The sequence below is a fragment of the Adiantum capillus-veneris genome, chromosome 11 (assembly GCF_014529385.1).
Source record: "Adiantum capillus-veneris isolate H3 chromosome 11, ASM1452938v2, whole genome shotgun sequence".
NCBI lineage: Eukaryota > Viridiplantae > Streptophyta > Polypodiopsida > Polypodiales > Pteridaceae > Adiantum > Adiantum capillus-veneris.
Window position 1 is genome coordinate 75,533,868 of NC_140941.1, and position 288,358 is coordinate 75,822,225.

The 288,358-nt window shown below is 43.1% G+C and overlaps 3 protein-coding genes and 3 pseudogenes across 13 annotated transcripts; 3 read left to right on the forward strand and 3 right to left on the reverse strand.

Annotated features, from left to right (window-relative positions):
* Window positions 1-3,320: 3,320 nt before the first annotated feature.
* On the reverse strand, window positions 3,321-14,462 carry LOC147447463 (uncharacterized). Its single transcript, XM_086523249.1, has 2 exons — window positions 12,930-14,462; window positions 3,321-5,145 (listed from the first exon to the last, which is right to left on the reverse strand). The coding sequence occupies exons 1-2, from the start codon at window positions 14,325-14,327 to the stop codon at window positions 4,573-4,575; spliced, it is 1,971 nt and encodes a 656-aa protein (XP_086379375.1). The 5' UTR covers window positions 14,328-14,462; the 3' UTR covers window positions 3,321-4,572.
* A 19,507-nt stretch (window positions 14,463-33,969) lies between these two features.
* LOC147447464 (uncharacterized) lies at window positions 33,970-34,811 on the reverse strand (annotated as a pseudogene).
* A 43,916-nt stretch (window positions 34,812-78,727) lies between these two features.
* On the reverse strand, window positions 78,728-171,023 carry LOC147447465 (RNA polymerase II C-terminal domain phosphatase-like 2). Of its 9 annotated transcripts, XM_086523252.1 has the most exons (20): window positions 169,519-171,022; window positions 168,746-169,225; window positions 168,345-168,555; window positions 168,083-168,240; window positions 167,925-167,998; window positions 141,092-141,197; window positions 140,905-140,997; window positions 139,006-139,590; window positions 138,838-138,898; window positions 138,621-138,745; window positions 138,434-138,487; window positions 138,232-138,328; window positions 137,905-138,152; window positions 137,752-137,829; window positions 137,595-137,660; window positions 83,436-83,512; window positions 82,368-83,327; window positions 82,187-82,235; window positions 81,980-82,032; window positions 81,677-81,887 (listed from the first exon to the last, which is right to left on the reverse strand). In XM_086523252.1, exons 1-17 carry the CDS (start codon window positions 169,801-169,803, stop codon window positions 83,225-83,227), a joined length of 2,901 nt encoding a protein of 966 aa, XP_086379378.1. In that variant the 5' UTR covers window positions 169,804-171,022; the 3' UTR covers window positions 81,677-81,887; window positions 81,980-82,032; window positions 82,187-82,235; window positions 82,368-83,224. The 9 variants fall into 9 exon arrangements, with proteins under 9 accessions (XP_086379384.1, XP_086379378.1, XP_086379385.1 ...); XM_086523258.1 differs by lacking the exons at window positions 81,677-81,887; window positions 82,368-83,327 and adding an exon at window positions 78,728-78,798 and having other exon boundaries at window positions 169,519-171,023; XM_086523259.1 differs by lacking the exon at window positions 82,368-83,327 and having other exon boundaries at window positions 169,519-171,023.
* On the forward strand, window positions 170,666-182,666 carry LOC147447466 (uncharacterized; annotated as a pseudogene).
* A 21,742-nt stretch (window positions 182,667-204,408) lies between these two features.
* Window positions 204,409-206,457, forward strand: LOC147447467 (uncharacterized; annotated as a pseudogene).
* A 45,636-nt stretch (window positions 206,458-252,093) lies between these two features.
* On the forward strand, window positions 252,094-254,581 carry LOC147447468 (putative BOI-related E3 ubiquitin-protein ligase 3). 3 transcript variants are annotated; one of them, XM_086524330.1, is made up of 5 exons: window positions 252,095-252,451; window positions 252,568-252,659; window positions 252,878-252,984; window positions 253,131-253,492; window positions 253,702-254,581. In XM_086524330.1, the coding sequence occupies exons 2-5, from the start codon at window positions 252,646-252,648 to the stop codon at window positions 254,215-254,217; spliced, it is 999 nt and encodes a 332-aa protein (XP_086380456.1). In that variant the 5' UTR covers window positions 252,095-252,451; window positions 252,568-252,645; the 3' UTR covers window positions 254,218-254,581. The 3 variants fall into 3 exon arrangements, with proteins under 3 accessions (XP_086380455.1, XP_086380456.1, XP_086380454.1); XM_086524329.1 differs by lacking the exon at window positions 252,568-252,659 and having other exon boundaries at window positions 252,094-252,451; window positions 253,131-253,327; XM_086524328.1 differs by lacking the exon at window positions 252,568-252,659 and having other exon boundaries at window positions 252,096-252,451.
* The last annotated feature ends 33,777 nt before the right edge of the window (window positions 254,582-288,358 follow it).

The window sequence follows — 288,358 nt, forward strand, 5'->3', positions numbered from 1 at the left end:
AGGCCATACATGCTCCATTTTATTTGAAGAGGTAGAGTTGTATTAAGAGAAAAATAAAAAGAAAGTTAGAAAGAACCCTCAGAGAGGGGGAGGGTTGGCCCCAAGGTGGTCCACATTACAGGGAATCTCTCATACGTAGCCTAGCAGCTAAATAGAATTTAGGGATACAAGATCTCCATTGTTTCCATTGAATAACACTTTGGAGAGTAGTGACAGATTGAGAATCAAGAGGGGCATTTCTTATACATTTACATAGCTTATCGGCTGTGACACTCATGTCATGTTTGAGCAATTTGAAGGGGAAGGTAGAAGCTTGACCAAAGACCTTTGCATTTCAGTCCATTCATATATACCACAAGATACTTCCCCTCCACATATTCCATAAAGGTACATCAAGACCTCTGCAAACTCCTAGCAAAAGTCTTTGAAGTTAAGGGGCTTCAAGTTGACTCTAGCAGTCACTTGTTGTACATATGTAAGGACAGTTTTATTTGCTTCACATTTAAAAAACTAAATGTGTGTAGTCTTCTATACATTTACCACTTGTAGCATTTGCCATGTTGACTCCTTCTCTTGCTCCTTTTTCTCCACTCCATATGCCCTGGTGAATGAGAAGCCACAAGAGGGTGCTATGCTTGTTGGCAGTTGGATACGCCCAGATACATTTAAATCTATAAGTCCATTGTTTATTGCTCGAAGACAGCTTCCATTTCTTGTTAACTTTCTTTTTGAGCTCCTTTTCTACTCCTCTTTGGTATTTATACTGGTTGTAAATTTCTGAGGCTAAGAGTCTCAATTGACCAATAGGGAAGTTTACCGTTAAGGGCATGTGTTTGGAGATTTTTTCCAATCTAGCCAAGCACCATGTGTCATCCCTATGAGAGATATTGTATTCTTCTTCCAAAACAATAGCTTCTTTTGGTTGACCTCCTGAGATTAGGTCCCTCCATCTTTTAAGTCCAACTTTGAAGCACATGTGAGCTCTGAGCTCTTCTAAACAAGCCTTCTTTGACCAAACCAAAGAGAATCATCCCAAAAATATGAGAGATTATCCAAGAATTTTTTCTTGGGGGTCCTCCTAGCTTTGATTGAATTCCATGCCTTCCACATATTGATCATCATCTTTGAGCCTCTAGGAATGACTGAGATAGGTGAGATCAGAATATCTCTTACTTCTAAATTGGACCAGGCCTTGTAGGATTGCAACTTGAATTTTTTTACATTTCTCAAGAGAAGTAGGGCCCAAAAGTAATGAGAGGTTGCAGTCCTCATGATCCATTTGCCTGCCATTTTGATGGCCAGAAGTTCCAAATGCTCCATTTTGCACCCATGAATCCCCCAAAGTCTTGAATGGACTTTGGACTTCATGCCCACAATGTAGACAGTCGTCAATTCATCATTTGCCCTAAGCATTTCTCCAAACTGGTAGGCAACTATAACTATAAGAAAATCGTAAAAGCCACATAAGCTGAGCTATTTTATTTGTTTCGAATCCAATTGAAGCCCGACGACATCCCATGCAATCCTAGACTCAAATCCTACCCATTCATCTTAATTTTCAACATAAATTTTAACCGACCCATCTCTTTTAGCCACATCTGGTACACATACCAAGCATCGAATCGTCCAAAATCTTCAAATTTGCATAAATGCTAGCCAATCACTCATCATGCCCGCAAAACAGCACGACAACATCGTGGTCTCTTCTACCAAATATGGAGGCTTGTAGTAGGTGTGCCTTCCGCCTCACGCCTGGATTATCCTCCTCACTATGTCACACGTGCATGGGCAAGAGGGGATCAATGGCCCATACCCAATTTGGGGATCGGGTGCGATATGAGCCGTCCGATGCGGTTTGTGTAAATCCAGGAAAACAGGTAAATTTGGGCGTGACTATTCCCCCTCGGACTTGAACCTCGGACACCACCTTTGCAAGCCTATCGCCTTAACTACCTCACCTGCGCGTGCTCGATGAAAGCATTGGGAGAAGGGTTTCTTTTATGATAAACTCGTGGCTGTGTAAATTAAGGTCAGCTTCAGTAAATTCGGGCAAATTGGTAAATTTGGAGCACGCTACGAGATCAACGGCCCACGATGCCTGCGCTCCCCATAAAAGGCATGGGCCATTGATCCCCTCCTGCCCATGCCTGTGTGAGATAGTGTTGAGGCTCGATTATGGGACTCTGTGTCAAATCTACGAGGCCCACCAAATTTTGAAGGCCTATCCTAGGAAATATGTATTTTTCTAGCCCTAGGCCCATCTAATTTAGAGGGCCTATGAGGGGTCCAATTTAGTGAGATTGAGCCCCACGGGCCAAGACCATTGACCAAAAAGGCAAGTTTTGGATGTTTATGCAGTTAAGAAAGGATGCATGATGCCACGATCTTTATATGGATGCATGGGAATCCATGCATATCCAAAGATACGGTATATTTATGCGGGAGAAAGATGGATCGTACTAAGTAGTGGGACCAGCCTCCAGCCTCCAGGGTGTGACTTGTGAGCATTGGGAAGGATCCAGCTGGAGTACGCGCAATGCCACGCGGAGTCATCCTCTCCGCTACGTAAGCATCAACTTTAGAAGACCGGACTCTCTACAATCAGTGTAGAGTTCCCCAATTTGAAGCAGACCTCTAAGCCTGCTCTTCATCATCAGCATAATCACGGGCGATCTCTCGCTCCCTTCTCTGACCCTGCTCTTCCTTCATCATCACGAATGCAGCGGTGGCATGGCAGTTTCAGGAGCTCTACGGCGGCACCTATACAAACGAGCTGAAGGAAGAGTCTTCGGGGGGGGGGGGGGGGGGGGGGGGGGGGGGGGGGAATTCGCAATTCTCTCTTAACGAGCGTATTTCTTTGAAGAATTCATGCTGATTGATTGGTGCAGCACAATATTTACATAGATATGGCAGCCATGGTCCCTCTATTGGGCCTGTCGACCCCTTTGACATCTCCACGCCCGGTGATGATGATGGCTTCTCTGCCACAACAAGTGGCGCCCCTCTTGCAGCTTGCTCATCTTTTGCAGGACAGGTGATAATCAAATCCCTTTAATTCACTTCACAGACACTTAAAAACACTGTATCGAATGGCTGCTCACACACAAGTTCAATGGCCATGCTGACATGAGTGACCATAGATTAGTTCATGTGTTTCCATAGGGCAAAACGCATACAACAGTATATGGAAGGATGATTGGGGTATGTTTCAACCCTTGAACTTGAAAAAAACATGACCCTAATTTTATTCAGAGGAAAAACGCAAATGATTGATACATGGTAAGCAGTCATAGCACCATGGAGATATGGAACTTTGAGGAGAGAGAGAGAGAGAGAGAGAGAGAGAGAGAGAGAGAGAGAGAGAGAGAGAGTTATGTCTATTAGAGGCAGAAGTTGGCCTATGAGATAAATCAACGTACATTGGTGTGTGTCCTCTGTGTATCTATGAGAAGGACAAAAGATACAAAAAGAAATGGTGCAAAACCTGTAATTTGTGGTGACTGGGAGTGGGGGGTGATACATGCGAGGGGGGGGGATGGAGCCCTATCGCTAGAGAGAAATGCAGATCCTATATGTCGATGGTAGTACAATTATCCCACATGCAAAGTATAATCTAGCTCCATCCGTGTATGAAGTGCCCATGGAGTATGGCGGCGTGATTCGCAAGGCTTGAGCTCACCTCTGCCCAATAGATCTGTAGAGAGAGAGAGAGAGAGAGAGAGAGTGTTGATTTCACCAGTTGCCTTCAACTCAAAAAATAACAGGCACACATTGTTTGTCATGATTAAGTGTATATTTTGTACATGTAGCAAATAAAATTGTCTACCATTGATAGAGAAGTGTACTTTCCATAAATGTAGCATTTAGGCATTTGTTTCGCACATATTATTTCAAGACAGAGTTGGTATACACCTAAATGTCAAAAGCATATTCACAATAAGGTGAATCAAGTTTGCTGTGCAAAAATTCTCTTTAGATATCTTTCCTACAAGCATTGAATGAGCACCAATTGCATCCTTTATATGTTGAATGATCAGTTGTAAGAGGATAGATCATAGGGAAACTTATGTGCTTATTATGTTGCTCTTTAAGTGCACCACAATTTCTGTGAGGACCACTGCTTGGGATAAGCAAACAGAACGGGTTAATCAAGTCATTGAAGCTATTCTCACAATCCGATGAAGTATTGGTGCCCCAGGCGTGAAACCATATCCACACTCTAGGCTATGACATCATTGACGCGACATAATTGCTTTACAAATGAAACCATCATTGTATATTCCACCTTCTCGGATTGCTTTAGGATCATCAACAACCAGTCAACGGGTAGGTCATTTGCTTGACAGTGAAACAAGACTGGTGAAGTCTCTTCGAGGAGAACAACCTCAGCATAATTGATGTCCCTTTGTGAAGCTCTGTGACATGGATTGGCAAGGTCGACGAAGCTGTTGTCAGAAGAGTGACAACGTTAAAGCACCAAGAACCAGATAACATTAAACAAAGCTGCCATCCAGAAAATCATGAAGAAAATGATTCCTGAACTTGTCTCAAAGCAAGCAAGTCGAAGTCGAGTCAAGAGGATGATAATTTCTTCAGCTTGGCATAAGCGAGCAAGCCAATGCTGGCAAGGGCACCAGAGGCAGCCACAGCATGGAGGGCACGTTTAGACAGGGAAGAGGAATCCGGAAAGAGGTGAGAAAGGAGGGTTTTGGCATGATGTTCAGAGAGGGAGCTCCGGTTACGGGCTTGACGAATAGCGAGCTCCACATGGGCATTGATGCCTTTCCAATGAAGGAGCTGATCCTCCATGTCCTGCAAGCTCTCTGAAAGCCCTCTCACCAGCTTCTCCACCTGCTCGTGCAGCTCCTTGTCCACCTCTTGCAAATCAGCCCTTTCATTCAGCCATGAAGAGAGCTGCGACTCCAGCGCTGCCACTGCTGTTGTGCCCCCACAGGGCGAAATTGAAACTCCTGCCGGTAATGCCATCAGGTGATGCTGCTGCGGCCCTGCCATATCTCCTGTTCGCACTAGCTGCCTCATGTCCTGTGTCAGAGCCCTCTCTCTCAAGCTCAGGAGTGCCATTTCTTGTAGTGCTACTTCCCGCCCCGCCTTCTCACTCTCCAACTCTTGCGCCAATTGCTGCATCTACAAGGCACAAAAGAAAACAGTTGATCACCAACCAATAAATTGAGCAAGATCAAAAGAAACCACAGAAGGGTGTCAAAAGTTACCCCATTTTTTCCTGAGAAAGAGGGAGAGATTGCTGATCAATGAAACTAGATGAATCAAAGAAAACCCAAATTTCCATTGGAATGAAAAGTTATAAACTCAAGTTGATCATCCATAAGACTCCAGCTCAAGCAACCATAGTTTTTGACTAAATATTACAAGACACCCCCATTGTACATAATCATCAGAGTCTCGGCTTAGCTACTTAAAGATCCTTAACAATAAATAAAAATAGCCACAAAAGAAAAGAAAAAAAGCCACTTTTGTGGCTTTTAGATACTTTGTAAAAAAATCTCCATTACTACATAAGTTTAACTAAATAAAAAATGCTGTCAGAGAATAGAATTATGTACAACACTCCATATGAGTTGATGAAAAATACTACAAACCTGAGTGAAGGTCATAATGTCCTTTCATGGCCATCTTCAAACACACAAACAAGCATACATTAATACAAAGGTCTTAATGAGTTCCCAATGCCAGCAGTATCTTAAATACATATGCTCTTGCTGTTGCTGTTACTATGTTATCAGTGTTGTGTCAACACTTGCTACACCATTGTTAAACATTCCAGCATTGCTGCGTTATCAGTTACCGGTGGCATACCCCTTGTCAAAAGAAGAGTAATAGTCCCTGAATTACACCTGTAATTCAAAACTCGATCTAAGAGCCCAGTTCCAAGAATCTGCAGTATAAAACAGGTGATTTAAAAGTCCACATGCAAACATGCAATCGCAACCCAAGCCTTGGTTTGGTAAGATCCATACCAAATGTATCCGCATGATTGGATGGTGTGGTGCAACCAACCATCTCTCGCACCAATTCTTGGTTAGGTAAGATCCATACCAGACGATCCTGAGTGATTGGACGGTGTACTGTCACAAAAGCACACAAAAGGCTACGACGACTATCCATCACATACTAGTCTGAAATCAAAGTGAGCGCCCGGTTTCAGCCAAGATCATGATACATTGGTTCTACAGATATATGGAGGTGAACGATGATGGCAACACTCTTCACAACATGTCTCCTTCCATCTAGAGGCACACATGGCACTCCTCTATCATCTGAGAAATTTTTAAGTCGCTTTTGGGCTTTTGAGGACCAGTGCCTATAAAAGTGAGGCCAAGGTACCACTAGTTCTCAAACTACAATTTAGTGGGTGACTCAGAGGGCATGTTTGAAAATTGTAACTTCAGACAACCAAATTAATAAATAAAGAAATAACACCAAGGGCACCTAGTTGAGGGGCTCCACCACTCTGTCTCTCGTCTCCAATGTTCTCTTTCATCTAAAGTTTGTTGTTTTCCATTCAAATTCCGTATTAAGTGCAATGATTTCCCGCCTTCTCACATGACTTGCAGGTGCTTTGAAGAGAGCATACACCTTTGTTAGGTCAGAAAAGAGAGGGGCTACAACGCTTGCATAAATCACAAAAGAGACGGATAAGATAAGACAATGCAAAGACTTAATTCCTACACCTGAAACTCAATACCATAATAGAAATGAAAAACAAAGAAGCGAATTCAAGACTAAAATGAGAATCTACAACATACTAAACTAGAACAAGCAATACATAGCCAGATCAAACACACACTGTAAACCTGACAACATGCGACCTTAACTTCACTACTTGTCCAATCACACTGTCATGTGACACATCCAACATGCTACAGCATGACCAGGGTTAAGTTCAGTCAAGTCAGTCTAGAATAGGAAGTGACCTGGCACTTTTGTTAGTCTGTTCGCAGGCCGTGCATGTCCAGACACTTATGTTAGATGCATATCCTCCGGTTGCACATAGCATAATCATCAGCATTACCATCAGAATCCATCAGGGGAATTTTCCAGTGCAGTAAACCTATTTTCCCTATTTTTGACATTTTTCACTTATTTATTAAGTGACTTTTGTTGAGAACTAGGTAGGGCAATTTTGCTAATGAAATATATAAGGAAACCAGAGCTAGCACTTTTTGGCAGAAGAGGCAGCAGGAGCATTGCTCAACAGGCAACTTCTTAAGCAAGACCAACCAAAGACCTGGCGTTTTCTCTCATGAGCAGACCCAGCGTTTTCAGCACTTAGATCTAGCGTTTTTCAGCCCATGTCCTTGGCGATCTTCAACAAGCCTCATACGACGCTTTTGCACCCTCTACACCAGCGTTTTGACTCAGCCAGGCCAGCGTTTTCAGTCCTGCTATCGCAACAAATTCAGCCTATGATCAGCGTTTGAAAACAGCCATAGATCAGCATGAACCAGCGTTTTTGTAGCAGCATGAACCAGCGTTTTTGCAGCAGCAATTTCAGCATGGGCCAGCGTTTTTCTCAGCAGTAAAGTCAACGTTTTTCTCAGCAATAAACCGGTGATTAAAGGAGCAACAGATCTAGTGTTTGTAGACGACAAGGACAGCATTTTGGCAATAGCAGATCAGTCCCGTCAACTTCTACAATTGCAGATTCGCCAAGCATTCAGTTTCAGCCATAGTCTCGTCATCGTTGGCACCACCATCGGCCTCGACATAGCATCACTTAGTTTTGCATCCGCATCTTGTACCAGATTGTGCAATCAATAGTTGACCACTCTCGCCATAGAGAGTGGGGCCCTTGGAGGAGGGTTTGACAACATTCCGGTGTCATATTCTCTTCTCTCTCTATCTCTCAGGCTCATGTACCTTCATTCACAGTGTTCACCACTTTGTTTGTGTCCATTGCACTCTCTCACTAAAGGAACCGAAGGCTCTCCCTTCCGTAAGTAAAAGGAACCTTGAGCACAGTTCGGAGCACTCATCTTGAGCAAAGTTCAACATTCACTTCCGCTGCACCTTACATTGGTATCAGAGCTTTGCAGTGTTCTGTATCACTCAAGGAAAGAACCACATAATTTTTTTTTGCTTGTTGCGGTCTCACGTAACCCAAGCCCTCTTGGGTGTGTCGATTCCTAATCGTGTTTTTGAAGAGTGACATGAAACCCAAGAAAGAAGGGCTTGTCCAACCTCCCCTTGTTTCACTTTTCACTCATTGAGAGCGGACCGTGCACTTAGCGGCAGGCCAATTGACGTGAGGTGGGAAAAAGCAACCTTGGTGTGAGCGCAAGGCCGTCAAGGGGTGCGCCCGCGGAAAAGAGAAGAACTCGGGTGAAGAGAACACACATTGCAAGGTAAAGAAGAACCTTAAGAACCTCAAGACCCTCAAGAACCTCAAGAACCCAAGACCCACAAGAACCCAAGACTTCATTGGATGGTCATCACCCGAAGCGGAATGGATACTTCGCATGGAGATGGTGAGCATGGGAGTGGCGAAGAAGAGTTTTCCCCACCAGGAGGTTTTTCGGACCCTCCCCCTTCCCCATCTACGACAAGGATTGCACTAACTCCTATGGAGGAGTTGAAGCAGTTGTTTATAAAAAGGACGTTAGAACACGAAGAAAGAAAAGCAGAAAGAAAGGCCTACGAAGAAAGGAGGGCAGCAATAGATTGTGAATATGAAGAAAGAGTGGCAGCCATAGAGCGTGAGCACGAGCAAGCACGCTTGGAAGCCAAAGAAAGACAAACAGATTTGATCGCAAGAACAAAGCACGAAAAGACAAGAGACACCAACACATGAAAGAGTTCTTGCGACTCTTTTCAATTGTGCAGGGGCCGTTTGAACAGAATCAGGAGAAGGAGACTCTCTCTGTCTCTTCTTCTCCAACGCATGATACACAAGATTTGCCTAATGATAAGCATGATGAATTGCCTGATAATAATAAGCATGATGATTTGAATGACAATGACAAGCATGATGATTTGCATGATGATCAAGATGTGCTTTCTCACACGCATGATGATTTGCATGAAGATGATGTGATTGTTCACAAGGATGATGTGTTAGTTGATGCTTTTTCTAGCGAAGCTAACCTCGTTGCAGATTCGATCAATCACAAAGAATCGATCTTGGCTTTCGAGTCGAGGTCCACAGCACCCCCCCAGGCAGATTTGATCAAACAATACGAACCGATCTTGGCTCTCGAGCGTTTCATTAGTGATCGTTTCCTGTATTTTAATCAACGTCTTTATGTGATCCCTTTTCCTAAGCATGACATATTGTACGTTGAGCACGTTTCACTCATGAATGAGCACGGATGTATGCGGATTATTCATGAAAAGCTGAAAAGTATGCATTCAAGGAAGTCACATTCCATGTCTCTTCCTTGGCACGACACAGTTGTAGAAAGAGCACAAGGAAGTATGAGCACCAAGCATGGGCATTTCCGTTGTGAATTGCCATAGTTGATTGATTTAGATCAGCAAGACAAGATTCGATCTCATTGTTTGCGTGTGTGTGGTGAACGGTTTGGCACTCCGTCTATTTGTTCATCTACATTGCATGCACAGTCTTTTAGGAAGACGAGATTTTTTCCGGTCACCTTACATGGAATAGGTATGTTCATGTTTTCGTGTTGCAAGTGGTTTCAGGAATTTTCAGCCTTGGAAATTCTTGAAGAAGGTGGACTTACATCCATAGACAAAATGGAAGCATTGAAGCAATCTCCGATGATTTTGTGTCGCTTTCGGCGCGGCCCACAGAAGCAAGCTTTGCAGACCTTCATAAAGTTCAAGTATCGCACGACCCACACCTCAGAGTGGGTTGGCGAAGAGTCCTTTCGAGGATTCCGGATGTTGTTGGCGATCTCCCTCGACGCCATACAGTTCGGTACCAGTACCTCACTTTGAAAGGGAGGGGATGTCACGTGACACATCCAACCCTATGTGTCCGTGGACAAGCTACAGCATGACCAGGGTTCAGTTCAATCAAGTCAATCTAGAATAGGAAGTATCTGGCACTTTTGTGAGTCTGTTCGCAGGCCGTGCATGTCCAGACACTTAGATTAAATGCATATCCTCCGGTTGCACACAGCATGATCATCAGCATTACCATCAGAATCCATCAAAATCCATCAGGGGAATTTTCCAGTGCATTAAACGTATTTTCCCTATTTTTGACATTTTTCACTTATTTATTAAGTGACTTTTGTTGGGAACTAGGTAGGGCAATTTTGCTAATGAAACATATAAGAAAACCAGAGCTAGCACTTTTTGGTAGAAGAGGCAGCAGGAGCATTGCTCAACAGGCAACTTCTCAAGCAAGACCAACCAAAGACCTGGTGTTTTCTCTCATGAGCAGACCCAGCGTTTTCAGCACTTAGATCTAGCGTTTTTCAGCCCATGTCCTTGGCGATCTTCAACAAGTCTCATACGACGCTTTTGTACCCTCTGCACCAGCGTTTTCAGCCCTACTATCGCAGTAAAATCAGCCTATGATCAGTGTTTGAAAACAGCCATAGATCAGCACGGACCAGCGTTTTTGTAGCACCATGAACCAGCATTTTTGCAGCAGCAATTTCAGCATGGGCCAGTGTTTTTCTCAACAGTAAAGTCAGCGTATTCTTCAGCAGTAAACCAGCGATTTAAGGAGCAGCAGATCTAGCGTTTGTAGATGGCAAGGACAGCGTTTCGGCAATAGCAGATCAGCCCGGTCAACTTCTACAATTGCAGATTCGCCAAGCATTCAGTTTTGAGCCATAGTCTCGTCATTGTTGGCACCACCGTCGGCCTCGACATAGCATCACTTAGTTTTGCATCCGCATCTTGTACCAGATTGTGCAATCAATAGTAGACCACTCTCGCCATAGAGAGTGGGGCCCTTGGAGGAGGGTTTAACAACATTCCGGTGTCATATTCTCTTCTCTCTCTATCTCTCAGTCTCATGCACCTTCATTCACAGTGTTCACCACTTTGTTTGTGTCCATTGCACTCTATCACTAAAGGAACGGAAGGCTCTCCCTTCCGTAAGTAAAAGGAACCCTTGAGCTTAGTTCGGAGCACTCATCTTGAGCAAAGTTCAACATTCACTTCCGCTGCACCCTACACACACCTTTGTGGTGGTGGGCATATTTTGTATATTTATCTCGAGGATTGTGCCCTTAAGACATTTCTTTTAATTGAATTTTTTTCTTTCTAGGAAAAAACAAAGAATAAGATCATCACCCTTATCATGCATAGCCTCGATAAAAGCTACAATAACTTTACTCTTGTCATGAATACCCAAGAATAGGTGCAGGGTAGTGTAGAGCCACTTCACCATGCTCTTTAGGGAACCGAGGCGGCGCTCAAGAGGTCATATGTACTGTTCAAACTGAACAACAGCATAGGCTTTTAGTAGCTTAATTCTAATGACACTCACTTGGCACATCTAGGAGCTCTGTATCCTGAGATTGTGGTCCTAGTCAACCTCTATGTCAAGGGATTTCTCTCTCTTGTGGCTCTACGGGGCTGCTGCCTTCACATGAGTTTCACAAGAAAGGGCATAGGCTGCGTACTTGTGAGGTCACTAGATGAAGCAAGGTGCTTACCAGATACAACTGCTCTTTTAGGGTAGCGAAAATTTGTCTTAAAAATTGAGTGCCAGCATATCTAGAGATGATACTCTGCTTGAAGAGGTGAAAGAGCTTAATAAACTGTAGGCATAGTGAGAGTCCCAGGTTGGAAGCAAGGGCAAAATCGAAGAGTTCAAAATTTTTTAGGGGAGGGTTTAAGTAAGAGGCTTATTCCCTTCCCGTCTCTCAACAAGCATATTCAAGTCTTAGTGGCTTTTCCATCAAAGTATCCGCCGCAAACATGGGCAGAGAGATGATTAGCATGTATGCAAACACCACCCTATGTCATCATCACCTTGTTCTCATGTACATTTTAGAATCCATCAGGCTTCACAAGTGACTGCTTGCAACGTCAACAAGGAGAGGAGTCTCTCATGCGGTTTGTCTCCATGCAGCATTGCAATTGTGCAATAGGTCATCTAGATGTCCTAGGCCCAGCATCTCCAGCTTTACTTAAACCTCCAGCTGTAGAACTTAAGTGCGTAACAACCACCAAAAAAGGTTGATAAACTGAGCCAAGGATGTCGAGAAGAAAGCTTCTTCCTCGGTTTCTGGAAAATACCAAAGATGCCACTCGACAACACCTTTGATTTTGCCCACAAATTAATTAGATCATGGGCATTTCTTTTCATTGTCAAGATCATTTCCTAGGTTGCTAGCTCTTCAATGCATTGAAATGGCAAAAAGTTTGCAAGGGCCTGTCATGAAGTTAGGGCACCCTAGCTGTGAAAGGCAGCCTTGCAAGTGAATCATGACATTCATCATCACAAGCACTAACCAGAAGCAATGGCCCACAACTTTAATGAAGAGCCAAGTCTGCGAGTGGCACGTTACATTAATATCTCCCCTGAGGTACGTGTGCATAACAAAAGTAAAATTTGCAAAAATTCCATGTCATAGGAACAATCCCAAGAGACATCAAAATGCTTTCTTTCCCTTGTGAGTTCAAGACTCGTCGGATGGCTGTACACTGACTGACCATGCTCAGCCATCACCGTAGTGAAGGGGGCACAGGGCCTAGAGACACAAAGTGACCATTTCTGAACGACTTCTACTTTCATCATACATATTACAGAAAGAGAACATGGGCACAATTGCAAGATGGTGGCAAAGAGACCCTGCTCCAAAAACAGTACCAAATCTATTACAAATTTAAACTTATCTGGAATTCGTGTCTCTTCCAAACTTCTGCAAAACACTATGCTAAGCACTCTCTAATCTAGAGGGGAACTCATCATACGCGAAAATTGACCACAGATGGCTTTACATAAGTGAGTTGAACAATACCTGGAAACGGAGGTCTGCCACTTCCTGGCGAAGTTCAAGGGCTGATGTTTCAGCACGCTCTGCCCTTTCCACCGCCTTGCGGCAAGCATCCACCTCATTAGCAACACGTGCCAAAGCATCTGAGAGCTCAGCCTCCCACTGGCTGGCCTCGATAGCTGCCCGCTGCTTCTCCCCTCTCAATGCCACCTGTCTCTCCTCAAATTCCTCCAAGCTCTCCAACACTGCTCCCATCTCCCTCTCCACCCTCACATTCTCACTAATTAACCTTTTCTCCTCTTCCCTCATCCCTTGCATCGTCCTTCTTGCCCCCTCCACCTCTTCCAACAAGCGAGCCCTTGCCTCCTCTGCTTCCCGGCCTGCCTTTGCTGCTGCCTCCTTTATCCTCTCTATCTCCTCTTCCAGCACCTCCCTTTGTGCCCTTGCTGATGACATCTCTATCACCAGCCGGCTATTCTGTGTCTTCATATCCCCCATTTCCTCCTTCATTATCCTTATCTCTGCCTCTTTGTCTCGAATTTGGGACCGTAAGCGTCCATTCTCATCACCTAGCAAGCGGCTGAGATTGCAAAGACGCTGCACATCTGAATCCAATGCATGAACTCTGAGATTGCCTTTTGAGGGAGAAATTCTTTCAACAATGGATATTGCTGCTTCTTCAATCTCTCGCCGTGCTTTTGCCAAGGATGCCTCCAGCACATGCTTCTCCCTTTCCAAGTGATGGTTCTCTGCAAGTAAAAGCCTCTTGTCTTCAGACAGCTCTGTAATCTCTTGCTGCAAAGAATGCACCTCAGGAAAATTGGCACCCTCATGATGCAGTTCTTCCTCACTAAACAAGGCAATACTTAGAGGATCAAAGAGCTTCACATCCACATCTGACAGACTTCTCATTGATGAGGGTACAAAGCTTGGCTGCATGGCATCTGACACTGTTGCTCGAACAGAATCGACACCCGTGTCAGCAGGGGCAGAAGTTGCCAGGACAATATTATCAAATTGGCTTGCCTGGAGCTGCCGGACCTGATCCTGAAGTGCGGCATTATTGTCTTGTAGTGAATTGAGCCGATCAACAAGGTGGTTGTTGATGTGGGGAGGATGGCCTGACAAGCCAGCAGCAGGAATGGCGTCATCATGGCCATTGTCTTCACTGCCAGAGGAGCTTTCACGACTGCTGGGAGGGGCGCTAGTGGAGCTACTACATGATGATCCGGTGCTGGTGATGCGCAAGGTGCTGCCTCTGTGAGACTCCATTCGCGGCAATGTGGGTTGCTCGTCCTCTTCGATAAATTGATTGCTAGAGCGCCTAGGCTGAGCAGGAATTCTATGCTCAAAGCGCTCCATGGAATACTCGAAGAACACGTTTCCTTCTTCAAGCGACTCTGCAAGGTTGGGGTCGAGCATGGTGACGCCTATTCTGTGTGTCCTTTGCGACCACCCTCCATCATAGTCCTGCACTCCGTCGACCTAGCTCGAGAGCCCTGCAGTCGCGCGCAGGGGAGAGGACGATGGACAGTTAGCTCAACCGACACGTTCGTCCCTCGCAAGACCTTGAGGGGCGTGGTCACACTAAGGCTGGGTTCAGATTGAACCAGCCAAAGAAACAAGTCTTCGCAAATCTGCCGCCGCCTAGTGTGAGCAGTGTGGAAGAGGAAAAGTGAAAAAGTGAAGGGGGACTGAGGGTGGGCTTAGACTAGGCGACAGAAAAGAAATACAAAGGGGCGTCAATGCTCCATGGCAAAAATTAATTGGTTGGAGTTGAGGCTCTTTTCCGAGCCCTCCATTTTTCTTTCGACACCCCCCCCCCCCCCCCCCGCGAGAGTTGATGGCCTCTCTCAGTCCCCTTCACTTTTTCACTCTTCCTCCTCCACACTGTTCGAACTAGGCGGCGGCAGACTTGCGAAGGCTTGTTTCTTCCGCCGGTTCAGTCTGAACCCATCTTGAGAGAGGCCATCAACTCTTTCGGGGGGGGGGGGGGGGGGGAGGAAAAATGGAGGGCCCGACAGAAGAGTGCCTTAACTCCAACCAATTAAATTTTCCATGAAGCATCGACGTCCCTTTGCATTTTTTTTCCGTCATCTAGTCTGAACCCAACCTAAGCATGCTTATCCTTGCATAGAGTCCTAATTTCTCTATGACTAATGGAAAGTCCTTTCAAGGGGCAACCCTCTACATTGTGCCGATGTTGAATTTTCGCTTGTCATCAGTTGAGTTGGATCAATTGCAAGTTTTTTCCTTCATCCTCTTCTCATAGAGAACTCTTCCACGAGCAAATGTCATGTCTTTAAAGCCAAGAGGAAGAGAGAACACCACCTTTCCCACCATGCATGGAAGAGAGCCTGTCGTATTCAAAATTCTAAAACACACGATACAAACATTCCTTTCGTATCTTTTGATGGAAAGTATGGTAATATTAACACAAAATTGAACTTTATTCAAGGATTTTATGTTTCTATTGGTGGAGAGAGTTTCAAGGGGTGACCCAAGCTACACCATAGCGGGACAAAAGTGGTGGGCCATTTACAGGGTTCACCCAAGATTAGCAAAGCCTCCCAGTTGGTTGGCGTTAGTTGGTACTAGTACGGCGGTTCGCCTTCGGCGGCCTCTCTCTCTCTCTCTCTCTATCGCATGCACAAGGGCTTCTCACAATTTGGAGTTTAGCCTTCATTTCGTAGATTTTGAAGGGGGAGCCATGTTGCTCATATTGGAAATTATGGAGGTGCCCCACTGGGTCAATTTTGATGATGCACATGTTTTCGCTATATATTGTTGACCATTTGATATATGGTTTACTCTTCTTATTAGTACGACCGGCCGCCTTCGGGCTCTCTCTCTCTCTCTCTCTCTCTCTCTCTCTCGCACAAGGGCTTCTCTCAGTTTTGGAGTTTAGCCTTCATGTCCTGGATTTTGAAACGTGTAAAGGGCTCCCCCTTCGGCCATATTATGTTATTTTAGATTTTAGATTTTAGATTGTTGACCATTTGATATATTGTTCACTCTTCTTACTAGTATGATCGACCGCCTTCGGTGGCCTCGAGTTTAGATTGTATGATACATGTCTTTGTGCATGCTTTGAGGGGATTTCCATTTTCACAAGCCTTTATTGTGTTTGTTTGCACGGGCATTCCTTTGGGTGCACTAAGTACTATCGTTGGTGAGAAGTGGGGCTCTATGTAGAAAGGTTCAATAATGGGGATCATTCTTTTTTTTTAATCTTTTTATTCACAATTGTGAGTGAATTATATTGATCGTCCCAAAAAATTACAAGATCTTGCCATGCTTGTCCCGAGCCATAACATCATCAAGGGACCATAATTACATTCTGGGGAGCCACTCCTAACGACCCACCCCTTTGTTCTTGATACACAAGGTCAATTCTGTTCTTCAAAGATCTTTTGTTTTCCAATGGCCAAGATTTTCCCCCTTCCTAAGCATTCTATCTGCTGACAACAAGGCACTGGTAATCCTAGACCAATCATCCAAGTTTTGCTTACACCCGAGCGTCCATATTAGCACTTTGCTTTCTTGTATAACTTCTGCGAAGCTTGCCACCTCAGGAACTCCTTCAAACACACAACGGTTCCTTGTCTGCCATACATTATGTAAGAAGAAGTACCTGACAATTTTAGTGCTGAAGAGGAGGGCAGGACTGCCCAATTTCTTACCTCTAAGGAATAAATCAGTCTTGAGAAAACCAATTTTCCATGTTCTTTGGATCCACTTGCATATTTTCCCTGCGAGGCCTCTGATAGCTGGGCATTTCATGAATAGGTGGGCCAGATCTTCACTAGCCAACCTGCACCCCAAGCATCGATCTGTCCCAATCCCTCTCTCCTGAATCTTGACCCCGTCGGTAGAGCACCCCAAATTACGTTCCATAGAAATACCTTCATGTGCTACGGAACCTTTGGCTTCCAAACGTTCTCCATTACTTGCTCCCACCTTTCCTCCGGCCATTGTTTTTTCCATATCTTGTTAAGGGGGTTAGACCAATTCTTCTTCAACATCATTGTATGATAAATGCCTTTAGAATGGGGTTTCCATAAGAGACTGCTTCCGGGCCATTTCCAAGCATTCCAGCAAAACTCCGAATCACAAATTGGCATCACTACATTGTCAAGCTCTTTCATCACTTTGTTGACTAGCAAAACCTCCAAGCTATTAAGTTGGTATTGGGTTACTAGAAGGTCAATGGTTTTCTAGCTCTTGCTGTCATTGTCCCAAAAGTGTCCAAGTCGATTCAGACCCTTATTATTCAGTTTCCTGGCTGTTTCTATCCAATAGGGATTTTGTGGCAGATCTACAACTTTGGAAATCCAGGGGGACCAATGCAAAATGGAGTTCTTGAAGTATCTGGTTTCTTCCCCCCACTTTAGGACTCCCGCTGCTCTGTTGCATTTCCTTACCAATTCCCCTGAGCCGCCCCCCAGACTTAGGGTAGACCATGATAAGTGTTTGGTGTGGAAGGGGATGCCGATGAGAGAGACCATGTAGAAGCAGTAAGCCAAGGTGACCTTTTGCCCCTAATGTCCATTAAGTCTATTTGCTATGATTAAATTATGGATTTTGTTTTGTAGGAGCTTTAGGAGATGGATGCATGGGCTCTACACTTCGGTGGCACAAGGCATATCGACATTAGCTCACTACATCAAAAAGCTTCCTAAAGGGGAGATTTATTTTTCCAACAACGATTTTACGCCACTTCTCCCACTGCCACCATCCAGTTGCTATCCCACGATCTTCTGTCACAAGTAAAACCCCTGAGCTAGCACATAGGCTTTTACCTTGCAACCCTTGGAAACCCTTGGCGGGACGGGGCTTCCCATAACCACAAAATACTTTCCATCCATACAAATTAACTGAGCACCTACTCAATGATTGAAAATTTGACATGGCTATCCATACTCTACAAACTCACTATAGACAAGGTAACACTGCTCTACAAACACATCAAAAGGCACAATAAACACAAGAAACATGACCAAACCACATTTCCATTGACCAAAAGAGAGTACAAGGCGACTACAGGTAGATTCTCAATGATCTTAAAAGGTTACAAAGTGGAAATGTTCAACACAAGAGATTTAATGGCAAAGGTTTCACAAAAAGGGGATTACAAGGTTTGTCACCGTGAGACTTGCATTTGTTGGGGTTAAAGGCGGATGTGCGTTTGCCTCCGACTAGACGTCCATTGATTTACCTACTGACCCTTATTCCTTTGTAGGGATAAGGAGTGAGGGCTACTTGCCACTCCACTCCACCCACAAGAGTCTCTCCTCTTCGTGCAATCACATCTGGTATCAAAGCTCGAGTTTCTTAGGCAATAGCTACCAAGCGTTGTTGACGGGTGCGCGAGCTTCCCGATGAGCTAAGGCTCAAGCCTTGGGAAGCAAAGGAGACAGGAGATCACAGATATACGAGCATTATGTGAAGGCTTGGACAAGTTTTAAAGCTTCCATAAAGCTGAAAATCCACACAAGCAAGGTAGTATACAAGCAACATTTTGTGAGTTCAAGATAGCCAAAATCTCAAAAAAAAAAAAAAAAAACAATGGGATCTGCAAACAGCAGAGGTGTCCCTTGAGATGGCGCTGGAAAGCATGGGAGGAGCATTACTATAGTGCAAGAAGAAACGATAAGGGGCTTGAATGTGTGTGCACCACACACACACACACACACACACACACACACACACACACACGGAAGCCACAAAGAGGCTTGGAATAGAAGAGGCGAAGAAAAGATTTTGCAAGCAAGGAGAAGAGAGGGTGTGAAGGGTGTGTCCATCACTCTCTCTCTCTCTCTCTCTCTCTCTCTCTCTCTCTCTCACACACACACACACACACACACACACACACACACACGGATTTGCACACACTATTGCGCTTATCCAAATCAGTGTTAGGATTTGAAGGGCAACCTATTCTTTCAAAAGATGGGTTGTAGAAAAATGCACCCTTCCCTATGGAAGGGTCTATTTTCAGTTTGCCCTTCCGATGATAAAATTTTGCATAATTTACAAGGCAAGATACTATATTCTGTCAATGAGTATAACCAATATACATATAGATATTGTAAATGAGCATTAATATATATAGAATGTTTTTTAATTAGCCCTTCCATTGACATGTATTCTATTTTTTCACCCTTCTCTATAGAAGGATAATTTTTGAACAAGCCCTTCCAATGACAGACTCAAAAAAACTTTGGCCTTCATACGCCCGGCAAAATGCCTTAAGAAGGGCAAATGGGCGTCAAATCCTATCAGTGATCCAAATCCGTGTGTGTGTGCACGCTTCACACACCATGCACTGCGAACCCAATGTTAGAAGGAGCACGAAGCGCCGCTCGGCATCCAACCTCTCTCGGCATCGAATACACGTGTGCATGAGTGAGTGTAGCTCTCTCCGGCTCTGGTATTCCCCTTGAGCATAGGTATAGAGATAGAGAAAGAGAAAGAGTTAGAATTGTACTCTCTTCACGACTTGATGCCATCGGCTTCTTCGAGCATCGCCAAGCCCAACATTGACATCAAGCGCTCTTCTCGGCATCAACATAGCTAGGGAGGGAGAGAGATCACTTTGGCTTTTCTCCGATGTAGCATTGCTATCGACGGCATTCTCCTTCACCATCACCTCGGCATCTTCTCCTCATACTGGCACAGAGAGAGAGAGAGAGAGAGAGAGAGAGAGAGAGAGAGAGAGAGAGAGAGAGACATCGACGGCATCTCGACTTCCCATGTCCTCGAATGGAGAGAGAGCGGTATCGACTCTTCTCTAGCATGCATTGGAGGCGGCTCGACACCGACGTGGTCTCCTCGGTGACTCCTATCTTTTGAGAGGTTGATCCACCCACTCCCCATGTCGTCTCTCCTCTTCCCCTTCCCGCTCAACCTACGCACACATTGTGCACTCACAACTAGGAGGGTGGAGAAACCTCTCAGAAGAAGGGGGTGAGAGTATGCTCCTTACATACATATACAAAGAATAAGGAGCATACTCTCACTCCCCATTCATGTCCTCTCTGCTCTTCCCCTTCCTGCTCCGCACACGCATGCATTGTGTACTCACAATTGGTATCAAAGAGCAAGGCTATTGTGCGGAGGACAAAGTCTTTTGAAAGCTTTGTGAAGACGGTTCCGTGAGCTCGGGAGAGCTCCCATTTGGTAGCCACAGATCCAGGATCAGATCTGACAAGGAGCTCTTGAAGCTTGATCTGGCACATGGTGGGAGGAGGCGAAGAGAGCAGCTCAACACATTGAGTTGTGTGTGCATTGGATTAGAAAGAGCAAAAGGTTTTATGCAAGAAGGCTTTGTATAGATTTGAAAATCTAGAAGCAGACCTCGAAAGCTTTTAAAGGGGAAGTAAAGCTTGGAAAACGGTAGAGCTGAGATCTTTTAATTTTAAGCAAATTAAAGCAGACAGGAGCATTAGGTCTCCCCAATCTAGAAAAAAATAAAAAGCCTTCCAAAACTTTTTTTTTTTTTTGGAGTGAGTGAATTATATTGAACATCCCAAAAAATTACAAGGTCTAGTCATGCTCTTGTTGAGCCATGATTATACTTACATCAATGCAGCCCCACCAACCCGTCGCCGCTTCCTTGATAGAAAGGGTCCATAAAGTTGTCCTTTTGAGATCTTTTATTTACGGATGTCTAAGATTTTCCAAAACATCTTAAAGGCGTAAGTGAAGGGTGAGTTTAGAAAATGAAAAGACCTATGAAGGTGGAAAGTCAAAAGATTAGTTTAGGAAATGAAAGACCTACAAAGGTGGAAAGCCAAAAGACGTTTTGCGTCCATATAAAGAGGTGGTCTATTTTATAATGGTGCATTTGTGTTTTTTTTTTTTTTATTTGTCTTTCAATATTTTTTTATTTTTAAAGTGTCCTTGCACTATGTACTTGCTCTATATAGTTAGTGATTTTTTGGCTTTTTAAAAGAAGCCTTAAAAGAGAGTTGAGTTAAGCATACTTTCAATGTTTTCAGTGATGATTGAGACTTGCATTAAATGTTATTTCGATTTTAATATATAAATGGATATTTTTATTTCACTTATCATTTCACATCTCACATGGCTTGACTTCTCTTGCATTCTGTTCTTTTAGAATGCTAAAGTGAAGCTTCACTTTGCATAATTCTAGTAAATTCTATTTATACATATACATACATACATACACACACACACACACACATATATATAAAATAATAATGAGCAAACCATGGTAAAGGGAAGAAAAACCGGTGAGATATGTGGGAATTTAGTTCAAAAATCTTGCAAAGTTTAAAAATTCTACTAGTATTTTTGGTTTGCTTCTTGCGAGGAGGAATGTTGATCACTTAATAAAAGAGACATTCCCGAACAATGCTTCACCTTATATACTTATAGCTAAACTCAACCTGATGATTTTTATCACTTTCTTATTGTTTTAGAAAGACATCGTGACCCTTTCACTTGTTTTTTTTGAAGTCATTAGATTAGAATATTTGTAGTATTGGTTTTTTATTAAAGTGTAGCCAATATATCATATTATGGAACCTATTGGGTCTATTCTACTACTGAAACCATTAATTTTCATGATTCAATCCCTTTTGAAATCTTCAAAGTTAAAGAAAATGGCACTTGAGTGGATTCCTAGGTGGTCACCTCCCTCTCAATAGCCCCCCCCCCCCCCGCTGTCGTCTTCACTTGCAACATACCTCCTCCACCCCACCTCCCCCTCTGAAGGTAGTAGGAGAAGCTGTCTCGAAGCTTTTCATCATTGTTGCAACTCCTGCTCATCCATGACATCTTGTAGCACAACTCGGCTTGATGCAAAGCTCATAAATATGGCCTTTTTTTCCCCCTCAAGTGGGCCTGCTCAAGGTTGCTAGTGTCGGCACGACATTGAGCTCTTGCAAAGGAGCTTAAGCTCACAATGTAATAACTTGCGAGCGACGTTAGGATGATAATATTGGAAGTACTACAAATGCAAGGTTGCAACTTCTCTTCATATTGTTGTAAAGCTTTCAATGGAATGCAAAAGAAGCTATAAAAGCGCAATCCTTCTTGCACTCTACCGAGAGAGAGAGAGAGAGAGAGAGAGAGAGAGAGAGAGAGAGAGAGAGAGAGAGAGAGTCATTCGGCTTCTCTGTTGCCTCCTTGTGGCCTAGATCCTCATCTTGTTGCTTGGCAACTGACTTTTGCTTGCTCACGACCTCGTTCTCACCACCTGTTCTACTCACCTCCTCAACTGCCAATTAGCCCTTATTTATCCCCTCCTTCCCCATTTTCCTCGCTGTGCCAGATGGCATCTCACGAGATTCTCCTCAATCAAACCAAACCAAAAATTTATACCCACTTACTCGATCAAAATTCTTTGAATGCATGTATCCTTATGTCTTGTTCTCTAAGGCTTTTTTTAGCAAGCCAACAAAAGTTAGGACAATCTTTACTCTTTATAATGCAGCTTAAATTTTTCAAGCTCAAAGAACCCCTCCAAGTCAAAAAAAAGGTGAGAGAGAGAGAGAGAGAGAGAACCTTTTGGCGCAAAAATTAATAAATTGATAAAGGTCAAATTTGACCGCTTAAATTTTTTGGAGCATCCCCTGGAGCGCAAGACAAAACATATCAGCGAGCTCGACAACCGGTGTTCAGAGTCCAATCTTGCACTTGTAATTGCCCATGTACATGCGCATTGTGTGGTGTGTGTGTGTGTGTGTGTGTGTGTGTGTGAGAGAGAGAGAGAGAGAGAGAGAGAGAGAGAGAGAGAGAGAGAGAGAGAGAGAGAGAGACAGAACGCATTACTGAGCTCAACGATCAATGTCCAGAGTCCACTTCTCTCGCTGCAGTGCTCGTCTTCCCAATTGGCTTACGCAACCCCTCCTTCTTCTTCTTTGAATGGTGTCCCTGCTCAGCCTCCTCAACGCTCTTCAGCCCTCCTTCATGCGCCCATATCAGGGCTTCTTCCACTGGAGTAGGCCACCCTAGTTTCCCACCCAAGAGGTCTTATACAGAATAGTCCTCTCTCTCTCTCTCTCTCTATGTGCCGTGAATAGAAGCCTTGCCTGAGAGGCCAACGTTTGACATTCATATGAGTCATGTCGGGTTCTCTCTCTCTCTCTCTCTCTCTCTCTCTCTCTCTCTCTCTCACACACACACACACACACACACACACACACACACACACACACACACTATAGCGAGTGTTTCATTCTCTCTCTCTCTCTCTCTCTCTCTCTCTCTCACACACACACACACACACACACACACACACACACACACACACACACACACACACACACACACTCACACACACACACAAAATGATGTTGCAAAACCTTCAATGGGTCTCTCTCTCTCTCTCTCTCTCTCTCTCTCTCTCTCATAGAGGTAGCGGCCTCGCTTCTCCCTCTTTCTCTCTCTCTCTCTCTCTCTCTCTCTCTCTCTCTCTCTCTCTCTCTCTCTCACACACACACACACACACACACACACACACACACACAATGTTGCAGGAGGTTGATTGGAAAGGGGAGGCTTGCCAAAGCTCTGACAGCGCTAAAAAGGGGGGCTATCAAGGCTAGGGAGAATCAAGGCCGAGCCGAAGGAAGGAGGTCACCGAGCAGGGAGAACAGGTTGAGGCTCTTGATATATCATTGCAAAATGGAGACGCCATGCTGGGGGGACTCAAAGAGGGAGCAACTTAAGGCAGCATCTGACGAGCTTGGAGGAGGGCTCTCAAGGCCAGGACGGAGCGGCACAGAAAAGCAAAAGGAGAGAGGTCTGGGGAGCCATCAAGAGAGCACGATCGAGAGCTGCAGACTAGGATGGGAATTGCCAAATCCCACCACCCAAGTGCAGAGCAAGAAGGCCGAAGTTGAGGACCAGTTAGAGAGGGCCGTGAGCAGGCCAAAGGGTGCAACTAGAGAGCGCTGGACAAAGTTGGAACTAGACCTGGAAGGGAGGCTACCAAGGAAAAGAACAAAGGAGCTCGGGTGGCTACTACATTAAAGGGTGCAACTGCAAATTGGTGGACTTGAGGACCTGAGGAGAGGTTGAATTCCATCTAGAACTGGCGAGAGAGAGGAGAATCTCGATTGCAGAAAGCAGAGCCGCCAGGAAAGGGGGTTCTTAGGGAGTTGATTGTGCTACATGCAAACAAATAAAGCCGCCAACTGTAGAGAGTAAAGGTGGCCAGTGTACAACGCCAAGGGGCACGATATTGGGGCTGGTGTGCAGGGATGAAAACCAAGGGAGAAAGAGGGCTAAGGCAAGTGAGACGGTGGCTTGCTACTACAGGGAAGAGGGGCAAGTAGCAGCCAATTCCAAGGTGGGTCATGATCAACGCTACCATGCTACCCCCACCCATGCGAATGCCCTGATTTCGTGAGGGGCTGGAGTTAGAGCAGGGGTGGCACCACGGCGTGCGAAAGTGCTCTTTTGTCTAGCTAGAGCCTTCCGCTGGCTGCCGTGTTGCCTGCGTCTGCTTTGTGGTGGGTGACTTTTGGCAGGGCCTTCATGGTTTGGACTGTAACGTCTAATTCACATGTCTTGAGAGGTGGGCACTAGCACGTTCACGCTATTTGCCAATGGCCACTTGCAATCTTGGCATGCAAACCAACGGTAGCTGGGCTAGGCTGCAAAGAGTAAACCAAAGGCAGGGCTAGGCTCCAATTGCATCAGCATGTCAAGATTGCAGCCTTTGAGCTGTGGAGAGAGAGAGAGAGAGAGAGAGAGAGAGAGAGAGAGAGAGAGAGAGAGAGAGAGAGAGAGAGAGAGAGAGAGAGAGAGAGAGAGAGAGAGAGAGAGAGAGAGAGGCCTGTTTTGTAGACAAGGGAAAGAAGATGGGTGTGTCAAAGGGTGGAGGCAAAGTAGGTGCAATAGACAGAGACTTCAAGAATAGGGGTGGTATCGAGGAGGAGTTGCAAGGGTTGCTGAGAGGCGGCAACAGATGGACCTGTCATGCAGAAGGTGCAGAAAGAGTGGACAAGGGTGCACCGGGAGAAAACCAGAGGGAGGGTTGGGCTCCACCACTTCTCAAGACTGTGCAAGTAGCATTCGAGCAAGGTCAATAACAAATTCAAGCATTTCTAACATATCTCAAAATTCCTTCAAAGGTATCCATTGAAGCGAGAAACTGCAACGTGAATCGCGTAAAGAGAGTGCTACGCGGCATCGTCAAAATTTTCTATCGAGCTTGGCCTTGGAATTAGTCCCCAAAGAGCAGTATTGATAATCATGGGCATCTATGAGTGTAAGTAGGGAGAGAAGTCCATTGATATAGGTAGGGTGAGATGGATAGATATCGTGCCCATCAAGAGATGGCAAGGATCACAAGGTGGAAGTGAAGCCATTGAGGATGAGGAGGACAAGAGGCAAAACAACATGTGTGTGTTACTTTGGGCCGGAGGAAGGGTTTATGGTCTATGTATTTTCTTTTAATCCTCCCCTGCATTGCAACAATGATAGTGTGTGTGTGTGTGTGTGTGTGTGTGTGTGTGTGAGAGAGAGAGAGAGAGAGAGAGAGAGAGAGAGAGAGAGAGAGAGAGAGAGAGAGAGAGAGAGAGAGAGATTTGATCACTTTGTTACCCATGAGTGGTTGTTGATGCTTTTTGTGTGTTTTTATGAGCGACGTCAGCACGAAGAAGGAGACAACCATATAAGGTATTTGTGTTGTATGAGTATCATACGAGACATCATTGTTAGTGGCATTTGACTCTTGCATGCTTTTGTGTGAATACCCCAGTGTACAATCAAGAGGATTGGCCATGCAAGGGTAGGGCAAGAACTTAGGTTGTCTTTAGAAAATACATAGTGAGCGCCTCTCGCTGTTTGAGATTACCAATGCTTACATTCTGAATGCATATGAGATTAACTAAAGGTGGAAATGGGCAATCAAATTCATCATAAGAGTAGGGACCAAGAAAACGGTGCCTTTGCTACCAATTTTTGCATGTGATATCATGTGGAACTGGTGGAAAATCTTCTTGGGCCTTTTTGAGTTTCACAAGATAGAGCTTCTCTATGTACATTTATTGTATTAGTGCTAAACTTGCTACCCAGAGGAGATGGTTAACTAGATTTGTGTGAACGGTACTTAGATTAGTGTTGTTGCCCTATGCCACCATGTGTGGTACAACTTCATTGATATGGTTAGAGACATCATATCTTAGATTGCAATTATAGATTTGTTGGCCAGTATGTATACTAGCTATGGGACAACAGTTTGTTGACAAGATTTTGGTGGGGTCTGTCATCTCTTGGATTGCACTTTTGCAAGGTATATCCAAGCTCAAAGTTTTCTTCATTGAATGCAAAGTGAGGGCGCCTCTCCCAAACTAATGATGATTATGTGAGAAGCTAGCATGGGTAAAAATATGCTCTATATCGAGGATGTCATCTCTTGGAATGCATTGATTGCAGAATATGCTCTATATCGAGGATGTCATATCTTGGAATGCAATGATTGTGGAATTGCAAGTACGGTAGGAAGCACCTGGTCATTTGTATTGAAGGTGGAGTGGGTTCCTCTCAAATGCAATCTTGACAAGTCCTTGCATATTGAAGGTGTGTAGAAGTATGTGAGAAGTTACAGGGGAAAACAAAGGCAAGATGATATTGTTTATCAGCGGTTCCTAGAAGCCACAAAGTTCAACCATAAGGTTGATCCTTTAGCCCTTTCATGAGCCTACTAAGGAGACACTATTTTACCAGTCGAAAAAAACTCAAATCAGCCTCTATCTTTCATTATCGATGTATACTTCAACGACTTTTGATTCATATCACCTCTCAGTCAAGGATATCGTCTCTTGAACTACACTTATTGCAAATTAAATTTAACATGTTTCATGGGTGGAAAAGGGTTCTCTTGGTTTCTTTCTTCAAGCACAAAGCTAGGAGTCTCTCTGCAAATTTAGTTACACATGCTTGCAATGTGAAGACATGTGGCATTACGCAAGAACTTGACATTTTCAAAAGATGCGATTTTTGTTGAGGGGCTCATCCAAAAAACTTTGCATTTGGCATTGCTTTGCTCATATGTATACCATCATGGAATGTCATTTTCTTAAGTGCATTATTTGTAGGGAATACCCAACAAGTAAAGGGTAGGAGTACATGCAAAGAAGCAATGGGGTGTTTTTGACATTTATGGAGTGAAACTTTTGCCCATATGGAATCACCTATTCTTGCAACTGAAAGGCATGTTTGGATTATGCAGGAAGTTGACATGTCAAAAAATTCGTGCTGAGATTAATAGTTTGGGGATCTTGCAAAAATGTTGTGCTTGCTTTTGCTTTGTGTGCACCATGGTGGGAGGACACATGCTAATATTGTGATGGAGGTATACAATGAATCTTTGGCTTCCTTATGCCAACATCAACTTCATGTCTAGGATGTTTCCTCTTGAGGATTTCACTTATGATAGACTATGTCTTGAAATGAATGCATTTTATGTAGGATATGTTGAGCAATATCAAGGTAGAAGTGCACCAAGAAACAATGGGTTATTCTCAGCAAATAAGGGGTTAGGGTTTTTTCTAGATGCAAACACTTGGGCTTTCAACTGAAAGGCATGTTACATTATGCAAGAAGTTGACATGGGTAAATAAATTCATGATGAGGTTTTTAATCTAGGAATCGATGCTTCCATTTCAAGGCATGCCACATAAATGCAAGAACTTGACATTGACAAAAGGATTCAGGTGAGATTCATACTTGGGAGGCTAATGAAAAGTGACATTGCACTTGGTGGATCTTTGGTTTTTGTATATGGAAAGTGGTATACTTTCAAAAGCTCAAATTTTTATGCTTTTAGTGGAGAATGCTATTTCTTAACTATGTTGATAGCAAGATATGCCCAACAAGGGCAAGACCAAGAAGCTCAATGCTATTTTTCAATGATTGTGGAGCTTGGGCTTCTCTTCAAAGGTGATCACATATGCTTGCATTTTGAAGGATGCAACATGCAAGGCATTGATGTGGGCAAACATTTCAATGTTGAGATTATTAGTCAGCCTATTGAAAAAATGTATCATGCTTAGCAACGCTTTGGTCGATGCGTATGGAAAATGTGGTATGTTGGACAAAGTAAGTAAGTACGATGGTGTTTTCATCTAATGCAAAGTGATGGACTCTCTCAAATGCCTATGCTTTCATCTTGAAGGCATGTGGTATTATTTAAGTTGTTGACATGGGAAAATAATTTCACAATGAGATTGTTAGTTGCTCTTGAAAAATAACCAATTGTGGTTGAAAATGCTTTGATTGAAATCCATGTCAATTTGGTTTTACACTTGGAAGCACGCAAGCATCCTATCTAGATGTCATCTCTTTGACCACACTCATTGCATGGTATATCTAACTTGGGTAAGACTAGGAAGGTCCATGCTATTTTTTTAAAGGAATGCTAAGCCAAAGATTCTCTAAATCAATCATCGGTGTGCTCTAAAGGCATGTTGCATATGGAAGAAATTGACATATGCAAACAAATTTTGAATGAGACTAATAGTTAGGGGGTATGGAAAAATATCGTGCCTGGGGGAGTTTTGGTTGATGTGCATGCCAAGTGTAGTGTACTTCTAAAAGCCCAATGAGTTTCTGATAGACTCCTAATGTGGCATGCCACTTTTAGGTTGCATTGAGTGTAGGATATGTCCAACAAGGGCAAAGCAAGGAAGTCCTAAGGTGTTTTTAGTAAATGCAAGGACATGGCTCCTCTCCAAATACAATCACCTACGCTTGAGTATTCAAGGCACGTTGCATCATTCAAGACAATGAGGCGGGCAAAAAAATCCATGATGGGATGTTTAGTTCGGGGTTGTTGAGAAAAATAAAGTATGCTTCGAAATCTATTCGATCGATATTTAGCCAAGTGTAGTTTGATTAGCATGAAGACATTTGTTAATGCTTCTCTTCTCGGTCAGGATGAAGCAGTTGATGTGGTTATCTTTTGAGAGTTTCTAGATGTTAGCTCTTCCATCCTTCTACATAAGATGAGACTATTGATAATTAAATGGAAAACCTTATCAGAGCTTAGAAGGATCGTTTTATGTGATAATGAAGCATGGATATAGTTGTGACTACCTCACGGATGCATATGTAATGTTTTAAAAATTATCATTTTAGAGGGGAGATAATCATAGTTGGGACTTGCTTCCTCTTGGCAGCAACAACGCATGGGTCACATACTAGTATTTATTAACACTAAGAAAACTTAAATTCTTTTCTTTTTTGTGTTACTCACATAAGCATACATGAGTTGTAATATATGAAAACAAGGCGATGTCTTCTTTTTTGTAGTACTCACAATTAAGTCTCCCTAATCTCGGAAAAATAAAATGTCTTTCAAAACATATTAAGTACGTAAGTGACGGGTGAGTTTAGGAAATGAAAAGACAGATGAAGGTGCAAACTCAAAAGACATATGAAGTTGGAAAGTGAAAATGTCTTATGAATATGGAAAGTCAAAAAACCTTTTGTGTCCATATAAAGAGGTGTTTCTCTTTAATTGTGTCTCCTTTATTTTCCCTTTAGTGTTTTTTTCTCTTTAAAGTGTCCTCTCTCTCTCTCTCTCTCTCTCTCTCTCTCTCTCTCTCTCTCTCTCTCTATGTCCGTGCAAAGTTCTATCTGTCCTTCTCACATCCAGCTAATTCTATTGCAAATCTACGTGATTTTTCATTGCCCCTTGCTGCGTGATATACGCTAGCGCATCGTTTTTGTTGTTATTGAGAGAATCTTTGAATTAAGATTACCTTTTAATTTTTTTGAAGCCATTAGGAATACCATTGGGAGAATTATCGTAGCACTGAAAATTGAAAAGAGAAGGGAACGTGGGCAGCCAATGCTACACAATAAAAGGGAGAGGGGAAGCTCAAGGATCAACCTCAATCAGCTTGCAACGGAGAAAAAATACTTTGTAGTGCAAGGGGAAATTGAGAAGCTTTGAGGCTTCTGGCAGCAGTGCTAGAAAATTCAAGCAGAAAAGTGTTGCAAATTATGTGTAGCACTGAATACAGAAAACAAAAGAAAGGTTGTAGAGCAGGAATGGAAGTGTGAAGGAGTGTGTATGTGTGCACCACACACACACAAGCAGGTCTTGTAGAAGCAAGAAGAAATCGAGAGGGAAACAGGGAAGAAAGAGAAAAGAAGGTGTGTGTGTTTTCAATGTAGACACACAGGGATGCTTGGGAGCTTAACTGTAATACACATAACACATAAAAAAATTTCCACATCAGAGAGAAACATTGATCCTTTGCATGGCATCAACATTAATGGCTTAACCTCCGACCGGGCTGGAGTGAGAGAGATCTCGACTCTCATGGGAGAGGAGAAAGCATATTCGGGAGACATAGATTTGATAGAGATAGAGATAGAAAAAGACTCTCTTGGGTACAACACTGAGCTTACATCCATCTCTGGCTTCCTACTTTTCACAGCATTGGAGAGCTTGCAAGAGTGGTATCGGACATTTGACTCTTTGGTATCGAGTTTCGCACTTCCATCCATCAGCGGAAGACAACATCAACATCTTCCTCCCGGATTCAAAATAGCGAGAGCGAGAGAGAGAATTTTGGCTCTCCTTAGACAAAGCATCACCATTGACGGAAGTCTTGTAGTTGTTGATATATGCGATGTTCGCATTGCGGTCACACATGGTTTGCTTTTGATGTATGAGGCAATGGAAACAAAGTATGTGAGATGCAGATGTGGTTTTGACACAAGCTAGAGAGGTGTCTTCGTATGCAAGTGAAAGTGATGTCACATTTACCTCTCGCATTTCTCTTGCTTACATGTCTTTGAAAGGTGGAATTTCTTCCCGTTGGTTTCTAGACGAGGGTGCAGTTTTCCACGTCATACCACATCGTGAGTGGCTTAGCGCTTTCTCAAGTGGGAGATTTGGTCGTGTGCACTTGGTTGATGATTTGACATTTGACATTTCAGGAGCAAGAGATGTATGCTTGTCATTGTGATGCATCAAATACACTTATGGTAGTCTCTCATTTTTGCTAATGCCTTGCAACTTGAGCACAAAACTCAACTCGCCTTCAAGAACTACAAAGGAAAGACACATAAAAACTATTTCAAGCAAGTGCCCATGCACAAGAAAACTTGTGGAGAGATGCAAATTCACACCTTCATTGGGAAACTCATAAAATTTCACCATGCATTGTTGCAACCTTTTTCAAATCAGCAAAAACATGGGGTCGTAGCTAACACTATTATCCATGGCTTGTTGATGAGGGGATATTTCTATTAGCCACCAAACATTTTGATGTTGGCATTAGCATTGTATCCTCAATGTGCAAGTAGCCACCTATACGCAAAACGAAATCCTAATTGGAGACCCTTCATGCAAGAGAACCTTGTGAGGCATGGGGAAAATATTATGTGTTAAGCTCTCCTTTTGCAAGGCATCTTTGAACAAGGAATGCATCATTTGGTAGCCTCTAGTGCTAGTTGTAGTCTCATTGCAAGTGAATTAAACATTGCATGGATTCAACAAATTGAAAAACTTTTGCAATGGCTGCTTATCTATTGCATTCTTCAAGATGGTGACATCTTGTCCATTCAGAATGCATAACATGTTTTCCTTCATGAGGCAACTTCACAAAAGGTTGGTTCAATCGTTTGTATTGTCGCTACCATACACCTCATAAAAAGAAAGTCCTGAAGCACTACACATACTAATTTATGTTAGCTATGCATAGAAACAAAATGTCAAAATCACCACAAAGTATGTCGAGAGGTTCACAATGCGGTTGGGCCTCTTACTGTGAGAGCTTGTGGCTTAAGCAATAACACTGCACTAGCACACCATGAATGACCCATTTATGTCCCTTGTGTCCCTTCTCAAAAAGGGTGAGAGTATTGGTATTCAGCTATAAGCAAGCACCCACCCTTTCTTACACTATGATTGTTTATCCAAAATGGGTAAATATTGACCCTTTTACAATCATTTAGGCATAAAAATCCCAAACAAGATAAATTTTTATATCGAGCAACATTTTTACACTTTTTAAGATCTCTAGGCACATCTTTGATGATTGCACATGCCGTCAGTTATTTTTGGATAATGATTGCCTACATTGAACTTCCTAGACAGAGTATGCCAACATGATACTCTTGATATATTCAGATTCTAAAAACAAAGTAGTCATTGTCTAAAGTGATAAAATGGCCAACAATATCGCTCTTAGAGGCACAAATTTCCAATATGGTATGTACATGACAACAATCACGTTAGACGCCTTCACACATGTCATACTACGTATATTGTATCATTTGTTCCCATTAATCAAGACTTAATTTCACACTATGTGTGCGCCACATACAATAATGTGTTGGCCAAATGTGTGGAGTATTGGAACACTTCACAAAGAGTAGAATAAATGCATGAGTCTACGCATCTTTAGCATCCCATTATTCCTACCTAGTAGTAGGCAAAACAATGTTGAGGTGGAACTGCTAGAACTTACATCATCATCCTTCAAACATACATCCAAAGAACTTGGTCTTATGGGATGTTGTATTTTATGTGCCCAAAGTGGATAATTGTTCCCTTCCAATTTGTCCTCACGAGACAACATGTAAAAAACATCATTGTCTTCATCCCATGGCCAGTGAATGCATCTGTGCTATATAGCATAGCCCATTCAAAACTATAAAGTTCCCGTGAATTCTTCACTATCAGAATATTCACACAAAAGAAAAAATGCACCGTATTGTTAGTAGTGGAAACACAGGTCAAAATGAGCCCAAAGGTTATGTTGTCATGTGCATGCTCATCTTCAAACTCAACTCAATCTAGGAAAGTGAGCTAGGAGGATGTTGACAACATTGCCCTTGATATTGATGCCTACCCTGATACCATTTGTTGGAAACATGGTCTCGTAGGAATGCAAGTGAAGATGGAGAAGATGAAGGAGAGTCTCAAGAGCAAACAACACACAAAATAGTATTACTTAATGTGCTATTACAGAGATAAGGCTTGCCTTTAGAATGATGGGTGTATACACAAGCTAGGGGAGTCCTAAGTGTGTTCACACATATCACTACCATAAAATGGTAACAATTTCAGTATCATGATATGGAAGCGTTAGAGTTTTCTGCATATTTGGTAATATTTTCATTAGGACAATATTCATCATGTCTTATTCCACTTTTATATTTTGAAGTAAGAAAGACATGCAAGTTTTCTTGCATGGGAATGTTGCTCACTGTTTCCATTTTTGGCATGCGGAAGGCCATAGGGTTTTAGGTGGAAGATTGTTGCAATGCTTAGGCCGTTCGATCTTCTTGCGGGATGACTGCCAGTGTTAGGTTTACTAAAGCTTCCTTGCAACACTTAGTGAGCCCTTTTCACCCTACTCCTGGCAGGTCTCGTCCTTTTTGCCATGCTCCTAGCAGAGGAGGTGGCGCGTGCAACATGTCTCATCCTTTTTGCCCTGCTCCTAGCAGAGGAGGTGGCATGTGCTGCAGGTATGAGTCTCTTTGCCGTGCTCCTGTCAGAGGAAGTGGCGCAAACAGGTGTTGTTTGATACGACAGTCCTGCTTGTTTAATGTTGAAGGCGGGCGCGTCTGGATTGTTTTCAAGATTCCTGAATCACATGCTTTTATGAGCAACTGCATTCAATGGTGCCATTGTGTAGCCTCAGGTGATGAGTGTTGTCTGCGTTCGTTCTTTATAGTTGAGAGCACGTGTTGAAAGGCACCCCAAAATGTAATTCTTCTATGTCAAAGTCAATTCCTGCACGATGGTCTCTCTCTGAGATCTCATACAGAGCAGTCCACGTGCTTATTGTAGCTTATATAAAAGGCAAGAAAAATGCAGTGTAACCTCTCCCTAAAAACTTATCTTGTGCAAGCCCTTGTCTCAGTTGGTTGTGATTATGCTGTGTTGTGCTTTTGTAAATGTGGCAGCAAGTCTCAATCTTTGTTTTAATGTTTAAGCTTTGAGCTATCATTATCTAGTGGAAGATTCTCTCTCTGTCCTGCTTTTGTAGATGAATCTTTGTTTTAGTGTTTGAGCTTTGAGCTATCATTATTTGGTGGAAGATTCTCTCTTTGCTATTCAATTTCTCTTCACAAGGATTGTGGGTCTTGATATGCTGCAATGTCCAAATTTTAAGTGAGTCGAGTTACCATATGCAAACTTGTGGTTTCTTCTGCCAAATGCTGTTGAAGATGTTGTGACTTGTGAGGAGTTGAAGCTTGCTGAGCGTCTGCTGGTGGATTAGTTTGAGGGCTTGTGTTTTGTGCCTTAAAGTAGCTGCATCAACAATTTTTTGGAGGTCCTCTATTATCATGGCATCTGATGTTGGCATTGCTGGTGGCGGTGAAGGGAGTGCAAGCAATGCCTCGCCCAGTGATGGTGAGAGCATGGACTTCTCTAGAGGTTTGTTGCTTTGGTTCGTCAACGGTTTCTTGGATGCTTATGTATGGTGATAATTAATCTACTTGCCTATGCTGGTGTTGGGTTTTAATCGATGGTCCTGGTTTCTTTCTGCTTGCGAGTGACACACTCGACAACATTGCCCTGTGCTGGTGTTTTTTTTCCGCTCCTAGTGCTGGGTTTTTCTTTTTCTATAGATGATGCACTCAAGACGGTTACAGTGACATCGTACCCTATTTTTTTGAGGTGCTCTTACCTACCATGGTCGAGTGTCGCTCCATTTTCTTCTGTTACATTAGGAGCACCATTGATTGAGTTGGTTGTTTTTTCCCTTGGCGACCAGGTTTGGCATGTATTGAACCTGTTTTTGAGCTGAAATGCGCATTCGGTCATTGGCTCGTCGACGGTCTCTTGCAATTCTTACCTGTGGTGATAATTGAATTTCTTGCCCTATGCTAGTGTTGGGTTTTAATTCTTGGTCCTGGTTTCTTTGTGCTTGCGTACGACGCACTTGAGAACATTGCCTTGTGCTGGTGTTGTCGCCTTAGCTCCCGATGCTTAAAGTTGAAGCAATCGAGATGGTGGTAGTGACATCATTCACGGTTTTTTGTGAGCTGGTCCTGCCTGCCACAATCGAGTGTTGTTCCACTTGCTTCTATTGCATTAGGAGCACCACTGACTGAGCTGGTTTTCTTCCCCCTTGGAGACCAACTTTGGCATGTAGTGACACTGTGTTTGAGTTGAAATGCGCACTCGAGGAATGCTTGTTCTGGTTCGCAAACCTGTTGTTACACAATAATGTTTTGCAGGTTTTGTTCTTGAGCTGAAGCGTGCAGGTTGTTATCTTCGATTGATGGATGTTGCCACCACCTATTGTGCATGGTGAGAAAGTTTTTTGCTGGTCTGTTGCATTATGGTGATGTGTGTAAGAGCCAGATTGCTTTGCTTGCAGTTGTGAAGCAGCGTCTTCTGATCAGCTGAGCGTGTTTTCGGCATCAGATATCCTTGTTCCAAGCCTACATGACAACCAATACTCTGGTCCCAAGTCCACCAGATAGCATGGTTGATGCAACCTATTTCAACTAATTGACCATCATCTATATGTGTCAGCAGGTCCTTTCAAGGAATATTATCCATGAACTAGATCTGGAGCACTAGTCTGTTTTTTATTATGGTTTCTGCTTGGGGTTGAAGTGCACATGGTCTATTATAAAGGATTGTTCAGGCTCGCTACCAGGTTCAGGTTGTGCTCTGGCTATCTTCTGCTTCGCAGTAGGCAGCCAGCCAGCCAGTGCCCTTGGGTTTTGTCCCTTGGGATTCTCTGCTTGACATTCCGGTGTGGCAACGCAAGCCTTTTTCCACACTTTTGAGAGCTTCATTTCTGTGGCTCATTCTTCCTTGACTTTTATGAGTGTGTTGCATGTTGGTCATTTTTACGTCCTCTTTGCTCTACTCAACTAGTCAATGCTATGCTTAATTTGTTGCTTTCTTTTCTTGTCCTCCTGTAGAGCTACGCAGGTTCATTGAGTCAATGAAGAAAATGTTCATCGCACCTGGTGTTGTTGAGATCTGTTGCATCGCCCCCAAAAACCGAACTTCGAGGAAAGCGCAGCTGGGAAGAGGTGTAGGCATGCCTTGCTTCAATGAAGCCCTACTAACCATCCCGCTAGTAGCGTAGGTATGGCCAGTGCGCACATTCATTCTTTGTGGAGCAAGCTTGACGTGCCTACGATGTTTTGTGCTACAATGCACTCTTGAGTGTCGAGCTACATTAAGATGGTGCTTTGACTTTTTTTTAGGCAAAGGATATTCTTGTTCACTAGGAGAGGAGTGCGCACAAGCACCATCTTTGTCTCAACAACAAATTCCTTGTCCAACTCGTGAACTAAGCAAAGCTGCAGTCTCATTTTTTGAAGTTGGCCAATTTTCAGTTGCTCACAATGTCTTGGACGGTGGCAAGCTACTGGACAAAGGGAAAAGCCTGATAGTCAAGGAAACCTTGCTACTATTCATGATTAGCGATATAGATGAGGGTAGTAAACCTTTCTCCATAGACGGGAAAATCTTGAATTGGTACGTCACATACTGTTCCATCTCCCTTGGGCAAAAGAAAAATTCATGTTACTTCAAATTCGACATCGTTGATGCCGTTTGCACCAACATGATCACGGTCGTCATTGCAGATCCCTTCATTGAGACCTACACTAGGGAGCTCAAGATTGGCTTGTTCGTCAGGATTGACTGTCCTCTTGTGAGGGCTAAAAACCATAATGATGCTAGTTCAACTTTATTTTCCTTGCATGTTGATGCATCGACAGCCATTCGACTTTGTAATCCATTCCTTGTGTCTTTAGCTTTCTATCCTGAGACCAAGATAATCACATTTCTTGCTGGTGCTACAATTTTTGAGACTATTAGCCCACGTCCACCCTTGACGACACTGTCGTTTGTCGTTTTGCAAAGTCGTAATTTCCATGAGAGAATTAGCACTACATTCGGGGATTTGGTTGTTGTTGATGGCCCGACCTGAGAAGATAAAGCAGTTGTACGTATCAAAAACATTGGCTTCATTGTTTATTTCTTTCAAAGTTGACAAACCTTTTGTCATATGTAGCCGACCTTTGTCAACTCCCGAAAGCATGACTATGATCGATTCGTGGCCCAGATGGCTAGGGAGGACATTGTTATGTTTGTGGCTAGGAATATTGGTCTCTTTGTTGGCAAGGTGCACACATTGTCTATTTTGGACGTCACAACTTTGGTCCCTGTGCAAAGACCACGCTTAAAACAAGAATTGACAATAGCGTTTCATAGACAGTGTGAGATTCTTGACTACAATAGAGAGGTGACTTTGCATGCCTTGTACTCAACTAGATAAAGACATCTTTAGTGGTCTTTACACATTTACTTTTTGTAGGTTGTGGGGACTTTGCGCTTTGTGAACTTTAATACAGAATTCTTGCATTCCCAGTGCTCAGTTTGTGACTTGCCAAAGGTGAAGAAGGTTGAAGGCCGACTGTATTGTTCTCTTAGCGATAAAGAGCACATCATCAATACGACCCTCAGACTGGAGGCACATATCCGAAGCAGCATTGACAGGCGTCCTGTGATGGTAGTGTCAGAGTCTATGGTGGATCATATTCTGACCTTGCCAAGTAGCTTCAAGGAGATCTGTTGGGATTAAAGCCCACGTGGCCTCTTATACGGATATGGCCGGCCGCCCGCCTAACTCACTTACCTCTAACTCTTTGTATATACTCACTAATACTTTTGTGGATAATAAGGTTTTGGGAGATAACCCTTCGAACAGGATTCTCTGCGTACTGTGTAAGTTTTGTGTGTGTGTGTGTGAGAGTCAATCCACGCTCCGCTCCGCGACTTCAATTGGTATCAGAGCGAGGTTCAGTGCGTATTTGCATAATCGCGCGCTCTCGCACTTTTCAGGCAGATTTTGGATCGAGAGCTTGAAAATTCACACTCAGCGTTCTGGGAGCGTTTCCAATAGGTGACTTGAGGTTTTACCCCCCTTTCGAAGCCGTTTATGCCCTCAGAATTTCGTTCTGAGCACCACAGCAGAAGATAGATTTCAGCCACAAAGAAATACGTCTTGTGTAGATTGGCAAGCAGGAGGTGGTCGGCATCGATATCAGCATTGACATACATCACTCATTAGTCTTCAAAGCATCATGTATAGACCAGATACACATATATATCATCATATATATATATATATATATATATATATTGCAGTCTGCATTGCTACTTCTTGTGCTTGCCAGGTTCCAGGGGAGGTGTGACCATACGACGGCTTGACACCACTAGCATGTATTGCAGATTGATGTACTGTGATTGTGGGTCTGCTAGTTGTGAGTCACGCTAGCAGGCAGACCGCCGCAATGGTCATAGGACAGTGATTGGTCTATTGTAGGATGTATGCTAGTTTTGGGCAGTTTGCTGAGCCATTTGTGAGGGTCGTGTGTGAGGTTTTTTGAAGCCAAGCACTGAGGGCTGGGTTACCCAGTGTGAGGTGGATTAGGTTGCTGGAGTTCCCCTCTACACGCATCCTCTTCGACGACTTTTATCCCATAGGATGTATGACTTTGTGTAGACATTGGATTGCATCTTATGCGTCAGGACGTTGAGGCATTGTTCAGGGTTCAGTCTTGAGACAGATACAGGTTCTGTGATCGCCCAGACAGGAGACAGTGTATGATTACAGGACAGCATATTACAGAGATTTTCAGATTTGTCACTGGTCAGCTATTTATGATTGTTTTTGAGCTATCTTTTGGTTCTCAGAGCTCAGTTTATAGGGGAGACTCTGTCAAAATTTTTCCAAAATACTGACAGTTCCTGAGGAAAGGTGTTCAGCTTCTTGTTTACAGCTTGTTTACTGTGTACAGAGGCCAGTTTACAGGGGAAACTCTGCCAGATTTTTCCCAGAAGTAAACAGTTTGGCAGATATGGCATCTTCTCAAAGTGAGACTCTTTACAACATAAAGAAGCTGGATGGCACAAACTTTCCATTTTGGAAGAAGCAGATTTGGCAAGTTTTGGTGCAGAAAAAACAAGTGAAGCCACTGAAGCTCAAAGGGGAGAGACCAGAAGGTATGGCTGAAGATGAGTGGGAAGAGCTTGACGAGTTAGCTTGTTCCACAATCATGCTGACACTGGCAAAAAATGTTTACTTCAACGTAGCAGAAGAGACTACAGCGTATGGCGTATGGCAAAAGCTATGTGGTATGTACGAGAAACAAAGTGCTGCTTCTCAGATTTACTGGCTCAAGAAATTGGTGGATTTGAAGATGAAGGAAGGGACAGCTATGTCAAATCATCTCAATGAATTTCACACAATTTTCAACCAGTTAACAGCACAGGAGATAGTCTTTCCAGATTCAATGAAGGCTATGTTTCTCTTAATCACTTTGCCAGACAGTTCGGATACTTTTCGTACAGCGTTAAGTAATTCTGTTGCGCCAGAAGGTCTTACAAGTGCCAAAGTAGAAGGCAGCTTGCTTACAGAGGAAGTGAACAGGAAGAACATTGACAAAGGCAAAGGCAATAGTGCTTTGGTCGTTCGAGGGAGACAACAGTCTAAAGAGAAGAAGGGTAATAAGGCACAAAACCGAAGTAAGTCTCGTGACTCGAAGTCAAAGGATGACATAGAATGCTACCATTGTGGCAAGAAGGGTCACATGAAGAGAGACTGTACGAAGTGGAAACAAGAAAAAGGCAAAACAAAGAGTTCTGAGCAAGATGAAAAGAAGAGTTCAGTGAAGATTGAAGAGGTGAATGTCACAGGATCTGGTCAGACAGTGATTCTGGTATAGCAGCTGGTGACATCTTCCTCACAAGAAATCATGATTCTGTTTTCTTGACTGCAGAGGACGGACATGCTATGAGTGATTGGATTATCAACTCAGGGGCATCTTTACATGTTTCTCCGCACAAAGAGTGGTTTACATCATATGTGACTACTAAAGATTATGTCAGAATTAGCAATGAGAAGGTTTGTGACATACTTGGAGTGGGAGATGTGCAGTTGAAGTTTCAGAATGGCTCTTATTTATGGCTCAAGAATGTCAGACATGTTCCAGCAATCCGAAAGAGCTTGATCAGTACAAGGAAGTTGGATGATGCGGGTTATGTGACAGTCTTTGGGAACAACGCTTGGAAGATCTCCAAAGGTTCGATGATTGTAGCACATGGCATCAAGTCACGAACTGTGTACACTTTACATGTTTCAGAGGTTAAAAACCATGTAATTAATGTGATTGAGCAGCCAAATGTGTCACTGTGGCATCGTAGGCTGGGATATATGTCAAAAAGAGGAATGGAAATACTTTCTCATTATGGTTATTTGCCTGGCTTTTCATTTCAAGATTTCGAGTTTTGTGAGCATTGTGTTTATGGTAAGCAAACACAGGAACCGCACAGATCAAAGAGAAATCGTAGGGACGAACGGTTAGCTCTTGTGCACGGTGATCTATGCGGACCAATGCCTAGTTTGTCACTAGGGGGAGCAACGTACTTTTGTACATTCATAGATGACTATTCTCGCAAAGTATGGGTTTACTTCTTAAAGCACAAGGATGAGGTGCTCAAGGTCTTTAAGACATTCTTGCAGCTTGTGGAGAATCAAAGTGGTCAGAAGCTGAAGTGCTTGAGAATTGTCAATGGTGGAGAGTACGTTTCCAAAGCTTTTCAAGACTTTTGTGAAGAAAAAGGGATTAAGCGGGAACTTACTGCACCATATAATCCTTCACAGAATGGGGTTGCAGAACGTATGAATAGGACCATACAAGAGAAGGTCAGAAGCATGTTGTCAAATGCTGAGTTGCCTGATGGATTTTGGGCGGAAGCAGTGGCTACAGCAGTCCATTTGATCAATAGGTCTCCTAGTAGGGTTCTGGATAAGAGTACAGTGGCCGAGATGCTATGGACAGGCAAGGCACCTTCGTATAAGCATCTCAGAGTCTTTGGTTGTGAAGCTTATAGCCATATTCCTAAGGAGTTCAGGAATAAGTTAGAACCAAAGAGCAAGAAGTGTATATTTCTTGGCTACGGAGAATCGGGCGAGATGGGTTACCGGCTTTGGGATCCTAAGTCCAGAAAGCTTATTCGTAGCAATGATGTGCATTTCAATGAAGCCAAGTTTCACGCTAAGCCAGAGAAGACAGAGGAGATTAGAAGAGTTGTCTTCAAGGAAGACGGACCTAGTGCTAGCACATCAAGACAGCATGGTCAGGCTCAGGAACAGCCTATAGTGGCTAGAGAGGCAGAATCAGTTGTGGTGAGACGTTTTGAGCGTGTCTCCAAACCACCTGATCGTTATGTGCCATCTCTAAATTATGTCATGCTCACAGATTGCGGAGAACCATCTTGTTACAAGGAAGCATTACAAGTGGTTGACTCGAAAAAATGGCAATTGGCCATGCAGTCAGAGATGACAGCTCTGCATAAAAACTAGACATGGAAGCTGGTTAAATTACCACAGGGCAAAAAGGCTCTACCTTGTAAATGGGTTTACAGGTATAAGATCACCGCTCATGATAGTCAGCCAAAGTACAAAGCAAGGCTTGTTGCCAAGGGCTTTAAGCAAGAACAAGGCATTGACTTTGATGAAGTCTTCTCTCCAGTGGTCAAGATGACTACATTGAGATGCTTTCTTGCATTGGTTGCTATATTGGATTTGGTGTTGCACCAAATGGATGTCAAGACAGCGTTCTTGCATGGTGATTCAGATGTGGAAATTTACATGCAGCAGCCAGAAGGGTTTGTTGAGAAAGGCAAGGAAGATTTGGTATGCCAGCTGTTAAAAAGTCTTTATGGCTTAAAACAATAACCGAGGGCATGGTACCATAAGTTCCACCAGTTTATGCTTTCTCAAGGCTACAAACGTAGTGAGTTCGATCATTGTCTATATACAAAGAAGGCTAAGGATGGCAGTTGGCTGATCCTTATTTTGTATGTGGATGACATGTTGATTGCTGGCAAACACTTGGAAGAAATTTCAGCTTTGAAGTCAAAGATGGAAAAATCGTTTGACATGAAAGACATGGGTGAGGCAAGTCATATACTTGGTATGCGCATTGAGAGAGACAGATCAAAGAATTTGATTTGGTTATGTCAAACAGAGTATATTGACAAGGTTTTGCAACGTTTCAATATGGAGAAGGGAAAGGCATTGAGTGTTCCATTGCCACCATATGTGAAACTTAGCAAACAAGATTGTCATGTGTCTGAGGAAGAAAAGGCTGAAATGGATAAGATTCCATATGCGTCTGCAGTGGGTAGTTTGATGTATGCAATGATTGCTACACGTCCGGATATTGCATTTGCAGCGGGAGTGGTTAGCAGATATATGTCAAATCCCGGCAAGAAACATTGGCAGGCAGTGAAAGGTATCATGAGATACTTAAAACATACAAAGAGTATGTGCATATGCTATGGTAGTCAGGATTTTAGTGTCAGAGGATACACTGACTCAGATTATGCAGGAGACTTGGATAAGAGGAGTCTACATCAGGCTATGTCTTTACATTGGCTGGAGGTGCCATATCATGGCGATCTCGATTACAAGATTGTGTTACGCAGTCTACTACAAAAGCTGAGTATGTTGCAGCAAATGAGGCATGCAAAGAAGCTATTTGGCTTGGTAGATTGGTAGCAGACTTGGGAATCAAAGTAGATATGCCAGAGTTATATTGTGATAGTCAAAGTGCTATACAATTGGCAAAGAATCTAGTGTTCCATTCGAAGACTAAGCATATTGATGTGAAATATCACTTCATTAGGGAAGTACTTGAAGACAAGCAGATACAACTGCTGAAGATCCACACCAAGGACAATCCTGCTGATCTACTCACAAAGGGACTTCCAGGAGAGGTCTTTGTGCATTGTCGTGAGTGATTGGGCATTGGATAGATGGCAACCATGTAAATCTTTGTACATTTATGTTCATAGATTTATAGTTACTTAAAGTGCCACATTGGACTTTAAGTGGGAGGTTGTTGGGATTAAAGCCCAAGTGGCCTCTTATACAAATATGGCCGGCCGCCCGCCTAACTCACTTACCTCTAACTCTTTGTATATACTCACTAATACTTTTGTGGATAATAAGGTTTTGGGAGATAACCCTTCAAACAGGATTCTCTGCGTACTATGTAAGTTCTCTGTGTAAGCTCTGTGTGTGTGTGAGAGTCGATCCACGCTCCGCTCCGCGACTTCAAGATCTACATGGAGAGCATTCCAGAGGCAAGGGATATTTTATCAACAACTGCTATTGAGGGTGGTGTTCAAAATTGGCACAAATCGGTCTATAATATCTTTCACTCCTCTGTTGGAAACCTAGATGCTTGGAGGTCATTCATTTCCATAGCTTTTGGCCTTTCACCACGAATAACTATGCTTTCTTACCTAGACGCCTCTACAATCGGTGAATTAAATTTTGGCTTGTCCATCGTATATCCAGTTTTATAAGAAAATCCGTTCCTTCTTTTGAGCCTTGTTGCCGTAGTGTCCCTCTATAACTCGCTTTCTACTCTTCCTTCCTCTCCATCTTTTCAACCTCTCCATCTCTCTCTCTCTCTCTCTCTCTCTCTCTCTCTCTCTCTCTCTCTTTCTCTCTCTCTCTCTCTCTTTCTCTCTCTCTCTCTCTCTAACACGCACACACACACCACAAACACACAAGACGGATGAATATTTACAATATTTGCTTGCCTTTGCAATGACTCATTTAGCCAAATGTGATGTCGACACCATTTTTGCAACGCAGTTTCCGAACAATTTAGACATTTTCCTCGCACTACACCATCTCCATAAATCAACAGGTGCACCGCATGACCTTAGATCAAATTTTGTCAACAACTTGTTTGAGAGCTTCTTGCTTGAAAGACATACTGTCCCGGGTGCATGCCTCTTCTTCCCTACCGACAGGGCCATTTACGCGATGACAGCCAAAAAATTCTCATCTTTGTATTCAACATGCACCAATTCACTTGCTCTTAGTCTTGACATGTTAACGGCCTTTGCTTACTTTGCGAGCTGTAAGTTAAAAGTGTACTTGAAAATAAATGGAAGCATGAGAACAATGATCTTGGGGATGCCATCGAAACCATTTCTTGCAAAGGGCATTTTGCTCTCCGAAACAAGCAATGGCATTGCATACCTTCTCCTCTTTGCAACGTGCTCAAGCCGTATACACGTGTTGCCTGGAAAGAAGATGAGGTGGCCACCTTGCATCAGCTATATATCTATATATATATATATATATATATATATATATATATATATATATATATATATATATATATATATATATATATATATATATATATATATATATAAGAGAGAGAGAGAGAGAGAGAGAGAGAGAGAGAGAGGTAGGAAACTATCCCAAGAGACCTTATAGATCTATCCGACGAGGAGAGTTGAACTCAAGACGTGTTATTCAAGAGGGAAATGGCATAACCAATCTACCACACTTGGGTGATAGTAAGGTTATACCATTTTCCTCTTTTTATTAGCACACACACACACCTGAGAGAGAGAGAGAGAGAGAGAGAGAGAGAGAGAGAGAGAGAGAGAGAGAGAGAGAGAGAGAGAGAGAGAGACGTTTTTGTTACTTGCTAAAGTGTGTGTGTGTGTGTGTGTGTGTGGAGGGAGAGGCAGAGGCAGTGGAGACGACACTAGTGGTGAAGTGGGAGTCACATAGAAGGATGGAGAGGGGGTTTTTGGATAGGAGGGGTGGGTAGTGTATGGGAAGGTCGACGCATTGCTAGCTATCATGGTGATGGGTTTTGACATGGCTTTCTTTTTTGCTCCGCCGCACAAGCAAGCAATGCCTCCAATGGCATGTGCCCGCCCCGAACACATGCTATGTATGTATGTATGCACACAAAGAAATATAGACACAATGCATCTACGATCGAAGGTATGGAAGAGTTCAAGCATGTATGTAAGCTTGGTTGTAGTTAAAAATTGGATAGCCATGTAGGTTTCTAGCTTGACCCGGCGAGCAAGGCAAGGTCTTTTTTTTATGTGCCCAACATTTATTTGAAATTAATATGCTCAAACACACTTAATTTATACCTTTGCACAGGCAAGATGATTATGTCGACCTTCAGCTTGAGCGTGTGCGGTGAAAGGTTCAAGCATCAGGTCGATCCTCTGCAGCATGGCTTCATCATTTTTTTGTTTATACAGTCAACATGTTTAATCACTGCACTTGATTAAGCACAGGTCGTAGATCGGGAACTAAATGGGGCAACTGCTGATTTTTGTCCTGAGCTAGAAGCTTTGGTGGCTTGTGTCCTTGAGCTTTTTCTTCGTGGTTAGCCCAACCTATGTGTCGTCCCTCCCAAGATTTGGGCTCAAGCCACACAAACAAATGATCTCACCATCTATCAGATTTATTTGCATGGCACCACATGTGTGGACTCCTCTCTTCTTTATGCAGCTTGGAAAAATAACGAGCAGCCAGCTATGCCACGTGTGAATATTCTGCTCCTCCTCAAACGTGCACGTGTGGGCCTGGTGTGTTGAGAAAGTTTGTGTGTGTGTGTGTGTGTGTGTGAGAGAGAGAGAGAGAGAGAGAGAGAGAGAGAGAGAGCTTTATTTTTTGTTGCAGCACCATGTGTCGTGTGTGTGTGTGTGTGTGTGTGTGAAAGAGAGAGAGAGAGAGAGAAGAAGAAGAAGAAGAAGAAGAAGAAGAGAATTTTAACGACGTAGGAAACTATCCCAAGAGACCTTATAGATCTATCCAACGAGGAGAGTTGAACTCAAGATGTGTTATTCAAGAGGGAAATGGCATAACCAATCTACCACACTTGGGTGATAGTAAGGTTATACCATTTTCCTCTTTTTATTAGCACACACATACACCCACACACACACACACACACACACACACCACAGAGAGAGAGAGAGAGAGAGAGAGAGAGAGAGAGAGAGAGAGAGAGAGAGACGTTTTTGTTACTTGCTAAAGTGTTGTGTGTGTGTGTGTGTGTGTGTGTGTAGGGAGAGGCAGAGGCAGTGGAGACGACACTAGTGGTGAAGTGGGAGTCACTGAGAAGGATGGAGAGGGGGTTTTGGGTAGCAGGTGTGGGGGGTGTATGGAAAGGTCGACAGATTTCTAACTATCATGGTGGTTGGTTTTGACATGGCTTGCTTCTTTGCTCGGCCTCACAGGCAAACAATGCCTCCAATGGCATGTGCCCACCCCAAACACAGCTATGTATGTATGTATGCACACAAAGAAAGATAGACACATTGCATATACGATCAAAGGTATGGAAGAGTTCAAGCATGCATATAAGCTTGGTTGTAGTTGAAAATTGGATAGCCATGTAGGTTTCTAGCTTGACCTGGCGAGCAAGGCAAGGTCTTTCTTTTAATGTGCCCAACATTTATTTGAAATTAATATGCTCAAACACACTTAATTTATACCTTTGCACATGCAAGATGTTTATGTCGACCTTCAGCTTGAGCATGTGAGGTGAAAGGTTCAAGCACTAGGTCGATCATGCGCAACACGGCTTGATCAATTTTTTGCTTAAACAATCAAATGTTTAATCACTACACTTGATTACGCACACGTCGTAGATTGGGAACTAAATGGGGCAACTGCTGATTTTTGTCATGAGCTAGCAAGCTTTGGAGGCTTCCGTCCTTGAGATTTTCCTTCATGACTAGCTCAATCTGTGTGTAGTCCCTCCCAAGATTGGGCTCAAGCCACACAAACAAATGATCTCACCATCTATCAGATTTATTTGCATGGCACCACATGCGTGGACTCCTCTCTTCTTGACAGATGATGCATTGTGCTTTGCTATTAGTCCTCCATGTGACCACACCCACATAAGCATTTTGGTCTTCTTTCTTTGGGGTTGTCTTGGCCTACTAAGATAGAAATATGTTACCATGCTTGTTATCTTCTAAAGTGCTCACCCACAAGGGGGGGGGGGGCGAGAGAGAGAGAGAGAGAGAGAGAGGAGGAGGAGGAGGAGGAGGAGGAGGAAGAAGAAGCCTAACATTGTAAAAACATGCCCTATTTCCAAGAGATCTCTAGGATACATATATCCATCTAATGAGTCTTAAACTCAAGGCTTGATGTGTGTGTGTGTGTGTGTGTGTGTGTGTGTGTGTGGGGGGGGGGGGGGGGGGGGGGGGGGGGGAGAGAGAGAGAGAGAGAGAGAGAGAGAGAGTCACATGCACATCTAACCATATGTGCATGTGGACAAGCTGTACCTACTTCTAGAGTTTAGGTAGCCTAGGAAGTGTTCTGGCACCTTTGTGAGCATGTACGTATGACGTGCATGTCCAGGCACTTAGACTGGCCGCTGATTGCACAACCCATTTCATTAGCATCAGTACCCAGTACTCACAATGAACATTTTCCGCTACAAGAACCCTTTTTTCCCAACTGCATATGAAACACCTTTTATAGTCACTTATTTAATAAGTGACTTTTGGCATTATAAATCGTGGGATCCAGAATGCTACTACTCGACCCACACTTATGGACCTATATATGTGACCTAGGGGACGCTAGCAAGAAGCAAAAGACCCAGAGTAAGAAGATTTGCAAGCACAGAACGAGTTGTTTCCCGCATGACCTAGGACCTCTAGCGTTTTCTTAGTCATCATCAGCAAATCAACCCTTAGCCTCGTGGCACAGTATCCTTCCGCGCACCAGAACCTCACCAAAATTAGCCATCGCCATCAAATTCAGTCAGCATTTTTAGATTTCATGCGTGGTCAAATTTCAATAACGTTTGCATACTTAATTCAATCCCAAGAGACCTCAAATTGAGCTAATAATTCTTGAAATCTACACACACACAGACACAAATAGAGAGGGCGGGAACACAATTTCCATGATTGGGAAGAGTGTGTTGGATTTTTGAATGACCAACTAGAAGGTGACTTTCTCTTGGTCAATCCACTAGAGTGTGGAGAGTAGCTACACTTCATTAGTTGTTATATCTTACACTTAAAAAGGTAGACATAGTGTTGATCCAAAAGATAGATTTGTGCTTGGTTGACCTGAATGTGGAGAGTTCTTAGACCTTATGAGTTGTCATACATTGCCCTAGAGAAAATAGTTATAGTGATGGTTGGTGCACAAGTGTATTAAAGAGCTCTAAAATCTCACATGAGAATCATAGGCATTTAACTCCAATGTGGAGGGAAGGAGATCAATGTTGCTTCAGTTGAAGCACACCATCTTCTTGATCGCACCAATGCGTGGGTCATATACTAGTGTGGTTTATTGGTTGTATGATCCCTATGGTGAAGACTCTATGTTTATGCCTTGTAATGATGCTTCTTATATATGTATGACGAGTACAGTCGGCCACCTTTGGCGGCCTCTCTCTCTCTCTCTCTCTCTCTCTCTCTCTCTCTCTCTCTCTCTCTCTCTCTCGTGAACAAGAGCTTCTCTAGCTTTTGAAATTTAGCCTTCATCTTGTAGCCTTTGACACGTGTAAGGGGGACTCCCTCTGCCATTTTAGAATACATATAGATTGTGAATGATTTGATTTATATTCTTCCAATTGGTATGTATGTCAATTTATGCAAATCAATAATATTTACCTTGAATGCTAAGGATTGACATGATTCTTTGTGGCCTCATGAGATTATGTATTGTTCATCATTTGGAATCCTTTTTGGTGTAGCGAGTTCCTTCTTCTTAGCAAGTAGAGTGTGTACTTCAAAATGTGAAACAAACTTATAGAGGCGACCTCTATATGCACATTTCATTTTGGGACTTTTTTTTTGAAATTTTAGATTTGAGTATAGCTCCATACCTGGCATTCATATGCCACTTGACTTCTTGCTTACTTAAAAAACACTAGTATGTGACCCGCATATTGCCGCGGCTAGGTGTACTTCAATTGAAGCAATTTTGTTGTTCCTCCTTCCTTTCACAATGAGAGAAAATGCCTATGATTCTCATGTGAGCTTTTATAGCTCTTTAAGGCACTTGTGCATTAGCCATTGCTATAACTATTTTCTTGAGGGCAATGTATGAAAACTCACAAGGTCTAAGCGCTCTCCACATTCATGTCAACCAGGCACAAATCTATCTTTTGGATCAATACTAAGTCTACCTTTTTGAGTGTAAGATCCAACAAATAATGAAGTGTAGTTACTCTCCACATTCTTGTGGATTGACCAAGAGAAAATCTCCTTCTAGTTGGTCACACCAAGCTCCAACACACTCCTCCCAATCATGGCAAGTTCATCCCGCCCCCAAATGTGTGTGTGTGTGTTGAGTTAAAGAATTATCAGCTCAATTTGAGGTCTCTTGGAATTAAATTAATGGGTTCCCTTCACATGATTTCTTGTCTTGCCATCCTATGTTTCTCTCTAAGGAGGTAGATAGTTTGCAATTAGGCTAGACTCCTCTTCCCACAATTTATATGGGACCCAATGAGTGATAGTGGCCCTCTAAGTAGATTAATAGAGAGCTAGTATCCTTGTTTGAATATAGTGCTTGCATTGAACAACAAATCCTTTAGAGGCATTACATCCCCTCTCACCATCCTCGCTAGTCAAGGCATTGGTCATGATAGCAACCTTCCCCTGCTTCTTTGGTGTAGTTTCCGTCTTGCGTTTGTGGCAACAACAAAGTCAATTAAGTCATCAAGAGCTATTTTTTTGCACTTAGGATGCACAACAATGCATAATCAGGTTATTAATATAAGCGGATATTCTTTGTTCGTGTACGTTTGGGCAACGTTCAAGGCACCTCAAAATGTGAGTGCAATTTAAGAAAAAAACTTCACTCAATTGTTTCTCTTTGCAAGAGTTTTGGGCATCATGCTAAACTAAAGGGTGTTCTACAAACAAACACACACACACACACACACGCGCACGTGCGCTCGCACGCGCATGCATGTTCTTTTTTGAGAGAGCATACTCTATTCAACCACTTACATGCTTAGCCTATTCCCTTACCCATTGTCTATACCATAGCAATCATTTTGCTTAGCTCCCACCCCCTTAAATGTGAGATAGAGCATTGAGGCACTACATATAGGACAACCTCTTTTTGTATGCACATTATATCCATAACCAATTTGAAAACTGTGATCATCATACCCTACATGAATGCTCAACTTTTGATCACATCAAACTTTCTTTTCCTACATTTTAGCGGAGACCATAGCCTACATACCTTTCTCTATGGCCACTTCATGGATTCAACTTGCTAGTTGCCACCCTTATATCCATAGTCTTCAAGCGTGCTACATGTTGTACTCGGTCCCATAGGTCAATATGACCTTTAAGAATGATCATTCTCTCTTCTCCTCTCTCTCTCTCTCTCTCTCTCTCTCTCTCTCTCTCCCCCCCCATCCATGGTATTAAAAGCTCTATAGCTATCTCCCTCTCCTTGTATGGTATGCAAGCATGCAAGCCCTTGAGTTCAAGAATCAACATTCATCGGCTAAAATTTTTAAGTCTCTTGTGCTCCCGTCTCTCTCTCTCTCTCTCTCTCTCTCTCTCTCTCTCTCTCTCTCTCTCTCTCTCTCTCTCTCTCCACATGTCTAGTTTGTTGTATTAAAATGAAGCATGTGAGAGGGTAAATGTAAATAAAATGGCATCCAAGGAAGGACTCATGGCTTCTTCATAAACCCTAACAATTGCAAAAGGAGAACGACTCTCTCTCTCTCTCTCTCTCTCTCTCTCTCTCTCTCTCTCTCTCTCTTTAAACTTCCATTATTCTCATTACTATTTTAGAAGAGAACAAATACTTCATTTAAGAGGAGCCACTGCCTCAAGAGCAACAATTTCAATTGAAGAACATGCACTCATTATCGGCCCCTTTTGTTGAGGTCTTTAGGATCGATGCACTTCATACAAAGCAATTGAAGGGCACATGCATGGAAGTAGTTCTACCATAAGAAATCGGACTCATCATTGCTAGGGGAGGCAAAGGGCCTACATTAGGTTTGCAACACCAAGGAGGATCGAAATGAGCAAAGGATTGCTAACTCCAAGACCAAGGTCAACAGCCTCGGCTAGTAGCGATCATCCTTCAATGAAATTGCATACCCGCCTTGCACAACCATTGCCGTGAGCAATGTAGCAAGCTATGCCACATGTCCACTTGTTAGCAGCAAGCTAACTCGAATCACATTTTTTGGAGCTTTCATTGTAAAAACATTTATTATTTTGATGAATCGGGAATATTGTAACTCTTACTTTCCAAATAAACTTTGTAATTGATGAGCTGGGGCTACAAGCTTCTAGATTGTATCAACTTATCTTTAGTTAGAGCTCCCAGATTATTAGTTTTGACCACCAAAAACCTTGGCTAAGGTATAAAAGCCAATTTTTTTAAGTTTTGCGTAAGTTTTGGATAATAGAAACATAGCGTGAGCTAACGGCGCCCACTTCTCTCCTTCTCGCGCTTCCTACACCCTCCCCGGTTGTCACATTGCAGTCGCGTCTGTTGCGGTGCAACCATAAGTAAGAGCTCTACGCATTGACGTAAGAATTTCACGGTATTTTGTAGCTTTTGGCGTCGCCAACCCACGGTCTAATTTCATCATAAGTAGGAAGTTACACTTTAAAATTAAAAACTAAGTATAGGCGGGATATTGGGGCACCATTGCTAAGCATTTAGATGCATTCTGGGTCGAAAACGACTAGGTCAAAAATTCACTACTGTTAATAATCGCAGTTTTTGCACAGGCGAGGTTTGAAAGAGAAAAACAAACCTATGAAAGAAGTCGCCAAGCTGCAAGAGAGGACCCAAAAAATTGGGTTCCTAAAGAGATAAGGGGTCCCCGAACTAAGAACCCTGCAAGGAAAGAAGTAGAGGACCCCACAAATTTTCTTGAAAGAATGTATGCAGAGGCAGAAGCACTCAAGTTGAAAGAAGCTCAAGAAACTGAGAGAAAAGCACGAGAAGAGACAGTAGAGCAACAAGCTCAAGCGGAGGCTACTGTATAGAGAGAGGCACAATACTATCAGGAGTAAATGTCACCAAAGCCTACCTCACCCGCTACGGAACAAACAGACCATCCGATGCCAAGCCCTCCCCCTTCACCAACAGTTAGACCCATTGAGGGCGAGCAAACCAAAGAGAAGGAGTCTGAACCATAGGAGGCAGGAAGTTTTGAGCAACCCAAGGCAGCAGAGGTAGAGGCCACCCCTTCTACAACCACCCATCAAGAAACCACAGAGGCAACCACAAGGCCTCAAGCAACTGAATCAGCCGAGGCAACTGCACAACCTCAAGGAGAGGTACAACCCCCGATGCAACCACGTTCAACCAGAACCTTACCCAAGGAGCCACACATAGAGACTGTTGAACCATCTCGGCGGCCTATAGAGCCTGAATATTGGCATACAAACAATGAAGTCATCATATAGGTGAATCAATATGCCAATCAGATGTAGGAGATGACTGAGAAATTGCGAACAACAACACTTAGCCGTAGTGCTAAGGCTAGAGAGCTGCAGATGGTTATCGATGCTCTACAAGGAGAATTAGATGATAGAATGAATTTCATCTCAGATCTGTGCAGAAAAATCCAAGAGCTGAAGCTGAACAACACCAACTAGCAAAAGAGAAGCAACAAAAGGAAATGGAGGAGCTTGGTGAACTTCTCAACAAGTTAACAGATGCCTGCAAGATCAAAGACCAACAATTGACAAAGGTAGCAAAGGAACTCTTAACCACAACTCTGTCAGTACAAAAGATCCAAGTGCAGCTCGACGTAGCGAATGCTTCACTGCAATATTCAAAGCAAAGGATAAAAAATCAGGCAACTTTCTTGAGACAGATAAGGGAAACTCATGCAATTGCCTCGATCAAAGGTACCGATGAAGTATATAAGGTTAAAGATCTTGAACTCGAGCTAAAGCTAGAGCAATCACAATGAAAGACCTTGCATTGATGCGGGTACAACGAGAAGAACAACAGCTCAAGGAGATAACAGAGCTCAAGCGAGTCAATCAGCTACTGTGAGAGGGACAACCAAAGATGCAAGAAGAAATTGGTACCTCAAAGCAACCAAGCATTGAAATTACCTCAGTTTCTTTCACTGACATGGAAGATTTCCACGTACCACTAACAGATGCTGAGCAAGTGCCAATGGTCCAACTGTCTAAAGCTGAAGAAGATGCACTCAAGGAGCAGGTTTCTCAAGAGACAGATGAACAATGGAAAGCAGCGATGGATTGGGAGTTGAGGGTTCTTCATTCAGTCAATGTTACTCAACTCACTCCCAACCAAATCAATGCACAATTGCATCAACATGTTAGGAAATAAGACGTAGCTAAATAGATAATTGAGTAGATTACTTAATGGAGAGAGACAGATTTATATACACGAGATTATAGAGTAGAGAGAGAGAGAGAGTGTGCACACGATATACGTGGTTCACCCAATGTGGGCTACGTCCACGGGAAAGCAGCCACTCAATGGCTTTAGTACTTCAAAACAAGAAGTAGTTTACAAAGGGATTATATCCTTAATGGAGCTCCCGCCTTGCTTCACTCTCACCACCTCACACTCACCTTGTTGCATCAACCTCACACTATGAAATGTGTGTAGAAATGGCCTCCTTTTATAGGCCAAAAGGGCTGCCCTCTCTAATGAGAGACAGCCATGTGTAGCCGCCCTTGTGCAAATAAGTCCAAATCGGACCCTCCAATCCGCCCATGTGTGGCCGCCCTTGAGAAGACAAGTCCGCTTTTGAATTCTGCCACCGGCCACTGGCCATTGACTTCCGACCACCGGCCATCGGCCATTGACTACCGGCCACTGGCCAACCGACCGGTTGTTTTCCGACCACTTTCCGGCCGCCGTCCGGCCATAATATTCCGGCGAAAAAGAATATTCCGACGAATAAAAAGTCTCGGAGGCCTCCGCCCCCGAGGCCTTTAAAGTTGCCCCTGATTCTTGTCCGTGAAAATTTTGGTTTCCAGTGAGTGATTTTCCTTCACGCACGATGGCTTCTCCTCATAATGGGGGCCTTACAAATGTGCGCTTTTACCACAAAAAATTACAAGGGTAAATCAGGCTCCATACTTAACAATCTCCCACTTGGAGACTGATCTCCAAACCAAACCTGTGACTGCTTTCCATTCTGGCTTCTTATCCTTGAATGTCGATTGAAGATGAACAAAAGCTCAACTTCTCCTTGTTGACCACCTTTGTAAACATGTCTGGAGGATTTTCACTTGTATGTACCTTTCCTAGCTTTAGTTGTCTCTCTTCCAAAAGAGTGCGTATAAAGTGATATCTCACCTCAATGTGCTTTGTCCTTGAATGAAAGGGTGAGTTCTTCGCAAGATGGATAGCGCTTTGGCTATCACTGTACAAGACACAATTGTCTTGTTTGAATCCAAGCTCTTCTAAGAATCTGTGAAGCCACAAAATTTCTTTGCTTGCCTCCGTCATTGCTACATACTCTGCTTCCGTGGTAGAAAGTGAAACCACTTTCTACAGCTTTGAAGCCCAACTTACTGTTGTGCCTCCAACCGTGAACACATAGCCAGTAGTGCTCCTTCGAGTATCTTTGTCACCTGCCATATTTGCATCAGCATACCCTTCTAGAAAAATATCAGTTCCTCCAAAATACAAAGCATTTGTTGTTGTCCCTTTTAGATACCTAAGTATCCACTTCACAGCTTGCCAATGCTCTTTACCTGGGTTGTCCATGAACCTACTCACAACTCCCACTGCATGTGCAATGTCTGGCCTTGTCCAGACCATAGCATACATTAGAGAACCTACCGCTGCAGCATACGGAACTTTAGACATATAGGCTATCTCCTCTTGTGTCTTTGGACACATATCCTTCGTTAGTTTAAAATGACCATCCAAAGGTGTAGAAACTGGTTTTGCATTTTGCATTGCAAACCTTTCTAGTACCTTCTTGATGTAATCTTCTTGAGATAGCTTTATTGTCTTCTTCGTCCTGTCCCTTGATATTTTCATACCAAGTATCCTCTTTGCAGCACCTAAATCTTTCATTGAAAAAGATTTGGACAGCTCCTCTTTTAGGTCTTTGATGTCCTGCATGTTAGCACTTGCAATCAACATGTCATCAACATACAACATTAGGATGATGAATTTCCCATCTCCCAAATTCTTCGTGTAGACGCAGTGATCCGAGTTGCATCTTGTGAATCCATAATCCAACATCCATCGATCAAACTTCAAGTACCGTTGTCTTTATGCTTGCTTTAAACCATACAAGCTCTTCTTTAATCTGCAAACCATTTTCTCCTTACCTTTTACTTCATACCCCTTTGGTTGAAGCATGTAGATTTCCTCCTCTAAGTCACCGTGAGGGAATTCCGTATTTACATCCATTTGCTCGAGATTTAGATCATGAGCAGCCACAAGGCTTAACACAAGCCTAATTGAGTTCATTTTTACAACAGGAGAAAATATTTCATTGACGTCAATACCTTTCTTTTGAGAAAAACCTTTTACCACAAGCCTAGACTTGTACCTTTTCTTCCCACCTTCTTCTTCCTTTAGCTTGTACACCCATTTGTTTTGAAGTGCCCGCTTACCTTTAGGCAACTCAACCAACTCCCATGTTTCGTTGCGATGTAGTGAGTCCATCTCCACTTGCATGCTCTTCATCCATTCTTCTTTGGATTCATGTTGCATAGCTTCTTCATATGATTTCGGCTCTCCAGAATCTGAGATCAAGAGATGGTTGAAGGAAGGAACAAACCTTTCTGGAGGTCTACTTGCTCTTGTAGATCTTCGGGGAATAGGTTGAGGCTCCTCATTTGGTTGACGTTGTTGCACATTGTCACCGTTTGCAGTCCTTGAGTCTTCACCGTCCTCAAGCTCCATGTACTCATCACCTGTTTCTTTTGTTTGTTTTCTTTCCAAGTAATCTTTGTACATATTTTTTTCGTTAAAAATTGCATCCCTACTCCTTAAGATTTTACCATCTTCAGGATTCCATAGGTGATACCCAAAGTCTCCTTCTCCATAGCCAATGAAGAAACACTTTTTGGACTTTGCATCTAACTTTGATCTTAGGCTTCTATCTATGTGCATGAAAGCCTCACACCCAAACACTTTGAGAAATGCATAATTCACCGGTTTACCTGTCCATGCCTCTTCTGGAACTCCCCCATCCAATGCCATTGAGGGTGACCGATTGATTAAGTACACAGACGTACTTACAGCTTCCGCCCAAAGCTCAAGCGGTAGGCCTGCATGTAGCCGCATGCTTCGTGCTCGTTCCATGATTGTCCTGTTCATCCTTTCCGAAATCCCATTTTGTTGAGGTGTCCTTGGGGTTGTCCTTTGCCTCCGAATGCCATTGCTAGCACAAAAGCTTTCAAAAGCTTGGCTGCAATATTCGCCTCCATTGTCGGATCTGAGGCATTTAACCTTGGTACCTGTTTCATTCTCCACAAAGGCTTTCCACCTTTGAAATATGGAAAATACATCGGATTTATTCTTCATGACATAAACCCATGTTTTTCTAGTCGCATCGTCTATGAATGTTACATAGTACAATGAGCCACCAAGTGATGGTGTACTTGCAGGACCCCAAACATCAGAATGAACCAACTCAAGTTTTTTATTTTTTCTTTCATTTCCTGATTTTTGAAATTTTACCCTCTTTTGTTTACCATAAACACAAGCTTCACAGAACTCTAAGTCCACTTCTTTCAAACCTGGTAGAAGCTTCTTTGTTTGAAGGATTTGCATTCCTTTGGCACTCATATGCCCAAGTCGGTAGTGCCACACCGCATGTCAACTTCTGTAGTTGCTGCACAAGCTGAAGGTTGCGTGCTAACAGTACACAAGTAAAGTGTACAGACTTTTTCACCCTTGGCAACCACCAAAGATCCCTTTGAGATCTTCCACCGTTTGTTTCCAAATGCAATGTTGTGACCTTCATCGTCCAATTGTCCTGTAGAGATCAATTTTTTGCGAAGAGAAGGAACATGCCTAACATCTTTAAGCTTCCATTCATTTCCGTTAGCAGTTTTGATAGAAACTATACCTTTGCCGACAATCTCACAAGCTTCATCATCTCCCAAGTATACATACCCAAAATCACCTTTGGTGTAGTCTTGGAAATGTTACTTGTGTGGTGTCGCATGGAATGAAGCCCAGGAATCTACTATCCAGGAATCAGACACATTGTCTAATGAGACAATTAGAGCATCTTGCTCTACTTTACCTGCCACATTGGCCTCCGATGTTGGCTTGTTGTCTTGAGACTCTGTCTCCTTCTTCTTCTTGGACCAGCGATCCTTCTTAACGTGGCCCTTCTTGCCGCAGTTCCAACATTCAAGAACTGACTTTGTGCATGACTTGTTCCACCTTGAGCGATCATGACCCTTTTGGTTTTTGAACCTCTCCTTAAGCCTTCCTCTTGTTTCCACTGATAGTGCAGCACTTGATGATTCTCCTGTGCTTCTCCTTCGCATTTCCTCGCTTAGGAGAACACCCACAACATCATCAAACTTAAGAGTATTTGTGTCAGAGATAGAATTACTTACAGCCATCACAAGGCTGTCCCAACTATTCGGTAGAGATGATAGTATAAGGAGAGCTTGCACTTCGTCATCGAAATTGATTTTCATTGATCGAAGTTGACTTATGTTTGTGTTAAAGGTTTTTAGGTGTTCTGCAACTGAACCATTCTCTGCCATCTTTAGATTGAACAAGCGCTTCATAAGAAATACCTTATTGGATGCCGATGGTTTCTCGTAGAAGTCGTCAAGTGACTTCATCAAGTCCTCCGTGGTCTTCATCTCCGAAACATTGAAGGCCACCGTTGACGCCAAGCTTAACCGGATTGTTCCCAGTGCCTTTGGATCAAGGACAATCCATGCTTCATCTGCCATTGTTGCGGGCTTCTTCGCAAGACCGCCTAGTGGCAAATAGAGGTCCTTCTGGTAGAGATAGTCTTCAATCTGCATCTTCCAATGTTAGTAGTTTTTGTCATTGAACTTCTCAATCTTGAGCTTCCCTTCCTCTGCCATAACTCCCACTCAATTCAAGGAATCCTTTCCTTGAGATAATTTAGTTACGAGCAAACCTTGCTCTAATACCAGTTGTTAGGAAATAAGACGTAGCTAAATAGATAATTGAGTAGATTACTTAATGGAGAGAGACAGATTTATATACACGAGATTATAGAGTAGAGAGAGAGAGAGAGAGAGAGAGAGAGTACACACGATATACATGGTTCACCCAATGTGGGTTACGTCCACGGGAAAGCAGCCACTCAATGGCTTTAGTACTTCAAAACAAGAAGTAGTTTACAAAGGGATTATACCCTTAATGGAGCTCCTGCCTTGCTTCACTCTCACCACCTCACACTCACCTTGTTGCATCAACTTCACACTATGAAATGTGTGTAGAAATGGCCTCCTTTTATAGGCCAAAAGGGTTGCCCTCTCTAATGAGAGACAACCATGTGTAGCCGCCCTTGTGCGAATAAGTCCAAATCGGACCCTCCAATCCGCCCATGTGTGGCCTCCCTTGAGAAGACAAGTCCGCTTTTGAATTCGGCCACCGGCCACCGGCCATTGACTTCCGACCACAGGCCACCGGCCATTGACTTCCGACCACCGGCCATCAACCATTGACTACCGGCCACCGGCCAACCGACCGGTTGTTTTCCGACCACTTTCCGGCCGCCGTCCGGCCATAATATTCCGGCGAAAAGGAATATTCTGGCGAAAAAAAAAGTCTCGGGGGCCTCCGTCCCCGAGGCCTTTAAAGTTGCCCCTGATTCTTGTCCATGAAAATTTTGGTTTCCGGTGAGTGATTTTCCTTCACGCACGATGGCTTCTCCTCATAATGGGGGCCTTACAAATGTGCGCTTTTACCACAGAAAATTACAAGGGTAAATCAGGCTCCATACTTAACACAACAATCATTGCCATATCCCTTGATCAAGGTAGAGCTTTTACAAGTCAAAAAAAGATTATACAAAGATATGCAGGAAGAAGACGTAGAGGAAGTCCACCCCACGTGGAGAAAGAGCTAGTTGAACAAGAATCTCAAATATTTGATTCTTTTCACAAGAGCACCTGCCGCCCTTCAAAAAGACCGGACCTTTTGTCATGTACCACGGGTAAGTCTAGTCAATACCCACTACTCGCAAATGGCTTATATATTATGAAGGGGCCCCAATAATAAGGTAAATGGTGCAAATTGCACATCAATATATTTTGAAACAAAATAAAACAAAAAGAAAGTAAAATAAAAAGATACATTAAAAAGCAAAACAAAAGAATATTTAATGCTTTCAAATAAGCATAGAAAATAATTAAACAATTTAGTGGTGTTTTTTTTTGAAATCCTCAAATGAGAGAATCATTTATCAATACCTCAGTATTTGAGAAAGGTGTGTCTTAGCTTAGGCTTAAGCCGATTGAAAATTGAGATTAGCCGGCTGCAAAGGATGGTAAAATATACTAGAAAATAGTTTGAATATTTTGCAAATTTGCAAATTTCTACTAGTATTTCCAGTTTGTATTTGTATAAAGAGGAAACTTGCCGCTTAAACAAAAAGACTTTCTCAAAGATTGCATCATAAGATCAAACTCCTATGAATATTTTGTTTAATGTTTTGATCTCTAAAGTCATCTTCAAGCATGCAGACAAAGTAAATGCTGCCTTGGAGGATAGATTTATATTCCAAAGTTTTAGCTTTCTATTCACAAGACTTTTGAATCCCTTAGCGACATTTGTCTCTCAAAGAAGGTGTAAGGAAACAATTGGACAACAAAGTTATTTTACAAAGACCCTTGCCATGTGGCACTTATCCAACCAAAAAATCCAACTGCCTTGGTGTTGCAATAACCTTGCACAATGAACCCTATGGCCTTCCACAGGCCAATAAATATTATAGAGATATTGCACTTATAGTGAAAAATGCTTCATAAGCTATCAATTTCATGAGTTTGTATGCTGCTCCTAATCTGCCTTTGCTAAACACTAGGGCCCATAACAACTAGTGTGCATGCATTTAGCAAAAATGGATCCAAACCTACATTTTCATAACTATAGTTGCCAATGGTTATGGCAGATGGTATGTTCATATCACACATGGAAAAGGAGGGTAAATAGCTCTATGAAAGAAACTAAATGTGACTTCCCACTACAATCACTTGAAAGGCTTGCTAAAATACTTGAAGCATAATAGAATGTGAAACATAAATCACATCTAGGTACAAACAATGAAACATTTTCATTAACAATACATAGCCTTGCTATATACTTAAACAACTATCCATGAATGTTGTTCAATGGTACTTCTAACCTTCACAAGTCTTATTAGGTATCCGACAATTCTGGCCCTTGAAATTGTTCTTGATACAACGTGCCTTAAATGTTTTAATACAAAGATGCGACTAGCACCAAGGGACTCTGTCGTGACACATAATTGGAATGAATAAGAGGTGCCAGTGTCACTCCCAGAGACTCATTTTCTACACATATGGAATATGTCTCATATGATGATGTCTTAAAATATGACACCCATCAAGAACGAGATTTATTTATGTGTGGAGGTAACTATAAACACTAAGCCACACATAAGGTAATTATAAACTTGGTATTGTTTGCCATTTCTCTTTATCCCATGTCAATGAGCAATACCTGGCATGGGGTAGAAGCCTTGCTTCTCATAATGACCGTTAAAGCACCTTGCTTTGCAAAATAGAAGCTCTTGTCCAAGTAAACATTAAAGCACACCAAAACAACAAGAACTTGAAATTTTCTAACCTGGTTGCCCCTCTAAAGTCAATTGTCTATGCTTGAATCTGGCTCATAGTCAATACGTATGAGCCATGCATGTCTTCTTGGTTTGGTCATACCAACCTCCAGTGAAAAAGCATTCAAACATGTTGCAAAGTCCCCCCAAGTTCGTATATTGATAGCATATTCCAAAGCTTCTATTCAATATGTCTACAAGTGAAGCCTTGCTTTGCATAAGACAAGATGGAGCCTATGTCCATAACTAACAGATGCGCCTAATGACAAACAACCTTGTCAAATCGTACATCTTATTGAGAACTATTAAAGTATCGTAGATTACCCACCAATATTGAAAAGCAATAGCTCAAGAACCTTAGCTATCAAATTTCATATGATTGCAAAACTCTTCTTGAACGAAGCAACTTTTGCTTGCCAAGCTGGCTTTTGAGAAAATTTTGCAAGATTTAATAAGTGCAAAATGTAAACTATAAATTTAAGTTGCTTACTGACATCCTTGAATCACTGCCCTTGTCACCGAAATTCGTATCACCCCTTGGTGTGATTTGCTTATGCAAGACGCTACATATGTATAGAAGTCTTGCTTCACCATGTACAATTGCGTCCTAATTGACCTAATAAAATCAAAATTCTTCTCCTGGTGGGTACTGATCATGCACGTTTTGGATTGCATCAAGCTCAGGAAACTTGCATAAGAGCCATGCCCTAGCAAATATTTAAATCCAAAATTCCAAAAAAGAGAGAAAGATTCATGTCGGCTTCTTGAGTTGTAACAAATGGTTGGCCTTGTCGAGTACCTTTTCCTTACAAGGCACAAGCCTTGCCTAAACTTGCCTTATTGCAATTGGACGACTTATCAACTGGTGAGAAAAAAGATCATGAAGCTTTTTTTTCCTTGTTGTTACATGATACAACTCACAATGAGCTCCAACCTTGTATCCCAACCTTGGGTGCTATAGCCGTTATAAGCATCCATGCCCATTCAACCTAGATAATTAAAGCAAATGCAGAGTTCTAAACTTTACTTTGATACTTATTCTCGTCTCGAGGAAGCCCCGAATGTTGCAGATATTTTGCTGGTATGATGTTGGTTTGAGCAGGTCAATTTCTCCACGAAGTCGCACTTTGCTTAAGCTGGAGCCCATGTGGAAACTATTTTGAATGTCAAACTTATATTTTGTAGAAACAGATATATACATGCATCATGCATGCGAACTTGGTTGACTATCAAAGATTAAGGGATTTTTTTTCCGTCATCTTGCCCATGGAAAATTCTCGTATTTTCCCTCTTACCATACATATTCCTTACCATACATATGTGGTAGTGATGTGTGTGAACACACTTCGGACCGCCGTTTTTTCCCTCATTAGGAGGTTTTTTTCCCTCATGCATTGTATATACACCCATCATTCTAGGACTAACTTGTCTTTCATTTTGTATACTAAGAAATACACTCTCTTTTGTGTACCTTGAGCTTCTTCATCTTCTCCAAGGTGTGTGTGTTTCCCTACAACCCTATTTTCAACGATTGGTTTCAGAGTAGGTTATGTCCTCCCGGGCATAGTCGTCAGCATCGCCATCACCTGCCTGCTTACTTTCTTCGATTTGGGTGAGCTTTGGTAAGCATCAGCAGGTAAAAAAATAATTTGGACTGCTCAAAATTTCTCATTTTGGCCGCTCTTTCCACTACAGATAGTACTACGCAAGCAATTTCATCATTTTGTGCAAAATTTATGTCAATTCAATTTTCTATAGAACGGATCCTTTAAAGTCTTCTTTGGGTTGTGCTACATAGCATGTGTTGGTCCTACTTCATTTCACCTCTTTTCAGGCAGTTTTCACATTAGGTTCAGTCACTTGTCATGGTTGACAACAACACAAATGTGTTCAAGATGTTTGTTGTTGACGATCAATTGGATGGGGGCAATAACCCAATGTGGGCTTCCATGATACACCATGTTCTTGTGTCAAAGGACGTTTGGAATGTTGTGCACGTCATTGATGTGTGTCCAGATTCTGTGGATACATGCACTATTGAGGATGTTGCGGGCTTTGGTGGTAGGATTGGTGATGCTAGAACTGTTTTTCCTGTGATTGAGCAAGCTTGTTGAGATGTTAGAGATGCACAAGCTCATGCATGGATTGCATTATCTATGAAGCGCACTATTAATCCTCACATTCACTCAACTAAAGCAACTAAACAAGCTTGGGACATTCTGGATGGTCTTTATGCAAGTCACAATGAGGCTAAAATTTCATTGTTGCGTAAAGAAATGGAGTCAAAGATTATGCATGAGGAAGATGACATGGACACTTTTCTTGTTGGTGTCAAGGATATTAATGAGCAACTCATTTCTACAGGCGAAATCATTTCTGACATTTCACTTCTGTAGACTGTTGTTGATGCATTGCTAGATTCTTATCAAACTTTGCTAGTACTTGGAGACTTATAACCCAAGGAAATCCTGATATTTTCAAGTTTGATGTATTATGCACATTGTTGTTGCAAGAGTCACTTTCAAGAAAGAACAGAGCTAAACAGCGTGCAGTTGAACAGGCTTTTATTGCTACTCAAAGAAAAGGTGGTAGCAGCAATGTAGCCATTTCTTATGGTTCTTCAACGAGTGGCAAATCACCTATTCCAAATGCTTCTGTTGGTAGCACCTCATCTGGGAATTTTGGTGAAAAGTTGAAAAAGACTATGTGTCGCCAATATTGCAAAGCTAATGACCACTTGATCCAGGAGTGTCCTAAATTGAAGGCAAAAGAGGTCAAGAACAAAGAGATTGGTTCGACTACAAGTGCAGCTATTGTAGAATCTTCTGTGAAAGAATATTGTGATGCTGATGTAGATTCAGAGTGGGAATTTAGTGAAGAATGCACTTATGATCTTTCTATCGATGATGCATGTATGTTAGTTGTTGTAGATTCACATGTGTGGTACTTTGATAGTGGTGTTTCAAAGCACATTACCTCACATCGTGACTTGTTTACCTCTTCGAGTACGCCCCTCATGAGAATACGGTCACTTGTGCCAACAATGACTCTTATCCGGTCCAAGGAATTGAAAAGATTGTGTTGATTGCTCCAAATGGCAAATCTTTCACACTTGTTGATGCACTTTATGTACCTAGGATAAAAAAGAAATTTTTGTTTATATCTATACTTGCTAGACTGGTCTTGTTGTGAAATTTGTGGATGATAGATGTACAATTCATGATCTTAGTTCTGGTGATGAAATTGTTACATCTAGCATTTTGTGTCATGGGCTGTATAAGTTCACTTTGTATGACAAGTGTGGGTAGAATTTTGCAAATGCAGTTGTGCATTCAAAGGCAATTCAAATGCAAACTTTGGCATGCATGTTTTGGGTATATGAATTTTTCCAATTTGACGCGTTTGCTGAAATCTGATATAGTTGGTTCTTTGCCGCCTCTTGAAGCATGTTCTTGAAGGTTGTATTTTGGAAAAAATGCAGTGTTCAAACTTTCCAAAGGATGGTTCAGTAAGGGCTACATGCAGATTGCAACTTGTGCAAATTTATGTTTGTGGGCATATGCAAACTCCGTTTTCAAGCAATTACTTGTATTTGTAACTTTCATTGATGATTGCTCCAGGCATGCATAAGTGAATCCGCTTAAAGCTAAGTCTAAAGTGTTTATGTGCTTCAAGAAATTTTTGGCTATGGCTAAAAATGTCTCTAAATGTACAATGGTTACCCTTATTTCATATCGAGGGGGGGAGTATATGTCTCATGAGTTTAATGCATTTTTGGATAGTCGTGGGATAAAACACCAGTGTATAGTGTCGTTTACACCTTGTTGATGAAAGGAAAAACAAGTCACTTATGGTGGACATGGCACAATGTCAAGCTTTATCACATTATTATGGCTTGAGTCCATCATGTGTGCTACTTATGTACTTAACAAGCATCCTACAAAAGCTTTACAGACTATGACTCCTTATTGAAGCATGGCATGATAGGAAGCCATCTATTGATCACATGCACGTTTTTGGTTGTTCAGCTTATGCTTTGGTGCCACAAAATGGATGATAAGTCTGTTAAATGCATTTTGTTGGTTATAGTACTGAAAGCAAAGGTTACAGGTTATTCCATCTGCAAAAAAAATTGTATCTTGGTTTCATGAGATGTTGTGTTTGTGGAAGATTTTGTTCATCCTTTGTTGTCATGTACTAGAAACAGGAATGTAAGCTCACATGACATTTATGACAATTTGTTGCCTCTTTTTACTAGTGGAAACTTGAATATACATTCCAATAAGACAAATATACAGCCTATGGGGGTTTTTGAAGATAATACAAATTAGCCTATTACTGATGGAGATGTACATGATCTCCTTGATGTAAAAAGAGATGAGAATGAGCAGGCTAAAGGTATGCCAAAATGGTGGTGCATACTTTGTGTGACATTAAATTGGATGCACCTTTGTCTAGTTGTACACGTTCAAGTTCTTGCCATGCATCTTATGCATCGGATTGTTATGCTTTGGATGTTTCTAGTTTATGTGAATTGGAGGAACCTCTCTCCTTTGATGAAGCACAAAATTCAAAAAATTGGATGGCTGCCATGCAATGAGAATATGATGCACTTATAAAAAATGACACATAGAATTTATGTGATTTTCCTCCTGGCAAAAAGGCCATTAGTACTAAGTGGGTTTACAAGTTGAATGTAATCCGGATGGCAAGATTAATCGTTATAAGGCTCAAGTTGTTGCAAAAGACTATGCACAACAAAAAGGCATAAATTATGAAGAGGCTTTTGCTCCCACTTGTCATAACTACTATTAGTTTTCTATGTGCATTGGCAATTCATTATGGATAGGATGTACATCAATCAGACATTGTTACTCCTTTCTTGAATGGTGATATATTTGAGGAAGTTTATGTAATGCAGCCTTGCGGTTTTGTCATAAAAGGACAAGAAGATTAAGTGTGCAAATGTAAGAAAGCTTTGTATGGGTTGAAGCAGTCTCCTTGTGCTTGGTATGAGAAAGCTGACACTGATTTGGTTAAACGAGGTTTTTGTAACAATCCAATAGAAATCACTTCGTATGTAAAGCATGAGGGGGATGTACTTCTCATCATCGTTCTTTATGTTGATGGTTTGTTGATCATTGGACTGAATGAGACACATATTGCTGAATTTAAGGTTAATTTGAATGTTATTTTCAAGATGAAAGATTTGGGGTTGTTGCATTATTACTTGGGCATATAGTTTAAACTGTGTGATGGTGGTAGTGCCAAACAAGCTACATAGAGACATTTCCATTAAAGTTTGGACTTAAGGATTGCAAACCTATTGCTACTCCCATGGGAATAGGTTTAAAAATGACTCCTCAAGATGTTGGTTATTGTCAATTGTGGGGAGTTTCCCCTAGGCCATGTGCGAGCCAAAGGGGTTGCAAGCACACAACCTGTGCACACAGACAAGCTCTACGACTACAGATGGTTTGTCACTCACCTCCTGCATTGCTGCCACACCGAGGGAATCCTACATGCTTTGAGAGGAAGAAGCCATCATTGCAACCGTCCTCCTTGCTACTTCCGTCGTACTCGTCGCTGCTCAATCGCCTACGCCCTCTCTCTCTCTCTCTCTCTCTCTCTCTCTCTCTCTCTCTCTCTCTCTCTCTCTCTCTCTCTCTCTCTCTCTCAGACAGATAGACAACCAAGAGGATAAGGCAAGATCTCAGCTTTGTACATTCAAAATAATCAAAAAACATGTTTACAATCCTTAAGTAGGGCTCCGTCTCTTTCGCATACGGATGTCCACATTTTTCCAGTCAATACTAGATAAGTTTGGTGTGCAATCTGGTGCACCTATCATCAAAGATCACCAACATTTTATCATAAACCTACGAGACCAACAAGCCCAGCACATGACTCAATATGACCCATAAAGTTAACATATACCCCTTCTTGATGTAAATTTCGTCCTCGAAATTCAAAAATATGTGCTTGAAAAGTAGGAACTCCATGGATCCACTCGTATGGGCCTTGTAGTAGTTAAACATCTTGATGAGAGTAGTGACCCATGGACGTCCCCTCAATCAAGAAGTTTAATACTACAAGAGGTTACACTTGTCTTTTGTAAGAGCGTGGTCTTTATCCAGGTACAAAGGTGTGATTTTGTCATACTTGGGTGCTGATGTTTTGGGTTGTTTGAGTCTCCAAAACATGGTTTTCAATAAGTATTTTTATCGTGCTCTATACCTCGTGAATCGGACTTGTACATCATGAGTTATAAGCATCTGAATTGGGCTGTCTCAACTTAGAAAGTGATTGCAGGTGCATGTGACAAGGGCAACTCAGCCAATTTGATTATTGGAATTGAAAATGCTGAGATTTAAGAGTTCTAGAAGTAGTCAAGATGATGGGCTTCGAGCCGTGTGTTATGGTGTGTCATTCGATGACCAGAGCAGTAAGTTATGCTTGGAGGAAAGTGTCCAAGAAGTTCTCTTGCTTTGGGGACAATCTGGAAAATTGTTGGGCACAAGAAATTTGGGAGCCTTGAGGAGGAGGCTGCCATGTGGGAGGGGGATTATCCCCATGGGAAGGGAAAAGGGGAAAGTGGGGGTTATATAGCCTAAAGTAGGAGTGCCCTTTAGGTGTATCATTTGGTGCAAGGCTTGGCGTGATGGGCTCATGGGCTCCTTGGAGAGAGAGGGCACCTTTTCTAGCTGTCTACACTACTTGGCTAGGCACTTGGTCCACTGGACACCTACCCCCACCCCATTCCCTTGGTCAAAGGGTCACCGACACCTCATTTTATGCCCAAAAAAGGCAAAAAATGAGCCAATTAAAAGATGCCTACCAAGATATCCTTGTCGGTTGAGAAGAGAGAGAAGATTTTTGGGAATAAAAGATAATAAGGCCCCCATTTTAATAGCTACAACACCTGCACAACTTCCAGAGAGCTCATGTTTTAGCAAAAAAGAGTGCACCCACGGTTTCGAGCGGCCATAACTCTTTTATCTTACATCTGTTTTTTGCCTATGGATACTCTACGGACATCTCCACGAGAGGATCTTTGTCATGATTTCCTCAGTTTCTTCTAATTTTGAGTGGGTTTCATGCTTGAAGGGTTTTTCATAAATCTCTACAAGTGGTTATCACAGGTGTTTTCGGCGGTGTAATAGTTCTTTCTTCCGACGGTGTGAATCATGCAAGGCTATAGAGGCACTTGTTTTTCTTGCCGTTTGCACGCTAACGACATCAATACGTTGTTGTCTCTCTCGAGCTTCAATCTTGGCATGTATCTTTTTTCAATTCAGCTTGTTCTTTTGCTTCCTTCTTTTAGTGGATGGCACGTAATTCCTCTTGGCTTAGGGGATCATAGTATCTTTTGAGTTTACTCTCATTAAGGAATCCAATGGTTTCAACTCTATCTAGAGTCTCCACATGAAGGGTACCTTGTGGGGTGATTTCCATACGCTATACAACCCTTTGCTAGCGTATTTCAATTTTTTCTTTTTGTTACGCACTCCATACATAACTTTATTCCGACTTTGATGTCCTTGTTCTTTAAATGGAGGTCAAACCACTTCTTATGCCTATCTTTCTCCACAAAGGAATTCCACACGGCCAACTTCCTCTCTTCCTCTAGTCTTTCAAAGATATATAAGCGCTCGACTAACGAATTACCATCCCAACCTTCTTGAGAAGCTACTCAAAGACACAAAATAGCGAACTTCCATGGCATTACTTCTCCTTAACCATACACTATTTTAAATGGTGTGCAATCAATAGCCACTTTATAAGCAGTACGATAAGCCCATAGAGCTTATGTAAGCTTCAAGTCCCAATCTGTACGATGAGCTTCTACCATCTTAGTCATGATAAAAATTAGAGTCTTATTGGTACTCTCAGCTTGACCATTTGCTTGTGGATAATAAGGTATAGACTTATGGTGGGATATCATGAATTTTCATGTGAGTTCTTTTATCACTTCATTTATAAAATGGGTACCATTGTCACTCACAATCTCAAAGGGACATTCCAATCATGTAATAATGTTTTCAAAGAGAAATCTAGTTGTTGTCCTCGTGTCGGCCTTGTGTGTAGCTTTAGCTTCAACCCATTTTGTCACATAGTCAGTGGCTACGATGATCTATTGGGATTGAATATTGCACACTGTTGGACTAATTGGTCCTACAAAGTCTAATTTCCACTTTTCAAATGGTTGGGTCACCTTAATAGGATGTAGAGGCATCTTATCTTTTCTTTGTGGTTTTGCATAAAGTTGGAATTCATCGCATCCTTTTGTAAAGAGTGATGCATCCTTAAATAAAGTGGGCCACCAATAGCTTGATTGTAATACCTTTCTAGCAGTCAGTTCTCCTAAAAAGTGACCACGAGCTACGTCCATGTGTGCTTCTTGCAAAATGTACAAATATTCATCCTCACGGGCACAACACCTAATAATGTCATCTTGTCCTTGTTTATAGAGAGTTCTGGCAATCAAGAAATAAGGCTCGCATTCCTTGATTAACTTTTGAGCTAATTACTTTCAAAGCTCTTTGGGGGGAAATCCATTATCTAAAAAGTTAACAATCTTTTCACTCCATTTTGACATCGTCTCGACTATAAATAGGGAAGTGTCAGGCAATTCATCATCAAGTCCATTGGGGGCTTCACCATTGGGTATGCAAGAAAAATGATCCGCCATAACATATTTCTTTCCCGGTCTTACAACAACAATGAAATCAAACTCGAGCAAAATTAACAACCATCGCATAATCCTTCCCGTGGAACATGGCGTGTTTACTAGATACAACAACGCTTGGAAATCAACGTCAAATACAAAGTTGGTAGCAAGAAGATAATATTGTTAGGACATAAATCATAGCTAAATCTTCTTGCTCATCAGTAGTGGTGTAGTTCATCTCGGCATCATTTAATTGGCAACTTGCAAAGCTAATAGGGTAGTCTATACGTTCTCCTTGAGTTAGAACACACCCAATAGCAAAGTTTGATGCATCAATATGCAAATGAAAAATTATGCTCCAATCGGGAACTGATAGGATTGGGGTACTTATCATGACTTTTTTTAATAACTCATAAGCATGATCACACTCCTTGGTCTAATGAAACTCAATAAGCAGCTTGTACAATGGACGAGCTATATTAGAGAAGTTTAAAATAAACCGTCAATAATAGCCAACATGGCCCATGAATTTGTAGGTGGTGGCAAACTAGCAATGGCTTTGATTTTTCTCTCGTCTGTGGAAATCCCATTCTTGGACACTATATGCCCTGAAATAACTCCATGCTTTAACCAGAATTGGCATTTAAAAGGATTCAATAGACGCGATACTTTATGCACCTTTCAAAAACTTTTCGTAAACATGATATATGTTTCTCCCAAGAGGAATAAACACAAAGGTCGTTCACAAAAGCTTCACAAAACTCCTTTAAATATTCCTTGAACGTAGTGTTGATTAACCGTTGGAATGTAGCAGGGGCATTTGTCAAGCCAAAGGCCATAACATGAAATGCAAACACTCCAAATTCAGTTATAAAAGCAGTTTTAGCTTGGTCCTTTAGTGTAATCATGATTTGGTAATAACCAGAGTACCCGTCTAAAAAGCTATAAGCTTCCTTTCTTGCAACTCTTTCCAATACATGTTCCAAATATAGCAAGGGATAATGATCTCTCCTAATGGCCACATTAACCTTCTTAAGATCCATGCATACTCTAAGTTTCTCATTATTTTTTGGCACAATGAAATCCATTCCGAGTGCTCAATAGGGTATATGAATTCACTTTGAATGAGTTTTTCAATCTCTTCTTGAACAATCTTTGCATACTTAGGGTTCATTGGGTAGGGTCGTTGCTAGACTGGTTTAGAAATGCTAATCACAGGAATTGTATGTTGCACCACAAAAGGTGGAGCGCCCTTCATATCATGACATGTCCAATCAAATAAATCCTTGAATTATTTGAGAAGCTCTTTAAGTATAGCCTCTTCAGTCTCAGTAAGGTCTTGAGCAATAAATACTGGTTTAAATTCCTCACCTAGTTCTGCTAATTCTATCTCCTTAACTACTATCGGACCATCATAGACTCCACTACTTCCATCGGTAGGCATTTGTTCGGCTTTGGCATACACAACTTTTTTCTCCCCTGTGGTATAAGATTTAGAATGTTCAAATGCAAGATGTGAGTCTACGGAATCCTCTTATGTTAAGGTCTTTGCTTGAATTTTCATTTCCTTTTGTTGTTGAGCTAACTTTCGGTTTTGACGTCTTCTTTTAGCACGACTCATTTTTGACTTTTTTGTAATAACTAATTGTGCAAGGTCAAGGGGTCACGGACTACACAACATCACACTCTTGAGATATTCACCCCAAATGTCTACCAACTTTTGCGATGAGCATCATATGCCCCCACATAACTGAGCCATTCTACGGTGGATCTCTTTTCTTTTATCCTAGCACGTACATTTGTTCGATATTGTCGCCTCTTATATCTCTTACTCTTCTTGTCCCTTTTTTTTTTCTTCTAGTGTGGAATCATTGGAGTCGTTCTCATTTGTGTCTTCTCCACTCCCAGATACATCGTTATAGGATGTCGTACTTGTCCTTGAGGGTTTTGTTTCCCAAGTTGAGTTAATATACAAGTTAAATTCCCTTTCAAGCTTAGAATCAATTCTTGTTAGTGATTCAGTCCTTGAGTCACATTGGTCACAATCTTCCGAGGCACTAGTATCTTGGATGTCATTCAAGTCTTCACTCTTCATAACCTCAGAAGGTATAAGCATTGCACTTAACATATTCATTGGTGCAACGTGTGGTATTTTTTTCCCCTCAAGCATTACCCAAGTTGTTCCTATATTTTCCCAAGTGTTTATGGTTTCCACGAGGTGTACTCAATCAACGTTGTCTGACTCAGTCATTCCAGGGAGGACATCCATATAAGGAGAGCCTTTCCCACTATTTGTGTACTTTTTATAGGTGTAACAATACGTCAATGGAGCTAAATTAATTGTGGTGTCCAAGCAATTGTCAATTATAAACATGTTCCCTAAAGGATACGCTCGATCGTTTACAAGATCAACTCAAATGAAAGAGTCTTGGAATTGTAAGTAGACGTGGTTTCTAAACTAGTTATGCACCATTTTTCTTTCCTCATGAAAGGATGCCCTAAGATCATCTCAAATGGCATAGGATGCTTGGAGAAATACATAACGATGAAGGTATGTCTTACCTTGTGTTCAAGGAACTTTATCTTGGGATCTTTCAGCATTCCAATAGGTGTAACGATATATCCATTAGCCATTTTTACCACTACGTTTTTTACGTCAAGATGAGGTCTTCCCATAGATTCCCAGTGTCTTTTTGTGACAATGCTCACTCTTGCACCACCATCAAGGATTCCCTTCACAATTAATCCTTTAGTAGTGATTGGTAGGGTTGCATTAGATTCATCGCCTTCAAAGTATTGCTCCAACTTGTTAACATGTATTTCAATAATTGAGCTTTCATGTGGTTATTGTTGTGGGTCCAAGCATTCCTTCTCAATTGGGGTTTCGTTGGACCTACTCACGTGTGAAAATTTTGGTAGGCCAACCTTTAGTTCTCCATTGTGAAATGCCCAAAGAGCTAGGAATAGCTCTGGATCCCCGTACAATTTAGACATTATAGTGGTTTTAACTTCAGAAACCATGAATTCCGTTAATTTGGCAATGTTCAAGGGTACGTTTTGAGATTCTAGTCCATGACCTAAGGGTGGTGAAGATGGGATCTCCATTTCTTCGATGGGGTCAAGTATTCCCTCACTAAACATTCTTTCAATCAAGAAAGGTGTATACCCACTTTCCGATGTTTTGACCTCATTTCCTTCCCAAATGATACTAGGTATGGCCTGCCAGTTGGGATCTCCTTGAGGTTGCAATTGTGTGGGGAAGGCTATATCCATAATCCCAATCTGCCTAGATTCTGGAAAGTCCTCTATGGGTCTCCTCTACCAAATTGCTTAAATAATAGACTTGATCAATCTGCTCTATGGGTGAAAGAATGTACTAGTGGTACCAAAAAGGGGTGTCTTGGATAGTCCTTTGATAACACTTTACAAGCCCCATCTTCATGTGTTACATGTAAAATAAACTAACATGTTATATATCAATGGATAGATTTTTTCATGTAGAATCTAAAACTATGAAGTCCGACAAGTTTTGATTTTTTTCCAAAAAATTTACCCGTCCCCACTTTCTTAAAGCGTGCCACTAAAAAGTGAATAATGTGGTACCACCTATACATGCTTTCACCCCTATAGGGTTTGGATATGTCCCAATTTTCTTTGTGGTTTCCTTGGATTTTGGTCCTTGTGGCTTCTCTTGGAGGCTCTTGCTTGATTTGGTTAGCCTTGAGGACACTCATTGCATCATTAGTGGTATGGGACTGGTTTCCTTTTGTCTTCCCCTAATCGTATCTTTGCTTGATTTCCTCTCATGGTGGTCCTCATTGGTTTTTCTCTTATGGTGGCAGTTTTAGTCTCCATGGTTTCTATTGCATTCAAATCATCTTCAGGATCATTCATATACACAGGGTCATCATCGGTCCTTATGTTGGTCTTTGAACTAGGGCTTGAGTTCATAGCTTTTAGTGATTTCTTCCTTTGTGATTTCTTCCTTTGTGTTTTCTTCTTTCTCGCTCGTCCAATTGATGCAAAATCTCTCTCTTGGAGGATGTAATTTTGGTTTTGGAGCATCGACCACGTGAGTGTACACTGGTACTTCATGTGTAGTTTGTGGTGCCCCATCGGTAATCTTGATCAAGTTCAATGGTGTAATCTTTGGTGCATTTGGATTATTAGGGCATTGGGCAATCAAATGATCTATGTCACAATGATTACATGTGAATACTGGCATTGCCGTTGTTTGCATTGGTACAACATTCCTTTGCATTCTAACATGACACTTAGCTACTCGATGTGATCCACCACATTTGTAGCATTGAAGAGGCAGTCTCTTGGCAATTATATTGATGTTTTGGCCTCTTGCTACAAGACCAGTAGCTTGATATGCAGGCTTGACTTGTCCCAAATGGATCTCCATGTAGTACTGGGGATACCCCTCAAAACGTATCTACTTCATAGGTGATACCAAGGTTTATGTCATCTTCGCAGTCCAAATAAGTACTAGATGACTCATAACCTACTTGGTTCATAGGGGTAACTCTCGAATGCGCAGGCTGCGATCCTAGCATTGGAGGGGATAATTGTGTAGTTTGGACAACATTTTGGATTCTAGGGACCATATTCTACGATGGTTGCTCAATGGGTGAGGCAAGTATTAATGCAGAAACTAGAGGCAAGTATGTCAAGGCTAAGGGTGATCTATTTTTCATTCACTAGGCTATCCTTAGCTTGATCGTGATCTATTTTCATCATGTGTTTAAGCACTAGGCAATCCTTAGCTTGATGGTGATACCTACCACATGCATTGCAAACCCCGTTAAACTTCACTCTAAAGGTAGGACATTCACCGGTAATATGTGGTCCCAAGCAAACATAGCACCATTGTTGCTCCCTTCTTGGATACATATGATTATTTTGTGGAGTAAAATTACCCCTAAGGCTTTCTTGGATAGCCTTGGTGAGATCGGCCAAAGTCATCTTAAATATCTTTGGCTCTTTCACAATTGGCTTTAGGGTCACCAGCTCATGCCCAATTGCTTGCGAGCTGGTAGCTTTTGGCTCAACAGACACTTGTTCTCCTTCAATCATTAGACTGTCTTCCAATTGGATTGCATTGGTGGTGACTGCTTCCCAAGTAGTGATACCTCTAATGACTAGACCATTATATATATCCTCATGTCGCAGTCCCCTAATGAATATATCGAGAGCAGTTGGTTATTGTTGAATGCTCATTTGGATTACATCAAGAATTCAAATGCTTCAAGCGACTAATAAAGTCTCTTACTGACTCAACTTCCTCTCGTTGGGCTTTCTGGAGCTGAGATGCTACGTCCCAAAGCACTCCCTCTCGCATGTACTCTTTCATAAAAAATCTCCTAAGAGTAGGATAGTGTGTGTGCTCTATACCAATTCCCCGCCTTCCCACTTAGAGTCAAGCTTAAAGCCCTTTACTTATGTAGTTCATTGTGCTCTTCCAGGGAATAATATACGTGTTCAAATACCTCAATATGATTTCAAACATCTCCGTCTCCGTTGAATTTTTGTGTGAGCTTGGCCACTTGTATTGCCTTACTTTTAGGCTCTCTATTAGACGTGCTAGCATATTTACAATTCGCGTCTAGTTTCACAAGTCTAGAGGAGCAGCAACGGATGGTCTATGGTGTCATCCATGGGGTTGTCCAATCGGAGAGGCAAAACAAGAAAATTAATATTCCTTCGACGAGTCCTATGAGATTCTTGGATACGGAAAAGGCCAAACAACCGACCCTATCGCAAATGGGGAATCCCTCAGTAAGTCCCACATATTGTTTCACCTAAAGTCTCGATACAGTCTAAGCTCACAAGCAATAGTTTTACCTTTCCAAATTTAGCTCATCTTTTTCTCAAAGACACTAGGGCTACTATGCCTATCCCAGTAATGAGCATGGCAAAAAGTACACCCTGTACCTCATTCGTTAGTAAAGCACCGCTACCTAGTAGCATATCGCCTACAACAATACCTAGAAGTTTATATCAGCCATATGTACCTGTCAACCCTCATGCCCATGTAGCTCCTACACCCCTAATTGCTTCGACAATTTACGTACCACGACCACCCTATCTGAGCCCTTATTCTAGCGGAGCCATAGCAACTAGCATTAACCCCCAAAATAGTCAATTTCTACTTGGGCATGTAGGCACAAGAGGGAAAGTCTCCCATGCCCCCTCGTCCTCTGTCGTCAACCTCCTTGCAAGAGTTGATTCTCGCTCAAGCTTGCACACCATAGGAACTGTGACAACAAGATCGAGAGAAGAAGGGAGAGAGAGCATCCATGCATACATTATGCCTTCCCCTCCTCCACAGTTTCCCTTCAACCTTGGGCGCCCTAATACCAATCTAAGAGCCTAGGGGCTAGCACATGAACATCTCCACCCAACCATGCCATATATCGGCCCTTGAATATAGTCCCCCTTAACCGCATGTGAACCGTAGTCCTTGGCATGGCAGGCGTTTTGGTCTATTTGAAGTTTGACGAATGATCTATGAAAGATTCAATATGTATGTAATCACATTTGAGGTAAGGTTGGACACATTCACATTCCACAAGAAATCTAAATAGGATTTGGTTCTGGATTTGACGAACACCATAGTTCCTTTTGTTCTTCCATAGAGCCCCATATTTGATGAGCATTTGGTAGAATTTGATCGATGTTCCTTTATCCAATCATTGCATTCCATTAAGTTTGTCATTTTCTAAAGTAGAGCTAGGTAAGTTAGCTTTAAAAAACCATGTCTTGTGGCAAGAAGACCTTTACTAGGTGATGTCCATAATTGCTAGCCAACATTGGCTGCTTCTACTTCCACTTGTCTAGTAGGTAGAGAGGGAAATTTTTTGAGATTTTAGGTATCAGGTCAAACAAATTGGTCTGGCTCAGAGTAGACAAGCTTTGTTGGAATTTCTCAACTGCTTCAAGAACTGACAGGGCTTTGTAGAAAATATTATTCTTCGCTACAACTTCAAGCACAATTGGGGTGCTGACAAAGACACGATTAAGGCCACATATAACTTCTTAAGAAAACCAGTAAGGCTTTTTTATGTAGAGGGAAAAAAGGCTAACTTTTTTGTTTGATCAATTCTGGAATGCCCTTTACTCCTCCAATCCTTTGTCAATAGTTGCGAGGATCCTAACCAAGTCATTGAAAGAAAGCAAGTATATTGAGAACCATATGTATTAAGAAACAATTTTGTTAGATACTTCAACATACTTCAAGTAATGTCTGACATGTTCCTGTTTAGTAGCGTAACCAATTAGCAGTAGTTATTAGGGAAAACATATAGTCAACCCAAGGGATAGGTAGTTTATTCTCAATTGTGTGTGTGTGTGTGTGTGTGTGTGTGTGTGTGTGTGTGTGTGAGAGAGAGAGAGAGAGAGAGAGATCTACATAAATTCCACAACAATCTACAACAAATGTACATGTGCCTAAGATGCGTGTCCACAAGTGCCTAAGATGTGTGTCCACAAGTGCTCTCCTCCATCATGTTGGTCTTTTGTTTCTTTTGTACATTTACTTAAGTTCTCTTTCAAACGCATACAAATGTTTTAGTTTCTATTATAGACATATTCATGGGCAATAATTATATGTTACAAACATGTTCTTAGTTGTGTGTGCACATGCACATGCACGTGTGCTCTATCACGCTTGTATTTCATTGCGTAGTCTTTTTATCAAACATGCAAATATGTTATCCTCCAAGTACTTTGTTGTAAATTAGTGTTTGCTGATCATCATTCTACGCTTATGCTAATTTGATTTCACGGTTTCCTTGTCTAATCAAAATAAAGCTGGAAGGACTGCTGACATCACAAGTTTCACATTAATTTTTATTTGCAAAACATGTTGAATCTTCAAAGTATGGTCTAAGTTTTCTTAGAAATGTGAAACATTACTTGCATAGTGATATCAGATGTTCAATGCAATACAAAACTCTCTATAAACTTTTATCCATATTTCAAATGGGGCAATTTGTATAGAGTATATAATAATGTCAAACTACTGTCAATCTCACTCTTGTGAGTAAGTTGCAACTAGTAATGCTTGCAATTGTTTAAGGGCACAATTGTTTATCAAATTGGTTGAGATTGATGCCCTTCATTCCTTAGTTCTCTTGAACCATTCATAGCCCTTTAATTCGCCTCTATTTGGTTGTTAGCATTAAATCATGCTTATAGAACTTCAACTTGAGACTACCTTTTCACTTTCAATGTGAATCCATACTTGATACGAGAGAGAGAGAGAGAGAGAGAGAGAGAGAGAGCATCACTATTTTCTTACGAAGACACTGATAACAAGAAAGATAAAATTACTGATTTTAGAATTATTTGCCTCATTTTGAGGTTTGTGTCAACAAAGAAAACTACTTGATCTTAGCAAACACTATGGTCAACTTTTGTATCGATGAACGTCTTTCTTTATTAAACCACACAAGGCATTTGATTCACTGTGCATCAAGATATCATGAACAACTAATCTTAATTGATATCATACATGTGAGATATTATCAATTCTCTAAAGTATTATTGATGGATAGCATCATTCAAATTGATGTTCAATAGAACCTAGAGGCTGTGTACGCGTCGTTTGTAGATCCCCATGTACCAAGGTGTTAACTAGTCTTGCTTGGTGGGCCTTTGCTGAACATAATCAGATAGATTTTGGAACACAACTGATTACTTGGTTGGTTGTGATTGTTGTCGCCTTGGTTTTGTTGTGGTGATGAAAGAAAAATGAGTAGAACCAATTGATAGGCACCAATAATAGTTCAGGTTGGGACTTGATGAGCATTGGGAAGAAGCAAGTCGTGTCCCATAGTGTTCCATGTACGCTACTAAAGAGGGTAATTGAATCGAGTAAAAGGGTTGTAACTTAACCTAGTTTGGTAGTTGTTTGTAGATTTCACCATTCAACCTAGTAATATCAACCATTTATTCTTTAAACCATGGAACCATCTTTGAGACACCCATCTTATCTCAATCATGCGCAGTCAATTTTCCTTTATTTCAATATATATGTTGAATTGCCAAGCTGTCCAAAAAGAAATGCATGTCTATTTGATATATAGATACGATGATCAAAATTGAGCATGCACTCGTGAGGAAAACATATGGATAAACTAAACTTAAGCAAGCTTTGACAAACTCAAAAATACAGAAAGCATAAGCAGAGTATAAAAATTGAACTACACTACCGACCTGATAATCATATATGAATGTCATCCAATCGTGCAAGCCAGAGGACAATGTTTGATTCAAGCTACAAAAAGAAATGTGAATAGTTAAACATATCTTCTTGCAATGAAACGTTACAGACTGAAAGTGCAAAGTATACAGTGCACGTCATGCAGAGATGCCATACAAAAGTATGGTGGAGAGCTGGCACTGTGGTCTCTCCAAAAATTATAAGAAATAGAAGCCGTGCCCTGCCCCGTAGCATTTATGTGTTGCACCAAGCAAACGTATAGTCATGGGGTGTTGGATATAGATAACGAACCTTATAGTGTTGTCGAGATGGACTCGCGCTTCTGCAATTGAGATGTCCACTGTTGTGAATATTTGTCCTCCCTGCCAGACACAAACACGCATTAAGACAAGTAAATGAGATGTAACATATTGATTGAGTTTAAAGAGAAGCAAATCTAATTTTATATTTTATGTCGAAAGTTCACTACATAAAGAGTTATGAGTGCTTTTCGATAGATTTTCCCTTGTTAAAATTGCACTATCTCTCTCTGCTCGACAGTCAACTCTTTCTCTCGTCTTATGTTGTATCCAGTTTCCTATTTGCCCAGTTTTCACGACACGATCAACTAATACATTAAATCCCTCAGAGAAGCGAGGAAGTTGATTAAAGCAATATACCCTAGGGCACAACATTCCAAGAGGGCTGGAGCACAAGGTAGCCTATATAATCTTTGCCGCCCCTCCACACCCGTAACGATGATACAATTCTCGGCAACAACATGGCAGCGGATTTGACACCATCTGTCCATAGGACGAGTGCCTCAATAAGGTTCCCAGAGGTGATGTGGAGTTGTTGCCAACTCAATCCATGTTGCAGTTGGTGATCCCTGACTGACATCCAGTTTGCACTCCCGCACTCCCAGACCTTCAACCCTCCGTCCGTAGTTGTCCGCCAGATCCAAACACCACACCAGTAGGATTCGGCCCTTGCATTTGACAACACTTTCAAGGGCAAGGTTCAACTTTCCAAGGCACCTTGGTACTGAAGACTTCACAGTGCTCTATATGCATCTCTCTGGGGTATATGCGTACATTGCACCCTTTTGCTTATCCAGCACAAAAAGGTAATCATCCAGCATAATATGATCATGATGTGCAGTGGCCATAGGCCCTGGAGACCCATGGGCAGGAGATGAACTTGGTGGCCTTGGTAAGAGGGTTAGAGGCGACAAAGGAATGTATGCGATCAGTGCACTCAACCGCGACTAGGCCACCAACCCTACTCATGAGGTGTTGCGCCATAGTCGCACATGGAGGAAGGCGACTCCACCTCCACCAGATCTTGCCCCTGTTGTTGACATTGTTACAAGGGGCAAGGGGGAAAGGCAAAGTGCAATGAGCTTTGAGATCACGGTACCTGGCCAGTATATGGGGACATAACGCCTAATCACCGCGATCTAGGTCTCATGCCGAGTGCCCAAAGTCATAACTCACGCCATGACTTGCATGCCTCCACACACTCCTGTCAAGCCGACACCCTGATCTAGCAGGGAAGTGAACGCAGCACCACAAAATTGCCTCTTTCCTCCTCATCTCCTTCTCCTGCTCTTCTACTTTTGGATCCGCTTCCCCATTACTACTAGCTCTACTACAATGTACAATTTCACCACGCTCGCCGTATGCCAAGCGAGAGCTTGGCTTGCATTCTTGCCATGTCCTGCACTTAACCATGCTCAAGCACTGCTTCTCACTGCTGTAGATAGCGCAACTGATTAGAAGATTTTCATGGGTCTGTTTTTTTAGAAGCTTTTCATGGTGCTCGGTATTGCAACGTCGCTCGTTTCTTAGAAACGCTGAGAGAGATGGAGTCCGAGACCGAGACGGCCTCTCTCGCTTCTCTCTCTCTCTCAAAGATGCTGCTAAGCCAGTAAACGGAATGTAGAAAGGGATTGGTTGCTATAATGAGCAAAAGCCATAATGAGAGCTTGGTTTAGAGAGATGAACGAAGGACCGCCACCGTCATTGTAGAATCAGGTGTCTAGGTTGAGGGAGGTAGGGGTGGGCGCCATGGAAGTATCCTTGCAGGTGGCGGTGAGATTGTTGATAGAAGAGAGGTTGATATCGCAGTAGGACATTATGAAGTTGCTACTGTCAAGGCCGCAATAAAGTTGCCGATATACAGTGATGATGAACAGTGATGATGACTTGTTCATCCTTCATCACTTGATATAGGCTGCCAGTCAGCTAAAAGCCGCACTTCACCGCGTTGTGCATGGCCCGTGTCATGCCCATACAAACGTTGAGAGAGCAACCAACGCTGCCATAGACGAATGCCTTCCCCCGCTTCCTTTGTCTTCGCCATTAAACGTGAGGCACTCCATTCCCTGCACCAAATTCATCGCTGTGGGGATCTCAAAAACTTCGTGCCTTTCAAGGCAAAGCTCACCTTATGCCGCTACGGCCATCATCTACGAAAGAGAAACAAATGGAGCAGGAGCAGGACAAAGGTTCTTTCACAAATTCTCTCTCTCTCTCTCTCTCTCTCTCTCTCTCTCTCTCTCTCTCTCTCTCTCTGAAAGAGTGGCCTGACACAAACTTCGAGAATTTCCAACTGCTTCTGTGTCTCGCTTTCGAAATTCGATTGCGCACAGTGCAGAGCAGGTATGTGCACAACGTTTTTTCTTGTTATATAAATAGCTGTTATAGAGCTTTTGACGCGTCAATGCGATGTCTTGTTTTTTTAAAGGTATTGTGCAAATGCAACATGGTGGCTTGTGGGCTCAAAGAGAGGGAAAAGAACCTTTGGCTCACCAAGTAAATAATAATCCAGCTTAACAAAGCAGAATAAAAAGCCTACATTATCACCAACAAACTAGAGGCAAACTAAAGACTATTATGAATGGCTAGAATGGAATTCAAGAATGAAGGACTATGGTCTCAACCACTCTGGCAAACTATTATGCACTTAAATTGCTTCAATCATTTTCACATGTTGCTACTAGCAGTACAAATCACGAGGGTAAGACCACTACATATTTTATGTTATCCCTCTCAAAAAACCAACCCACATCATTAGAGCATGCTTTTATGTAGATTGTAAAGAAGCTTTTAACCCTAGCAATTGGAAGTATAAACAATCTTTTTTATTAAAGCATCTGATCTCGGGAGACATCCCTATGAGAGCATATCATCATTACCACTGCTACAATTCTAAGTATGAACATAATGCAAAATGAACTCCAATTTTATAATTCATATGAAAGGACAATTGTTGTTTTCATTGAAGCATAAATAATCAACAGGTTTAAGGTCGTTTGCAACATCTTTGCATCAAGTCCATGTGTCCGTAATGTTACTGCTCCATCGACTCTTAAAAGTCAATTTCAGGAGCAAGTTTTGCACCGAAGATTCTTGAAAATAGCATTTCTTGATGTAAGTTACATCAAATCTCTAAGAAAACTTGGATCACGCTTTGAAGAGTCCGCATGATTTGCAAATAAAAACAAATTTCACACTTGTCATGTCAAAAAACTACAATGAAAGCAAGCTATGCATTGATTACCTCAGTATCATGTCTTTACTCCACCAGCTTTGTTTTGCTTTGACAGTGGAATTCTGCAAAACCAAATCAACATGGACATAGAACTAATCAATTCAACATGACCATGAAATTGTAACCATAAAAACCAAAGACAAATTTACAGCAGATTAGTTAGAGGATAATGAAAAGATGCACCATATCAATCAACCACAACCAAAAAACGCCCACCTCTTGATTTACATCTCTTCATAAGGTGTGGAGATTTATCGCAAACACCCTGCACAAACAAGAGCTCTTACATTTTAAGATACATACACCTATACAAATTTGTGAAGCATTAACACTCTGCCAGCTTGATAAGAAGGAAACAAAATTTGAAGCTTCGGGGAAATCTCAGGCACAATCTCACCCCAATGCCGTCGTTCCAACCAACGGCTCCCTTTACTAGCTGCATTCAGCAACTTTTACACAAGTGCCTTTAGGCTTGGTGCAATTTGTAGAAATACAATAAGAGCAAAGCAATGCTCCAGTTTGAGTAGGATGTGCACCATGGGAGAGAGTTTGACAACACACAAACCCTAACAGCACCTGTGTGACTGCACAAAGTAAAGCTAAGCTATCCCATAATCTAACTCAACTTGCGATCCATTTGCATTGTACAACGCCTGTACTCAGCAACATACAGATACCATCTCTTACAACAATGGAGAAAAAGGCTGAAGCAGAATACTATCTTCGATTCATCCACTGTGATTTGTAAAGATCTCACGGAACGGTACAGAACCTAGACTACACCATTTACACAAAAGCGCCTCTCTACATTTTTCATGCATTCTGGTCATTAAATTGCAGAAGCATGGGAAGAATTGGCTGGCTTGAGCCAACAAATAATCCTCTAGAATGTTGTTTCTGAAGGCTACATAGCTGCAACCATTGACAAGACAGAACTTGCCTTCGACCCTTCTGATTTGGCCACCCACCATCCACAGTAGTTTTGAGCAAACCCAAGTTTTAATGGAGAAATAAGCCGGGCCACTCTTCTTCTCCACAACCAGCAGAATTTGTAAGGAATGTGTGTGAATAATGCCTCGAAACAGCAAACTGATTACACATTTCTGAAAGCTCCCGCCATATCTTTTGCCGGGCTGTACTGGAAGATTTTAGCACCAGGAAGGCTAACGGTGTAATAATCTTCTCAAGCCAGACTCTCCTGTTAGAATCCTCCATGAAGCTTTGCTTAGTTCAATGACAGCCAAACCAAGTAGCTCAAAAGCGTCTTGGAGAAAGTTTGCGAGGTGATGGTAGCCGCTGTAATCCACGAGGAACATCACCCGATCTCACTCTTTTGTTGGTTTGTAACGGAGGAGACCTGTATAAAACCACCATGGAAAAAGACTCGCTCTTTTTGAACTTTACTTCCTGAAGTATAAAGAAGTGAGCTTAAAACATTTTAGGAGTAAGGATTCAGCAGAAGTACCTTGGAGGATTCATTCTCTTTGGAAGTCCTCGTGGTGGCGGTGCCAACTGGAAAAACCTTAATGCCTCTTCTGCTGCCTACATAATGCAGAACAGTTTTCATCAATCATCTTTATTTGCAGCCCTGAAAGCTTGAGCAAACCCCATACAAGTATTATATCCACCATTCCAAGTATTATATGCACATGCTCAGACCAATAAATACGGACATGTATGTAATGTCATGCAGCCTACAATAGTACAGCGGGGCGTTCATTGAGGTGATGAACTCAAGCAAACATCGAGACACACCATATTGTGGATTGCAAGTATGTCTAGGTAAAGGGGGGTGACCACACCAGGCAGCAAGGATTGTCTGGAAAAGTAGGCCACCCATAGAAACAGGAGACAGCATTTCCAACATGCTGAAACGCTGAAACAGGCACATAGGCCAGGCTGAAACGTTGCAACGCCTTGAAACGGGCAGCATTCGATTCCAGAGAGTAGGCGCTTTTTTTTTCCACGGCAGGCAGGAAGAGCGTTCGACTCGCTTGGCTGTAGTTTAATTTGGGATAACTTTAAAGAATGTGACACATGTCAATTTTCTAAGCACACAAAAGAACAATTGTGGAGTGCCTTCAGTCATGTCACCTCCAAGAAGCAAAACATGCTTCTAACCACACGCACCAATGACATCTCTGCAAGTTTGAAGTTGCTTGGAGATTATCTCCAACCGAAAAATGAAAGCTTCATTGAGGTGCATCCTTCATCATCTGATGATCATCATGATGATCCAACCAGTGCACCTGGTAGCCCCTCAGCATTTTTTGAGGATGACATTGTAATCTGAGATATTTGACCCTTGATTTAATATGATTGAGTGCATTTTCTTATATGATTGAGTGCATTTTCAGATCGTATTTAGTCTACTCTCAGCTCCCTCCCTCCCTCCCTCTCTCTCTCTCTCTCTCTCTCTCTCTCAATCCGAGATCACCAAGCTCATCCGTCGAGACCTGACCCAGCTAGACACCAAGAGGAAATGGATACAGCCGACGCAGGAGCTGGGCACGAAGATGGCTTTCTACAGAGAGCATCTTCTCCAGCTTACGGAGGATGGTTTTGTGACAAGACCCAGATACATGGACACCCACTTGTCTCATGGGATAAGATGTGCTATTGGCCAGTTCCGCACATCTTCTCACCAGCTGCGGATTGACACTGGGAGATACAGCGGAGTACCAGCAGAGGCCAGGACTTGCCCCTTGTGTGACATGGAGCCTGAGACAGAGTTGCACTACACATGCCGCTGCCCCCTCTACTACGAGATACGAGGCCACTTCCATTGCTTGTTCAGAGAGGGTTTTGGACCACTCTCCAGAGTCATGGGATATGAGGATCAGAGATGCTTGGATTTGTTCTTGCTCGAGCTGCACAGACACAGAGATAGCCTGATGAGTGGAGAGGCTAGCCAGTCTCAGAGACGGATCACAGAATTCTTTAGAGCAGACACTGGACAGCCGCAGGAGCTACTACCACAGCAGAGCTCACTTTCGTCTCGCACCAGAGGCACACTGATCGACCGAGCGAGTGACCTGGGGAAATCCAGGCGCCCACGACTCCGGAGGACTACACAGCATCGACGGAGGCTTTATCAGAAGATTCGGAGAACTCTGGCCATGCATGCACGACGCCCGGTCAGACTACTATCCATGGAGGAGATTGATGAGGTCCGCCAGCGCCCGATGCTAGATCTCCTGTGATTTAGCTATCCCGGCAAGCTTCCCTTTTGCTTAGTTCACATCGACCAGTGTAGGATCCCATAGTATTTTTTTGTTTTGTTTTGTTATGGTGTTAGTTAGTTTGTTACTCTCACTTTGTATCACATCCACCACATTGTAACTTTCTGGTCTCATAGGTCACTTTGGCCTTTTGAAGACGTTAATATAACATTTCATTTCATTTCATCTCTCTCTCTCTCTCTCTCTCTCTCTCTCTCTCTCTCTCTCTCTCTCTCTCTCTCTCTCTCTCTCTCTCTCTCTCTCTCTCTCTCAATCCGAGATCACCAGGCTCATCCGTCAAGACCTGACCCAGCTAGACACCAAGAGGACATGGATACAGCCGACGCAGGAGCTGCGCACGAAGATGGCTTTCTACAGAAGCATCTTCTCCAGCTTACTGAGGATGGTTTTGTGACAAGACCCAGATACATGGACACCCACTTGTCTCATGGGATAAGATGTGCTATTGGCCAGTTACGCACATCTTCTCACCAGCTGCGGATTGACATTGGGAGATACAACGGAGTACCGGCAGAGGCCAGGACTTGCCCCTTGTGTGACATGGAGCCTGAGACAGAGTTGCACTACACATGCCGCTGCCCCGTCTACTACGAGATACGACGCCGCTTCCATTGCTTGTTCAGAGAGGGTTTTGGACCACTCTCCAGAGTCATGGGATATGAGGATCAGAGATGCTTGGATTTGTTCTTGCTCGAGCTGCGCAGACACAGAGATAGCCTGATGAGTGGAGAGGCTAGCCAGTCTCAGAGACGGATCACAGAATTCTTTAGAGCAGACACTGGACAGCCGCAGGAGCTACTACCACAGCAGAGCTCACTTTCGTCTCACACCAGAGGCACACTGATCGACCGAGCGAGTGAGCTGGGGAAATCCAGGCGCCCATGACTGCGAAGGACTACACAGCATCGACGGAGGCTTTATCAGAAGATTCGGAGCACTCTGGCCATGCATGCACGACGCCCGGTAAGACTACTGTCCATGGAGGAAATTGATGAGATCCGCCAGTGCCCGATGCTAGATCTCCTGTGATTTAGCTATCCCGGCAAGCTGCCCTTTTGCTTAGTTCACATCGACCAGTCTAGGATCCCATAGTATTTTTTGTTTTGTTTTGTTATGTTGTTAGTTAGTTTGTTACTCTCACTTTGTATGAGATCCACCACATTGTAACTTTCTGGTCTCATAGGTCACTTTGTCCTTTCGAAGACGTTAATAAAACATTTCATTTCATTTCATCTCTCTCTCTCTCTCTCTCTCTCTCTCTCTCTCTCTCTCTCTCTCTCTCTCTCTCTCTCTCTCTCTCTCTCTCTCTCTCTCTCTCTCTCTCCGAGATCACCAGGCTCATCCGTCGAGACCTGACCCAGCTAGACACCAGGAGAACATGGATACAGCCGGCGCAGGAGCTGGGCACGAAGATGGCTTTCTACAGAGAGCATCTTCTCCAGCTTACGGAGGATGGTTTTGTGACAAGACCCAGATACATGGACACCCACTTGTCTCATGGGATAAGATGTGCTATTGGCCAGTTACGCACATCTTCTCACCAGCTGCGGATTGAGACTGGGAGATACAGCGGAGTACCAGCAGAGGCCAGGACTTGCCCCTCGTGTGACATGGAGCCTGAGACAGAGTTGCACTACACATGCCGCTGCCCCATCTACTACGAGATACGAGGCCGCTTCCATTGCTTGTTCAGAGAGGGTTTTTGACCACTCTCCAGAGTCATGGGATATGAGGATCAGAGATGCTTGGATTTGTTCTTGCTCGAGCTGCACAGACACAGAGATAGCCTGATGAGTGGAGAGGCTAGCCAGTCTCAGAGACGGATCACAGATTTCTTTAGAGCAGACACTCGACAGCCACAGGAGCTACTACCACAGCAGAGCTCACTTTCGTCTCGCACCAGACACACTGATTGACCGAGCGAGTGAGCTGGGGAAATCAAGGCGCCCACGACTGCGGAGGACTACACAGCATCGACGGAGGTTTTATCAGAAGATTCGGAGCACTCTGGCCATGCATGCACGACGCCCGGTCAGACTACTGTCCATGGAGGAGATTGATGAGATCCGCCAGCGCCCGATGCTAGATCTCCTGTGATTTAGCTATCCCGGCAAGCTGCCCTTTTGCTTAGTTCACATCGACCAGTCTAGGATCCCATAGTATTTTTTGTTTTGTTTTGTTATGTTGTTAGTTAGTTTGTTACTCTCACTTTGTATCAGATCCACCACATTGTAACTTTCTGGTCTCATAGGTCACTTTGGCCTTTTGAAGACGTTAATATAACATTTCATCTCTCTCTCTCTCTCTCTCTCTCTCTCTCTCTCTCTCTCTCTCTCTCTCTCTCTCTCTCTCTCTCTCTCTCTCTCTCTCTCTCTCTCTCTCTCTCTCAAACAACAGTCGAGAAAAGCATTCGTTCCCATAGTCGGAACTGCTCACACAACAAAGTCGAGAAATTCCAAGGATCTAATGGCCTCCTTCGGCACACCAACGACCAGCACACGCAAGAGTTTCCTTGCGGTGGTAGCTGTGCCTAAGAAGGATCCCGCCACTCATCAAGAAGCAAGGATTACTGCTCTTGAAGCTCAGATTCAGGAACTTATTGAAGAGAATGCGCAACTCAAACAACGCTTGCTTAAGTTAGAGGAGACGAAGATAGAGAGCCAAGATCTAATTGCAAAAGCTCAAGGTGTTGAAGCGTCCCTTACCGAAACCGTCAAAGCAATGAAAGAAGCTCATGAAGCGACACACGAGAAGATCGACACCAAGATACAAGCAGTTTTACAAGAATGCAAACTACAAGAATCCCTTGGTCTTAAGGTCAGGATTGGAGGACTTCACGCACCTTGGTGCACAAGCGAGGACACTCTTGAAGAGGCAATTGCCAAACTCAATAACATTCTTCAACCTGTCAACATCAAGCCTGAAACCATTTCCTGGATCAATGACACACACAAGCATGTACCACCCGAACATTGTATTCTCACCTTCAAGGACAAAGAAGAACGAAAAAAGCTACTACGCCAATCCCGTCTCCTCAAGGGAACAACGTTTTGGATCACCGAAGAATTAACCACAAACCAACTCAAAACCAAACCAAATGAGCTCAAGAAGGTACATGAAGTCCGCAAACAAGGTAAATGGGCAGTTTATCGAGGTGGTAAAGCCATCATCCAAGAATTCCGAAACCCTAAATTAGTTCACTCCACAGCTGACCCTCCCTAGTTTTTTGTTTTCCCCATTTCCCTTTCTTTTTACCCTCCCAATGGACCCTCAGTCCTTAACTGATATGTATCGTCATCATCATCTTTCTGTTTAGTCGGAACCATTTGTAATGTTTGTTTTTGGTCCCATGGGTCATATCTAACCTCCGTGGACGATAATACAATCTCTCTCTCTCTCTCTCTCTCTCTCTCTCTCTCTCTCTCTCTCTCTCTCTCTCTCTCTCTCTCACAATCCGAGATCACCAAGCTCATCCGTCGAGACCTGACCCAGCTAGACACCAAGAGGAAATGGATACAGCCGACGCAGGAGCTGGGCACGAAGATGGCTTTCTACAGAGAGCATCTTCTCCAGCTTACGGAGGATGGTTTTGTGACAAGACCCAGATACATGGACACCCACTTGTCTCATGGGATAAGATGTGCTATTGGCCAGTTACGCACATCTTCTCACCAGCTGCGGATTGACACTGGGAGATACAGCGGAGTACCAGCAGAGGCCAGGACTTGCCCCTTGTGTGACATGGAGCCTGAGACAGAGTTGCACTACACATGCCGCTGCCCCATCTACTATGAGATATGAGGCCGCTTCTATTGCTTGTTCAGAGAGGGTTTTGGACCACTCTCCAGAGTCATGGGATATGAGGATTAGAGATGCTTGGATTTGTTCTTGCTCGAGCTGCACAGACACAAAGATAGCCTGATGAGTGGAGAGGCTAGCCAGTCTCAAAGACGGATCACAGATTTCTTTAGAGCACACACTGGACAGCCGCAGGAGCTACTACCACAGCAGAGCTCACTTTCGTCTCACACCAGAGGCACACTGATCGACCGAGCGAGTGAGCTGGGGAAATCCAGGCGCCCATGACTGCGAAGGACTACACAGCATCGACGGAGGCTTTATCAGAAGATTCGGAGCACTCTGGCCATGCATGCACGACGCCCGGTAAGACTACTGTCCATGGAGGAAATTGATGAGATCCGCCAGTGCCCGATGCTAGATCTCCTGTGATTTAGCTATCCCGGCAAGCTGCCCTTTTGCTTAGTTCACATCGACCAGTCTAGGATCCCATAGTATTTTTTGTTTTGTTTTGTTATGTTGTTAGTTAGTTTGTTACTCTCACTTTGTATGAGATCCACCACATTGTAACTTTCTGGTCTCATAGGTCACTTTGTCCTTTCGAAGACGTTAATAAAACATTTCATTTCATTTCATCTCTCTCTCTCTCTCTCTCTCTCTCTCTCTCGCGGACAGAACTCACCAGACTCATACGCCAGGATCTGATTCAGCTAGATACCAAGAGCACATGGATACAGCCGACACAGGAGTTGGGAACGAAGATTGCCTTTTACAGAGAGCATCTTCTCCAACTCAAGGAGGACGGTTTTGTGACTAGGCCTGCATATATGGATACGCACTTATCACATGGGATACGATGTGCTATTGGGCAGATACGCACATCCTCACATCAGCTCCAGATCGAGATTGGCCGATTTCGAGGGGTGCCAGCAGGGGCAAGGATATGTCACCTATGTCACTTAGAACCAGAGACAGAGCTGCACCACACGTCATTGCTCGGCGTACTATGAGATACACAGCCGCTTCCACTGTCTGTTCAGAGAGGGCTTCGGGCCATTTTCTAGAGTCATGAGATACGCAGATCAGAGATGTCTAGGATTGTTCTTGCTAGAGATACGCAGACTCAAGGAGAGCTTGCTGAGGACATCAGGGGAGAGACAGATCTCAGAGCCCACCCACACTAGAGGTACGTTGATTGACCGAGCCATGGAGCTAGGCAGATCCAGACACCCACGACCTCGAGGGGTCTCCCACCATCGACGAAGGCTACAGCAGAAGATACAGATCACTCTAGCTCGACATGCAAGACGCCCAACCAGAGTACTGACCATGGAGGATGTGGATGAGATTCAACAATGACCGATGAGAGATTTCATTTGAACCCACCAAACCCCCCCCCCCCGAATCAGCTTCAGATTCATGTCCTGAATGTTTCTAGTGTTAGTCTTTGTACTCGCCGTACTGAGACATGATATCAGATTCACCAATTTGTAACTTTTTGGTCTCATAGGTATTTTGGCCATTTGAAGACGTTAATATAACATTTCATTTCATTTCATCTCTCTCTCTCTCTCTCTCTCTCTCTCTCTCTCTCTCTCTCTCTCTCTCTCTCTCTCTCTCTCTCTCTCTCTCTCTCTCTCTCTCTCTCTCTCTCTCTCTCTCTCTCTCTCTCTCTCTCTCTCTCTCTCTCTCTCTCTCTCTCTCTCTCTCCCCCCCCCCGGGCCGCTTGGAGACTGCGAGAGCGAGGGCGAGGGCAAGGGCGAAGGCGAGGCCAGCCAGCGAGGGCGAGGGCGAGGGCGAGGGCTTGGTGGCGAAGGCGAGGCCAGCCAAGGCGAGAGCGAGACCTCAGCAAGGCGAGGACGAGGGCTTGGAGGCAACGGGCAGAGGCTACTCGAACAGCAAACAGCACTACATGGAAAGCAAGCAAGGCTGTTACGGCAGCTAGCAGACCCACTGTGTCTCTGCAGCAACTTACATTGCTCTGTCACATCAACACCAGTGGCAGCTGTTGAGGGCCTTGACTCAATGCTCGCTCTGTTCTTCTCTCTCTGATGGATCAACCAGCCGAGGATGGTGATGTAGGTGGCTTCACCAGCCCACAAAAAATGAAAGCGACATTCAAGCGGAGGAACAGAGATAGTATACTCTCGCCAAGCTCTCTACGGGCAGGGAAAACCGTCAGACTCCAAGATGATTTAATAATGGAGAGGGTTCAAGTGATGATTAAATCGGAGCTCAGCTTTATGAGAGATGACATCAGGAAAGAGATGTACGCAAACGCAAAGAGTTATAAGAATTCTATGTATGCATGATGAGAATTGGATAAAGCGATGCTTGGTAAGCATGATGAGATGTATCTATCTGTGAAAGGGGAGATGCTGCGGGCAGAAGTGAATGTAATGGAATGTATTATGCAGAAAAAGTTGGATGAGGCAACTGCAAGCTTTGAATCTTGGAAAACCAATGTGGAAAAGTGCATGAAGGAAAAGGATGCAGTGATTGAAGAGCTTAAAGGGGAACTTGCAGCTTGCAAAATTATGCCCAAAATGGAGGGGGGAAATCAGCCCTTGATGTTAAAGGAGCTCGAAGAAATTAAGGAGCAGGTGAAAACTCTGCGCGAAGGGGAAGAACGAAACTCGAAAGAGGCTTCCTCATGGGCGGAGCGCCTTTTTAAAACACAGGAGAAGGTTGACGAAGCAGAAAAATGGATTGAAGGTGCAAAGAAAGAAAGGCCCGGATACCAGAAGCCGCACAGACTTCTACCATCATCAATATGACCATTGAGGAGGAACAGAGCCCTCCATGTGCGTATTACTGGTCTCAAAGACACCGAAAATGTAGAAGAAGAAGTGAAGGAACTCTTGCAGCACATGGGCATCCCGGAACCTATGCACACAGGTGCTTGGAGAGTAGGAAAGAAGGGAGTGGATGAGAAGGGAATCGTCAAAGAGAGAGCACTTATTTTGTGTTTCCCGACTTTGGAAACAAGGAATTCATTCCTAAAGAAAAGACCAGCACTTAAGAAAACTCGGATATTTATGGGGGATGACCTTACTTTAGCACAAATAGCACATATGCAAGAGTTGATGCAAGAGATCAAGGCAGCAAGGGAGAAGGGAAAAATTGCCTTTTATAGAGGAGGGAAAGTAGTGGTTTTGGAAAGACGCACAACATGACGGTGCGAGACATATGGGACCACACTCCGGATGGCGGCATGGAATTGTAATGGATCATATAGGCTGGATGTGGGTGCCTTTGAGGATAGCTTCTAGAATAGAGACATTGTCTTTTACTCAGAGACACATCAGAAATCTGGACAGTTGATGCCAAGTGTGACTGGTTATTCATGGGAGACAGCTTGTCGGCCAAACACTAGATCCCAGCATGGGAGTCGAGGTTCAGGAGGGGTAGCAGTCTTATTCAGGGAGGAGTTGCAGCCACTATTACACATTGTCCGGAGAGATCACCAGGCGAGATACATGTGGGTGAGACTGAGAGCTGAGACGGGCAGATTCTTATACATTGCTATATGTTACTTTTCCCCTAGCACATCAGTCTATACCTCACCTAGAGGGCAATCCCCTTTCTCTATACTTGATGATGACATATGGGAGTTCTCTAGAGATGGAGATATCATTCTCTTGGGAGACTTTAATGCCACGACGGCCAACTCCCAAACGGTATTTTATGATACCTCGGAGGAGATGCTTAGAGAGATGGATTTATCGGAGATGGGGCTTGACAGACACTCACAGGATAGAGAACACACAGAGTATGGGAGATATCTCATGGAGATGACGACTACGCATGGTTTGGCCATACTTAATGGTCTAGAGATTTTTCCTTCGTCTGGGGGATTCACATGCTTTCCACACAGACATGGGGCCAGTACAGTGGACTATGTCATGACTTCACCGAGCTTCATCTCTAGTATTCAGGATCTCAGTGTGGGACCTAGACCTATTGGAGTAGCAGTGGACCATGCTCTCCTGACTTTTTCAATCTCTTTCCAGTATAGTGCCTCTCAGACACCACGCAGGATTGCACACACACGGTATACTTTTACACCAGAGACGGACTCAGTTTATGTCGAGGAGATTTACAAGCGGATGTGGACAACCGAGCCTGTATATACCGTAAGGGAAATCACCACTCTATTGACGGAGATCTTGCATGGGGCAACAGCAGAGGCATACCCACACACTCAGCCAGATCAGAGAAGACGTTCTGGGAATATGCCTCAGAATAGTTGGTATAATGAGGAGTGCAGGGAGATGAGAGCTCAGATTCAGAGCGAGCTTATACTTGGAGTCATTACATATAGACAGTCTCGGATTGCCCTTCGGCGTTTAGTGCAACGGAAGAAGCAGGCCTTTTTAGCCCAGATGGAACGTGATTTGTATCAGCTCTTTCAGAGTCGAGATTCAGGTGAGGCCTGGCATCTCTTCCAAGAGCACTCACCTCCAACAGTGATTACTTCTCCCGAGATTTGGGGTCAGTATGCAGCATCATTATATACAGTACCTGGGCAACCACCATTACCAGACCCTCTAGAGCCATGTCCAGCCACTAGTACCTTCTTTACCACTGAGATGGTGAAGAACGCTGTCAGGAGTTTTTTGGAGCAAGGGATTGCGCATATGTACATATACATGCATGGTGCATCAAATAAAGAATTGCCCATTTTTCAGAGCCAGGTGGTTACGTGGGGCCCACATGTGTACAGGTAGGACAGGGTGTACATAGTGCATCGATTTTCACTATTACCAGTACCACTGTGTTTTTTCTACAATAAGGAGGAGTTGGTAGCGCATAAAACTTCTCGAGGAAGCTATCCGCGGGCCGACGACATGAGGTAAGCAGGTGCGTCAAATGGCATCGAGTGGCGTCAGGAGGTCGAAAGGGGTCAATACTTGCACGCGGAGAAGTATGGACACGACGTGGGTGTTTTCTTGTGATACTTATGCAGAAAGGTCATCATGAGGACCACTTTTTGGGGCCACTTCACATGGTTGCGGGATGCATTATTTGGAAAAACTGAGTGCCAGGTGTGCGGATGATGCAAAAAGGTGACAGCTATGCACTGCGAGGTCAGTTTTTGGCTTGTTCGGGATCCGTTTGAGGTCATCTAAAAGGCCACGGGTGCCCAACTAATAAAGCTAAGTGTGGGAACTGAAAAAACAGAGAGAAGACCAGAAAAACCGCGGAGAAGAGAGGAGGAACAGCCGCAACTGTGTTTTTGGGGTTTTTGGAGCCTGTTTTGGTTGTAAACTGCTCATCCGAGGTCGGATTTGAGCACTTTGACATTGTAGACTGTGATTTTGGGCCGTTCCGGACGCGATGGCGCTGTCCATTTTGCCAAATTCCTCACTCTTTTTCTGCTGTTTTGGCTGTGTAAGTTTCTCCTATGAGCGAAGCTTCTGCTCCAATTTGTGATTGTATCTGGTATCTTTTATCCATATTGTGTGAGCTATTTGCCCCATTGGTGTTGGCCCAAGCTCAATTGTATCTAAACATCAGAAATTCTCCTCTTTTGAGCTGAATTTTTGGGTGTGTGTGTGTGTATGTGTGTGTCTCTGTGTGGAGTGGGCAAGTGGATAGTCTCTCTCCTCTCACTCCATAGGTGTGTTTCTTGTCTCGGCCAGGTGGTTGTGTAAGCGGAGTGGTGCCCCATAGTGTGTGTGTATCTTCCCAAGAGTGTGTGTCGGGTCGTTTTAGAGGCGCTGTGTGTGTTTTCATCCCGCTCACATTCTTTTGGCGCCCCCACGGAGGATCTTCTTCGAGTACCTTCTGCTTCAAGCTTCAAGCTTCGAGATTCGGGATTACAGGTTATAGGTTATAGGTTACAGGGACAGGTACAGGTACAAGTGATTCACACAGGTACAGGTAGCTGAAGTACGGTGATATACTAGCAGTGATGTCACTTGCAGTTGTTGTGGGTATGCATCACTTGGCGCCTATTTGAGCGCATTGTCTGCTGGATTGTACGTTACTTGTGGAAACTGCCATTGTACGCATTTGTGGAGCCATACTTGGTTGTATTTGGCAATCCCAGCCATTTCTGAGACTTGGTCTGGAAGATAGTTATTTCTGAGACTTGACTATACGCGATTTGCATTAGCCTTCGTGTGAGGGTTGATAGCGTGAGGTTTTTATTGAGCTGGGGGATTCTCAAATGTCGAGATCCTTTCGGTGATACAGGTAGCTGGAGCACCCTTTTTGTGACCTCGCCATAGGCTATGTACTAGTGAGTTCTACTTGATGCTCGGGTTCTATTGTTGACAGTTTATGCATACATATACAGTCTATATTTTGGGTTCCTACTGCTCTATTTTTGGGGAAACTCTGCCAAAATTTTTCCAAGTTATGATGGCTGGTTTTTTGGTCTTTTGAGCCATTTATGCTGTTATACTGCTGAAATTTTGGCAAAATCAGAGGTTAAGTCAGGTGTGCCTTCTTGGGAGCTTCATGGTTGGCTTTAATGGATGATCAAAATGGCCCTCAATTCACTCCATTTCATTTAACTCAAAGAATCCAGATAAATGTTCATGTGTCCAGGAAGATTTTTTTACAGCAGCGCATAGTCTTTATGTTCGGGCCAAGAAGATTACGAGATATCTTGGAATGTCCTTTGCCTGTTGTAATTCCGATGATCAACTATGAAAACTCATTTGATGTGCATATGTTTGTCCTTATCTAAAGTTGAGCTCCATTGAAGTTTCTGGGGATTGGGTAGTGAGAAGTTTTGGGTTCTTACACGTGTGTTCGAAGGGGTTCTCAAAGCATTATAAGATGTTACTTTTGGGCAGCTTATAGAGATGGTGCCTAAGCTAAAGCGACAGTGGAAGAAGATGGTTAACCCAATGGAGAAAGAGCCAGAGAGAGGTTCAATAAAGGTGTTAGCAATGGATGAGCTACCAGACATTTGTCCAATAGTAGATGTGTGGCATAAAAGGAAAAATTTGGGACAAGGTTATGTGGATGGCGGAGCCCAAATATGCGTCATAAAACACTCATGCGTTGAGAAGATAGATCTCACAGTGGCTGGGGTTTCAGGTTTCCGGATTAGATTGGCAAACCATCAAAAAATAAAATGCTTGGGTGTTGTAAAGAGCTTAGAAGTGGAGGCATATGATGCAAAGGCAGTGGTTGATTTTCATGTGATGCCAGCAGGGTTGGGAGCATATCCTATTATACTGGGCAGACCATGGTTACGTGCAGTGGGAGCTGTTCAAGATTGGTGACATGGTACGATTAGCCTCTATGGAAAGACAGGTACCAAGAAGCTTTATAATATGGACACAAGGAAACGATTAGAGGAGCTTTATGAAGATGAGGATGAGTCTAGTGATGAAGACTCTTCCACGGTGACAGATGAGGACAGTGATAGCACTACCAGTAGTGATGAGGATGCTCATGTTGCATTTCTTTTGATGGACAAAGAAATCCAAGGGTTTGGTTTAGTTGCATTTGCGAATGAGGTTGAAGATGAAAGTGAAGGGCCTTATGAAGTGATTGAAGGGCTGATGCAAACCAAGGTTGAGTTGTCAAAGAAGCAGGAATTGTTGACACAAATGACCTCTCAGCTATGGAGAAGGATATATATTTGCACATGCTGGCTAGTTTTCCTGATTTGTTCATTACTTCATATGAAGAGATCAGAGGGTTCAAGGGCGAAGAGATGTATATAGAGTTGAAAGAAGGTGCTAAGCCAGTGCGGCAAAGGCTAAGAAGGATGGGTCAAGAGCAAATGGAAGCCTTGCGAGAAGCGGTGGACAAGTTATTGAAGGCAGGGTTCATAGTCCCTATGGAGACCACAGAATGGGTGAGTCCAATAGTAGTCAGTCCAAAGAAGGATGGGAAGTGGAGAATTTGTGTAGATTTGAAGCCCTTAAACGCAGCCACTAAGAAGAACCCATATCCTCTTCCATTCATCGATCAGATCTTGGATTCAGTGGCAGGTTATGAGAGGTACAGTGTGTGTGATGGTTTTTCAGGCTATTTTCAATTGAAGATTGCTCTTAAAGACCGCACACAGACCACTTTTATTACGCCATGGGGCTGCTATTGCTACACAGTATTGCCATTTGGGTTGTCAAATGGACCTTCCTTCTATCAAGAGAGAGCAAATTGGGTGTTGGAACCATTCATTGGTAGTTGTGTTAAAGCTTTTGTGGATGACTTCTGTGTTTATAGCAGTAGAGCTGAACACCATGAGAAGCTGCAGATGGTATTGGCTCGATATGATGAATGTGGAGTACAACTAAATCTAAAGAAATGTCATCTAGCACAACCAAGGGTGTGAAGTTATTGGGCCATATGGTGTCAGAAAATGGCATTGAGGCATCCAGATAAGGTTAAGTCTATTATTCTTCTTCCATCACCTACGAGTACGAACCAATTGGCAACCTTTATACACAAAGTGAAGTACATGGCAAGGTTTATTCCATTGTCTTCTCAGATTCTTTATCCATTACAACAAGTGGCAAAGCATGATCCATTGCAATGGGATGACAAGTGTGAAGAAGTGTTTCAAGAGGTGAAAGAGGTGTTAGGGGGTTTGTCAGCCATGCAGGCTCCTGATTGGGAGAAAGTTTTTTATGTAAATCCCTCAGTAGGGGATGATGCCATTGCAGCCATGCTATTGCAAAAGGGGAAGGGCAGCCATTATATGAGGCCAGTGTATTGTGCAAGCCGAGTGAAGCTGGTAGCAGAGAGAAAATTCTCGGAAGTAGAGCTAGTGATGGCCAGTGTAATATTTGCTTGTCGACGATTTCGTCATTACTTGCTACCACGACCTTTTGTTTTCTTGACGAGTTATGCCTTTTTGCCACAGTTAATTAATGGCACTAACATGTCAAATGTAGTCAAGAAATGGGTAATTGAGCTGCAAGAATTTGAGTTCTCTTTTCTAGTGGAAGATAGTACAAGGGCTACCCTAGCTGATTTGTTGACCTACAAGGAGAATCCCCTTATTGTTAAGGAAGAGGTGGTGAGAAAGGTAGTTGAAGAAGTGCCACAGATCAGCAATGCACATGTGTTGTTCTTTGATGGTTCATACAGAAAGAGCCATGATGCGGCTTCAGGGGGTATAGCACTTTATGATCCAGAGGGGAAGCTAGTATGCAAGAGAGGGTTCAAATTGGATGCTCATAGTAACAATGAGGCTGAATATGCTACTCTGGAAGCCGGATTACACATTTGTTTGAAGCATGGGGTTCGAAGGTTGAGCATAAAAGGTGATGCCTTGTTAGTGGTGAAGCAAGTGCTGGGTGTGTGGAAGAGCAAGAACACCTCATTGAAGGAAATGTGCTTCAGAATTAAAGGCCTGTTAAAAAAGTTCGAAGCATGGAGCATCAGACACATTGAACGTGCTCTAAATGGAGAGGCACATGAAGCAGCTCAAGGCATGATTGGGGAGCTATTTGTGTTGAGGACCACTTTACCTCTTTATCATGGCCGGGAAAGTTTGGCTCAAGAAGAGGAGTTTTTGCTAACAGGAATCATTCCAAAGGAGATTCAGAAGTCTAAGAAGTATGGCTTTGTGCGTAGAGCATATAGGTACAAATTGATTGGTGATGTCTTATACATGAAAGGGGTTGATCCCGTGTTGAGACGTGTACCTTGGCGGGAGGAGCTTTACAGAGTGTTGGAAGAGAATCATGAAGGCGCATGTGGTTGGCATTTTGCTCTAAAGATCACCTTGCATAAGATTTTGCAAGAGGGGTATGTATGGCCTAGTTTGCACAAGGATGTTCACCATTGGTGTAGGTCTTGCAATAGGTGTCAAGAATTTGGGAAGAGAGTGTTGAAGCCAGAGCTACAAAAAACCATTATGGCATTTGATGTGTTTGAAAAGTGGGGGATTGATGCAATAGGCCCGTTACCTATCACAAGCAGGGGCAAAAGCTATATCTTGACGGCAGTGGACTATCTCTCTAGATGGGCAGAGGCTATAGCAGTAAAACAGATCACTACAAAGGATGTGGCAAAATTTGTGTATGATGAAATATGTTGCAAGTTTGGGGTGCCATTAGAGCTACTTTCAGATAAGGGGCCAGGATTTAGAGCTAAACTGCTAGACTTCTTATGCACAAAGATGAAGATTAGGCACCAGCATACCACTCCTTATTACCCGCAGTGTAATGGCTTAAATGAAAGATTCAATGGTGAGTTGGTACAGATTCTTTCGAAAGTGACAGAGCACCAAGGAAAGAATTGGGATTTGGAATTGCCTAGTGCATTATGGGCTTACCCTACTTCGGTGAAGACAGGTACAAGGTTTACTCCATTTCATTTGGTGTATGGAAAGGAAGCACTATTGCCTGTGGAAGTAGAGTTGCCTGCGGTCAAGATGTTAGAGAATTTGCTTGGGCCGCCTAGTGATGCATTCAAAGAGAGGCTCTTGCAGTTACAAGAGGTCCAGTTGGATAGGATGAGCGCATTGGAGCATTATGGGCAGATGCAGGATAAGGCTTTGGCAAAGATAAATGAAAAGGTCAAAAGTAAGGGTATCAAGAAACATGACTTGGTTTTGCACTACAACAGTAAGCTGGACAACACCTTCCAAAAGAAGTTTCAAATTAAGTGGGAAGGCCCTTTCAAGGTAGTGGAGTGTTGTCCAAATGGCACATATCAGCTGGCTAACCTGGATGGTGTTCTACATAAGTCAAGGGTAAATGGATTGCGTCTTAAATTGTATCATGCTAGATTGATGATGGTGGAGCAAGATGAGCTGTCTGTGGATCAAGCAGTGTTGGTGAGGGATGAGGAGACCTGTGATGCGGCGAGTCTCATATCTCTCTTTGCTGCTGCTGATCATGAATGATCTAGCAGGCTAGGGGATCGACAAATTATGTCAGGAGTTTTTTGGAGCAAGGGATTGTGCATATGTACATATACATGCATGGTGCATCAAATAAAGAATTGCCCATTTTTCAGAGCCAGGTGGTTACGTGGGGCCCACATGTGTACAGGTAGGACAGGGTGTACATAGTGCATCGATTTTCACTATTACCAGTACCACTGTGTTTTTTCTACAATAAGGAGGAGTTGGTAGCGCGTAAAACTTCTCGAGGAAGCTATCCGCGGGCCGACGACATGAGGTAAGCAGGTGCGTCACATGGCATCGAGTGGCGTCAGGAGGTCGAAAGGGGTCAATACTTGCACGCGGAGAAGTATGGACACGACGTGGGTGTTTTCTTGTGATACTCATGCAGAAAGGTCATCATGAGGACCACTTTTTGGGGCCACTTCACGTGGTTGCGGGATGCATTATTTGGAAAAACTGAGTGCGAGGTGTGTGGATGATGCAAAAAGGTGACAGCTATGCACTGCGAGGTCAGTTTTTGGCTTGTTTGGGATCCGTTTGAGGTCATCTAAAAGGCCACGGGTGCCCAACTAATAAAGCTAAGTGTGGGAACTGAAAAAACAGAGAGAAGACCAGAAAAAACGTGGAGAAGAGAGGAGGAACAGCCGCAACTGTGTTTTTGGGGTTTTTGGAGCCTGTTTTGGCTGTAAACTGCTCATCCGAGGTCGGATTTGAGCACTTTGACATTGAAGACTAGGGTTTTGGGCCGTTCCGGACGCGATGGCGTTGTCCATTTTGCCAAATTCCTCGCTCTTTTTCTGTTGTTTTGGCTGTGTAAGTTTCTCCTATGAGCGAAGCTTCTGCTCCAATTTGTGATTGTATCTGGTATCTTTTATCCATATTGTGTGAGCTATTTGCCCCATTGGTGTTGGCCCAAGCTCAATTGTATCTAAACATCAGAAATTCTCCTCTTTTGAGCTGAATTTTTGGGTGTGTGTGTGTATGTGTGTGTCTCTGTGTGGAGTGGGCAAGTGGATAGTCTCTCTCCTCTCACTCCATAGGTGTGTTTCCTGTCTCGGCCAAGAGGTTGTGTAAGCCGAGTGGTGCCCCATATAGTGTGTGTGTGTGTGTATCTTCCCAAGAGTGTGTGTCGGGTCGTTATAGAGGCGTTGTGTGTGTTTTCATCCCGCTCACAACGCCATTGACAGGATGAGGACTAGGAGAGCATATGATCATGATGGTTTGGTGGCAGAGCAGTTGATACATGCTAGAGATTTACTGTCAGATGTTCTTGCACGGTTGTTTAACCGTGTCATGTGTGAGGGACTACCCGAGTCTTGGAGATTATCTACTATTGTACCTCTCTTCAAGGCAAGGGACCCCACGGTGCCAGGGAACTACCGTACTATTATGATAGGGCACACATTGGCACGGTTGTATGCATCCATTCTTGAACAGCAGCTGAGTAAATGGGCAGAAAATGAGGGCATACGAGCAGCAGGACAGGCTGGATTCAAGAGGGGTTTCTCCACTTTGGACCATATTCTTACACACAGAGCCATTATTGAGGAGGGTCGGGCACATGGTATTGTTGCTTTGTGGACTTCCGCAAAGCATTTGGCACAGTGCCAAGGGCTAGATTGATGTGCAGGCTACTGAAGTTGGGAGTACCCACAGAGATCATATGGGGGATCATGGCTTTATACGGCTCAGTGACTGGCCAAGTACGCACTCTTGAGGGGATTTCTGGCATTGTTCATTCCACTATTGGAGTGAAACAGGGGTGTCCTTTGTCCCCTACACTTTTTGGTATGTATGTAGATGAGGTCTCTGACTACATTGACAAAGAGGGCGACAGAGGCCTTTATTATTATATGTTGATGATATTGTGTTGATATCAGAGTCACCAGAGGGCATGCAGAGACAGTTGGATGCATTGCACAGCTTTGCAGAGGATAGTGGATTGTGTGTGAACCTTGGTAAAACCAAGGTTATGGTGTTTAACACCACACCACAATGGGTCAAGAGATCGGCACCTACACTCGTATATGGTCAGGACACTGTGGAGTACACAGATGAATATACATACTTTGGGGTGGTACTCACAGGACCGAGGTTTACTCTAAGGAGAGCAGCAGAGACTAGACTGTCCAGAGCCTATGCGGCATTGGGAGGGCTAGAGAGGATGTGTTCGCAGGTTCAGTTTCAAGAACTACGAACAAAGCTACGGCTCTTTGATACTTTGGTTGCTTCAACTATGCTTTATGGCGTCCAGGTTTGGGGACCATCTGTGAATCATGACAGTTGGAGGAGCATGGAGAGACCCTTGGTATTTATGATATCCCGGATGATTAGAGCCAAGGCCTCCGTACCACATGCGATTATTCGAGCGGAGGTAGCCGCCCCTCCTATAGAGATTGAGGCTCTTACCAGATCAGTGTCCTTTATGCACAGTCTATGGGATACACATAGAGGCAGATATACTAGATTGGCTCTCGAGTCCTCTAGACAGTTAGCGATGCAGGGAGACGCATCATGTTGGTATGCGCAGATGACCTCATGGTTTCAGAGGCATGGTTTCAGCATGGATAGACTGCCTCCTTTTCAGTATTCCCTGGATGCACCCTCCCTGCCAATCACACGGACGGAGATCGCTAGACTCATTCGTCAGGATCTTATACAGTTGGACACTAGGAGGACATGGGTAGAGCCGATGCAAGAGTTGGGCACGAAGATGGCTTTCTACAAAGAGCATCTTCTCCAACTTTCGGGAGATGGGTTTGTGATTCGTCCGAGCTACATGGACACTCATTTGTCTCATGGTCTGCGATGTGCTATTGGTCAGATTCGCACATCCTCACACCAGCTAGAGATTGAGACGGGTAGATTCAGAGGGATACCACCAGAGTCTAGGATATGCCAACTATGCGATAGAGAGCCAGAGACAGAGCTACACTACATATGCCACTGCACTGTGTATTATGAGATACGAGGGCGCTTCCATTGCTTATTCAAGGAGGGTTTTGGACCCCTAGATAGAGTCATGAGGTATCAAGATCAGAGATGCCTTGGCTTATATCTACTTGAGCTACATCGACATAGAGATAGTCTGCTGAGGAGACATGGAGTACGACAGTCACAGAGACAAATCACAGACTTCTTTGGATCGAGGGAACCAGGAGACCAACCACCAGCACAGGGTTGTACCCACATTCACACCAGAGGCACCCTCATTGACAGGGCGACTGAACTCGGGAGATCGAGACGACCACGACCGAGACACAGGAGCACACTCCATCGACACAGACTCTAGCAGAGGATCAGAGGCATTCTAGCGCGACACCCAGAGTGTCATTGAGGGCCTATTATACATTTTCACATTTCACACTTCATTTTCACTTTTTATTTTTTACATTCAATACTTTTTGTACTTGTACTGCAGACATTGTATTAAATTCACCACTTTGTATCTGATGGTCTCATACGTCATTTTGGCCTTTTGAAGACGTTAATATATCATTTCATTTCATTTCTCTCTCTCTCTCTCTCTCTCTCTCTCTCTCTCTCTCTCTCTCTCTCTCTCTCTCTCTCTCTCTCTCTCTCTCTCTCTCTCTCTCTCTCTCTCTCTCTCTCTCTCTCTCTCTCTCTCTCTCACACACACACACACACACACTTTTTTGTAAATCATTGGATTAATTTACAAGTGGGAAACCTCGAAGTGAGGAAAACCCACAGGAAAGATCAGATACAACGCAATGAACACATGAGCGTTCGGCTGCGAGAAAGTGCTAAAAGCATTCATAGGAAAGATGATGTATCTCTAGAGTGATGTCACCAACTTCCAAGGCAAAGCGTAAAGATTGCTCAGAGGAAACTTGAAGAATGGAAGAGGATCAGCATCAGAATGGCGGAACATACATCCATTACGCTGGCGCTAGAGGGTCCAATAGGCCCAATATCTGACCCACATGAAGAAGAGCGCATATCACTGCAGACAGGGCGAGAGAATGGCAAAAGCCCAAAACCGTTTGTGAAAGACCACAGAGGGAAAGCGGAGCCTCATACATGCCGAAATGCGGTAAAGAAAATCTCTAGTAAAGCTGCAATCCCAAAGCAAGTGACTCACTGTCTCATCCAAAGTGGAGCAGCGGACACGACGAGAAGCGTGAATATGACGTGCACTAAGAAAAGTGCCCACCGGGAGTACTCCAAGCAAACATCACCAGAGGAATAAAGGCTCTTTCAAAGGAAAGGGACTCTTCCAGAGGGCAAGGAGAGGCTTCCTCCCCAAGTATCAGACTTGTGCATGGACCACAGGGCATTACAATGATCAGCCAGCCAAGGCCGCGGTAGAAGAGCACAAACTTGATTGGCCGAAATAGCTTCAAGAGGCATATCCCGTAAATGCCAATCAAAGATGCGGCAACCATCATCTAAAGGCGGAACAGGTAAAAATTCAGCCAGCATGTGTTGAAGCTCCCTCCAGAGCTAACGGTAATGCATACCCAAGCCAAAGCGGCAAGCAGCAAGAGCAAACGGGAAAGTCTAACCATCCTCATCTACCACATCATTGACCACACAAATACCACAGCAAGAGAGAAAGTACGCCTGTCGAGGCGAATGCTCAACCAAGGTAAGAGAGAAAGCCCGACTTAAATGAAGACTCTCCAAACGAAGAGAATTCCCTTCCCATTGTCGGCGGCCATGCCAAGATAAATGTATTGTGACCTCTTTCCAAGCAGACAGCAAACTGGAAGCAAATGAACAACCAAGAATTTTCCCTTCCATCTTACCAAACACAACCTCCCAAAAAATGATTGCCAATGACCAAAGGAAGAGGTAACTACATGTTGGCACAACGAAGCAAGCATAATAGTCCATGGCTGAGTTTGTTGCACAAGAGTAGGCCACAACATGGTCTTTCTAGCATGAAGGTGCATGCGCAAATCCAAGATATTGAGGCCACCAAAGCGCTTAGGAGCGCAAAGTTTGCCCGTTGACAACAACCGCAGGCCTTTTTTGTGAGCATGCGTTCACCACAAATGAGACAAAATGGCCGACATAAGAGAGGTAAGACAACGATGAGGCCAGTGCAACAATGGCAAGTAGAACCGAACATAAGCTACCAAGACACATGCAATGGCCATGTGTATAACTTCCAATAATGCAACTTGACATTCAGACGTTGCATAACCCAAGCCACCTTAAGAGCGTGAGAGACCTGCCATCCAATCGGATACCCCAAATGCCTAACAGGCACATTCGGAGGAACAATCTCACGTGGCCACAACAAAGTATGCCATTCACAGGAATTAAGCGGGAGACGCTTCAATTTGCAAAAATTGACCCGAAGACCAACCCCAAGCCCATACAACTCCTAAGTATTCATAAATGCGCAGACATCAGACTGTTGATTGCGAGGCATAAACCATCAATGAATCATCTGCATAAGCCTGCCCAATGAAAATCCGATCCGAGGATAACTGCAAGCCATGAAGACGGCCAACAGCAGTCAAATTTTCAAGATACATCAACAAAGGGTGAGTGGCAATAGCATAGACACCCCTGCCTCACAGAGCAGCCAAGGGGCCACAATGCCGTCAGCTCACCTTCAAGGATCCCCAAAGAGGTACTGCGAGCATACAAGAGGTAGATGATATTAGCTAACTAGGGCCAAACCCAAGACACCGCATCGTATCAACAATGAAGTCCCATTGTACAATGTCTAAGGCCTTTTCAATATCAACTTGCATGACAAGGACATCCTGTTGCGTATATTTTTCATACTCCATGCCGATCAAAACATTAGCCATGTTATCAGTGATTTGGCGACATGGAATGAAACCATATTGGGCCTGATGAAGTCCTGTAAGAAGGTGGTCTTTAATCCAATTCACCACCATCTTAGCCAATAACTTATAAACAACATGCATCAAAGTAATTGGCCGCCAATGAGAAAATTGTTCGCAAAGTTCTCTCTCTCTCTCTCTCTCTCTCTCTCTCTCTCTCTCTCTCTCTCTCTCTCTCTCTCTCTCTCTCTCTCTCTCTCTCTCTCTCTCTCTCTCTCTCTCACACACACACACACACACACACACACACACACACACACACACGTGTATGGCATGCCATTTCTAGACCCGTTTCCGTTTCCCAATATCCCACGTTTCCGTTGCCTAGTTGCTAGCCGTTTCAGTTTCCATTGCCGTTTCCTGGTAACTATGGCCACCACTACCCTCATTTATGCCATTAGCATTATCTTTCTCCTGCATGGTTGGATGGTGACCCCTTATCTCATGTCTTCTAAGCCATGGAGGAGTCCACGGTAGTGATTACGGTATGTGACATTGTTTTTGGAGCGTAGAGGATATAATATCTCAGTTACATCCCTCAATGCAACCACTTGCAAATGAGCTACGCACATAAAGTAGAACGTCTGTCTCAAAGAAGAGAAATGGGGGGAAAGAAAAGGCCTCAAAGCTAAAGGCTAAAAACCTGCCTACCTAAAAGTATATCCTATTCCAAAGTATACAAGATATCACCAAAACCGGCCCTCCCACAACGTTGAGTGCGCACGTGTGCGGAAGCGTGAGAGAGAGAGAGAGAGAGAGAGAGAGAGAGAGAGAGAGAGAGAGAGAGAGAGAGAGAGAGAGAGAGAGACCACAAACGCTATATGTAGAAAAGGGGGCGATCAGTCCCCCCACTGACTACCAGAGCATGAGAACCTTAATACAGATGATGAAAGTGGGTACCCCCTTGGCACCTATTTATGGCCCTATAAATAGGTGCCAAGGGGAGGTAGGGCAAGGCTTGATAAAAATCCCCACGACCCAACAGAAAAATGATATATGGAAATATATGTGGGCACCCGGACAAAAGTGGATGCACCGGCCCCAAACTCGAACGGCCGAACCAACTACAACCTAGACTATGGGTGGCCAGCCCGGAGACATACTAGCTGCACAGGTATGCCCTAGACCTGTGAAGCAGCAGAGTGGTGTAGGTCTAGCACCCCCTCTGTCACGTGACACATCCAACCCTATGTGTCCGTGGACAAGCTACAGCATGATCAGGGTTCAGTCAGTCCATTTAGTCTAGATTAGAAGTGATCTGGCACTTTTGTGAGTCTGTTCGCAGACCGTGCATGTCCAGTCACTTAGTGTAGATGCATATCCTCTGGTTGCACACGCATGATCATCAGTATTCCCACCAGAATCCATCAGATTCCGTCAAGGGAATTTTCCAGTGATTTTAGCTTATTTTCCCTATTTTTGACATTTTTCACTTATTAATTTAAGTGACTTCCCAACAAAAGTAGGTAGGGCAATTTTGCTAAGAAAATATATAAGCAAACCAAAGCTAGCACTCTTTGGCAGATGAGCAAGGAGCACAACAGGCCCTCAGGCAACAGGTACTCCCTCTCTCTCAGCAAGAACCCCTTGGCGTTTTTGGTCATGTCTCATCGCCCACAGTCAGCCTTGGCGTTTGTCAAGCCACCCACAGCCCCCTAGCCCTGGCGCTTTCAGCTTGTCTTGATCGCCAACAGTAACCTTGAACCTAGCGTTCAAGATCGGCCAAAACGCAGCAGTACCATTAGCGTTTTTCAGCCCAAAACGCAGCAGACAAAAATCAGCGTTTTTTCAGCAGTTAGACAGCAGTTTTGCAGCAGTTCAAACAGCCCATTTTCAGCATCAAGTACGGCACTCAATTCAGCCCTAAGTACCTGCAGAAACATCCCATTTTCAGCCTCCTAAAAACGCAGCAAACCAGCGTTTTCTAGCAGTCCAAATCAGCCCCGAAATTTAGCAGATAGAAGACCGCAGATTTCAGCCCTTAAGTCGTTGTCGTCATCACCGTCGTCGCCACAGACATAGTCCCTAGACTTGCATCAGTCCATGCATATCATTTGTACCAGATTGTGCAATCATAAGTAGACCACTCTCGCCGACGAGAGTGGGGCCTTCGGAGGAGGGTTTTACAACGTCTCTGGTGTCGTTTCTCTCTTCTCTCTCTATCTCTCAGTCTCATACATTTGCACGCACAGTGTCCATTCACTTTGTTTGTGATCATAGCATTCTCTCATTGAGAACGGAAGGCTCTCCCTTCCATAAGAACAAAAGGAACCTTGAGCACAGTTCGGAGCACTCATCTTGAGCAAAGTGCAAACATTCATTCCGCTGCACCTAACACCCTCTCAGCACCTGATGCTAAACAAACCATGTGAAGGTCCCGAACTGAGTGTGAAAACAACTTCTTGTCGTAGAAGAAGTGCCAATAGACCTGCAAGTGTCCTGCCCAATAGGATCTGTGGTGTCTATAGTCAAACCTCTGGAGAAAATGGAGAAGCCCAGGAACTGTCATGAGAATGACTGGAAGCCTGTCAATGCATGAACCTGCAACCCAAGGTGTGGCCAGGTGGCTAAGTGTTTGTCCACCCAAAATGGTGGTGTCCTCTTTGGGAATGTCGGAATCCCATATGCCAAGAGCATGGCCATATCTCGTGTGAACTCCTCTAATGAGTGCATAAGTGTATCCATAGCAAACCACAAGTCACCACCCCCTCTGGAGTGTGCAACCGCCGAAAATGGGTTGAAAACCCAAAAACGCAGATTTGGCTGAAATACGCAGATGGAGCAAAGGAGGTTTCCGGCGATGAAATGATCCCAGAAGTGAAGCGCTAGCAGTTTGATGCAAAAACGCTGGCCTGATCTACAAAAACGCAGGTGGAGGGGGATCCTCCGCGACGAAAAACACAGATCTCATTGTGCGCTTAGTTGTTTGCAAAACACTGGCAGATTTTGCATGAAAACGCTGGTTATGCTGATCGTGGGAGGAGAACCTGATGCGGAGATGTGCTGTCCCATTCCATGGAAAGCCTAAGCTACTGATACCATGTGAATTGGCGTCTGATACCATATGAGAGTGCTCTTTGTATGGGAGATAATGGATTCTGTAATGTCATATGTGTTTGGTCTATGTGAATGGAAGTCGACACCTTGATTTATAATTTCCTTTTTTTGTTAATTCAAAGGGTTCTCTATGGGAGCCCGCATTTTAAATCACATTTGTTTGAAACCCTTAAAACTACCTCGACCTACGAGGAATTGATGGACTTTCAAACTCTAAAAACTTTTTAAAATCTCGCAAGCTGATTTGACGATATGTGATAGGTAACCAACGTCTAGAGCAGATCAAGCTAATCCTATGCTATTGATTTCACATGAAAACCATAGTTACCCGGAACGGGAATGGGAACGGGAAACGGAAGGGTCCGGAATACGTGGGAATGGGAAGGAGGAAGGGGGGGCGGAACGGGAACGGGGCTGGACAGTCGACTAAAGTAAGGCTTGAATTACCTCCATTGAACCCTTCTGATGCACTTAACACTGGTATCAGAGCTCTCGACATGCTTTGGCTTCACGAACTTGCACATCCAATGCGATCCAGATGCTCCCCTTCATCGCTATGTAGATCTTGAATACCAAGACCTGCTTGCCTCAAATGCGGATATTGAAGGAGTTGGAGAAAGGATCCCTAACCCTCTTCTACATTTGTATTCCCATGTAGTGTGCACCCACTTTCCTCAACATGGAACCATTGGAAATACCTCCAAGCACCCTTGCCTTTCATCTTCACCGGTAATGTTTTCACGACGGGACAATTCGGGTGGTAGTACTTGCTCGCAAGGCACAAGAAGAAGTTCTGCAATTGTGTATCACCTTTAACAAGGGGATGTCACGTGCGAATTGCATTGGAGCCATGTGGACAAGCTATTGCTATAGATCAGTATCAGTCTTAGTTAGCTTAGAATCTAGCATGGCACTTTGTTAGCCTCTAGAAGGACGTGCATGATCAGGCAGGTCATATTTGCGTACCCTCACTTGCACAGTATAGTCACTTAAGCATATAGACATATGAACAGTCACTTAAGTCATTTATTAATAAGTGATTTTGACATGACATTTATAAAAAGAAGGTAAATTGCGACAGAATCTATATAAGCAACCCCTTGGTCCCCCTTGGGAGCATCAGAAGATCAATATCCACTACCCACTACCCAGTAGTACCCTAGCGTTTTCCCTCAGCATCCATTAGCATTGCTAGCACCTGCAGCATGAGCAAATCAGCCCTCGCGCTTTTGCATCATATGACCCAGCGTTTTGCACCGGATCACCTAGCGTTTTTGTATCAGGTCAGCCATATTGCACCCTAGTGTTTTTGCATCAATATCATTATCTAGCGTTTTTGCAGATCACCCGCATGGAGCATTCAATATATTTAGCCATTGTATCGACATTTGTGCAAGTAATTAAAGCAAGTACTTGCTCTGGCAACAGAGTAAGGGGGCCCTTGAGGGTGGTTGGGACCCGACATGCGGTGTCATCTCTCTCTCTCTCTCTCTCTCTCTCTCTCTCTCTCTCTCTCTCTCTCTCTCTCTCTCCATTGTGTTTAATTCAATTCTCTAAGTGAAGTAGATGTTTGTGCAGAGTACCAGATTCGAGCAAAATCCTTAAACCCTTGCGTTGCACCTGACATTGGTATCAAAGCTCTCGACGTGCTTTGGCTTCACAAACTCGCACATCCAACGCGCTCCCGTCTTCATCGTTATGTTTTTGAACGAAGATTGACATCGGATACACGAAAATCCAGATCTTGAAAACCAAGATATGCTTGCCTCAAATGGGGATATTCACGGAGTTGGAGAAAGGATCCATAACCCCTCTTTTGCATTTACATTCGCATGTAGTGTGCATCCACTTTCGTCGACATGGAATCATTGGAAATACCTCCAAGCACCCTTGCCTTTCATCTTCACCTGCAATGTTTTCACGACAGGACTATGGGTGGTAGTACTTGCTCGCAAGGCAGAGTCAGCATCAAGGCCGGTATCCTGCGACAATAGTAAGGCTACCTAGTAACTTTGTTGGTCAGTATTTCCATCACAACCGTACCTACATCCGCAATATCCACAAGTTTGGAGGAGTTTTCATCGGTTTATGCATCCACAAGCATTAGAAGCATTAGAAGCATTCAGCATCAAAAGTACAGAAAGCATCCACAGGAAGAAGTTCGGCAGTTGTGTCTCACCTTTAACAAGGGGATGTCATGTGCGAATTGCATTGGAGCCACAAGGACAAGCTAGTGCTACATATCAGTATCAGTCTTAGTTAGCTTAGAATCTAGCATGGCACTTTGCCGGCCTCTAGCAGGACGTGCATGATCGAGCAGGTCATAATTGCATACCCTCACTTGCACAGTATAGTGACTTAAGCGTATAGGCATATGGACAGTCACTTAAGTCATTTATTAATCAGTGACTTTGACATGACATTTATAAAAAGAAGGTAGGGCAGATCGCGAAAGAACCTATATAAGCAACCCTTTGGTCTCCATTGTGAGCATCAGAAGATCAATACCCACTACCTAGCACCCTAGCGTTTTCCCTCGGCATCCATCAGCATTTCCATTGCCAACACCTTCAGCATCAGCAAATCAGCCCTAACGTTTTTGCATCATATGATGCCCGCATTTTGCACCGGATCAGCTAGCGTTTTTGTATCAGATCAGCCACCATTTTTTCACCCTATTGTCTTTCAATCAGCATCATTATCTAGCGTTTTTGCAAATCATCAGCATGGAGCACTCAGTATATTTAGCCATTCTATCAACATTTGTGCAAGTAATTAAAGTTGGCAACAGAGCAAGGGAGCCCTTAAGGGTGGTCGGGACCCGACATGCGGTGTCGTCTCTCTTTTCTCTCTCTACCTCTCCCTTCATTATGTTTAGTTCACTTCTCTTAAGTGAAGTAAAGTAACCTTGTGTTTGTGCGGAGTACGAGATCCGTGAAAAATCCTTTAACCCTTTTGATGCACCTGACATTGGTATCAGAGCTCTAGACATGCTTTGGCTTCACGAACTCCCACATCCAACGCGATCCCGACGCTCTCCTTCATCGTTTTGTCTTTGAACAAAAATTGACATCGGATACACAAAAATCCAAATCTTGAAGAATACCAAGGTCTGCTTGCCTCAAATGCGAATATTGAAGGAGTTAGAGAAAGGATCCCTAACCCTCTTCTACATTTGTATTTGCATATAATGTGCACCCGCTTTCGTCAACATGGTACCATTGGAAATACCTCCAAGCACCCTTGCCTTTCAACTTCACCTCCAATGTTTTCACGACAGGACTATTCGGGTGGTAGTACTTGCTCGCAAGGCAGAGTCAGCATCAAGGCCGATATTTTGCAACAGTAGTAAGGCTACATAGTAACTCGGTTGGTCGGTGTTTCCACCGCAGCAATACCTACATCCGCAGTAACCACAAGTTTGGAGGAGTTTTCATCGGTTTATGCAGCCATAAGCATCAGATTCAATAAGCATAAAAGTACAGAAAGCATCCACAAGAAGAAGTTCGATAGTTGTGTCTCACCTTTAACAGGGGGTATCACGTGCGCATTGTAATAGATTTGGGCACCCCAAGCCAAGAATCTGATACTTCACACGTGAGAGAAACTGAAAACAACTTAACAAATTTGAACAAAACTAAGAGAGAGACGACATGGCACGGCGAAGTTTTACACCCAGAGAGATTGGCCACCTCGAAAACCGGAAAAGTATCAAATTTTCATGCTTGCCCACCCTCCTTGAAATCTTTTGGCTTCTTGCCCTTATCCTCAAGAAAATCATATTCATTGGCTTGTAGAAATACTTCCTCTTTGTAGAAAGGCCTGCTCATCGGAGTCTGAACTTTCCAAGGAAGATGAGTCCCCGTTTGATCTGTCAAAGTACTTCCGAGATCTCCGGTGGGGTCTGCTCTTCTTTGCCTTCTTGTTGCTTTTGCTATGCCTTTGAGTCTTTCTCCTCTTCTTGCTCTTTCTGTCCTCGTCACTAGAGTCAGAGGAGGAATAACTGTCTGAGTTGTCAGAAGAGGATGAGGATGAACTGGAAACATCCTCAAAGCGCACACGCTCCTGTGTCTTTCGCGCATTCTCAAAAGTAGATTTCCGACCGAAGTAGCCAGGATAATCTGCTGCTTGACTTCGTCTCCTCGGCTGCTTCTTGGTCTTTATGAGTCAATTGACTCGCCTTTCCACTGCTTTGTCAAATTCATCCTTCGAGTACACCCTCCGAGTAGGTGTTGCCAATGAAGTTGTCTTCTTCAGAGCTGACTTCAAAGTGAACAGATGGCTGTACACCATCGGGAATGCATTTCATCAATCGAGTGCTTGTTCAAAAATTTCGCATATTGAGGATCCTTTGATTATTGGAGCATCTGTTGAGCACACGCATCAACCTGCTGGTGACGCTGCATCTCCATTTGTTCATACTCCGTGGGTGGAGGTGGCCCGTACTCCCCTTCCGAGTTGACAGAAGGTGGCCGACATCCGTTTGAATCTTCAGTGTTTTCACCTGAACCTGAGTGGTCCAATGCGAAAGTTTCCTCCTTGCGGGATTCATCAATTGAATCCATGTGTCGCGTTAAAAGGGATTGGATTCTCCATAGAAGGAAATGAGCTCTAATACCACTATAATAGACTTGGGCACCCCAAGCCGAGAATTTGATACAACACACTTGAGAGAAACTGAAAACAAATTAACAAACTTGAACAAAACTGAGAGAAAGAGGACACGGCACAGTGAAGTTCAACGCCCAGATAGATTGGCCTCAAAGACTGGCGCCCCTTTCGATATTTCTTTATTATTGATGCTTAGCAAGTTGTCGGAGGGTCCTCAGCTTTGCCAAGCTCTCACAGCTTCACACATATATAGCCAGAGTGAGGCCCTGGCAGTTAATTTATAGGCCCATGGCCTTCTATAAGCAGTTACATGAAAAGTTTCGAGGACAAAAGCATCTTGGGCCCAAAAGTAGCGCTAGCCGCAGCCAGCACAAATCGAGGAAATCCGTACGGTACCACGTCAGCAGCCAGTGCGAATCGCGGGGGTTCCATACACATTGCCACATCAGCAGTTCGACGCAATTTTTGAGTTCTAGTGTCCTCTAGGCCCCATAAGACAGGACATTATAAGTTGGAACAACTTATAAAATTCAATCTCTTTCATTTTGGCCTCTCGGAACTGGTTTTGCAAGTTATTATGACTTTATCTGCATCTTTCACTAGGGTTTGGACCTCCCTCCGTCTAGAGTTCGTCTAGTAGGCCATGCCACATCATCACTTTGTGGCACGCATTTCATTAGAGCCACGTGGACAAGCTACTGCTACAGATCAATATTAGCCTTTGTTAACTTAGGATCTAGCATGGCACTTTGTGAGCCTCTAGAAGGACGTGCATGATCAGGCAAGTCATATTTACATACCCTCACTTGCACAATATAGTCCCTTAAGCATACAGGCATATGAACAGTCACAGTGTGACTTTGAATGACATTTATAAAAAGTAGGTAAAGCAAATTGTGAAAGTGTAAAGTGTGAGCTTTGTCCTAGAATATGAGTCAAGGAGTCAAGACAAGGAATTATCCCACATGCAGTGGTGCACGGCTGTAGCTACTTAAAGCTCATTTCATGAATGAATAAACACAAGTCTATTTTGCATTAAATCTCCCTTGTTTATGGTGAGCTTGTGATGGCTTAGCAAATATTCAAGATCGTGTTTATGAGTCCAAGTTGATTGATCTTGGAACCTAATTCGCTTGAGTGATAATCTAGCCAAAACACATCAATTGATCTCTATTTGCATTACCAATAATCCACTCACTAATCACTTCGATCGCTAATTAAGTTTGGGCACGCCCTTGGAAATACCAATGAGCCACTACCCTTCTTAATTAATCAATTTTTTGATTAGTGGCGCTTTAATTTGTGTATGGAGTAATTTTTTAGTGTGCTTTTGTGTCCATTTGCATTAGCATGGCTCTCATCACATTATTCATTTGCCTATGTAATTCATGTGTGTGCAAAGTGCTCACCGACCCTGTTCTATAGAGCTATCAAATGCTTAAATTGTATCTTATTTGGATCCTCCATTAGTTCTCTCAAATCTCTGCTTTTCAGAGTTCTTTGGACTGCTTAAGATTTACCTTTGGTGTGTGTTTGTGAGTATTCAAGCGGTGGGAGCCACCTTTTGTATAAACAAAACAAGTTTTCTTTAGCCCCTTCCCCAACGATTTGTAAACGCTCGCCAGCTACGAAACTGGATACGTCATCAAATTTGGAGATATCCGTACTTATTGCCCTGCACAAGCAATCTGGAGCCTCACAACTTGTAACCCATCAGCTCCAGCTCGGTACCATTCCATCTTCGCATGCCTCTCCTGCGTGCCCAATGCCCACCCTCGTCGGCTTGCCATTGCACTGCTCACCTTCTACAGCCCCGTGCCCCCCTCTGCAAGCAAGGTCCCGCACTGCGCGTCACTTTCCGAGCGGGTCAACTCACTGACAACAGCATATTGTCATTCTGCGACCACCGTGCACCATCACCACTTGGCAAGTTGGCCTAAAAAGACCGGCACCCCATCACGTGGCCATAAAAATTTTCAAGTTTTATTTTTGAAGCAGTCTTAAAACTCCAACTTAGGCTCCCTTCCCATAAAAGGGCTTGCCCCAAGGGCACTTAACCTCGCTGGTCTTGCACGGCCTTATAACTCATCATCAAACCTCGCCAGCCCTTGGAACCCACTTGTTATTGTTGCAATCAGCCGGTAAAGGCTTCTTTACCATTTTTTTTCTCTTAAAATCTGACATTAAGATTTAAAGCGGCTATTCTCACACTCATAAACTCTTGGCCTTGCATTGTAGAATCTGATTTTCCCACATTGGTTGATCATTCAAGGCTATTTCTCCAAGTGCCTGCGACTCCAATCCTCCCGAGTTAACTTCAATTCTCTTGAGCTTCAACAAGCCTCAAAGGGGAGCTACATCATCAAAAGCAATCAAAGGACAATTTTTTTGTGAAGAGGAGCTTCACAAAAGAGAATTTTCACTCCTCTCTCTCTCTCTCTCTCTCACATTAAAACTTCAAAATCTTGCAACCAAGCACAGTAAACTTGCAAAATAAATTTCATATAATCTTTTGTGCTCGTATAAAGAGGTGGACACTGGCTAGGAGAGTCTCCTAAGCTAAGACCCCTCTATTAGCGCAATGGAAGAGAAGGGGCTTGGGAGATTCAACAGGGAGGGCTTTCATACTTGGCAAACCAAGTTGATAAGCTACTTAATGAAAAAGCACTTGTGGGGTATATAGTCAAACCAACGCTCACTGATCCGACATCTACTGCTCGTGCACAAATACTGACACGGGCTATCAGTGCACAAAATCAAGCCAAGGACGAGCAGGCATTAGGAATCATAATCACCGCACTACATGACAATTATGTACACTTTATTGATGACTGTGAAGTGTACATAATTGTCACGTAGTGCGGTGATTATGATTGTGAAGTGTACATAATTGTCACCGCACTACGTGACAATTATGTACACTTTATTGATGACTGTGATAGTTCATCAGCTGCATGGGAAGCACTAGAAAAAAAAATTGCAGCTAGGAAAAAGAAAAGCTAAGTGAGCTTAAAGAAAGATCTATACAAGCAGGAACGCGGACCGCTTGAACAACCAGACCGGCTCGCTGCTGTTGCACGCTCCCCCCCCTCTTGCGCCATCGCCTCCCCTCACCCCCCTTCTCTCTCTCGCTATCGCGCTGCCATCAGCCCCCCTCGCGCTGCCCCCCCCCCCCCCTTGCCCTCGCGCTGCATCCCCCACCCCCTCCCGCCTTGCGCTGTCTCCCCCTCCCAGCCCTGCCCGCCACCTGCTGCCCCCTGCTACCCGCCGCCCTCCCCCCCTAGCTGCCCCCTAGCCCGCCCGCTCTCCCCCCCCCCCCCCCCCCCCCCCCCCCCCCCCCCCCCCCCCCCCCCCCCTTTGTCCGCATTATCCCCGAAGGTTTCTTTGCGCCTGGCTCTGCAACATTTGTTCTTCGGACAAGTGTTCGGCGTCCTCGGTTGCAGATTGTTCTTCTCCGTCCGCCTCTTCGACTCGGCAGTAGACATAGATGGAGGCTCCAGCTCCGCCACAGAGGGACTCGCCTGAAGCCCCCTCGCCCGACCCCGCTGAGCCCACCATTCGACTTGCTCTTTCGCCGACAGAGCAAGCGAGCCTTGCCGCAGTGGTAGAGCGCTTGCAAGCGACTTCTGTCATCTGCATCGGCACCCGTCCTAGCAGAGGAGAGCTGCGAGACATTCTCCAGGCCCGCCTTCTCGCAGAGGTGGGCAAGATTTTGGATGTTCAGATCCTCGGACGGGGGTACTACCAGATCGAGTTCGAGACTTCTGAGATGGCCTCCAAGGTCATAGCTATGAGTCCACTCGCTATACGAGCATCACGCGCCCACTTTTGACAGTGGCGACATGGTTTTGACCCGACTTCGGATGTGCTAGTAGAGGAGGCAGACATCCCCATCTCAGTCTGCTTTCCGGGTTTACGGAGGGAGTACCTTCCACTTCTCTCCAGGATTGGCTCCGCCATCGGGACTGTTCTGGAGACACCTCGTACGGCAGCATCAGTAGCTGCCAAGGCGGCTGGCATCCCTTCAGTTCGAGTTTTGGTCAGAGATACCCACATGCTCCCGAAGGTCATCCTCTTGCCTCGGGTGAGTGGGGGTTGGTTTCGACAGAGTGTGGAGTACTCGGGTCTCCCGAACCAGTGCTTCATTTGCAGACATACGGGCCACCTAGCGAAGGCCTGTCCACGGAGGAGGCCACGACCTGCACCTCAGCCTCAGCCCCAGCCTGCCAAGGCTGGGCCGCAGCCTCAGCCAGCGACACAACGCACAGATTCTGAGCCACCCTCCGAGCCTGGGGCTCCAGCGGAGGAGGGGTGGCAGCAGGCCCGTGGTCGTCGACGCTAGGGGCCACAGCGACAGCCTGGCACGCAGAGTGGCCCTCAGGTGCCTACTCAGCAGCAGTGGGTTCCCACGGGGAACCGCTTTGGTCCTCTTGAGCAGGAGGAGTCCCCTACACCAGCCTCCACCTCCGCTTCACCCTCGCCAGCCTTCCCACCTCCAGATCTCCCCTCTTCCTCTTCATCCCCTCCCCCGCCCTCAGCTCCCGCCCACTCCCCACCTCGCCCCTCTGTCTCTGTCGCCCCACCACGCTTCTCTTCTCCTCCGCCCCCCCCGCTCTTGCTCCCCCTCCTCCTGCTCCAGTACCTCAGTCGACCCAGGAGACTGGTCCCTCACCGGCGGCTAGGAGATCTCTTGGCAGTGCTTTTGCCACGAGTCGCCTAGCGAGAGAGGGTCAGCCCTTCTTGCGGCCCCCTCTGCAGATTCAGACATCTTCCCTTGCAGCTATCCCTCGTGGTCTGACGAGCATTGACCTCCGACGCCGCTGGGATTTCTTCGATTACGGATTCACTCGCTTTCTCGGCGATTCCGCAGCAGACCACGAGGCAGCTTGCTTCAGGGTCCACGCTCGGTTCCTCGCCGCTAGGGGGACAGAGGCCTTGGACTCGGCAGTTGGTTTCTCCTTTCCCCTCTGTGGTAGGACCGAGACAGAGTGGTCCCTCGACTCAGTGGAGGGATGGTTGCATACACAGGTTCTCGAGTTCTCTCACCACATGGGAGAACTTGGAGTTACAGATTTGCTGCAGACTTTGTGGCCACTAGCCAAGTTTGCGGTGACACCCCCAGACTCAGCAGGATGTAGGCACATTGTGGTATACTTTTTTGCTGATACGCAGTGTTTGCCTTGCTATGTATACATACATGAGGACTCCTTGACAGAGGAGGTTGCTTTACGCATGGCTCGCTCTGCTTGGGCTTGGGCCAGACACTCACTACAGGCTCGCCTATCTAGAGGACGCTCGGATGCGGATTACTCCCCATCCAAGCCTGCCTCGAAGATAGCCCGTCTTGCTGCTGCGGCAGCATCTGTTCTCTCTTGCTCCCCATGAGGATCGTCTCGTGGAATGTGCAGGGACTAGGTGGGCCCCAGTTTCAGCGACAGCGGGGCCGATTGCGTCAGGAGCTGCAGCGTTGCCTTGTGGGAGGAGAGATTGATCTCCTTATGCTTCAGGAGCACTATTTGTCTGAGAGCAGCATTCGGCGATGTGGTCAGATTTTGCGTGGACGTTATGATACCTTTTGGTCAGCTGCTTTTGGACCTGGAGGCATCCAGTGTGGGGTATGTATGACTATTGCGGACTCACTACAGCAGGCCATTGTGGGCAGAGGGATTATTGTTCCAGGCAGGGCTCAGTGGATCACTCTGCAGGTTCAGGGTGACCTTGTGGGCTTCGTGAACATTTATGCGCCCAATGTGGCGAGTGCTCGTGCAAAGTTTTGGTCACAGATTGTTGAGTCTCTGCCACAGGTTGACCATTGGTGTGTAGGAGGGGACTTCAACATGTTGGAGGACCCCTCTGACAGGATCGGAGGCAGCCATGCTACTGTGCATGGAGTCGAGTTAGCAGCTTGGGAGAGGTTGTGTATGACTTTGAGGGTCTCGGATACATGGCAGCATTCAGGCTTTGTGAGGCCTTCAGAGAGTCTTGCCTTCTCTAGATCGGACCGCAGAGTGGGAGGAGTGAATCTATCGCGGATAGATCGCTTCTACACTAGTGACTACTTCAGTGACATGGGGGGATCAGTGGGCATCCTGGCAGGGACATCCTTCTCGGACCATGCACCAGTGATCCTCACAGTGGCAGACAGACAGAGGAGTGGGAGCACGATGCTTCGCATCCCAGAGCGGGTCTTGTTGGACTCAGCACTCAGAGAAAGGGTCGAGGCTCTTTGGACAGAGGGCATGGACAGCCAGGCTCTACCGGCACACAGAGTGGCCTCAGGCCTAGCTCAGCTTAGCCACTTCTTTCTCCAAGAGTCTTTGGCTCGACAGGCTGCAGCGAGAGAGGAGGAGCAACGTCTCAGACGAGGCATTGCTTCACTACAGAGGATGCAGGAGCAGCATCCAGACAGTCCATGGTTGGAGGAGCAGCTACAGCAGGCTCGACAGGAGCTTGCTTGCACAGAGGAGACGCGCCATGAGTTTGCCTTTCACCGACAGGCATCTCAGTGGACTCAGGTAGGTGACAGAGTGACAGGTGCTTTTTTTGAGACAGTGGGACCTCGGCACTCGCATGCCAAGGTCAAACAGCTGAGGAGACCCGATTGGTCAGTTGTTTGTGAGCCTGAGGATATGCATCCAGTTGCTACTGACTTTTACCGTGAGCTACTGTCGGCTGAGCCTCAGTCAGAGAGACAGGATGCATGCAGGGAGCAGGTTTGGGCGCAGATGCCTTGTCTTGTGACTGAGGAGATGCGCCAGAGGCTAGAGATACCTCTTCAGCTTGAGGAGCTGCACACGGCTCTTAGGGCCCTTCCTCGTGGTAGTTGTCCCGGTGAGGATGGGCTGACTCCCAGCTTCTTCTTGGAGTACTAGAACTTGCTTGGCCTAGATCTTTGTAGTGCCTTTCAGTACATTTTGCACACAGGAGTGATGCCGGATAGCATGAGTGAGGGCCTGATTTACCTCATTCCAAAGGAGGGTGGCTCCTTGGATGAGATTCGACAGTGGCGCCCTATCACCATCCTCAACTCAGCCTACAAAATTCTTGCCAAGGCTCTGAGTTTGAGGATTCAGCCACTTTTGGAGAGCCTTATTCATGGGACTCAGACAGGTTTTGTCAAGGAACGTAGTATCCTTGACAACATCTTCACTTTCTGGGAGGCTTCTGCCCTGGCACGTCTCCGTGGGGAGGACCTTGTGATTGAAGGCATACGACAGAGTTGACTGGGACTTTCTAGAGGGCACGCTTCGCAGGATGGGCTTTTCAGATGCTTGGATCAGAGGGGTGTCAGCTTTGTACAGACAGGCTCACAGTCAGGTGCTTTTGGCAGGAGGTAGAGGTGAGCGCTTCATGCTCACACGATCGGTCAGACAGGGTTGTCCTCTTGCCCCCTTTCTCTTTCTGTTCTATGCGGAGGCGATGAGCAGATTTTTGGTGTCACAACAGGTTGGTTTGAGGGGCTTAGCACTCCCTATACGGGGAGATGAGCTTCTGGATGCTGAGTTTGCCGACGATTCAGCCTTGTACTTAGAGGGCCAGAGGCCAATCTACACAGGTGTGGGCACACTCTGGAGACCTTCTGCTGTGCATCGGGCGCACTGATCAATTGGAGAAAGACAGTGGCTTTCTCGGTTGGCAGTGCTCCTGTGCCAGAGTGGATGCCAGGAGAGGGTTTCAGGTGGATTCCTCCAGGGACTGCAGTTCGATACTTGGGTTGTCAGGTTGGTTTGGATTTGTCCCCCGAGCAGCAGATTGCTCCGCTTCTCCTGTCCATCAGGAGAAAGCTGTTACATTGGAGCTCAACACGACTTTCGCTGGCTGGTAGAGTAGTAGTTGCCAACCAGGTGTTGTTGGCAACTATGTGGTACATCACTTCTTGTTGGATCTTCTCGAGTTCTTGTATCAGCCAGGTAGAGAGGCTGATCAGGAACTTCCTTTGGTCAGGACGCGACACTCAGATTGCCCGAGCCAAGGTGGCTTGGTCGGTCATCACACTCCCTTGCTCTCAGGGAGGGTTTGGGATCATTGATCCAGCACAGCAGAGCAGAGCCCTTCTTGGGAAGTTCGTCGTCAGAGGACTTCTTCCAGGCGAGGAGCCCTGGAAGGAGTTCTTGCTGCAGAGGCTTCGTGCCAGGGTGCCTCAGTCAGGAGGACCTTGGCAACTTTCGACCAGATGGATCTTCACAGAGTTGCGCCGAGTTGGTTTGAGCAAGAGACTGGAGGACCGATTTGCTGTGAGTTTGCTTCGTTCTTGGGAGCTCTTACGGCGTGGCCTAGAGCAGAGACAGCCGACATGCACGGAGGAGCGCCTACGGCAGCCCCTCGTCTGGAACCCCATGGTTAGCACCCAGAGAGGCGACTTGGTTGGGAGTAGGCCTCATGTTTCTTGGGGTCCCATGGCAACAGGTCCAGCGCGCTCTCTAGGTGACTGGCTAGAGTTCACAGGTCTGTCAGAGGAGGTACAGGCTGTCCAGCTACAGGGCATGAGAGGGGTTCAGAGCATGTGTCAAGACATCTCAGAGTCAGTTCCCGCTGAGTGGCTCACACCTCTCGAGCCAGTAGCACCCCGATGGATGGGAGCCTTCACACGACTGGAGGTTCTCATCTCAGCCAGGGCCTGTTCAGAGACTGTCCCAGCCCTGTTCTTCGAGCTTCAGGGTGGGGGACGATTAGAGCGAGTTGCAGTAGAGGCCCCGCAGGTAGCAGAGTGCTGCTTCCAGAGGATCCGTGTTGTGGGCATCTGTGGGAGGACTTGCGTCATAGACCCTGACCCAGCAGCTCTTGAGACAGGGCACTGGAGGCTATGGGCTTGGGAGTGTTGTCCATTGGCACGAGTGCAGTGGGATCCTGGTGAGTGGCTATGGAGGGACCCCTTCTCTTCTGCAGACCGCCCAGGAGTCCCTTTCTTTTAGTACACTGTTCGGCTAGGACGTCATATACTTGCAGCGCAGAGAGAGGCCCGCCCCGCTGCAGCACGTCATTGGCAAGAGGAGGGCCTCACAGTTGAGTTCTTGGCAGCTTTTTGGCAGAGGCTGTGGGACTCCAGACAGCCGAGGCGCGTCACTTTGTTCCAGTGGTTGGTTGCACACAGAGCCACAGCAGTTGGGAGCTGGCTTGTGCATAGTGGTCTCTCGGCCGCATGTACAGCCTGTGACCAGTTGGTGGAGAGTCAGCGTCACTGTCTTTGGGACTGTCCCTCGGCCAAACAGGTGTGGCTACGAGTTCTTCGGCTGATGCCTGCCCTCTCCATGGCTCGACAGTACACTTGGGGGGCAGCGGCTTGGTCCACCCTCACGAGCCCGGCACTTCAGTTTGAGCTATCTTCCACCAGCAGGATGATAGTGATACAGGGGGGGCGACCTACACTCCAGCCTGTTACTGATCTTACTCCACAGGAGTGGAGCAGTGAGAGGGAGAAGTGTTGGGAGCTCATCAGCGGCTTAGCTCTCTGGTTCATCTCGCGGGCCCGCTGTTTCCGCATCTTTGAGGCTCGCCTTGTGCCACCAGCAGAGACTGTTCGTGACTTTTGGCCAGAGCTGATCCATACTCTCAGAGGACAGCTTGAGGGACTACAGGGCAGCTCCGACAGCATGCGGGAGCGCCGAGAGGCTTTCCTTCGACTCTGGCGCCCTGGGCCTTTTTACACCATGGTCTAGGGGGTGCTCAGATGGCACTAGTGTCCACCTATGTGGCTTTTTCCCTCCTCCCATCTCTTGATTTAGCCCCATTGTATATATGCTGTTTTTTCATTGGGAGAGTCTCCCCATCATGCTTGTTGTAGCCCTCTCCTGCAGAGGTGGACGTAGCCCTATGGGCAGTTTTCATTAACTAATAGAAGGATCTTTTTCTCGGAAAAAAAAAAAACATCTATACAAATTACAAATGGAACATAACGGAGATATTGCAAGCTTGGTCAATCGCCTCAAAAGCATGACCACACAGCTAGCTTATGTAAACAGTGCAAGACCAGAGGACAAAGTCACAGTTCTTCTAACAGCCTTTCCACCTACCTTTGACCAGATCATGACCATCATAAAGGAGAAGGATCCAACACCAGATTTTCAAGATGTCATCAACTCTTTAATGTCTGAGGAGAAGAAGCAAGGGAGGAATGCTACTTTAGGGGGAGGAGCTTTTGCAGTTGGCAATGGTAACAAGACTTGTTTCAAGTGTGGCAAAGAAGGGCACATAGCAAAGGACTGTCTAGCATCCAAGACTTGTAGCATTTGCGGGAAGAAGGGTCACCTTCCTTCCAAGTGTTTCAAAAGGGACAGAGGCAGCACCGGCAGAAATCCAAGACCCAAAGTGTATTTGGCCGAAGAAGAAAAAAATGAAGATGAAGAAGAAGGCAGCAATAGCCTTCTAGTCTACGACGACATTCTCTAGCTTTTTTGTTTTGCCTTTCCCTTTCAATTGTATTTGTTTAGAGATAGCTTGGACTAGCTTGGTCTCAGTTTTATACATCTATTCGAGGGGAGGTGCTTGAGTATCTCTTGGTTTAGAGATAGTTTGTCTCCTGGATTGGGGATGGTCTCCTGGATTGGAGATGTTCTTTTGCTCCTGGATTGGAATGTGCCAGAGATGTCAGTTTCTTCAGTTTCTTCCTAGTCCAAACCTCAAGGGGAGGATTGGAGATGTTCTTTTGCTCCTAGATTGGAATGTGCCAAAGATGTTAGTTTCTTTAGTTTCTTCCTAGTCCAAATCTCAAGGGAAGGATTGTTAAGTGTGAGCTTTGTCCTAGAATATGAGTCAAGCAGTGAAGAGAAGGAATTTTCCCACATGCAGAGGTGCAAGGTTATAGAGCTACTTAAAGCTCATTTCATGAATGAATAAACACAAGTCTATTTTGCATTACATCTCCCTTGTTTATGGTGAGCTTGTGATGGCTTAGCAAATACTCAAGATCGTGTTTATGACTCCAAGTTAATTGATCTTGGAACCTAATTTGCTTGAGTGATAATCTAGCCAACACACCCTCACTTGTGTGCACGATGTTTCTCTTTCATCACCCTAGCTAGCACGATCCCATTCCCAACAGAAAGAACCGCAACCTGTTGGTCCCCATTGGGAGCATCAACCAACATTTTTGCATCAAATCAGTCATCGTTTTTGCATCAGATCAACCACTGTTTTTTCACCCTAGCATTTTTTGTAGATCTTCTGCATGGAGCACTCAATATTCAGCATTCAGCCATTGTATCAACATTTGTGCAAGTAATTAAAGCAAGTACTTGCTCTGACAACAGAGCAAGGGGGCCCTTGAGGGTGATTTGGACCCGACATGCAGTGTCGTCTCTCTTTTCTCTCTCTCTGCCTCTCTCTTTGTTGTGTTCAATTCAGTTCTCTTGAGTGAAGTAAAGTGACGTGTTTGTGCAGAGTACCGAATCCGAGCAAAATCCTTAAACCCTTCCGCTGCATCTAACAGGAATGCATAGTGTTATTATTGGAAAATTCTGCTAGAGGTAAATACTTCTCCCATTCTCTTTAGTTCTCTGAAACATAGCACTTTAAGATGTTTTGGATTGTAGAGCTAGCGATTTTGCTATGTCCATTAGTCTGAGGATGATAAGCTAAGGAAAAATTCAGCTTAGTTCTTAATTTCATAAAAAGTGCTCTCCAGAAATTACTAGTCATTCACGATTGCGATCACTTATAATCGTTTTGAGCATTCCATGGTGTTTAAAAATCTCTCCCACAAAAATCTTTGCCGTGTGATCAGCTTTGATGGCTTTCATACTGGAATGAAACGAGCTCCTTACTGAATCTATCAATAATAGTCCAAATTGCTTCATCTCCATTCGGGGTAGTGGAAAATCCATCGCAATACTTTCCCAAAGTACTTGGGGTATTGGTAGATGTCACAAACTAATGACGTGGCAGTGCCCGGACACACACACAAGATGACGTGGTCGACAGTACGGATATCCGCAAATTGCATTGACTGTCTGATGTGGCAGCTATACAGAATCCCGTAATTAACATTGGCCTGCTGACGTGGTAGTGCGTACGGATTTCCTGATTTTACGCCGACATGCTGACGTGGCAGTTGTATGGAATTCTGCTTTTAGCACTGGCTCTTTTTACTACCAGATTTTGAGCCAGTTAATTTTGGGACAGTTTGCTTTTGAGTTTGAAAGCTTTTGGGGCTCTGCTTTTTGTCACGTGACACATCCAACCCTATGTGTCCGTAGACAAGCTACAGCATGATCAGGTTTCAGTTCAGTCAAGTCAGTCTAGAATAGGAAGTGATCTAGCCCTTTTGTGAGTCTATTCGCACACCGTGCATGTCCAGACACTTAGATTAGATGCATATCCTCTGGTTGCACACAGCATGATCATCAGATTTCCATCAGAACCCATTAGGAGCATTTTTACGGTGCATAGACCTATTTTCCCTATTTTTGACATTTTTCACTTATTATTTTTAAGTGACTTTTGTTGGAAACTAGGTAGGGCAATTTTGCTAAGTTTGTATATATAGAAACCTAGCGCTAGCACTTTCTAACTGAAGCTCCCCCCGCGACAACTCTAGAGTTTTCACTCACCAGAAGGCCTAGCATTTTTGCATCAGATCAGCCAACGTTTTTGCACTTGCAGATTCTCGGCGACAGTAGACAGCAGATCAGCCCTAGCGTTAGCAGATTCCCCGCAGAAGACAGCGCATTCCCAACATTAGAAGATTTCCACCGCAAGCACAGAATTCAACTTAGCGTTTTTGGATCAGCAAGACCAACCAGCGGTTTTACAGATCTTCGCGACAGAACCAACAAGAAGACCAGCATTTTCAGTTTTCAGCATAGACACTCCGTAGAACAAGTCCCGAACCTCGCAGATCTCACCTTCCCGTAGCAGATCCTCGCCTCACGGTCAGACCCCGCGTAGTTTGCAGTTTCAGCCCGGAAAACGCAGATTTCAGCATCTGCGTTTTCACCGCGTCGTCGTCGCATCGTCGTCATCGACATCGTCACCGACATAGAGTCAGAATTCAGCAAATAAACATTTGCAGATTTCTGCCATTAGCGTTTTCAGATTTCAGCTGTTGCTAATTGGACTATTTTCTTATTTTTAATGATTAAATCTCTTTTTTATGATATTTTATTATGTGCACTAAGAACTGTTAAAAGATTGTAGCTACAGGAACTGCCATCAGGAACGGACAACTCTGATGTGTCATTTGATGGGTGACGGTAAACATCGCGAAGGAGTTTCCGTAAGTTCGGTGGAAAGGGCCGGGTTACGAGTGCCCCTGATGCGTCACATGATGGGTGACGGGTGCATCAGTAAGGGGGCATCCCGTAGGCTAAGGAGGAAATCCGAACTGAGTAAGAAAGTACACGTAAGAACGCAAGCACAAGAATAAAGATGGGTTCAATGAAGCTTTTTACGAAAAGCAGGAACAGTCGCGGGAAGGCAGATGCTTTCCCGCGAGGAGTCTGTGTCTGCATTGCATCTGTGCCGTGTCCTGCACAAGGGGACGCCTGGAATGTGTCCGTGTAGCATTGTTTTCACTAACTGAGTGAGTTTTTAAAGATTGAACAGGTTCACACTTTATTTTATAAAGTGACCGGTCACTTTTAAGTGACCGGCCCCTTTATTAATAAAATAAAGCAAGCAAGGCTCTTATAGAAAAAGCCAACGCTAAAACCAACGCAAGGGGGGCTGAATTGCGATCTCTCTCTCTCCTCTCTCTAGAAAACGCGATTTTCTCTCTCCTCTCTCTAGGAGCGCCAAGCTCTGCTTTTGGACCCCTATTCCTGCCGGGTGTCAGACCCTATAAAAGGGTAGCCAGCGTTTCAGTTTGGGGGAGCCGGAAGCAGCAGAAAGTGCAAGCGCTGGGATTCTGGAGCAAAGCTTGGCAACAGAATTTGCAAGTGTTCGCGTGACGACTGAGTACGGAGGTCGATTCTCCGAGCAAGGAGCGACAGGTATAAGGTGTCGATACGCATTGAGAATTGTTGCTCTGTGTGGTTTGTTTTGCAGGAATCTCCCGTCTTACGGGAAGGCCCTTCACAGGAAGTACGGCTTCACGCCTAAGTCCCTTACGAGAAAGTACGGATTCACGCCTAAGTCCCTTACGGGAAGGAACGGCCTTGTGCCCAAGCCCTTTTACGGGAAAGTACGACCTACAGGTCTAAGATTACAGAACGGAGGGGTTTCCTCGGGTTCTCGTGCTTGTATAAGAATTCTCCCTGAATAAAAGAATACTCTTAACGGGGGGAGACCAGCCCATCTTTTGGTCCCCAATACTATGTCGATCTTCTCCCTTCTCTCCCTTTTGCAAAGTATTATAATTTTCAGATTTCTAAGTGCTCATGTACGCTCCCGTTTTGTGACATCAGCCAGTCTCGTCGTCGTCCTCATCGTTGTCGACATTGTCGGCAAGTCCAAGCATTGTAGAGATTTGTGCAATCATAAGTAGACCGCTCTCGCCATAGAGAGTGGGGCCTTCGGAGGAGGGTTTGACAACTTCCCGATGCCGTATTCTCTTCTCTCTCTATCTCTTAGTTTCAGCACCTTCATTCACAGTGTTCACCACTTTGTTTGTGTCCATTGCACTCTCTCAGTAAAGGAACGGAAGGCTCTCCCTTCCGTAAGTAAAAGGAATCTTGAGCACGGTTCGGAGCACTCATCTTGAGCAAAGTTCAACATTCATTCCGCTGCACCTTACACTTTTAGCATCCCTTGTAACCTTTATAAAGAACCCAAGGGGGCTCACTTAGTAAGAGCATCTGGACGTAGAGCCTGAGAGCCAGCACCCGCGGGAATTGTACTTTGCTCAAAGATTAATATAAAAAGAAATACCGAAAGGAGCACTAGTCTTTGAGATCAATATCTCTGGGCACGGAACTCTCTCTCTCTCTCTCTCTCTCTCTCTCTCTCTCTCTCTCTCCCCCCTAAAGTTCAATGATTATGAAGTTTCTGTTCGTGTGTTACTATTGATTTCTCGCTTGGAGTGTCCAAGCCGGTTACAATGGTATCAGAGCACAGAAAGATTCTTCTTCTACGGAGGATCTGATCCTTTTTGCAACACACGCAGACTTTTGTGAAAGAATCTTCATGTTCTGACCCCAAACTTATTAGCCACTCCCACCCTTCATACATCGCGCATCGGGCGCGCTCCCATCTTCATCACTCTGTCTTACAGGGCATAAAGCCATAAAGAATCCCAGATTACACATTGTTCTTGTGAAGAATCCGACAAAGATGACACCTCTTAGTGGGAAGGCAAAGAAAAGTTGAAAATCCGGCGTGGGAATTAAAGAAAAGAATGAAGATTTGGGCCCAAAAAAAAAATTGACGGACAAGTTTGCAAGAACGGAGTAAAAACGTCAACTGTAGATTGGCATATGTTTGGACAGATTGATTAAGTACTCTAGGGACCCGAGATTGGCGAAACACCTGAAGAATTACCCAATTGATAACATTTACTCGAGATGGCATGTAGAAATTGCTCTCCTCTAAGGTAGGAAGAAAAGCCGAAAGGACAAACGAGTGCAGAAAACCGGAATCTGTACTCGCAGAAAGAGATGGACAAGAGCTCTTGAAAAGACACTGAACCAAAGGACCACTAGAAGATAAACTTGAGCGTTACAGAGGAGCAGCCGAGTGCGGAAGAAAAGGAAAGATGAAAGCAGAACTGGTACCACATTGCGTGGGGCCTGAATCGAATCAGATGAACGAAAGTACAAAACTTTGCCGCACTTGGGGCAAAGTGAACGATCAAGAAGCCCTCATTTTCTTTCATGGAGGAGCCAAGGCCAACTTCTTTTCACTTGAATTCGCGGCTTGACTTGGAATTACGCCCAACAAGCTGAGGCCACAGGCAAAGGTAGTTCTAGTGGCACCCGGACAGGACCAATTATTGGCAAACTTCGTTTGCAATATCGGGGGTGTTTAGGGCACAAGGACTGTTATATCATGCCTTTGGAAGGGTGTGATGTCCTCCGAGGAATCCCTTGGTACCACAAGAACAACGCAGTGGTTGACTATTGGGCTGAGAAAGCGGCTTTGACAAATGAAGGGCAAAGAGGTTGTACTTGATGAAATTCAGTTTCTTTAGTCGATTTTCTTGAGAGAACTGAATGATGATTGCAGGTTGAATATGTTTGACCTCGAAAAAGAACAACAAGATTTTCTGCAATAGGGATTGCCTGTTTCTCTAAAGGCGTACAAAGCGAGTTGCCTCCTTTAGGTCGTGAAGATCACATGATTGATTCATGGTAGTACACCACCAAACCGGCCACCTTACAGAGTTAGCCGAGGCCAAAATAAAGAACCAATGAACCAGAAAAGATTTCCATCTTACGAGGATCCATGATATATTTGACAGACTTCAGAATTCTACTTGTCGAATTGATATGAAGAGTAATTATCATCAGATCTGTATTGCTCTTGAAGACGTCTACAAGACATCTTTCAGGACGACTTTCTGGATTTTCAAAGAGTACCAATCATTTGTGGGTATTCCAAACACTGAGGAAGCATTCATTGCTTATAAATGTAAAAAAGAACGAGTTTTTCTTGCCTCAGATACATTTCTTAGGACAAGTCATCACAACAATAAGGGTACAGATGGATCCGGCCAAAAGTGACTATTCGCAATTGGCCTAACTTGAAGAATGTTCATGAAGTTAGAAGCTTCTTGGGCTTGTGTTCCTACTACCGGTGGTTCATTCGAAAGTTTGCAGAGGTAGCTTCCCCTTTGCACATTTTGACACAAAAAGGAGCCCCTTTCTCGTGGAGATCCACAACGGTGACTGCCTTTCAGACACTTATAGATAAACTGACTACTGGACCAGTTTTGGCTTTGCAAGACTTGCAAAATCCATTCGAAGTTATTTTGTGATGCTTGTGGTTGTAGTCTGGGAGCAGTCTTAATGCAAGAAGGCCATGTGATTGCCTATGAAAGCTGATTGTTTTCAAGGCCAGAATTGACAGCACAGATTTATGAGAAAGAGCTGCTGGCAGTGATCCATGCTCTTACTCAGTGGTACCTACTCGGAGCCGATTTCACGGTCTTTACGGGGCTAACAACTTGTCACATTTTCACTTCTAGATTGTCCATGTTCAGGGACAGAAAAACTTGGTGGCAGATGCATTGTCTCGGAAGCCCCTAGTCTTGGCTATTTCCGCGATTCATCATAGAAGCTTCAAGGATATGGTTGATCAATACGCCACCAAGCCAGATTTTTTTTCCGATGTATTCACTCGGATACAGAATTGGGAGATAGTATCAGGAATTCCATACGGGATGGCTACTTGATGAAGAAAACGATGTTGTACGTCACACAGCCGTTGAGGGAAAAGGTTGTCACTGAGTGCCATTGTCCACTTTTCACGGGTCACCGCGGCATTGACACCACCTTGAAAGGTGTGGAATGTTACTTCTTTTGGCCGAGGCTCAAGAAGGATGTGGAAGACTTTGTTCGCAGTTGCCAGAAGGTCAAGTTTGACAAGCATAAGGCACAGGGATTACTACAGCCTTTACCCATTCCCACCCATCCCTGGGAAAGTATTGCAATGGATTTTATTTTTGATCTCCCGAAACTTAGAGTGGGCATGATGGCCTTTGGACGGTCATCAACAGATTCAGTAAGCAGGCTCACTGCTCTGCAGTAAAGAAGACAGTTAAGCCCGATCCTTTGGCAAAACTATTCGAATATTTGGCATGTCTAAGTCCATTGTTTCAGACAAAGATCCCTGGTCTAGTAGTTGTTTTGGACGGCAATCTGGGAGAACATTGGCACAAGGTTGTAGTTCTCGTCCTCATTCCACCCGCAGAATGATGGGCAATTTGAAATAGCCAATTCAATGGTTTTAAATTTGTTGACTTCGGATCAGAAGACTAAATGGGAAAAGTATTTTCCCTTGGTGGAGTTTGCCTACAACGACACACGGGGAAGACGCCATTTGAAGTGTTCGAGGGTGCCAAGAAGCTTCTTCAATTTCTAAGAACCTAAGACAAGATTTGTTTTTGAAAACGTTTAGAAGGCATGGAAGGCCACCTAGCAGTTCAGAGGAGGAGAGCTCGTCCTCTTTTGACAATGACCAGATCGACACGAAAACCAAGGAGTTCACAGAAGGGAGTCAAGCCGTTGTCAGGTTTTTTCAGGCTACCAGGACACCCATCGAGCCCTTGAGTTTGTACAACAGTTTGACGCCACCTTCTTTGGAAAGCAATTCTCAGAACATTCCACGCAACGACAGGCGGCATCTTACTTGAAAAGAACGGTGCAAGCATGGTGATCTACTCTGTTATTTTGCAGAGAAACACATGCGACGTGGTTAAAATTCTTTTTTTCCCGCGTCAACTTGGATATTAGATGAATATGCAAGAGATGTCATCACGCCTTGGCATCACTTGAACATGACTGAGAAAGATACATTGGATGACTACTGCCAGAGATTTTGGGATACTTTTGCCACTTCGTTTCGAAAGATTACTTTGAAAGACCAGATTGGGCCGTTTTACTGTGGTTCGCTAAAGAGATTCAAGGCTAAGCTTTAAACCAGAAGTCTCATTCCATTCAGAGACTTATGAGACATGACTAAGCAACGATTTGGAATGCATGTCGAGCAGGATAGTATCCACCTCAAAAAGGTAAGAGTCTACCAATGAAGAGAATAAATCAAGAGAACCAGATGATAGCTCATCACAGGATTCTGGAGAATTAGAGGGTTCCGACGAACGAAGGAAACCGGGTGCAAGTTCATCAAAGGATTCCAGAGAAAGAGGAATCAAATGAAAGTGTGTCTTAGGGTTCCGATGATTGACTATGACGTGCCAATGAACAGGGGAAGCGAAAGACGCTACCCGCAGGTCCCAGGACAAGGAAAGAAAGAAAAAAGGGAATCAGCTGGTATATCAAAACATTCCCTAGACCCAAGATAAGAATTTTGAAGCCGGCCGGTACACGAGGGACTTGGACACTGCTTTTGCCAAGGTCCGGGAGGCTTTAGAGAAATCTCAAGAACGACATAAGAAGGCAGCAAGTCGACAACGTTGCGATTTGAAATTAAAGGAAGACTATTGGATGCTCTTACGTTTTGTGAAGGCACGCCTAAGAAAACGAAAAGGAAAGGAGCGGCTTTTTCCAAAGCTCAACATGAGGTATTATGGCCCTTTCCACATTAAAGAAAAGATAAATGACGTCTCCTTTTGACTCAAGCTGCTCGATACTTGGAAGATTCACAATGCATTCCATGTGAGTCTCTTGAAGCCCTTTAAAGTTGATGTGCCAGTTGATGGGGAGCCTAACGAGCAACCCGAAGTGCAGGAAAGTGAGGAGATACTCGTTGCAGAACAGATTTTGGCACACAAGGAAAGAAAGATAAAAGGTAAAGTGATTAGGCGATTCTTGGTTAAATTCAAGAACTATCATGCATTGGATACGAAGTGGATGGAGGAGGAGGACCTAGCAAATACTCCTTAGATTTTGGAACTTTACCTTGAAGCATTCGGTTTAGCATAGTCTACTCCCATAGAGCCCCGAATCAGCAAGGGTGAATCTAGTGCAGCGGGTTTGCACAAGAGGGGAGTCACTCCGCTCCTTTGTCAACGGATTACCCCGATTTTGAATAAGGTCACTGATGTCCCCTTTGGGTTTCAAGGATACTAATGGGCTGACAGTATTCTGCTGAATGACTTTATGACTCGGAATTCCCGAAAATAAATATAATTGATTTGTACTCTCTCATTTGATTTGTTTGAGTGTAGGAACTGAAAGACGAAATGACTGCAACATTTCAGTCTCATAAATCTCTATAGACATGTCACAATAAGAACTAGTTAATCGCGGATAAGTGAGGTCCGGAATGGATCTAGATGCGATTACTAAATACGTTGCTGATGGTCATGGTTTGAGATTTGGAATGAATTTTTCTGTGATTTGTCATGTGATGTCGAGTGATGTCCTGTGATGTGACTGTCGCTTTGTACAAGTGCTAGATGTGTTGTGTCTAGTGCGTCGGTACTAACAATCAGTGTCTACTGAGACAATTTATGGCTTCTGTTTGTTTTTGCAGGCGTAATTGAGGGCGATTATAATTCTTTCAAGAGGGGGGTATGTCACAAACTAATGATGTGGCAGAGCTCGATCACACACACACGAGATGACGTGGCTGACAGTACGGATCTCCGCAAAGTGCACTGATTGGCTGAACGTGGCAGCTGTACAGAATCCCATAATTTACGTTGGCCTGCTGACGTGGCAGTGCGTACAGATTTCCTAATTTTACGCTGACATGCTGACGTGGCAATTGTACGGAATTCTGCTTTTAGTGCTGGCTGTTTTTACTTGCAGATTTTAAGCCAGTTAATTTTGGGACAGTTTGCGTTTGAGTTTGAAAGCTTCTGGGGCTCTGCTTTTAGCATCCCTTGTAACCTTTATAATGAACCCAGGGGGGCTCACTCTGCAGAGCATCTGGACGCAGAGTCTGAGAGCGAGCACCCACGGGAATTGTACTTTGCTTAAAGATTAATATAAAAAGAAATACCGAAAGGGGCGCTAGTCTTTGGGGCCAATACCTCTGAGCACCGAACTCCGCCGGGCCATGTTGACTCTCTCTCTCTCTCTCTCTCTCTCTCTCTCTCTCATATATATATATATATATATATATATATATATATATATATATATATATATATATATATATATATATATATATATATATATATATATATATATATATATATATATATATTAAAGTTCAATGATTATGAAGTTTCTAATCGTGTGTTGCTATTGATTTCTCGCTTGGAGTGTCCAAGCCGGTTACAGTAGGGGCTGAAGTAAGGTAAAGTTTTATGGCGATTATACTTAGCCTTCTCGCATGCTACACAGTCTCTAACATATTTGTCAATGTCAGCCTGTAGTGTTGGCCAATAGAAATATCTTTCTAAGGCCTATATTGTGGACATTATACCTCTATGTCCGGCGTAAGGAGATGCTTCATCCATCACTTTTGTTCTAAGTGGGCGTGCCACACAAAGAGCCTGATGAAAATAAAGATACCCATCCTTGATAGAGTAAGGAAAAATTTCATTACCAGTTGGTAGCTGTTGCCAAATTTCGCCAAAGTCGGAGTTGTCAAGATACATCTCGGGTAGAGATTCTAATTCCAGATGGTGTATGCTCGTTATAGCGTGAACGCTTCTTTGCTCAAATTCGTATTGCCAAATGCAATGCAAACCATCACTAAAAGATGGGACAAAATTGGGCAATTAGGGGTGAGAAGGTTCTCCAATATGTAGAGAAGTTTTGGGAAGCTTGGCTACAAGCCTCTCCGTTTTTGTCTATCACTGAGGCGGAGAAGAAGAGAGAGTTCATTGGACCTGTTTACCAAAAAGACACAAAGTTGTATCCTAACGATATTTTATCTCAGCTTATTGCTTCCGCTCTTGCCAGAGAGGCATTGGAACTCAAAAATTTAGCAATCCGGCAAGGATGTGATTCCTATGAAAGACAAAGAAAGGGCCATTCATAACCTGCAAAATTCTAGATAGCCATCTAAAAGGGATCAAGCCTCCACCAAATCAGGTCCAAGAGTTGAGAAGTAGCCTTTCAAGAAGCATCCATTCAAACTAAGTAACAACTAGTTTCTCTCCTTTGTCTGTTCTGCAAGGGTCCTTCTTCCAAGAGGGGGGTATGTCACAAGTGTGATGATGTGGCAAGCCATTAAATGGCTACTAAACAGAAGAGGCTGGACCAAATCAAATCATGCCATAAATTGATGAACTTAACACGTGGCACCTTAGCGCCACAATTTACGAGTTGCCACGTGATAGTCTGTACGGCAGATTTTTGCAAAGCTTTTGGTGAGAGTTTTTGGGCTTCTGTTTTAAGAACTAAAAAGCAAGTTGGGCTGCCTAGTTTAGGGCCTCCTTGTAGCCTATTTAGTGTGCGCAAGGGGAGGGCTCTATCAGATTGGCTTGGAAGCCTGACACAACACACCTCCTGGCAATTGTACTTTGCAATCATCAATCACGAAAGAAAGGGACGCCAGTTTTTGAGGCCGGTGCATCTAGAAGCGGAACTCCGCCGCTTTGTGTGATCTCTCTCTCTCTCTCTCTCTCTCTCTCTCTCTCTCTCTCTCTCTCTCTCTCTCTCTCTCTCTCTCTCTCTCTCTCTCTCTCTCTCTCTCTCTCTCTCAGTACAATTGTTAAGTTTTTGTTCGTGTGTTGCTATTGATTTCTCGCTTGCTTGTCAAGGCTTGTTACAACGCACCTCATCATCACTCTAGTCCAAAGCTCTCAAGGTGTTGCTAAATTGGCTTTATCCCAAGGAAAATTAATTCTAAATGAATTATTGGATTTATAAGTGAGAGGGTTTTCACACTAGAGACACCGAAAAAAATAATCCTAAATGAATTATTGGAATTATAAGTGAGATGGTTTTTCTCACTAGAGACATCCGAGTACAAATATTTCTAGTGCGTCATTCATAGTAGCGACGGGAGCACTATGAACGGGAATATCTATAAAGCCACCAAGAACGGGAACTTCTGATGCGTTACATCGGATAGTTGACAGGGAGCATCGGGAAGAAGTACTCAACAATCCGCAAGGAATGGACAACTCTGATGCCTGATAGGATGGGTGCCATATAGCATTGCGAAGGGAACTGTACCGTAAGTTCAGTGAGAAAAGAGTAGGTGATGGGTATTCCTGATGTGTCACAAGGTGGGTGACGGGAGCATTGGAAAGGGAATGTCCATAGTCAAAAAAACAAAGCAATGGGAAGCACAACCCTATCAAGTCATATACATTTCATCCAATGAGAAAGCACAGGTGTCAGATGAAGAGCTGACACAAATACCTGCATATATATTCATCGGCAAGTTTGCAGCCGCTGACGGCACCAAAGTAAAGACAACAATCTTTCCACAAAAGACTTTGGAGTTTGCATCAACAACAAGAGGGCATTGCAGGCTCAAGATTCCTCTAGATGGACAAATTCTTTTGGCTCCAACCCTGGGGCACAAACTTCCAAAGAGCCCACAAATTGATGTCATCAATTCAATACAACAGGGTAGCCACATTGGCGGATAAAGATGGAGAAAAAGTGAAGGTCAGAATCACAAAGGACATGATTAACCACGCCTTACATCTGCCACCTAGAAACCACAACCTACTACTAAAGACCAAAGCTGCCGCGATAACGACAAGGCCTTTGTCAAGCAACAAGGGCATAAGTTCACATACAAAGACCTTGTATATTCAGAAAGAGCATTGCCCTTGCTTCTGATTGTCCAACACCTAAAGGTCCAAAGGCCACCCAGGTACAATGAGACAAATCTTCATATTGCTGTGCTAATGGCTATTTGGCTATCATAGCAGAGATTGATCAGGTGTGATCTTGGCACATATATCTTGGAAAATATGGTAGAAACGAGCCTGAAGAATAGTGCCAAAAACAAGACCTACATGAATGGGGGACCGTTGCTTACAAGAATTTCCTACCAAGAATTGGGTATGATCGACAAAGCGGATTGCTTTTCGGGAAAGCAAATGCTTTTCCGTAAAGAGGTCTATGTTAGCATTGCATCTGTGCATGAGTCTGCATCGAAGGACGCCTGGGTTGTGATTGTGTAAGCATTGTTTTCAGCTTATAATATGATCACAATTCCTTAAATGACCCCCCCCTCAAAGGAGGACCATTCGCTCCAGCAATTGAGGCTACCAAGACAAGAAATAATTTACTAAGTCCTAACGAGATTTTATCCACAGCTTGCAGAAAGGAAGCTGGGCCTACTGATGAAAGGACACCTGTTCCTGAGCCCTCACAAACATTCCCACCCTGTTCCACATGTCTACATAATACACCGGACCAGGACTGGGTAGAGCTTTGCTGGCCTCTTTGCACCTCAGCCAATGCAGCTGAAGCTTCGTGCTTCCTTCTCTTTCACTCCTCCTTTGCTTCTGTCTCCAATTTGAATGATAGGCCCAAGGAGCCTTGCGCAAAAAACATTTAAAAACACTACAGTACAGTAAGCTGGCTTGACGGTTCCTATCTAATTAATCATATTTTGAGTTATGCCTTTCTTGAACGACCAAATGATTTAATCACCAAATTCCATTAGCGGAAAACTCAACTAAAAAGCCACAAAGTAGCTGCATATAGGGTTATCCTTTTCCATAGGGATGTTGAACTTCTTGGTGTTTGACATGATGGGTCAAAGATAAGGCAATACGGTTTGCGCTTCCAATAGCACATGCTTCAGAAGCACTTTTACAAATTTAGAGGAAGGGAAAAAACCTGTTGTTTGGCTTCCTCCCACGACCGCCCAGTGCCCTTCCCCATGACACGGCCCCCAACTTCGACCTGTCATCCAATAGGTCCACCTCCATCAAAGCCCTTCCTAAAGGGAGAACTAGGAGACCAGAAATCCAGTTAGCAAATATCCTACTACTACCTGACAAATTGAACCATGTGGCTGAGCCTCTGAAGATGACGCGTCCTTGAAGACAACGTTGATGCCCTCAGTAGTACACTGACAAGTTCACTTATTCTCAGAAGGTGAAAAAAACAATAATGCAAAAAGAAAATTTGTGACAGAGAAGCTTACCAAATCTTTCAAAGCTATGACTGGGCTAATTGCTCGATTTGGCTCTTGGAGGTGTGGAAAATCCAAGTATCTAGGCTGGCCACCAACACTGGCAGCAGATGAATTTTCATCCATTGTAGTAGGCCCAAGTCCAGCAGAGAAACGTGGATCCCTGGAGTTCCACCGTGGAGCCGTTTCATCAAGTGAGTTCAAAAGCCTTCCATGTCCTAGTGCGCTTATGGCATGTGTGGGATGGGACATAAATTGGCCTGTGAAGGATGAAATCAACCTTTTCTTTTGTTATGGAGCTCTGGATGAAGCTTTGGCATTAAAAAACAAAGCACTTACTTGCCATATATCTCAAAGAGCTTTCAGCAGCCTTCTGTTGTGCCTCCTTGTTCGTTCTTCCGATGCCTTCACCTACTCTTTCCCCATCAAAAATGACCTGGAGGGTTGCACTCTTATCCTAAGAAGTTTGCTGCATGGGATAGACGGATATGCTACTGAAATCTCAACAATATTCAATCAAGTAGATTGCAGGCAAACCTACCTCCACAGAAAACAGAAGCTCTTTTGATGTATTTACTAATGATCTGAACTCCAACTGCATGACAGAAATACAAATGAAACTAAACAGACAGGCAAAAGGTTGTCATGCTGAAAATTGAGTCTGAACTAATTATTTGTACACAGTCCAACAAATATATCAAGTTGTTGAAATCAAAGCTTGCACTTACCTTTGTATTACACTTCTGAGCAATGTCACGCAGAACAAGAACAGAATTCGTTGCATTCGATCCAGGATTCGACCTTGGTTGCATCTCTATTGGGTTAAGAATTGAAAGTAATGAGCCATCAGATTCTATATTACACAGTCAACAAGACCTTCAGTGTAAAAAAGGTTTCGCAGAACACATGGGAGCAATCACTGTCAATATAAAGAGTGACTATAACCTGGAAATGCATGGCCCATAAACATGGGATCAGGTCTCCGTTTATCATCTCCAGTATAAACCTAAGCCAGATGCCACGAACCACAATTAAGATATTTAAAACTGTGTAAATCATTTGACATCAACATGAAATGTAAAAACCTCCCTCGGCAAAAAAAAACAAACTCACTTTGGAGTTAATATCGAAACTTGTAAGCTCAGAGCCATAGAAAGATGGACTGTGTGATCGTGGCTTGCCAAAAGAAGGAGACTCGGGCTCTAAGATGAGTCCTGAGGAGGTCCTTGCCATTAAAAGTGGGCTCATTTCTTCTTCTGCCCCTAGCCAGCCACCGACAGTAGCAGGAGGAGGGATAGTTACATGTAAGGATGATTGCAAAGGAAACATTGACTCTATAGAGTTCTCTTGAGGACTGCGCATATGTTGTGTGTCTTGTCCATGCTGCAAGATGAGAAGCCGCCTGCGTGTATCTGGATCAAGTTCAGACTCTGGTACCTCCCCTTCTTCTCGTATAGGTGAGCCTTGAAGAGAAGGCTCAAAGAGATTTAGTGCTGGAGTTGCAAGGGGCTTCATTGCTGATGGCTCGTTTTCAGCACGAGAAGGTTCTTGTTTCTCATGTAATTGAGGCTCAACATGAGGTGATGGTTGTCTTAGAAGCACAGAAGGATAGGAAACTGGCTGCACCGCCTGAGTAGGCTGCCGTACTTCATTTTCTAAAGAAGTGCTTGGCAAGGAGGCTGAACCACTTCCCATTCCCTGTATAATGGATATAATACCAATTTCAGAGATACAATACAGTCTACACTGCTAGACCTAGAAATCATGCTGTACACTCGAATCTTACAGTTCAAAACCTACCTTCATATGCTTACACAGAACTTGAAAAGCCCGGACTTGCCTAATAACTAAAAGATAAACCTTCAACATACCAAACAAAATATATAAAGAGATAAAAGTCAACAAGAGCAGCAACACTCTACACAAATCAAGTGTTGTACAAACTCTATATAAACCAGGAGTCACACCAACAAAAGAGTTTCAGTCTTCCATGAAAACAGCCATAAAACCCTACCACCATGCAGTTGTTGGTCTGGAAGGATCGTCATCCTTATCATGGCCCGACAGACGTCAAAACAACCCTAATCTTGGGCCAGGACAAAAGCTTCACAAGGAACCTTTTATGTCACAAAACTCAAGTAGAAAGTTCAAAAAAGGTAGCAATGAGCAATCATACATTCAAAGTGTATGGAAGATGGTTAGACAAGATTACATAAACTTTTATAGAGTATAGTTGAAACAGACACAAGTAGCCGTAGAAACTATCAACTTACCCTATAAAACCGGTCATTGAAAGAAAATTTTCTCTACTTAATGACACAAGCTTCCAACTTAGAGAAACAGACTAAGACTCGAAGGATTCAGGTCAACCTGCCTTAATCTAGCCCTTGAGAGTATACTTCATGTAGCATGTACAGACAAAGACTCAACAAATAGGAACTTTCTCAATTGATTTACACAAGCAAACACAAGTAGGCATGATATTTACCATTGTTGGGACCATCATCCTGAGCTTAACCATACTCGTATGAAAAAAAAAATTCATACGAGTATGGTTAACCATCATCCTGAGCTTAACCATACCCATATGAAAAACGATACATAATTGGCCAAAATTGGTAAGAAAACTTCAAGCTAATGAGGTTGATGTGGGCATTAATGATGATTGAAATTCATAGTTGTTACAAGGCTAAAGTAAGATGTGAAAAGTTCCACACTTCTATAGTGCTATGAGTGGTTACCAAGTAAAAATGTTAGTGTTTTTCCAAATAAAGTTAAGGTCACGTATGTTTCAAGTTCAAGGGTTGAAACATACTCCAATCATACTTCCATGCCCATATGGGTTTGCTGTATGGAAACGTATGGGAAAAACTATGCTTTGTTTACTATCGATTTATCCTATTACACTGGCCACTGAAAGAACTTTTTCTCTACTTGACCCCCTTCAGTGCATACCTCATGTAACAATTACACAGATTAATGCTGAAAAAAATATGTAGTCATGCTACATACCTCTGCTAGCCTTTTCTCAGTTTCAGAATTTGCCATACCATCTGGAAATTCCTTGTTGCCATTGGCAACCTCTACAGTCATCCCGGTCTCTTCCTGCAAAAATCGCGCTTAAAATTGCCCACAGCCGAAAAGAATAGTCATGAGCTCATGAAGTCTGAAAAAAGCTAACGGTTTCGTGTGTTTCTACCTCCACGATCATATAGTTACTGACAACTGGTGGCTGTGGCAAGGTAGAAACCTCTGCATCATAGTCAGCTTCAGCCAATTTTCTGGCAAGGCTTTCATCCAGATCTCTGCACATTATTGTGTAAATGAACATAAGAATCAACCACAAGCTCAAAATAAAATATGCTTTGTCCATGGATGAAAAGATGTAAATTAGAACTCTAAATTTCTTCCTGAAAGAGGTGTTCTTTAAGTTTATTTTTCTTATGTGACGGACTATGCACCTCTTCATAATCATCACTACTAGATTTTAGCATGTTAAACATTTCTTCCATGTTCCCTAACAACACAATTTGGACATAAGTTCTCTGAAATCTCCAAAAAACTGCTTAACTGGTGACCCTTCCTTCGACAAAAGCATAAACCTTCATAAGGTAAAAAAAATCTCTGAACTTGCGAATCTAGACTACGTGAAACGTTTCCTATCGAAAAACGGGATGCATAAGGAAACCCAGGGAAACACACAAAACCTAACTGCACCGAAACTTCATGAATACGTTGAATTGAAAGAACATGCAAATAATTAGAACAGGTCTATCATAATTTATACATAAAGTATAAATGATTTTGATAACAAAAAAAACCATGAATTAAAGTAGGTCAATCATCTAAAGAAGTACGATGGGTCAAGCTCAATATGTGACAAATGGATTACATGGCAAGTTCATAAGGACTGAATTTCCTCAAGAAACAGCTCTGTAAGTTACAATCACTTGACATAAGAAGCATCTTTAACATTATTTATGTTTAAAAAACAAGGGGCACGAGATATGACCATTTTTAAAACCAAATATGTGCCTTCATAGGGTTAATATCAGGAACTATAAGGAAGGCTGAAACATTTGTGCACAACACTAAGTTAAGAGACGCACGTACACCTCAAAAGTCTATATTGAAAAATTATTGCGTGCATTCAGCCTCATCTTAAAAAGAAAGGCACAAAACGAGGCGATTTCTTTGAAAGAAAGTATATGCCTCCAAAACGACAAAAAGATCGTAACTTATAAACTAAAAGAAGGCTAAAACATTTGCACAACGCAGAAACCCAAGAGACGCATATACACCCCTATATTGATACGTTATTGCATAGATTTAGCTTTGAGGCTACAAGCATATTACTTATCATTTGAAGAAAGGTTTGAAGTGTCACAAAATGATCAAGTGACACTGGACCACCGTAACCAACAGATTGGAGCAAGAAGACGGAGATCTAGCCATTTACAAACGGCTCAGAAAACACAAGGAATTTCAGGAGGATACATAACGGCAGAAGAACAAGTCATTTATTCTAAGGAAGGTAGGTATTATCAATGTCACACTAAGGGTCACATAAGACGAGATTGTCCTAAGAATGCTCTCATGCATTGTTATGGTTATGTGAATGGTCAACGCATTGTGGTCTTCTTTGATTCTGGTGGTATGCATGATGTGATTAGCGACTCTCTGGTGAAGAGCGCACGTCTAGAAGCTCGACCCATTGATCCCATTATGGCCTCTGGGTTTGCTCCTGGCATGCACTCTTCGTTTACGCATGAATGTCTTGATGTGACAGTGTGCATTCAAAATATCCGTTTTCTTTGAAAGTTTGTGATTTCTCCTCTCTCAGGATCTGATGTGATTTCTCCTCTCTCAGGATCCGATGTGATTTTTGGCATTAAGTGGTTTAAAGGTCATAATCCACAAGTTTGTTGGAAAGAAAACACTCTCAATCTCCTAGTTGAAGGAGCACCTCTTGTGGTTCTTCATGTGACACTAAGATTCCATCTATGTCACTAATCTCTCACTCTCATGTTTGGACGAGGATAAAACACATAGTCTCATTCTAGAGAAGCATAATTTGTTGCATGACAAAGAACGAGAAAAGACACATGAACCGGAACACAAAAAAGAACAAGAAAAGGAAACTCTGTCAATCGTTCCTTTTCCGAAGCACGACACACATTTTTTTCATGATAAAGATGTGATGATGGTTTGCATGATGATTTTGCTAGTGAAGCTAACCTCATTGCAGATCCTATCAGTCACAAAGAACCGATCTTGGCTCTCAAGCCGAGGTCCACAAAACCCACTCAGAAAGTATTTGTGTTCGCATGATTAGTAAGCACGCATTGTTCGAGTGTTTCATTCGTGACGGTTTCTTGTATTTTTGTCACCGTCTCTACGTGTTCCCTTTTCATAGGCATGCCGTATTGTACGATGCACATGATTCACTCATCGATGAACACGGGTGTATGCGGTTCACTCTCGAAAAGAAAAAAAAGTTTGCATTCAAGGAATTCACATTGTTTACAGATTGTCCGTTTTGACAATCGCTTTTACATTATCTTCCTTGGCATGACAAGGTCTTAGACAGAGCACGAGAAAGATTGTCCATCAAGCATCGGCATTTCCGTTGTGATTTGCCACAATTGATAGGTTTAGGTCGACAAGACAAGATTCGATCTCACTTTTTGCGTGTGTTTGGTGAACAGTTTGACACTCCGTCACTTGGTTCTTTCAATTACATGCACAGTCAGTTAGGAAGCATAGTATTTTTCCAGTCACTCTACATGGAATTGGTATGTTCATGATTTTGTGTTGGAAGTGGTTTCAGGAATTCTCCTCGGAGATTCTTGAAGAAGGTGGACCTACATCCATAGCCGAAGTTGGAGCATTGAAGCAGCCACAGATCACTTTGTGTCGCTTTCAGAGCGGCCCCAAAGAAGCAAGCATTGTAGACCTTCATGAAGTTTCACACGACCCACGCATCAGAGTGGGCCGGCGAAGAGTTCTTCGCAGGATTCCCAGAGTTGTTGGCAGACTACAAGGAAGCCATGCATGTCGGTACCAATACCTCACTTTGAAAAAAAGGGGATGTCACGTGCACATCTAACCCTATGTGCATGTGGACAAGCTACTTCAGGTCTAGGATTCAGGTCACCTTAGGAAGTGTTCCGGCACCTTTGTGAGCCTGTGCGCAGGCCATGCATATCTAGGCACTTAGAGTAGTTTCATATCCTCTGGTTGCACACAGCATGATCATTAGCATGACAACCAGTACCCATATGAGCATTTTATAGTGCACAGGACCAATTTATCCATTTTTCACTTATTATTTAATAAGTGACTTTTGTTGAAAAACTGGGTAGGGCAAATTTGCTAAGTAAACCTAGCGCTAGCACTTTCTGGCAGAAGAGGCAATAAAAGTTCCACCAACTTACAGTGCACCTTCTCAGCAAGACCGGCAGGAGCCCTAGCGTTTCCGGCCAGCAGCAGAGTAGTTAGCGTTTTGGCTACAGATCAGCATAGCGTTTTCAATAACGGAACCAGCTTAGCATTTTCAACAACAGAACCATATTCCAGTGCCAACAGATTGCAGATTAGGCCTAGCGTTTTTGCATCTTGCACATACCTCTAGCGTTTTGCAGTTTTCTGGTGACAAATCAGCCCCAGTTTATCAGCATTTTCAGTTTTCAGCACTTAGCCTCGCAGAATCAGCCCCTAGCCTCGCAGATCTCACCTACCCGCAGCAGATCCTCGCCGTGCCGTCAAATCAACCAGCATTTTCAGTTTCAGCCCGCTGTCCGCAGATTTCAGCATCTGCATTTTCAACGCATCATCGTCGTGACGTGGCCGTCGCCGTCCTCACGGACACAGTGTCAGAATTCAGCAATTAGCAGATTTGCAGATTTCAGCCCTAGCATTTTCAGATTTCAGCCCGTCCTCGTCCTCGTCATCATTGTCGTCGACATCGTCGCGGCAAGTTCATTGCATCTAGACCATTGTACCATATTTGTGCAATCAATAGCATAGACCTCTCTTGCAATAGAGAGGGGGGGCCCTTGGAGGAGGGTTTGAGAACCATCTGGTGTCGTATTCTTCTCTCTCTCTCTCTCTCTCTCTCTCTCTCTCTCTCTCTCTCTCTCTCTCTCTCTCTCTCTCGTTTTTTTTTGGAAAAATCAGGGCTGTATATTACTGAGTACAATATAATCCCCAGCGGATGCCAAAATAGCCTATCACGTGGGGTGTACAAGCGGAATGTAAGGTTGAGAGCCACTATAGTGACAACTCGACTAGAACAATCTCATGGTGGTCTGTATGATGAGTGGAGGAGAAACCACTGAGGTGGTGCATAATGCCATGTAATCTGTCCACTTGTAAGTGTGAAGAAGAGTGGAGATCGGGCCCAACGCCGAAGAAAGTCAAATCGACGAGCCTCGGCTGCTCTAGATGTACCTGAGGAAGAATCCCACTGCCAAATGAGGGTGTGAATGATGTCCAGCCAAATGGTAGTGAGGGTATCTGGAAGGAGCTGTGGAGCCGCACTCAGAACGTGAAGACAACGAGCTCCCCAAACATTCCAGAGTGCAATGCTAGTGATGACTGAGAAGATTTCATCACGTGTCTGAGGATCCCCCTGCCAAGCAATCTGTGGTAACATAGCCAAAGTCCCTCGCCGGTAACCAGTCGAGGTAAGCATAAGAGCTGGATCTGTGTTTGAGCCCTCGTAGAAATTATGCGGTCCGGGCATCGGCATCAACCAGGAGACAGATCCCCAAGTGAGAAATCCATGCTGAACACCAGCTCTGCTAAGTAAAAAGCAAACTGCTAGCCACACTACATGAGAAGACGAGCATGACCAAAGACAATGCGCAGGTGACTCAGGTAGGCGCAAAGAACAGCGAGTACATAACGGATCATGACCCATAGAAGCTAACCAAGTCCCAACTGGAAGTCCTGCATGTGCAATCATCCACAGGAAAGAAGAAATACGACGAGCCACATGTAAATCCCAGATGGCTGACCAAAACTGTTGTAGATAGGCATGGGAGAGACCTGAATGTAACCAGAAACGCATACGAGTGGGCTGCTCTGGGTGCTGTCTCATCAATGCGAATCTTCCAATTCTGACTGTGTACTTAACGAATGATACATGTGCATCGGTGGGGTTAGAGTGAGGCCAATGCCACTCACCTGGGTCCCAATAAAGCTGAGATAGGGCACGACCCTCCCACACCCAAAGCCTCCAAAGTGCAGCATCAGCGGAAGCGAAACGGGGGTCAACACAACGACGCTTCCCGCGGGAGCCAACTACTCGTATGGCCTCCCATCGAGCGCCGGGGTAGACAAGGTGCGAAGAGGTAGTAGCATATGTCAATCTAGCATGCATTCCCAAAGAGTAGTCAATATCAACTGTGAACAGCATTGTCACAAAACGGGAGCGTACACGAGCACTTAGAAAATCTGAAAATTATAATTCTTTGAAAACATGAGAGAAGAGAGAAGATCGACACAGTATTGGGGACCAGAAGATGGGCTGGTCCCCCCCCCCCCCGTTAAGAGTATTCTTTTATTCAAGGAGAATTCTTATACAAGCACGAGAACCCGAGGAAACCCCTCCGTTCTGTAATCTTAGACCCGAAGGTCGTGCTTTCCCGTAAAGGGCTTGGGCACAAGGCCGTTCCTTCCCGTAAGGGACTTAGGCGCGAAGCCGTACTTTCCCGTAAGGGACTTAGGCGTAAAGCCGTACTGCCCATGAAGGGCCTTCCCGTGAGACGGGAGATTCCTGCAAAACAAACCACACAGAGCAACAATTCTCAATGCGTATCAACACCTTATACCTGTCGCTCCTTGCTCGGAGGATCGACCTCCGTACTCACTCGTCACGCGAACACTTGCAAATTCCGTCGCCAGACTCTGCTCCAAAACCCTAGCGCTGGTGCTTTTCTGCTGCTTCCGGCTCTCTCAAACTGAAACGCGGGCTACCCTTCTATAGGGTCTAACACCTGCCAAGAATAGAGGTCCAAAAGCAAAGCTTGGCGCTCCTAGAGAGAGGAGAGAGAAAATCGCGTTTTCTAGAGAGAGGAGAGAGAGAGAGAGAGAGAGAGAGAGAGAGAGAGATCGCAATTCAGCCCCCTGCAAAGCTATTAGCACTGGCTTTTTTTATAAGAGCCTTGCTTGCTTTATTTTATTAATAAAGGGGCCGGTCACTTAAAAGTGACCGGTCACTTTATAAAATAAAGTGTGAACTTGTTCAAACTTTAAAAACTCACTCAGTTAGTGAAAACAATGCTACACGGACACATTCCAGGCGTCCCCGAGTGCAGGACACGACACAGATGCAATGCAGACACAGACTCCTCGCAGGAAAACATCTGTCCTCCCGCAACTGTTCCTGCTTTTCGTAAAAAGCTTCATTGAACCCATCTTTATTCTTGTGCTTGCGTTCTTACGCGTACTTTCTTACTCAGTTCGAATTTCCTCCTTAGCCTACGGGATGCCCCCTTACTGATGCACTCGTCACCCATCATGTGACGCATCAGGGGCACTCGTAACCCGGCCCTTTCCACCGAACTTACGGAAACTCCTACGCGATGTTTACCGTCACCCATCAAATGACACATCAGAGTTGTCCGTTCCTGATGGCAGTTCCTGTAGCTACAATCTTTTAACAGTTCTTAGTGCACATAATAAAATATCATAAAAAAGAGATTTAATCATTAAAAATAAGAAAATAGTCCAATTAGCAACATCCCTCTGGCTTCTAAACAGTTGACCTCGACTGTAGTGCTTGGACATATACCTCCAGTATCTCGCGATAAGCTGCTAATTCCTCCTGCGTCATCCACTGAGCATCTAGATTCGAATAGTTCTTAAACTTAACCAAATACTTCCGTGTTATCTTTCCGGATTTCAAAGACAACTCCTGATGACTTACTATCTGCTCCGGTTGGAGTATTTCCTCTGTTTCCTCAACCTCAAGAGGTTCCTCAGCACTAGGCTGGCTCGGAGGCGGTCCCACATATGGCCGGAGTAAACTGACATGGAAAGCATTATGGATCTTCCAATTAGGCGGTAGCTCTAATCGGAAAGTGACATCGTTCACTCGCTCAGTGATCTTAAACGGCCCATAATAACGGGTAGAAAGTTTTACCACTTTCCCTTTATGAGACGCTTGTTTCTTAAGTCTTGCCTTCTCAAACTTGAGTAAGACTAATTGTCCGACTATTAAGTCTAGATTCCTTCTGTGCTTGTCTGCAGCTTTCTTATGCTTTTCCTGAGAGTGTAGGATAGCTCTCCTAACTTGCCCGTAGGCTGTGTCCAAGTCCCGGACAAATTCATCTATTGCAAAGATCTTATCCTTAGTTAAAAGGATGGGTGGAAGCAAAGGCTTACCATAGAGAATCTCAAAAGGTGCTTTCCCCGTCGATGAGTGTATGGTATTGTTATACGCATACTCGACAAGAGGCAAATATTTCTCCCAATCAGATTGCCGGTCTGACACATAAGTCTTTAACATATCCAATACTGTGGAATTGGCTATCTCACTTTGCCCGTCCGTTTGAGGATGGTAGGCAGATGAAAAATTCAGCTTTGTACCAAGATTATCCATCAAAGCACGCCAAAAATTTACTATCAAGCGAGGATCTCGATCGCTCACAATAGACTTAGGCATTCCATGATGCTTAAAGATCTGTGCTAGAAAAACCCTAGCCATATGATCTGCTTTGATCGTTTTCTTGACTGGTATAAAGTGTGCTTGCTTGCTAAACCTGTCCACAATGGTCCAGATCGCGTCATTTCCAGTCTGAGTTAGTCTGAGTTCTAGGGAGGTCCATGATGAAGTCCATGGCAATACTTTCCCAAGGTTCATTAGGCACAGGCAAAGGTTGTAGCAACCCAGGCGTCTTATGCCGATCATACTTCACTTTTTGGCAAACCAAGCATTCCCTGACTTACTTATCAATGTTGGCTTTAAGGCTAGGCCAAAAGAAATATCTTTCCATTGCTAAGGTCGTAGGGAGAATACCCCGATGACCCGCATAAGGCGAAGCGTGTGCTTCATCCATGATCTTCTTTCTTAATGGTTCCGCCACACATATGGCCTGATGGTGGTAGAGATAACTGTCCCGAATGGAATAGGGAAACTCATTCTCTCCACGATGTAGCTTTCCCCAAATGGTGGAGAAGTCTGGATCATTCGGATACAAATCCGGTAGTGCTTCTAATTCTTGGTGATACACCGAAGTGATAGCGTTCACCCTTGGCCGCCTAGACAGTGCGTTTGCGACTACGTTCTTACTCCCAGCCGTGTGAAGGATCTGGAAGTGAAACATAGACAAAAAGTTTGCCCATCTCATCTGCTTCTCAGATAGTTTCCTTTGCGTAAGAAAATACCGCAAACTCTGGTGATTAGTCTTGATCACAAAATCCGCTCCTAGAAGATAGTGCTTCCAGTTGGATAAGGCGTGAATCACAGCCGAGACTTCCTTTTCGTAGATTGATGCATGCAACTCTGCATCCTTAAGCCGTCTGCTTTCGTATGCCACTGCATGGCCTTCTTGGTTTAACACTGCTCCGATGCAATCGCCTGAAGCATCGCAGTGAACCTCAAATGGTTTCCTTAAGTCAAGCACTATCAAAATAGGTCCATGGCTTAGCAAGTACTTGAGCCGATCAAAAGCTCCTTGTTGTCTCGATCCCCATCTGAAAGGAATCTTCTTCTTTGTCAAATCATGAAGTGGTCCTGCTACATGAGCAAATCCTCGGACAAACCTTCAATAGTATGAACATAATCCCAGAAAGCTACGTACATCATGTACCGTAGTGGGAATAGGCCAATCTTCTACCACTCGGATCTTGGCAGGATCCATACTCACTTGATTGTGAGAGACTATATGGCCGAGATAGTGTATCTCAGAGAGAAAGAACTCGCTCTTCTTTGCATTCACATGCAACTCGTGCTTTCGCAATTCTTGAAACACTAAGTCCAAGTGCTTCCGATGTTCCTCTTCTGACTTAGAGAAGATGAGTAGGTCGTCAAAGAATACTCCCGTAAAAGCTCGATACAGGCTGAAAATGCGATCCATCTTGCGATTGAACGTCGCAGGAGCATTGGTCAAGCCGAAAGGCATTACCAAAAATTCATATAGTCCAAAGGTTGTGCGGAAAGCAGTCTTATGGACATCCTCAGGGGCGATCCGTATCTGATGATACCCACTCTTTAAGTCTATGCGACTAAAGACACTTGCACTCTGCAACTTGTCAAGTATATCATCAATCCGAGGGATCAGAAAGCGATTCTTGATTGTGATCTTGTTTAAAGACCGATAGTCTATGCACATTCGAAACGTGCCATCTTTCTTCTGCACCAGTAGAACTGGAGAGCAGTAGGGTGAAGCACTGGGCCGTACTAACCCTTTCTCTAGAAGCTCGTTGACTTGCTTCAAAATTTCCTCTTGCTGAGCAAGACTCACCCGATAAGGGGGTTGATTGGGAGGCGAGCTACTCGGTATGAGATCTATGCGGTGATATTCCGGGCGTACCGGAGGGAGTTCATCAGGAAGTGTCTCCGTGAAACAATCCTTGTACTTTTCAATAAATTGAAGACGCTTAATTTCCAGACTAGAGAGAGAGTCCCTACTAGTTTTATCCTTTGCAAAAATCAAGTAAGCAGAAACACACTTCTTCATTTCTTTCTAAATGGAGATATGGCTTACAATTGGGAACTCCCAATCTCCTGCATCAGCTTGAATCTTTATTTTCTTACCCCCATGATCAAAAGTGAGGGTCTTTTCCACATAATCGGGAATAGGTGTCATGTGAAAGTGCCATGGCATACCCAAGATGATATCACATCCCTCGATGGGTGCCATCAAAAATGATTCGCGGTCCTTGTACTCGCCAAACCGAAGATTGAGCTGTCCTTGCACGGGAGTTGCATTGGTTGTCAACCCCTCGAATGCCGATCCGGATGTAACCGGTGTGCCAAGCTGAGCCGATGTGAGGCACAATCGTTCCGCAGTATCAAGGGAGATGAAGTTATCCGTGGATCCTGGATCATAAAGAATCAGTACTCGCTGGTTGTTCAAAGACCCCAGCCCTTCAAAAGTTGACGCTTCCCTTTCTCAGATTCTATGTTTCCTTGAACATCTAGGATTGAGTTCCAACTTGGTGGTGCGGGTTCCTTCCTTGCTTTCTCTTGCCTCGTAGAGGCTTGCTCTTGCTGTTGCTGCTTTAGCGGGCAGTCCGGTTTCATATGTCCTTTCTAGCCACAGTAGAAGCATCTTCCTTCTCTCTGAAAGTTTGAAGTTGGGTAGGAGAAAGGTACTTAGTTCGCTTGACAGTGCCCTCTGGCTTCTTAGAATGATCATCGTCTCTAGATGGAGGACGTTTTCTTCCTTGGCCCCCTTGGTCATCGTAGACCCCTCTTTGTCTTGCACGGTAAGTGCTATGCTCCATCTTTCTGGGCGTCCCAGTTGAGTGCAAATCCTCAGCAATGATTGCTGACTCCATCATCCTTTGAAGAGTATCATGCGGATACACCTTCATACTCTTTCGAAGCTGCGGTTGGAGACCCGCTTCGAACTTTCTTTTCTTTTCCTCGTCAGCAATCTTCATGAAGGGAGTGACCTTCAGAAGAACCGACCAATACTTGTCCACATAAGTCGTTACTCTTTCATGTTCCTTCTGGGCAAGCCAGTCCCATTCCTTCCGTATGTCCTGCTCGAAGTCAGGTGGAAGAAATTGTTCATAAAATTCAGATTTGAAGCTCTCCCAAGTTTGGGCCTGAGAACCTTCCAGAATCTTGGCTAACCACCAATTACTTGCCGTTTCCTTGAGGTGCATCCCCACATGGCGTAATTTGGATCTTTCTGTGAAGTGCCCATTGGTAAAGGCAACTTCAAACTGTCTGATGAAGGACAGTGCTTTGGAGATGTCTCTCCGTCCGTTGTAGGTTTAGAACTTGATGTCCTTGTCACCCGATTTGAAGACTCTCATGCGATGTTGAGACTTGCGACCATGCTTCTTGAATCGAGGCTTATCTTTAGGTTGATGTAGGGTAGTGGCAGTAGTAGCGGCTTCCTTCTTCTGACGAGATGATCAAGAAGTAGAAGTATAATCAGGAGAGTAAGATGGAGATGAGATAGAGATGTCCTTGCTCTCGTCTAGCAAAGAGAGCGCTTTTTCCTGGCCTTTCCTTGAAGTAGGCCGTTCATTCCGATCCGAAGATCCTTTGTGCACCTCGGCACGTTCTTCTTCTATTGCCTCCTGTGGTCTCACGCCAACAGTGTTGTCTGGATGCTTGGCTGCATCAGTTCCATTCGTTTTCTTCATTCCGCCCAAAAGCTTTTGGACGTCTGGCAACAGTAAGATTTGTTGCAACTCCGCAACCTCGGCTTGCACTTGTTGAAGCTCCTCTTCAACGCTTCTCCCTTGGCCCGACATGGTTCTTCCCGTTCTTCCCGGAATCGTCCTTCTTTGCAGAGAAAGAGAGGAGTCCGAGCTCTGATACCACTGTCACAAAACGGGAGCGTACACGAGCACTTAGAAAATCTGAAAATTATAATTCTTTGAAAACATGAGAGAAGGGAGAAGATCGACACAATATTGGGGACCAGAAGATGGGCTGGTCCCCCCCCCGTTAAGAGTATTCTTTTATTCAGGGAGAATTCTTATACAAGCACGAGAACCCGAGGAAACCCCTCCGTTCTGTAATCTTAGACCCGAAGATCGTGTTTTCCCGTAAAGGGCTTGGGCACAAGGCCGTTCCTTCCCGTAAGGGACTTAGGCGCGAAGCCGTACTTTCCCGTAAAGGACTTAGGCGTAAAGCCGTACTTTCCCATAAGGGACTTAGGCGTAAAGCCGTACTGCCTGTGAGGGGCCTTCCCAGAGACGAGAGATTCCTGCAAAACAAACCACACAGAGCAATAATTCTCAATGCGTATCAACACCTTATACCTGTCGCTCCTTGCTCGGAGGATCGACCTCCGTACTCAGTCGTCACGCGAGCACTTGCAAATTCCGTCGCCAGACTCTACTCCAAAACCCTAGCGCTGGTGCTTTTCTACTGCTTCCGGCTCTCTCAAACTGAAACGCGGGCTACCCTTTTATAGGGTCTGACACCCGACAGGAATAGAGGTCCAAAAGCAGAGCTTGGCGCTCCTAGAGAGAGGAGAGAGAAAATCGCGTTTTCTAGAGAGAGGAGAGAGAGAGAGATCGCAATTCAGCCCCCTGCATAGCTATTAGCACTGGCTTTTTTTATAAGAGCCTTGCTTGCTTTATTTTATTAATAAAGGGGCCGGTCACTTTATAAAATAAAGTGTGAACCTGTTCAAACTTTAAAAACTCACTCAATTAGTGAAAACAATGCTACACGGACACATTCTAGGCGTCCCGGAATGCAGGACACGACACAGATGCAATGAAGACACAGACTCCTCGCGGGAAAACATTTGTCCTTCCACAACTGTTCCTGCTTTTCGTAAAAAGCTTCATTGAACCCATCTTTATTCTTGTGCTTGCGTTCTTACGCGTACTTTCTTACTCAGTTCGGATTTCCTCCTTAGCCTACGGGATGCCCCCTTACTGATGCACCTGTCACCTATCATGTGACGCATCAGGGGCACTCGTAACCCGGCCCTTTCCACCGAACTTACGGAAACTCCTTCGCGATGTTTACTGTCACCCATCAAATGACACATCAGAGTTGTCCGTTCCTGATGGCAGTTCCTGTAGCTACAATCTTTTAACAGTTCTTAGTGCACATAATAAAATATCCTAAAAAAGAGATTTAATCATTAAAAATAAGAAAATAGTCCAATTAGCAACAGCATGGTGTCTAAACGAACTAATAAGAGAGTGCTCTGAGCAAAGAGGCCTTCCCAGCCACAATGTGGAAGCATCTGAACCGCACCTCGCAAGACTGCGTCCTAGTGTGAAGGAATGGCAGAGTCAATCTCAAGCACTCTGTCTGTTACCCCGCGACCAATGGCATAATGTTCTGCCACAAAATCTGCATCCAGCATACGTGTCTCATGAAACAACCGCATAGAGGCAGCAGGGCCAGTGTCCCAAGCAGCCCAATCAATGTGAGTCCTCTCTCCAAGCTGACGGGGTGGATTAACCGAAGAATCAAGAACTGCATCATTCCAAATGAGAGGCTGGCGCTCAATCTCCTCATGGCATAAGGGAGGTGAGCGTATGATAGCTCGTCGCATGGATACCCAAATCTGAAGGAGCGTCGGATGAAGGGTGAGAGAGTGCTGGTGCACAAGGGGGCATCCGTAAAGAGAAAACGATACTTTGTTTGCCAAGTATGGCCATCTCTAGTGCCGAGGCGTGGAGTCGCTGTGGAAAGAGCGGCCTGAAGAAGCATCTTCCAAGGTTCTTGGCCGGGAAAAAGACCCTGAACAATAAGCTTGGTAAGAAGGGCGCGGCTCTGTAATTCTGGATCAATAATGCCAAGGCCACCCGCTGACCTAGGACGAATAATCATGGACCAGCGAGCTCGAGCACGAGTATCAGTAGTCCCATCCGTGCCACTCCATAAAAAGTTCCGCACGAGTCTGCGGAGCTGAGCTATCACACCAGAATGTAGCATCCAACAGGAGGCCGTATACCATACTGTAGCCAGAATGACCTGGTTGGCGACCAATGCACGGCCAGCCAACGACAGATGACGTGAAGACCAATGACATAGCTTCCTGCGGATAGACTCTAGTACGGGTGCAAACTGCTGCTGTGAGGAAACGTCAAATCCAACCTAAAAGCCCACATATCTGCATGTCTGACCTGGCTGTAGCCATGTGAAACCATCAGTTACCCCCCAAGTAGGTATGTCATCACTGCCAACCAGTAACCCGTAGGATTTATGCCAGTTAATGCGTGCACCACTGGCAATGCAAAAAACCTCCAGGGCTCCCCGCATGGCATCAAGAGCTGCTAGCAAATAGCGCAACATCAGCATAGTGTCATCAGCAAACTCCTGATCGATAAGGTCCGGAGCTGAAGGTACTGGCATGGTCAAGCCACGAAATGCATGACTCTGAGCACGAAGAAAGTCGGACATAGTCTCTCCTACAAACAGATACAGATATGCTACTAAAGGACATCCCTGACGGACAGATCGAGAGAGCTCAAAACTGCGACTTACACGACCACCAATAGTAATAGCACTGCTGGCAGTCCTGAAGAGAGCGGAAATGCCTGAGATCCATCTCGAAGGGAAACCCATCCTGGCTAATGATCCTTCGAGAAACTCCCACTCAACACGATCGTATGCTTTCTCGAAGTCAAGGATGAAAAAAGCGAGAGGTTCAGAAGATGATCTGGCGCACTCTACTGCCTCATAAAAAGTGAAGATATTATCCAGTATGCATCGATCCATGACAAAGCCTGTCTGAGAAGTATGAATAATATCTGGTAAGCACGGTCGCAAGCGATGGCTGATCAGTAACGCTAATATCTTATAGACCGAAGGGAGTAGGGTAATAGGTCTCCACTGGCGGAGCTGAGTGGTGTCACCCCCTTTCGGAATAAGAGATATAAGACCTGAATAAAGATCCGGATGCATATATCTTGATGCAAAGACATCCTGACAACCACGAAGCAGTGGTATATGCAATACATCCCAATAGGTCAAAAAGAAAGCTCTAGTGAGGCCATCCTCGCCTGGACAGGAAGATGGATCTAGACTCTCGATAGCAGCATGAAGCTCTGCAAGTGTGAATGGAGCCAACAAGATCTCTGCCATAGTGTCTGTACAACGACGTGGTGTGTGATGCAAGATCTGCTCACGGGCAAGTAAAACCTCAGTAGTGCATACATCAGCAGTGAACAATGCCTCAAAATAATCTGCAGACATATTAAGAATAACATCAGGATGCATATGAAGTGTTCCCTGAGCATCGCACAAAGTCATGAGGGTGGTGCCAGGAGGGCGCTCTTTATATGCAACAAAGAAGTCCTTATTCATTCGATCAGCTTTAGCTATCCAATGAGATACTAAAGCATGATGAGTGAACTCAGACCTAGCCTCCTGTACGCGACGAATTTCCTGTGTGAGCTCTGTCTGTCTAGCAGCGAGATAAGCATCCTGAGGCCACTCCTCAAGCAAGCGTTGTGTGGAACCAAGAGGAATGTGGAGGTCAGACTCGCGTACTCTCAACTGACGATGAATATTAGCAGTCTGATCACGGCAGTAAATACTAGACTGAGTAATGCAATGGGCAAGGAACTCTCCAAGGGGACCACAATAAGAAGCACCCGTGGACCACAAGTCACGAATCTGCTACTGCAAAACTTCAGTGGTGAGAACACTGTCAGGGATGCGGCAGCCTCGTCTCTGTGCAGCGAATCTAGTGAAAGAGATAAACAATGAGATGGATAAATGATCTGAGAGGCTGGTCCCTCGCCAAATAGTAGTAAATCCACCTAGAGCTGCTGCCCAAGGGCCAATGTAAAAACGGTCAAGTCGCTCTAATAATCTTCCCTGCCGTCTTTGAAACCCCCACGAGTAATGAAGTGTAGCAGGATGGTGACCAAAAGAGGGTATGTGCCAGGCGTCAACACCTTGAATAGCTAGAAGAAATCGTTCCCAAGCTGGCTGCTCGTCTGGAGAAATGGATGATAGAACTAGAGGAGTGATCGATCGCCGGTCAGAGTCACTCTCGACGTTGTTGAAGTCGCCTCCAACAACCCAAGAGTCTACAGCAGGTAGAGTAGCAACCAAGGAGGACCAAAAAGTAGCTCTCTCTTGAGTAGTGGGTGCGGTGCATATACTGACATAAAACCAATGATAGTCCCGAATCCGGATAGAAACATAGACTGCTCTGCCAGCGACAAGGGTGCCATGCTGCTGAACCGATGCCAAGTATCGTGGCCCCACTGAAATGCATACACCGCAACTCTGTCCATGAATGCCCAGAGCAGGCTCCCAAAAAGTGTGAGCGCCCGAGGGCATGAGATTACCAAAGGGAGTGGCAATCTTATGCTCCTGTACTAGTAATATATCCACAGTGCCTACTACATGAGCGTGTAAATCTCTGCGAAGTAAAAGCTTACGTGAACCTCTTACCCGAGAAGTCTGTAAACCATTAGCATTCCAAGAAACTACATGTAAATCCATAGTCTGCATGAAAGAATTGGTAAAGCATCTGACTAACTGCGCATCTTCTTGGAGGCAGCTGGGCCATCCAAGGGATGAGCTTCTGGCGGGAGGAAAGCAACCCGCAAGCCCTCTCTAAAATATGGTGTCTCATTGCACCAACTGCGTACCTCAGCTTGTTTACATTGCATTACCGATGCTGCAGCTTTGACACCCCAAATGCGCATAGACATAGGAAGCACCACATCTGAGGATACATGAATGATCATAGGCAATGAATAGCAAGCATAAACGTCACTCCGTTCCATTGCACCAATACATGAAGGGAAGTGTGGAGACAATACATCTGGAGCGGAAGTAGACAACCATAAATTAAGCTGAGCCATAGTTTGTGCATGCACAAAATGCAGAACGTTTTCCTCGGACCATTCCTGAGCTGCATGGAATGGAAGGAAAAAGGAATGGGTAGGCTGAGAGCGACTGCCTGTTAAAGAGGGAACACAACCTGGCTTGTGATGCGTAAGGTAGAGTTGCACCCGCAATGGTCCTTCTGAGTCACCGCACATTTCAGCCCGATGCGTGCCCCAGGAAAGAGGGCGAGAGCTGAGAAAACTGCGTGGGACGTAAGTATGAGCTGCTGAGGGAGGGGGTGGACCAAAAGGTGGAGGGGGGGGAGTAAGGGCGAGAGGGAGAGGAGGAAAAGGGAGAGGTAGTAGCGGTGAATGATCCATCTGCATGGGAATAGGGACCTCGGGAATAGGGGAAGGAGCGGGCAGCGGAATGGCAAGTGAAGGAGGAGCTGGTAGCAGAGGTAAGTGATCCTGGGGAGTTAACACTGGGGGTTGCATGCGGGGTGGGTTGCTGACGAGGATGGAAGGAATGGTTACGACCTACCGTCTGCCATGCAGTCTCAGTAGGAACTGAAGCAGGGGGAGGAACATGGAGGGTTGAAGCTCTGGGAGCACCCTTAGGCTGCTGAGGTGCTCGAGTAGTAGTAGTAGGAACCGGCTGTGGATGCTGACCACGTGGCTGAGCATGGGTGCCACGAGCCGGCTGTTGTTGTCGCCGATGGCGTGGCTGAGTGGGGCAATCGCGTGCCAAGTGTCCCATCTGGTGACAACGTAAGCACTGTCCTGGGCGGCTAGTGACTACCATTCGGCAAGAATAGTCTCGATCACGCACAGCCACAGTAATTGTATCTCGTAATGAAGTATCCCCAAACACCAGGACCTGAATGCGAGGTGGACCAGATGAGAAGATGCAGGATCCTGGAACTACTGTGCCAAAATGAGCAGCAATCATCTGAAGGAGATGCTCATCAATAAAATGGAGAGGCATATCCGGGAAGGAAAGTGTCAGAGGGAATCTGGGAATAAGATGCCGACTGTCAAACTCCTCAGTAGTAAACTCGGGATACCACCTTGTCAAGTATATCATTCTGCGATCAGAGAGTATCGGAGAGCGAGCCAGGAGAGCTGAGGCAGTGGCGGGATCTGAAAGACGTACCATGAATATGCCTCTGCCAAGTAATGTAAGTTCCGAGACCCGTCCCTGAGTAGTGCCCAATGCAGTCTGACACCAATCACGTATAGAAGAGCGAGGTGGAGACTGTCCAATCATCCGGCCAACCAAGGCATGCTGTGCCAAGTGTTGAATTTTGGAGTCAATGCGTGTCAACAGGTCACCAGTACAATCCACGCGACAGGCAAGTGGTGATGGAGCGCCGTGTGTAGCACTCAAGACCGGCAAAGCCACCATGAAGAATGGGCGAGGCTGGCAAACGAGAAAAGCAAGACCCGAAGTGAAGATTGGACTCTTTCTCTCTCTCTCTCTTTCTCTCTTTCTCTCCTTCCCTTGCAAGTAGTAGAAAGATGCAGACGGTGAAGGTTTGAAACAGGTAGGGTTGGCGGACTGTTAGGGTTTCGAGGAATTAGGGTTTCACACAATTAGGGTTGACAGATGGGACTGTTAGGGTTAGGGTTTCACGAAAGTAGGGGTTGAGGAGGGGGACTGCAGGTACTCGCAGGCTGTGACACGCAGGGCAGCTGAGCACGTGGCGGCAGACTGCAGGCAGCAGAGCGCGTGGCGGCGGGCTGCAGGCAGGAGACGCGGCGGCGGCAGGCTGCAGATAGGGGGGTACGCGGCGGTGGCAGGATGCAGGTAGGGGGGTGCGCGGCGGCGGCAAGATGCAGGCAATAGGGTTCGCGGCAGGCTTTAGGTAGCACCCCTCTCTCTCTCTCTCTCTCAATAGGGTTCGCGGCAGGCTGCAGGTAGCACCTCTCTCTCTCTCTCTCTCTCTCTCTCTCTCTCTCTCTCTCTCTCTCTCTCTCTCTCTCTGGAAAAAGTCAGGGCTGTATATTACTGAGTACAAAATAATCCCAGCGGATGCCAAAATAGCCTATCATGTGGGGTGTACAAGCTGAATGTAAGGAGGAGAGCCACTATAGTGACTACTCGACTAGAACAATCTCATGGTGGTCGGTGTGAGGAGTGGAGGAGAAACCACTGAGGAGGGGCATAATGCCAAGTAATCTGACCACCTGTCAGTGTGAAGAGGAGTGGGGATCTTGCCCAACGCCGAAGGAAGGCAAATCGACGAGCCTCAGCTGCTCTAGATGTACCGGAGGACGAATCCCATTGCCAAATCAGGGTGTGAATGATGTCCAGCCAAATGGCAGTGAGGATATCCTGAAGGAGCTGTGGAGCCGCACTGAGAATGTGAAGACAACGAGCTCTCCAAATATTCCATAGTGTAATACTAGTGATGACTGAGAAAACTGCATCACGTGTCTGAGTATCCCCCTGCCAAGCAATCTGTGGTAGCAAAGCCAAAGTCCCTCGCCGATAACCAGTCGAGGTAAGCATGAAGGTTGGATCTGTGGCTGAGCCCTCGTAGAAAAGATGCGGGCCGGGCATCGGCATCAACCATGAGACAGATCCCCAAGTAAGAAATCCATGATGAACGCCTGTTCTGCTGAGTAGAGAGCAAACTGCAAGCCACACTACATGGGAAGTTGAGCATGACCAAAGACAGTGGGCAGGTGACTCAAGTTGGCGCAAAGGGCAGCGAGTACATAACGGATCATGACCCATAGTAGCTAGCCAAGTCCCAACTGGTAGTCTCGCATGAGCAATCATCCACATGAAAAAGGAAATACGACGAGCAACATGTAAATCCCAGATGGCGAACCAAAACTGTTGCAGATAGGCATGGGAGAGGCCTAAATGTAACCAGAAGCGCATACGAGTGGGCTGCTCTGGTTGCTGTCTCATCAATGCTAATCTTCCAATCCTGACAGTGTACTCAAAGAAGGATATAGGTGCACCTGTGGGGTCTGAGTGAGGCCAATGCCACTCTCCTGGGTCCCAATAAAGCTGCGATAGGGCATGACCCTCCCACACCCAAAGCCTCCAAAGTGCAGCATCAGCGGAAGCATAACGGGGGTCAACACAACGATGCTTCCCGCGTGAGCCAACTACTCGTATGGCCTCCCATCGAGCGCCAGGGGAGATAAGTAGTGGAGAAGTGGCAGCATATGTCAATCTAGCATGAATCCTCTGAGAGTTGTCAGTATCAACTGTGAATAGCATGATGTCCAAACGAACTAATAAGAGAGTGCTCTGGTCAAAGAGGCCTTCCTAGCCACAATGAGGGGGCATCTGAACCGTGCCTCGCATGACTGCATCCCACTGTGAAGGAACGGCAGAATCAATCTCAAGCAGTCGTCTGGCACCCCGCGACCAATGTCATAATGTTCTGCCACAAAATCTGCATCCAGCATACGTGTCTCATGAAACAACTGCATAGAGGCAGCAGGGCCAGAGTCCCAAGCAGCCCAATCAATGTGAGTCCTCTCTCCAAGCTGACGAGGTGGATTAACCAAAGAATCAAGAACTGTAGCATTCCAAATGAGAGGCTGGCGCTCAATCTCCTCACGACATGAGGGAGGTGAGCGTACGATAGCCCGTCTCATGGAAACCCAAATCTGAAGGAGCGATCGGAGAAAGGGTGAGAGGGTGGAAGTGGACAAGGGGGCATCCGTAAAGAGAAAACGATACCCTGAATGCCAAGTATGACCGTCTCTAGTGCCGAGTCGTGGAGTCACTGTGCAAAGAGCAGCCTAAAGAAGCATCTTCCAAGGTTCTCTCTCTCTCTCTCTCTCTCTCTCTCTCTCTCTCTCTCTCTCTCTCTCTCTCTCTCTCTCTCTCTCTCTCTCTAAGTCTCAACACCTTCATTCACAATGTCAATTCACTTTGTTTGTGATCATTGCACTCTCTTAGTAAAGGAACGGAAGGCTCTCCCATCCGTAAGTAAAAGGAACCCTTGAGCACAGTTCGGAGCACTCATCTTGAGCAAAGTTCAACATTCACTTCTGTTGCACCTTACATTGGTATCAGAGCTTTGGCAGTGTTCTGTATCACTCAAGGAAAGAACCACAAGAATTTTATTTTTTTGCTTGTTGCGGTCGCACGTAACCCAAGTCCACTTGGGCATGTCGATTCCTAATCGTGTTTTGAAGAGTGACGGGTAACCCAAGAAAGAAGGGCTTGTCCGGCCTTCCCTTGTTCCTCGTTTCACTCATTGAGAGCGGACCGTGCACTTAGCGGCCGGCCAATCGACGTGAGGTGGGAAAAAACAACCTTGGTGTGAGCGCAAGGCCGCCAAGGGGTGCGCTCACAGGGAAGAGTCGAGCCTTCTCTAACACAAATTGCAAGCTAAAGAACTCAAGAACCTCAAGAACCTCAAGTCCTCAAAAACCCAAGAACCTCAAGACCCCAACTTCCTCGCGAACTTCAGTATCCAAGATCTTAGTGTGTGGTCATCACCCGAAGCGGAATGGATACCTTGCGTGTAACAAACTGCTGACGTGTCAAAGCCCTGAAGAATGGAGCCAACTTGCAGATGCCGGCCGAGGGGCCTAAACCCTAAGAGAACAAGTAACAGAAGAAGAAGTCCTAGCAACTTATGGGGACCCCGTCCGATGGGGCCCCAACGACATAAATAAACTAAAAGAAAGCAGGATCCACACGGGGGGGGAAAAAATTGATGTGGCAGATTTTCGAAAATTATGATGGCATGATGACGTGGCAAGCTGTACGGATTTCCGTGTTTTGCGCTGGCATCATGATGTGGCAGTTGTACGGACTTCCATAAATTACGCTAGCAGCTTTTTGGCATTGCTTTTGAACCAGAAGCTTTTAAGTTTTAAAGGCTTTTCACTGTAACTGCTTTTTAGGCCAAGGACCTTTAAATATGAGGTTAGGGCTCATTCTCTGGCATGCTTCCTGGAGAAGGTGTAGAGTTTGGAGTACCGGCTTGTACTATGTTGATGCAATATAAAGAAATACCAAAAGGGGCACCAAGGTTTGGGGCCTCTAGGGTGGAATTCCGCCACTCCGTGTCGCGTGTCGTCTCTCTCTTTAAGTTAGTTGTTATTGAAGTGCTAAAAGTCTGTTCAGTTTGTTCTTTTCTATTGGCACGTGGTTCAGTCTGTTCTTTTCTATTGGCACGTGGTGCCCGTCTTGTGACAGTGGTATCAGAGCATGAGGTGTGTGCTTTTTTGAAAGCATACCGGTCCCACAAAAGAGGAGACAGAGCAAACCAGAGACTTTTGGAATTTTAGCTTCGTGCTCCGACCCCGGGCTTACTAGCCACTACCACCCTTACTTCATCCCGCATCGGGCGCGCTCCCTTCTTCACCGCTCATGTGTTACGTGGCATAAGCCATTAAGATCACTTGCAAGAGAAGGATCCAAGATTTGTTTCAAGCTGTTGTTTTTCTTAGAGACAGTACCATGCAGATGTTGATAGCTACCAAGCAGCATACTCCAAGTACTTGGCAAGCTTTCAAGAAAAATTTTGCCCGAAGTTACATGGTTTCTGGCATCTTTCTTCAAAGTGCAACTTCTGGCAGAGTGGGGTATCCTGAAATGCTTGCCATGGAAACCCTAGCAGATTATAACTTGAAATTTCTCGACATCTCTCAATAGATGTCTCTTCACGAGCAGATGACCTTGGAGATCCAGTGCGATTGCTACCTTGGGACTACCATCGCCGCCAACGAAAACACTCTGTGTCCAAGAGCTGATGGACCATGCTGTGCTCGGCTACGACCTCATGGAAAGAACCTAACCCTAATTTTTGGTGCAGGTTTCAGGATGGAAAGTTAGCCGACTTGTCGAGCTCGGCTGATTTCGAGATTGCTTTTTAAATTTGAATTTTGTCTGAGAATCTGTTTGAGAACTTGTTTGGTGATCCTTTTTGGAATTTCTTTGAAATGGATGCTATCTGTTTAAAACCTGTCTTGGTGCCGATTTCAATTGTTTGACTCTGGTTTTACTACTGGTTTCAATGATTGGTGATTTTACTCCCGGGTGGAGGGTGAGAAATGATATTTGAGAATGCTTGTTCATACTCATGGCCCGGACCCTTGTGGTTATATGCGGGGAGAGTATTGAATGATTGAAAAGTGTTTTTTTTACTCATGGCCCGGACCCTTGTGGTCACTTACGGGGGGAGTATTATTGTTGTTACTCATGGCCCGGACCTGCATGGTTATGTACAGGGGGAGTATTAAGAAGTCTGAGCAATGGTTACTCTCAGCACCTCCAAACGACGCAGTCTGCCATCTGGGGAGTGTTTGGTTGTAAAAGGCCTCTATATCTCATGGCCCGGACCTTTTTTAGGTTATTTGCAGGAGGAGTGATGAGGGAGTCGTTGAACAGCTCATAGCCCGAACTTGGATGGTTATTTGCAGGGGGAGTGTTCATCGGCGGCTTTATGTTTCTATGTCTTGTAACATGTATATGTGAGCATTTGTGTTGCATTGTGATGTGCCAACCACTGAATATTTCTAATTGGATGAGATTGCCTGGGTATGTAATTTTAGTGCATCAAGACACCTGTGGAAGATCAGTAAGGTCTAAGTGTGATGGCTAATTTTACTACGCCGGAATATCAAGAGTTCCGATCTAGACGAAAGGAGAAGCTAACTTCTTGATCAAAAGAGCCGAAAGGAGAAGCTAACTCCTTAACAAAAAGAGCAAACTGATTGTCCCTCGGAATGCCCTCGAAAATTTTTGAACTAACTTGAGTTGTTTTGCAGATATGTTGTAATCGCGTACGATTTGTAACAAACTGTTGACGTGTCAAAGCCTTGAAGAATGGAGCCAACTTGCAGATGTCGGCCGAGGGGCCTAAACCCTAAGAGAACAAGTAACAGAAGAAGAAGAAGTCCTACCAACTTATGGGGACCCTGTCCGATGGGCCCCCAGTGACATAAAGAAACTAAAATAAAGCAGAATCCACACGGAAAAAAAAAAAAAAACTAATGACGTGGCAGATTTCCGAAAATTGCGCTCGCATGATGACGTGGCAGGCTGTACGGATTTCCACGTTTTGCGCTGGCATGATGATGTGGCAGCTATACAGACTTCCGTAAATTACGCTGGCAGCTTTTTGGCATTGCTTTTGGACCAGAAGCTTTTGAGTTTTAAAGGCTTTTCACTATAACTGCTTTTTAGGCCAAGGGCCTTTAAATATGAGGTTAGGGCTCATTCTCTAGCATGCTTCCTGGAGAAGGTGCAGAGTTTGGAGTACCGGCTTGTACTATGTTGATGCAATATAAATAAATACCGAAAGGAGCGCCAAGGTTTGGGGCCAATACTCTCTGGGGTGGAATTCCGCCACTCCGTGTCGCATGTCGTCTCTCTTTCAGTTCAATTGTTATTGAAGTGCTAAAAGTCTGTTCAGTCTGTTCTTTTCTATTGGCACGTGGAGCCCGTCTTGTGACAGTGGTGTTCAGTATGTTCTTTTCTATTGGCACGTGGTGCCCATCTTGTGACATTGCGTGAAGGTGATGAGCATGGAGATAGTGAAGAAGAATTTTCCCCATCATGAGGTTTTTCCGACCCTCCCCCTTCCCCATCTACGCCACGGTTTGCACCAAATCCGATGGAGGCTTTGGTCAAGTCGATGATGGACATGATGCTAAAACAAGAGGCGCAACGCGCTACCTTGCATCACGAGCGCGAAGAACGACGGTTAGCCTTGGAGCGTGAGCATGAGCGAGCGCGCTTAGCGGCCGAAGAAAGAAGGGTAGCCTTGGAGTGTAAGCATGAGCGTGAGCAAGCACGCTAAGCGGCCGAAGAAACACGAGCAGCCTTGGAGTTAGAGCGTGAGGCGCAAAGAGACCAACGCATGCAAGAGTTGGTCTACAGGTACTCACCTCGAAGCCCGATCCGGTCAAAGATGTTGGCAGTTCATCAGGTAGCACAAGCAGAGATTCGGACTCCAACAACCCCGTCACTGAGAAGTTGACGTTCATTAAGTATGACGGTAAGATGGATGCTACTATTATTCACTCTTGGTTGCATCAATTCAATGCTTACTTTGCGTCAACTAAGAAAACAAGAAATAGCAAGGTTTTGACGGCAGCCATGTACCTTGCCGGTGATACCATTAACTGGTATCACGCATGGCAAGAGGCACAGTTGACCGCGCACCTATAGGAGGCCGAAGAAGGCGTGCCCCTTTCCTTCAATTGGGCCGACTTCCAAGACAAGCTCTAGGCACGGTTTACGCCACCTCAATACCTAGCACGGTTGAAAGACGATTGGCATGGTCTCAAGCAAAATGGTATGCCAGTTATGTCTTTCTCTAATCGTGCTTTGCAGCTCGGCACCCAATTACGCAAATCGGATGATGAGCGCAAAGAGGCATTCCTTTTTGGGTTGGACGAGTATATCAAGTTTGATGTCGAAGTACTCGATCCAATCGATCTCAACAAGGCGGTAGCGATTGCTCTCGCACAGGAGATGAAGCACAACAAAGGAAAAGTTTTATTAACTAATAGAACGATCTTTTTCTCGGGGAAAAAAAACATCCTCGACAAAAACTACCTATTCTACAAAACTTCTAGCAGTTCTTGAATTACATGTCGCCGCCATTGATGCCTCAAAGGTTTCATCCTCCAACACCAACAGTGCAAGAGCTTTATTACATGTTGCCGCCATTGATCACACTTCTTATCTTTGTCCACACAAAAGGGATAAATGTCGCATGCACATGGCTGCACGTGGCTTTGTGTGCCACATGGACATGCTTCATCGACTTCCAGAGCCAGTTTTCCCCTTCTTCCTAGATAGGAGTGTCTAGAATCCTAGGAGAACTAGTACCGGCAATTTTGTGAGCCTGTTCGCAGGACCTGCATGTCCAGACGAGTCCATTAGATTACGTTTTCCAGTTTTGGAACCCTCTTGCATAAATGGTTTGTACACGCGTTTTGATAGATGTTGTTACACTACGGTGGGCATCTGGCATGAAAGTGCATATAGTTTTAGGTTAGAGCGATCCAACGAGCCATTTCCCATGTCGGTCGGATTCTCGGGTGGCAGATGTACGTGGCAGATGTGCGACAGTTTCACCCGATAGTTAGGCCTCGTCAAAATTTTAGTAATTAATCATTGTTAATGATTTATTTGTTGGGTTTGGTGGATGGTTTGCCCTACCTAGCCCTTAGCAGATTTATAACCTGCAAATCTCACCTATAAAGGGAGCCAAGGGTCTAGTGTTTCAGTCAGAAGTGGGAGCGCTAGCAAGGAGTGCAGATCAGCCTCAGCGTTTTGCTAGGAACTGCCAGATCAGCACCAGCATTTTCAGATCAGCTTTCAGCCCTGACCTTTTTGCAGAATTCAGCAGATCAGCCCAAGCGCTTGCAGAATTCAGCACAGCAGCCAGCGTTTTCAGATTTCATCCCCTTTCCATCGCCGGAAACAGCTTGTATCTGCCTTCGCAATCTCCCCGTTGCGGTCTGGTACTTCAGCAGCCCATCGAACCATCGGGAGTGCAAATCAGCCCCAAATCTACCCCTTGGTGGCCATCCGCAATCCCACATCGAGAAGAATTCAAGGTGCATCAAAACAGCCCCGGAAGTGCCTCGTCTTGAGGAGTTACCGCTGCAACACTCATCATTCAAGTCAGTAGACTCTGCACTTGAGGTATTGCATGTGTGTACATTCCATTTACGCAATCAAAAGTCAATACCACATTGGCAACGGTGTTTTTTTTTTGGGGGGGGGAGGGTTTGGTTGGGACCCCATCGGGCATCATTCTCCTCTTTTCTCTCTTTCTCTCTCCCTCTACACATCTCTAATGCACTCTCTCATTCCCTCTCGTCAAGTAAAAGGAACCAGCATTTAAGCCAAAAGGAATCACTAACGCAAGAGAGAAGACATTGGTTGAAATCTTAGGCAATGTAGCACATATGCAAGAGCCATCGCCAATAAAGAGATTATTCACACCATCAACCATAGCACAAATAGAAGATATTGCACAGATGGAGAAAGCATTCCATAGAGCTAGTTCCACATCTCCAACCCACTCCTCTTCAGCCACGGCCCACAACCTCAAGCTCTAATGGAGTTGGGAGGGGCAATAACCTAGAGCAAGTCTTATCAAAATATGGCACTTTTGTTACCAGCCACCCTTCCTGTTCCTGGACCACTTTCTAAAATGTTACCCAATATTACAGCAGGCCAGAAGATAGATTTTTTACTATCTCAAGAGTAGATAATTTCTCTTGATTTTGCACTACTAATAAAATCATATCCCATTCTCGGGGAAGGCCAGAACAAGGATCTACATCACAACAAAGCAAAGGTCACCTTTCTGATGCACCAAAGCAGGCAATCATGGCTATGCTAGTCGAGCCTACACAACAAACTAACCTCATGTATTTTTCTTGTTGTCAATTGAAAAAGGTTAATCATGACTATGTAAATGCAAGCTGTGATGCTTTGGTAAAAGCAAGTACCCAGCCTCTGGGAGTCCTTTACCCAGCAAGCAGCACGACAGCTGATGAATACCAATAACCTGTCTACTGCATTAAAAGGTTCCATTTCAGACTCTAAATATAGAAAAGCTTACCTAAAAAATCCACCCCGTACATTGCACGCTACATTCCTTGCCACGCAGAGTACTGGAACCAAACTATTTGTCTGCTGGAAGAAACACTGACTAAATCACAAGGTTGAACTACACATCCAGCCAAACAACTCAAACCAGGCTCTCAGAGACAGTAATACCTCAGCCTGTGGAGCATAATAAGGTGCAAAGGCTGGGACCACATGAACCTGCGGCTGATCACGATCCTCCCAAACCTTAAGTCGATCATCGATAACCATTGCCATTTTTGGATGACAGTAGCCATTAGCAAACATGTTTGTCAATGATTTCTTTGAGCCTGCTAGACAGAGACAAACTGAGGACAAACTGGGCAACAAATGACAAGCTCTAAAGAATGTAATAGAAATTGTGATGCCCATATATTCAAACTAAGTCATTCACCTGACTTGACACAGACAACTCGATCAATCATCTCCTTTGAACTAAGAAGTTGAGCATCCGGATCGAGCAATCTCCACATCTCTAATGCATATTCCTTTTCAGACATTGTACACACAAAGACTTCAAAACGTTTTCTTCCTTTGGCAGTCAAGTAGCTTCGAAGGTCCTCCCATGCTGGTCGCAATCGCACAAGCACACTGGTATCCCGTATCTGCAACATCATTCAAGAAAACTCGCAATCTTCTCTCACAGCAGAGGCTACCTCTCAAAACACTAAGTCTACCACCCTTGCCAGTTGAACAGCCCAATCATGGCAAGCAAGGCCCTCGTCATTTTACTATTTAGGAAAAACAAGACACACGTAAAGCTTGAGAGATGAGTAAATCAGTAAAGAAGCTCACATTAGGATTAATGCGTGTGAAGACCATATTGCGATCTTGTAGCCTAACCACTGGACGCATAAGAGGAATCCCTCCTTCAGTGGCTGAAGGTACCACCTCAACCTGAGCACTCACAAACTTTTCTGCTGTATTGTCCCACACTCGGTCATCATCTACATATTGCCGCAATAAAGCCCGATCTTGAATATATCTCTTGAGCTCAGCTGACATTCCAGGATGCTTCTGTGCATCTGGTTCACCTTTAAGCTTTGAACCAAGAGCTTCAATGCGATCCTCAAAAGAGCGCATTGTATTTGCAACAATAAGAGTCTCATCTAAATCAAACACAAGAGCTAAGCACCTCAAATTCAGCATGTTAAGGCAAGAACTGTACAATCCAGGCATCATAAGGAAACCCCAAAAGCAAGGTCTCTGTCTTCTAACAGCTATCATGGCTGCTAAGTGAAGCTCTGTGCCTCCTGGAAGCTGGATAATTGCTGTCTGAAAATGAGTAACACTTATTGTAAGACAAGGAATAATTTATTGAACAATTTTTTTAAGACACCAAAACTTATCATCTGCGAAAAAGTTTAAGGGATGATATAATAGGCTCATGTGCACGCTATCATACCCACATATCAAAGTACAGCTCTGTAAAATTGACGAATATACTTCATGTTACAAATTCCCAAACACAAAGTACATGAAATAATGACGTGCAGCTAAGCTTTCCACACCACACCTGCTTAACATTGTGCCTCATGCACTGCAAATCTTTCTCACAAGTGGCATACCTTGAGTTCCTTTAAGCATGCTGAGTGGACCATGTCTAGCTCCTTGGATTCTGCTGATGCCATAGAAGACTCCAAAAGTTCCATCTTGAATAGCACACCTTCATTGGCTGTGGCGTGAAGAATCACTAAAGGGAAGCAGCGATCGCTTGCAGTCGAGAATGAGGCAATTCGGAGATCATCACCAGGTTTAAATGGTAGGTGATTGCTCTGAGGGGCAATCGCAACATTTCCGATAAATTTGTTAGCATGATGCAAGTGCACTACAAACAAGCCATTTTCTCCCATAGTGTGAAACTCCTGGTTTACCAAGTCATCAAGTGGTAATCCTCTGCTTGGCAATCACAAGAACAACAACTTGGAGCGGCTTGAACATGGATCACATTCAAAGGTGGTCCCAAAAACATCCGTTGTGTATCCCGTATGTCCTTGTAGGTTGTAAAGCAATGCTTTCAGTTGATCCACATCCATGAATACATGCATCATCACCATTATCATCATACCCACCTTTGTAACAAACCATAGAAGCTTGTGATAAGATTCCTGAATGGTTGGACTGGGTTTATCTCTTCGGTACGGAAGCAACCTTACCTTTAGGGGGGAAAACCTAAATACCAATTCCAGTCCACTTATTGCCTCGTGTGATTACGCATGTGAGCAGCTGATCAGTCAAGGCCCTCCCCTGCTGTGTGCATCTTCAGGAAAGGAGAAGTGTTCGCGTGTCCACTTTGCGTTTATGTGTATGACATGAAAAGGCATGTGCTTCACATGTCCAGTTCATGAAATGATGCAGCCACTTCACCGAGATAGGTCTGTTGGTTCTGCTCAGGTTTCAAGAACTAAATGACATGTGAAAGATCCTCCCTGGAAGACCCAAGAAGGCCTAGCTTATATAGAAGCCCTGACAAGGAGACCTAGTTCATAAAGAACCTCCGTCCTGCTTACTGTTCATGTTGCCATAACATCTACTGAAGTTCAACAGCAATAGGTTAGTTCACTTTTTAAGCAAAGCTCTTTATGTGGTGATTGAATTGTTGCTGGTTTAAGCTGAACTACAGTGGACGTTATGAAGCATTGATTTTTTTCCTGGGAAGGCCCATTACTCAGAAGATGAAGTTGGGCAGTTTAACAGTAGGGTTAAAGGCGCGACATGGATCCATGGGCAGAGCTACAAGGGCGAAAAAACAGGCAGGAGCGGCCAGTTCTGCTGCAGGTCTGCTTTATAATTAGTTCAAGTATTTTAGGCAAGTTTCTTAATGTCCTCTTCGTTTGAGATTGCCCTTGCAGATGGATCTTTGCGCAGGTTTTTTTTAACAAAACGCAGGTTTGGCGATGGCGACAAAGGATCTGAGAAACCCTAAAAGCGCAAAAGCTCAAAACGTGGGCACGGTGTATGCAACAGATTTAGGCTATGAAGCCCCAGGCGAGCGAACCGCGGCAAAGGAAGGCAAACCCCAGATTTTGCAGAATTGGCTAAGAAGAGCAGGAGACAAGGGTAGGCTAGCGATGAACTTCTTTACAAACTATTAATAATAGTCTAAAAATAGGCAATTGAAAACCTTGTTATGGGGGGGATTCAAATTAAAGCTCATCTAGCACAAAAATCAAAGCCATTAAGGTGAAAAGTATACACTAGGTAGCGCAAGCGTCGTTTTGACGTCGAAGGATATAGTGTAGACCAAATTTATAGTTCCAAAAAGGGTTTTTTACCAAACATGCGATGTCTATGTCATTTGAGCAAATTCGAACCCCCAAAAAAACTGCAACTTGGGACTCAAGCTCTAGTGTAGGCGGAGTTATGTCAAAGAGCCTAGAGTAGGCGGAAGTTAAAGTTCCAAAAAGGAACTTTTGTCGAAAGGGGTACGATGCCTCGGTATCCCCAAAAAATTGCATCTTGGGACTCCAGGCTTTTACATAGCAAAGGGCACCTACCTTGTAGGATAGATAGGTGCCTCTTTACACATCAAAGGCTTGTCTTTTTAACACCTCTATCTCTACAACAAACGAAAAGTGTGTAGCCCATTTGGCTAAGTGCTTGTCTTTGGTGAGTGGGATCCAAAGATCAAACCCAATATGAAGCTTTCTTGACATGTGCCACATGCATTGGCCTAGAGACCACATGGGCAATTCATGTGTAAATGGCCTCACACTGAACGTACTAGCTATTTAGCCTAGACATTTGAATTTTTTGTCAATTTCTAAATGGTGTCGCTACAAATGTTGACGCCATGAGCACCACTCATACCGAAGCAAAATATATGTAGTATACATATGCGTATTGCTAATACATATATACATATATAAGCATCAATAGCTAAACATATATATTGTCTAGGAATATAAGCATTGGTAATCAATACCATTATCATCATCGAGATAGACCAAAACCTATGTTGCGTGTGACATTAATGACGTTAAGGACATGCCAACCAGGGAAAAACTCAAGAACATACTCAATCACCCCCCATGACACCATCGGGCTTTAATGAACGTGTGAAAGAGGTGTGGTGCTTTCACAAATTGGCGTCGCCCAAGCCTCATGTGGGACCCCCTTGGGCACCCTCAAAAGTGAAGAGATTGCATAATGGGCATTGCTCAATTCACAAACAAGGACATTTTACATAATTTATCTGCCAGATCACACGACCAAGTGATTGGTCAAGTGGTTAGAGCGCCTAAATATGGCTACATGTGTTGCTTGAACAAGCCTTGTGAGCCCACTTTTTTGAAAAGTGAAATTGTGGCCAGTGCACCCATCGTTCGTGTGGGGGGGGAGGTCGCCCATGATCTTCACCTCAATGTTCGTAACTCGACTACCACGCAAGCTCCAACTCCTACATAAACGTTTTGTGTGTGAAGTGCTTTAAGACATCCGTTTTGAAGTGGCAATCTCTGAGTGTTCCTCTCTTTTATCTGCCAAGAAAGGGCAAATGTTTCGAAATTCACCCTTAGTGAGTATCTTATTCCTACAAGTAAGAAATTTATGAAAGACCTTTGACCCATTTATAACTACAAAATTGAAGATATATTCTCACAAAGAGGACACCCAAGCCCTCTTTATAAATGACTCCCTCAAAATTTTAAGGATGTGTTTGACACATAGATAAGTACTCTAATCACCCAATATTAGTTGGTAGAAACCGTATCCATAATCAATTGGCTAATTGACAATGCATAAGCATAACTAGTATAGGAGTTTGTAGACAAAAAAAAATGGTATCTTAAGGAGATTATCATGCAACCTATACCTTGCTTTAGGTGTTTTTATGACCTCCTATTCATCACTCCTATTTGGCTATCTATTGGAAGAACTTTAAACAAATTCATTAGTTCAAAAGATTCTCCTCTCCATCTCTTAGTCTATGCCTATGCCTATGCCAATACCTTAGCAAGCAACCCCCCCCCCCCCCTCCCGGCGCCTTTCCTCCTTTGTCTTCTCCCCCTTGCCATGTAGTCCCTTTCCGTCATGCTCTTCTTTGGCATGTTGGTGTATTTAAAATGAATTGGGAGCACCTACTCATGAGTTGCCTTAACCCTCATATTCCCTTCAAATGAAGTGTTTGACGTCCATTAGTTTTATTCAAAATCTCAACCACCATGCACAAGGGAGCATGTGGGAGGCATACAATATGAGTGGTAGAATCTCTTGGGAGAGGATAGTGAAGCTATCAAGCTCCTTGATGTGATTGGCTCTCCAACTTTGGAATACACAAGATGTCAATAAATAGGGACAAAATAATTACAACCTCTTTGATCAAAATCAATCTCAAAACTGCCTACTCCACATGGACTTGTTTGTCCTCTTGAGTCCTTTTTTATTCATTTGCCTTGTGCTTCATACCCCTAAAGGCTCAAGTGGTTGTTCTACAACTTTAGCATTCATCTCTTGCTAGTATGCACTTGTGAGCACACAGCTTTAGAATTCATATCTTGCTAGTATGCACTTGTGAGCACACAACTTCCCACTGTTGACAAGGCCTCTTCATCACTAGTTTAAGTGTCCCAAAACAAGTTTTTGTGGATCGATTCTTGCTGCATAGTTTGGTTTTGAGAGAGAGAGAGAGAGAGAGAGAGAGAGAGAGAGAGAGAGAGGCTTCATCTCCACATACATGTGAGTGCCTAAAGGGAGCCAAGCAAAGGCCACACACACACACACACCCACATAATCTACAATTTACTACGCACGTGCGCGTGAGAGAGAGAGAGAGAGAGAGAGAGAGAGAGAGTTTTGAGACCAATTTTGTGAAAGGGTCTTTTTAGATTCCCACTCTTTGGAATTTAAAATGAATTGGGAGCATCTACTCATGAGTGGCCTTAACCCTGCTCAACGTCCATTGGTTTCATTCAAAATCCTAACCACCATGCACAAGGGAGCATGTGGGAGGCAACAAATACAAGTGGTAGAAGTTCTTGAGAGGATAGGAAATCTATGGAGCTCCTTGGCGTTTACAAAGCTTTCAAGCATGCGATGTGACTAGCTCTCTAGCTTCGGAACCCTCAAAATGACTTGAAGCTATTCAACATAATGAGCTTATAAAACTAGGGTTCATTCTTGACCGACCAAAAGCAGTTCAAAATAGTCTCAACGCTTAGTGTAGGGCTCTGTGAACATCAAAAATTTACAAAATCTTCTTGATCCTCCCCTAAGCCTACCGACTCCAAAAACTGGGAATTATGTTCGTTGGAGTACATAAGATGTCAATAAATAGGGATGAAATAGTTACAACCTCTTTGATCAAAATCAATCTCAAAACTACCTACTCCACTTGGACTTGTTTGTCCTCTTGAGTACTTTCTTCTTTATTTGCCTTGTGCTTCATTTCTTTAAAGGCTCAAGTGGTTGTTCTACAACTTTAGCATTCATTTCTCGCTAGTATGCACTTGCACGCACACAACTTTCCCTTGTTGCGTTGACACTCCATAAATTCCATTGGTCTTCACTTTGGAGGAGGCTGAACTGGAGGGTCTTGACCCTTGCACTTTCTTTACCATCTTCTAGCATGTGTTATCAACTCTTGTGGTGGTGTTGGTTGAGGAAGAGGGAATGGATCAGCCATCGGTGTTTGAAACCACAACAGTGGCGATGGTGGTGGTGGGTAGGCTGTTGTTTTTTTCATTTCTTGCTTGCTCCTTATCTATGTTGCTATGGCTATTAGGCTTAAAGTGGTGTGTTTGGTTAGGCCAATCAAGCCATGTGGCCTTCTCTACACAATGCATTGCAATATTCTTGATGTTGAGCTTTATTTTGCGCTTTCTCTAAATCACCTTGCTCCAGCTACTCAATGTGGCCTTGAATCTTTGCAAGTAGTACATATTGAAGCTGAGTAGGTGACTACCAAGGCTTGATCGACTTTGCCATACCTTCATTTTCAGGCTGCATTTGCCAACGTGGAGAAAGAAGTCTTTTTTCTAGAGCTTGGTGTAGGGCCTCAAGTCAGTGCATTAGTAAGGTTGAATGAGGTGTGGGTTCCAAAATACTAGAAGAATCCTATTTGCACCACTCTTCGACCTCAAGGAAATAGTGGCTTAGAAAGAGTAGGGGAACGGAGAGAGCTTTTGATGAAAAATAGATCGGTTGGCAAATTTATTGAAAAATCTCTCTCAATGAACTTTGTGTTGGATTCCCTAATGTTATGCAAAAAGCTCCCTCCGCCAAAGACAATGCATGCTTGCATGTTTCAAAAATTAATAATTAGTAAATTCTTTAATATTCATTCTCGACAATGACCTAGGGCAAGGTCATCTAAACCTGCTTTAATGCTATCTAGCTAGAGTAGTTGTCTCCTATGGGTTCATGTGGAGCAACGCTTGCTGCAGTTGTGCTCATAAAAATGATGAGAGAGAGAGAGAGATTAGAAGAGAGAGGATGACTCACGATGTGAGTGGTGGGATCCTGCGATTCATAAGCTCAACTACCAAGAAAGGACAACCATAGTGACTACAAGGTTTTAGAGAAGAGTTTCAAGAATACAAAAAATCCACCCGAATAAAAAAATAGACAAGTCCATATATCTATCTCATAGTACACAGAAAGGCTTACATGGAAAGGGATTAATTCCAAATAATCGACCTCCATCGATCGACGATAAGGTAGGATCAACAATCACCAATGCATGCTTTGTCGTTTTGTAATGGAAATGGCCTATGAACCTTGAGAGTAGCGAAATTAGATAAAGCACTTTTGTGAGATTACTTTGTGAGCATAGCGGGTGAACTTAATTGATGGTAGCAACATAAATATGGTACTTAGTTAACTTGTCATGAAAAATACTTTTGCAAAAGAGAGATTTTAGAGAACATGACAATAGTTGAGGACCAGATTCATACGGAGCCGGTCCCCCCTCCAATAGCATTTGTATTATAGTTTCTCCCATCAAGAGAGACTTGGTACAATAAAATCTTTGTGTTCCTTGTGACCTAGGTGATGCAATGAAGATGGAAAGCTTCATGCATCACAAACATAACATAAACTTTGTAGAAAGCATTAACTATCCCAAGCCTTAGTCCCAAGGCCTCAAACACCTTCGAAGGTGGAGAGAGTTGGCGGGGAATGAGGGTAGGGAAGAGGAAGAGAAACATTCCATAGGAGAAAGAAATAGTTCCTCACTTATCATCACTCTTCTTGCTAGCATACATAATAGCATAGTAATGAAGATGGCAAGCTTAAGCATTGAAGCATGGCTCTTGGTTGGATTTGCATTCCATAGCCAAGAGTGTTGGTGTAGGCTCTCACTTATCACAAGCTTGGAGAAGGAGGTGGAGTTACTCAACTTTCACCAAGTGAGAATGAATCCACAAAATGAGTGTGTGTGTGTGTGTGTGGTGTATGCCCCCCCAACACCCCCCTTGCTTGCTTGGGGCGAGTTCTAGCCTTTCCACACGCTTCAAGCTCATTGTACCCCTCCCCCTAGCCAATCACATGCAACATGCATTTAAGTACGTGGGTAGTCTTTGGACAAGTGTCCTCCTTACCCCTTAGAGAGAGAGAGCTTGAAAATATCTAGATATTTGTTGGATGGAACTAGAAGCTCATTGGACCCCTCTTTAGCCCAACCAATAGCATTCAAGCACACCATGTGGCTAAGAATAGGGAGAGTGTGACATGTGTCCCATGTGCCCCTTGAGAAAAGGGGTGCCCTTTGGGTGAGTGGGAGGTTAAGTCAAAGATTCCCCTAACTTTGGGACTTTTCCCCTCTTTTGTAGGGTCTCTTTTTGACTCAAGCACCTTACCCCCCATGCATGGGAAGCTTCTCAAGCACCTTCCTCATTAAGTTTGTAGAGTCTCTTTTTGACTCAAGCATCTTGCCTCCCATGCATGGGAAGCTCCTCAAGCATCTTCCTCATTAAGTTTGTAGGGTCTCTTTTTGACTCAAGCACCTTACCTCCCATGCATGGGAAGCTTCTCAAGCACCTTCCTCATTAAGTATGACAAGCACCTCAAGTACCTTACTCATCAAACATGACAAGCACCTCAAGCTTAGGTCGGGTTCCCACCTCAAGCTCAGCCCTAGCTTGCCTAAGGTCAAAGGACTTTTAACACTAACTATTGGAGGTCTTTAATGAAGCAAACCCTAAGGTCTTTTAAGCTCCATTAGATGCACGTTGATCTTTGAGAGACTACCTCCTTTTGGACCCGTATTGAGATGCAACCATCTCTCCTTTTGGTCCCCTACTGAGATAGGTCTAGAAGCACTTATTGCACATTGCTCTTTGGTAGACCATCTCCTTTTGGACCCGTATTGAGATGCAACCTTCTCTCCTTTTGGTCCCCTGTTGAAATAGGTATAGAAGCACATGTCTCGATTCTAACTCTTGTTCTCGTTTATCCTCCCACATTAAATGATCAGTTTAATACGAGAAAATCATTTGGGTAAGCCAGATATTAGATTTTATGATATTACCTCTCTCTTGAGATCATAGTCGTCCTCGACTATGAGGTAGAGAAGATAAATCCTAAACATTAGTCCATGTTTCTTAGCGGGTAGAGGATCCCTTTTTACCCTACGACATCATTCAAGATGGATGACTAATCCATTTGGTGCTTGGGAGACGTAGCTACCGCAAGCATGTCTGCTCTTTAGTCCATATCATACTTCCAAAGTAGAGGATCCCTTTTTACCCAATGACATCATTCCAAGATGGATGACTAATCCATTTGGTGCTTGGGAGACGTAGCTATCGCAAGCATGTCTGCTCTTTAGTCCATATCATACTTCCAAAGTAGAGTGACAAGTTCTACTTGGTGTTTGGGAGACGTCGTCACTACAAACATGATTCTAAGCATGCATACTATTTAAATTTGTGCACAATAAAAAGAGAACTAGTCTTGTAAGACAAAAACATTGTTTATTTAAAATGCATTTTCATATGCTTACTTTAAGGCATCATTGTAAGCATTGACAAGGTTCATATTATCCTTAAGCTAGGTTCTTTGCATCCATCTAGCATCTTTAAAAGAATAATTCTTAAACTTACTAAGATATCGTCAAATAATCTTACCGTTTCTTAATACCTTGTCTTCATGTCATAGGATGGACTCAGATTGAAGTACTTCTTCCCTCTTTGATTTTTGGAGAGTCTGCAACTATTGCTGCTTTTGATGGCGCTCCTTTGTAAGGCTTACGTAGGCTCTCATGGAAAACATGGTGATGAGCCAATGGTTGGGCAACTTGAATTGATAAGCCATCTCATTGATTGGCTTAAGAATTAAATAAGGACCATAGTATCTTTTTGCTAGTTTAACATAATACTCTTGGTGGCCCATAAGATTCTTGCCCGTAGTATGCCTTAGATAAGCCTTGAGAAACTTTAGCAAGTCCCAATCATTTTACTTAAAGGCTAAGGCTGTTATGTGCTTATCAGCAGCAACCCTTTTTTTGCCTTTGCTTTGAGATGGATATAACCTCTTTAAACTTTGGAAAAGATTCTTGTGAGTCTCAGCTATATTCATTAGTAGCGAAGATCTTCCCATGTACTTTAAGTAGTAAGGGACTTCCCTCTTTAACTTCAAAAGGTGCTTTCCCCATAGAAGTATGTACAATGTCATTGTACGCATACTCTATAAGAGGTAGGTTTTTCTCTCATTGAGAACGTTGATCTACTTCCATGACATAGGCTTTTAATAGATCAAGAATTGTTAGATTAGTTAATTCACTTTGGTCATCCGTTTGTGGATGATAGGCCGAAAGACAAATTTAATCTACTTCCTAGATTCTCAAAGAGACCCTTCTAGAAATTACTGGTCATTCTAGGATCTTTGTCCAACACTATGGGTGTTGGAAAGCCATGATGCTTAAAAATTTGAGATCTGAAGAGGGTTGCCATTTGATGTGCTTTAATAGTCTTTTTGACAGGCGTAGAATGTGTTTTCTTGTTAAGCCTGTCGACTGAAACAATCCAAGTTGCTTCCCTCGATCAAGTTGCTGCTACAAACGGAGGCGTGGAGTTCCCTGTAAAATAGCAAAATAACATGTTGCAACCATAAAACTGACCGATTCGCATACCTAACTAGTCTCGTAGCATAGAATCGAAGCCATAAGTGAACAGAGAGAGAGAGAGAGAGCAAGAGCGAGACAGTGCACGTGCAGGTGCACCTTCTAGAGCGGAGTGCTACGCCGGCGTGGCGAGAGAGAGAAGAGAGGAGAGGTGAGAAGAATAACGCAGACACTGGGTGCAATCTCCCCCCGTGCAAGAGTGACCATTTTCCTCTTGCACGTATTTGTGTTATAGATTTCTTGAATGGTCAAATTGGTTACAAACTGGCCGGCCGGTCATAAATGGCCAAAGCTCATAAAAGAGCACTTGAATAAATATATATAAAATGTAATATCCTTTTGCAATAGCCCAGCTCGGTCAAGCCTTTTCCACCTGTCAGCTGCAATAAATAATTCCATAATATACCTCTCCGTTGGAAAGCAATTGTCCTAAGTTGCAAAGATTAAAAAAAAAATGCAAACGATACTTGTCAAAAACAGTGATTATAAATCTGTGTCAAAAACTAACATATAGTAAAAACAATGAAACTAACCAGCACTGCTTATGCCTGCCGTCATCCACATACTACCTATTCTAGTGTCCCATACCACTAGAATAAGCAGTAAATGTCATACCCTGATGAATCAGGATATCATTGGTCACACTCATCATTGTATAAATCAATTCTCATCAATCTCAAGTTCACTTTCATAAATACTGTCGCGAACAAAAATAATCATATACCAATTCCAAATCCAAATCCAACCATCTGCCAACATATACCCATTGCAAATCCAAATCCAAATATTCTTCATTTTGTATACCCGGGTAACAAAATCACACCAGTTACAGTGGTGGCCAGCCACTGCAGCATGATTTTGTGATCGTTGTTGCCTCATCCAGCGAGTCTACACCAATAAAATGTGCTGCCTAAACCGGCGAATCTGCACTAATGCTGCCTAAATCAGCAGATCTGCATTTAATATTGTTTAAAAATCATAAATCTGAAGGTTATTAACGTGCTGCCTAAATCGACAGATCTGCACCAAGATGAGTATCTACACACTGCCTAGATCGGCGAATTTGTGCATGCGTGACCAATGGACTAGGCAAGACATAAAAAGAAAACATTTGCCACCTATTTGACACCAAATTAGAGTATGTTCCACTAACAAGGCACTTACAAACTATGGCTCGATATCCGAGATCACCCTAGCTCAAATGAGGAGCTGCATAGCTAATGAATAATCATGTCAATAAAAATTTCATACAGTACAAGTAGTAAGTGGAGAATATAACAATGAGCCCGTTAAGGAGGACAACTTGAATAAAAAATCCCCAAAAAATTATACTTTATGCAGTTTTTTAACTATGTATATGTGTGTATAACAGTTAATAACATTAATTGATCAACGAGCATTAATTTATGAAGGAGTCGTATGTAGATCCTAGAGGTTACATGACAATAGGTTGCTAGCGATTAATACAAATCATGACCCTTATGTACCTTTTTGATTATTTTAAATGCCAAAAATGATGAATATGGGTTCATGAAAATAAAATGCAAATACCTACGGAACAACAATGTTAAGGTCATTTACAGTATGCTTTCAAAGGTAGGGACGTTGAAGAGGTACAACACATAAATCTAAGCTAAGTATGTTAGTTGAAAAACGACTTAGAAATTGATTCTAATTAATGTGACTAGAGCGGTACATAGTCTTATACTTGTCTTGGAGTAGGGTTCGAGCAAACAAAAAATAACTTTTGTCTATAGCAACACATCCTCATGGAATCTCTTATGTTTGGGATTAAGATAGGAACGAGTTCTCAAAGACACAATGTACATGAGAAGTTTAAAAAGAAAAACTTTACGTGTTTAAAGTCAAGTAAAACTACACTTTACTACTAAATTGTACAAAATGTATCGTGTGTACACGCTGGGAGGTCACACACAATTGCATGCTCCGTGAAAAAACATCATCATGAAAAGCATGGGATAAAAATCATAATGAAAATGAGAATGTAAAAGGATCAATAAGAGCCTGTGAAAATGCTACAGAGGATATCGGAGAGAGTATTGCAGGGGTCACCGAAGAGCGTCCTCAATATCCGTCGTTATAAGGAGTTGTAGTGGGAGGGAAAGAGAGATTGTGAAATGAATGAAATATTTTATTAACCGTCTGTAAAATGTGTACGGAACCAAACGCATACAATCCTTATGGATTGAATACAATGTTTGGGTACAAAATAAAAGGAAGTGAATTGAAAGATTAAATTAAAAGACTGAAACTAAAAGCTTAAAAATGTTAGACTGAAATCATCATCATCATCGTCAATGCCCGTGAATGCTCAGCAACGAGCGTTGTCCGAGAGATAGAATCTCAAGTAGGTGCTAAGGTGATCAAGCTTGACCCCAACTTGAGCACATGTATACAATGCACCCTTATATATATATATAATGTGTAAGATTGCTAAGGTTAAATGTACACAAATGATGAAGAAACTGAATGGTCTAAGTTATACAAGATAGCTACTGTAAATATATTATGATTAGTGTCAGATAGTACCTCCTATGTCCACTAGTCTTTGTTCTTTCTATACAAATACGAACTTGACCTAGTTTATGCTTCTCAGACAAGAAGCAATTAAATTCTTCATGAGTATTGAAAACAATTCTATCTTGGCACGCTATTCATATAGTACGCCTTAATTCATTGAGCAAAAATCTACTAGTGGTTCGCGGATTTGTTATAGCTCTTCGAGTCTGCTCAGAAGCGCGCAAGGCGCAAGGAGACCATGAACGAACGAGAAGAGCTTTGTAGTTTCCTAGGATTACAAGATGGGCGATCGTGCCTTTTCAAAGTCCACACATTTCTAGACCATTATGGCAGCCTCGTTGGGGTACCTCGGCACTCACAGCATATACAAGCTTGGTACCCACACCAGCAGTTACCGATGCTTCCACGTCCACGGTCTAGAAAAACACGTTCTATCCAAGCCATATGCCTTGGTTGCTTCACATCCAAAAAGTCCACATGAAACAGCTCACTCCAAAGCCAATGGGAAAACCCTTTGGTGAGGCTCAAGATGCTTGTTCCAAAACTGAAGAGGCTTTGCAAGCATTCAAGGATATAGTAAATAAACTAAAGCTAGCTTATGACAAGGATGCAAACCCAAAAACCTTGCAAACACTTAAGACTTTGCTCGCTCATCTGTTACTCTTGAAGAATAATAGAGAATAGGTGAAGCATGTGCCACACTAGCAGAGTGGTGCAAGGAGTCAGCAAAGCCTTTGTTATATGTACAAAAAGGATTTGAAATACTTAGACGCATCAAAGATACAATCGTAAAGTTTACAGGATGTCGTTGCATGTATGAAATAGCAGCATCCAATAAAAGCGAGTTTGAGAAGTCTTTGAAGCAAGCAGAACACCTCCAACTGATTTTACGGCACTTAGAGAAGACTGCCCGTAGTTAAAGTTTGCAAGCCAAGCTGTTTTGATTAGATGCAGTTCAAATGTCTCTTGGACGATAGGCTGAAGAAGCACTCCCTTATTTTGTCAAGTATGTCAAGTTGAAGGAAAGACTAGTTGCTCGAGATGATCCAAGCCTTGCACATTCAAGCAACTGAAGCTTTCCAAGAAGCAGGTCAGAATGCTGAAGCAATTATATGATATTTTGAGGAGCTATAATGTTGTATAAGAGGGCCTTAGCAGTTTTCGATCAGTTTTCTGGAGATGAAGCAGCTCTGAAAGCAGTAGATACTGAAGGTGAAATTGACATTGCTTTTTTGAGATGGGAAAAGTTATCGCAAGCGACTGCCTTATTGAAAAATGATACCCTAAAAAACAAAAGTCTCCAGCCTGAGTGTGTATGTGTGTGTGTAGCCGCTGGTGTGGCTGCCATCTAAAGAGAGAAAGTGTGTGAGAGCTGCTGGGTGCGTCACAGCATGAGGCTGCTGCAACTTATGAGCTGGAGAGAGAGAGAGTGGTCAAGGTTGGTGTGCGCCAGTGGTTGGCAGAGGGAGAGAGAAAGACATGCGGTGTGTGTGTGGGGCTGGGCGACGCCATGCACACCACGAAAAAAAGGTGGCCAGGGTAATTAGAAGGCGACCAAGAAGGTTGGCTGCGTGTGAAGGGGAGGGAGATTCAGAGCCGCAGCATGTAGGCAATCGTAGGTTGGCAGACCACAACCGCAAAGGAGTGGGTGTTGATTGATGGCGCTCCCTGCACACTGTCGATTTAAAAATAATAATAATACAATAATAAAAAAATGTGCCGCTATCGACCGCTGCATGTACTAGCCACTGGTGGAGGGCGTGGTTGGTAGAAAGCGGCACTCAAAGGCTGAGAGAGAGAGGCGTAGTTGAACAGCTGAGGGAAAAACCGTCCGCCGCTTGTGTGTGTGTGTGTGTGGCATAAAAAGTGAATAAAACTGCCATCTTATGTACTTAAAAGAAAAAGCTGCTCGAATTGCAAGTCTGCATGACTCATGAGCTCCATGATTCGTTATTAGTGTTGGCGAACTGCATGCACCAAGACTCCAAGAGTCTGATAGCGGCTGTAGGTGAGTATGACAATGGCGGCTGTGGTTAGGTAGTAAGGGATTGGATTTGTTGTAGGTGTTCACAACATTTGTGTTGACGTCATGGGTTGTCGTCGACACTACGCACTCAAGGTGAATAGGTAGGCGGTCCTTGTATGTGTCGTGCTAGTAGCAACCACTTGGTGACACTGTTGCGTAGCGCCGCTACTGTGCCACACTTTTTCAACTGTCACATTGGTACCCTCATCCAGGTCTGCGCATGACAGAGTGCCACAGCTACGAGCTAGACTTAATGGACGCTTGGGACTCGTTCCCACTAAGGGAAATTATGTCAACACCTCATGAATAATGAGGGGTTTTGAGCACAAGATTAGTCGATAGGTCTAGTTCCAAGGGTTTTCTGAAGACTCCTAATACATTCCCTTTTCCCTTGCACTATTATAATCGCTCTTGTAGGTGTCTCTTCCCACGATGAGAGGGAGAGACGAAGAAGAAATTGAAAAAAATAACCGCATGAATTAGTCTTCTTCTTTCTCTGCTACTCTTTTGTCAAGAGTGATTTCCATACAGTTCTCATTCCTATTACTTCTTCTCCATCTCTTTCTACCTACCGATTATATATACACCGTTCTACTAGTTTAAATTTTCCTTTGATGCTAAAGCTTTTCTTATTCTTCATTCCATGCTAATTTGTATTAATTAAATTCCTAATCAAATTAATCTTATTTTAATTGAATCACATAACCATTTTATGCACAATCATGTTAAGCATCATGCTAATAAAATAAGTAAAGTAAGCAAACTTAGATGTGGGACGTGATTCATCACCATGCTCATTGTGAGCATGTTTCTAGCACTGCCCGGAGCGTTTTTGCAAGCTCTGATACCACTGCTACAGACGGAGGCGTGGAGTTCCCTGTAAAATAGCAAATAACATGTTGCAACCATAAAACTGACAGATTCGTATACCTGACTAGTCTCGTAGCATAGAATCGAAGCCATAAGCGAACACAGAGAGAGCAAGAGCGAGACAGCGCACGTGCAGACGCACCTTCTAGAGTGGAGTGCTACGTCAACGCGGAGAGAGAGAGAGAGAGAGAGAGAGAGAGAGAGAGAGAGAGAGAGAGAGAGAGAGAGAGAGAGAGAGAGAGAGAGAGAGAGGTGATAAGAATAACGCAGACACTCGGTGCAATCTCCCCCCGTGCAAGAGTGACCATTTCCCTCTTGCACGTATTTGTTTTATAAATTTCTTGAATTGTCAAATTGGTTACAAACTGGCCAGCCAGTCATAAATGGCCAAAGCTCATAAAAGAGCACTTGAATAAATATACATAAAATGTAATATCCTTTTGCAATAGCCTAGCTCGGTCAAGCCTTTTCCACCTGTCAGCTGTAATAAATAATAACATATCAATTCCATAACAGTTGCAACTTTTGGTATACCACGCATTGTGAAACATACTCTTGTATGTTTACTTTTCATGGTAGACCAATAGAAATACATTTCTACTCCTTGAAAAGTAGATTATGGATTCTCTTTGTGCCCCGCATGAGGAGAAGTATGGGATTCATACATGACTTTCTTATTGTATGGGTGAGTAACACATAGCCTATTGCCGTTTGGAAGATAATCATCCTTCAACATGAATGGTTCTTTTTTCTTCCCTAATGCAAAGGCTATAATTACACACTTAAAGTTTTGGTCAGTAGCATACTCATCTATCATAAAAGATAGATCATTGTGAGTTGCTATAGACACCACATTTATCCTTGGTCGTTGTGAAAGTGCATCGACCACTTGATTGTGCTTGCCAACAATGTGAGCAATATGAAATTTAAATTGCAAAAGAAAATTTGCCCACCTCATTTGTTTGTCAAAGAGCTTGGTTTGCGTCATGAAGTTCTTGAGGCTTTGTGATCCATTCGTAGGATGAATGGAGTCCCCAAGAGATAGTGTTTCCACATGTTTAGGGCATGTAGAATAGCCAGTAGCTCTTTTTCGTATTTGCCCAATACTCACTTATCAAAGTTGAGTCTTTGACTCTCATATACTATGGTATGCCCTTCTTGAAGCAAAATAGCTCCAAGGCAATTACTACAAGCATCACATTGGACCTCAAATGGCTTTGAGAGATCTAGTAGTGTGAACACATGTTGAGAGATAAGATTCTCCTTAAGCTTCTTCAAAAGCTTTTTGCACTTTTGCAGTCCATGAATACTTAACGTTCTTTTTTGTTAAGTTGTGTAATGGGCTTGCTATTAGCGATAATTTTTTTAATGAAGCATCTATAGTATGCACACATACCTATGAAGCTTCGTACCTCCTGTAGATTCCTTTTAGGCCATCCTTTTATTATCTCTAACTTTGTTGGATCCATACGGGTGCCATCTTTAGAGATAATGTGACCTAAATATTGAATCTCTTGTACGAAAAATTCACTTTTCTTTTGATTAATGAAAAGTTTATTCTCTCTCACAACTTAAAAGATTACATGGAGGTTCGCTTGTACTCCTTCAGAGAGTTTGAATGACCTGAAGATTTTTGTCCATCATGAGTTTGAATGCGTTTGGATCATTTGTCAGGCCAAAACTTGTAACTTATCAAATAGATCTTCTACCCGCGACACGAGAAATCTATTTTTCATAGTGATCTTATTTAGTGATCAATAGTCGACACACATGTGAGATGTGTCGTGTTTCTTTTGCACTAAAAGTAATGCTGAACAAAATGGAGAGGAGCTAGACCTCACCATCCCTTTTTCCACCAATTCATGTAGTTGCCTCATGATCTCCTCTTGTTGAGCTTGTGAACTCGATAAGGAGGTTTGTTAGGCGGTGAACTTCTTGGTAGGAGCTCAATTGCATGGTCATCATCCCTCATTTTAGAGGTAGCTCACTAGGGATGTCATCAATGAAAAAATCTTGGGATCCATTTAGGAAATTAGACAACTCTAATTCCTCTTGATTCCCTTTATTGCAAGGATATGGTGGTCCCTGACTCATTAGCATCTATGTACATGCTCTTTTCCCTGTAGGTGAAGTAGATTCTCCTTTCAAGGAAATTCATGTTGGAAGCCATGTGGTTAAACCATGGTGCCCCAACAATAACATTCTCATGTTTGAGAGGGGAGGTGAAGCAATCCTTTTTGTCCACATAGCTTTGAACATGAAGCCTTAATTTTCCAATTAAGGAAGTAACTGAGACGTGTTGTCCCTTGAAAGCTCCATTGAATTTCAATGCAACTCCCATCTCGTGGGCTTGTATGCTTAGCTTGGTGGTCAACTCCGTGGATATGAAATGGTGAATTGAACTAGGGTCAAACAAAATAAAGGCATCATGCTCTTGCATCTATCCCCAAGCATAGGAAAGGAGAAATCCTTGGCAATGAGCATTCTCTTATGGAGCTTCAAACATAGAGGCTCTAGGAGTCTCATTGCAGGCAATTCTCTTGGGGCAAGGACGATAACCATGGCCTTGCTCCCCACACTTAAAACATTTGTGGTCTTTATGAAAACCTTCTAGCTCTTTAGGAGAGAGTTTATATTTACCTTTGTAAACTCCCTTCTCCTTGGACCGATTGTTGTTGTTGTTGGAATAGCCTTGGTAAGAATTTTGGTCATTGGTTTTCCCCTTGGCATCACTTTTGTCTTTATTTTCCATGGGCTTGACATTCCGTCTAGCCCCTTGTTGGAAATTAATGTACGAAGCAACCGTGGTGTGGTGGATTACTTTGGTGATAGAACCATGCTGTTGAGAGTTGACATACTCGGCCATCTCTTTGGGTAATCTCGCACAAAATTGTTGCTTTTGCTCAGCAAAGTCTATCTTTTGAAAGATAGTAGCCTTGAGATGTAATTTCCAAAACTTATCCACTTATTTGTGGATAGACTCATGAGAGAGAAGCTTTAAACTTCACTATTTGGTAAGCACTTTGTCCTTTGCATCACTTGCAAGGAATTTATTCATGATGGAAACTCGTAGAGTTTTCCACGTCTTTGGGGCTTCGCCGTTGCCACGAAGGCTAGCCCACCATTGACGAGCCGATTTTGGATGTGCATAGCTATATAGCGTAGTTTGGAGGACTCCATGAAGCCCTCGTCTCCAAAGGCCACATGAAATTGTTGGATGAAGGCCAATACTTTGTCAATAGCACCAAAGGTGCCATCATAGGTGAGAAAAGAGATACTATTTCCTCCCTCTTTGAACTTCTTGAGCTTTTGTGACCTTCGCCATGTAGGATAAGATTTGCGATGTCCTCCCCTCTTGTATTCTCTAGGAGAATAACTATTGGAGGAGGAAGGTGAAGAAGAAGGAGAAGAGGGTGACCTCTCGTATGGGAGAGTCTTATTTTGGGGGTCTCATCAAGAGGCCTCCTAAGCTCTCTCTCCTCTTGGAGAGGAAAGGAAATCCCATAAGCACGAAGTTGTTGAGTAACTTCGGCTTGCAAAGGGGGGTTGCCCATAGCTTGTTGCAACCTAGTGACAGGATAATTAACAAACATGGGGCATGATCATTAGCACCTTCGTTTGCAAAATCAAAGTTATCAATGTTCATTCTACTCTCTTGGTTATTGCCAGCCATGTTAACTAAACTTATGTATTTTGTCATAAAATCTAATATCTAACCAACCCAAATGATTTTCTCATATTAAATTTATCACTTAATGTGGGAGAATAAATGGGAACAAGTGTTAAGATATAGATATGTGCTTATAGATCTATCTCAACACGGGGCCAATAGTAAAGGGGCCCAAATGGGAGATGGTCTATCAAGAGCAAGGCTAACCAATGGAGCATAAGACCTTAGGGTTAGCTTCATTGAAGACCTCCAATAATGTGTGTAAAAGTCCTTTGACCTTAGGTAAGCTAGGGCTGAGCTTGAGGTGGGAACCTGGCCCAAGCTCGAGGTGCTTGTCGTGCTTGAGGTGCTTGTCCTGCTTGAGGTGCTTGATTAAGATGCTTGAGGTGCTTGAGTGGCTCCATGCTTGAGGTGCTTGACTTGGTGCATGATTAAGGTGCTTGAGGTGCCTTGAGAAGCTTGCCTGAGATGCTTGTGGGAACACCCCCTACTTCAAGTGCTTAGTCATGCTTGATGACTAAGGGGCTTGCTCATCCAAAGTCAAAAATATCCCTACAAGGAGGGGGGCGAGCCTACAAGGGGGGGGGGATGAGAGAGAACACACACACACACACACACACACACAAGGGAAGCCCCAGCTTGAAGAGGCAGCAAGGACACTTGTCAAGTTCCTTCCCATGTTGCCCTCATGGTGTGCTTGAAGCCTATTGGTTGGCCACCCAAGGGGTCCAATGATAATTTAGGATATTTAATTAATTGATTTTGCATTTATCAAGTCCTCTCTCTCAAAGGGGAAAGGGGGACACTTGTCCCAAGGCTACCCATGTTGCTTGTAATGGCTCCTGCTTGTGATTGGCTAGGCCTGGAGGGGTCCAATGAGCTTCAAGCATGAGCTACAAGGGGGGGTCGACCCAAGCAAGCTAGGGGGGTGCTTAAGGGGTATACTCACCCACACACACTCACAAACACTCTCATTGTGTACTATGCAAAGTGCAAGAGCTCCCTCTCCTTCTCCAAGCAAGTAGAGGTTGAGAGCCTACACCAACACTCTTGGCTATGGAGTGCAAATCCATCCAAGAGCCATGCTTCAATGCTTGAGCTTGCTATCTATTTCTTCTTCATTACTATGCTATTATGTATGCTAGCACAAGAGTTATGATAAGTGAGGAACTAGCTCTTTCTCGTATGAAATGTTTCTTCTTCCTCTTCCCTACCCTCATTCCCTGCTAGCTCTCTCCACCTTCGAAGGTGTTTGAGGTCTTGGGACTGAGGCTTGGTATAGTTAAAGCTTTCTTCAAGTTTAGGTTATGCTATGATGGTGATGCATGAATCTTTCCATCTTCATTGCTTCACCTAGGTCACAAGGAACACAAAGAATGTATTGTAACAAGTCTCTCTTTAAGGGAGAAATCATAATACAAATGCCTATTGGAGGGGGGACCGGCTCCACATAAATCCGGTCCTCAACTGTTGTCATGATCTCTAAATTCTCTCTCTTGCAAAAGTATTGTCCATGTCAAGTTAACTAATTGCTATAATTATGTTGCTATCTTCAATTATGTCTATCCGCTATGCTCACAAAATCATTTCTTGAAAGTACTCTCATTAAATTCCGCTACTCTCAAATTGAATAGGCAAATTCCATTACATATTTACTTAGTGTATGCTTTGGCAATTCAAAACCTTAGTTGCTACTGCTCTTAGCTTTTGAAAATAGGCACTTAAATATCTACACCCACGGCTCGAATTGATTAATTATAGAGAGTAGTGGAGTGAGTCTAACACAGCGAAGTTGTCAAGAGATAGCTCCTTTCGGACTTCTTATGGGTCAATAATGGTAAATCCATAGGCAAGTCTAATAAGACTCCATTATTAAGACCCAAGCTCCCAAAGTGTCCACCATATCCCACATAGTGGGCTCAAAAAAATCGATAATAGGTCCTAGTCCCACATACCCTAATATAATTAACAAAATCAACCAGTAATAGGCTACTTAAGAACATCTCTTCTTAAGCAAGAAAAGAGGAACCAAATGCTCTGATACCAATGTAATGGAAATGGCCTGTGAACTTTGAGAGTAGCGGAATTAGGAAATTAGATAAAGCACTTTTGTGAGATTACTTTGTGAGCATACCGGGTGAACTTAATTGATGGTAGCAACATAAACATGATACTTAGTTAACTTGGCATGCACAATGCTTTTGCAAGAGCGAGAGTTTAGAGAACATGACAATAGTTGAGGATTGGATTCATACAAAGACGGTCCCCCCTCCAATAGGCATTTGTATTATAGTTTCTCCCATCAAGAGAGACTTGGTACAATACAATCTTTGTGTTCCTTGTGACCTAGGTGATGCAATGAAGATGGGAAGCTTCATGCATCACAAACATAACATAAACTTTGTAGAAAGCATTAACTATCCCAAGCCTTAGTCCCAAGGCCTCAAACACCTTTGAAGGTGGAGAGAGCTAGTGGGAAATGAGGGTAGGGAAGAGGAAGAAGGAACATTCCAGAGGAGAAAAAAATAGTTCCTCACTTATCATCACTCTTCTTGCTAGCATACATAATAGCATATTAATGAAGATGGAGAAGATGACAAGCTTAAGCATTGAAGCATGGCTCTTGGTTGGATTTGCATTCCATAGCCAAGAGTGTTGGTGTAGGCTCTCACTTCTCACAAGCTTAGAGAAGGAGGTGGAGTTCCTCAACTTTCACCAAGTGAGAATGAATCCACAAAATGAGTGTGTGTGTGTGGTGTATACCCCCCCAACACCCCCCTTGCTTGCTTGGGGCGAGTTCTAGCCTTTTTGCATGCTTCAAGCTCATTGTACCCCTCCCCCTAGCCAATCACATGCAGCATGCATTCAAGTACATGGGTAGTCTTTGGACAAGTGTCTCCTTATCCCTTAGAGAGAGAGAGCTTGAAAATATCTAGATATTTATTGGATGGAACTAGAAGCTTATTGGACCCCTCTTTAGCCCAACCAATAGCATTCAAGCACACCATGTGGCTAAGCATAGGGAGAGTCTGACATGTGTTCCATGTGCCCCTTGAGAAAAGGGTTGCCCTTTGGGTGAGTGGGAGGTTAAGTCAAAGATTCTCCTAACTTTGGGACTTTTCCCCTCCTTTGTAGGGTCTCTTTTTGACTCAAGCACCTTACCGCCCATGCATGGGAAGCTTCTCAAGCACCTTCCTTGTTAAGTTTGTAGGGTCTCTTTTTGACTCAAGCACCTTACTCCCCATGCATGGGAAGCTTCTCAAGCACCTTTCTCATTAAGTTTGTAGGGTCTCTTTTTGACTCAAGCACCTTACCCCCCATGCATGGGAAGCTTCGCAAGCACCTTCCTCATTAAGTATGATAAGCACCTCAAGTACCTTAGTCATCAAGCAGGACAAGCACCTCAAGCACCTTAGTCATCAAGCACGACAAGCACCTCAAGCACCTTAGTCATCAAGCACGACAAGCACCTCAAGCTTAGGTCGGGTTCTCACCTAAGCTCAGCTCTGACTTGCCTAAGGTCAAAGGTCTTTTAACACTAACTATTGGAGGTCTTTAATGAAGCAAACCCTAAGGTATTTTAAGCTCCATTAGATGCACGTTACCTCCTTTTGGACCCGTATTGAGATGCAACCATCTCTCCTTTTGGTCCCCTGCTGAGATAAGTCTAGAAGCACTTATTGCACATTGCTCTCTGGTAGACCATCTCCTTTTGGACCCGTATTCAGATGCAACCATATCTCCTTTTGGTCCCCTGTTGAGATGTTGGAATTAGGGTTGCAGAGAAACGCACACAACTTGGAGAAGACAAAGGAATCTCAAGGCACACAATAGAGAGTGTGTTACTTAGGATGCATTGAAAGATAGATAGTCCGAGAGTGATGGGCGTATAGATAACCCGAGAGTGATGGGCGTATATACAATGCTCATGGGAAAAAACCTCCTAAAGATGGAAAAAATGCCTCGGTGGTCCTAGTGTGTTCACACACATCACTATCACATGTATATGGTAACAAATCCCCCCTGGAGTGATGCGGTAAACGAGAGCTGGCACATGAGTAAAGGGAAGTGCCATGCCCTGAGGACATGATCAGTCCACAAAAGGGAGTAAGCCCAAAGATTTGTGGAAAGCTTCAAGCTTCTCACTAGACAGTGTCTTTGTGAAAAGATCTGCACGGTTGTCCTGTGTTGGCACATAAGCCAAGCTGATCTCTCCTGCTGAGAGCTCTCCCTCACATAGTGGTAATGCACCTCAATGTGCTTTGTGCGAGCATGAAAAACTGGGTTCCTCGCAACTGCCAATGCGTTGTGACTATCAGTGTAGATAGTGTTGGCAGTGTCCTGTCCAACACCCAAATCAGCCATAAGGCGTCTGAGCCATACACACTCAACCATAGCTGTGAAGACTGCCATGTACTCAGCCTCACAACTCGAAGTGGCCACAGTAGGTTGCTTCTTGCTCAACCATGATATACATGAACTGCCAAGCATGAAACAAAAACCACTTGTGGACACTCGCATGTCAAAACAACCACCCCAATCTGAATCCGGAAAAGCATGTAATCTGGTGGCAATGATCCCCCCTTGGGATAAAACAGGCCAAGATGTAAAGTGCCACTAAGGTAGCGGAAAATCCTCTTGACAGCCTACCAATGCTTAGACCCTGGGCTATGCATAAATTTGCTGACCTGTGAGACTGCAACTGAATATCTGGCCTATTGTTGCATACATAAATGAGGCAACCAACAGCAGTTCGGTAAAGAGTGACATCAGTAGGATTGCCAGTATCATGTAGACTCAACTTCAAACATGTTTCCATGTGAGTGGCAATAGGTTTGCAATCCTGAAGTCCAAACTTACATAGCAATGTCTCTATGTAACTTTTCTGACACAAGGCAATACCACCATCACACTGCTTAAACTGTATACTGAAGTAATGATGCAAGAACCCCAAATCTTTCATCTTGAAAGTAGCATTCAAATCAGCCTTATATTCAGCAATATGTCTCTCATTTGGTCCAGTGATCAACAAATCATTGACATAAAGAACCACAATGAGAAGTACATCACCCTCACGCTTTACATACAATGTGCTTTTTGTTGGACTGTTACAAAAGCCTCGTTTAACCAAATGAGTGTCAACTTTCTCATACCAAGCACGAGGAGATTGCTTCAACCCATACAAAGCCTTGTTACATCTGCACACTTTGTCCTCTTGTCCTTTTATGACAAAACCGCGAGGTTGCGTTACGTAAACTTCCTCAAATATGTCACCATTCAAGAGAGCAGTAACAATGTCTGATTGATGTACATCCCAACCAAAATGAGCTGCCAATGCACATAGAAAATGCACAGTAGTCATACGACAAGTGGGAGCAAAAGTCTCTTCATAATCTATGACTTTTTGTTGTGCATAACCCTTTGCAACAAGTCGAGACTGATGGCGATCCATCTCACCATCCGGCTTGCGTTTCAACTTGTAAACCCACTTCGTACCAATGGCCTTTTTGCCAGGAGGCAAATCACATAAAGTCCATGTGTCATTTTCTATAAGTGCATCATATTCTGATTGCATGCCAGCCATCCAATTTTCTGAATTCTGTGCTTCATCAAAAGACAGAGGCTCCTCAACATCATGTAAGCTAGACATAGCCAAAGCATAACAATTTGATGCATAAGATACATGGTGAGAGCTTGAACGAGTACGACTAGATAAAGGTGCATCCAATTTACTGTCACGCAAAGTGTGCACCAGCCATTTTGGCATACCTCTAGCCTGCTCATTTTCGGCCCTTTCCTCATCAAGTACATCACGCACATCTGCATCAGTAATAGGCTAGTCTGTAATATTTTCAGAAACCCCCATAGGCTGTACATTTGCCTCATTGAAAATTACATTCGTATTTCCACCACTGAAAAGAGGCAACAAAGTGTCATAAATGTCCTGTGAGCATTACTGTCTCTAGTACATGATAGCAAGGGCTGAATAGAATCTTCCACAAACACTACATCCCGTGAAACCAGAATATGCTTTGTTTGCGGATGATATAACCTGTAACATTTGCTTTTAGCACTATAACCAACAAAAATACATTTGACAGCCTTACCATTCAATTTTCTGCGCTGTGATTGTGGCACCAAAGCATATGCCAAACAGCCAAAAACACGCATGTGCTCAATAGAAGGCTTTCTATCATGCCATGCTTCATATGGAGTAATGGACTGCAAAGCTTTCGTAGGACACCTGTTAAGTACATAAGTGGCACACATGATGGCCTCAAGCCAAAAAGAATGCGGCAAAGCTTGACTTTTGACCATACATCGTGTCATTTCCGTCATTGACATGTTTTTCCTCTCAGCAACACCATTTTGCTGAGGTGTATAAGGCACTGTACATTGGTGTTTATCCCACGACTAGCCAGAAATGCATTAAATTCATGAGACATATACTCCCCCCCTCGATCGTAACGGAGGGTGCCCATAGTACATTTCGAGACATTTTCAGCCATAGCCAGAAATTGTTTGAAGCACATAAAAACTTCGGACTTCGCTTTAAGCGGAAATACCCATGCATGCATGGAGTAATCATCAATGAAAGTCACAAAGTAAAGGTAATTGCCCAAGGACGGAGTTTGCATGGGCCCACAAACATCACTATGTACAAGCTGCAACCTGCATGTGGCCCGAACTGAACCATCCTTTGGAAACTTAGAACGCTGCATCTTACCCAAAATACAGCCTTCACAAACATTTTTACAAGTGCTTCAAGAGGCGGCAAAGAAGCAACCATACCAGATTTCTGCAAACGCAGCAAACTGGCAAAATTCAGATGAGCAAAACGTTCACGCCAAAGTTTTGCACCTGAAATAGCCCTTGAACCTGCAACTACATTTGCAAAATTTTGTCCACACTTGTCATACAAAGTGAGCTTATACAGCCCACGACACAAAAGGCCAGATGCAACAATTTCATCACCAAAACTGAGATCATGAACTGTACATTTGTCATCCACAAATTTGACTACAAGTCCAAGTCTAGCAAGTGCGGATACAGACAAGAGATTCTTCTTGATCCCAGGTACATAAAGTGCATCAACAAGTGTGAAGGAACTGCCATTTGCAGCAGTAAGCACTATCTTTCCAACTCCGTGAACTGGATAAGAGGCATTGTTGGCGCAAGTGACTAAATTCCCGTGAGGGACATACTCGAGAGAGGTAAACAATTCACGATGTGAGGTAATGTGCTTTGTAGCACCACTGTCGAAGTACCACACATGTGAATCTACAACAACTCACAAGCATGCATAATGGACAGCAGGATTGTAAGTGCACTCTGCGCTAAAAGCCCATTCTGCATCAACATCAGCATCACAGTCTCCTTTCACAATAGACTCAACAATGGCTGCATTTGTAGTGGAACTAGCATTTGCAGTGGAACCACCCTCTTTCTTCTTAGCCTCTTTGGCCTTCAACTTAGGACACTGCTTGATCAAGTGATCATTTGCTTTACAATAATGGCAACGCATCTTCTTTTTGCCCTTATCACCAGAGTTTCCAGATGAATTGCTGCCAGCAGAAGCATTAGGAACAGAATTTTTTCCACTCGCAGCAGAACCATAAGAAGTGGCTGCATTGCTGTTACCACCCTTTCTTTGAGAAGCAATAAAATCCAGTTCAACTGCACGCTGTCTAGTCCTTTTTTTTTGGAAAGTGACTCTTGCAACAGCAATGTGCATAATGCATCAAACTTGACAACTTCTGGATTTCCTTGGGTCATAAGTCTCTAAGTACTAGCAAAAGTCTGGTAAGAATCTGGTAAGGCATCAAGAACAGTCTGCACAAGGGAACTGTTTGAAATGACTTCATCTGCATAAATAAGTTGCTTATTGATATCCTTGACACTAGCAAGGAAAGTGTCCATATCATCTTCCTCATGCATAATCTTTGACTCCAGCTCTTTACGCAGCAAAGCAATTTTAGCCTCATTGCGACTTGCATAAAGACCAACCAAAATATCCCAAGCCTGTTTTGCAGATTTTGCTGAACGGATGTGAGGAACAATGGTGCGCTTCACAGACAATGCAATCAATGCATGAGCCTACGCATCCTTTACATCCCAGCGAACTTGTTCTATCGTAGGCAAAAAAACTCTAATAGCAGCAATCCTTGCAGCAAGACCTGCAACATCCTCAACATCGCCTACATCCTCAGAACCAGGATGTACATCAATGCCCTACACAATGTTCCAGACGCCCTTTGACACAAGAACATGTTGCATCATATAAGCCCACATAGGGTAGTTGTCCCCATCCAACCTGTCCTCAACAACAAACATCTTGAACACATCTGTGTTGTTGTCAGCCATGGTAAATGCTGCACCTGATGTGAAAACTGCTTGAAAATAGGAGAAACGGAGCGCGAACAACACATGCTATATAGCACAAACCGTAGAAGACTATGAGGCACCTGTTATGCAAAAAACAGCACTGACAAAAATTTTGCACAAAATGACGAAATAGCCTGTGCAATACTGCCTGTAGTGGAAACGGAGGCCAAAATGAGCCCGAGTAAAAAATCTGAGCAGACTAAGCTCTATGAGCCCTCCCAAAATTTTTGTCGACTTGCGAATGCTTGTCGAAGCTCACTGAAATCGGAGAAAGTGAGCAGGCGTGTTCTGGAGCAGCTGGCGACTAAGCCTGGGAGGATGCAACCTGCTCTGATACCAATTGTTGGAATTAGGGTTGTAGAGAAACGCACACAGCTTGGAGAAGACGAAGGAAGCTCAAGGCACACAATAGAGAGTGTGTTACTTAGTATGCAATGGAAAGATAGATAGCCCTAGAGTGATGGGCGTATATACAATGCTCGGGGGGAAAAACCTCCTAAAGAGGGAAAAAATGCCCCGACGGTCCTACTGTGTTCACACGCATCACTACCACATGTATATGGTAACATGAGATAGGTGTAGAAGCACATGTCTCTATTCTAACTCTTGTTCCCGTTTATCCTCCCACATTAAATGATCAGTTTAATATGAGAAAATCATTTGGGTAAGCCAGATATTAGATTTTATGACACATTTTTTGGATAGCGCCGCCGTTTCAAAGAATGCTTTTTTGTATTGGGCTTGAAACTCGGAGGGAAGCATTTTATCTTTCTCTACTACAATCTTTTTCAAGGCAAGGGTATCTTTTTCCCACAAACATGGTGCTAATGATTATTCTATTCTTAGATGCCAATAGTTTATGCTACTCACTATTTAAACTCTTCGATGGCACTTAGAGGATGAAGTAGCACTCTAGCCTCTAGCTAGACAAACCTAAAAATTACAGATCGCTTTTAGCCACACAACAAGAATTTTTAAGCCTTCTTCATAGTAATCATCTCTTCGTTCGTGGAAGGAACATGAGGTAAAGGAGCATCCTTGCCATCATATACTTCCAGCCCAATAACTAAAAAGAAACCAGATGAAAATCTGCCCCCATGAAGCTTTGCCAAGTTTGAAGTCCTCTCTATTTGACCCACACCAATCGCCTCTCCATTGTAAATGAACTCAATGTAAGCGCCGGTATCACATTTTTTTGCCATCCTTAGTATGAGCACCAAAGCAAATCACAAATCCGTTGATCAGAAAAATAAACAAAGAATTTTTATAATTGTTTTTCTCTCTATGTTTTTCTTTGCCTCTCACGCTTGCTTCCTTTCCCTCTATTGTCAATGCCACTCCCTCTCTCTTCCCCTTCCCTTTTCCCTCTACTTTTTCTCTCTTCTTCTTTCTCCCAACTAATATTCAACTAGTTTGTCTCTCTCTCAAGATCTCTATCTCTCTTTTCCTTCACTCTATCACTTTATTTCTCTCTCTCTCTCTCTCTCTCTCTCTCACACACACACACACACACACACACACACACACACACACACACACACACACACACACACACACACACCCTATTTATCTATTTCCCTCTCTCCCCCTTCCTACATCCCGTGTCTCCGTAGTTGGGCTAATTGTTCTATTTGTAGGAAAATGTAACACTGATTCAAGCTAAAAGCTAATAGTCTTGTAGTTGTCGCCACTGTGACTTGTCTTTGTTGACTAAACTCTTCGTAGCATCTTGTCTTCCATCTCTTGATGACAATTTTGCTTTTTCACTGGTCCGCTTGATGTTCTTCGGATTTCCTTTGGTGTATATAACTTTAAAGATTCATATGGAGTTCCTTGATCTTTCGTTAGCATTCGTGGTGGTCGTTTCTGAGACTTGGTGACCTTTCTGACAATAGATTTTGATCCTCTCATGTCTTCACTTGACCTTGATTTTGTGGTTTGCTCTTGCATCATACTCCCTATGGATTGTCAATGTGTTTAGCTGGACTTCTTTGTCTTCAAGTTTTGAAGCTTGAGTCTTCAGATTTGTCCAATCTCTTCTTGGAGTACTCCTTGATTTGGTTGTCTTGTATTTGATTGTATTTTTGTGCCGCTTGGTTTCTTGGAAAATTGAAAAGAAAAAATAAAAAAGAAAAAGGAAATCTAAACGAAATCAAGTAGTATGAAGGGTTAGCAAAGTTTTCTTGTCAAATGTTGAAAGATTTGCAGAATGTTAATTGCATGTATCAATATGTACCATAAAGCCCACATCGCCGGTACTCCATGGACGTTTTTTGAAGGCAATAAAGGCCTAGTGTATAACGTGAGCCAGCAATCAAATGCGACACAGCTTGTCTCATGTTCATGCCATCATATTATTTGAGCAATTTTGAGGAGGCACTCTGTACAGGCTTTTTCACTTTAGAGACATAGGATGTTGAGCATATACTTCTCGTCCAGTCTTTCATGTGTTCAAGGTGCTGGCAATGCTGGGAAGTTGAGTCAATTCTTGCCTCTCTTCTGTATGATTTCATGTTGCTGTCGTGCTCTCAATCTTTGCACTGGGCAAAATGTAACATGTTGTGGAAGTTGTGGATCAACTATTCACGATGCATCATCAACCATGCATTTCTCCACTTGGGTTGCCTCTCTCCTTGTGCCTCTTGCATCTCTTGCTCAATAGTTGGATTTGCTTTGATTCTTTTTAGAGCTTGTTTTTGAGATGCAAGTTTTTTCTCTACACTCTCAAGATGCAATTCTACTATTGCCACCTTTCCTTCCAAGGTCGTTGTATGTTCAATAATATCCTTTATTACTTCTTCCGAATCATAAATAATGGGAGAACATGCTCTTTTGTAAGTGTCGCATGCGATACACGAGGTGGGAGAACATGCTCTTTTGAAATTGAGTGGACATGCCGAGCCATTTGGAATGCAAAATGCTCAATTTCAACCACATATATTCCTTTTATAAAATAATGCATTAGCCACCAACAACACCATTTGGAGTAATAATTTGGCAGGTTTGCATGCTCTAATTTGGATGCCAAGGAGATTGCAAAAGCACTAGGTGATAAACCCTCTGCGAAAAGCCTCACCCTAGAATCATTCAATGAACTTGTCAAACGAGTCTGAAGGCCCCAATTGTAGAGCTCCCAAGGTGGCCCCTTCCACACGGTTGACCCTGTCACTGAACTCATACATAAGCTCCTTGACAAGGCGTGCAAAGGGTTCCTTTGGGATTATTGGATTCGTGCTCTTTTGATATTTCCAGATTTCCCAAAGTGCCACACTGCCTGGCCTCCACCTTCTCTTCTTTTGGACGGGTGGTGGTGGTGGAGGTCGTGGTTGTCGCTCCAACTTTGCCATGTCATTCTTGTACTTCTTTCTTCTTTCCTCGCTTGCTTTTGGGCATCACTTGAGTGGCCTTCATCTGTCGTACGCTTCCTCAATGTGTTTGGCTTCTTTCCTTTGGGGGAGGCAGACACTTTCTTTTTCTCTGTCTCTCTGTCCCTCGCAAGTCTTGCCTCCTCTTCCACTTGAGCTTGGCGGGCTTCCTCCATCTATCTTATTTCATCTTTAGTTGCTATATTCTTCCCCTTGGACAAGATGCTTTCAATAACTTTGTGGAGGATCTCTTCCACTTGCTCTTGGGTAAGCAAGTATGGTGCATCAGATGCTGATGCCTCTTTGCGATGCTTGTATGACTTGACCAGGGTGGACATAAAGATTTGCTGGATTTGTTGGGTAGGGTAGCCTATCTTCCTCAACTCCTTGAACGTATGGTTTGCCTCCATTGCAAAGTATTTCTCCTATTCAGCATAGAATTCCACCATCCTTCGGTGTAGGGACTCCTGTGTGGCCTTTTGCCTCTTCTCCTCTTCAAAACAACGCTCCTCCTGCAGCCTATCCCCCTCCTCCTCTGCCCATCGGGCCTCCTTCTGCAAGCGTTGAGCCTCCTCCTCTGCCCATTGGGCCTCCTCCAAGCGTTGAGCCTCCTCCTTTGCATGCTCGGGAACTAGCTGGCTTAGGCCAGGGAGGTCTCCTCATGTTGCAGTCGATAGAGGTTCTAGGTTTCGAAATATTTCTTTAAAGTAGAATTGGTCAAAGTCTTGTGTTGTATTTGGCGATGGAGAGTCACCGAAGGCCATGAGTGCAGATGGGGGGTTGCGATGATGACTTTTACACGGACACCTTACGTGCGAGATGTAATAGAAATGGCCTATGAACTTTGAGAATAGCGGAATTAAGAGAATTAGAGTGAACATTATTGTGAGATGACTTTGAGAACATAGAGGGTGAACTTAATTGATGGTAGCAACATAAACATAGTACTTAATTAACTTGGCATGAATAATAACTTTGTAAGAGAAAGAGTATTAGAGAACATGACAATAGTTAGGACCGGATTTACTTGGAGCCGGTTCCCCCTCCAAGGCGTTTGTATTATATATTCTCCCATCAAGAGAGATTTGATACAATACCTCTTTGTGTTCCTTGTGACCTAGGTGATGCAATGAAGATGGAAAGCTTCATGCATCACAAGAATAGCATAAACTTTGCAAAAAGAGTTAACTATCCCAAGGTCTCAAACACCATCGAAGGTGGAGAGAGCTAGTGGGGAATGAGTGTAGGGAAGAGGAAGAAGAATCATCCATAGGAGAAAAAAATAGTTCCTCACTTATGATCACTCTTCTTGCTTAGCATAGCATAATAGCATACTAATGAATATGAAGAAGATGGCAAGCTTAAGCATCGAAGCATGGCTCTTGGTTGGATTTTCATTCCATAACCAAGAGTGTTGGTGTAGGCTCTCAACTTCTCAACAAGCTTGGAGAAGGAGATGGAGCTCTTGCACTTTGCACTTCCCACAATTAGAGAATGTGTGTGTGTGTGTGTGGGAGAGTATACCCCTCTCTCACGCTTGGTCCACCTCTCTCTCTCTCTCTCTCTCTCTCTTTTGCATTAGTTAATTATATCATTTGGATATGTGTCATTTTTTTCCTCTTTGAGAGAAAGAACTTAATTATTTATTTTTATGCATCTAAATTCTCATTGGACCCCTTTAAAGCCTATCCAATATGATTCAAGCACATCATGAGGACCACATGTGGAGGATCTTGACATGTGTCTTTTATGCTTCTTAAGATATCATGTTTGAATTGAACACTTCAAGCGCCTAGTCAATTAAGCATGGAAACCGTTTATGGCTCTTGAGAGTTTATGTTTGAATTGAACACTTCAAGAACCTTAGTCATTTAAGCATGAGAAGCACCTCAAGATTGGGCAAGGTTCCCATAAACACTTTAAGCATTTTAGTTAGCAAGCCGACAAGCACCTCATGCTTGGGTGGGATTCCCACCTCAAGGATAGCCCTAGCTTGCCTAAGATCGAAGGACTTTTTAACACTAACTTTTGGAGGTCTTTAATGAAGCTAACCCTAAGGTCTTTAAGCTCCATTAGATAGCATTTCTCTTTAACAGACCATCTCTCATTTGGACCCCTTTAACCAATGAGAAGATATGGTATCTCCATGTCCTCTCCCTTAGCTAACATCTTTAAGACTTGTTCAACAAGCTTTTAGATTTTTTGGGGTCGATGCTACCATAAACTTGACTAATCTTCTTCTATGTAGCCACTAGGCATCAATATCTTGAACATCCAGACCCTCATTAGCCTCTTCAACATCATCATCATCAATACTACCATCTACGTAGCCTTTGTCTCCACATCTGCACCCTCGTTTTATTTATTGTTGTCTTCTTGCGCATCATCCAAGTCACTCTTCTCTTCTTCTTCTTCTTCGTATGCCAAAACAATAGCAACACCAATGGCATGATCAAGAGCTTCTCCTGCACCCACGATACCAACTTTACAACCATCATTGTAATCTCTAATAAGCTCCCTAATCTTTGCATGTGCGTGCATTGTTTAGTAGCTTCCCAAACTCTTTCTTCTCATTTAGATCCTTGGTGTTGTCATTCTTAAGGACAACTAGAACTTTATCAGCTACTCTATGTAAAATATCTTGGGGTTGATTGCCATGTTGTTGTATGAGGTTCAGAAGGGCTTCCTTCTCGTGTATCCCCTGAGTGGGGGGGCCTTAGTCATGTGATACGCTTATGTATCACCAAGGCTGACAAGGTATAATGGGGGAAGGGATTATGGCTCCCTCCCCCGGACACGTGGCAAAAGGAGAATCCTCCGGCCAGTGTTTCCTACACCAGCCAACTATGCGAGACACATAGAGAAAGAAGTTGCTTTGCGTGCAAATAAAGGGAGAGAGAGAGAGAGAGAGAGAGAGAGAGAGAGAGAGAGAGAGAGAGAGAGAGAGAGAGAGAGAGAGAGAGAGAGAGAGGCCGTATAGATTAAGGGAAAATTACCAAAAAACTGCTCTAATTTATGAAAATTCCCAAAATACCCCTCAAATTTCAAAAATTCCCAAAACACCCCCAATATTTTGTCACAAATTCCCAAAATGCCCTTCAATTTTTCCAAAATTCCCAAAATACCCCTGGTTGTGAGATTAAATTTCTTGAAAGACGAAAATATTTGTAGCTTTTCGTAAGAAGTTTGATTGTCTATCAATACAAGATGCTAAAACTAGAATTTGGGTATGTTACGTAGGCTTTGGGGATGAATTTCTTCATGATTATTAGACATAATTGCCCCTTTACAAGGTAATTTGTGACAAATTACATGCTAAGCACTCCAAAATGGATCTCAATTGTTACAGAGGAATAAAGATTAGAAAATCTTGAACAATCCAACCAAAATAGATACAAGGGTATTTTGGAAATTTCCGCAAATTACAAGGGTATTTTGGTAATGTTCTTTAAAAAATATATTGCAGCTATTAGAGGTTACTCATTTTTGGAAAAAGAAAGATGAAGAGAATCAAATGTAGATTCTTTCTGCATGCATGCAGTGGGAAAGAAAAAAATGAAGATGAATATGGAGGGTAGACGGGATGACGGCGATAGCGTTCGTTTTGCTGGCAAGGCAGGGCGAAGGAGCACGAGGGCATGGTGCTTGCAGGAGGGCGCCGTAGTTGTGCTCGACACCAGACAATGCATGCTGAAATTGTTTTTTTTTGTATTCCAAGCTGGGCGAATTGGACACTAGTACAGTGTTGGCGTCATGGATAGCACGGGCTGCTCAATGTTGAAAAATCTGACGTTTATGGTTCGAACCCATCATTACTCTAGGTTTTGATATTTCTTGTGACGAGTATAAGGAGCCTTGAAGGCATCTTCCAAGATTCAAGCCAATTGAATTACAAACCTGCCAGCAGCTAGTTTGTAATGCATGGCTGCCCGCCACCAAAAAGTGACGGACATGCATGTTTTCATAGTCTAAGTCTGAAGAGTTTGAGGGCGGGAAAACGGTAGGTAGCAATATGCGAACTGAAGATAGGGAGAGGGTTCGACCCTACTTGTTGCTCCCCTTCTGGCGATGGAAGAAGAAGGGTAACTGGAGGGAATAGTCTCAATTCTAAAGCTGGGGAGATGGGTCGTAGGACTCGTAGCCGTGCAACGTCTCCTTTGAAAGCTGCAATCCATCCCAACATGAAGAGCAGCACTTGTCAAAGGGAGCTACAATCTCCCCATACTCGCACCTTGTTGACCGACTCCCTACACATAACAACGAGATCAACCAGCTCCTTGGCTTGCTTGGAGAGCCCTATCATTTGTGGTTCCCTCTCTTTGTCTATGGTGGAGCTTCCATAGGTAAAACCTCCATTCTGCTGGTGATTTTTAGGTAGTTGAAGCGGCCATTTGCATACACAAGTTGTCGCTCATCTCATACACGTATGTGGCTCGTGGGCCTAATTTCCGTGTTTGTACTTACTTCTTGCAGATTCAAGCCTTGAGTTTCTTCATCAGCAGTGTTAAGCTTTTGCCAATACTGCTCGTCTTTACTTGAACCTGCAGGCAGGAGCTTTTTGGTCATAAGGATATTGTACTTTGTCTGGATTCTTGCATTTATTCTTCAAGCATCACTTTATTGGCTTATGGAGGAAAGGATCATTCAGTAAGTATTGCAGTTATGCAATGCTATTTTGTGCTTGTATGGCAGGCCAGCCAAGCCTTTTGTCATTAATGCTCAAACCGTTTTCATGTCAGATTGTGGAATGTTGGAGCAGGGCATTGTGTAGCCATTGCTGAGGGACATATGGCAGCTATAGGAGCTCTAGCTTTATCCAAGGAGACTAAAAAGTTTCTTGTCAATGGAAGGAGGTACTTTTAGAATTTTTTTAGCAGCATTTGTTCCGAGAAGAATGCTGATATTTTTGCACATACCAGTGATCACACCATCAAAGTCTGGAGTGGCATTGGCTTTGAAGACAGGGCCAATAAAGACTGGCCAGTACTACTTTCATCACTAGCAACAGTTGCTGCCCATGAAAAAGACATAAACTCCATAGCTATTGCTCCAAATGACATCCTGGTTCGTACTAGTTCACATGTAAGGACACAACTACTTTATGCATTGGAATGACATTGCGAATTTTCAATTGTCATTAGCTTTTTGCAATTTTTGCAGGATAGAACTGCTCGCATATGGAGGCTTCTAGAGCTAGTCCCAGGAGTCACTGTGTGGGCATAAAAAGGGTATCTGGTCATGCAATTTTCTCCTGTGGACCAATGTGTTTTAACAGCATCTGGTGACAAAACTGTCCGCATATGGGCTCTTTCGGATGGGTCTTGTCTTAAAACATTTGAAGGCCATACAACCAGTGTACTCAAAGCATCTTTTCTCTTGCGAGGAATGCAAATCATATCTGCAGGTAGTTTTTGACGTGTTTTGTGGAAGGACTTCAACATTGCACATAAGGTTTTGTGGATGACCTTCAACATTACGCACCATGATAATGTTTTGTGGAAGACCATCAACATTGCACATCATGATAAGGTCTCAGTGTGCCTATTTATGAACTAATTGTAGGAGCTGATGGCTTGTTAAAACTGTGGACCATCAAGGTAAATGAGTGCATAAACACGTTTGATCATCATGAGGACAAGGTGCATGTTCGTAGTTTGAATTTTTGGGCATCACTAGTGATAAGTAGTTTAGTCGAGGAAAATCAGCTTCTTATTTTCTATTATTTTGGAGATCTGGGCTTTAGATGTTTGTGCAATTGATGAAATGCTTGCTACTAGTGATAGTGATTCAGCTATAAACTTGCGGATGGACTCTACTCAAGAGAATGAAGAGGAGGCATTGCGCAAAGAGGTGCGAGTCATCTCAAGTAAGAGTTTATGTGGTCATGAAGCTTTAATTTTTAATCAGTTTTATTTTTCTTCAGGAAGAAGAGACCTTAAAAGATCAGGATTTGTCCAATGCTCTAACAAATACTGACTATGCAACTGCATTGCAACTTGCATTTGAGCTGAAACGACCTTTTAAGCTCCTAAATGTCTATACTGAGCTTTTCAGGTTTGTTCATAACTGATCTTTGATGTTCTGGCCTCATTCCTTGGTCATGATTATCTGTGATGGCATTGCTTTGTAGGAGCAAGTAGATGGGGATGCATGTACACAATGTTCTGATAAAAATTAGATAAAGAACACCTTTGATTACTATTATCTTATGTTCGAGAATGGAACACAAAACCCAAGTTTTTCCATGCTGCCCAACATGTGCTTTCAGAGCTTTTTTAGCTTTTCCTCCAAATGAGTTGTTGGAGGTGAGTTCATGCTGCTTCAAATTCAACCAGCACATCTCTTTATTTTACTTATGAAGCTTCTCTACCTACTTTTTTTCAGGTATCTGGTCTTCATGAGCTCATTGAAGGCATTTTCCCTTACACCGAATGGCATTTTAGTAGGCTTGACCGGCTACATAGGAGTACTTTCCTTTTGGATTACACACTCGCATCAATGCTGGTATTGAATCCTTTGGAAACTCACGACCCCTCTATCAGATCGTTTAAGTTACCTACCACAGTAGATGTTAGGATCTTTGTTAAATGACTTTTTGGTCTTTGCCTAGCCAATGCCTATGTAATGTGTCTGTAAGGCAGTCAATTCACTTATCTTCATTTCTCTTGAAAACATTGATCCCCCCCCCTTCCCTCCCTCCCTTCCTTCCCACCCTAGAAAAAAAAGTAAGCTATTAGAGTATTACCTCACGTGTCTGGTGTAGCTGGTCTCTTTGTGGATTAATCTTTCATTAAAGGTATTTGACTGTTTTGTACCAGACCATGGCTGTAGGGCAGGTTGCAAGAGCTAAGAATCGATCACGATACTTGACCCTCTCACTCACACATTTCAAGTCTGAGCAAGGTGGAGATGCTTTCTAGGGTAACGTAGGTATTTTCAAGGATGGCAAAGGTGCCTCCCCTTCTTCTTGGGACACAATTGATTCTTTCTACAATCGATGATGATTGGTAGGTGAAGCATCGGTGATGGAGTATCGAGATATTCGCAGGGGAGAATTGTTTATGACCTAATTTTTTTTTCTAGTAATCAGCAATGAGTAGGCAGAGGTATGGGCTAATCTTTTATGGAGTAACAAAGTGTTGCTTGCTGGCCATCTTTGACAAGTCTATACTCCAACTCTGAGCTTGAAGCATAGGTTTTTTGTGAGGGCATCAACACTAGCAACCTGACACGTAGACCGTGTGCTATGTGTTTGGTGTGTGTCTATGTGGTGAGAGAAGTAGACAAGACTTTTTAATATCATAGGGACAATTTCAAAAGGCCTCAAAGGTCTATCGAATGAGTCATGAACTCAACACTTTCTATTCAAGTGAGAACTCAAAAACCAATCTACCACACTTGGGACTGATGTCTTTGATCAGGCAGGTAGGAGCATTGAGCAAGTATGACATAGCTAAGATTATGATTGCATGTGTTATGTCATGGGCTATATGGTGGTTTTTAATATAGATGACACGGTTCTCTTTCTCTAATTCATTATGACTGTTGAGATATGGTGTCTCTTATGTTTTATTTCATAGCTCTTCAAAATATGGATTGGTCTTTGTGAATGTCATGCTAGACTATGAAATTAACCAGATTCGTCCTTGATACAACTAGTGTGGGCTTATTGCATCATTTGCTACGTATCAAATTGGGACAGAGGCTTCTTTCTAAGACCATCATGTGATGGGATGGCCCTTCATCAGTGTCTAGCTCAATTAGTGTCTTTTGGAAAGTTTGTCTTTTTGTGCTCTGAAATGAAATGGTGCTTACACAGGTTTTTGTCAAGAAATACTACAAACCCAGTAATGCTTCCGATGCACTTGCACATGTATGTGTATGAGAGAGATTTTAGTTCTTTGTAAGTGAGGTGAACTCAAAATTTGTCCTCCCTACATGAAGGGTAAGAAATTTTTAGCACTACAATCTACACTTTTGTTCATTTGCAATTCAGCATTTATTTTTACAAAAGTAAGTGCTTCTAAAATTGTCATATTACTAGTATACTTAAAATACTGGGTCATTACATTCTGTACAAAATCCATATGAGGGGGGATGGCTCATTGCAAGAATGGCCATATCTTTTCCGTTGAGAGTGGATTTTTTGAGATGGGGCTCAACTCAAGGCTCCCACCAGACAACCACTCCGTGAGACTCTACACACGCATATTTCTTAAGGGCACCACCTTCTTTTATGGAGAAAGAAGGAAACCAAAACAAACCATATACAACACACAGACCTTCCTTATGTGCTTCAACACAAAATGCCCTTCAACCATTCAACACACACTCCTTAAGCAATCCCTTTGAACACTGCACAAACTCACATGCAAAGATTGACCTTCACCATATTAGTGCTCATATACTTCTAAGAAAAGCAAGTACAAAACCTCAAAACTCAAAACACCATAATGCACAAATACTTGACAACTCCTTTCCTTTCCCAAAAGAAGAGACTATTTACACACATAAGGCGGCATGCATAGAGAGCTCTTCTCCATCTATACAGCCCCAAGACTTACTTACACACAACATAAGGAGAGAAGCCAAGCAAATAGACACCATGGTGCACAAAAACTTTCTCAACAAACAAGCAACCCAATGAGCACAAAATATGAGAAGCTGTCAAGATATGCTTATTAATTTTACATGCGTTTAGAGCAAAAGTGTGACGACGACACTCCAATTGCAACAATTTGTTGATCAAACCATGAGATAGATCATTGAACTTGATATCCTTGCTTTCATATAGAATCTACAATCCTTATTTAGGGATGAGTATGGTAAGAGAAATGTTTGCAAGAGAATGGTAGCAATAGCATATTGATGCTCTCTCTATGGTGCCGCTTATGATAGCGAGTTTAGGAAATGGATAGGGAGACAAGAGGAGAGAGAGATTAGGGCTTCCCTAACCTTAGAGGAGCTTATTTGCAGCAATGGAGTAGGTGTGTATTTTTGTGCTTGTCAAAGGGCCTTTTTATAGCTGTACAAGACCTTGGGTTAGGTTAAACTTGACTAGGGTAGGTAATTAACCATAGTTAGGTTCCCTTTTGACCATTCCTTTAATTATGCAAATAAGGGACTTATTTTTTCATTAAAAATAGCCTTTTAAGTCGTGGAGGCTCCATAAGGGTTGATAATGTATGTGGGCCCCACCATGATGTCCCTCTAGTGGCTCCTGCAGAGTGTCCCCATCCTGTTTGTTGTGTCTCTGGAAGCATCTTGAGCCGACCCCTCCACATGCAAGTGGTTTTTAACTCCCCATTGGTATTTTAGAATGTTGAAGAAGTCAAGAAAACTTTTCACCTTTGTGGTTTACCTGATTGTAACTTTGACCTGCAGTAACAGTGTTCGCAGCACCTTGTTTTCACCATAACTTTCAGCCTGTAACTCAGAATTGGGTGCTGTAAAAGGCAAAGTTGACCTTCTCAAAGTTTTTAAGCTGATTTTGGAGTGTTCCTCAAGTATACCCACGAGCTAAGGCGTTCAAGATGCATCCAAAACACCTTTTGAACCAAGTCTCCTTGTAGGGGGCCCTTTAGTATGCATCCAAGGTGTAGCATGCTTTTTCAAAAGAGAATCCACCTTAAACAAATGAGGTAGGCTCCAATAAAGTTTGATTTATTGGGGATATACATTATATTTAAGATTTGTTGACCAACACAAGTAAATAATCCAAGAGTTGGGTCACATAGTGGTGGGGAAGGGAAGGCCTACAAGGTTAACCTTACCCTTGAGAGAAGATGGGTAAGATAAGTGTCCATAAATTATTTATTTACAAATTATGGGATGTAGATAGCTATTTAAATTAGGAAAGGTAATTAGTTAAAAGAATATACAGTAAAAAAACTAAGAGAGTAGAATTAAGTTTACTATTTACATTTAGCATGAAGAGAGAAATATGATGTAAATGCATAAAGATCTAAGAAGGGTAGGTGTTTGTATGGAAAAAGGCTATTACGGAAAGAGAGAATGAACACTAGGTTAAAACTTTGATAAAAAATATATACATTTGAGTAGAAATGTAGTGCAAATGCAAGGTTACCATTTAACGCTACTCACCGTATATAGGGGGGTAGGTTAGCATGTAAGATATCGTACATAGGGGGGTTTTTCTAGTTTGCATGCATGCAGGTGACAGGCTATGCATTATACACCTCATGTCAATTTAGCTTCTTCAGTCACTGCAAAATCAAACAACATTGGCACGGTAATTGCATTCTCATATACGATTAAAAAGCATATGCAATTGTAGGCAGACAATTTGATTGGTAACAGAATTTTAAACCACAGCGCCCACATTGGGAACCTCTAGGGCTCTAGTACCATAGGCGATACATGTGAGTGGAGTACCAAATCAAGCTGAGGTTTCTCTTCCAGCTTAAGATTTACATTGTGGCACTTTGATTTTTTGTTTGTTCGTTTTCCACATTTTAATTTTGTAACTTTGGGGGGTCATATAACACTGTTACCCTCCCCAGGCTCATCACACTAGTAAACTCCCTTTATAATACTTAAGCTAAAGGTCAATAGGGACTAAGCCCACTAGAAAGCCCTAGTACATTTCACACAATGCTACCTAAATCGGATTAACCTAAGTAACCATTGATAATTAGGAAGGCATTCCCCATGGTATTAAGAGAAGATCTCTAACACCTAGTTTGGTCAAATTAGCTTAGTCGGACTGCTTGATTTTTACACCTAGACAAGTGATTATGAAAAAAAATTTATATTGAATTTAATGTTTGATACTAAGCAAATGCACTAAATATTATGCTACCAATCACAATTAAAGCAGACAAACATGGATGCAAAAAGATAAGGGGCAATGTTAATGGACAAGAAACACCTGCTTGTGTTGATGGTCGCGCTTGATTTGAAGTGTGAACGAGAGAAAGATCCCATGAAGGTCCAAATCCTAACCACAACAACACGTTCCTGTACACACGAGGAAACACAAAGAATACCTCTAGGAGGCACACCAGTGGGAAGAAAGAACTTTGCTAATCACTAAAATCTAAAACAGAAACACTTCTATCGTACTAATCCTACCTACCCTCCATCACTCGAGTGATGAGGATCAAAGGTGTTTTATGACATAGGTTTCTGTTTCAGTGTACCGGATGTGAATTCTTGAATACTGGGAGGTGTGGATTCCTTTGTAGCTTTATGGAGGTCCACTATTATAGGTGGAGGCTGTGGAGAAGCGTTTACCTCTATGGATGCATTATATGAGGGGCTAGAAGCTTCATGGGTCTCCCCCCTTCCTGAGCTAGGTGGAACAAATTGTTCTTTCTTCGGTACCCAAACTAGCTCTGGAGCGACTGTGTAGCATTCTGTGATTTTTTTGCTTTCCATGATCGTCAATTCATTTTGGAGCTACAAGATTGGGCTCACATGGGCCAGGTGACAAGTAAGAACACAATCTACGTTTTGGCACCCAGATTTGATCATTTCCTTGATAGTAGCCTTGGGCTTCCAATAGTCGTTTAGGAATCCAACGCCACATTTCCTTACATTTCTTGGAGCAAGTGGGATGTTTCTTACAAGGCTTCTGTTTTTTAGCACTAGCTATGGTCGCTAAAGAAGCTTTAGGGACCCACTTGTATGTTTTCTTCGTTATATGAGGATGAGTCTTGTCAGAAGCTATATACATTGCTTCTAGCATATTTAAGGGTACGGGCATTTCATCCCCCTTAGGTGTTACCCAGGTTGGCCCCTTATTTTTCCAAGTATCTATGGTTGCTACTAGGTGGACCCAATCCACATTGTCCGACTGAGTCATCCCAGGTAGTACGTCCATATAAGGAGAATCTTCCCCAACATCAATGTCCGCTTTACACGTGTAACAATACTGTAATGGGGCCGAGTGGACTGTGGTGTCGGATCTATGATCAATTATAAACCTATTTCCTAGGGATGTGCTCGATCAGTTACAAGATCCACTCTAATGACAGAATCTTGGAACTGCAAGTAAACATGGTTTTTAGACCAGTCATGCACCATTTTTGCTTCCCTCATGAAAGGACGTCCTAAGATCATCTCAGATGCCATAGTGTGCTTGGAGAAATCCATAACAATGAAGGTAATTCTTATTTTATGTCCAAAGACCTTGATCTTGAGATCTTCTAGCATCCCAATAGGTTTAACAATAGACCGATTGGCCATCTTCACTACTATGGTTGTGGTCGCAAGGTGAGGTCTTCCCATAGTTTCCCATCAATTTTTAGTCACAATGCTAACCCCAGCGCCACCATCAAGGATTCCCTTCATAGTTAATCCCTTAGTAGTGATAGGTATGGTTGTATTGGATTCATCACCCTCAAAGTATTGTCCCAACTTGTTAACGGGTATTTCTATAACAAGGTTCTCATCTAGGTTGGGTTGTGGATCTAATTGTTCCTCCTCTATTGGAATCTCCCTAGCTCCATCCATTTGTGCAAATTGTGGTAGCCCAAACTTTACTTCTCCATTGAGGAAGGCTCGAAGAGCTGAGACTAGCTCAGGGTCTTTATATAGTTTGGACATGATGGTGGTTATAACTTTTGAAGACATGAAATCCATCAATTTGGCAATGTTTAACGGCACCTTTTGGACTTCAGTCCCTTGACGTGGGGAAGATGGGATCTCCATATCTTTGATAGGATCAGGTAGTCCCTTTGTAAACATTCTTTCCATCAAGAAGTGAGTACGCCCACTTTCCCATGACTTTAAGTCACTTTCTTCTTGGATGACACTAGGTATGGCTAAGGGTTTATGGACTCGGTGAGGTTGTTGTTGTGTAGGGAACACAGTGTCTATAATCTGGATCTGCCTAGGTGTTGGTTCTAGATCCCTTTGGGTATCTTCTACCAAACTCCTTAATTGCTTGACTCGCTCAATCTCCTCTGTAGGGTTTGGATAAGTTCCTATCTTCTTCTTGGATCCTGGCAATTGTGGCTCATGAAGATCTTCCTTGTTGGCTTCTATCTTAGTGGTCGTTTTGGTCTCCATGGTTTCACCTGAATCAGAATCCTCTTCAGCGTCGTTCATATATACGGGGTCATCACCAGTCCCTATATTGGTCTTTGAACTGGGGTCTGACTTCGTTGCTTTTTGCAATCTCTTCCTTCGTGTTTTCTTCTTTTTCTGAGATTGGGAAATGGATGCCGTGTCTCTTTCCTCAAGAATATAATTTTGTTTTTGGAGCATCAATCGTGTGAGTACGTTTATTGGTACCACAGGTGTACTTTGTGATGGCTCCTCGGTAACTTCAATCAAGTTTAATGGCGTGATCTTTGGTGCATTTGGATTATTTGGACATTGGGCAATCAAATGATCTATGCCACATCGATTACACATGAGTATCTGCATTGTAGACATGATCGCTTGATTGGTTTGCATTAGTGTGGCATTCTTTTGTAGCCTAATAGGACACTCGGCTACATGATGTGGACCTCCACACTCATAGCATTGAAGAGGTGGTCTCTTAGCAGTGTCATTGATATTTTGGCCTCTTGCTGCAAGAGCAGCTACTTGATATACAGGTTTGACTTGTCCCCAATAGTCCTCCATGTAGTATTGTGGACTTTCTTCAAGCACATCCATCCCATAGGAAATATTAGGATCTATATCTTCCTCACAGCCTTCCAAACAAGCCATAGATGACTCACAACCCACTTGATTCACAGAAGTGATTCTCGGATGTGGTGGTTGCGGTCCTAGCACTGGAGGTGGTAAGGGTGTTGTTTGAACAACATTTTGGGCCCTAAGGATCATGTGTTGTGCTGTTTGTTCAAGAGGTGGAGCCGGCATCAATGCAGGCACTCAAGGTGTGTATGTCCATGCTAAGGTTGGTCTATTGGCCATCACGCGCTTAGCTTGATGACCATACCTCCCATAGGCATTGCAGTTCCCATTGAATTTTACTCTAAAAGTAGGACATTCACTGGTACTATGTGGTCCATAGCATACTGAGCACCATTGTTGCTCCCTTCTTGGATACATATGATTGTTTTGCGGAGCACGATTGTCTCTAAGACTCTCTTGAATAGCGTTGGTGAGATCTGTTAAAGTCATCTCAATATCTTTGGCTCCTTAGCAATAGGCTTTAGGGTCATTGGCTGATGCCCTGATGCTTGCGAGCTAATAGATTTAGGCTCAATAGACACTCTTTCTCCTTGAATCATTAAATTATCTTATTGGATCGCATTTGTGGTGACTGCTTCCCAAGTGGTGATACCTCTAATGACTAGGCTATTGTAGATATCCTCATGTCGTAATCCCCTAATGAATCTATCAAGCAATTGATTATGATTGAAGCGCTCATTTGGATTACAACAAGAATTCAAATGCTTCAAGCGACTAATAAAGTCTCTCACCGACTCTCCTTCCTCTCGTTGGGCTTTTTGGAGCTGAGAGGCTACACCCCAAAGCACTCCCTCTAGTATGTATTCTTTTAAGAACAGTCTCCTAAGAGTAGGGTAAATCGTTTTTTCTTCCATTGTACCAATCCCCTGCCTTCGCACTTAAGGTTAGGCTTACAGCATTACTCTTATGCAGGTCATTGTGTTCTCCTAGAGAATCGCATATTTGTTCAAACACTTTGATATGCTTTATCACATCCCCGTCTCCACTAAATTTTTGTGTGAGCTTGGCTATTTGCACTGCCTTACTTCTAGGCTCTCTATCAGGCGTGTTACGCATATTCTTAGCAATAGATCGACCAATAGCTTGAGCAAATGTTGCCAAGTCACCTAAGTGAGCAAGAACTGTGGGTGAAGGCGCTCCAAAGACTACATGTGGAGTAGGTATTGGCATTGGGCTTGGCGCATAGGAAGCCCTTGGATTCCACATTGGGTACAATGTTGTGCCATGTGGTGGCCCAAAGTTCATATGTGTGGCCCTAGGCATGGAAAACGTCATATGTGACATGCTAATGCTAGCCGGTATAGTCCCATGGAAATAAGAACTTGGATGTTGTGGCTGTGGAGCATAAGGAGTTGAAACAATGGGAGGGGTAGGGACTACATGAGTGCAATGACCCATAGGTGCATACGATTGATACACACTTGTAGGTACTGTTGCAGGCCTTGAGCTACCATATAGTGATGCTTTACTAACAAACAAGGTCCATGGTGTGTTTCTCAGCATGCCCATCATTGGGGTAGGCATGGTAGCCATGGTGTCATCAAGGGAAAGATGAGCTAGACTTGGAAAGGTAAAGCTATCACTTGTGGGCTCAGATTGCACTGAGACCCCTGGCGAAACAACATATGGGGGATCCATTGGACTTACCAAGGGAGTCTCCATTTGCGATACGGTAGGTTGTTTAGCCTTTCCTGTATCCAAGAATCTCATGAGACCCGTTGAAGGCATGTTGATCCCCTTGTTCTGCCTCTCTAACTCAATGACCCTATGGATGACTTCACAAACTCTTTGTTGTTGATCCTCCACACTAGTAGCACCCATTGTGGATTGTAGGACATCTAACCAACCCACGTGATAGGTGTGACCTGTGTATAAGTTGGTTAGAGTTTCAGTTTGTAGTTCGTATTCCTAGTTATCATTTAAGAACTCTCCATCTAGGCTTAAGGTGCTAGGGGTGTCCCTTGAGCTAGATGCAATGTTGCTTTCTAGGGGTTGGCCCTTAGCGGTTGCTAAGTCAGGAGCGCTCGATTGCTCTCTTAGCAAGGATATTGACATAGGGGCTTTTGATTTTAACTCTCTTTGTTGCTCCACCTTGCATAAGCTCTGAACTTCCTTTTCCCTAGCTGCAATGATATATCACTCAACCTCTTGCACTTCGGCAAGGCTTCTACCATTGGGTAATATGACCTCAGAGGGGAATAGTTCTGAAGAGTCAGGGGGTGTACTGAATGGAGTATTCACGTGCACATCCTCTAAGGGCATAGGATCTACGTTAGCCATGAATGGAGAATTTACTTCCCCACCCCCCTCATTTACATCATTAGCTCCATGTTCGGACCGAGTGGCTCTACTAAAGGTTTCCTTCAAGTGGCTAAGCACGCTCGACCCGGACCGCGGGCCCATGGCATGCATGTATTGGCTTGACCTATTGGGATTAGGCATTGGGAAACCCTCCATGACGTCGTAGTTAGAGGAAGAGTCACTAGCAGCTATGTTCGGGTCTTGGTTTGTACTACCTTGGGTCCCCACCAAGGGCTTGGAACCTAAGGTAGGTGGATGTTGAGAACTTGCGGAAGTCAAAATTCTCTCTAGTTGCTCCATCTCTAACACACGACCAGAGCGTAGATGCATGTGCTTTTGGCACCCTACAAGCGTCGGTGAATAACTTCGAAGGTTAACCGCTTACTTTTTTAGGTGTCCGTTTTCACTCGTTTTTTTAAACATTTTTAATATTTTTTTAATGATCAATTTTTTAAATTAAAGTGTGTGATAGCTCAAAACGAGCGTATCACACAGAGGGTCGCGATGTGCTTTACAACACAACATTCAATCACCTGAAGCTCCGTTGGTCCTCAAAAAAGTCTATTCTTAGCTACGTGTGAAGCTAAAATACGTAATTTTAAAGGGCGAATGAGGCCTGAGCCTGAGCCTGAGTGTGAGCTTGGGCTTGGGTCTGGGAGATATTCCCGATCCCGGTCCTACCTTTCAATTTTATTTTTTATTTTTATCTTTTTTTGGGATAAGGTCGCTGCGGCCTACGCGCGAGTACACACACACACACTCTACCTACCTACTTACAACTAATACACCTACTATTACACACTAGCACACTTCATTAGCTCTCATAGATCTACTTCCTACTTACTGTACTTTACATTACACAGAAGTAACAACCTTAATACTAAGACCTTATCACAGAGAAAACACAGTAACCTTTCAAAACTTCATTAACAAATATATACACAGTAGCAACACAAAACCCTTCTTCTCAACACACACACCTTCCTTCCCTACCCTTCCTACAATTGAAATTTCACCACAAAAGAAGCACAGGGTGCCATTCATGCTTAGTGTATGGCATTCCCCGGAAGCGGTGCCAAGAATATGCGCGTATATCGCACGTGTTAATGCAAGGAACTTGCCGATACACTTTGTGCGAGCCACAAATGGCTCCAAGCACGCAACCAGCCTAAACTAGTAAGCTCAAAGATAGCGATGGTGTGTCACTCACCGCTCTACGCTTGCTCTCCTGGAGGATTCCTCGCCACGAAGAAGAGGGAGACGCCGCTACGCCGCGCTCAACCGCCTCGCTGCCGTCGTGCCACCGCAATGCTCAATCACACACTCTCTCTCTCTCTCTCACGCATACACACACACAAGGAGATGAAGAAGAAGAAGATGGAGATGGAGCAAGAGCACTCTTCAATTGCACAAATGAGAGAATGAGTGAATTTTAGGTTTAGTTGACTTTTATATGAGCTTGCCCCATTCACACTTGGGCGCCCATGCTTAGCCAACTAATCCCTTGAATGTTCCAGTTAGAGTGTGCCTCTCATCGGCGATCACTCTTACCCTTTTACTATTGGAGCGACAAGCCCGGTACCTGACTCTACCAAGTAAATAATACAACGTTTGTTGTAGGTGATAAGGTGTCCGTGAGCCATGAGGGTTAACAATAGCTGTATTATCTCTCTCTTAAGCACCATACCTAATTATCTCTCGCAATTAAGACATCATAGTCGGATTACCTCTCTCTGAAGCACCATAGCCAATCATCTCTTGTAATTAAGCCACCATAGATGACTATCTCCCTCAATTAGGCTCAATTATCCCTCTCAATTAAGCACCAAAACTTGCTTATCTCTCTTGTGCACTTAATTAAGCTATTTATTCCACCAATTGAGCTATTCTCATATTCATTTAAGCCTTATATCTCATCAATTGAGCTACTCTTACTCTCAATCAAGCTCTTTAGCTCTTATTTATCAAGATTCCTAGCCGATAATTATTGTCTTGTGATCAATTAAGTTCTACATCCAGACGACTCCCTCTCGAGCAAGGAATCAGGGAGTGATTTATTTTTTGTCGATTATAGTTTGCTTTAACGTGGGGATTTCGGATCAAAGGGTTGTAGATCAAAAGGTATACTGGCACCGGCATATACAAATGATTTGTGATAGGGATATCAAAAATCAAAATCTGGAAGCATATATTGATTGACAATGTCATCTATGTGTCAATAATATATTTCTCATTGTTTTCAACAAATCATAGTGTTCTAAAGCTTAGTTATTCCTTGTAAATTCCCTCTAATCTTCATTCTTTACTATTATAAATCCTATATATATCTCTATTTGTTATCATTTCTCTTGGTTTGAGTCTCTACTAAGTTCTCGTCTGTAGCCAAAACCCCGACGCTTTCTTGGTCAACCCTAGAGAACAGCGCACTCTGACACCATCGCGGTGACCTGTTACATTGGTTTCCTTGTCAGGGAATGATCCTTAGGTGGTGAGTGTCCTACAGATTCAGAGCCTTCTTTTTCAAAGATTCGTCATCCATTCCATTTACACTTTAGCAGTAAAGCAGCTAGACATGAGTTTAGTGCTTGATAGGGTCTAGAGTCGAGGGACCAGCTAGATCTATCCTTGAAAGGCAAAGAGAGTTGTGAGTGAGATACCAAAACCATTTATTCTTCAAATTTTCCTAATGCTTTCAGAGTACTATACTATTCCATTTTCCATTATACGACTTTTATTTACATTGTTTTTTCATTTATATTTCATGTTTCTTTCCAACACGTAGGAGTCGGGTAAGTAGAAACCATCACCATCAAATTAAGCTAAAATGATCAGAGCAAAAAGGGCCGAAAAACCATATTTTGGGCAAACAGAATGTAGCTCAAAATTTTTGAAAATTTGATGGTAAAGACCTAAAAGTTGATCCAAACTCAAAAAGTTGGTGCTCAAGGGCCTCAACAAACTCACCATAAGCAAATTGATAAGTTTTAGTAGAATTTGTGGTGGAACATGGATCTCGATCCATGTCTCCCAGAGGCATAGTGAAGTAAAATTGAGACCAGCTAATACCTGTTGACTACAATCAATTGAGACAAGTTTTGGGTCAAATTGGGATGAAAAGCACATTCAGATCAAGGAAATTGTGAAAAATCACCTAGAGCTAGTCCACTTGACCAAAATTTGGGGGTTTTCAACTTTTTGTGATCCAAATCAAAAAGATTTTGGGGATAGCTTCCAAATATAGGAGAGACTACCACAACAGCTGGCAAAGTTTCATGTCAAAAGGATGAAAATTGAACAGTGAGTAGCAAAGACATATAGAAACATATTCCCAAAGTCAAATTTGCAAAAAGAGTGAAAAAAAAAGACCAAAAAGAGCTTGAAATAGAAGATAGCCAAAAATCGCTAAAATAGACCTAAGAATTCTCTTTTGGCTGACTTTTTTCTTACCATATACATGTGGTAGTGATGTCTGTGAACACACTTAGGACCATCGGGGCATTTTTTCTCTTTAGGAGGTTTTTTTTCCCGTGCATTGGATATACACCCATCATTCCAGGGCTATCTATCTTTTCATTGCACGCTAAGTAATGTGCTCTCTGTTGTGTGCCTTGATCTTCCTTTATCTTCTCCAAGCTATGTGTGTTTTCTTGCAACTCTAATCCCAGCAATTGATATCAGAGCATGTTGCATCCTCTCGGGCTTAGTCGCCAGCAGCTCAAGCACACGCTTGCTCACTTTCTCCGATTTCAGTGAGCTTTGGCAAGCATTTGCAGGTTCACAAAAAATTCGGGAGGGCCCAAAGAGCTTGGTCTGCTCATATTTCTAATTCGGGCTCATTTCCGCCTCCGTTTCTTTCTATGCCGGCGGAGATGGATAATAACTCCTTTCTACCCTTAGGCTAAGTTATGGGCAAACACTCCTTGTCGTTGTGTGGTAGATCCCCCTCTCCTTCAGAAAGAAGAGAGAACCTTGAGCTCTGATACCAATGAAACTAAAGACATAAAGTCGGCAATTATGTGGAATTTAACTGCCACTTAGCAACATAAATAACAGAGGGAGAGAGAAAGCATGAACAAAGACAATGACGCAATGTTGAAAGTCGGATATATGAGGCCGACTACCTCCTAAAGGAACTTGTGTTGATAACATGTTTACAAGCCCTCTTTGCAAGGTGTTGGAAGCTTCTTCCAGTTTGAATTGGCACTCAGGTTACTTGGCTGCATGTGAAAAGAGAAGCAAAGGAGACTAGTTCGCCCTCCCAAGCCCCGTTGTCACTCGTAGGTGATAGGGATACTACACAGAGAGTCGAGAATCCTAGAGAGAGAGCAAACATGGCTACGTCAAGCCCTTAGGGTTAGCTTGAGAGTCCTAAACAAGAACCTATGTGCACCTTGAGAGTCCTGGAGCACTCTCACTTGTTTGCTCAAGAGGTATGCAACTATGGATTTTAGCAGCATCTCGGTACTTGCAACCCACTCCCCAAATCTGAGGCCAGAGGTGTGCTTTCATACGCTCTTGGAGAAAGGGGGATGCCTTGGGACTCACACATAGCAAGAATAGGGTTTGATTACCCTTCTGAGAGCCAAAAATAGCCCAAGAGATAAGTCTCTGCTCAATTTGGAGAGTCTCAAGCTCTAAATTGATGGGCTCATGGATGAGAGAGAGGGGGAGCCCAAGTCTAGAGAGAGAAAGGCGGATCACTCAATTTTTGGGGGCTCATCCCTGCCTTGGGCCCCAAGCTACCTCCACTGGCCCCCTTGCCCATGCTTGAGAAGCCTTGCCCCCCAAGCTAGACCATATCCCCACCTTGTGGGCCCATATTTCCCCATTTCGGACCATCGCCCAAGCGCTTTTTAGAGCTTTTGGGTGCTTTTTGGTGCTTAGTTGAACCATTCCGGGCACTTGTGACCTCCGATTGAAATTTTGTAAATTGCTCCTTGGTGGTCTCGGAATGATTCCCTAGGCTCTTGTAGACTCTTGGCTTCCATTTTTGCTTTTGCAACACTTTGAAACCATGAACCAAGCCTCATTGAAGCTTCCATTATTTAGCTTTCTTGTTGACAAATATGACTAGACTGATTAGTTCTAGGAATATTTGACCATGATAAAGCTAAGCATTTCATCAAAATCCAATTTTGATGACATAAAATCGCTACCAAAAAGAGTGCGCATCACCCAAGACATAGTTGCTACTTCGTAAGGATGGCCAGATGTGACAGGGACTCATACCATCATGCACACAACCTATAACTCCCAGTGCATGCATCTCATTGGCATCCCACACAAGGCATTGATAAGGACATAGAATAGGCTCAAGATATTTTGGGGAAGTGAAAGAGTTTAGAATCCAAGGTGTTTCTTTCCTTCTTGAGCACATAGTCGACTACGGGGAGGTCTACAGAGGAGATGGAAAAACTAAGCACAAGAGCTTTCAACCGAGTAAGGCATGGAAGTTTTGCATCCTACAATTATTAGGTGCATTGCTGTCACCAAATAATGGCCTTGGATGACAATTTTTCCATACTATAGTGGCGGCTCGCTTGGCGACATGCTCTTAAAGATTCCCTTCAAGCACTATGAATTTATCAGAACAATCTTCCGCTTGGATAAAGGATGGAAAACCCATCCTCCTATTGAGTTCAGCTACGTCATGTGCAGCTTGCCAAGATGAAAGAGGCATTGATACACATGCCTCACATTATGCATGCCCTAGTGGACAGGACGACAATTGCACATTCAGGAGGGATGATTCATTGTGACCTTCACCCCTTTAATGGCGTGTTGGACTTCACGAAAAATCTCAAGCCATGCATAGGCATCATTGATTGGGGATTATTACTGAGAGTACCCAAGAAAAGAGCCACCATGGATGCAATTCTTTATAAAGTTGGAAACTCTATGTCTCTACCAAATCGCAAAGAGAGAATCTCTTCTGCAAGTTAGAGATTTATCCAGATCACTAACCACTAAGCCCGCAAGGGTGCAACGCCCACTAGTGGAGCTCTTTGTGTCATTTTGTAATTGAATATGGTTTCTATATTTCAATGAAGGACAAATGGGCTCGCTTGTGAAACAATATCTTTTTATATTTGTGTTTTGGAATGTGGTATATCGCTCCCTCTTGAGAGATAATGTGTTTTGAAATAACCATCTATTGAATCTTTTGTTTTTATATTTTGTCTTATATTTGGTGTCTACCAATGTGCTAATTGTTTGATTAAATTTTTATTGCATTCCGTACCATAACCTGTAGTGTTCAAGTTTCCATGTTTGAGGGCAATGTTTAATTTGTCATCCCAAATTTCTTGGCTCTTACCTGACCTTGTCATCTTGCTAAAGCGCAAAAATGGATGAAAACATAAAAGTTTATGCATCCTACTTGGAAAAGGAAACAAAAACATAGAAATAAAACCAAATCAGATGCGTACCTGGAGATTGAACATAGTGTTCACTTATTCGAAGTGAAAGGCATCTGCCCAATTTCCCACCGGCAAAGGCCTAGGAACAATAATTGAAAATTAGTGAAATGCAAAAAGTGTTGCACATGTAACCTTGGGTGTTGCCTTTGCAATCCAGACCCCTTGGTTAAAATCAACATTGTCACCTTGGTTAAACTTTGCAGGAAAACTGCTGAACGAGCAGCTGGCCCTTGGCCAATGTCCATGACCCCCCTTGGGTTTTCCCATGGCATTACATTACTTTTGAAGTTGAAAATTTTCCACTGCCTCTTTTGGCAGTTTGTGGACTTGTTTCCTTGAAAATGAACGTTTGGAGGTTCCAAGAATTGACCATCAACCCTTACTAAGTGATTTAGTAATCACAAGCTGGGTCTTACCCCAAATTTGTAGTCATATATATGCACTCTTAGTGCTAATAGGAGCTCCATGTAAGTTGGAGTCGTATTCACAACTAGATCTTTTTCACACCCAAAAATCCATAATCTTGGGTTTTTGTGAACAGTCGTGCTGTTTGAAATGCTGGCTTCATCTATATATCTTGGTAATAATGCCCAAAAAATCGCTAATGGCAAGACTCGTGCTTGTCCGGTAGAATTGATGGCTACTCAACTGAATAGATTTGTTCGATCATGAAAGCAATCGCTGAGGGATTACTAATAGCTGACTCATAGAAATTCCAAAATAGGTGGCAAGAGATGGCTCTTAGCCCTTCCTGTTATCGTATTAACATAGAAAAGACGTAAATTGTGAGCGTATACTCGCACGTAATGCCCAGAACTGTGTGTGATTGTCGTTGAGTTGAAGTCAACGATAGAATGTTGCCATTGGGTAGAAGCCTTGCTTCTCATAAATGTTGTCAAAGCACTTTGTTGTGTACAATAGGCAATCTTTGCCAGCTTTAAAGTTAAAATGTATAAAAACAAGAAAATTTAAAACTGCCTAACCTGGTTAACCTGCTGTGGCGAGTTGTCTTGAGTTTTCAAAAAAAACTCGCGTTGTCAGGAGTTTTTTGGAGCAAGCGATTGCGCATATGTACATATACATGCATGGTGCATCAAATAAAGAATTGCCCATTTTTCAGAGCCAGGTGGTTACGTGGGGCCCACATGTGTACAAGTAGGACAGGGTGTACATAGTGCATTGATTTTCACTATTACCAGTACCACTGTGTTTTTTCTACAATAAGGAGGAGTTGGTAGCCCGTAAAACTTCTCGAGGAAGCTATCCGCGGGCCAACGACATGAGGTAAGCAGGTGCGTCAGATGGCATCGAGTGGCGTCAGGAGGTCGAAAGGGGTCAATACTTGCACGCGGAGAAGTATGGACACGACGTGGGTGTTTTCTTGTAATACTTATGCAGAAAGGTCATCATGAGGACCACTTTTTGGGGCCACTTCACGTGGTTGCGGGATGCATTATTTGGAAAAACAGAGTGCCAGGTGTGCGGATGATGCAAAAAGGTGACAACTATGCACTGCGAGGTCAGTTTTTGGCCTAGTCGGGGTCCGTTTGAGGTCATCTAAAAGGCCAAGGGTGCCCAAGTAAAAAAGCTAAGTGTGGGAACTAAAAAACCAGGGAGAAGACCAGAAAAAATGTGGAAAGGAGAGGAGGAACAGCTGCAAGTGTGTTTTTGCTGTTTTTGGAGCATTTTTTGGCCCTAAACTGCTCATCCGAGGTCGGATTTGAGCACTGTGACATTGTAGGGTAGGGTTTTTGGGCATTCTGGACGCAATGGCGCTATCCATTTTGCCAAATTCCTCACAGATTTTTTGTTGCTTTTCTGTGTAATCTTCTCCGGTGAGTGAAGCCTCTGCTTAACTTTGTGGTTGTATCTGGTATATTTTCTCAATACTGTGTAAACTATTTGCCCCATTGGTGTTGGGCTGAGCTTCATTGAGTCTAAACAACAACAATTTGCCTCCTTTGAGCTGAATTGAGAGTGTGTGTGTGAGTGTGTATGTGTGAGTGTTGAGTGGACAAGTGGGAAATCTCTCTCTTCTCACTCCGTCTGTGTGTTTCTTGTCTCGGCCAGGCTGGTTGTGTAAGCCGAGTGGTGCCCCATAGTGTGTGTATGTATCTTCCCAAGAGTGTGTGTCGGGTCGCTATAGAGGCGCTGTGTGTGTTTCCATCCCGCTCACATTCTTTTGGCGCCCCCACGGAGGATCTTCTTCGAGTACCTTCTGCTTCGAGCTTCAAGCTTCGAGATTCAGGGCTACAGGTTACAGGTTACAGGTTACAGGTTACAGGTTACAGGTTATAGGTTATAGGTTACAGGTTATAGGTTACAGGTACACGTACAGGTGATTCACACAGGTACAGGTAGCTGGAGTACAGTGATATACTAGCAGTAATGTCACTTGCAGTTGTTGTGGGTATGCATCACTTGGCGCCTATTTGAGCGCATTGTCTGCTGGATTATACGTTACTTGTGGAAACTGCCATTGTACGCATTTGTGGAGCCATACTTGGTTGTATTTGGCAGTCCCAGCCATTTCTGAGACTTGGTCTGGAAGATAGTCATTTCTGAGACTTGACTCTACGTGATTTGCATTAGCCTTCGTGTGAGGGTCGATAGCGTGAGGTTTTTATTGAGCTGGGGGATTCTCAAATGTCGAGATCCTTTCGGTGATACAGGTAGCTGGAGCACCCTTTTCGTGACCTCGCCATAGGCTATGTACTAGTGATTCCTACTTGATGCTCGGGTTCTATTGTGGGCAGTTTATGCATACATAGACAGTCTATATTTTGGGTTCACACTGCTCTACTTCTGAGGAAACTCTGCCAAATTTTTTCCAAGTTATGATGGCTGGTTTTTTGGTATTTTGAGCCATTTATGCTGTTATGCTACTGAAATTTTGGCAAAATCAGAGGTTAAGTCAGGTGTGCCTTCTTGGGAGCTTCATGGTTGGCTTTAATGGATGATCAAAATGGCCCTCAATTCACTCCATTTCATTTAACTCAAAGAATCCAGATAAATGTTCATGTGTCCAGGAAGATTTTTTTCCAGCAGCGCATAGTCTTTATGTTCGGGCCAAGAAGATTACGAGAGATCTTGGAATGTCCTTTGCCTGTTGTAATTCCGATGATCAACTATGAAAACTCATTTGATGTGCATGTGTTTGTCCTTATCTAAAGTTGAGCTCCATTGAAGTTTCTGGGGATTGGGTAGTGAGAAGTTTTGGGTTCTTACACGTGTGTTCGAAGGGGTTCTCAAAGCATTATAACTTGGGTAGCCATGGCTTTCTCTTATCCGGAGTTTCATGAAAGAAGTGATGAAGATCTAGAAGAATTTTTGGAAAAGATGGAGGTTGCCTGCATTAGCAACCAGATTCATGACCCTGCGCAGATGTTACGTCTTTTCCAAATTTGTTTGAAGAGTGATGCACGAGTCTGGTCCAAAACATTTGAAGAGGAGTTGCGTGCAGCGGATCCACCTGTAAGATTGAGTTGGGACAATCTAAGGCATGGGTTGGAAGTGGAGTTTGTGAAGATAGAAGACCCTGACAAAGTGTGGCAAGAAGTACAAGGTTTGGTGCAAAAGGAAGGTGAGCCAGTAGATGCGTACATACGTAAGTTCTCATTGGCATGGGAGCGGATGTGCACGGCCTTAGCACCACAGGTAACCCCACATGACATGATGAAGAAGGACAGGTTCTTGGCTGGTCTTTGGGAGAATATACGTTGGAGAGTGGAGCTAAAGAAGCCTAGGACATATGAAGATGCACTAGAGGTAGCAAGGAACAAAGAGTGGAAGTTGAGGAAAACGAGCCAATTAGGGGTGGAGTCTTTGCCCATGAGGTCTGAATTTCAGCCTATAGAGTCTTTAGAAGGTCGCATGTCAGGGGTTCATCATGAACCAGTGGTTCCTGTTACTACTCAGGTTATGCCGGCAGTGGTCACTACATCGGTGCAAGATGATGGGCTAAGGCAAGACATGAGGCAAGTGGTAGATTTGCTGAAGAATCTCAGCCTAAACATTCTAGGTCAAGTGGGAAATAATCGAGGTCGAGGGAGGTTTGAAAATCAGCCAAGAGGTGAAGAAAGGCTTAGGAATGGTGCTGAACAAAGCAATGGTAGGTACTGGAGGCAGACGCCCACATGTTATAATTGTGGAGAGTTGGGTCACATCAGCCCGCAATGTGATAAGCCACCAAGGATGGGGGGAGACATGTATCCATTGCCAAGACAGGTGCTAACTAGGTCAAATGATTATGGCATCGAAATTAAGGGAGACGAAGGAACGAGTGGACTGACCCAGGAGGAAAAGGGAAAGACAAAAGTGCTAAGTGTAGTCACCTTGGAGAAGGCATCAAAGCTAGAGGATACATTAGTGATGCCTATTGGGAAGAGGAACACAGAGGATAAGGAAGGAAGAAGTGCCTCAGGTCCTAGTAAGAAGAAAGGAAAGAGCCATGAAGGCGAGGATGTCAAAGCTGGGAGGAAAAGGAGAGCTCGTCGAAAGTTTCATGTTTCAGATTTTCCACTAGGGGATGGGCAATTAAGCTATGACTTGAAGGAGGATCTGACGAGCAGGAAGGCAGATGTTACTTTTGGGCAGCTTATAGAGATGGTGCCTAAGCTAAAGCGACAGTGGAAGAGGATGGTTAACCCAATGGAGAAAGAGCCAGAGAGAGGTTCAATAAAGGTGTTGGCAATGGATGAGCTACCAGACATTTGTCCAATAGTAGATGTGTGGCATAAAAGGAAAAATTTGGGACAAGGTTATGTGGATGGCGGAGCCCAAATATGCGTCATAACACACTCATGTATTGAGAAGATGGGTCTCACAGTGGCTGGGGTGTCAGGTTTTCGGATCAGATTGGCAAACCATCAAAAAGTAAAATGCTTGGGTGTTGCAAAGAGCTTAGAAGTGGAGGCATATGATGCAAAGGCAGTGGTTGATTTTCATGTGATGCCAGCAGGGTTGGGAGCAAATCCTATTATACTGGGCAGACCATGGTTACGTGCAGTGGGAGCTGTTCAAGATTGGTGACATGGCACGATTAGCCTCTATGGAAAGACAGGTACCAAGAAGCTTTATAATATGGACGCAAGGAAACGATTAGAGGAGATTTATGAAGATAAGGATGAGTCTAGTGATGAAGACTCTTCCACGGTGACAGATGAGGACAGTGATAGCACTACCAGCAGTGATGAGGATGCTGATGTTGCATTTCTTTTGATGGACAAAGAAATCCAGGAGTTTGGTTTAGTTGCGTTTGCGAATGAGATTGAAGATGAAAGTGAAGGGCCTTATGAAGTGATTGAAGGGCTGATGCAAACCAACGTTGAGTTGTCAAAGAAGCAGGAATTGATGACACAAAATATCAGTGGAGACCTCTCAGCTATGGAGAAGGATATATATTTGCACATGCTGGCTAGTTTTCCTGATTTGTTCATTACTTCATATGAAGAGATCAGAGGGTTCAAGGGCGAAGAGATGCATATAGAGCTGAAAGAAGGTGCTAAGCCAGTGCGGCAAAGGCTAAGAAGGATGGGTCAAGAGAAAATGGAAGCCTTGCGAGAAGAGGTGGACAAGTTATTGAAGGCAGGGTTCATAGTGCCTGTGGAGACCACAGAATGGGTGAGTCCAGTTGTAGTCAGTCCAAAGAAGGATGGGAAGTGGAGAATTTGTGTAGATTTTAAACCCTTAAACACAACCACTAAGAAGAACCCATATCCTCTTCCATTCATCGATCAGATCTTGGATTCAGTGGCAGGTTATGAGAGGTATAGTGTGTGTGATGGTTTTTCAGGCTATTTTCAATTGAAGATTGCTCTTAAAGACCGCACAAAGACCACTTTTATTACGCCATGGGGCTGCTATTGCTACACAGTATTGCCATTTGGGTTGTCAAATGGACCTTCCTTCTATCAAGAGAGAGCAAATTGGGTGTTGGAACCATTCATTGGTGGTTGTGTTAAAGCTTTTATGGATGACTTCTGTGTTTATAGCAGTAGGGCTGAACACCATGAGAAGCTGCAGATGGTATTGGCTCGATATGATGAATGTGGAGGACAACTAAATTCAAAGAAATGTCATCTAGCACAACCAAGGGTGAAGTTATTGGGCCATATGGTGTCAGAAAATGGCATTGAGGTTGATCCAGAAAAGGTTAAGTCTATTATTCTTCTTCCATCACCTACGAGTACGAAGCAATTGGCAACTTTTATACACAAAGTGAAGTACATGGCACGGTTTATTCCATTGTCTTCGCAGCTTCTTTATCCATTACAACAAGTGGCAAAGCATGATCCATTGCAATGGGATGACAAGTGTGAAGAAGTGTTTCAAGAGGTGAAAGAGGTGTTAGGGGGGTTGTCAGCCATGCAGGCTCCTGATTGGGAGAAAGTGTTTTATGTAAATCCATCAGTAGGGGATGATGCCATTGGAGCCATGCTATTTCAAAAGGGGAAGGGCAGCCATTATATGAGGCCAGTGTATTGTGCAAGCCGAGTGAAGCTGGTAGCAGAGAGAAAATTCTCGGAAGTAGAGCTAGTGATGGCCAGTGTAATATTTGCTTGTCGACGATTTCGTCATTACTTGCTACCACGACCTTTTGTTTTCTTGACGAGTTATGACTTTTTGCCACAGTTAATTAATGGCACTAACATGTCAAATGTAGTCAAGAAATGGGTAATTGAGCTGCAAGAATTTGAGTTCTCTTTTCTAGTGGAAGATAGTACAAGGGCTACCCTAGCTGATTTGTTGACCTACAAGGAGAATCCCCTTATTGTTAAGGAAGAGGTGGTGAGAAAGGTAGTTGAAGAAGTGCCACAGATCAGCAATGCACATGTGTTGTTCTTTGATGGTTCATACAGAAAGAGCCATGATGCGGCTTCAGGGGGTATAGCACTTTATGATCCAGAGGGGAAGCTAGTATGCAAGAGAGGGTTCAAATTGGATGCTCATAGTAACAATGAGGCTGAATATGCTACTCTGGAAGCCGGATTACACATTTGTTTGAAGCATGGGGTTCGAAGGTTGAGCATAAAAGGTGATGCCTTGTTAGTGGTGAAGCAAGTGCTGGGTGTGTGGAAGAGCAAGAACACCTCATTGAAGGAAATGTGCTTTAGAATTAAAGGCCTGTTAAAAAAGTTCGAAGCATGGAGCATCAGACACATTGAACGTGCTCTAAATGGAGAGGCACATGAAGCAGCTCAAGGCATGATTGGGGAGCTATTTGTGTTGAGGACCACTTTACCTCTTTATCATGGCCGGGAAAGTTTGGCTCAAGAAGAGGAGTTTTTGCTAACAGGAATCATTCCAAAGGAGATTCAGAAGTCTAAGAAGTATGGCTTTGTGCGTGGAGCATACAGGTACAAATTGATTGGTGATGTCTTATACATGAAAGGGGCTGATCTCGTGTTGAGACGTGTACCTTGGCGGGAGGAGCTTTACAGAGTGTTGGAAGAGAATCATGAAGGCGCATGTGGTGGCCATTTTGCTCTAAAGATCACCTTGCATAAGATTTTGCAAGAGGGGTATGTATGGCCTAGTTTGCACAAGGATGTTCACCATTGGTGTAGGTCTTGCAATAGGTGTCAAGAATTTGGGAAGAGAGTGTTGAAGACAGAGCTACAAAAAACCATTATGGCGTTTGATGTGTTTGAAAAGTGGGGGATTGATGCAATAGGCCCGTTACCTATCACAAGCAGGGGCAAAAGCTATATCTTGACGGCAGTGGACTATCTCTCTAGATGGGCAGAGGCTATAGCAGTAAAACAGATCACTACAAAGGATGTGGCAAAATTTGTGTATGATGAAATATGTTGCAAGTTTGGGGTGCCATTAGAGCTACTTTCAGATAAGGGGCCAGGATTTAGAGCTAAACTGCTAGACTTCTTATGCACAAAGATGAAGATTAGGCACCAGCATACCACTCCTTATTACCCGCAGTGTAATGGCTTAAATGAAAGATTCAATGGTGAGTTGGTACAGATTCTTTCGAAAGTGACAGAGCACCAAGGAAAGAATTGGGATTTGGAATTGCCTAGTGCATTATGGGCTTACCCTACTTCGGTGAAGACAGGTACAGGGTTTACTCCATTTCATTTGGTGTATGGAAAGGAAGCACTATTGCCTGTGGAAGTAGAGTTGCCTGTGGTCAAGATGTTAGAGAATTTGCTTGGGCCGCCTAGTGATGCATTCAAAGAGAGGCTCTTGCAGTTACAAGAGGTCCAGTTGGATAGGATGAGCGCATTGGAGCATTATGGGCAGATGCAGGATAAGGCTTTGGCAAAGATAAATGAAAAGGTCAAAAGTAAGGGTATCAAGAAACATGACTTGGTTTTGCACTACAACAGTAAGCTGGACAACACCTTCCAAAAGAAGTTTCAAATTAAGTGGGAAGGCCCTTTCAAGGTAGTGGAGTGTTTTCCAAATGGCACATATCAGCTGGCTAACCTGGATGGTGTTCTACATAAGTCAAGGGTAAATGGATTGCGTCTTAAATTGTATCATGCTAGATTGATGATGGTGGAGCAAGATGAGCTGTCTGTGGATCAAGCAGTGTTGGTGAGGGATAAGGAGACCTGTGATGCGGCGAGTCTCATATCTCTCTTTGCTGCTGCTGATCATGAATGATCTAGCAGGCTAGGGGATCGACAAATTATGTCAGGAGTTTTTTGGAGCAAGGGATTGCGCATATGTACATATACATGCATGGTGCATCAAATAAAGAATTGCCCATTTTTCAGAGCCAGGTGGTTACGTGGGGCCCACATGTGTACAGGTAGGACAGGGTGTACATAGTGCATCGATTTTCACTATTACCAGTACCACTGTGTTTTTTCTACAATAAGGAGGAGTTGGTAGCGCGTAAAACTTCTCGAGGAAGCTATCCGTGGGCCGACGACATGAGGTAAGCAGGTGCGTCACATGGCATCGAGTGGCGTCAGGAGGTCGAAAGGGGTCAATACTTGCACGCGGAGAAGTATGGACACGACGTGGGTGTTTTCTTGTGATACTGATGCAGAAAGGTCATCATGAGGACCACTTTTTGGGGCCACTTCACGTGGTTGCGGGATGCATTATTTGGAAAAACTGAGTGCCAGGTGTGTGGATGATGCAAAAAGGTGACAGCTATGCACTGCGAGGTCAGTTTTTGGCTTGTTCGGGATCCGTTTGAGGTCATCTAAAAGGCCACGGGTGCCCAAGTAAAAAATCTAGGTGTGGAAACTAAAAAACCAGAGAGAATACCAGAAAAAACGTGGAGAAGAGAGGATGAATATCTGCAAGTGTGTTTTTGCTGTTTTTGGAGCATTTTTTGGCCCTAAACTGCTCATCCAAGGTGGGATTTGAGCACTATGACATTGTCGGGTGGGGTTTTTGGGTATTCCGGATGCTATGGCGTTGTCCATTTTGCCAAATTCCTCACATATTTTTTTCTGTTTTTCTGTGTAATCTTCTCCGGTGAGTGAAGCCTCTGCTTAACTTTGTGGTTGTATCTGGTATATTTCCTCAATACTGTGTAAACTATTTGCCCCATTGGTGTTAGGCTGAGCTTCATTGAGTCTAAACAACAACAATTTGCCTCCTTTGAGCTGAATTGAGAGTGTGTGTGTGAGTGTTGAGTGGGCAAGTGGGAAATCTCTCTCTTCTCACTCCGTCTGTGTGTTTCCTGTCTCGGCCAGGCTGGTTGTGTAAGCGGAGTGGTGACCTATAGTGTGTGTGTGTATCTTCCCAAGAGTGTGTGTCGGGTCGTTATAGAGGCGCTGTGTGTGTTTTCATCCCGCTCACAGCGTAAATCTGGCTCATAGCCATATTTGATGCTTGACTGAGGTAGCTACGTCCTCATGTGATTTAAAAACCTGTAGCAGACATTGGGGAAAGTTTCCCTAAGTTCATCCCAACTTTGGAAACCGCTATGCCAGAATGGCAAAAGGGAAGCCGTGCTTCACATGCAATTCTGGTACTCATAGCTAACACATACTGTTGCCAATTTACAATGGCGTAACAGGCTTTACTGTAGCCATGTTGTCGCAAAGAAAATATTTGCCATTGTAACATATGGAGCCATGCACATCATTCCAAACTTATGAAGGTATATGCTTATATCAACTATTTTGGAAGTCTCATTTCACTTCTTGTTAATTTATCATAAGCCATTTGGTGTGGACGTTAGCTGCATGGTTTTTCTTTCTTACTTGTGGGATATCAAGCGGATTACAATCTTGTTGCACTAAGTTTTTTTAAAAATATAACCTTATTACTGTTAATATATTGTAGGCCATTGGATTATTGTGGATGCAAGAGACAATTGCAAAGGCAAGGATAGCAATCCGCAACTTGTGTGACTACTATCATGGAAACAACCACACAAGTGGTGGTGGGAAATATTCCTAGTGGCATCGCAACAAAAGATCTTGCTTCTTTTTTTAGAAGAGATTAGGTGTTGTTTGAAGATGCTGAATAAAGACATTTTGCATACCTTATAATGCCTATCCCGAGTTTTCCTGCACTGAGTTGGAAGATACTGCCTTGGTTTCTCCTTTGTTAGCAAGCCTGAATCTGATTCTAATGACACTTTTCTTGATCTAAATGTCACCAAAATGAAATCACAAGCTCAATACAGCATGCACACAATCATGCAATCAAATATGCTCAATTCGTCCAAATTTGTCAGAGAGACTTCTATTGCAATAGATGTCTCACTCACAAATTTTGACCAAAATCAAATATGGCTGGTTCCATTGTATTTCTCTTATCCCAATGATACCAAATATGCTACAAAATCCAAAATCCCCCTTGATTTTCCCTTGATCAAGTCAATTTTGCATCTATTGATTTTTCACTCAACTTCTTGTTTTCTTTGATTTTGCGTTTTCTCAACCGTTACATCTAAACTAGTTATCCCAACCTAACTATATTCCTAAAAATATGGTATGAGGGGTGGTTTTTTGATTTTTGGCAAGCAAGTAGCCATTTTAGCACACTTTATGCTTTTCAGAATTCAAAAAATGCTATCAAAACCATATGTCACAAAACACCATAAAACCATAGAACAAATTTCAAAACTCACACCAATCCTAAACACCAACCTATCTAAATTATTCTTCCTAGTTAGAGCTAATGTCAGTGGATAGGGTTGAAGAGCTCAAGTTGTGGAGCATGCCGGTTTTTTTGGATCATCAATCAGCTTTCTAGAGAGAAAGTTATGGGGGCAGTTGAATATTTGTCGGGGGCTAGTCATGGGCCAACTTACCCACATTGGAAAGCGTGCTTATTAGGAGATTTTGGGCCCCAACCGAGTTCAAAAATGTCATATGCATTATATGGAGCTAGCCAAAAGTTACGAATTGGCAAGCATATGCGTGGTTAGGAAGATACAACTCTTTGAAGTTTGGCTCAATTGGTGGCAATGCAATGCTAGATGACTTTTTAAGTTTTTTGCAGCCTTGAAAGGTAGGCTCGAGAGGATCAAAGTGGGGTGAGATATTTGTGAATGGTATCGGGGACCAGGTCTGCTAGCATGGTTGGACGGCTCGATAACTTGATCACTGAGCAATAAAAATGGGGTAGGATACATGTAAATGGTATCGGGGACCAGGTCTGCTGGCATAGCTCGATGGCTCGGTAACTTGATCACTGAGCAATAAATGGAAAGCCTTGAAAGGAGGACCAAAAAATAGATTTTTTAATGCTTTTGTGGTGATTCATGGGAAGTTTTTTGAAGACCTTAGGGGCTAAATGCTCCCGCGCTGCCACATGGCCGTCCCATTAAGCCCACATGCGCTGCCAGGAGTGTGGACCTCAGAATATAAGGGTTGGAGTGTGCCTCCCATATGGGGTATCACTTGGGAGAGAGAGGATTCTCCCTTGTCATGGCTATGACAACCCTCGTGCGGCTCTATGCGGGCACTACCTACGGGCGGTTCTGCCCATCGGTGGAGGCACTAGCGGCCCTTTGGGTGACGATGGTCCGCAAGGACAATGATGATGTGACAATTTTGTAGGGGGGTGTGCCCACGTGCCTCCAAGTGGCCACAAACATTCATTGAAGGGAAGGTGTGTACCAAAAGGGATGTCATGGCATTGTGACAACCAAAATGGGCTCAAGCGAGTGATTCTCAAGTGGTGAAGAGAGAGAAAGGAGCTGAGATGTCAGCATCGTATCCAAAGTGCTAAAATGGGTGTCAAATGGGTCCCAATTTAAAAAAATGGCTCCTTGAGCTGCACGAGTAAACATTGAAAAAAATAGAGCTCCCTATATGAGGGTTTTTCAAAGATTTGTAAATGGATTTTAGGCCAAGGAAATTTTGGAGCAAGTAAAGAGGAACATTGCTCTATGTAAGCTATGGTATCTTTGTAAGCTTTTGCAAGGAGAATTTTGCCTCCCTCCCCCCCCTCTTGGTGTCGATTCCCCACTCCCCCTCCTTTCTTTGGTGTCGTGTACTTTGCATGTGTTGTCGGTGTCGGTGTGGTTGAGTGCAACCCTGAATGGAGGTCTGTGTATGCATAATGAGGGAGAGAGAGAGTTTTGTGAGTGTCTACGGTGTGGAATAGAGGTGTTGGGTGTGTGATATGCGTTGAAGCTTCCCGTGAAGCATGTGTGTGCATTGGTGGTCAAAATGAGCATGTAGACACACACTTCCTGGCTATCCATTAGATGTTAGGATACCCTCTCCTGGTCTGAATGAAACGCTCTCTAGCCTAAGCTAAAGTAAGTTAACCATCACACGAGTGCAATAGGCCTTCCTACGCAAAGTCTCATGTCCCCAGCAATGGTGCCAATGTTGTGGGGTTATCACACCACTTGAAAAGTCAGAGACACATCCTCTACTAACATAATGTCAATACAAGGACACAAATGACTTGATAGGTGCACGGAGGCAATCCTCTCACAATCCTATGAGCTTGTCACACTAGGATACGTACTTGCAAAATGTCAAGTCCAATGAAGACCTAGAAATCCGTCAACAACACCACTATGCCATGAAGCACAATCTACTTCAAACACCTCAAATCACGTCAAATTGCAGAAACGTTATAGACATTATCCCCTCACTAGGATACACCTATCCACAAGTCTCTACGGTCAAATCTTAACCCTATCCCTATCAACCAAAATCACGATAAAAGACCCAGGTCAAAATGTGAACTTGTCTATGTTTTATTTGGTTATAGTTTCTCTCTTTTTGAAAATGATGTAGATTCTTTATTCTACTTCTCTCACAGCTAGAGTCTTTGTGACTTCCCAACTCACCTCTTGAACTGCTTAATAAATAGGAGGTCTATAGGTATCTTGAACAAAGCTCCTAAACTGGATTGTGCATCAATTCCTTCATACAAGCCCTCAAGCTTAACATCCAAAAATTGAATGAAAGCTCAAGCACAATCTCTTTGATGATCATCACAAAATCTATGTAAGCTTTTGCTCTACAAGCTTTTGTTTCTGGTGCACTTCAACAAATTTTTCTTTCGCAAACATTACAATGACAACCCAATTTAAGCTAAGTCTATCCTCGCCAAGTTTATCTCTAACAAAGCCTCGTGCATTAGAGAATAAGATGAAGTAGTACTCAAAACACACATAGAAAGTAGCAAGAAAGAGGTTCCTCCATAGCCCATAACAAGTCACATACACTTTCGATGTCCTTCACAGTGTACACGTCTGCTCTTTTTGAGCCAAAAACTCGCACCAAAGAGTACCTTCTTCTCTGTTGCTTTGATGGAAAATTGGATGGCTCTCTTGGCTTTGAAAGGGGTATTAAACCCCAAGACACATGATCAAAACACTCCCCGTTCGCTCCGTCTTCACCTTCCTTGATTGGAGTGCTGTTTTTTTTCTCTTAAGACCACAGTCACAAAAGACGCGAATGTGCAATCCTTTTAAAGAGCCAAAAGAAGTTTCTTTTCTTCCATGAAGCTCTAACTTTAGTCCAAAACCATTGCTTTTTTCATGAAGTTCTAAATCTAGAGGCTTCTAATGATTTTCTAAATAAATTTACATCATTTTGAATGAAATGGGTACAAAAACTACAAAGAAAAGGCTAAAATTGTTTGAAACAATTGTTGACACTAGTTCTGTAATTGGACACTTAAGTGTCCTGAGACACTAAAGTGTCCTGTTTTCCTTCCAAGTTTTGGCAATTTATCTGTCAAGCTAGAAAGAATTTTGTTATACCTTGCTTCTAGGTTGGTCATGAGGGAAAGAAAACACTTGATTTTTCTCCATGTCAAAATACAATCTGTATGGATAGAATTTTGGTAAGTTCTAAGTCATAAATTTTAGTAAAATTTAAAGTTGTTTTGCCAAAAAAATCGTATAATTCTTATATCTTTTTGTAAAGATGGACTTTTTTATATGTATAAAAGCCAAATGTTAGCACTTAGTGTTACAAAACAATGGAATGCACTTTAAAGAGAAGTTCCCAAGTCACACGCAAGTTATGAACATGATTTTATACTTGAACACGTTCTCAATAAGAGCATAATTTTGGTCTTCCAAAGGTCCCCTTGTGGAATTGGGGATATTCTAGTGCAATTTGACAACTACAGATGACTTTATATGTTGAAACCAAGAAACTAGGTTTTTTTTGGGCTCCCTAACTCAATTAAATATCGTCTCTTGAACTCGATCTTGAATTTTTTATCGTGGAAAAACTCTTGAAAATCTTGAGTTCTCCATAATAACATTAAAACCAATGTTTTGGGCACCCCAATTGTATATGTACCATGTACTTTGATACATTTAGTTGATCTACATAGAAATTTTGATATTATTTGAGGTTCTGAAAGCTTATGTCTTAAGAATGAAAATATCAAAGTTCTCTCTTATGCAGTTTTGAATATTTAAAATAATCCAATAATTGTTGCATACCAAAGCCCTTCTACTTTCCACATTGAGTCCTCAATGAAAAGGGTAAGCAATGCATCACTTTCTAAAACTCACAAATACATCAAAAACATATTTTTCTTTGTATACAACGATATGCTTGAAATGGCTATATCAAACACATAGAACTTTCCATTATTTTATATACTCCCAAGTCAATTTTTTTTTCACATGAAACTTTCAATTATCTATAGAAAAATTGTGGAAAAGATACTTAAAATTTTCTACAAGGTCGCTTCATTTTTTCTTGACCTTATAAAGTCGATTTCTTAAAACCATCAATCGCAGTCTTACGAGGGTCAACTTGATGAGTATAGTTCTTGATCATGGTAGATTCTAAAATGCAAAGTTATATTTTCAAAAGACCCTCTAGCTAACATATTTAATAATATCAAGAGGGTTTCCTTAAATAAACTGTCAAATGCAAGTAGCATTTAATTTAAATTTGTTAGAAAAGGACCTGTTTTGGTACCAAACTAGTGTTAAGATCCTATAAATGCTTATTCTAGCCACACAATTACCTAGAGTTGCCAAAAGAAGCCAAAAGTGACCATTGGTAGAGTATTTCCTATTGTGATCGTGTAGCAGCACGACATCCACGCCCTCGGAACCTACACATCCTCTGGTATGTGCCCATCCTCAATGTCCAAAACATTGTTAGATGCATCTTTCAATGCACACTCATCCTCTATCTCTGGTACCTGTTCCAACCCTTGGTCAGCAAAGATCACCTGCCCATCTCTCTTCTTGAAAAAATTCACATGTTTCCCTTCAATAGGCACCTTTATCTCTGTGCCATCATGCTTGCACAACTGATAAGTACCATTGTCATGTGATATGATTTATTTCATATGGCCTAAACCACCTCTTCACCCTTTTTCGCATCACATTGTATTGGTTGTTCAAGCTACTATCATAAACCAAAACTCAGTCACCTTCTTTGATTGCACTAGACCTTAACTTGTGCTCCCTGCCAAACAACACCTTGTTTTTCAATCAAGCATCCTTTAGCTTAAGCTTTGATTGCTCTATGTCTTCATGCCACCTTTGGACTGATATATTGGGGATTAATGCTTATTGCAATGAATGTGATATCACGCACGTCATAGTTGATTGTCCTAATCATCCATACAAGAAAGGAAAGACTTCAATGAACATGGTTTAGTCAATACCATCCTTGGTAGATGACAAAACAGTTCTAGTTAAGGTAGTGACTCGGGCACTAGCCAAGAAGTCTACTAAGAGGCCTAGCAGTGAGCAAGGCAAGACCGAGGGAGAAAAGACTAACACGTCTAGTGTGCGTTAAGAGAACCCTTGGAAGGAATGTTGAGCACAAATGAAGGCTATAAGAGAGTGAAAGCAAAAGGCTGTTGAAGATGAGTTGGCAAGTAGCCAAAGAATAGTTAAAAAAATAGAGCGAAGCTGAAACCCCTAAACCAGTGGAAGTACCGAGGAGTGCAAGTTTGGGTGGATCTGTTTTAGTGAACAAAGTCTTGGAGTTACAATCACCTCCAATTGAGGTGAGAGACAAGGTAGTTATCCCAGCTGACCTGAAAAAGAGTACCAAGAACAAAGACTTGCCTATAGAAGAGGTGAAACTTGAAGAAGAATCTCTCATAAAATCACAATATTTGAGGGTAGTGCCAAATATGACAAGTGAATTCCAATTGGAGGACCAACCTATGTCTCTGTAGTAGAAGGACAGTGGCCAGAATTTTAATGGAAGGTAGTGTGGGATGCACAAGGAAAGGAAGAAGAGCTCAGGTCACCGCCATTTTCTGAGATTGCCTTAGATAGACCACCAATGGATGTTGACATGAGGTCATTCTATGGAGATGTCAGGTCAATAGCTTCCGAGGATAGTAGACCAGCTTTGTTGAGAAGCTTACCACCGTACATGGGAGAATATGCCACAAGGTCTAAAGTGATGAGAGTACCATCGTAGAAGCTAAGCATTAGGACCTTCTTGGGTCTTGTTGGGCCCTTTTATTTGGACGTTTAGTGAAAGGGGAGAGGTGCTAATCCAGCTTTGACCAAGCTACATGCCTAGGCCGGAAAAATCACATTATCTATTTTTCAAAAATAAAGTGGGACAAAAGGGAAATCTACTCATTAGATCCAGTCACCTAGTGAAGGAATATAGCCTTAACTACTTGGAGGCTACTTTTTAGGTGCAGGTGTTGTCCCACATTCTCCCATGTAGATCCTACACATCCTCCCACCTAGTACTTTTTAAAATCTCGTCACTTTTCTCCCCCCCTTTTTGGGTGTGTTGTTGACCTCTCTCTCTATATACCCTCTCTCTAAAACGCCCTAAGGGGGTTATACATGGAAAAAGGATTTTTTTTCTTCTGTAGAATCCATAGCTTGCAGCTCTGCACCTCCTCTAGGTCCCTCTCTTAGATCTCTTCCTCTTTCATCCAAGCAGCCATCTTTCTAGCTCAATATGATGCCACCTCTCTCTGGAATGGTTTGGTGTAGGTTTGGAAGCTTTGGTTTTCCCTCCATTCCATTCCAAGCTCTAGTTTCTTTGCCATCTCCATTCTCAAGCTCTATCCATATGCACTCCATATCCACCTCCCTTCAAAGCTCAGTTCTCTACGCATTTCCTTCTCCACACTCAAACCTCCCTCTATCTCCTTCACCCCTCTCTCTAATATCCCCATCCACATCAACCATCTCCTTCATTGCTAAGGTGAATGGCTCTGCAATATATCACCAATAAGCCACCAAAGTTCCACTTGCATGTTGACGTGGAAGCTGATTATGCTACCCTTCGTAGGAGACGGTACACAGTGAGCATTTCTTACGAACACCTCCGGATGCAAGGAGTAACGGCTATTGAACTTTGGATAGATGGCACTCTTTATCCTCTCAATCCCCTTGGCTGTGCACCACCACCTTTTTGCAACATCACACAGCTTGTGCGATTCATTGGCAATGGCTTCCATGGCTTGCTAGGGTATTGCAGGAGGCTATACACCCACACACTATATTTGCAGGAGTGCACAAGGAAAAATGATGTCCAACGTGCCATAGAAACATTGCAAGCATCTTTTTTGCAGGGGAAGGAGTGGTTAACACTGAGGATCAAGGAGTTGGTGGAGCAAAAGTCAAAGGTTGAGGAGCGGGTGCGTTCTATTGATGGGTTGCCGATAACTAATTTCACCTCCATCACTCTACACAAAACCTTAGGCACCATGTTGATCACGTCCCCATCTTCCAATGGGTTACAATGTCAGGTAGAGAAAGCGTAAGCCTGTAGAGCTCCTATCCAAGGAAGGAGGTGCCCACAAAAGGCGTGTGCGACAAACAAGGTAAATGCGTTTGTTCTAACAAAGATTTGGGTAGATGATGCAACATGATGTCCAATGCTCCTCTAATTTACTATGGTTTTGTTGTGCAAAAAATGTGCATAGGCACTTTTGGGCTGCGATACTTCAATGGAGGCTGTGCAGGCCTCTATACTTCACCACATAGTTCATGAGAAAGATATCATTAACCTGATATTAGACCCGGCAAATGATAAGTTGCAACATGCTCTTCAACGACATTTGCTAGCGAAGTTACATGGACCTGTCATGCCCGTGCAAATGCTTAGAGTTTGTGAATCAGTGGGGATTAGGGATGATGGATACAAAGCTATCTATCGGTGTGTCACAGTGGGACTGCGTGCAAAGGGGTTGGCACGTTCCTTGCTTCCGATGCCTTACAACATTTTCATAGCAAGAAAATCTGCTAACAACAAGGTTGGTGCAATACTTGGAGGGTGGCAAGTGCAACCACTATGTTTCCTTGCATATACTATTGTCAACCTAGAATGCACAAAGGAGAAGACATGCTTGCGATAGCTACGTCTCCCAAGAACCAATGGACCAGTCATCCATTCTGGAATGATGTGGTAGGGTGAAAAGGATCCTCTACCTGCAAAGAAACGTAGACTAACCATTAAGACTTTATCTCTTCTACCTCATACTCGAGGATGACTATGATTTCAAGAGAGAGGTAATGTCATAAAATCTAATATCTAACCAACCCAAATGATTTTCTCATATTAAATTGATTATTTAACGTGGGAGAATAAACTAGAACAAGGGTTAGAATATAGACATGTGCTTATGGATCTCTCTCAACATGGGGCCAAGGCTTAGTTTGCTAGTGGAGTAAATTAACTCTTGGAAATACCAAGAACATCACCCTCATGTAAAAGATTCTTTAATTGGATTGTTAGGGCATGTGTCTTATGGCATAAGCACTTAATATTCCTCCCCCCCCGCACGGGGAAGGTCCCCCCCTCCCTTATGGATACGGTACAAGCATGCAATAACGGGGGGCTACCCCTATTGTATACGCTTATGTCCGATCTCTAAAAACCCCCCTCTTGTACACTCACGTGATACCATACGGAAATCCATAGTGAATTCCCTGAGGAAGAGGGCTGAAAGTATAGAGGATACCACCCATCTTCATGGCCTTCACGAGATGAGAGACATACTCTCCAATCAAGGCTCTAGGCCCTCATACACACACATGTGCACCTCGACTACACAACCCCCATGCACTATCGCAAGCTGCATAGGGATTTCTTCTTCTTAGCTAAAAAACCCTACTCACTCACGACCCCAAGCCGATTAAAACTACAATTTTTCTTCATATTTTTAATGCAATTACTCACTCTTTGAAGCCTCGACACTTCTATGTACAAAAACAAAAAATATATGCACCTCACACAACTCGTCCACATGCAAAGAGATAGCTGGCACACACCGCCTTCGTACACTTTTATACAAGCATGCTTTATTTACATCCAAGGGTCCCAAAAGAATAAAAGAAAACTTCTAGAAGTCTTCGGGGTGGATTGCATCATTCCTTAAAAACACGTCACACCGTAAGGACAAGCATGGAGAGTGTGTCAAGCACTACATTCTGGCCTCTAAAACCACATTTTGAAAACATCTCTGCATCTCTACCTGCATGCATCAACTTCGTTTAATGGCCCCAAACCCACACTTAGCATACATTCCAGTCATTCTCATGTCATAATAGATTTCAACATAAATTGAGATTGGCAACAATAAAAAATGCATGGAGATCCTTATCTTTCATCTCATGCCTACAAAGCGGCACCAACAATGGACGTCTGTAGCATAGCTATTTGGCACTAACATACTCATGTCAACACTCAAGGAAGTGACTTGGATAGGGCACAAAGACTCTTTCAGAGTGTCAGTCCTGAAGAAGTGAAGCTAACAAACAAACACATCAATGCAATAAGCAAACCACCACTCCCAGATAAAAAAATCTGCCTATGTCCTATCTTACCCCTCTAGGTCATCACACCACTTCATTGACTAAACGGGCTTGGATAGCCACAAAAATTAATGAGAAGCTATATTAGGTCTAAGGTGACATGTCTACAAAGTCTGGTTACAATCTGACAAGGTATCAAAATCGCGATCCATCATGTACGAGATCACAAAAAATGCAACAGGACAGCCCAAACAGGTCGCCCTAAGGTATAATAACACTATGCTGTGATCAAAAAGTCAAAAAAAGTGAATTAAGCACTCAAAACAAAGATACGACTCACATGCGCGTAGTCACAAACCATCGACATAACTTGAAATGCTTACACTTGAATGAAATAGCAAAAGAAGAGAAACACAATGCAAGGTTTGGAATCAAGATTGGATTACCAAATCATTAGAAAAATCAATTACAAGTTAGAGTTGCTTGGTCGTTTGAGCGTACGTACACAAAGCTCCTCAAAGTTGCTCACAGGCAAGTGGGCTTTCATAAAAATCGTAGCACCATGGATGATTTTGTTACCCCTTGAGTGCTTATGGAGGAAAGTCAATTAAAAGGAAAAGGCTTCTATTGATTACAATATGGTTCCGTCGAGAATATTTGGAGACACATGGAAGAGCTCAAGTATCAAGTGGGTCGATATTAGGTGGGTCTAAAGGAGAGGTGCCCAATATGGTGGTGAATGCCCCTCCTCCCCCTTCTACCATTGGCCCACTTGAAAATGAGAGATGGTCTGTCAAAGAGCAAGGTTAACTAATGGATCTTAAAAGACCTTAGGGTTAGCTTTATTAAAGACCTCCAATGGTTATTGTTAAAAGTCCTTTGACCTTAAGCAAGCTAGGGCTGAGCTTGAGGTGGGAACCCGACCTAAACTTGTCTTTGACTTTAAGCAAGCTAGGGCTTTGCTTGAGGTGGGAGCCCGACCTAAACTTGCCTTTGACCTTAGGCAAGCTAGGGCTGAGCTTGAGGTGGGAACTCTATCTAAAGCTGCTTGTCATGCTTGATGACTAAGGTACTTGAGATACTTGTCATAATTAATGAGGAAGTTGCTTGAGAAGCTTCCAATGCATGGGGGGGGTAAGATGCTTGAGTCAAAAAGAGACCCTACACACTTAATGAGGAAGTTGCTTGAGAAGCTTCCTATGCATGGGGGGTAAGATGCTTGAGTAAAAAAGAGACCCTACACACTTAATGAGGAAGTTTCTTGAGAAACTTCCTATGCATAAAAGTCCCAAAGTTAGGGGAACTAACCTTCCACACCCAAGGGGCACCCCTTCTCTAAAAGGGCACATGGGACACATGTCAGACTCTCACTAAGCTTAACCACATGGGGTGCTTGAATGCTATTGGTTGGGCTAAAGAGGGGTCCAATGAGCTTCTACTTCCATCCAACAAATATCTAGATATTTTCAAGATCTCTCTCTCTCTCTCTAAGGGGTAAGGAGGACACTTGTCAAAACACTACCCATGTACTTGACTACATGCTGCATGTGATTGGCTAGGGGGAGAGGGGTCCAATGAGATTGAAGCATGTGGAAAAGCTACCACTCGCCCAAAGCAAGGAGGGGGGGTGCTAGGGGGATATACTCCACACACACACACACACACACACACACACACACACACACACACACACACACACACACACACACACACACACACACACACACACACTCATTTGGAAGGGCATTCTCACTTGGTGAAAGTTGAGGAACACCACCTCCTTCTCCAAGCTTGTGAGAAGTGAGAGCCTACATCAACACTCTTGGCTATGGAATGCAAATCCAACCAAGAGCCATGCTTCAATGCTTAAGCTTGCCATCTTCTCCATCTCCATTACTATGCTATTATGTATGCTAGCAAGAAGAGTAATGATAAGTGAGGAACTATTTCTTTCTCCTATGGAATGTTTCTTCTTCCTCTTCCCTACCCTCATTCCCCACTAGCTTTCTCCACCTTCGAAGGTGTTTGAGGCCTTGGGACTAAGGCTTGGGATAGTTAATGCTTTCTACAAGTTTATATTATTCTTGTGATGCATGAAGCTTTCCATCTTCATTGCATCACGTAGGTCACAAGGAACACAAATATTGTATTGTACCAAGTCTCTCTTGATGGGAGAAACTATAATACAAATGCCTATTGGAGGGGGGACCGGCTCCATATGAATCCGGTCCTCAACTATTGTCATGTTCTCTAAACTCTCTCTCTTGCAAAACTATTGTTCATGCCAAGTTAACTAAGTACCATGTTTATGTTGCTACCATCAATTAAGTTCACCCGCTATGCTCACAAAGTAATTTCTCAAAAATGCTTCACCTAACTTCCTAATTCCACTACTATCAAAGTTCATAAGCCATTTTCATTACAGATCTTCTGCAAACGAATCTTTGATGTCTTTGAGAAGTTTCGATTGCTCGAGGAATTTGATTCGATTTGCCTTGGTCTTGAAAGTTAGGATTGCATGGTTGGTGTGATATTCATGTGTGAGGGTGGTGATTGTTGCTTGATCCCATTGCATTCCCATTGGGATTATTGCTTGAATTCGAGAAAATGACTCATCAAACTTGAGGTCCCTCTCCCCTTTCCAATTGCTTCAGAGTCCGCCAATGCGAACATCGAGAGCTATATCTTCTTGCCGCTTTTTTCGTGTAGTGTGGATGCCATTCCTTCTTCAATCTTGTGAGAGATTTCCTCATGTACTTGAATCTTGATGTCCTTTGCAAGGGTGGTTGCTACTTCCTCTTTTGATTTAGTGAGTATGGATTCCAGCTGCTCCGTTTCATCTTTTGCTTTCCTCCATTGCAGTGAGACGGACTTCGATTGCAGCGAGTCTCTCTTTCAGGTCGTTGTTCTCTTGCGAAGTCTCTCGACTTCGTTTTGGAGGTGGACATTACTGTCGAGCTTCGGGGGTGTTGCCACGACCGCGGCAAAAGTGAGCTTGTTGGCTTGAGACGAGGCTCGGGTGCCCATGGTGTGACACCCCTATGCAAGAGCTTGCAGGAAGCCAAACAGAAAGGCGGCAACCCAAACTGTCCTCGATTGATGCATCCAAAAGGAGGTCTATCAAAGAGCAATGTGCATCTAGTGGAGCTTAAAATACCTTAGGGTTAGCTTCATAAATATCTCCAATGGTCAATGTTAAGAGCCCGAATTTACCCGCTTAATTATCGCAGGCTGAATGGACGAAGCTCTGGGCAGTCACGACAGGAGAGCTCACTGGCGAAACCGATAGCATAGCAGGTTTAGGGAAGAAAATGAGCACGCGCATGTCATAACAATCAATATCTAATTCTCCTAAATGATTCTCTCATGTTAAACTCATCATTTAATATGGGGAAGTGCCAGGGAAGAAAAAGCTAGAATATTGGTTAAGCTAGCACACTGCCCACAGTAGGGATCCAAAGGGGGGGGCATTTGCAAAAGAGCCATGTGAAACAATGGGCTTAAAAGACCCTAAGGTTCAGCCCATTAAGACTTCCAAAATGCTAAGGTTCCAAAATTCAAAGGTTGTGTCCAAAGGTCAAGCATGGGGGGAATTGGATGCTTTGTGTGTGTCCCAAAATTCTTTATCAATCCCTACATAGGAGGGGGCGAGCCTTGGGAGTAGGGGATGAGAGAGAAACTCACACACACACACACACACACACACACACACACACACGACCCTCTCTTCTACTCCTTGCAATTAATGGTATTTGAGCCACGGGTATAGTAGCTTGAGTGCTTTTTCTAAAGGGGTAAAGAGGAGTAGCAACTAGGGCTTGAAGTGCCAAAGTACACATAAAAAGTTTACACCTAAAAGTTGTTAGAATGGATGACAATAGTAAAGAGAGTGAAATTAATGTTGATAACTTTGATTTTGCTAATGAGCAAGCTACTAATGATGCCCCGATGCTTGTTAACTATCTTGTTTCTAGGCTTCAACAAGCCATGGGCAATCCATCTCTCCAAAGTGAACTGCAACGGCAGCTCCATGCTCATTGGATTCTCCAAGCTCACCACCATGAAGAGAGAACACCTAGGAAGCCTCCTTGTGAGACTTCCAAAAAGAGGTCTCTCTCTGATTCAGGAAGAAGAAGAGAATCCATACGAAGGGCTCAAGAATTTACTTCTTGATGATGCATCTCCTTCCTAAAGGAGAACTCAAGAGCCTCCAGCGAAGTAATGAGAAAGAAGTGAGTCTCCCACCACCTCGACGGAGATGGCTCCACGAAGACGGCGGGCTAAGCGCTCTCCATTACCTCCAAAACAGAGAAGACCATCACACCCTTCTCCACACCATAATTCAAAGAGGGATGACAAAAAGCAAGAGAAGAAAAAGGCGAGAAAGAGGACACCCTCTTCTCCATCTTCTTCATCCTCTTCCTCTTATGAAAGTTATGGTGAAGACAATGAAGATCAAGACAAGAAAAAGGCGAGAAAGAGGTCACCCTCTTCTCCACCTTCCTCAAATTCTTCACCTTCTGAAGAAAGTGATGGTGCAACCTTTGAACCATCAAAAAGAAGAGGCCATAGGAAATCCTATGCCGCATGGAAGAGGTCGTCCAAGCTCAAGAAGTTCAAAGAGGGAGGGAAGAGCATCTCTTTCCTTACCTATGATGGCACCTTTGGTGCTACGGACAAAGTCTTGGCCTTTATCCAACACTTTGATGTGGCGTTCGAAGATGAAGGCTTCACGGAGTCCTCTAAGCTATGCCATGTAGCTATGCACTTTCAAAAGTCTGCCAGGCAATGGTGGTCTAGTCTATGAGCCAATGGTGAAGCTCCGAAAACATGGAAAGCTTTAAGAGCTTCCATTATGAAGCAGTTTTTGGCCACCGATGCCAAAGACAAAGTACTCACCCAATGGCGAATCTTAAAGCTCTCTCCCTATGAATCCATCCACAAATATGTAGACAAGTTTTGGGACCTACAACTTAAAGCCACTGTCTTCAAAAAAGTTGGATTTTGGAGAGCAAAAGAAACAATTTTGTGCGGGCTTAACCGAAGAAATGGCAGAGTATGTCAACTCCCAAAGGCCACGTATCGGCGGTAATACACCATACTATGGTGGTCTCTCGAATCAATTTCCAAACGGGGGCTAAAAGAAATAATAAGCCCACGGAAAACAAGGGTTCCAATGAGCCTAAGGGGAAGGACAATGTCCAAAAGTCTCCTAAGGGCAACTCCAACAAAGCTAAAGAGAAGGGAGTTTACAAAGGTAAAAACAAACTCTCTCCTGAAGAGCTTGAGCGTTATTGCAAGGATAACCGGTGTTTCAAGTGCGGCGAACAAGGGCATGCGTACCGTGCTTGTCCCCAAAAGAACACCCGCCATGATCCTCCTAGAGTTACCTTGGTTCAAATCCAAGAGGAGGAGACTCACCAAACTCACCACAAAGGATCTCCTCTATGCCATGCTTGGGGAAAGGTAAGACAACATGATGCTTTTATTCTCTTTGACTTTGGTTCTACTCACAATTTTATATCTATAGAGTTGGCCACCAAGCTAGGCATACAAGCCTACGAGATGGGAGATGTTCTACCCACAGACAATGCTTTCAAGGGGCAAGAAGCTTCAGTCACTCCCTTAATTGGGAACTTGAGGCTCCATGTCCAAAGCTATGTGGACAAAGAGGACTTCTTTATCTCTCCTCTCAAGCATGAGGATGTAATCCTAGGGGCACCATGGTTTGATCACCTGGCTACCAATGTTAAATTCCCTGAAAGGAGAATCTCCTTTAAGTTCAGGGAAAAAGACATGTATATAGATGCTAAGGAAATGGGTAACACTATCCCCATTGTACATACATCAGCTTTTAACAAGTCAATAAAGAGCTCTATTTCCGTGTACATGATTTTTGTTAAAGATTCTCAAAATGAACCTAATGCTTTAACAAAAGAAAATAAAAGCAACCAAAAGGAATTAGAGTTATCCAATTTTCTCAAGGGGTTTCAAGATGTTTTTATTGACGACATCCCTTGTGAGGTACCTCCTAAACGAGGTAATGATGACCATGCAATTAAACTTCTTCCAGGAAGTTCACCGCCTAACAAACCTCCTTATAGAGTTTCTGAAGCTCAACAAGAGGAGATTATGCGGCAAGTGCATGAGTTTGTTGAGAAGGGCATGGTTAGGCCTAGCTCATCCCCATTTTGCTCACCTGTGCTATTAGTGCAAAAGAAAGACGGCACATATTGTATGTGTGTCAACTATACAGCACTAAATAGGATCACTATCAAGAATAGGTTTCCCGTTCCACGGGTAGAAGACCTATTTGATAAGCTACAAGGATCGACCTACTTCAGTAGGATTGACCTAAAAAGTGGCTATCATCAAATAAGGATAGTTGATCAAGACATTATGAAGACCGCATTTCGCACCACGTTTGGTCTTTGCGAATACATTGTCATGCCTTTTGGCTTGACCAATGCACCAACCACATTCAACTGCTTGATGGAGAAGTTGTTCATGCCTCATCGAACCTTCACTAGAGTGTTCTTTGATGATATTATCATCTACTCTAATTCATTAGACGAACACAAGCAACACCTCCAAGTAATATTTCAAGTTTTAAGAGAGAATAAACTTTATGTTAATCGAAAGAAAAGTGAATTTTTCTTGCGAGAGATTCAGTATTTAGGTCACATTATCTCTCAAGATGGCATCCAAATGGATCCATCAAAGTTAGAGGTAATAAAAGGATGGCCTAAACTAAAGAATATTCATGAACTGAGAAGCTTTATAGGTATGTGTGCATACTATAGACGCTTCATAGAAAAGTTCTCACAAATTGCGGGACCATTACATGACGTAACAAAGAAAAGTGTTAGGTATACATGGTCTGATAAAGAGAACAATGCTTTCGAAAAGCTTAAAGAAAAACTTATCTCTCAACCTGTGCTTACACTACCGGATCTCTCAAAACCATTTGAGGTCTAATGTGATGCTCATGGTGATTGCCTTGGAGATGTTTTGCTTCAAGAAGGGCACGCCATAGGCTATGAAAGTCGAAGGCTCGACCGTGTTGACCAAGCTCTGATAGGACTAATGTGCAGACATGCTTGCGGAAGCCTTAGGCTCTCAAGCGCCAAACGGACTAGTCATCCATTGTGGAATGTTGACGTAGGGTAACATAGGGATCCTCTACCCGCTAAGAAAAGGACTCATGAATATGCTTTATCTTCTCTACACCATAGTCGAGGACGACTATGATTTCAAGAGAGAGGTAATGCCATAATAATCAATATCTAATTCTCCTAAATGATTTTCTCATGTTAAACTTATCATTTAATATGGGGAAATGCCAGGGGAGAAAAAGCTAGAATATTGGTTAAGCTAGCAGACCAACCACAGTAGGGATCAAAAGGAGGGAAAATAGGGATCCAAAGGGGAGGACCATGTGCAAAAGAGCCATGTGCAACAATGGGCTTAAAAGACCCTAAGGTTCAGCCCATTAAGACTTGCAAAATGCTAAGGTTCCAAAAATCAAAGGTTGTGTCCAAAGCTCAAGCATGGGCCAGGAATTGGATGCTTTGTGTGTGTCCCAAAAGTCTTTATCAATCCCTACATAGGAGGGGGCGAGCCTTGGGAGTAGGGGATGAGAGAGAAACTCACACACACACAAGCTTCCTTTACACAAAGGGAATGAGGGACACATGTCAGCTCCCTAACCCAGATGCCCACAAGGTGTACCCAATTCCTATTGGATGGCCTTGGAGGTGGACCAATGAGAATTAGGCTAGAGTAAATCTAGTTTAATTAATTTAAAAACACTTAATAAAAGAACCAACGAGAATTAAGCTCTCTAGAAGACTATTGGACAGTCTCCCAAGGGGACCAATGAGCATTCAGCAGCCCAATGGCTTGCCTGATTCCTATGGCCAGGAGGCAAAGGGGTCCAATGAGAGTTTAGTTGCATTTTTTAATTACATAAAGCTCTCACAAAAGGGGAAAGGGGGACACATGTCAGAAGGCTATGACTTATACTGCTTAATTATCATTGGCTAGCTCTAGGGAGGTCCAATGAAACTGTAGCATGAATAGCAAGAGGGGCCGACCAAGAGAGAGAGGGGGCTGATTTTTGCAAGGCATTATCACACACACACTCACACCATCTCATGTGTGAAGAAAAAAAGACTCTCTCTCCTTCTCAAGCTTTAATGGAAAGATTACCACCTACTCCAAGCTTGTGAGAAGGGAGGCCTACACCAACAACTCTTGGCTTTGTGATGCAAATCCAACCAATAGCCAAGCTTCAATGCATGCTCATCTCCTCTGCCATGCTAATTACTAAGCTAAGCTATGCTAATATGAGTGATTATGTGAGGAGATGTATATCTTTCTCGTAAGAATACTCCTTCTTCCTCTCAATCTACTCTCATACCCCGCTAGCTCTCACCATCTTCGAAGGTGTGTGAGGTCTTGGGTCTGAGACCGGAGAGAATTGATGTTGTGTTTGATAAGTGTTTTGCTTAGTGCATGAAGCTTTCATCTTCATTGCACTAGCTAGTCTTGAAGGAACACAAAGAATTGTATTGTACAATGTCTCTCTTGATGGGAGAAACCATAATACAAAGCCTTTTGGAGGAGGGACAGGCTCCATGTAAATCCGGTCCTTGACTGTTGTCAATAGCTTAATTTCTCTCTCTTTTGAAAGTATTGTTCATTCTATCTAACTAGGTGTTATGCTTTTTGTTGCTCTCTCCACCCAAGCACTCTTGTAATTCTCATTAGGAATCTATTCTAATGAAATGCCCACTATGTTCATGCTAATTTCCGCTACACACAAGTTTTTAGGCCATTAAATGTTACACGTGCATGCCTTCTTGAGGAGGGGGTGGGGTGGCTCTATGCCTTCTTGAGAGAGAGAAGAAGAAGAAGAAGAAGAGAGTTTTAACGTTGTAGGAAACTATCCCAAGAGACCTTAAAGATCTAGCCGACGAGGAGTTGAACTCAAGACCTGTTATTCAAGAGGGAAATGGCCTAACCAATCTACCACACTTGGGTGATAGAAAGGTTATACCATTTTCCTCTTTTTATTAGCACCCACACACCTGAGAAGAAGAGAGTTTTAACGTTGTAGGAAACTATCCCAAGAGACCTTAAAGATCTAGCCGACGAGGAGTTGAACTCAAGACGTGTTATTCAAGAGAGAGAGAGAGAGAGAGAGAGAGAGAGAGAGATCTCGATTGTTGCACATGGGGAATGAGAAAAACCTCGTAGCATGGCAAAAAGAGTTCTCTCTTCATCATAGCTTTCTCTTTTGTCACATTTTCACGGTGGAAGTCTGCACGCGAAAGAATTATCTGTACCACCAATTCTTGGTTTCGTATGGATGCGTATAAAAAGAATGCAAAGCACTGCTTAAAATGGCAATGCCTATGGATCTCACAAGATTCCATACAAATTTGCATTGTCAAAATGACTAGTAAAATCTTCCAAATTTGCGATAATTTTTGGAACTATTTCCTTGAGACTGTTAACGATTTTTCTTCCCTTTTTCTTGGTTCTAATCTAGAATTCGAATTGGCTCTAGGAACACTGACCATTGCACTGATGCGCACAGATACAAAAGATATAAGAATCAAGTGATAGTATATACACACAGGCACACGTCTAGCTTTATGTTTTATATATAAGAGATGAGGGGAAGAATAGAAATAGTAGGTGTCGCACTCTTCATAGATGATGGGTGGCAGATTGCCCTCGTGCAAGCTAATGTAATGAAATGAATGTGAGCAGCCCTTAAACCTCCGCCCATCGCCCATCTTGCCCGCCACTGCATTATAATGTTGCCCTTTGCCAGCCACCTTCCCTTTCACGAAACTGCAACATTACCTGCCCTCCCACCACTCATCCATTCCTTTTCCATTTCCTTCTTTCTCTTCAATTCTTCGCTTCCACCCTCCCCCTCCCCAGGCTCCCCTCCATTTATTCCCTCTCCTCCTCCTCCCCTCTCTTCTGAAGCTTCCATGGCGTCCGTTCAAGCTCGGGACCTCTCCCTCGATTTGGCCGATTTTCGCAACAGGTATGCCCCCTCCAACCGTTTCTTTCTACTTCTTGGGCTCCTGCTTCCTCAGTTTTGCTTGCTCTTTCGCTCTCTTCATCCTTCATTCATTGACCGTTTCTCTGTTGTACACACAGACGTTTCTTTTAAGCTCCTTGTGCAAGTTCATCATTGGTCGCTTGCCTTTTAAGAGTACTACTCCCTTGCAAGCTCCAATGGCGAACTTGAGGTTCTTGCCTTGCCTTTTAGAATTCTCATTTTTCAGACTTCGCTGCTTCTTTTTTGTGTATTTTGGAATCGCCATGGTGTGCCTTAAGAGTGCTTTAGTCGGAAGCTTCAATGGTTCTCGTCTGTCCTCACCCACTGGGAAGCTCATGACGCTTAATTAGTTTGCATGGTACTTCAGCTTAGATGGTGGTAATCTTTCTTTTCTTGCTTTTGATGCAGGCCACCTGAGCTTCTGGATAATGTGTTTGTCAAAGTTGCCCAGGATGACTTGACCTGTTCGCACAATAACACACCCGCAAACTATCATCAGCAAATGCCTCAGCAAGGTTCGCCTTGCAAATTTGTAGTAATGGTAGTTCTGTACAAAATTTTGGCTGTCGAACCATGCTCCCAATCTTTGGTCTTTGCTTGAATGAAAAATACATCAGAATGTATTGTGCTTCTCAATGTAGTTCTTCTTTCTCCCTTGCAGTTGCTGGCTCGACCATGATGTACTTGAATACACAGAAATGGCTAGCAGCCCAATATGTTTGCACGAATAATGCTACACAGAAGAAGAAAAGGAAGGACTCAAGCAAGCCGCAGGCTGAGAAACGGTCTCGAAGTCGGCCAATGCATCAGATGACATCGTTTGCTGCCTTGAATGAGACGGCAATGACTTCCAATCTTGTGGGCCTTTCATTGGCATCTGAGTTGCGGTCTTGTGTGAAAGAGGATAGTTCTGCTGTTACGAGCTGTAGATCTAATCTAAATTTCCCAATAAGTCTCAGTGATCGATTGTCTGCTCAAATCACAAAGCAACAGAATGAAATCTTTGATTTGCTTAGGATCCAGGTGTGCATGGTTTGTTGAGCGTTATGAGGGAGAGATGATGTTTTGATAGGTGTAAAAAGAAAGTGTGTTGCATAGCAGACATCCATAGCTAACAATGGAAACCTCAAGAAACTGGTTTATAGATTGTAGAGGAAGTTTTAGGCATCAGACTATTGCAAAAGAAGCTTATCATTATTTCTCCTTGACTTGATCTTTTCTGTTGTTTCTAGATGGAGCAGCTAAGGCTTATTATTGAAGAGAGAACACATCTACACTCGAAGGCTGTCCTTTCTTCTGTAGGGGAGGGGTTATCGTGCATGCTACGCGCCCAAGATGTGGAGCTGGAGCAAATGGGTCGGAAGAATTTGGAGCTACAGCAGAAAGTTAACCATCTTAGCTTGGAGACACAGGCATGGCAGAGCAAGGCTTGGAGTTATGATGCAATGGTGAGTGCGCTGAGAGCAAATTTGCAGCAAGTTCTGTTGCAGCAAACGAAATGCCAATGTAAAGTGGAGGGCTATGGGGATAGTGATAATGATGCCTCATCTGTGTATGTTGAGGCAGTGCAGCAGGCAAAGCAGGTAGCCTTGCGAAGGGCTTGCAAGAAGTGCCAGTCCAATGAGGTTTCCATTGTACTTCTGCCTTGTCTGCATCTTTGCGTATGCAAGGAATGCAGAGACAGTATTGAGAGGTGCCCGAGCTGCCACTTCCCAATTTCTGATCGCGTTGAAGTTTACCTTTCATGAAACTGCAAGGTTCCTCTATACATAGGACAATCAAGGGAAGCAGGGGTTCTGACTAACCGAAAGCATTATAACCAACAAATCTGATTTCTCTATATAAAACCCCATTTTTGTGAATGTTGGGTTTTCAAATTTTTTTTGCACAAGTACATTCTGGGGCTTTTCAATTGGTCGAAGAGTATCAATTGGTCGAAAATTAGTATGAGCACTTAATGAAATAGATTGCTGTCGTTAAAAACTCCAAACATGTAAATTACTCTCTTGTCTCAACCCTAGTATCCTCAATTACCAAGTTCTGATAGTGAGGCGGCCTTGAAATTTATGTGCGAAAATTTAGTTGATTGAGTAAGTTGTGTTTCAAACAAGAGCTTCGAAGCGTTTTGCGCGCATATCTTTGGCAAAAATACATTTTTTTAAGGTCTGTGAAGAGTGTTGTTCTTGTGTATTTTTCTGTGTATAGTTTGAAGATGATACTCAAAGCTCTACCAAAGCTATTCTTGAAGGGACAGTTGAAATTTTAAGGATACCTTTGGGTATTGAACCGGGGTCTTTATGCACTGTCATACTCACCTTAACCACTAGGTTACAACCCTGTTTGGCGACTTAACCACAGAACGTTTGTTATGCTGTTTTTTTAAATCCGTCCCGAATCGAGAAATATACTCAAGTCGAGGTTAATATATGCAGAAGGTTCCTTGAGAAAGGATCGTAGAGGGTAGTCATGTTGTGCTCCTAGTCGTTGGTCTCCCTCCCCCCCAACCCCCACAAGAGGGTAGTGTGAGCAACATGTGTGTGTGTGTGTGTGTGTGTGTGTGTGTGTGTGTGTGTGAGAGAGAGAGAGAGAGAGAGAGAGAGAGAGAGAGTTGAAGAACTTGTATGTCAATGCATTCTGAAGTCTGAGCAACATGTGCATGCATGTGTGTGTGTGTGTGTGTGTGTGTGTGTGAGAGAGAGAGAGAGAGAGAGAGAGAGAGAGAGAGAGAGAGAGATAGCTCTCACACTTGTGAGAAGCAAAAGGTGAAATATACACTCTCATAGTAGGCCATCGTGTTCTCATAGTGAATGGTGTGGGAATGACCATCCAAGAAGGAAGTAATCAATGCTCTCATGTGATAACCAAGTTTGTTTGAGCCATTACATACCTTAAATCTAATGATCATGGCTAAGCTCATACATAGGCAAAGACCATTTGCAAGTATTAATATTTTGCATGTTTTAAATGGCCCCATCATAGGAGAACATATGGAAGCCAAAGGTTCCGCAGCACATGAAGGTTTTCTTATGGAAGGTTATGTGGGGTGCTCTACTGACGGGGGTGAAGATTCAAGAGAGACGGATTGGGTCAGATCGATACTTGGGGTGCAGGTTGGCTAGTGAAGATCTACCCCACCTATTCATGGACTGCCTAGCTATCAAAGGCCTTGCAGGGAAAATATGCAAGTGGGTCCAAAGAACATGGAAAATTAGTTTTTTCAAGACTGACCTATTCCTTGGAGGTAAGAATTCAGGTAGTCCTGCACTCCTCGTCAACACTCAGATCGTCAGATACTTCTTCTTATATAATGTATGACAGGCAAGGAACCGCCATGTGTTTGAAGGAGGTTTTGAGGTGGCAAGCTTCGTAGAAATTATACAAGAAAGCAAAGTGCTAATATGGACACTCGGGTGCAAGCAACACTCGGAGGATTGGTCTAGGACTACTTGTGCTTTGTTGTCAGCAGATGGAATGCCTAGGATGCAGGCTAATCTTGGTCATCGGTAAATAAAAGATCTCAGAATGACAAGATTATGGACCTTGTGTATCAAGGAGGAGAGGGGGGTTGGTAGGGGTGGCTGCCCTGATAGCCGATGTAAGTATGGTCCCTGGATGATGTCATGGCTTAACAAGAGCATGACAAGACCTTGTAATTTTTTGGGCTGTTCAATATAATTCACTCATAATTGTGAGTTTTGCTATAAAAATAAAAAATAACAAAATAGACAAATGCACACCCTATCTGGACCGAATGTGACACCATGTGCAATTCGGGGTGGCAAGGACAACATGACCTTGAAATAGAACAATATTGGAAGGTGCTTGAGCCACCCCCCAACACCAGAATGTGCCTCTTGACAAGCAATGAGTAGTTGACACCGATAGTGGCACTTACCTCATTGTACTGAAACATGTTGGGGAGTTTGCAGGCCATGTGCTTTGTACGCACCTCTTAGTGTTTCTATTCTTAGCACCCTATGTGGTTGCAGCCCTATTTGGCCAAACAGATTGATGGGCCAAATTCTTTCCTCCTAGTGGTTGCTATCCTTAGCACCCTATGTGGTTGTAGCTCTCTCAATATTTGGCCTAACAGATTGATGGGCCAAATTATTTCTATGAGGCCAACCATCAGTGCAAATTAGTAGAGAGAGAGAGAGAGAGAGAGAGAGAGAGAGAGAGAGAGAGAGAGAGAGCATGTTTGACTGTCAGCCAAGTGTGGGCGTCCATATGTGGATGGGATGACTCACATAAGTGGTCTGTAACCCTAACTTTTGCTCATTCACAAATGTATGGTTTTACACTTGCTCTCCTCCTCATGTGTGCTATCTCCTGCTGTGTGTGAGCATGAGAGCGAGAGTGAGTATGTGTGTGTTCGAGCAAGCACGAGCGACGATACGATAGCGATAAGACAGTTGAGCAGAGATGGCGAGCTCCCTCTTCATGGCGGCACGAGTTTCCTGCATTGGTAGCTACACAGAGGTGAGTGACACACCCGTATGTGTCCGTGAGCTTATCTACATCTAGGTTGTGTATTTGCAGCCTCAGTGTCTCACACATGACACACAACAAGGCCCGTGTGATTCGACATCCTCAATTGAATCAAATATGTCTAACTTTTTGAAAAAGTTAAGTGGACTTAACAAATCCTTTTTGTCAACCCCCCACACTCCGTAGTGTGCCTGCAAGTGGTAATATTTTCTCTTTGCGCCCCATTGTTTTGGAGTCTATCTAGAGTTAATAATTCCTAATAGACCTACTAAGTACCATCTGTCCCTTTTCTAGTCTTGGCTTGGAGGCCAATCTAGGACTCTTGTATTAGCTACTATGGATGCCCGTATGCATTTCAAACTATGATGCTTGAAGTATTGAAAAAGATAAAAGATAATGAACTAGGCCCTTTTTTGGCTTCTTCTAGTAGCTTCATTGGGGTCAAGGTTATCAAAGCTTAATCAATCCTTGCCAAGATGATGAATACAGTCCTTTCTTTAAGAGACCTTACTCATTAACCTCTCCTAGTGGCCCTTACACTTATTTATTAACTGTCTCTGCTTCAAATTCTAACTTTTTAAAAGGGAAAGCTAGAAGCTTTACTAGAGGTAGAGGAGGAGTCATACAAAATACATTTACTTGACCTTTGAACTCTTATAAGTCCTAGTTTGCAGCTCTGGAAGGAAAACATTCAGTTGTAGTACAAGCTTGAGTAACCTACTATATGTTCATTACCTTTTTGTTAGCAAACTTCTTGATGTATACCCTCCTAAGTTGATGGGTACAAGCATGTTAACGTGCACAAAAAAATTGTCCGGGACGATACTAGTTAGTAGTGCTTATTAGCATATATTGAAGACCCAAAATATGTCCATTTTTCAAACTAAAAAAAATTGTTGTGTTTACTCCCGCGCCAAGTTCAAAGGTAGTGCTCATCTTTTCTAGTTACTAAAGTCATGGGGTAGTGGTGGATGGGCTCTCCCTAGCATGCACACTCTTGCAATTCTCTCTCTCTCTCTCTCTCTCTCTCTCTCTCTCTCTCTCTCTCTCTCTCTCTCTCTCTCTCTTCAAGTAGCCAATCTCGTCCCCATCTCATAGAACTATACTTTGCACTTTGATTTGGTAGGTTTACTTGCATGTTCAAGGGCAACAAATGAAAGTAGGGATCCTTTATAGACTATGAATCCCAACTTAGAGGATCCAATTTGTACTATCCTTAAGGATTATGTGAGACAAAGAAAGGGGTAACAACAAGAGAAGAAAAAACCTAAGTAGGTTTAGAACAACTTGCCAATGATGAGTAAAGGAAGAAGAAAATCTCCTCTGAGATTGTGGCAATGTTCAAGAGGAGAACCGAAGGTATTAGTTTAGAAGTCAAGCAAGAAATTGGAATCTAGTCCCTCATCATCCTGAAGTGCAAGCAATTTGCCCAAGTCTATTATTCAAAGTGCAATCAATGCGTAATGTTTGCAAGACCTTGCATCTTGTGAAGAAGCCAAGTTGTAATGAGGATTTTTATTTGAGGAATACAACATTGTCCATGATTGTTGAATTCAAAGGAGAACATGTATATGTCAAAAGTCTCGAGAGTCCTTAAAGTTCCGCGTCAATCCTTGTACAAGGCTAAATTGCGGGTGAGATCGAATGTTGATGGCATGTCACATACATGCTCATTGCACCATAATATGAGATGAAATGAAAGAGCTAGTTCACAGATTTTGGAGAGATGAGACACATGTATCCCTTACCAAAAAGGATGTTTGTCGAAAGAGAATGGAGAGAAAAGGTTACATAAAGCACCCTGTAATGAGCCTTAGATAATTGATCTAATCAAAGCACCTTTATTCAAGTATAGTAATAAGCATGTGAAATTAATATACTGGTTGTTATTTAACATTGTGCTAATTTGCATAATGAAAATAATAGTTAACCGGTAGTTAGCACATGATATACTGTATAATGGTAGTTAGCTTACTATATATGCTACTTGAAATCTTGAACATGTTAATTAGCTTACCGATGTCTTAGTTATCATACTAGTAATGATAACTAGTATACAAGTCATACATGGAGGCATATTGCAAGTGCTAGTTAGCATATTGTATGTGCTAATTAGCATATTATGTGTTCGAGATAAAATCTTGAATATGTTAATTATCTTACTGAGTATGCCATACATGGAGGCATACTACAAGTGCTACTTAGCATATTGTATGTGCTAATTAACATATTATGCGTGCCAGTTAAAATCTTGAATTTGTTGATAACCTTACTGTTAGGAATTGGATCGTGCTAGCTATTGTGGATGAAAGAGAAACATAGTGTCAATGCGTGAGTGTGTGTGTGTAAGCAACATTATCACTCAAGTGAATTAGGTTCCAAGATAGAATTAGCTTGGACTCATAAACACAATCTTGAGTATTGACTTAGCTTAGCACAAGCTCACCATAGACAAGCATGTAGTGCAAAATAGAATTGTGTTTATTCATTCATGAAATGAGCTTTAAGTAGCTCTACAACCTTGCTCCACAGCATGTGGGATAAATCCACTCCCTTCTCCTTGACTCACACTTTAGGACAAAGCTCACACTTAACAATCCTCCCCTTGAGGTTTGGACTATGACAAGATACTGAAGATGCGTGATCCACACAGGCTAACAAAATCCACATAGGATGATGATATCCACACAGGAAAATAAAGTCCACAAAGGATGGTGATATCCACACAGGATGATAAAATCCACACAAGAAAAATCCACACAGGATGATAAAATCCACACAGGAAAAAGTCCTCCCCTACAAGTAGAGAGTCTGCATCTTCAAAATGGGTCTTCATAAAAGACAATGTTGTTCTCCTCTTCATCCTTTTTGTCTTCTACTATGTGAGTTGATCCTCTGTCAGGTCTCTTGCCTTCATTGCTTCTACTGTTGCTTCCAACTGCTTCATGGTCTTTGACTTCGTATCCTCCCCTCGAACGAGTGCTTCTGTCCCCCTTTTTGTTGTGCAATCAGGCTTTATTCCATGCGTCATAATGACATGCAACAATATGCTAAAATATCCTATGAAAAGGTTTATGAAAAAAATTAATGCTTTCTCTTCCATCTTGGTCATACTCCGAGAGCCCAAGCATGCGGTGTTTCTTATACACTTTGTCACAAAGTCTTCACACATGGAGGGTTTTAGCAATTTGGAGACTCTCCAATGCCAATGTCTATCCCATTACAAAAGCACATAATGTCATCCATGTAGACAAATACAATTACATACATTGCAAGAAGTTGTTGTGCTTGGCTGCAAGATTTCAATGTTAACGTCTTCTTAATAAAACTCTCTTAATGTGAAGTACCTCTTCACTCGAGGTGAAGTCACCCTTCACAGCCTTGAGTTCTTCTTTGATGATTGGAATGAGCCTTTGAATATCAAAGAGAATGGTTGCCTTATTTCTTCCACTTGGAGCTTTATGCTTCTTGAACGGACGAGCACTTGGTGCTTTGCATTGAGCACAAGCTCTAGTCCCTTGGCCTTGGAGGCCCTTGGAATTTGAAATGCTTTTAAGATGCTTCGGTCACTTCTGCAGCAGGCGAGAGCAGGCTCTTAAAGCCTCTTGAAGGTCTTCAGATGCCTTTGAGCAAGCTGTCGGAATGTGTTCCAAGCAATGGCTCTTGGTCAAAGGCGGGCTTCAGCAGGCGTGGGAAGGGGGGTCCAAGAGGGGTGGACCCAAAAATCCCCTTAAAAGGGGTTGTGCGCGCGGATCAGACCAGTCGGGCAGGCGGCCGATCAGGCAGGCACGGGCGGACAGTCGGACGGTCAGCCAGTCGGGTAGGCGCGAGCGGACAGGCGGCCAGGCGGCCATTCGGGTAGGAACAGACGGTGTAGGTTGTGCGCGGCCGGCCGGGGTCTATGCAAGACGGCTTACCGTCGGGGCTGAAGTCCGCCAGTGGGTGCCCCAAGTGTGGCCCGTCTTCAAAAGGTGGTCAACTTCCTAAAACGTAGGAGGTCCCCACACAGCTTGTAGGCAGATTTGCCTTCTCAAGACAAAGAAGAAAAAGGAAATTCCTCTTTGGCATTAAATGCAACACACACACTAAACAAAATTGCTAAGAGTTGTTCTGCAAAAAATCCAGAAGGTGAGAGTGTTCAAGAGGAAATCAATCAAGCTCTAGAATGTGCATATGAAGGGCGATTTGAGCATGGAAATAGTCTGTAGAGAGCTCTTGAGATAGGCTATGCACACACATCAGTTGCAATTGCTAATTCTGCTAAAATAGGGAGCAAATCTTGAATGCAAAATGTAATTTTCTAATGGCAAACTAATGAAATCTTATGCTAATTAATCTTCCAATTAGCTAGTGAGTAGTGGCCCAAGAGTCTTTAGCTCAAGAACATGCTCATGCTAGCCAATGGAACACTAATCAGGCGTGTGGTATGCAATAGAAGAGCAAATCTAATGAATCTATCTAATGATGATAAAGTAATGCTAATTGTACTAACACACAAACGCATAACAACAATCCTAACTGGCACACCATAGCTCTGATACCAAATGTTATGAATTGGATCGTGCTAGCTATGGTGGATAAAAGAGAAACATAGTGTCAATGCGTGAGTGTGTGTGTAAGCAAGATTATCACTCAAGTGAATTGGGTTCCAAGATAGAATTAGCTTGGACTCATAAACACAATCTTGAGTATTGACTTAGCTTAGCACAAGCTCACCATAGACAAGCATGTAGTGCAAAATAGAATTGTGTTTATTCATTCATGAAATGAGCTTTAAGTAGCTCTACAGCCTTGCACCACAGCATGTGGGATAAATCCACTCTCTTCTCCTTGACTCACACTTTAGGACAAAGCTCACACTTTACACTTACTGAGTATGCAAGTTATCATATTAGTAATGCTAATCAATATACAATCCATGCATGGAAGTGTACTGTAAGTGATAGTTAGCATATTGTAAGTGCTAGTTAGCATATTGTATGTGCTAATTTACATACTATATTTGTTAATTAACATGTTGTATTTACTAGTTAGCATATTGCATATGTTAATTAACTTATTGAGTGTGCTAGTTATTATACTAGTAATGCTAATTAGTATACAATATGTTAATTAGCTTATTGAGTGAGTATACAAGCCATACATGGAAGCATATTGTAAGTGATAGTTAGCGTATCGTAACTGCTATAATTACCATTCTATATGTCCTAATTAACGTACTATACTGCTAATTAACATACTATATGTGCTAGTTAGCATATCACATATGCTAGTTAAAATTTTGAATATGTTAATTAGCTTATTGAGTGTGCTAGCTATCATACTACTAATGCTAATTAGTATACAATCCATACATGGAAGCATATTGTATGTCCTTATTAACATACTTAAGTGATAGTTAGCATATTGTGTGTGCTAGTTAAAATCTTGAATATGCTAATTAACAAATTGTATTTGTACTAATTAACATATTGTATGTGCTAGTTAGCATAATGTGTATGCTAGTTAAAATGTTGAATATGTTGATTAGCTTTTTGAGCGTGCTATGTTATTATACTAGTAATGCTAATTAGTATACAAGCCATACATGGAAGCATATTGTAAGTGCTAGTTAGCATACTGTTTGTGCAAGATATAGCTAGCACACACACAACTTCAACTCTCATATTTGCAGGTTGAGCTCTACTACAAATCCAAAGAAAAGCATCCGGATTGCAAAATTGGTATGAGAATGTTTGAGATGATGAAGCCATTTTTTGTACGGTGGTTGAAAGATAGATACACATGCTACTATGAATATCACGTGCAAATGTCCTTTTTAAAGGAAACATTTAACAATTTGCGATCTTAATCATTCGGGCTGCATGGAGCCCAATGCAAATGTACATGTAGTGTTTGTTTAGAGGTGATGAAGCTAGCATGGATTGCATGGCTTCATGTCACACTTTCAAAGGTGTCACACATCTATGGGAGTCAATTCTCTGCCGATAGATGTTGGTTACCACAATAGCGAGTGTTTGATAGGAGAATGTAAGAAATGTAGTGTGAAAAAGATGGAACATGCTTCTCAAAGACACAAATGCTAGGTAAGAACATCTTTGTAAAATTGTTTGCATATATGAAGACAATAGATAAGCATGGAAACAAAAAAGAGAGAAAAGATCTTGTGAACAAAGAAATGCAATGCGGGGAGTTTCTTCAACTCTTACAGACCAAGCTCAAGGTGTTTATCAAACATAACTATATCATCAATAGAAATCACAACAATTCAAGGATTGTACTCTTAGATTTCCCAACGATGTGGTTGTTTTTGTTGTAGATTTTGCAAAAAAAAATATACATTCAAGGAGAAAAATGAGATTCAATCTATGCATTGGCACTCTAATAACCATTTCTGTGCACATAACTTACTACCACATGAAAGGGAAATTAGACAATCCACGTCTTCATATCAGATGATAAGGTGAATTACACATTGTTTGTTTAACATTGTTTTATGTTGCATTGTGGCTGGTTACAAAAGGAAGGTGCCACTTTAAAACATCATCGGGTCTGGTCAAATGGTGTTGTCTCACAGGTTAAAGCTACTAGGCTTTTCTATTTTGTTGCAAGGTATGTTGGACTGAAAAGAATCATTAGGGCCAAAAACGACTCAAAAAGGGCTGTGTAAGGAATTGGTTAACTTACTAATTAGTAGAGCTGTTTATGGTTAAAACGGCTCCAATTTTGGCCATTTTGTTCATTTAAAGCATATCTACGTAATCTAAAATGTATTTAGGTACATATCTCTAAATATGCAAAAAGATATCGTTTTCTTCACATTCCTTTGCAGCTCACCTCAAAATTTGTTCTCATTTACGTCACTTGGTGGCAAATAGTTTTTTCCATTTTTGAATCACTCAACCTCTCTTTTTCTCTCTCACCGTTCACGAGCTTTCTCTCTTGTTTTTTGATGCACCTTGTTCTGCTACTATGTTATCTCCATTATTCTTTCAGTGTGTTCATTACTTACAATGAGTAATACATCTTCCACTAGTGATAACCGCAAGTTTCACTTGAATATTAAGCTAAGCCAGTAATATGCTACTACACGGAGTGTCTATCAAAGACCAGTTACAACTGCAAATGAAGCACAACAACTACGCAACGAGGGAAAGAAACACACTAATATATGGACGGATGGGAGCTTGTATCCGCCAGATCTTAGCACTGGAATCTTAGCACTAGAAGGTATCCATCTTTTCACACACCTCATGATTTGATGAGATTTGTTGGAGATGGGGTTGATGGCTTACTAGGATATAGTTCTAGGCTATCTCATTTACACATTGACCATACACATTACATTCAAAAATGTTTTGTCTTCAAATGCAACAAGAATTTTAGAACTTGAAAACCAAAAAGCATCTCTAAAACAAGAAAATCATCAGCTTCAGACTTTAAAAGAAACTTCAATAGGATTAAGAGTACGAGTAAAACGAATGAGAGATGTAGTAAACTTAACAGAAGGTTCTGGACAAAGAAAAAAAAGATTAAAGATTACGTGAGAACATGTGACTAGCCTTTAAAGATTTGATATGTCCAATGTTCAAGAAAGGGTGAGATTTTTGAATGAGGTAATGAACAAAAGTGACATTGAGAAACTTCCTGAAAATCAAACTCAGAAAAGATTGGTATTTCAAAATTGACTAAAAGATATGGGTTTATTGGTCCAACCTTCTCAAATGCAAGAAGTTTGTGACATAGTGGGGGGGAGTAGAAGGGGTTACAAGGCCATCTCTAAAACCTGGTTTCAAGTTTTAAAGTATTACAAGATTAAAGCTTTTGGGTTTTCTAGGCCTCACAATGTTGGGAAAGTAAGGACTCTACTAAACATTTTGGAGAGTACTATCATATGGAAGGAACGATGCCATACGAAAAATAGAAAAATTTTGAGTATAATGTTTTTAATATAACATGCAAGAAGTAGATCATGAAGGAAAACTTATATTCGTTATAAAATTGGATGAAGCTTAAAATTCAAAAATGTCAAAAAATGGAAAGAGTGTCCATATCCCTAATGAATAGAGCATTGGATTATAGTCAGGGTAAGCTTGATTCCCCATACCACAAAACTCAATAAAAAATGGAGGTTTGGTGGATTGGAGCAGCTCAAATAACAGTAGCAAATCACGATACATTGAAATGGCTCTTTTGCAGACCGATATCCCTTTTGTTATACAGGACCAAAATGCAGGTGAAAAACTCCGTGTGGATGACATGGGTGACTTTATTGTAGAATGGCACTTGAGTGCCGACCTAAAAGCATTGAAGTGCATGTTTGGTGTATGTGGAGGTGCCAATACCAAGTATCCATGTTTGTATTGCATGGCAAGCACTGGAACAAAAGGATGGCTTGCAGAACACGAGGTTGGAAAACCACCATCGAGAAATAGTGTGACATCATCGACTATCCATCGTCTTCTATGATTTGGGATCCAATTCTAACTATAGATTTTAAAAATGTACATATATGTACAATGCATGCAGAGATTAGAATCTTGGACAAATTGCTTCAACTCCATCTTGATTATGCATATTCTATTAAGCCAAGTAAACTTGCAACGAGTGCATAGAAAAATGCGAGGCTTTGCTCTTTCGAATGGATCTTCATGGTCAAGTGCATCTAAAAAAAGATCCTACTCTTTCAAAAGGAACGGGTGATGTTTTGCAAGATGTTTCAATGGGTGGAGCAAAAGTCAGAAGATTTTTGAGCAACCATGACAAGAAACAAGTTGACGCTATGTGGAACTGCTGGAAGGATCTTTGTGTAATAACAACCAATGTCAAAAGTAGACCAGATGTAACCAACAAACGCATGGAAGTGTGGAAGAAGCTCGATAATTTTTTGAAAGTTTTGAGACAACAAGTTAGCTCTGCTACTTATGCAAATGACTTTAAAAAGACAATAAAGCTTTTAATAATTGCTATCACAGATGCTTGGGGAGCAAAAGAAATCACTATTACTTGGTGAGTATTCAATTACTTTTTAAAGTCTGGATAGTATTTTACATTGCATCCTATGAGTTCAACTAACCTTTTTTTGTTAATTTTTAGCATATTCTGTACCTGCATGGACCATATTTTGCAAAACAAGGACCCCTTGCAACATGGAATACTCAGGGAATGGAAAAATTTCACTATCAAGTGAGGACTTCATTTTTCAGATGTACGAAAAAGGGAGGGGGACAAAGAAGGAGCAATGTACTAAAGGAATTATTCAATTGGTTCTATAGGAGGCAATTACAATGGATGAGATTAAACAACCATGCTGCTCAAGCACAAATAGAGATTAATGCTTCACTTTGAAACTTTGTACTGAGTCTTTCTAAAGAGATCCAAATTTTAAAAAAAAAAGATATGTTTTTACGCAAAATATTGTCAATTTTACATCAATTTTTGATTTTTTTGGTATCACTAGGCATGTCACCCCTATATCTCAAAAACTTTCTTCTTTTATAGCCCCCAAGAAGGTTGACATTTGTCTCCTCAGCTCCTGCTGCATAGCTAGAGTAGCAAAGAAAGTATCCTGCTCTTGAGGCATTGAATCCTGCAGCATCCCCAATTATTCTAAGTGCTGCAGCTCTCTCAAGTAGCATGATCTTTTTTGCATTGATTTGAAGGGGAGTGTACCCCATAAACCATGAAAATATCTTTATGGAAAATATTGGCAACTCAAGATCTTCAGAATACTGCATGTGAAAAGCACAGAAGGTGGCACTATCCAATGTAGGCATGTAGTGCATGAGAGAGGAGGCATCCTTTCTTGAAGTGCCCTCTATTGCTTTCCCTCTTGAGCCTTTAACTCTCCCAAGAAAATTGTCTTTGTCAAGGAGTTTAATATGCAAAGCAAGAAATAAGGAGTAATTAAAACAAACTTGAATAAAAGAAAGATTTTAGGAAGGGAGATCAAGGTGAAACTAAGTCTACCTTTTGCAAATCATCCTTTGCAATGACTTTTTCTTGAAGGAGATTGCATTATCCAGTCATCTCTCTTATGTCAACATCCTTATCAACTTCCTTTAGCTTAAAGTCTCTGCCAAAAGATTGGATGCCAAGCTCAACACGTCTCTTCTCAAAATCCTCATCTTTGAGAGTAGGTTTGAGAGTAGGTTTCTCCTCTTCCACTCTTTTCATGCATAGAGCAAGTGCATCAGGAGCAGGAAGAAATAATTTATTGGATGTCTCGTCATGGGGTTAGGGCACAAGGGGAGAGTAGTTGTTAAGGTCGGAGCATGGTAACAATGGGTTGAGATTCTCCATGCATAGTTATGAGGTTCAAAGCATAGTGGAATAATGACCCCTTGTCTGATCATGCATGGCTATGGTTGCTCATTTAATGCTCTGTTTGGGCATCGTGAGGGAGTGGGCTTAGATAGGCTATGATCACACAAGGCTTCATTATCAATTATTGATAACTAAGCCAACTATTCTTAGACAGAGTATTAAATGAATAACTAAGCCTCTTGCATGGTTCTGACTAGGCGTCTCAATGCACAGGTCAAAACTAGGCAAATAGGAGCCTTAATTATTTCCCAAGGGCCCCCTTCGCTTGGTTCTGACCCTCTGTGCCGAATGGACGCGGATATACCTTGAATTGTACTGATATATTCTCTTAGGTCAGAACATCGAGGGGTTGACCGTCTCAGTACCCTCCTATATAACATGCATTCACGGAGTATTAAAAATACCCTCTTTTAACATGTCTAAATGAATAAAGTGACCCCTTATTTTAGGATTTTTTTTCAAAATTGGATATAAAAACCCCTTATTTTAACGTTTCTCTGTTAAATTGCCTATATTTTTTGCATTTTAAAACCCCTCCTTTCGAACTCATGTTATACATTAACATGATTACATAGTGCACCCCCTGAGGTCAGAACCAAGAGAAGAAGGGCCTGAAGAATCCTTCAAGCCCTCTATTTGCTTGGTTCTGACCCCAAATATGCGTGGGTGCAGCATGGATAGTATTAAGACGAATACATTGGTCAGAACCAAGCGAATATAGGCCTTGGGGGATTCTTTACACCCTTACTTGCTTGGTTCTGTCTTTTACCACGCCCTTGACTCTACTAAACAAGCGGGTCAGAACCAAGAAAATATGGGCGTTGGGGGATTCTTTATGTCCTTACTTGCTTGGTTGATTCTTTACGCCCTTACTCGCTTGGTTTTTCCTTTTACCACGTCCTCGATACCTCTAAACAAGTGGGTCAGAACCAAGCATGTAAATACCTTTAGAGTATTAAATGCATAACTATGCCTCTTGCATGGTTCTGACCAGGCTTCTCAATTGACAGGTCAAAACTAGGCAAATAGGGGCCTTAATAATTTCCTAAGGGCCCCTTCGCTTGGTTCTGACCCTCTGTGTCGAATGGACGTGGATACACCGTGACTTGTATTGATATATTCTCTTGGGTCAGAACCAAGCAAAGAAGGGCCTGAAGAATCCTTCAAGCCCTCTATTTGCTTGGTTCTGACCCCAAATGGGCATGGGTACATCATGAATAGTATTGAGATAATCACGTGGTCACGTTCATTATATAACAGTAGCTTTGTCTTGCTGTTTCTTTCAGACATGCAAAACATATTACTAGACACGTACCTTTTCCTTGGTTCTGACCCTCTTTGCCGAATAGATGCAGATATACCGCAAATTGTACTGATATATTCTGTTGGGTCAGAACCAAGCAAAGAAGGGCCTGAAGAATCCTTCAAGCCCTGTATTTGCTTGGTTCTAACCCCAAATGTGCATGGGTACATCATGAATAGTATCAAGATGATCACGTTGGTCACGTTCATTATATATTAGTAGCTTTGTCTTGCTGTTTCTTTCAAACATGTGAAACGTAGTACTAGAGACAATGTAGGGGAGGATACATGCGAAGAAAAATTGTTCACATTCCTACATAGCGCCTGTGCTCATGACCGTGCACCAGAGCTATCAGTAATGTTTAATGTAGATTTTTGTATGCAATGGATTGTTGATTGATTAATGAAGAACCTACAAATGCATTTGCAATAGTATAAAGCAATCATTTGTGATAAATCCCTGACAATTGATGGCAAGTGATTTGTGCACCCAACAGATGTTGATCATGAGAAGCGTGCTACAAGAAGATTGAATCACTGTCCAAAAAAATGTCCCTCCAATGCACTGCTTGTCAAAGAAAGATGTCCTAAGCACTCTAAAAAATGTCACTTAGTGGAATTTAACCATTGGTTTATGTGTTACTGGTACCTATTGACGGATGGTGACTCAGAGACTTCCTAGTCGTCAAATTTTGGTGGTTGCCCATTGGCACAGGAGGAAGAGGTAGAGGACGTGAAGTTATAGTTTGACCCAGAAGAAGAGTGGGTAGAGGTATTGAAGGAGACGTTTGATGCAGGCTTAACTCTTGCTTCTCTTGCGAATGTAGCACTTGGAAGCAAGCAAGAAAGCCTGAATGAGGAAGGGTCTTTGCCTCTGAATTGCGCTCCCAATTTTGCTATGGCCAACAACATTCACTACATTCTCCTCATAAATATTATGCATGAGCTGAATATACGGGAAGACTACTACTTAGATGCAATTGTGAATTTTTGTGAGACGGACATGGGATTTGTGGAGGATGGAGTGGACAATTGTCTCCTTGCTGACACATCTATGCACGGCACACAGTTCACTTTAGGGGGTCAACTGATCAAATATATATTCAACGAAGCAAAGTCTAGAGAAACCAATTTGCCAACAGAGGAGCATTTCCAATCGACCACAAGATATATCGGCTTAGAAAACATGGGTATCCGCGTGGCACCTCCGGCCCCATTGGTGAATAGCCACTCAATTCACTTGTGGGAAAGGTCCATGCTGGAAATGGACGAGAATCAGATGGTAATTTCTCTAAGGCATGCAGATGGTTTTTCCCATGTCCCAATGATGCAATATTGAGATACATTTGATTGTTGACAGGTGCTTGTGTATGATGATAATTTCCATAGAAGAGTAGGAGGCTCAAGGCAAGGACTTGTAAGTGGAGTGCGAGGCAAGGATGCAGTGTTTTCTTAGTACATTGGGCTTTTTAACCACAAAAAGGTTTGTAGAAACAATTCAAGTACTTGGCACTATTGTACGCATATCAATAATAACCCATGAATGTTTTGATATTGTATTGTAGATCATAATATACCACAAGGAATACTCTGAGGATAACGCAAAGATTCATTTTTTTGGAAATGAAAGTTATTACAAGATTGTGTGATGGGTATCCCATGCCACTGAATGCACAAAGGATAATCTTGATAGAGAAACAGTTTGCACTATGCATTTTTGGCATCGGGTATGGGTGCCAAGCACTCATGGCCCCTATTTCATGTCGTACACAACTCATGCCCTGGCGGCAGGAGTTGAAGACGCAGAGAGCTTGGATCCATACAAAAAAAGGCTATTTTTAAGGGATAGAAGACGCTTGATGCCCGCGGGGATGCTGCCATCAACAGAGGAAAGAGTTCAGCTAAGGGGTATGCACGTCGAAGAGGTACACAATGAGGAAGAAGGGGGTACAACAAAGAGAATAAAAACAATGGGATTAGGACCATATTCTCTCACTCCAGACTCGTAATTGTCGCAACCTCGCATGGCGCTCCCCCGCATTTGAGTTTCCCCAAGCCCTTTGCTTCCTCTCTTTGTGGATGAGTTGTAAAGAACGTGTTATTTTTGAACTCTTAAGAAGCTCCTTCTGCCTTGCTCTATGTATAAGTCGTCTATAAGTCCATTGGTGTAATTCTAATAGCTATTGGCTCTATCTTTGCTTCCATCGTGTTTGGTGTGCTTAAAGTAACCTGGTCTTTCCATGTAGTGGGTCTTTTCCATGCCTTGTGTGGACCATATCAACAACGAGCCGTATGTTTTGACAAAATAAGGACCATGGTTGAATAGCATGTGCTGCATTGAAATAAAACAAAATGGTGAGTAGAGTAGGGATTTATGGAGCATATGTTGTTTGAATATGGAACATGCTAACTCACCATGTTATGAATGATATGTTGCCCACCCCACCCTGCCAGGTATGCCTTCTTCCAATCCAGCAAGGCTGCTTGAAATGATGTGAGCTTACTTTTGTCCCACAATGCTGCTCAACGTAGTGGAAGATTTTATCAAGTGATTTCCACACGTTTGCCTTGTGATTTTGAATTGCCCCACCACCAGCATTGTCTTTAATCACTCTATGTAACTGTTTCCATTTGTTGAACATGTTTATCTTCTTCTCTCTATCAAAATCTTTGAGGCTAAACCCAAGAAACCTTTTGGCCTTTATGCCGCATATCGACACTTTCCTTGGTACCTTGTAATGACCTTCAGACATCTTAGGGTCCTCTTTGATGTTGACATTGCCTCCATGCAAACCAATGTCTGAGAGCACTTCCTCTAATGCTTTGATGACTCTTTTTGACTCACTCACTGGCTTTAAGGTCCATGCAAAACAAATGTACAAATGAACCTTTTTTTCAATTATTTTGCAGAGTGCATGGTGTACAAACATGAACTCTACATAGAGGAATATCAAGAACTGGCCAAAAATATTCATCTTGAAGATGGGAGATCTACTCCATTGCACACTCTCAAGAGATTGTGCATCGGCCATGCAATAGAAACTTGGATTTGCCACACAAATGCACTGTGTGTTATGTTGTACATGCACTTAAGAGTCTTTAAGTCAACTGCCATGTGCCATTCGACTTTGTAGTCACCAAATCCTTCCATTGAAAGCACACCTCCTTTTGTCATCATGATAGAAGGAATCTGGGTGTAAGGACATGGTTCCTATGGGCAAGGCCACCGGCACGGCCGGACAGTGTGTAAGCTAGGGGGAGGCTATAAGATAGCACGGTTGGGTGGAGACTAGCACACGCATTACCACTGCCCTCTCACTCGTATCAGAGCTATTTTTGAGAGGAGACTAAAAGCGGCTTGCATGTGCGTGCGACGCTGTGCTTCTCTCCCATGTTCCACAGACAGCGACGTCTCCACTGTGCAGCAAAAGAAGACAAGCATGCTTTCCTGTGCGCAACACGTGGACAGACAGCGATAGCCGACTACGGCCGCCCCATCTACGTCCTCCACAGTGCACGACTAAGGTGGGCAACCAAGGCAAACTCCACGGCACCGAGGCTCGGAAGGCTTCAAAGTAACAAAAGCCTTCACAAAAACTACGGGTTTTTGTGAAGAATCAACAAAGGTGTTCTTACAACGAATGACAAGTGAAGCGCTCAAATTTTTGCAAGTCAAGGTTCGCATGCAACACAAATCGCGGAGCATACAAAACACAAAGACTTCAATTTCAGAAGGTATAAGTTGTCATTTTTTATTCTCTCTTTGCATTAGTGTGTGTTTACCATGGCCAGTGAGGATATCCCACCTACACACACGTTTGATTTTGAGCTTGTAGATCAAAATCAGAGCACCACGGGTGTTGTTGACACTAATATGCATGATGATGATGATCTAGGAGATCATGGGCTTGTAGATATGGCTTCTTTCAAGACTTTGGGACATCACCAAAGCGTACTTAAAAGCAACCTCTCTGCACTCAATGCAAATGTTACCAATCTTATGGAGTTACTTGTGAAATTTATGAATTCACAGACGACTCAAGGAGCCACAAGTGGCACGGTTCAAGGGAACCAAGCTCGCACGACTCAAGGATTCCAAGAGACAAGTGCTGCAGAAGGTAGCAAGGCATTACTTAAGAATATCACCATTCCTGAGTTTCACGGGAAAGAGCGTGATCGTAACAAGGATGCGGCCAATACGTTCTTACACAAACGGAGTGATATTCATAGATTGAGACACACCTTGGATATAAAGACGGCTATGGAAACAAGTATATCTCTTAAAGGCAAGGCCTATAAGTGGTGGATGACATTTCCAATAGATGCTCGTCCTTTGTCTTGGGCTACGTTTCAAGCTTCTTTCTCCAAAGAATTTTTGGACTCCAATGAAGAAGATAAGAATTGGTTAGCATGGGATGCATGCCGCATGTCTGGCCTCTTTCTCACATAGTACCTTTCAAAGTATCGGGAAATCATATTAAAACTAGAAGGTCTAGATGAATTCCAAAAGATACGGGGTTTTAATAGGGGTCTTGACAAAGACTATCGTCTTCATGTCAAGACCCAACTTCCAAAAACTTTGGAAGAAACCAGCAGTCATGCACAAAGATATGATGATGACCAAGAGAGGAAAGGAAACGTTCCCTACTCTAAGAATACTTTTTCTAAGAGCAATGTGGCTAAGAGCCAATGGCGAGGTAGATCTCCCATATGTTCCAAGAGGAATAAGAGACAATCTACCTCTCCATGCCCACAAGAGGCTAAGAAGCCTAAGCACTCATGAGATACTCCACTTGGGTCTCTCAGCACTGCTGATTTTGAGCGTGCAAAGAAACACAATTTGTGTTTTAGGTGTCTTTCGGACCAACATAACAAGAAAGATGGTCCTCTTTTGCAACGGAAAGAAAAGGCCATGCACACGTTGCAACACCTCACATTAGATTCATCTCCTAAATATTGTGTTGTAGAGGTTCTTCATATGGAAGAAAAGCACAAGTGTTGTGTGCTTGCTTTGAAATGTGGCAGCCCACCTTTGGCCCCCATGATTTGATTCGCATGCATGGCACTACTAATGGACAACGTGTTCGTATTTTAGTGGATGATGGTGCAACTCATAACTTCTTGAACCATAAGCTAGTCAAGAAATTGAAGCTTACACAGACTCCCTGCTCTCACAAGTATGTATGGAGTAGATGTCTGTGAATGATAAAGAAGTATGGGACACAGTAGTTCAAGGGGTTGAGCTTATTGTTCAAGATCATACGATGACCCTTGACTTCCAAGTTATGAACATGGACCGTGCTCATGTAGTTTTAGGACGGGAGTGGCTGCATGGTTTAGGAAACACATTGCACACTAGTTATGAACACAACTCCTTATCCTTTCTTGCCAATGGTAAACATGTGCTTTTGCTTGGTGAGAAAAACATACCATCTACACCTCTTATATGTACAGCCGAGCTTTCCATTTTGCAGAAAGCAAATTTAATAGATGAAGTCTTTTTGTGTTACTGCTTACCTCCAAGTCTTATGAATTCTGAAGAGCAAAGTGCGGTGAATTCTAGTAATGGTATGCAAAGTGCAAGGAATTCTACTGATAAACAAAGTGTTAACAAATCTAACAAGCAAAGTGCTCTCAATTTTAATTCTATAGAGCAACATGCAGTTGTTGTAAAACAAACATTATAGGAATTACAGGATTCTCCATCCCAGCATAACTCTAGTTTACTTTCTCCTTTTGCACGGCAAAAGCTAACTCACTTACTCACGGAGTATAGTGATGTGTTCTCAAGTGATTTACCATCGGGTTTACCCCCTACACATGATGTGCAACATGGCATAGATATCTTGCCAGGCACTAAACCGGTGAGTAAACCACCTTATCGTATGAGTGCTAAAGAAGCCAAGGAGGTTGAGAGTCAGTTGGCTGACTACCTCGCCCGTGGCACTTCGCCTTGGGTATCACCAATTCTATTGGTAAAAAAGAAAGATGGTACTATGTGCATGTGTGTAGATTATCACGGATTAAATTCCTTTTGGTCTAACCAATGCTCCATCTACATTTATGACACTCATGGATAGTGTATTATGTCCCTATCTTGGAATTTTTTTTGTGGTTTTCCTTGATGACATTCTCATTTACAGTAAGATTGAAGATGAACACATAGAACACTTACGATTAATGTTTGAACAGCTACAAGCTCACGTGTTCTATGCTAAGCAAAGCAAGTGTAATTTCTTTAAAACTGAGATACATTACCTCGGTCATGTGATCTCTTATTCTGGCATCAAGATGGACATTGACAAGGTCGCTGCCGTTCTTCGATGGCCACATCCCAAAAAGGTTGAGGAGCTTCAAATATTTTTAGGCATGACTGGATTTTATCAACAGTATATCCGTGACTATGCCAAAATCGTTGTTCCTATGATAGATCAACTTAAAGCAAAAGGTAAGACCTTTTCTTGGGAAGAAACCCAAAAACGCAGTTTCGAACAGCTCAAGGTAGCTATAGCCACTGCTCCCATCCTAGCAATCGTCGACCCACTTAAGCCATTTGTGGTAGAGACTGATGCTAGTGATAAAGCCATTGGTGCGGTACTTCTCCAGGAGGGAAGACCTATAACCTTTGAAAGTAAAAAAGTTAGATAGAGCTCAACAAAATTATTTTGTTTATGAGAGAGAGCTCTATGCCATAATTCACGCTTTACAAAAGTGGCAACACTATTTTTATGGTGCCGAGTTTGAAGTAGTTTTTGACCATGAGAGTATCAATGGCTTACTACTCAAACAGACTTGAAGGGCCATAAAGATAGATGGGCAGAAATCCTTCAAGATTATGATTGTAAGCTACGATATCGCAAGGGGCGATATAATGTAGTAGCGGATGCACTAATTCGGATGCCTCAGATTAATTCACTTGCTTTCACGGAACTAAAGAGTGGATTTTTGGAGTCATTACGTGGCAAGTGTGCACAAGATCAATCATATGCTAAAGTGTGGAGTGCAGTTTTAAAAAGGGATCCCTCACACTCACATGTCTCTGAACAGCTAGATTAACATGTCTCTGCACGCGCAGATAGAAACTCCAACACATAGAGCTCCACCCCTACTCAGGAAGAGCTTAAGCGATGGAAGAATTTTTCCATTGATGATGGCTACTTACTCCACAAAGGTAGAGTATGTGTGCCAAAGGACTCAGACACTAGGCACCAAATCTTATTTGAGTGTCATGATAGTCCAAGTCCTGGTCATCCAGGTATCCGTAAGACGTATGCCTTAGTTCGACGGCAATTTTATTGGCCGGGCTCACATCATGATGTTCAAGAGTACGTACTAAACTGCCAACAGTGCCAACTTAATAAGGCAGAGCGCCTCAAGGTAGGTGGCTTTTACATCCTTTAGAGATTCCACAAGGTAAGTGGGAGAGTATCTCTATGGATTTTGTAGTAGGACTACCTACTACAAATCGTGGCCACGATGCCATTTGGGTAATTGTAGACCGTCTCACAAAGATGGGTCGATTCATTTCCCACTAAGACTACGGTTAAGACACCGGAATTAGCACGTCTATTTGTAGAGCATATATATAAACTCTACGGTCTTCCATCTAGTATCATTAGTGACAAAGATAGAAAGTTCAATAATCACTTCTGGAGAGCTGTGTTCCAAAAGTTGGAAACTAAACTTAATCTAAGTACGGCTAATCATCCAAAAACGGATGGTCAAAGAGAAAGAGTTAATCAAGTACTAAAGGATATGCTATGAGCGTACGTTATCAAGAAGCAAACCAATTGGGAAGACTACTTACCTATATTGGAATTTGCTTACAATAGCATGTGACTACAGGGTTTACTCCAGTTATGCTTTTATATGGATTTCAACCTAGATCACCCATTACGGTGGGGTTGGCTAAGGAGAAGATACAACAAGTGAAGGATTTTCTCCAAGACCATTTTGACATGCTTCGAGTTGCTCGACAGAATGTTAAGCAAGCTCAAGATCGATATAAGAAGTATGCAGATGAGCATCATCGTCTTGCTACTTTCAAAGAAGGAGACAAGGTTTTCCTCAAAGCTCCGAAGCATTCAGAAAGTCTGAAGATAGGGAAGTTGCTAAACTTCCACGCTATTGTGGACCATTTACCATTCTCAAACGTATAGGTAAAGTGGCCTATAAGTTAGCTCTCCCAGAGCACTCATGAGTTCATCCTGTTTTTCATGTTAGCCATTTACGAAAACAGTTAGGATAGAATGATAACATCATTGACACAGGTGTGCTAGTTGACCTTATCGAATCACCAAGCATTCCTCATGAACCCGAAAAGATTTTGGATTCTCATGAGCTTTGCACCAGACATCATGTCAGACGACAAGTGTTGGTAAAATGGCTAGATAGACCTGAAGAAGGTTCTACATGGGAGAATGTCTCCGCACTTAAGAACATTTTCCTACGTTCATTTTTGAGGATGAAAACGATTCTCCGAGGGGGGGGTAATGTAAGGACATGGGTCCTATGGGCAAGGCCACCAGAATGGCCGGACAGTGTGTACGCTAGGGGGAGGCTATAAGATAGCACGGTTGGGTGGAGACTAGCACACGCATTACCACCGCCCTCTCATTGGGTTTGACTAAAAACCCAATGGAGGATTTCAAAATTTTCTTTATCAACTTGTATGTAAAAAAAGGAACATAAACCCAAGAACCATACATGCAATATTTTTGTTATTATAGATTGAACCAAGTGTACCTCAAATGAAGCTAGAGTCAAAATATTATTTTTGAACTGCACGTTGAAATATTGTGGGTCCTCTTTGGCTATTAATGGATCCAAAGCTTTGTTCATGAGGGTAATGGTGACTCTCTCTAGCTTCTTGTCCTTCAACACCTCGCACTCATCGAGATTCAAAGCAAACTTGAGAACCCCATTGCACTCCTTTCGACTCATATCAAAAAGGGAAATGCATACCTTTGCATGCTTCAAGATCAACAAAGAGGTTTTTATGCTCGTTATATTGAACCTCTCTCCTCTCCTTCCCTATGAATGTTGCTTCAATATGGAATGGTGATCGAATCTTCTCAAACACGTCATTGTTTACATGTCGACATACAACCTTTACATTATGATGACTTTGGAAGCAATGATCCTCTTTGTAATTTATTTTAAGACTTTTTAGCTAATGCCTTGAAGAGAGCCCTGTATCCTATCTGTGAGATGCCACTCCATCAAGTATTGCTTGCACTTCCATTGGCTCCAACTGATTCTCCTTCATGATTGAGGTAAGGAGCCTCCCTTTCAATTTATCAAATTTATTTTGAGTTATCATCTCTTTAGCTGCATGTTTTGGAACTAGACAATTGTAATGCACACCGACATTGGAACCTACTCCAGCATTGGAACCTACTCTGTTCGAGTTTAAATGTAGCAAAGTCCTGCAAAGAAAACACCGTCCATCATGATCAGTAATAAGAAAGTGTAAAGCATATATATGATACAAAAGCAAAACCAAACTTTGAGTTACCTTAAAGCTCGTATTTGTTTTTTCAGATTGGGCTCGTGTGTGTGTGTGTGTGTGTGTGTGTGTGAGTTTCTCTCTCATCCCCTACTCCCAAGGCTCGCCCCCTCCTATGTAGGGATTGATAAAGAATTTTGGGACACACACAAAGCATCCAATTCCCCCCATGCTTGACCTTTGGACACAACCTTTGAATTTTGGAACCTTAGCATTTTGGAAGTCTTAATGGGCTGAACCTTAGGGTCTTTTAAGCCCATTGTTTCACATGGCTCTTTTGCAAATGCCCCCCCCTTTGGATCCCTACTGTGGGCAGTGTGCTAGCTTAACCAATATTCTAGCTTTTTCTTCCCTGGCACTTCCCCATATTAAATGATGAGTTTAACATGAGAGAATCATTTAGGAGAATTAGATATTGATTGTTATGACATGCGCGTGCTCATTTTCTTCCCTAAACCTGCTATGCTATCGGTTTCTCCAGTGAGCTCTCCTGTCGTGACTGCACAGAGCTTCGTCCATTCAGCCTGCGATAATTAAGCGGGTAAATTCGGGCTCTTAACATTGACCATTGGAGATATTTATGAAGCTAACCCTAAGGTATTTTAAGCTCCACTAGATGCACATTGATCTTTGATAGACCTCCTTTTGGATGCATCAATCGAGGACAGTTTGGGTTGCCGCCTTTCTGTTTGGCTTCCTGCAAGCTCTTGCATAGGGGTGTCACACCATGGGCACCCGAGCCTCGTCTCAAGCCAACAAGCTCACTTTTGCCGCGGTCGTGGCAACACCCCCGAAGCTCGACAGTAATGTCCACCTCCAAAACGAAGTCGAGAGACTTCGCAAGAGAACAACGACCTGAAAGAGAGACTCGCTGCAATCGAAGTCCGTCTCACTGCAATGGAGGAAAGCAAAAGATGAAACGGAGCAGCTGGAATCCATACTCACTAAAGCAAAAGAGGAAGTAGCAACCACCCTTGCAAAGGACGTCAAGATTCAAGTACATGAGGAAATCTCTCACAAGATTGAAGAAGGAATGGCATCCACACTACGCGAAAAAAGCGGCAAGAAGATATAGCTCTCGATGTTCGCATTGGCGGACTCCGAAGCAATTGGAAAGGGGAGAGGGACCTCAAGTTTGATGAGTCATTTTCTCGAATTCAAGCAATAATCCACACTACGCGAAAAAAGCGGCAAGAAGATATAGCTCTCGATGTTCGCATTGGCGGACTCCGAAGCAATTGGAAAGGGGAGAGGGACCTCAAGTTTGATGAGTCATTTACTCGAATTCAAGCAATAATCCCAATGGGAATGCAATGGGATCAAGAAACAATCACCACCCTCACACATGAATATCACACCAACCATGCAATCCTAACTTTCAAGACCAAGGCAAATCGAATCAAATTCCTCGAGCAATCAAAACTTCTCAAAGACATCAAAGATTTGTTTGCAGAAGATCTGTAATGAAAATGGCTTATGAACGTTGAGAGTAGCGGAATTAGGAAGTTAGGTGAAGCATTTTTGAGAAATTACTTTGTGAGCATAGCGGGTGAACTTAATTGATGGTAGCAACATAAACATGGTACTTAGTTAACTTGGCATGAACAATACTTTTGCAAGAGAGAGAGTTTAGAGAACATGACAATAGTTGAGGACCGGATTCATATGGAGCCGGTCCCCACTCCAATAGGCATTCGTATTATAGTTTCTCCCATCAAGAGAGACTTGGTACAATACAATATTTGTGTTCCTTGTGACCTACGTGATGCAATGAAGATGGAAAGCTTCATGCATCACAAGAATAATATAAACTTGTAGAAAGCATTAACTATCCCAAGCCTTAGTCCCAAGGCCTCAAACACCTTCGAAGGTGGAGAAAGCTAGTGGGGAATGAGGGTAGGGAAGAGGAAGAAGAAACATTCCATAGGAGAAAGAAATAGTTCCTCACTTATCATTACTCTTCTTGCTAGCATACATAATAGCATAGTAATGGAGATGGAGAAGATGGCAAGCTTAAGCATTGAAGCATGGCTCTTGGTTGGATTTGCATTCCATAGCCAAGAGTGTTGATGTAGGCTCTCACTTCTCACAAGCTTGGAGAAGGAGGTGGTGTTCCTCAACTTTCACCAAGTGAGAATGCCCTTCCAAATGAGTGTGTGTGTGTGTGTGTGTGTGTGTGTGTGTGTGGAGTATATCCCCTAGCACCCCCCCTCCTTGCTTTGGGCGAGTGGTAGCTTTTCCACATGCTTCAATCTCATTGGACCCCTCTCCCCCTAGCCAATCACATGCAGCATGCAGTCAAGTACATGGGTAGTCTTTTGACAAGTGTCCTCCTTACCCCTTAGAGAGAGAGAGAGAGAGAGAGAGAGAGAGAGAGAGAGAGAGATAGCTTGACAATATCTAGATATTTATTGGATGGAAGTAGAAGCTCATTGGACCCCTCTTTAGCCCAATCAATAGCATTCAAGCACCCCATGTGGTTAAGCTTAGTGAGAGTCTGACATGTGTCTTATGTGCCCTTTTAGAAAAGGGGTGCCCCTTGGGTGAGTGGAAGGTTAGTTCCACTAACTTTGGGACTTTTATGCATAGGAAGTTTCTCAAGAAACTTCTTCATTAAGTGTGTACGGTCTCTTTTTGACTCAAGCATCTTACCCCCCATGCATAGGAAGCTTCTCAAGCAACTTCCTCATTAAGTGTGTAGGGTCTCTTTTTGACTCAAGCATCTTACCCCCCATGCATTGGAAGCTTCTCAAGCAACTTCCTCACTGAAGTATGACAAGTACCTCAAGTACCTAAGTCATCAAGCATGACAAGCAGCTTTAGATGGAGTTCCCACCTCAAGCTCAGCCCTAACTTGCCTAAGGTCAAAGGCAAGTTTAGGTCGGGTTCCCACCACAAGCACAACCCTAGCTTGCTTAAAGTCAAAGACAAGTTTAGGTCGGGTTCCCACCTCAAGCTCAGTCCTAGCTTGCTTAAGGTCAAAGGACTTTTAACACTAACCATTGGAGGTCTTTAATGAAGTTAACCCTAAGGTCTTTTCAGCTCCATTAGTTAACCTTTCTCTTTGACAGACCATCTCTCATTTGGGCCCCTTTACCATTGGCCCCGTGTTGAGGTAGATCCGTAAGCACATGTCTATATTACAACCCTTGTTCCTATTTATTATCTCACATTAAATGATCAATTTAATATGAGAAAATCATTTGGGTTGGTTAGATATTAGATATTTAATGACATTACCTCTCTCTTGAAATCATAGTCGTCCTCGACTATGAGGTAAAAGAGATAAAGTCATAGTCATTAGTCAATTTGTCTTAGCGGGTAGAGGATCCCTTTTTACCCTACGACATCATTCCAAGATGGATGACTAATCCATTTGGTGCTTGGGAGATATAAATGCCACAAGCATGTCTGCTCTTTAGTCCAATTCATCTTCGCAAGTAGAGTGACAAATTATACATGGTGTTTGAGAGACGTCGTCATCCCAAACATGATTCTTAGCATGCATATTACTTAAATTTGTGCACAATAAAGAGAGAATTAGTCTTATCAAGACAAAACATTGATCATGAAAAGAAACATGTACATGTGCTTACTCTAATGTAGCATTGTAAGCGTTGATAAGGTTCATACTATCCTTAAGCTGGATTCCTTGCATCCATCTAGCATCTTCAAAAGGATAATTTTTGAACTTAATAAGATACCATCGGATAATTTTACCATGTCGTAATACCTTGTCTTCATGCCGAAGGATAGCTTCGAGTTGTAGTACCTCTTCTTGATCTTCGATTTTGGGAGGGTCTTCAATAATTGGTTCATTTGGAGGCTCTCCTTTGTAGGGCTTGAGTAGGCTCACATGAAAAGCATTGTGTATGAGTCAATGGTTAGGCAACTTCAGTTGATAAGCCACCTCATTGATTGGCTTCAAAATTTGAAAAGGACCATAGTATCTTTTTGCTAGTTTAGCATAATACTTTTGATGGTCCGTAGGATTTTTGCCCATCGTTTGCCTCAATCGAGCCTTAGGAAACTTATGTAAGACCCAATAATTTTCTTTGAACGTTAAGGCCCTTCTGTGCTTGTCAGCAGCAGATTTTTTACTTAGTTGGGAGATGGATATAGCCTTCTTAATCTTTTGAAAAGATGCTTGTAGGTCACGGCTATACTCATCGGCAACGAAGATCTTCCCATGTACTTTAAGTAGCAAGGGACTTTTAGGTCTTCCCTCTATGATTTCAAAAGGTGCTTTTCCCATAGAAGTATGGATAGTATTATTATACGCATACTCTACAAGAGGTAAGTACTTTTCCCATTGTGAGCGTTGATCTACTTTTGTAACATAAGTCTTTAGTATATCAAGAATCGTAAGATTGGCTATCTCACTTTGGACATCCGTTTGTGGGTGATAGGCCGAAGCAAATCGAATCAAATTCCTCGAGCAATCGAAACTTCTCAAAGACATCAAAATTTGGTTTGTAGAAGATCTGTAATGAAAATGGCCTATGAACTTTGAGGGTAGCAGAACTAGGAAATTAGGTGAAGCATTTTTTAGAGATTACTTTGTGAGCATAGCGGGTGAACTTAATTGATGGTAGCGACATAAACATGGTACTTAGTTAACTTGGCATGAACAATACTTTTGCAAGAGAGAGAGTTTAGAGAACATGAAAATAGTTGAGGACATGATTCATATGGAGCAGGTCCCCCCTCCAATAGGCATTTGTATTATAGTGTCTCCCATTAAGAGAGACTTGGTACAATACAATATTTGTGTTCCTTGTGACCTACGTGATGCAATGAAGATGGAAAGCTTCATGCATCACAAGCATAACATAAACTTGTAGAAAGCATTAACTATCCCAAGCCTCAGTCTCAAGGCCTCAAACACCTTCAAAGGTGGAGAGAGCTAGCGGGGAATGAGGGTAGGGAAGAGGAAGAAGAAACATTCCATAGGAGAAAGAAATAGTTCCTCACTTATCATTACTCTTCTTGCTAGCATACATAATAGGATAGTAATGGAGATGGAGAAGATGGCAAGCTTAAGCATTGAAGCATGGCTCTTGGTTGGATTTGCATTCCATAGCCAAGAGTGTTGATGTAGGCTCTCACTTCTCACAAGCTTGGAGAAAGAGGTGGTGTTCCTCAACTTTCACTTAGTGAGAATGCCCTTCAAATGAGTGTGTGTCTGTAGTATGTCCCCCTAGCACCCGCCCTCCTTGCTACCAATTTTCATATTCTCTATATTACATAGATCTTGTTTTCTTTTAAAATGGTGTTTCAAATCATTAGTCATACAGTTATTTAGATTCCTGACAAGAGAACGAAGGACAAGAAAAGAAGACGACGGCTAACTAACAATGAATGTCATTTTGGTTGTTTGTTGGTGCAAAAAAGCGTCACCTAAAATATACTATCTAACATTTTCATTTTCTCTCTCTAAAATGACGTGGAACTTCCTACATGGCCCAAAAGTGAGTCCAAAGTTCTCTATATGCTAACTAGCATGTATTGTATATGCTAGCTATTACACAATATTGCTAGCTAGCATAAAGTTTATACAATATATGCTAACTAGCATGTATTGTATATGCTAGCTATTACACAATATTGCTAGCTAGCATAAAGTTTATACTAACTAGCATACAATATATACTTACTAGCACACAATATATGCTAAGTAGCATATAACATGCTGTTCATGCTAGCTAGCATACAATATATGCTAACTAGCATACATAATGAAGTATATGCTAATTAGCATACAACATACAATATATGCTAGCAATTACATAGTGGTGCTATCTAGCAAATACGGTATAATAACTAACCACTAAGCAGAGGTTCTGCTATGTGCCTGTTCTGCTATGTGCTAGTTAGCATACCTTACACAGATGCTGACTACTATTTAGCATATAGTCACAGAGATGGAGTGTTCTAGTTAGAATAAAATTACAGAGATGGAGTATGCTAATTAGCATAAAAAAACAGAGATGCTTGAAATTACATAGTTTAGAATGTGCCAATAGTCAAAGCTATAAGGGCCAATTCTCTTCAAGCTCCCAATGGATAAACTCTCACAATTCAGTCATTTGCTTAGCATATGAGTTAGTCTATGATTCACTTGTCCCAATCCAACATTGCATGCATTAGGATATCCAAACCGAGGGAGTAGTCCATTCCATCCTCCAAACCAAGTGCCTTTATGAAGTAGCCTTGCATGTTCTGAGTTTTTCCTTCAAGGTAGGTTGAGATGAAAAATGTCACCTCACTCATGGGTTGGGCCTTGCTCTCCCTCACCCTCCCCTTCCTGCCTCTCATCTTGCACTAGACTCTTAATGTCACCTTTTCTCTTGTTTTTCTTTGCATGGGAGGTCACACCAGCCTTCTTATTTCCCATGGCATCCAATGATAGTTGTGCACCTTTCTATGGTTTATATAGAGAAAATGAGAGAACTCTCAAGTACATCGGAAGGAGGAGAACATTTGGGAGACTGCACCTGTTGGGAGTGAGTGTCCCTTTTGGTCATTTAAAATTTTGTAGACAGTGACACATCATTGACTTTAAAGCACTTGCATCTTTAGAGTGAGTGTCCCTTTTCTCATATCCATTTTTTAAACCTCATTCATTCAACGCACCTATAGTACATCCCTTGCTACTTAACATAGAACCCAATACAAGGCATCATTTTCCATCACATAAAAATGGAATAGTTGGAGTTGAGAAGGTCAGTCATCATTAACTTCCAAGTTCAAATGACTTCACATAGGTTATAATTTTTAAATAAGGGTCGATGCTGACAACTCCAAAGAGCTAAGGCTCGGTTTACAAAAAGAGTCAATTTACAAACGTGCTATTGTTGGAGAGTTTAAAAATAAAGAGGCCATACTTTCTACTTTTCATGCCAGGGCCGAGGGTGTTTGCAGTGAATGGTTTCTTTGCTCTTGGTCTACTTTGCTGCTCTTGGTATGCTCTATGCTATTCCTTTTCTTTGCTTTCCCTATCCAACCTACCTTTCTTATTTCTCTCTTCTTCTAGGCCAACTTCCATTTGTTGGCGAGATGAAGCCCAGCTCGTCTTTGAGCCTCCAGCTCATTGCTTTTGATTTGATGTAATTTGTTGATGATTGCATCAGAAAAAGGCATCGGAGCCTGTATCAAGCACATTATGAGAAACATATCTAACTCAATCATCCATGTAAAACCAAAGAAAAAGCCAAGGCTTCGACGTTTCTATAAGAATCTGTATGGCTGCTTTTCTTGGGAGCAATAAGCCAAGCTTGTTCTCTATTTTAAAACACTTTGTAGAAGCTATCATCAATTATAAGTGTGTTTTCGACATTGTACACATGATTGTCCCTCCAATACAAGTCCAAGTCTTTCAAAAACATAGGTTTATTGAAGGCCTACCAACGTTGCAACATGCATTGCTCTTGAGAAAAAAAACCTGCAATCTTTGGCACCTGAAAATTAAAAACAATACTACAAATTTTCATGACTTTATAATGCATGCTTGTGCTCCATATATACACAATTGAAGAATTGAAGGCACGAGTCCAAAAACGTGTGGCTGTCCTTGTGACATATCACAAGTTGCCTAACCTCTACATTGTATTTTTTCATTTCATTTGCATATGGAAGGGGCTACTCGTCATAGTGAGTCTCTACAACCCTCCCCAAAAGTCCATTGAGATCAAGTAAAAGAGCCCACTTTTCATCATACAATTGCTTAGGCACCCATATTGGGTATGGTAGAGGATATCATTAAGCATATATTATCTCTTCAGTTGGTTGGACATAATTTAGGTACTGATAAATTCTACCAGCACGCTGTGAATAACGTTCCAACCCCTTGTCAATCTTCATTTTTTGTCTTCTTAACTACCTAGATTTGGTGACTTGCCATTTCCATACTTTTTGCCATTGCATGGCCGCATTTATATCGAGCAAGGCAATTAATGTTTGTTTCTCTTCCTCCATAGCAAAACAATGATACCAAGTGACGAAGTTATAAAGGAGTAGAAAAATTTATTGCAATGTTGCTCAACATTATATTACGCAAAATGACCTTTCATTGCAAAATTAAAAAAATTACATGGTAGCCACCAAGAGGCACTATACAAAATAGGTTTTCAAAATGGAATAGCCAAAATAGGGAAGGGCACAATAGGTATGGGAACCCTAAGTAAAGGCATTAGAACTGCAAAACAACACTTGCTTACTTACAATACAAAAATTATGGTAGAATAGAAAAGGTTTAACACAATTTTTTACAAGCTCTTTAGCAGGTGGCTTTTGTTTCACCTTTGGTGCTATCAACTTTGTCATCCATCTTCTTTGGGGATCCATATGTGCTACTTGGAGTTTCTTCAGATATCTCTTTAGGGACAAATCTTCTCTTTATCTTAGCTTTTGCAAAAAAACCTTGAGGGGGCTGTTATCACCAACTGCTTGTGTGTCCTCTATGCTATTAGTCTTCAGTGTTTCCCTTGAGGAACTAGTCATTGTCTGTTGAGAAGTTTTACTGCTTCAGTTGCAACATGCATGACCAAAAACTCATCATCCCCTACCATCTTGCTACTCACATCACCGCCTTCCTCTGTAGTTTTCATGCTTGTAGCACCAAAAGCACGCTGCACTTGATGAGAACCCACATCCACTTCTTCATTCATTGAATCCAACCGACCACCCTTCTTAGTCAAACGGTTCTTGTTTTTAGCCTTTCCCTTACCTTTGGTGTCATGCACACTGCCCACATAGAGGCATGCAACAAAACACTTTGATTACAATCTATATAGGCATGCCATGTATGCAATATGATAAGTGTAGTATTCTAACTATTTACGTGGCTTAGCATACCATGAATGCTAACTATCATACTCTATATGCTAAATAGCATACACAATATGCTAATTAGCATATAACTGAACATGTTATATTTGCTTCATCATAGTCCTAGTTAGTACAATTTTATGCCAACTAGCATACCAATTTGCTAATCACCATATCCAATATGCTAACTAGCATACCCAAAATGCTAACTTACAGTCCTAGTGTACTAACTAGTTAACCCAATATGCTAACTAGCATATCAAGTATGCTAACAATCATACCATGTATGCTAACTAGTTAGCCCAATATGCTAGCTAGCATATCAAGCATGCTAACAATCATACCAAGTATGCTAGGTAGCATACCCAATATGCTAACTAGTAGATCCAATGCACTATCTAACCAGCCTAGTATGCTAATTAGCATACCAAGTGTGCTAATTAGCATAGTCAATATGTTAATTAGCATACCCAATATGCTAACTAGCATACACTTATGCTTACAAAAAACTAGCTATCCAACCCAATATGCTAACTTGCATATCAAGTATGCTAACAAACATACTGGGAATGCTAGGTAGCATACCCAGTTATCTAATTCCCAATATACTAACTAGCATACCCAAAATGCTAGCTAGAAGATCTAGTGCACTATCTAACCAACCCAATATGCTAATTAGCACATCTAATATTATAACAAGTGGATCTAGAGAACTAACTAGACAATCCAATATGCTAACTAGAAAACTCAATGTGGCTAGCTTCCAACTCTAATGTACTAGCTATCCAACCCATCATGTTAATTATCATACCCATTATCCTAATTGGCATACCCAGTATGCTAGCTTGTATTCTCTATGTACTTACCAACATACCCAAAATGGTAGCTAGCATTCCCTGTGCGCTAACTAATAAGCATACAATCAAGGTTGATTATCTTACTTATTTTTTGTGTGATTGGATGTCTTTGGGTTGCAAGGTTGCACAACCATTCGGTAGGTATGCTTCTCTTGTAGGTGGCAGCCCTACATTCAATTCCAAGGGAGCATGTAGCATCAAAGCATAGAAGGTGATAGTTATGCTCAGAGGGTAGCTTGACCATTGCAAGAATTTTTTGTACTTCAAGGGGCATACCATAGCCAAAACACAGGTTTGTTTTGACATTGTCTTGTACCTCTGTATCGTTCATAAAACAAGGAAGGGCTAGATTAATGAGGGTTGCCTAGAAAAATGAGCCCTACAGCTTGGACTCTATGTGCATCAAAAAGTCAAATTGACTTTCAAAGGTCTGCACTTTGGATTTTTCAATGCCCACCTCAACCTACAAAACAAAGACAAAAAGAACATGGTCAGTACATGAGTTACCTAAGCACATGTACCAAACATAAAGCACATATATGAAAATTATGGACACTTATTAATTTACATGTTATGTCT

Coding starts and splice junctions, on each gene's coding strand:
- LOC147447468 (XM_086524328.1), top strand. CDS start 252,213: ATGTTGCCCTTTGCCAGCCACCTTCCCTTTCACGAAACTGCAACATTA. Junction 252,452..252,877: donor TTGGCCGATTTTCGCAACAG/GTATGCCCCCTC, acceptor CTTTTGATGCAG/GCCACCTGAGCTTCTGGATA. Junction 253,493..253,701: donor TTGATTTGCTTAGGATCCAG/GTGTGCATGGTT, acceptor TGTTGTTTCTAG/ATGGAGCAGCTAAGGCTTAT.
- LOC147447463 (XM_086523249.1), bottom strand. CDS start 14,327: ATGCTCGACCCCAACCTTGCAGAGTCGCTTGAAGAAGGAAACGTGTTC. Junction 5,146..12,929: donor TGGCAGACCTCCGTTTCCAG/GTATTGTTCAAC, acceptor TGTGCCTTGTAG/ATGCAGCAATTGGCGCAAGA.
- LOC147447465 (XM_086523252.1), bottom strand. CDS start 169,803: ATGGGAGAAAATGGCTTGTTTGTAGTGCACTTGCATCATGCTAACAAA. Junction 141,198..167,924: donor GTACGGGGTGGATTTTTTAG/GTAAGCTTTTCT, acceptor AATAATGTGCAG/AGATCTGGATGAAAGCCTTG. Junction 138,899..139,005: donor GTTTCGATATTAACTCCAAA/GTGAGTTTGTTT, acceptor CATCTGGCTTAG/GTTTATACTGGAGATGATAA.